Raw genomic sequence first — 288358 nt, forward strand, 5'->3', positions numbered from 1 at the left:
TATAAATATAAATATAAATATAAATATAAATATAAATATAAATATAAATATAAATATAAATATAAATATAAATATAAATATAAATATAAATATAAATATAAATATAAATATAAATATAAATATAAATATAAATATAAATATAAATATAAATATAAATATAAATATAAATATAAATATAAATATAAATATAAATATAAATATAAATATAAATATAAATATAAATATAAATATAAATATAAATATAAATATAAATATAAATATAAATATAAATATAAATATAAATATAAATATAAATATAAATATAAATATAAATATAAATATAAATATAAATATAAATATAAATATAAATATAAATATAAATATAAATATAAATATAAATATAAATATAAATATAAATATAAATATAAATATAAATATAAATATAAATATAAATATAAATATAAATATAAATATAAATATAAATATAAATATAAATATAAATATAAATATAAATATAAATATAAATATAAATATAAATATAAATATAAATATAAATATAAATATAAATATAAATATAAATATAAATATAAATATAAATATAAATATAAATATAAATATAAATATAAATATAAATATAAATATAAATATAAATATAAATATAAATATAAATATAAATATAAATATAAATATAAATATAAATATAAATATAAATATAAATATAAATATAAATATAAATATAAATATAAATATAAATATAAATATAAATATAAATATAAATATAAATATAAATATAAATATAAATATAAATATAAATATAAATATAAATATAAATATAAATATAAATATAAATATAAATATAAATATAAATATAAATATAAATATAAATATAAATATAAATATAAATATAAATATAAATATAAATATAAATATAAATATAAATATAAATATAAATATAAATATAAATATAAATATAAATATAAATATAAATATAAATATAAATATAAATATAAATATAAATATAAATATAAATATAAATATAAATATAAATATAAATATAAATATAAATATAAATATAAATATAAATATAAATATAAATATAAATATAAATATAAATATAAATATAAATATAAATATAAATATAAATATAAATATAAATATAAATATAAATATAAATATAAATATAAATATAAATATAAATATAAATATAAATATAAATATAAATATAAATATAAATATAAATATAAATATAAATATAAATATAAATATAAATATAAATATAAATATAAATATAAATATAAATATAAATATAAATATAAATATAAATATAAATATAAATATAAATATAAATATAAATATAAATATAAATATAAATATAAATATAAATATAAATATAAATATAAATATAAATATAAATATAAATATAAATATAAATATAAATATAAATATAAATATAAATATAAATATAAATATAAATATAAATATAAATATAAATATAAATATAAATATAAATATAAATATAAATATAAATATAAATATAAATATAAATATAAATATAAATATAAATATAAATATAAATATAAATATAAATATAAATATAAATATAAATATAAATATAAATATAAATATAAATATAAATATAAATATAAATATAAATATAAATATAAATATAAATATAAATATAAATATAAATATAAATATAAATATAAATATAAATATAAATATAAATATAAATATAAATATAAATATAAATATAAATATAAATATAAATATAAATATAAATATAAATATAAATATAAATATAAATATAAATATAAATATAAATATAAATATAAATATAAATATAAATATAAATATAAATATAAATATAAATATAAATATAAATATAAATATAAATATAAATATAAATATAAATATAAATATAAATATAAATATAAATATAAATATAAATATAAATATAAATATAAATATAAATATAAATATAAATATAAATATAAATATAAATATAAATATAAATATAAATATAAATATAAATATAAATATAAATATAAATATAAATATAAATATAAATATAAATATAAATATAAATATAAATATAAATATAAATATAAATATAAATATAAATATAAATATAAATATAAATATAAATATAAATATAAATATAAATATAAATATAAATATAAATATAAATATAAATATAAATATAAATATAAATATAAATATAAATATAAATATAAATATAAATATAAATATAAATATAAATATAAATATAAATATAAATATAAATATAAATATAAATATAAATATAAATATAAATATAAATATAAATATAAATATAAATATAAATATAAATATAAATATAAATATAAATATAAATATAAATATAAATATAAATATAAATATAAATATAAATATAAATATAAATATAAATATAAATATAAATATAAATATAAATATAAATATAAATATAAATATAAATATAAATATAAATATAAATATAAATATAAATATAAATATAAATATAAATATAAATATAAATATAAATATAAATATAAATATAAATATAAATATAAATATAAATATAAATATAAATATAAATATAAATATAAATATAAATATAAATATAAATATAAATATAAATATAAATATAAATATAAATATAAATATAAATATAAATATAAATATAAATATAAATATAAATATAAATATAAATATAAATATAAATATAAATATAAATATAAATATAAATATAAATATAAATATAAATATAAATATAAATATAAATATAAATATAAATATAAATATAAATATAAATATAAATATAAATATAAATATAAATATAAATATAAATATAAATATAAATATAAATATAAATATAAATATAAATATAAATATAAATATAAATATAAATATAAATATAATATAAATATAAATATAAATATAAATATAAATAATAAATATAATATAAATATAAATATAAATATAAATATAAATATAAATATAAATATAATATAATATAGAATATAAATATAAATATAAATATAAATATAATATATATAATATTAATATAAATATAAATAAATATAAATATAAATATAGTTATAGATTAAATATAAATATAAATATAATATAAATATAAATATAAATATAATATAATATAATATAAAATATATAATATAAATATAATATATAATATAATATAAATATAAATATAAATATACATATAAATATAATATAAATATAAATATAAATATAAATATAAATATATATAAAATATAAATATAAATATAAATATAATATAAATATAAATATAATATAAATATAAATATAAATATATAAATATAAATATAAATATAAATATAAATATAAATATAAATATAAATATAAATATAATATAAATATAAATATAAATATAAATATAAATATAAATATAAATATAAATATAAATATAAATATAAATATAAATATAAATATAAATATAAATATAAATATAAATATAAATATAAATATAATATAAATATAAATATAAATATAAATATAAATATAAATATAAATATAAATATAAAATATAAATATAAATTATAAATATAATATAAATATATAAATATAAATATAAATATAAATATAAATATAAATATAAATATAAATATAAATAATAAATATAAATATAAATATAAATATAAATATAAATATAAATATAAAATATAAATATAAATATAATATAATAAAATATAAATATAAATATAAATATAATATAAATATAATAAATATAAATATAAAATATAAATATAAATATAAATATAAATATAAATATAATATAAATATAAATATAAATATAAATATAAATATAAATATAAATATAATATAAATATAAATATAAATATAAATATAAATATAAATATAAATATAAATATAAATATTAAATATAATATAATATAAATATAAATATAAATATAAATATAATTATTAATATAATTATAAATATATATAAATATAAATATAAATATAAATATAAATATAAATATAAATATAAATATAATATAAATATAAATATAAATATAAATATAAATATAAAATATAAATATAAATATAAATATAAATATAAATATAAATATAATATAAATATAAAATATAAATATAAATATAAATATAAATATAAATATAATATAAATATAAATAAATATAATATAAATATAAATATAATATAAATATAATATAAATATAAATATAAATATAATATAATTATAAATATAAATATAAATATAAATATAAATATAAATATAAATATAAATATAATATAATATAAATATAAATATAAATATAAATATAAATATAAATATAAATATAAATAAAATATAAATATAAATATAAATATATAAATATAATATAAATATAAATATAAATATAAATATAAATATAAATATAAATATAAATATAAATATAAATATAAATATAAATATAAATATAAATATAAATATAAATATAAATATAAATATAAATATAAATATAAATATAAATATAAATATAAATATAAATATAAATATAAATATAAATATAAATATAAATATAAATATAAATATAAATATAAATATAAATATAAATATAAATATAAATATAAATATAAATATAAATATAAATATAAATATAAATATAAATATAAATATAAATATAAATATAAATATAAATATAAATATAAATATAAATATAATATAATATAAATATAAATATAAATATAAATATAAATATAAATATAAATATAAATATAAATATAAATATAAATATAAATATAAATATAAATATAAATATAAATATAAATATAAATATAAATATAAATATAAATATAAATATAAATATAAATATAAATATAAATATAAATATAAATATAAATATAAATATAAATATAAATATAAATATAAATATAAATATAAATATAAATATAAATATAAATATAAATATAAATATAAATATAAATATAAATATAAATATAAATATAAATATAAATATAAATATAAATATAAATATAAATATAAATATAAATATAAATATAAATATAAATATAAATATAAATATAAATATAAATATAAATATAAATATAAATATAAATATAAATATAAATATAAATATAAATATAAATATAAATATAAATATAAATATAAATATAAATATAAATATAAATATAAATATAAATATAAATATAAATATAAATATAAATATAAATATAAATATAAATATAAATATAAATATAAATATAAATATAAAATATAAATATAAATATAAATATAAATATAAATATAAATATAAATATAAATATAAATATAAATATAAATATAAATATAAATATAAATATAAATATAAATATAAATATAAATATAAATATAAATATAAATATAAATATAAATATAAATATAAATATAAATATAAATATAAATATAAATATAAATATAAATATAAATATAAATATAAATATAAATATAAATATAAATATAAATATAAATATAAATATAAATATAAATATAAATATAAATATAAATATAAATATAAATATAAATATAAATATAAATATAAATATAAATATAAATATAAATATAAATATAAATATAAATATAAATATAAATATAAATATAAATATAAATATAAATATAAATATAAATATAAATATAAATATAAATATAAATATAAATATAAATATAAATATAAATATAAATATAAATATAAATATAAATATAAATATAAATATAAATATAAATATAAATATAAATATAAATATAAATATAAATATAAATATAAATATAAATATAAATATAAATATAAATATAAATATAAATATAAATATAAATATAAATATAAATATAAATATAAATATAAATATAAATATAAATATAAATATAAATATAAATATAAATATAAATATAAATATAAATATAAATATAAATATAAATATAAATATAAATATAAATATAAATATAAATATAAATATAAATATAAATATAAATATAAATATAAATATAAATATAAATATAAATATAAATATAAATATAAATATAAATATAAATATAAATATAAATATAAATATAAATATAAATATAAATATAAATATAAATATAAATATAAATATAAATATAAATATAAATATAAATATAAATATAAATATAAATATAAATATAAATATAAATATAAATATAAATATAAATATAAATATAAATATAAATATAAATATAAATATAAATATAAATATAAATATAAATATAAATATAAATATAAATATAAATATAAATATAAATATAAATATAAATATAAATATAAATATAAATATAAATATAAATATAAATATAAATATAAATATAAATATAAATATAAATATAAATATAAATATAAATATAAATATAAATATAAATATAAATATAAATATAAATATAAATATAAATATAAATATAAATATAAATATAAATATAAATATAAATATAAATATAAATATAAATATAAATATAAATATAAATATAAATATAAATATAAATATAAATATAAATATAAATATAAATATAAATATAAATATAAATATAAATATAAATATAAATATAAATATAAATATAAATATAAATATAAATATAAATATAAATATAAATATAAATATAAATATAATATAAATATAAATATAAATATAAATATAAATATAAATATAAATATAAATATAAATATAAATATAAATATAAATATAAATATAAATATAAATATAAATATAAATATAAATATAAATATAAATATAAATATAAATATAAATATAAATATAAATATAAATATAAATATAAATATAAATATAAATATAAATATAAATATAAATATAAATATAAATATAAATATAAATATAAATATAAATATAAATATAAATATAAATATAAATATAAATATAAATATAAATATAAATATAAATATAAATATAAATATAAATATAAATATAAATATAAATATAAATATAAATATAAATATAAATATAAATATAAATATAAATATAAATATAAATATAAATATAAATATAAATATAAATATAAATATAAATATAAATATAAATATAAATATAAATATAAATATAAATATAAATATAAATATAAATATAAATATAAATATAAATATAAATATAAATATAAATATAAATATAAATATAAATATAAATATAAATATAAATATAAATATAAATATAAATATAAATATAAATATAAATATAAATATAAATATAAATATAAATATAAATATAAATATAAATATAAATATAAATATAAATATAAATATAAATATAAATATAAATATAAATATAAATATAAATATAAATATAAATATAAATATAAATATAAATATAAATATAAATATAAATATAAATATAAATATAAATATAAATATAAATATAAATATAAATATAAATATAAATATAAATATAAATATAAATATAAATATAAATATAAATATAAATATAAATATAAATATAAATATAAATATAAATATAAATATAAATATAAATATAAATATAAATATAAATATAAATATAAATATAAATATAAATATAAATATAAATATAAATATAAATATAAATATAAATATAAATATAAATATAAATATAAATATAAATATAAATATAAATATAAATATAAATATAAATATAAATATAAATATAAATATAAATATAAATATAAATATAAATATAAATATAAATATAAATATAAATATAAATATAAATATAAATATAAATATAAATATAAATATAAATATAAATATAAATATAAATATAAATATAAATATAAATATAAATATAAATATAAATATAAATATAAATATAAATATAAATATAAATATAAATATAAATATAAATATAAATATAAATATAAATATAAATATAAATATAAATATAAATATAAATATAAATATAAATATAAATATAAATATAAATATAAATATAAATATAAATATAAATATAAATATAAATATAAATATAAATATAAATATAAATATAAATATAAATATAAATATAAATATAAATATAAATATAAATATAAATATAAATATAAATATAAATATAAATATAAATATAAATATAAATATAAATATAAATATAAATATAAATATAAATATAAATATAAATATAAATATAAATATAAATATAAATATAAATATAAATATAAATATAAATATAAATATAAATATAAATATAAATATAAATATAAATATAAATATAAATATAAATATAAATATAAATATAAATATAAATATAAATATAAATATAAATATAAATATAAATATAAATATAAATATAAATATAAATATAAATATAAATATAAATATAAATATAAATATAAATATAAATATAAATATAAATATAAATATAAATATAAATATAAATATAAATATAAATATAAATATAAATATAAATATAAATATAAATATAAATATAAATATAAATATAAATATAAATATAAATATAAATATAAATATAAATATAAATATAAATATAAATATAAATATAAATATAAATATAAATATAAATATAAATATAAATATAAATATAAATATAAATAAAGTTTAAAGTTTAATAGTTTAAAGATTTACTAACATAGAGAACTATGGTCTACAAGGAGTCAGGCTGATAGGATCACCAATCAGAATAAATGAGAGAGAAGTCGAAACTTTATGCAGACATCTAATAAATGGCAAATCACCTGGCCCAAGAAATGTAGCTCCGGAACTCATCAAACATGGACCCAAAATACTAATTCAACGGCTACGACAACTTTTCCAGGAATGCATAAATAAACATGAAATACCTGAGGAATAGAAGGAATCGCATATGAGTACCATCCATAAAAAGGGAGATAAATCGAAACCTGAAAACTATTCGCTGTGAGCCGATGAGTAGAGGGGATATGACAGTTTTCACCAGCGCTGTTAGTGGCAGTTTTCTGCATTTAACTTGTAAATTTTCAATTAATGGCGAATATGGATTTTTCAAAAAAAAAGATATAGCAGCTGTTGTATTGATACATGTAAAAATACTGAGTATAACAGTGATTGTAAATTTTATTCATTTCCTGTTGCCAATCATAAAACAGTTCAAAGAGAAAAGTGGATTATTGCTATCAATAAGAAAAAGTAAGTAAATAACCTATAATACAAACAACATAATATTTCTATGGTGTAAAATAAACAAATAATTGATTTTGTAGCGAGGATGGATCATTATGGACTCCAAAAAGTCATCATTTAATTTGCAGTGATCATTTTCTTGGAGGAAGAAAATCTGATGCAGAAATGAGCCCTAGTTATGTACCTGAGGCCTGGATGCAGCTATTATATTTCGAAACATTGCGTACATGCCCAGCATCAACTAAATCTTTCCCCTTTTTTGGTGTAACTGGTTGATATGGGATATCATGTGATATAGACTTAAATCCAGTGTAATGTTTAATATCCATTTTGATAAAATTCCAACAAATTGATATCTAAGTACTAAGGCCTACGCACACAAAAAATAACGCTGAGCAAAAACAGTAAACAGAATGAAAAATGAAAACAAGAGGTGTAAACTGGATTTTGACAGATCCGATATCCGATGACACGAAATACGAAATTTTTTGTACGAATATATTTGATTGTCCTATCCGACATTTTTTGACATAATATATGTCATAATATATGTATCATGTGTCAGATTATTGGATGGATTAATATTTATTTCAATTAATTGTCAATAAATGTTAGCTGTTTTGTTTGATAATATAATATATATTATATTGAGCTACGTTCTCGTCGTTTTTGCCTCACATAGTGTAGAAGACCCAAAAGCAACACTTTATGTATTGCATTTATATAATAATTAGGTCTTTGTTCCATTTTAAATATATTTCAAATAGTAAACATAAACACTCCACAAAAGTAAGTAAGCTAAGGTAACCTTTAACCTTTAAATATTTTCACATAAACTTCGTCTTTTTCTCAATGGCCTCTTGCGTAAGTAGTCATCCAGTCGCAGGAACTCATATCTTACATATTATAATTATAATGAATAAAATAAAAAAGCGTAATTACTTTTATTATTCATTCTGTGTATTCGTTCAGTAATCAGTTTACAATAATATTTCAGTTCATAATCTGTGTATTTTGAGATAAATATCTATTTTTCTCGTTTTGTCATATTTCACTTACACCGGTTTTACAAGAAAAGTACAAGTTTCAAACCGCGAGAGAGCGCTACCGGCGAAACTCACAGCCAATAGAGGAATTGCAGTTACTAGTAGTATTAGCAGATTATATAGGAAAATAAGAAAAATCGAATTGAAGAAGAATACCAAGATATGGAAGCAGAAGGACAGGCTGGTTTTCGTGCAAGTCGATCTACAATAGACCATGTCTTCTCTATTACTCAGATAATTAAAAAGAAAGTTGCTCGTGGCCAAGAAGTCCACCTTACGTTCGCAGACCTTAGGAAAGCACATGACAGTGTCCCACTTGACAAATTATGGGAGGCACTGGGGAAAACAAATATAAATATAGAATTGATTGAAGCGGTAAAAACCTTATACTACCAACAAACAACAAGGATTAAAACTAGAAATCTGATAACACCGGGATTCAAAGTGACTAAAGAACTAAGACAAGGATGCTGTATATCTCCACCATTATTCAAAATATACCTCGAAGTAGCACTCAACAAATGGAAGAAAAAATGTACGAATATGGACATACCACTAATGAACTTAACTTTGTACACTCTGTGCTTTGCGGATGACCAGGTCATCATCGCACAGGACTTTGAAGACCTTAGTTACATGATGCGAAAACTATTAAAAGAGTTTACAGAGTGGGGTTTGGAAGTGAATATGAAAAAACTGAGTACATGAGTATCGGAGGAGATCAACATAACCTTCTCGTAGAGGAAAATCAAGCGATCAAACTATGTGACGACTACAAATACCTAGCAGTAAAGATCACTCAGGACGGAAAATTAGATGCAGCCATTAAGGAACGAAATACACAGGAAAGGAAAGGCATAGCCTTACTGAACAGCGTACTTTGGGATAAAACATCTCTAAGGAAAATAAAAGAAGAATATACAACACCATAATAAAAAGTATCACAACATATGGATGCGAAGTGTGGGTCCTAAAAGACAGAACAGAGAAAATGCTTAGAGCAACAGAAATGGACTTCTGGCGCCGTTCTGCGGGAATTTCCAGACGCGACAGAATAACAAACGAGAGAGTCCGAGAAATCATGGGAATTACACATAATATTGTTACACACAACTGAGATGGTACGGACACGTAAGGAGAATGCCGGAGAATAGGATACCAAGACAAATTCTTGAATGGCAACCAAGAGGTAGGCGGAGACCAGGAAGGAATAAAAGAAGTTGTAGAGAAGAAGTTGATAAAGAAATCAGGTAAAGAGAACCGAAGGACGATCTATGGAACGATAGAATGAGATGGAGATTGGAAATCGGAAGACGTCGAAGAACGTTGTAAACCTACATTATATATATATATATATATATATATATATATATATATATATATATATATATATATATATATATATATATATATAACAAAAAGAGAAATCAAACGATTTCTACCTGGCGAAACCGAATTAAAATTTTTCCCACTGTGCTTCCTAAAACTTGCGAAGCAAACAGCTTGATAAATTACTCGGCAAAGGAATCTAAAATTGCATTCCACATGCCGTTCATCATGGTCAAAATTCGTAGTGAATTCAGTTTCTGGTACTTCAACCGAAGTAAAGTAATAAAACATAATGACGGTATTAGATTTTTGTTTTGATACAGGGCAGCGACAGCCGCTTGTACGTATTTCGACCTCTTTAGGTCTCCTAACTGCATAATAATATTTGTGCGGTAAAGCACTGAATATCTGTCGATAAGCATAATTCATAGTTTATTCGTATTAAAACAACTCAAAGATGATAATGTTACATCACAAAATGCTTTGTTATGGCTGCTAAATGTCTTATTGGAGAAAAGATTCTTCATCTTCTTCTTTAGGTGCCGGGCCCGTATTCAGACGTTGGCCGTCATTATGTTTACAATTTCCCTTTTCTATCTCTTCTTAAGATTCTATACTGGCGTTGTATTACTTTTTCTCTATTGTAAGATGCTGAAAACCCAAAATATGTGGTTTATGCAAGATGGTATACCTCCACATTCTAGGGAGAAGGCAGTGAAAACATACTTAAATACAAATTTTTCTGAACGTTGAATTGGTCGTGGTAGTCATATTCCTTGGCAATGTGGTGAGGTATTGATCTAATTATTAAATTCATAAAAAATCCCAAAAGAGTACTATTTATTTATTACATAGTAAACACACAGGCAATTTAGTTCAGCATAATATTAGTTCGTTATTAAATCATAATAGTCCATTTGTTCGAGATGTAATTATAGTTACTCGTAAGCTGTAACGTAATCATATAAATAAGTAATCTAATCGATAGGGCGCTGAATAGGCACTTGAAGCTGATGGGATTATCAGATGATGACCTGTGCAGATTCTGTCACCTCGAAGAAGAAACAGCAGAGCACATTTTATGTCAGTGTGACAGTCTGGCAAATGTGCGGTTCTTTGCATTAGGAGAAGAAAATCCACCGGCAAATAGCTACATGGAAGGTACAGTGTCGAAGCTACTAGACTTTAAAAAAAGGGTCAGGGTAGAGAATGTTATCTAGGACTAGAGGACCACAATAGATCTGAAAAGATCGCAGTGGAATAGGCCGAAAGGCCACCTCTCTTAATCTAATCTAAATCTAATCGATAGGTTATTCCGTGTGTATATAAGTAACCAATAAACGAGATATATCACAGTTTAATACATTATTTAACCTCTGCGGTAAATAAGATGTAGTTTCACAATATATCATAAGATTTGGATATGTATCCAAAAGAATATATTCATCCATTATACAATATAGCCACCACGTATCCCAGAATTTAATCCGCTTGATTTTGGTGTATGGGGCGCATTAAATCAACGTGTTTATAAGAATCCCATAAACATTCGCAACCAACTATGGGAAGAAATAAATACTGCAGCAGTTTCTTTAGAACCAATGATGCTGTTTAATATGAGACGATCATTTATGGAGTATATTGACAAATGAATTAAAGAAAATGGTGGACATATCGAACACTTACTTTGACGAAAAGGTATGTTATTTAGTTTAACTATTTCTTAATTTGTAAACAAAATGTTTTGATTATGACTTTAATTTAACATAAAACGTAAAATGTTTTATGTAAAATCCTATAATTCTGTTATTTTGTCAAATCCTATTATTAATTATCCTGCTGATATATTTATTTTATTTAATATTTCGTTAACTATTAACTTTAGTTAAAGGTATTTAGAGGAGTAATTACCTTAAATCAGAATTATGCAGCTGATTTGTAAAATGCGATTATCTCGAAAACTGTTGAGTTTTGAAGTTATTAACAAGTATACCTTTTTTTTGTTAAAATAATGTATCTTTAATATTTTTTGTCACAAATATAATTAACTTAAAGAGCAAAAAAGTTAAGTGCAAATTTATGCCACATATGTGGCATATGTGGCGCCCTCTATTAGATACATCAAAGTGTGCATCAAATTATAATTTCTCATATTTAAAAGTACCCAGTAGTAAATTTTTATACATAAATGTTTACAAACATGAAAGTTATAGCGAAAAATAAAATTTTATATTTGCACTTTAACACCCTGTATCTTTCTTAATATCAACCTTTTATTAAAGCAATTTGGCTTAAATCGTAATATTTTAAAGTGTAGAATCTACTGTTTCTTTTTGTACAATTACTTAAGGACCACCCTGTATATATTATATATATATATATATATATATATATATATATATATATATATATATATATATATATATATATATATATATATATATATATATATATATATATATATATATATATATATATATATATATATATATATATGTTCGGAAAGATTTCCGCGGTTAGTACAATTAAACTTAGAGCTAAGATTAATATTATTATAAAAATTAATATTAAACTCACCAGTCTTCCGGGTTGAACCGCGTCGATATCCATTTTGCCGAGCTTTCGACATCCTCTCTGATGTCTTCTTCAGGGCTTCCGAGGTCTCAGTCTCCCGAGCCCCCAGACACTACTACACTCACTAGTCACTTCTAGTTCACTACTACGACTGGGACCAGGGGACGGTTCATTTATACCGTCGATGGTGACGTGGCCTAGGTGGGGGTTAGGGTGGGGATTGGCGCGAGAGTTGGCGCGAACATTTCCGACAGTGGGATCTTGATTCGAAGATGGAGGGGGCGATATTTTGTTTATGAGAGGTCTCCATGTAGAAGGTAACCGTATGGCGTCATCTCTTTTATTAAGGCAATTTGGTCTTTTTTCTATTTCTATGGCTTCTCGGATAATTCTTGGTTTATAAAAGCGGATGGGGGCTATGGTTCTGGAGTTTTCGAAATCAATTTTGTGACCTGTATGAAGATGGTGTTGACCGAGAGCTGAAATTGAATCGGAATTGCGAACAGAAATGGAATGTTCATATGGAATGGTCTGTTAACCAGAATATATATTAAACTTAGCTCTAAGTTTAATATATATATATATATATATATATATATATATATATATATATATATATATATATAGAATCTCACCTAAGACGACTGTGCAGGAAGTTTGCAGAGATATTTCATCATCCAGACGATCCTTTAACATTTACTAACCAAAAAGGGCACCATATACGAACCAAAGACGAAGTTCCAGTTTATACCAAGTCATATCGGTATTCACACATCCATGAAGAAGAAGGACGTAAGCAGATCACTTCATGCTCGATCAAGGAATCATCAGACGGAGTCAATCACCCTAGTCATCCCCAATTTGGGTGGTTCCCAAGAAACCAGATGCCCCAGGAAAAATTAAATGACGAATAATTGTCGACGACAGGAAGGTGAACGCGAAAACCATTGATGACCGATATCCAATTCCAAATATAACAGACATTCTGGACAAACTAGGACGCTGCCAATACTTCTCAACCCTAGATCTAGATAGTGGATTCCATCAAAAATGAAATTGAAATGGCCAAAGAAGATATCCAGAAGACTAGATTTAACGTTGAAAATGGCCACTATGAATACATTAGAATGACGTTCGGACTCAAAAATGCACCCTCAACATTCCAGAGAGTAATGGAAAACGTACTAAAAGGACTTATAGGAGAAATATGTCTGATCTACATGGACGACATTATTGTATTTTCAACCTCTCTTCAAGAACACGTGGTAAATCTTAAAAAAAATTTTTGAAAGATTGAATTGATTGAAAGATGAAAGAAAGACACAAGATTTAAGATTTGTTTTTTTTTTTTGGCATAGACTTTTAGTCATTCAGCCAGACTCAACATGGTAAAAAAAAGATTGTCTGAGTTTATATTAAAATAAATGTATTTACAAAACAGTAAACAGGTAAACAGGGTCACTCTCTTCTCGCCTAGGGGCCCATCAAGGCATTTTTTTTACATACAACACTAGGCCACGGTAAGAAAGGAATTTAAACAATTGAGTTAGAGACAAAGGTTATGTTATTAACTAATGTGTAATTATTTACATGGTTATTTTACTATCTTTTAAAAACATAACTAATAAATCATACACTGCTCTCGAGTCTAATGATAATAGGTACTGAAGGTTCCAAGGGGCTAATATATTGTGTTTATGTAAATTATTTATTAATCTGGATGAAGTTATAATATTTCTGGGGCAACTGAAAAATATATGATCTAGGTTTCCTTCTTCTGTACAAAATTCACATTGATCGTTATCTAAAACCTTAAGTTTAAATAAATGTTTGGGGTAACAAGCGTGCCCAAATCTCAGTCTTATGATCGTGGTAACATATTTTCTAGGTACATTAAAAAACTTATACCAAGGAGTTTTAGGAATATCTGTTTGAAGAGAAGTGTATCTATTTGGGCTAACAATGGAATATTCCTTCCATATATTATTCCACCTTTGGTATAATCTTAATTTTAAGGAAGCCAGAAAGTGGCAAGCCGTGATTTTATACGAAGTTTCTCTACCAGACATAATACTTTCTCTTGCTAATTGGTCTACATGTTCGTTATTTTCCAAACCTATATGTGCTTTAATCCAAACAAAAAGTACATTTTTGCCCCTTGTTACTAACTTTTGTTTGATATCCTTAATTTTGTAAATATAAGGGCAACTGTACGTATTTGGCAATCCCGGTTTCCCAATAGAGGTCAAAACTGATAAAGAATCTGATAATATCACTATATGGTCCGAGTTACTTTCTGTTGCATAAAGTAAGGCCTCATATATTGCAAGAGCTTCTGCTGTAAAAATAGAGATCTGGGAGTTCAACTTAAATGTGCGCTCTATTCGTTCCAATGGAATAAAAAAAGCGCATCCAGTGCCGTTTGATGATTTGGAGGCATCGGTATATATAACGACGGAGTTTTCGAATTCTGATAATATTGAGTGAATAATCTTTCTATTTATGTGTATACTGTCACTATATTTTGGTACCATGATATCTGCATTTGAACCATGATATGTTGCATATGAGATGTTTTGAAGTGTATACGTAGCTTTATCTATCTCTTTTAATGCTTCCATATTATGTTGCAAAGCTTCGCAGACTAAAGGCGATTTCTTTTTTTCCCAGTATTTAGTAGACAAATCATAGCAATGCAGAGTGATGAGCTTTGTGTATAACGATTGATTTTTTATATATGTCTTTACCAGAAATTTTTCGGTCAGGAAGTTTCGTCTGATATTTAAAGGTGGTTCCAAGGCTTCCAAATACAAGGGTTGAATTGGTGTGGACTTCATAGCACCTAAACATGTACGTAGAGCTGAATTGTGTATTACGTTAATTTTATTTAGCAATACATTACTGGCTGATCCATAAAATATGCTTTCGTAATCCAAAATGGAGCGAATATACGCTCTGTAGAATAATAAATTTACGTCTACATCAGCACCCCACCACGTTTTATTAATTGATTTAAGGAAATTTATTCCCTTGTTGCATTTGTTTAACATATCCTCAATGTGATCCTTCCAAGTCAAATGTTTGTCAAGTGTCATCCCTAAATATTTGACCTTATTTTTTAGTGGATATTGATGCTCTCCTAATTTAATTATTTGATCGTTAGGTTTATAATGTCTGGTAAAAATGCAAACCTGAGATTTATTACAAGATAATTCAAAATTGTTTTTATAATGCCATTTTTGAAGTAGTTGATAGATACTATCTAAGTTTTTGATTGCTTTTTTATATTCGTTGTGTTCTGTGTAAATGCAGAAATCATCTGCGTATTGTATGAGGTTGAATGGTATGTTATTTATTTTAATATTGTACAAATCCGCTACGTACAAATTAAACAGGATAGGACTCAATACAGAACCCTGAGGTAATCCTTTGTTTACGATTCTGGGACCTATGAGCATTTGTTCTTTTCTTAAATAAACTAATCTGTTTGAATAAAGATTAACAATACTATCAGCAAATTGAGCTGGAATTTGAAATATTCTTGTCATTTTTTCTTTGAGTGCTGTTAGACACACAGAGTCATAAGCACCTTCTATATCAAGAAATAATACCGGTAAGTAATTGTTCCGGGAATAATTGTTTTGAATATCTACAACTAGGGAAGCCAATGTATCCAAAGTACCAAAACCTTTCCTGAATCCGTATTGTTCTTTGGGTAGAAGGTTCTGCTCTAGTAACCACCATTCTAGCCTAGCCTTAAGTATTCTCTCTAGAGTTTTTTGTACAGAAGATAATAAAGATATGGGTCTATAAGCTTCAACTAATTTTAGATTTTTCCCAGGTTTGGGAATAGGAACGACAATAATATGTTTGAAGGCCGAAATGTTAGAACCTTCTCTAATTATCTGATTAAAAATATTTAGAAGTAACTCTTTTGCATTATTTGGTAAATTAAATAGCATAATATATTTGATTTCATCATAACCAGGAGAAGTGTTAGGACGGTCACTAAGGGCACAGTCCAATTCTAGCATAGTAAACGGTTTTAAGAGAAAATGGCTATGATTCGGATTAAATAACATTAAATCTTCGTGATTGTTCACATATGGTGGTGCAATTTTGTCGAAGAACTCTGCTATCCACGAGTCTTCTAGTGGTAATGGAGCATTGACCCTTTTCCTGTTCATCCTTTTCGCTTGATTCCAAATCGAAGTAGGCGACGTTTGTTTATTTAATTTTGAGCACCAATCAACCCAGCTTTGTTTGGCTTTCGATTTCAATAATTTCTTAGCGTGTGCACTAGCTTGTTTACATTTAATAAAATTTTCAACTGATGGATCTTGCTTGTATTTTATTAATGCATTTTTTCTTTCTGCAACAATTAGATCACATTCTGCATCCCACCATGGTGGAGGAGTCCGTTTCTTACACTTAAAGGGCTAATAGCTTATTGGCTAATAGATTGTGTGGAAGCTTTATTGATACAGTCTAATAAAAGATTATATTTTTCTTCAGCATTTGGGGATATAGGTCCACTTTCATTTAAAGTATTCTCGATTATTTCAGCGTACATATCCCAATTAGCTTTCTTAGTATTCCATTTACTTTTGGGATATATGGTCTCATTAACAGCTCTTGGGTATTCGAATTCTATTTTTACAACATAGTGATTTGATCCAAGTGTATCAGAATCTACAGTCCAAAATGTCTTAGCAAAAATGGAAGGGGAACAAACCGTAATATCAATCATAGAATCTGAATGTCCTGGATTTCCTTGACAAGTAGGTTGACCGTTATTCATCACAATGAAATCAAGATCCTGCAGGGTCTCTACAATTTGATCGCCAATATTATTATTTTTTGATGATCCCCAGAGCGCATTGTGGGCATTCATATCACCTCCAATAATGCAAGGGTGCTTCACTTGTGAAAATAAGTTTGTCCAATCTTCTATTCTGGTTTTGGTTTTTGGACATCTATATACAGAGAGAAAACTCAAGTGAGTCTTATCGTAATTAACTTTAATACCACAGGCAAGCAGCTCTTTATTGAAGTTTTTATTTAATTTTAATATTTCAAAACGGATACCAGTTTTTACCAAAACAGCGACACCAGCAAAACCGTCTGCACGATCTTGACGAACAATATTATAACCTTTAAAATTATATACAACATTATTTTTGAACCAGGTTTCACTTAAAAGAGCAATATCAACATCTTCTTTAATAAGGAAATTAAGTAGGCTGTTTTTATTTGCAACAGCTGATCTAGCGTTCCATTGCATAATTTTAAGTTTAGTGTTTAAAGCCATAAATTTAAGTATCTTTAAAAATATCCTCGAGAACAGTATGCAAACCCTTAGCTAACAAATTATTATCCAGTGTTTCTGCATCCTCAAATGATTTTACATTTTTTATAAATTCAGAAAAAAATTTGACTAACGAAATAACCATCTTATTTTTTTCACCATCTATTGAACTATTAGGTTTATTGGGATTAGGTGGTAGAGGCTGTAACGGGCCAAATCTAAAAGGAAAGGTGGAGGAATCTGTAGGGGATTGTGAAACAGGAGTAGAAACTTTCCTTTTTTTAAGTGCATTATGTTCAGTATTAATCCTACTAGGTCCAGGATGAGTAAAATTTGTTGATTTTTTCATATACGATCTTGGAATGGTAGGGTGAGATGACATAATGTCATCATATACGTTACGTAGTTTTGGAAAATTTTCTTCAAGATTTGACAATATCGAAAATTTATTGTTACTAACAAATTCGGAAAAAGATGATTCTTTAAATCTTTTTGCTTCTAAAAAGGAGATTTTTTGATCTAACATAATGTTTTTAATTTTTTTTTGTTCCTCATAAACGGGACAACTTTTGGAGATCGAAATATGATCTTTACTTTTACAATGTATACAAAAAGTTTTTTTAGTGTCGCATATGTGACTATCATTTTTAATTTCTGCACATCGTATACAAAATTCTTGTGTACCCTTGCATTGCTTAGAAATATGACCAAATTTCAAACACTTGTCGCACTGTATTACCCTGCCTACAAATCTTTCAACCGGTAAATACACAAAATTAACTACGACATGAGTCGGCAAAACATTTCCTTCAAATGTAACTATAATATTTCGTCTGGGAACGTATTCTGTTTTACCGTCTTTATCTACCTTTCTATGCATTCTTTTAATGTCGGTAATTTTAACGGAAGAGTCTATATGTTTTTTTAAATAATCAGTATCATACCTCGTATCTACATCGTGAATTATTCCCTTGATTTCCAAGAGATGGTTAGGGATATAGGCTTTTAAATTTTCATCTTTTAACTTATTATGTGTTACTAGATGATTTGCATCCAAAATAGATTTTAAAATGACTTTAACTCTATTTTTTCCTATAGATTTAATTTCCTTTAGGTTTTTGATTTTAAGTTTTTGATACAAAATTTCCCCCACCACCATTGGATGTAAACGAGAGATGTTCTGATTATTCAAGTTCTCGATATAAACGCAACAGCTATGAAAGTCATAATTATTAGAGGAAATATTATACAGTTTAACTTCCCTTGTTTTGCCGGAATTCGCACCAATTTCCATATCCTTATCCATATCCATATCTGGGGAACTTGTCGCAACACTAACATCGCACATTTGCGTCTTATTGTTCTTTTCCTCCCCCATTAGGGGAGGTAAATCACTTATTTACAATAAAATTCCAAGTATTAAACCGATATATTTACACAAACTTTAAATTTAAATATAAATATCGATTTTTAATTACCGCAAAAACTTATCTCCGCTTAATGTGATTTTATCGTCTGTTCGAACTGAAAGACAAATTCAAACTGAAGATTTAAGATAAAAGTTGATAAATGTGAATTCCTTAAATAAGAAGTCGATTTTCTAGGCCACGTCGTAACCTGCGAGGAAATTAAACCAAACCCGACTAAGATTAGAGCCATCATTACTTGGTTACTATAGAAAATTCATAAAGGACTTACAAAACCACTTACCATATGTACTAAAAAGGATGCAAAAATTGAACACACCGAAGAATTCTTAAACTGTATGAAAACCTGTAAAAGCTTATTGATTAATGAACCACTGCTGAAATATCCAGACTTCACTAAACCCTTCAACCTTACGACTGATACAAGCAACTTCGCTATAGGAGCCATCCTATCACAAGGTTGTAATCAAATTAGTTGTAATTATATTAAATAAAGTGCCGTTACTCTGTTATTTGTACCTGTAATCTGTATCTTCGGGAGTGACAACCCTTAAGTGGCTGAATCCAACAAACCTGGACGTACACCTGGGAAATACGTATATACGGTTGCCTTCTATCGATATACCTGTATATATATATATATATATATATATATATATATATATATATATATTGTTATGATGTATTGTTTGTGAATGATGAGCAATGAGTATTTTTAATAATATAATATATAGGGTTTTTATCGCGGTTCTCAAAGAATTAGTTTGTAAGTACTTTTTTAAATTATCTTTATTATAACTATTATGAAACACACATATATATCTAACCTAGCCAATGTAAATTTAAAATAAACTATCTTTAAATTGAAATTCTTATGAAACTAATTAAATTCTATAGACAATGTAAAATTTACACAAACTATCTTCAAAATTGAAATTGTTATGACACTAACTAAATTATATTAACAAAATTTTGTACCTTTCTGTCACTGAATGCCTAAATGAACTGTTTTCCACTATATAGATTCTAATCACCACTCAATGTCTTCGTGCTTCGGTTATCCTTGTTTTTGTGAAATTACTTTTTCCAATTATCAGCTTCCACCAATTTAAAATATATTTCTTCTTAAGCATTTATAAACCACCAAGCAAACCAGCAAACAGCATTTATATTTATTCTTCTTTTCAATATACCATTATCCAATCACCAAATATATTATATAATTTTAATTTTCAATTAATACTTCTTGCATTATCCAATCACCATTTATACATTACATAATTTTTAATCTTCAATAATATTTTGTTTTTACTGTTTCTTAATCTTCATTTAACTCACTATATTGAACAATTGGACCTTCTGTCTGACTATAATTGATCTGACTTCTATTTTATGCTAACTCTAATTAACTTTCATACTAAACTGGACTCATAGTAACTGTAACTCATAACTGATGCCTTGAATCCAAATCACAGGGTATTTATATCTTTTTCCATGTTCCAGAATCATCTAGCAAGAAATCCTGTTCGATTTGTTCCATTAAACACATGTCTGAATTTTCTGGAAAAAGTATATGTTCGATCCACAGACATAACCATTACTCGAGAATGCCATTTAGGCTTTTCAGATCAGAATATACACTTAAATTAGTAACTTAACATTCTAATTTAATAAAGTACACATTTTAAACAACATATCATTATAACCCCACTTTATATTCGCAACCATTCCTTGAAATGTCACTTGGAGAGTATGTATATCTGGTTGCCTAATCACATGGCTCACGTAAATATATTTACAACATTATAATTATAAAAAAATACTTTTTATATGCTAATTTCTTAAAAATGCCCTCACATAAATAATTTTTATAAAATTCTCTAGTATATAACTTATTAAAATAACCAAATACTTTTATTATCTAATATTATCTAGTATATAACTTGTAAATTAACCTTTTAAACACTATTTTTCTTTCTCCTATATTCTATTCATTTCAATATACAGCCTTTTAATGCCTATAAATGCCTATAAATGCCTTTTGTATAAATATAACAAGTGGATAGTGCGGGTACAATGAATAGAAGTTAACGATGGTTTTTTCCCATAAGCCATAAAGTGTTCCGTAATCCGGGTTTGCGCCATGAACAGGACAATAAAAATAGTTAATAAGTAAATGGTTTTTCGGAATCTGTAAATACCCAGGAGAAATTAAGTGTCCTTGTAGAAATAATATGAATTAGGAAAGTTTGTCGGTATTTCTGATTTTATGTGGGGAGTGGTATGCAAATTTCTGATTGGCCGAGAATTTGGAAAGTGGTGAGATGGGTGTGTATAATGAGAGGTTGGATGGATGAATAGATGAGATGAGAGAGGCAGTGAGTTCCAGTTTCTTAAAGTGAATGGTTGGTTTCCGAGGTGGTCTCCAGGGGTAGTAAGTGATAAAGAATAAGTTGTGAGTTGGTGAAGTAAGTGTGTCCGACGGTAGTTGATCTGGTACAAATTTGTAAGTAAACTTTTCCTACTTGTATTCTACGTATCGCTGTTTATTTCGGAACGAGAAATTAAGTTTGGCGAGAGGAAAAGAGGCTGGCATCATTGGAAAGGTACGTGTATTCTAAGGAGAGCATTGAAGACACTAAATTGCAATATCTTGTTTAGTATTGCCAATTAGATAGGAGGCTGCTGAGAACTGATAGTTAATTTTGCATAGAACGAGGAATTGGACAACTCAAGGCAGAGGAAGCGTTTCAACGGGAGAAACATTCATAATATATTCAATTTGAGAATTTTGGGTCAAACAATATTATATCATATTAATAACGTGTGAATAAGTTGTCGATAGTCGAAGGAGATCAAATTTGTTCTGAGAGGGGACACGGAGCTGTGGAGAGAATTGGATAATTCATACAAATTTTTCTTAGTACAATCGATATACCAAAATTGCATTAGGAAGGACACTGAATATTACTTGATTTGTTTATGTAGAATAATAAGCTGGATTTTAGATTGTAATTGTATTATATTATCCATGCATTATTGAAGGTTCACGTACGTAGAACGAATTTTGTTTGATAAACATTGTATGCTAATAATTTTTGGAGGTATTTTAATCAGTTTATTTTATTACATTATTTTCATATCATATTATGTTGTTTTATTCCGTTATTCTTTGGACTTAACCCATCAGCTGTAAAGTATAGATATTTAAGCACGAGTAAAACCTGAGATAACAAAATTGAAAGGTGTGATATAAATCATAAATCAAAAATTTAAATAATGTTGACGTGACAACGTCTTAAATTAGGTTGTGGCTCGGAGTCACTCATGAAAAAGTGTAACGCCCGCTCACGTCTGTTACGATGAGTCACCGAACGAGAGAGAGGCCCGCCGGACCGGCGAATGCCTTGCGTCTCTCTCCCACTCAAACATGATCGGTCCGCTGCGCGCGCAGCACTAGAGAATTAGGCGCCTTGAATCGGTGCGTGCTTGTGTCTCTGTCTTTCTCGAGTGTTCTTGGCGTTGGAAAACCGAGAAAGCGTCATAATACAAGTTCACACGTGTGGTTAAAGTATCGTCAGCTGTGTCTGTAGTGAAAATGTGGAGTGCTTAGATTCGTCATTTACAACAACTACAACAATAAAGGTAAATAATTGTACAGTACTATTTCATTATCGTAAACTATGATTGATTGATTAATTGTTAGATTGACACAAAAGTTGAGAAACTGAGTTTATAGGTTATGTCATACTATTGACAAATGTTGATAGTGTTAAGTAAATTATTAGTTTAAATCACTCTGCAATCAATCGTAATTCAGTCGATTGAGAAGAAACAGCGCGTTTTAACTGCAAACAACTATTGTGCAATTTAATAATATTCATATCAATAAATATTCTACCGAGAAAAAGACGTTGTCACGTAAAATCTTCGCCCGTAAAACCGACTTTACAGGCAACCGATTTTTTTATATATATTTTTTGTAAAGTTAAAATTCTTGATATCACATTAATATATATATATATATATATATATATATATATATATATATATATATATATATATATATATATATATATATATATATATATATATTATACATATATACAGGGTGGTCCTTAAGTAATTGTACAAACGAAAACCGTAAATTCTACACTTTAAAATATTACGATTTAAGCCAAATTGCTTTAATAAAATGTTGATATTAAGAAAGATACAGGGTGTTAAAGTGCAAATTTAAAATTCTATTTTTTGCTATAACTTTCATGTTTGTAAAGATTCATGCATAAAAATTTACAACTGGGTACTTTTAAATATGAGAAATTATAATTTGCTACACACTTTGATGTAGCTGATAGAGGGCGCCACATATGCCACATATGTGGCATAAATTTGCACTTAACTTTTTTGCTGTTTGAGTTACCTGCATTTTTGATAAAAAATACTAAAGATACATTATTTAAACAAAAAAAAGGTATACTTTTTAATAACTTTAAAACTTAACAGTTTTCGTGATAATCGCATTTTACAAATCAGCTGCATAATTCTGATTTAAGGCAATTACTCCAGGCAACGAAGGAAAAATAGCAAAAAACATTAATAAATCTAAATTTTGGTATAAAATTCCTTTAAGTAAAGTTAATAGTTAACGAAATATTAAATAAAATAAATATATCAGCAGGATAATTAATAATAGGATTTGACAAAAACAGAATAATAGGATTTTACATCAAACATTTTACGTTTTATGTTAAATTAAAGTCATAATCAAAATATTTTATTTACAAACCAAATTAAGAAATAGTTAAACTAAATAACATAACTTTTTGTCAAAGTAAGTGTTCCATATGTCCACCATTTTCTTTAATTCATTTGTCAATATATTACATAAAAGATCGTCTCATGTTAAATAGCATCATTGGTTCTAAAGAAACTGCTGCAGTATTTATTTCTTCCCATGGTTGTTTTAATACACCAAAATCAAGCGGATTAAATTCTGGGCTACGTGGTGGCTATAATCTATAATGGATGAATATATTCTTTTGGATACATATCCAAACCTTATGGTATATTATGGAACTACATCTTATTTGTGGCAGAGGTTAAATAATGTGTTAAACTCTGATGTATTTGATTCATGGGTTACTTATATAAACACGGAATAACCTATCGATGTCATTACTTATTTATATGATTACGTTACAGCTTACGAGTAACTATAATTACATCTCGAACAAATGGTCTGTTATGATTAACTAACGAACTAATATAATGCTGAACTAAATTACCTGTGTGTTTACTATATTTATAACAATATCGGTTATGAGGCCAACGATGATGTTTTTGTAAAAATGCTGAGTCTTTAAGGTTAGATTGGTAGAAAAAGTATTATGAAACAAGACACATATGTGTTATTAAATCCCTGGCTTTAGTTTCTAATTGTCCTAATAAAAATGGTTAAATAATTTACGTAATGAATGATAAGTATTCTTTTGGAATTTTTTATAAATTAAATAATTATATCAATATCTCACCACATTGCAAAGGAATATGAGTGCCACGATCATTCCAACGTTCAGAACAGTTATATTTAAGTATGTTCTCACTGCCTTCTCTCTAGAATGTGGTGGAGTACCATCTTACATAAAAAACATATTTTGTGTTTTCAGCATTTTACAATAGGGAAAAAGTAATACAACTCCAGTAGCGATAGAAAAGGGAAATTGTAAACATGATGACGGCCAACGTCTGAATACGGACACGGCACCTAAAGAAGAAGAAGAATATTTTCTTCAATAAGACATTTAGCAGCCATAACAAAATTTTTGTAATGTTACATTATCATCTTTGAGTTGTTGTAATAAGAATAAACTGTGAATTATGCTTATCTACAGGTATTCAGTGCTTCACCGCACAAATATTACAACTGAGAATTATTATGCAGCTGACTTATAAAATGCGAATATCTCGAAAACGGTTAAATTTTGAGGTTATCAACAAGTATACCTTTTCCTTGTAAAAATAATGTATCTTTATTATTTTTTAACACAAATAGAGCTAACTTTAAGAGCAAAAAAGTTAAGCGCAAATATATGTTACACATGTGGCATATGTGGCGCCCTCTATCAGTTACATTAAAGTTTGTATAAAATTATAATTTATCCTACTTTGAAGCATCCAATTATAAATTTTTGTCCAAAAATATTTACAAACGTAAAAGTTATAGCGAAAAATAAAATTTTAAATTTCCACTTTAACACCCTGTATCTTTCTTAATATCAACATTTTATTAAAGCAAGTTGGCTTAAATCGTAATATTTTAAAGTGCAGAATCTACGGTTTCTGTTTGTACAATTACTTAACAGGTTGAGCGCCGATGCATAAAAGCCAAAACTTCCCTGTGGACCAACACCGTTTTTTGTCATTTTCTTTTAGTTTTTTGTATCTTATGACTTCCACGCGAAAAATTTTTTGTTTTTTTTTGTTAGTTTTTGAGAAAAATCGAGCAGACACCGGTGTCTGCTTCGGCCCTACAGGTTGACACAGCAGACACCGGTGTCTGCTTTGGCCCTACAGGACGGCGAAGCAGGCACCGGTGTCTGCTTTGGCCCAGCCGTTTGCACTTGTGTCGATCCAAAGTGTCGTCGAAATGTTCCGATTCGATATCCGATCTTGCAATTCTACCGCTCATACACATTGCCTCGACGTAAATTAGGTTAGTTTGTTATTGCACGTGGTGATAAACAGGTGCATGTACTGTCCAAAATGACGAATCGTGGAAAAAGGATGGTGGAAATGGTATTACATTCAAAAGAAGACTCTGGTGATGCTTCTGAAGGTAGGTAGAACGTCTATATTACTACACAGAGTTGTTTAAGTCAAACCAACAAACGAAAAGTGCAGCTAATGTCAACACATTTTATTGTTTTTTTTTGCACAAATGCTGCACTGTTTTACAAAAGCTTATCTACTAATTTCCCACGTATCTGATGATAGGTTCTTATTTATTTTAGATCCTTACGATACGGATTCTGAAGAAGATCCAGGGTATATTCCTAATGGGAGCTCTGAAGATTATTCTAGTAGTGATACAGAGGATGAAAATGGTTATCAACCGCCTAAAAAAACATCCAAAATATTTGAACAATCAGATCCGGGCCCATCCAGTTCTTCTCGCCAGATTTCTCCCATTCAAACTACAAGAAAGTTTACTCCTCAAGGAATGGAAAGTGAAACAGAAGCCAGTTCAACAGAAGAACCAAACTTGGAAAATAATGATAGTCGCCAAATAATGAAAAGTGAAAGTAATCTTCTTCGAGATCTCTCACAATCAACTTGGGGGCCTGTTTGTGGTAAGCATGCATTTTTTGAAGAAACTTTTTCAAGTGGAATGAATGCAGTATGGCAGGGCGCGTTGAAAGGGGAAAAACCAATTCAATATTTTTTATCATTCCTTGATTTTGAAGTATTAGATTTAATCGTTGACCAAACAAATCACTACGCAACTCAATATGTTATAGAAAATGTTAGCCTTACTAATAAAGCCCGCATGCAACAATGGGAGCCAACAGATAGAACAGAAATCTTACATTTCTTTGGCATATTGGGTTATATGGGCATTGTCAAGATGAACTCCCTCCGAGATTACTGGTCTACTAAATGGCTCCTAAAAAGCGAAGTTTGTCGCAGTGTAATGAGCCGCAATCGTTTTGAAAATCTTCTAAAAATGCTCCACTTTTCTGATAATGATCTTTGTCCTGAAGGAGATCGCTTGTTCAAAATTCAGCCTTTATTAGACAAGCTAATATCAAACTTCAAGAAGTTGTATACTCCCGATAAAACTTTCTGTATTGATGAGACTATGATACCCTACCAGGGTCGTTTAATTTTCAAACAATATAACCCACAGAAGGCTCACAAATATGGCATAAAAATGTTTAAGTTATGCTGTAATAATGGCTATACATGGAATCTTAGCATTTATGCGGGAAAGGAGAAAGAACAAACCGAAAATAAATATGTATTGGTCTCAACACAAATTGTCTTGTCTTTGTCTCAAGAACTTCTGGGTAGTGGTAGAATTTGCATTACTGACAACTGGTACACAAGTCTACAACTCGCAAACATACTTCTCGATAAGAAAACTCATTGTTTGGGTACCTTACGTGCTAATCGTAGTGGGAATCCTTCTGATGTTGTAAAAAGGAAATTGAAAAGGGGCGAAATTGCTGCTCAGGAAAATGAGCGAGGAATATGCATCCTCAAATGGCGAGATAAAAGAGATGTGCTAGTTCTTTCTACCTGTCACACCGATGAGACACTGCAGGTTCAACGCCGTGAAAAAAAGATTCAAAAACCAAAAGCAGTAATCGATTATAATCGAGGAAAAAGCTCAATCGACATATCTGACCAAATGTCAAGTTATAGTACTGCTTTACGTCGCACAATTCGGTGGTATAAAAAAGTGGCCATTGAGGTAATCCTGGGTACATCAATGGTAAATGCTCATTTTCTTTACAAGGAATGCGAAGGGAGCACCATGTCTATAACCGAATTTAGAATGTCAGTTATAGAAAACTTATTGAAATTCGGAGATGACAATGAAATCAATTCTGGGCCGCAGACGGTTCAGAATCTTCGAACTCATGTTTTTTCCAAATTAGACTGTAAAGCTCGAGAAAACAGAAAATACTGTCGAGGCTGTTACAAAAAAAAGCAGGAAGGAATATTAGCGAAAAGCAAGGTAAAACGTGTCACAACATTTTGTTCTCTTTGTGAAGGACAACCAAGATTTTGCTTAGAGTGCTTCAATTTTTTCCATAAATAGTGATAATTTTATTGCACTGGAAACCTTATATTTTTTAAACATTTATGTTGTACCCTTATAATTTTAGTTAATTTGCTTCATTCTGTATTTTTTGCTTCATTAAAAGTGATTTAAAAATATTTTATTGTGTTTTTGTAGTGTTTTGAAAAAAAAATGAAAAAAAAATAAAAAAAACAGCTACTAAAAACCCAGCATCAGACCACTATTCTTCTGGGCCACGTCAGACATGCTAGCATATTAAAACGCGTTAAAGTGTGTCTGCCTGGCTAGTACAGATCGATAAAGTTTCAGATACAGAGCAGACACCGGTGTCTGCCATGGCCCGGAAGGAAAGTACCAGAGAAGACACCGGTGTATGCTACGGCGCTCAACCTGTTAAGGACCACCCTGTATATATATATTATATACAGGGTGAGAATGTACAATGAATACATGTAGAATTTACGGTTTTCGTTTGAACAATTACTTAAGGACCACCCTGTATATCATATATATATATATATATATATATATATATATATATATATATATATATATATATATATATATATATATATATATATATATATATATTGTGATGATTGGTATTTAAAGAAAATAATTTATAAATTATATACTAGATAATATTAGATGTAAAAAAGTATTTGGTTATTTTAAGAAGTTATATACTAGAGAATTTAATAAAAATATATTTATGTGAGGGCAATTTTAATAAATTAGCATATAATAATTGTAAAAAGTTGTATTTTAATGTTGTAAATATATTTAAGTGAGCCATGTGCATAGGCAACCAACTATACAGTGAGTGATAGACAGATATACATACTCTGAAGTGACGTTTAAGAATATTTACGAATATAAAGTGGGGTTATAATAATAATGTTAGTTTAAAATGTTTAATTTATATATATTTAATGATTTAAATGTTTATTCTGATCTGAAAAGCCTAAATGTCAACAAAATTATTAATAGAAAAGAATGGAATTCTCTGGATCACCGGAGATGGCCATGTTTGCGAAATGGTTTGTTCCAGAAAATTCAGACATGTATTTAATAGAACAAATTGGAACATGATCTCTTACCAGATGGTTCTAGAATATCCAAAAAGATATAAATACCCGTGATTTGGATTCAAGATGGCAGTTTTTAGTCAGAAGTCAGGCCAGTTTATTATGAAAGTTAGTAGACACATTTAGTTAGTGAAGTAAATTGTTCAGAATTTTCAAGAAGTCAGTCAGAAAAGTTTAGTAAGAAATATGAAAGTTAGTTGGAGTCAGTGAATCAGTTACAAATAGTCAAATTGTTTAATATAGTGAGTTAAATGAAGATTAAAAATTATGCATATAATTTAATGCACATTTATAATTATACACAAATAATTATTGAAGATTATAAAAGTATATTAGAAGAATATTGGATGGACATTGGAAGGAATTAAAATTATATTATGATTGGAGATTAGTATAAATCAACTTATAATAATTGGATATTGGTATATTGAAAAGAAGAATAAATATAAATGGTGTTTGCTGGTTTGCTTGGTGGTGTATAAATACTGGTGAAGAAAACTATATCTTAAATTGGTAGAAGCTGATAATTGGAAAAAGTAATTTCACAAAAACAAGGATAACCGAAGTACGAAGACATTCAGTGATGATTAGAATCTATATAGTGGAAAACAGTTCATTTAGGCATTCAGTGAAAGAAAGGTACAAAATTTTGTTAATATAATTTAGTTAGTGTCATAACAATTTCAATTTTGAAGATAGTTTGTTTAAATTTTACATTGTCTATAGAATTTAATTAGTTTTATAAGAATATCAATTTAAAGATAGTTTATTTTAAATTTACATTGGCTAGGTTAGATATATATGTGTGTTTCATAATAGTTATAATAAAGATAATTTAAAAAAGTACTTACAAGCTAATTCTTTGAGAACCGCGATAAAAACCCTATATATTATATTATTAAAAATACTCATTGCTCATCATTCAAACAAACACATCATAACAATTTGGCGCCCAACGTGGGGCTCTCTATTTAAAAGAATTAGTTTGGAAAGATAAGTGCTCTCATATAATTAAATTAATTTTCATTAGAAAGAAAAAATTATAGATTTTAATTTTAATTATATTTGAACAAGTAAAGTCTCAAAATGTCTCAAGGAAAGAAAGGTACAAGAACCAAAAAGAATGAAGAAGATGTGGAAGTAGAAACACAACCTATACAAGAGGAGAGTTTAGTACAAGCTCCACAAGATACTGCAGAAATGAATCCAGAAAGAAAGGAAAATGTCAATATGTCAGCTTTGATGTCATTAATGATGCAGATGAACAAGACAATGGAAGAGAATACGAAAAAAATAGAACACAAAATGGAACAGAATTCACAAGAAATCAAAGACATAAAAAAATTGGAAGAGAATTCAAAAGAAGTCAAAGAAGACATGAAAAAAATGGAACAGAAATTGGAAGAGAATTATAGAAAATTAGAAAAGAAAATAGAAGATAATAATAATAAAATTGTAAAACAAATGGATAAAAAACTTGAAGCTGCAGAGAAAAAAGTAGCAAATGAAATAAAAAGTATACGGAATGACTACAAGAAAAGGATAGACAATGAGAGGACAGAAGTAAAGAGGATTATTCAAGATAATAAGATAGATATAGAACAGAAAATAGAGTTGCAAAAATGTAACTTAGAAGTAAAAATTAACGAAGACAGGAGAAACACAGAAGAAAAATTAGACGATATACAACAAAATATCCAAATAAATTGTAATCAAATAAGAAATGTGGAACAGAGAATAGATGATATTTCACAAATGAGAGACATAGGGAGACCTTACTTAAATTTAACAAATGAGACTGGGATTAAATTCTCTGGTAATATAAAAAATTTGCATCCTAGAGTATACATAAATAGTTTAAAACATAAATTAAGATTTGTGAATAATATTAATGATATTAAAGATTATATTAGAATGACATTAAATGACAATGCAGCAACTTGGTTTGCTAGTATTGAGAATGATTTAGATAATTTTCAAACATTTGAAAATAAATTTTTAAATTATTATTGGGGTGAATTAGAGCAAGCCAAGTTTAGAGAAATTCTATATTTTGGAAAGTATAATCAAAATTTAAAATCAAATATGGTAGATTATGCATTGAAATTGATAACAGTTGCAAAATATTTAGAACCACCACTTAGAGAGGATGAAACAGTCTTAAATGTATCTAGACATTTTGATGCTGATGTTGTGCAAACCGTAACTGTACAAAATATTCAAACAATAGATAGTTTTATTAATTTTATTCAAAGAATACAAAGAGGCAATATGACAAGTAATAATAACAACAGAAAAAACAACAATAACTTTCAATATAATAAAAATGATAATCAACAAGATAGACAATCATATAACAATAATACTAGGTATGGTGATAGTTTACAAAATTTTAATAATAATAACAGTAATCCAAATAGACAGAACTTTAATAATAATACTAGTTATAATAGACAAAATTTTAATAATAATACTAATTATAATAGACAACATTTTAATAACAGTACTAATAATAATAGACAAGATTTTAACAATAGAAAAAATACAGAGCGACCTAACTATAACAGACAGGTAAATTGTGTTCGAAGGAATAGAAGCTGCGAAGACAGGGAACGAAGTAGTACAAGGCAGGAAAATGTGAGTAGAAGTCATAGTAGGGAAAGACATAGGACATCAGATCCAAGTGGTCAGATACAATCTGACAATTCTAATAATCAAAATTTTGTGCAGTAAACTTTCTGAATTACAAGTTAGGCCATTGCTATTATGAAAAACCTTCTGAATTTATTTCTTTAGATGAAGAGAAAATTATTGAATCTATTAATTTAATTTATATAAATGCTTTGGCCAAAAATAAAATGATTAAGATTATGATAGATACTGGTTCAGAAAGTACTTTAGTCTCGGAGAATTTTATTTTAATACATTAAAATTATCAGATATAATAAAGATTCCAAAAATTAAAATTGTTGGTGCAAATAATAAGAAGTTGGGTGAAATTGATAAACTAGCCAATTTTAAAATTAATATTCTTAATAAAGAAATTAATATGCAAGGATTTATTGTCAAGGATTTATGTGTTGATATATTAATGGGAAATGATGAATTGGAAAAGAAGAAAGTAAAGATAGATTTTGAAGAAAGAATGGTAACTTTGGAAGGGCAAATAATTAAATTTATGCAGAAAGATGAGGTAGAAGAAGGAATAAGAGTTGATAGGATATTATTAAAAGAAAATAATGATGTTTATGAAGAAGAAATGTATTTTGATGATAGGGAAATGTCCCAAAAGAATGTAAAGAATAATTATTGTAGTGAATATTTAAAGAATGGAAATTTTAAGCAGATGGATGCCTACGAGGCGGAGTGCGTAAAATTGGAAGCAAGGAATAATGAGTACATACTGAAGAATAATTTTATTTGTAAAGAAGAAGATATGATGAAAGTTTTAAATTGCCCTGAAGAATATAAATCAATAGTCATTTCCATATTGCAGCAACACAAGGGACTTGTCAATAAAGAAAATAGAATTGCACAAAATTATATCCATAGTATAAAAGTTAAAGAAGAAAAAGATTTTAAAACAAAATCATACCCAATACCATATAAATACAGAGAAGGAGTAAACAAAACAATTAATAATATGTTAGAAGATGGGATCATTGAGAAGGCAGACACACGTTTTATTAACCCCATAGTAGTAGTACGAAAAAGATCAGGTGAAATCAGGTTATGTTTGGATGCAAGGAATATTAACAAGATTACTGTAAAGCAATTTGAAGCACCAATGAGTATAGATGGAATATTAGGAAGAATTACAGGAATGTCATTTTTCACTAAAATCGATTTACAACATAGTTTCTGGTTAATACCTCTAGAAAGAAAAAGTAGACAGTATACAGGATTTCAGATAGATGGAGTAGTATATCAATTCAAAGTAGTACCATTTGGACTTCAATCATCTTACAGTGCTCTATGTAGATGTCTTCATGATATTTTGGATCAATATGAACATTTTGTAATTCACTACATTGATGATATATTAATTTTTCTAAAACGGCTGAAGATCATGAGAAACACCTAAAAATTATAATAAATAGATTAGACAAAGTTGGACTAAAAATAAATCAAGAAAAATGTACATTTTTTCAAAAAGAAGTCATATATCTAGGTTATAAACTTAACACTCAGGGAATCGAAATGGATCCAGAACGGACACAAGTCATTCAGGAATATAAAACACCACACAATTTAAGAACTTTAAGAGGATTCATTGGAATAATTAATTATTATAAAAGGATGATACCAGATCTAAGTATAAAAGAAATTCCATTACTTGAACTACTGAGAAAAGGTGTAAAATGGAGATGGGATCAGAGATGAGAACTAGCATTCCAAGAGATTAAAAACATTTTTCTGTCAAATTTGAAAATATACTATCCTGACTACACACAGCCATTCATATTAAGAACAGATGCATCAATAGAGAGATTATCAGGGGTATTATTACAAATACATGATGGGGTCGAATACCCAATACAATTCATTTCAAGAATTACAAAGCCACATGAAAAGGGTTACTCGGTTTCAGAATTAGAACTAGCAAGTATAATACACTGTGTCACAAAATTAAGATTTTATTTGTTGGGTAATGAATTTACAATAGAAACAGATCACCAAGCTTTAACGTCTATATTAAATAACAAATATGGAAACAGTAGAATACATCGGTGGAGTCTAATACTTAGTGAATACTGCTTTAAAATCAAATACATTTCTGGAAAATCCAATATAGTGGCAGATGCTTTATCAAGGTTAGAAAATACACCACAAAAAGGGCAGCGAACAATAAAAATTGGATTAAATCAATTAGTAGAAAGTACTGGATTATATTCTAAAGAAGATATTATAAGAGATCAGATCAATTTGAGTGAAAAACAAAAAGTCCTTAGGAAAGATGGGGTATATTATAAAATAATAAATGGCATAGAAGTATATGTAATAACTAGAACTTTAGCAAAGAAAATATTGAAAAATTTACATAACAATTATATGCATATTGGTTCAAGAAAGCTATGGATGCTATTTAGGGACAATTATTTTGCAAAGAATGACATAAGTATAGCAAAAGAAATTACTACCCAATGCCCAATATGTCAACTAAACAAAGAAAAGAATTTCAAAAACCAGAACACATATAAATCTAATGTTGTATATGAAAAACTAAATACAGTTTCCATGGATTTTATTTCAAATTTAGTTCTCAGTCCAACAGGAAAAAAGCATATACTAGTGATAGTTGATTTATATACAAAATTTATTAAACTATATCCCTGCTCTAGAACAAATGTTAAAACATTAAAATTATATATTAATCAATTTTTCGAAGAAATAGGACTATTTAGAAATTGCATAATAGATAATGCTACATATTTTAACAACCAAAAATTTCGGACATTTTGTGAGAAAAAGGGAATCAACATTCATTTTAGTATCAGACATCCTCAGGCAAATCCTGCAGAAAGATACATTAAAGAAGTTATAAAATATTTAAGGATACTGTGCCAAAATCAACACGAAACTTGGCAGCAACATATACCACAAGTAGAATATTTTTTAAATAATACACATAATTTGAATACAGAGGAAGTACCAGAATATTTAATGTTTGGCCATATAGGAAACAGAAAGTGGATTAGTGAATATAATCAGGATATGTTAGAACAAGTAATGCAGAAAGTGAATAACCGAATTAGGAGGAAAGCTGAAAAATATATCAGAAGACAAAATCGAAATATAAAAAAACCAATCACATTTCAAAAAGGAGACCTAGTGTTAATTCGTTCACTTAGAAAAAGTAATGTTAAAGAAAATCGCTGTAAGAAATTTCAACCAATGTTTGAAGGTCCATACAGAATTAAAAATCAGAATGGACTAAATAGTTATGTGTTAATAGATGCAGAGAACAGACTAAGAGGCATGTTTCATATCAATGACATTTTTCAATATCATGAAGAGATTGAATAATGTTTTCTATACCTTTAACACAAATATAATAACACTAATAACTTACTGATATATCCATTTTATTCAATAGACTTAATTTGTTAAATGGTAGATGGTAGATTTCATTATTTTGAATCAATTTGACATCATACTTGTTGAATTTTGTATATATGGAAATTAATTTGTACCCTAAAAATCATAATTTGGGGTTAGACACAAAATTGATACTATAATTGCTATAAAAATGTCTTTCTAATATAATAAAGTAAAAAAACTTACCAATTTATATTGATGAAAGTTATTTTGAATGGAAATAATTCCTAGATTTTGTTTATAAATAAACATAACACAATACTAGATGATTAGATTATATGTTTATTCTCTGATAGCCTCCATTTTCAATTGCTTTATTTGACATGACAGTTTGACATAGACAGCGAACAGGGACGTATTTAACACATTTAAAAAAAAAAATTGATTTATTAAATTTAATAAGGTATGAGAAAATTAATATTTAAAAAAATAATAAGTAAATTATTTATTTTAAATATTATTTTGGGGTATTGTGATGATTGGTGTTTAAAGAAAATAATTTATAAATTATATACTAGATAATATTAGATGTAAAAAAGTATTTGGTTATTTTAAGAAGTTATATACTAGAGAATTTAATAAAAATATATTTATGTGAGGGCGATTTTAATAAATTAGCATATAATAATTGTAAAAAGTTGTATTTTAATGTTGTAAATATATTTAAGTGAGCCATGTGCTCAATAAATAATGAACAACTAACTCTTGGTGGACAGCAAATAGAGAGAGTGACAAAATATAAATATCTGGGAGCTTACATCAACACAGAATTAGATCCAGACCAAGAGATCCGGGTACGAATAGAAATGGCAAGGGCAGCGTTCTTAAAATTCAAACAATTGTTCTGTGACAAAAATCTGAATATTGCGCTAAGACTGAGGTTTGTTGAATGTTACGTCTGGTCGCAACTATTGTACGGGGTAGAAACATGGACACTAAAAGCGCAAATAGTTAAAAAGATTGAAGCCTTTGAACTTTGGATATACCGGAGAATGTTGAGAATCCCATGGACTGCCAGGGTCACCAATGAGGAAGTGCTGAGAAGAATGGGTCGAGACAAAAAATTGTTGAGAACGATAAAAGTACGCAAGACTGCATACCTTGGACACATACTAAGAAATAATAAATATAGTCTTCTGCAGGTCATCATGCAGGGTAGAGTCGATGGCAAAAAGGGAATAGGTAGAAAGAGGAAGTCATGGCTGCGAAATATTCGAGACTGGACAAACATGACTGTAGACGAATTATTCCACGTTGCAAAAGACAGAGAAGCTTTTAAAAATGTGGTCGCCAACCTCCGTTAATGGGGACGGCATAGGAAGAAGAAGAAGAAGAGCCATGTGCATAGGCAACCAACTATACAGTGAGTGATAGACAGATATACATACTCTGAAGTGACGTTTAAGAATATTTACGAATATAAAGTGGGGTTATAATAATAATGTTAGTTTAAAATGTTTAATTTATATATATTTAATGATTTAAATGTTTATTCTGATCTGAAAAGCCTAAATGTCAACAAAATTATTAATAGAAAAGAATGGAATTCTCTGGATCACCGGAGATGGCCATGTTTGCGAAATGGTTTGTTCCAGAAAATTCAGACATGTATTTAATAGAACAAATTGGAACATGATCTCTTACCAGATGGTTCTAGAATATCCAAAAAGATATAAATACCCGTGATTTGGATTCAAGATGGCAGTTTTTAGTCAGAAGTCAGGCCAGTTTATTATGAAAGTTAGTAGACACATTTAGTTAGTGAAGTAAATTGTTCAGAATTTTCAAGAAGTCAGTCAGAAAAGTTTAGTAAGAAATATGAAAGTTAGTTGGAGTCAGTGAATCAGTTACAAATAGTCAAATTGTTTAATATAGTGAGTTAAATGAAGATTAAAAATTATGCATATAATTTAATGCACATTTATAATTATACACAAATAATTATTGAAGAATATAAAAGTATATTAGAAGAATATTGGATGGACATTGGAAGGAATTAAAATTATATTATGATTGGAGATTAGTATAAATCAACTTATAATAATTGGATATTGGTATATTGAAAAGAAGAATAAATATAAATGGTGTTTGCTGGTTTGCTTGGTGGTGTATAAATACTGGTGAAGAAAACTATATCTTAAATTGGTAGAAGCTGATAATTGGAAAAAGTAATTTCACAAAAACAAGGATAACCGAAGTACGAAGACATTCAGTGATGATTAGAATCTATATAGTGGAAAACAGTTCATTTAGGCATTCAGTGAAAGAAAGGTACAAAATTTTGTTAATATAATTTAGTTAGTGTCATAACAATTTCAATTTTGAAGATAGTTTGTTTAAATTTTACATTGTCTATAGAATTTAATTAGTTTTATAAGAATATCAATTTAAAGATAGTTTATTTTAAATTTACATTGGCTAGGTTAGATATATATGTGTGTTTCATAATAGTTATAATAAAGATAATTTAAAAAAGTACTTACAAGCTAATTCTTTGAGAACCGCGATAAAAACCCTATATATTATATTATTAAAAATACTCATTGCTCATCATTCAAACAAACAAACACATCATAACAATATATATATATATATATATATATATATATATATATATATTATATATATATACATATATATAGATATATATATATATATATATATATATATATATATATATATATAAATATATATATATATATATATATATATATATATATATTATATATATATACATATATATATAGATATATATATATATATATATATATATATATATATATATATATATATATATATATATATATAACTGTTTTGGATGGGTTGGAGTCAATAATATTGGTAAACTATTTTTATCTCGAGCTTTCAATTGTGTTTACAATTATTATCAAGAGCTGCTAAAAAAGACAAAATACCTTACAAAGTTGAACTAGAAAGAAAAAACAATTTTTGTTAACTCACCAAATAAAATTAGTTTAGTAAATAAAAATTGCTGCTAATACATCTTAAAAATAATTAATATAAAAATGTCCTAATCTAATAAATGCTTCTCTGAAATTTTTAGTATAATTTTGAAAACATTTTTCTAATACAAAAACAATTGAATTTATAAATAAGTTAAAATAGCAACCAATTACAAATAAGCCTCAATGTCATAAATGCCAACTTAAACTTATTTTTGACAATTATATTGCCAAAAATAAAATTTTGTTTAAAAATTCTTTTTTGTTTAGTAACAAAAAAGAAGAAGATTTATTCACCATTGATAGATGTAACTATGGTCACACTGGTCATCTCATGGACTATACTAACACTACAATTCTCCACCGTGAGAACAATAAATCTAAAAGAGTCTTGAAGAGAATTGAAATGTCTTATGTTTTCCTTAACGATTTCTCCATCAATGTTAAGAGTGACAATACAACATCACAGATAACTAACTTGACTGATATATCCATTAACAACTAACCTACTTTAATAATTAATTTTCATTAACTAAAAAAAGATAACATTCCCTTGCTTTTCTTAGAGACATTTCAATAAGATATTATTATAATAATACATGAACAATATAATATAATTAAAAAAGAAAATCTAAAATAATATTTCCCTATTCTGGGATTTAACTTCATTCGGTTTTACCAATGAACCTTAACGACATAAAGATTCAAAAGAACTACTTGAATTGTCAGCACATGCGTTCTGGTAAAACAGAACCTCACATTTAAACTTTCTAACAATCAAAAATTTAGTTATTGCCGACAATTCAAAGAATTAATTACCTCCTTTTAAATGTAGTTACATTGGGTTTTTCGATTAACCTTGGGTAAACCTTTGCGTTTTAAGTTCAAAGCTACCATACCACCACCACTATGTTGTTACTAGCTAAGTTTTTTAACATTATAACTCTACAATTCTAAGTTACGGTAAGATCAATAATGTTTTTAATAGATAATATATGGTAGCTAATTATAATTTATTCTCTTTCAGCCCTGAAGAAGCCAAATTAATTCTCTTTGGCGAAAACATTCGGCGAAACAATTGATACTCATTAGAGTCTTTCTTTTTACTATATACGTTTACTATATACATATATATATATATATTTTTTTTATTAACATTTAAGATTTTTACAATCTGTTTTGCAGTGAAAACAATAAGTAAAATTTTTTGTCTTTACATGACAGAGAGATATAAGGTCCAGTGACCAAATCATCACGACACAAATTGGCTTTTTACCGGTAGGATGCGCACATACACTGATACGCGAGCACTAAAAGCGGCACTGATCACAATGGCTGGGTGCTGTTGAAGGCGTAACTCCCACTGCTGTAGGCTCTGTCAGGATAGGTGAGGTAGGTCCAAGGGGTCATGTCGCTTCAATCTCTTCGCTTGTTGGCTGTTGAGAAGATTGTGTGCCAGGGTATTAGGATGCACCCGCAACCTGTTTTGATATTGTTCAGAAGATTTTTTGCACTCTTCAGAGACTGTTAGTACCTGAAGATCTCTATGTATTGCATCATTCTGGATATACCAAGGTGCATTAGCGATTGTTCTCAGAGTTTTGGATTGGAATCTTTGTATTATCATAATATTAGATTTGCTAGCTGAACCCCAGAGCTGTGAGCCATATGTCCAAATGGGTTTTATTATTGTATTGTATATCAGCAGCTTGTTGTCAATCGATAGGTGAGAGTTTTTTCCCAACATTCAGTAAAGTTTTCTGTATAAAATTCCCAATTGAAGCCTTTTCGTCCATATATGTTTGGTCCAAGTTAGACGTTTGTCAAGGTGAATACCTAAGTATTTTACGTCATGCTTTTGGGGCAAAGGATGTCCATTGAGGTTAACTTGTGGACATGTACCTCTTCTTAGAGTGAATGTAATTTGTGTAGATTTTGAGGGGTTTTTGCAAGTGTTAGGTTATTGCTTATTGACAAGTCAGCCGTATATATCAGGTACAGAATCGGTCCGAGCACACTACCCTGAGGTACACCAGATAGGATGGGGTAGAGTTTTGTATAGGCTTCACTATATTTTACCAGATATCTCCTTTCTGTAAGGTATGATTGAAGCAGTTTAAAGTAAGGGTAAGGTAAATTTTTCTTTAATTTGTACAGAAGTCCTGTATGCCACACCTTGTCAAAAGCTTGAGAGGCGTCTAAAAAGGCTGCAGTACAATATTGCTTGTTCTCGAGACTACTTCTTATTGTTGTGTATAGTCTGTGAACTTGTTCTATTGTACCATGTTGGTTACGAAAACCGAATTGATGGTCAGGTATGAGACACTTTTCGTCCAATATTGGTTTGATTTTTCGTAGTAGAAGTTTTTCGAAGACCTTAGAGATGACTGGGAGTAGACTAATCGGTCGGTATGAGTTGACATCTTTTGGATCTTTACCAGGTTTTTGATGGTGCATTACCCTATATATATATATATATATATATATATATATATATATATATATATATATAGGGTAATGCACCCAGTTATTGGCACCAGGAAATGTCCCGAGAAAAATATTTCCGAGTTCCACAAGAAAAGAATCACAATTTCGGGAACTTTTGTTCTGGGCTGAGTGATGTACCTTTATAAACACTGTTTTTAATAATAACGTTAGTATAATTAAACGAAATTTATTTAAATTAAATAACAGAGAAAGTACTAGTTTTTGGCACGTTGCCTGAAGTTTGGCATTCACATGGCTATAGTCATTGGCACCTACCTGCAGTAATTGTCACACGTTTTGCTGCAGTTAATGGCATCACTTTTATAATAATGAAATGAAACAATAAGAGCTCAAATCATTTTAAATAAATGTTTTCATTTAATAAATAAAAAAACTGTAAATTAAGCTGAAATGTTTTGAAATAAAAACCTTAATAAATGAACAAAATTTTAAATTAAAATTTTTTTATCTTATGAACAGAAAAGATAAGTAACTACGCATTTCTTTGGCACACTGCATAAATAATGAGGTGTGTATAAATCTTTTTTCAGCAGGCATTTATAATGGTACATTCTCATACAGTTCTGGCACTTAATTCTAAAATTTGCGACTGTTGCATTTTTCAATGAATTGTGATTGTGTTTACATATTAAACACAATCTCTTATTACGAATGATATTATCATTAGGGAGGCGCATTGGGATTGTGCTCATTCCCTCGTTGCTTAGATTACTTGAACTTTGAGAACTCCGCTGGGTTGATATAATGGATTTTTTGGTCATCGGAGCTTTGTATTCCGTCAAAAATGCCGTTAAGTTGCTGACGTGTTTTGGTTTTTCTGACCTCTTTGTTACTTTGGTCATTTTGTTTATTTCACGCCTTTTCCTATTTTGCTCTTTCTTCATCTCTTTCTCTAGCTTAGCTTATTTCTTTTCTTTATAATATTTTTTCACCCTCTAGGTGTTATCACGTATGGCATTTTTTCCGTTGTACGCTAAAACTTTCGCTCTAGTGTCAGTTGACATAGCAAAGTGTAGGGAAACCCGTAATCAGCAGCTTCCACGATATAATCTTAAGATCAAACGAACTTACCTGATGTTCGATGTTGATTATATGAGGCCTCATCGAAATAAATAAATAAACTGTAGTACCCCCGTCTATGGCTAATCATTCACACTTCAAAGCATAAACAATCTGGCCTCTTCACATCTACATCGTCTCGAGGCCCGACAATATTCTTCAGTCTATTTGAAAGTGGTTGTTGCAACATATTATGGGCATTTTTCCAAAATGTTAGGGTGGGTTGGGACTTATTTATTTCGATGAGGCCTCATATAATCAAGATCGAACATCAGGTAAGTTCGTTTGATCTTAAGATTATATTCGGCCTCATCTCATAAATAAATAAACTGTAGATGTTTAAAGTCGTTGCAACAACTTTATTATAATAATGCACAACATGTTATATGTTCTAAAATGTAAAGTTTCTATCTAAAAATGGCCTGAGCCAATTAGTTAATATATTCTATCACTATGCAATTAACATAAGGTATTATGTTTTAATCCAACCTTAAACTAAATGTATATTCCAAAACCCTTACAATTATTACAGTATTTAATATAAATCAGGTTCTTTTTACATATTTAAAATTGTATTTGCGAATTCTTTATTACAAACTAAAGGTCTATTGTAAAATTTCGCAAATGTCTTAGAATTTTGTGTCCAACCTGCCGCCAATCTGATAGTGTCAAAACTGACCCCTTTCCTAGCTGCCGCAGATGTTGCGGCATGGCGTGTGCTGTGTGCTTTAAACTGACTTATATCCAGGCCACTCTGTTGTAGAACAAATTTGATCCATCTACCAATGGTTTGTGGAGTGGCCTTATGAAAAGGTTTCTTATGAGTCAACAATAAGGCTCTGCATGATCCTCTTAATTCTTTTGTCTTTTCCAAATACACTTTAAGAGTTCTTGCTACACAAATATTTGGATCCTTTCCAAAAAATGGCAAGACAAGCAAAGGTTGAGTTTTATTAATAGCTGTTGTTTTAGTTCTATCAGAGATTTTAATTTCAATTTTACCGTCCTGCTCTATTATATTATCAATGTCAATAAGACTTAATGTTTGTATTCTTTGCCCAGTTGCAAGAGCCAGTAAGGTGACTAATTTTTTTGTAAGAATTTCAAGTGAAATGGTATTATTTTCAAGAGTTCGCAGATACTTCAGAGCTATGCCTGGATCCCAGGTATTTTCATACCGCGGTAAAGGTCGTCTTAAGGAGAAAATACCTTTAAAAAATCTCTTTATTCTATAATCCTGTGCTAGCTCTGGACCTGCTATCTGAGCGATCGCCGATCTGTATGAATTTAGTGACCCATAAGCTGCCCCCTTTTTAAAGTGAAAGGTCAAAAACTCTAAGACATTTGGCACAGTAACTTTATATGGATTAGTGTTAGCTTTAGAACAGAATTCCCACCATAATCTAAGTCCTAAATTATATTGTTTTAACGTGGAAGATGTTATTGAACATAAACATACATCTAAGGAGTCTTTGGGCACGTCTCCCTTTAATAGAGCTTTCCTGATAATCTCCCTGCCACCAGGGAAAGGTCTTTCCACAGAGGGTGAGGCGTTCTATTAAAAGAAAGTAAAAATCTGTTAGGTTTAAAAATTAAAGGCTCACTTATTAGTAAGGACTGAAAAATTGGAAACCATGGTTGGGAGTTCCAAAGGGGAACAACCACTATTCCTACTGCTTTGTCTTCTATAATTTTTTGAAGTACCCTCAATACCAAGGAAAAGGGGGGAAATGCGTAGAAATCAAAAGAGCTCCAATCTACTGTAAAAGCATCAATATTTGATGCTTCTGGATCTTGTCTCCATGAAATAAAAATAGAACATTTTTTATTTAATCTGCTAGCAAAAAGATCAATCTTAGGTTTGCCAAATATATCTATTATTTTTTTAAATGAGTCTTTTGACAAACTCCACTCCGTCTCTTTGTGAACCTGGCGAGACGCTTTGTCGGCCTCTCGGTTATCTTTAGAATTTATATAAGTAGCAAATAAATAATTATTTCTTTGTTCACACCACGTCCAGATCTGCCTTGTGATAGAATTTAATTTTTCGAACCGGACACTGCCCATTCTATTAATACAAGAAATCGCTGTAGTATTATCTATGCGACACAAAATATTACAATCTGATAGTTCTGATGTAAAACTTTTTATGCCAAAAAGTAATGCGAGAAGCTCTAAATAATTTATGTGGTGTTCCTTTTCACTTTCAGACCAAAAACCATATGTATGGTTTCCCCTGCAGTATGCTCCCCAGCCTGTCTTAGATGCATCCGTAAATAATTCTAACTGGTAATTTTTAATTGTAATGTGATTAATTGCATTTGGAATTTTATTGAAAAACCAATTCAAATCAACTAATAATGATTCTGATACTTTCATACTTTTGTTGTAATTTCCACCTGATTGTCTCAATGCTAAATATTTATGACGTTCAAATAATTTTGTATGTACAAAACCAAATTTTATAGCCGGGCAAGCAGAAACAAGAGTTCCCAAAAATTTTGCAAATTTTCTAATTTTACACTCCGGTAGTTGCAAAAAATATTGAAGCATTTTTAGAATTTTCAATTTTTTGCTGTTAGGTAATGTCACTGTCAAATTATTGGAGTCAAAGGTAAAACCTAAATATGTACACACATTTGTAGGAGTAATGTTGCTTTTAGTCTGATTAATTAAAAAGCCTAAATATGTTAGTATTTCTATGGTTAATTTTACATTATGTTCACACTCTTTATATGATTTACCTAGAATCAGAAAATCATCCAAATATACTGTTAAAAGAACTCCCTTTTCTCTTAGAATTCCTACAATAGGTTTTAATATCTTTGTAAATATTCTAGGTGCACAACTTAAACCAAAAGGCAAACAGTTGTATTCGTATAAAGTGCCCTTAAATATAAATCTTAAATATTTACGATGAGATTTTTGTACTGGTATTAAATGGTAAGCATCTTTTAAATCAATTTTTGACATGAAACAACCTTGAGATATAAGTCTGACCACTACTTTATTATCTTCTATCTTAAAATGTACATTTTCAACAAATTTATTAAATTTTTTAAGATTCAAAATAAGACGGTATGATCCATCTGATTTTGGAATAGTAAAAACCTTGGAAATATACTGATCATCAGTATGATCAACAATAGATATTGCACTACTAAGCATTAATTTATTTATAATGTTTGTAATAATTTTTACTTCTTTAGTTGACCGTTTATCTTCAGAAGCTACAACTGTTTGTTTTGGTTTCTTTACAAGTGGGATAGCCATACCTCTTATGTATGTTAATACCTTTTTGTGCACCGAAAGTTGTTGCCATCTTTGATAAAAAAATTTTAAACGACCACATATTTCACTAACCTCAAGTTCTGTCCCTTGGTTTAGTAATGACGTCTCTTGTCGTTCTGGTAACTCTCTCTTCTCCTTTGTGGTTGTCGAATCTTTTTCTGATTGGGGTGTGGAGGAGCTCGGTTCATCTGTCCACTTTTCCTGGCTCCATATTTGAGGGAAAATGGACTCCTGTAGTTTCCCTGAATTCTTGATGTAGATGGTTGTACATTGCTTCTTGACACCTGTTTCTTTTTTGCTTTTAATTGTTGCCCTGATTTCTCCAACTCTTTCGCCGTCTTTACCTTATTGTCAAGATCATTACCAAAAAGAGATTCAGTGATTGGTGTATTCTTTAGTACCTCCGCTATTTCTTTATTTAAATTAATGGCTATTAGTTCTCTTCGTGATATTGACTCTGAATAATGAATGTTTGCCAATAAGCGGCTGGCATCGCTAAGTAGCTTAATATACTCTTTATTTCCTCCCTCCTTTTCACCAAGCATGTTTGTTAAAGCTATTCCTATAGCTGCCATACTAGCACCAATTTGTTGCTGAAGCAGTACCAAACGAGCATCTCTGCGAAGTGTAGAGTCACTTACTGCTATTTTTACTTCCGGATTTATATTTGGAGGAGCCACAAGCTTGCAATTTTCAGGAGGCAGATATTTGCTTGTAAGGTCTTTGCGGATATCTTCCTCTAGTCCAGAAGTTAAAATATGAGCCCATCGAGCGGCAATATCTGTTTGTATGGGGCTTGAAAATGATATTTTTACTTTATTGTCATCACCCAAAATTGATAAAATGTCTTCTTGTAATCCAGAAGGCACACTACCTTCTGTCTGATCTGAAAACCAAATATTTATTTCAAACCATATGCTTAAGTTTGTCACTACAAACAGTAAGGTATTATTATTTAATAATTGTTATCACAAACAATATTCATTATCAGGATAAGTTTTTTTTTTTTTTTTTTTTTTTTTTTTTTTTGACGGTATTTTTAATAATTGTTATCACAAACAATATTCATTATCGAATATCTGTCATCACAAACAAATATTTTTCCTGAATAATTTTTTCAGACGGTATTTTTAATAATTGTTATCATAAACAATATTCATTATCGCATATTTGTCATCACAAACAAATATTTTTCCTGCATCAGTATTTTTAATAATTGTTATCACAAACAATATTCATTATCGCATATTTGTCATCACAAACAAATATTTTTCCTTGGATAATTTCCAAAGAGAGAAAAGAAAAAAAAATGAAAAGATTTAGGTATTAAATATTCCAATATTGTTAATATTCGTCATCACAGACAAATATTAATTGTAAATATTTCGTTCAGATGTCAACACAAATATTCGTCATCACAGACAAAGTTTAATGGTGAATTTTTTTATTTATTTTCACATGCGATAATATTTATTACCACCTACCTTTATGTGCTTGCATATTTTTATCCTGATTCTCGTCTGGGACACAATCTGAACCAACACTTGAAACACTTTCATCATTTACATTATCTGAAATTTCTGCTTGGGTATCACTTTCCCAGCTATCGGTGCTATTTTGATATGATAAATGACGCTGTGAACGATTTTCAATTAAATCCAATCTTTTTTCGAGGCTCCTTAAAATTTTATATATCCCTCTGTTTGAGCGATCTGTTGATCGACTTCTTTTCCGTTTTCCCACCTGTTTAGACATTGTTTTCACGTAATTCGTTGCCGAATTAATTTTACGCGCTGCGTGAACGATGCACAATAAACGAAGACTGAAGAATATTGTCGGGCCTCGAGACGATGTAGATGTGAAGAGGCCAGATTGTTTATGCTTTGAAGTGTGAATGATTAGCCATAGACGGGGGTACTACAGTTTATTTATTTATGAGATGAGGCCGAATATAATCACAATTGTTTGATGTGTTATATTAAATGTGGCACTCTCTTTCTTGAGTTTTTTGCCTCCTACATACGGTAGTTCTTGATCAATATTTTGTTGATTTTCTATGTTTTGTTGAAATTCTAAGTTTTCTAAAATTATTCTAAGTTGGTTGTCTTCGGAATTTGGTTTCGTTATAGTGTGGCTTATGATTTCAGATTGCTCTTGGATAAGTACACTATCTCCGAAAAATATTTCCATATCTTCAATACTTTCTTGGGTGAAATACGATACAGGCAAGTTACACTTTTCAAAACACCTCTCTTTATTTTGATATGACTCACACTCTTCACCATCAAACAGCACAGTAACAAGGGAATCATCTGCACTAAAACTGCATAATTCAGCAGCTTCCCCTTTTGTCAATCTTAAAAATATTTTTACAATCAACTAGAAATCTAGAAATTTTTTTTTACAATCAACTAGAAATCTAACTCCGCCTGCATTGCCCACTAGGTGGATCGAGTAGCTTGGTGGGTGATGTTGCCGGTTCCAAGCCCGGATAAAGGAGGAGGGTTGTAGGGTTAGGTTAGCAGCCTGCCATATATGAAAATAAAAAAAAGCTCAAAGAACCGGTGACGAGCCTCGGACTAGGATAGAAAATATTGTAACGACAAAGGCGAGAAAAAGGACGACGAACTGGAAAACATAAAATATAATGAGAGTGGCGACGTGGAACATAAAAAGCCTAAATAACCGAGATCAGGAAAATATAAAAAGAGTTGAGGAAAGGTAAAGGACAGACGCGGCTTGGAGAATATTTACTAATATATAGTGGGGTTCCGAAACAAGAAAGAGCAAAGGAAGGTGTAGCAATAATGATCAAAACAAAATATAAAGATTAAATTAAAAAGTGACAGTACATATCTCAGAGAATACTTTTAGTAAAAATTAGGGCGAACAGCAAAATTATTAATATAATAGGGATATATGCACCAGAAGACTGCAAACCTGACAGCGATAAAGAAGAATTCTATGATGAGCTACAAACATTAGTGGAAAGAGAAGTGAAGCAAAATGTATTACTTATATGTATTATTGGAAGATTTCAATGCCAGAATAGGAGACGAAGTAATACCAGGAATAAAACAAAGGTTTAATGAAAGAGTTATCAATGAAAACGGAAAGAGAATGGTGGAATTCTGCACATCAAACGAACTAAGGATAATCAACCTTTTTTATGATCATAAAATTAAACACAAATACACGTTTGAAAATACAAGAGGACATAGATCAATGATAGATTATGTGGTCACAAACAGAAATATTCACCATAAACAGATAGTGGATGTGAGAAGTTTGACGTCACCCAATGTGGGAAGCGATCACTATTTGGTACTTGGTAAAATTAAATTCAATGAAATATGGAAAGAGAAGCTTAAACAAACCAATTCAGAGGAAATAATAAAAATAGAAAATTTAAGAGATGACTCCATAAAATCATTATATCAAAAAAGAATAGAACAGAAAATACAAATGGAAAATATCGAAAATGAAAGCAATGTAGAGACTAGCTGGAGAAAACTTAAGAAAAATATTCTGGATGCTGCTCAAGAAGCACTTGGAACGAAAATAATAAACAAAAAGTGGTCAACGAAAACACCATGGTTTACACTAGAGGTTTAACAAAAATGTCACCAAAAAAAGAAAGCTTTCCTAAAATATACGTCAGAAAAAACGAATGAATCATATGAAGAATATAAAAGAATAAGAACTGAAACTCGTCAAATGGTAAGAAAAACAAAAACAGATTATTGGGAGAGATTCACAAAAGGACTAGAGATGGATTCCTATGGACAAGAGAAACAAGTATGGCGCTTCATAAGACAACAAAGAAGCGAAATGAAAGAACTAGTTAAAATAGAACACATACAAGAGGATACATGGGTGGCCTTTCTGACAGAAATGTTTAAAAAACAAAACAAAGAACCTTTACCAGAAACGCTAAATATAATAACTGAGGAAAAGACCGAAATCTCCCAAAACGATGTGAAAGAAGGAATAAACAAATTGAAAAACATAAAGTCACCAGGAGAAGATCAAATACCAAATAAACTTTTAAAATATGGAGGTGATCACCTTGTACACCAACTGCAACTTCTTATTAATAAAATAATCACCACGAACAGAATACCAGATGAATGGATGAGAGCCATCATGGTGATTTTCTTCAAACAAGGAGATAAGAAAGACCCCAATAATTATCGAGCAATAAATCTATTAAATAGAACACTCAAATTGACAACAAAAATAATAGCTACAAAAATAAATAAACGAATATATCTGCAAGAGGAACAGCAAGGATTTCGGACAGGGATGTCTCAACAACACAATCTGGAGAAACAAATACCTCACAACGGAAACGAAATCTAGGATATATAAATCAACAATAAGACCGATAATGACGTACACAGTGGAAATAAGAGCTGATACGGCAAAAACACAAAGACTACTGGAAACAACAGAAATGAAAGTCTAACGAAAAATAACAAAGCAAACTCTAAAAGACAGAGTAAGAAGTCAGGAAATACGAGCGAGATGTGGTAGAGGAAATAATCTTGGGCTCAAGACTCCAGAACAGATCAGAGGTAATGTAAGTCGAAAAAACCTCACCAGCTACAGGGGGTCATGTAAGATGCCCCCATTTTCAGTTTTTTAATAATCAATAAGTTAAGTCTATTGCATTTACCTTGATAAAAACCATGAGGATTATATTTTAATACGGATGTCCTTCGAAAGTTTTTTTTAAGTGGCCAAACAATGTTTTTTTAACAACTTTTTATTTAACTGATGATGGAATGATTTAATTCCGAAAAGATCTTCTTAAAATAAAAATTTAAGCTTGTAATAAGCAATTTTTTTATACCTTAATACACACATATTATTTGAAGTTAAATACAAAGGGTACTTAGTTCATAACTCATGTGAGTTTTGTGACCATCCACAAAAAGAATGATGGGAAACTGTATTTCGTTTTTTGCAAAGATGGGGATGGAGTATATTTGAAATATAGTCTACAAATAATTCAGATTTGATGCAGTCATTGTCGGTTGCTCCTATTTCCTACGCATCAGGAACATTTTTACCAACAGCAGCAGAAAGCCTTTTATAGGGATAAATGATCATCGGAGGAGTTACTGAGCCAGAGAAGATAAACATCACAGTAATATTAAACTTTGCTTTTTCTTGATCCATTAGGTAAACATTTTTAGCATCGCCAGGAGCAACAACTTTATCCCCCTTAGGACAAAAGAGGAAACAAGTTTCGTCTTTGTTGAACACTCTTTTTGGATCTTGCAGTATATCAAAATAATTTTTCTCCTTTAAATAATTTTCGATGTTGAAAAACCAGTTTTTATGTCCTCAGAAACCCTGCTTGCTTTAGTTACCGATTCTGGAGTTTTAGGATCAAGTTTGGATGAAGCTTAAAGAAGGCTTCATACCAGTATCTTCCAGGTTGGTTGTCCTTGAATCGAGTCTCACGTGGATCGGCGTCCAAGAAAGTTTTCACTGAAGACTGAATATCGTCCCTCCTTCTGGGGATACTCTTCCTGTGGCAGTCAGTAATCCACTTCTCCAACATATCTTTCTCATGTTTTGTTAAGTACGTTGCAGGCCCGTGGCCAATTTTTTTGAATTTGTCACTCAGTCTATGTTAAAGGGTTTGTCTGGGAATTCCATATTTCCTTGCTGCCAGTTTCTTAGGCATTTCTGATATGTAGTATCTCTTTTGACTTTTGGCACTGTAAACAATCTGAAAAAAAAAACAGTGGAATATTAACTTTACAAAAAAAAATAATTATTTTTTAATATCTATATATAATCATCTCAAAAGTTTAATAATAATTAATAATGGAAAAGTCAATTATTATTGCTGATGCCGATAACTACAGCTTACCAGTAATTCCGGAGTTTAAGTGATTGGCATAAGTGCCAATAATTGCTTGCGACAGTTCCCCAAGACCTAGTAACCGGCACTCTTTTATTTTTAATCACCGCTTAAAAAATACGCAAAAATAACCGCAAAATGTTAGTAAAATAGTACTCTTAAAAGTAAAATTACTGAATACTGCACTTATAATGGACAGCGGCTAATAAAGGCAAATCACAAACCTACTGCATTCTTAAGAAACTTACCTTGTACGATGGTGTATACAATCGCAAGCCAACGTCTGCAGCGATATGCAAATACAAAACCAATACCTACATTACCCACAAACAAGAATGCGCCATCTATCAAATAGGGTACTGGTCAGTATTAACGGATTCCTCTATTTTCTTATAAAACAGCAAACATTTTTGTAGTGCCAATAACTGGGCCTGTGCCGACCACGAGAGCACTTACCCTATAACCTAAATATCGAGATCTGCAGCTAGATGAAACAATTCCTCGACTGTTCGACCTGTCCATTGTCTAATGTTACGCAGTCAGCACAGTTGCTTTCTTCCGACCCAGCGTTTTCCTTCAATTTTGCCCTCACTTATTAACCGGAGTAAGCGATATTTAGGTTCTCTCATTATATGGCAGAAGTATTGAACCTTTCTTATTTTGATGATGTTAATCAATTCTCGCTCTTTGTGCATGGTCTCCAGCACTCGTTTGTTAGATATGTGTGTTGACCACGTGATTCTGAGCATGCGATGGTAACACCACAACTCAAACCCTTCTAATTTATTAAGATTTTTTATTTTTGTTTTAGGTTACAAAGCGGACCAGACGTAGCACTTCAATACTCATAGACGTGTGATCAAGGACAGACTTGTACTGCACAATACAGAACGCCAGTTAATAAAGCTTTTTCGTGTAATTTCTATTCCTTTAATCCTGCAGTCAATCCCAGATGTCAGTCAACTACCCAGATATCTAAAGTGTTCCACTCTTTCTACGATTTTGTTATCTAATTTTAGTATTGAGCCTTTGATAATAATTTTTACAACCACCATCCATTTTGTTTTGATTGCGTTGTTTTTAAATGAAATGTAAGACATATTAAATATTGTACCATCTAAAGGGTTCTTACCCAGGTATTTAGTGCCGTAATTCATGTGCACCGAGTAAGTATTTACCCATGGTTCAAGGAACTTCATAGAGCTATATATATATATATATATATATATATATATATATATATATATATATATATATATATATATATATATATATATATATATATATATATATATATAGGTATATATATATATATATATATATATATATATATATATATTATATAAAACCAAGATTGGCTTACTTTAGCCAACTTAGGCAAGAGAGGCCATGGACGCAGACGTATATCTTGGCTGGCCAATCTCAGGGGATGGATTGGTCTAACGTTAACTGACCTAGTTTGACTTGGTATAAATAGAATAAGATGGGTTAATGTGGTGGTCAACATTAAAAGAAGATCGGCACCTTTAAAAGAAGAAAACTTAAGTAATACTTAAATACTAAATCATAACTAAAGCAAAACTTAAGAACAGTATGAATGTAAAAGCGAGAAATAAAGCAAAGAATAGAAAGGACTGAAAACTGATCCTGGAACAGGCCAAAGTCAAAAATGCGATATAGTGTTAACACATATTAAAAAGGATTTCTTCCACCTTTGCCTGCCAAAATTCAATCGACCTTCTTAGGTTCTTACTGGAATCTGGCAATACGGCAATTAAAAAAAAACGAGCTGGCTCTAAAAACATTCCTTCCTTTCTTATCCACATGCCAGGTAAATGAGTATTAAGATGATTCTGAATTAATATTAGCTAGTTTATCAGTTTGACGTTTAGTAGGTATGACCCTTGCTTGACAGCATATTTACGAACAAACTGAAGATGTGTCAATGAAATGTCCTTTGATCGCGATTATTTCCAACTTTTTCATGTAACAACACAAAAACCTAGAATTAAAAAATAAAAACGCATTTTGTTGGATTCCTTATATAGTTGACACTGTGTGATCTGAAATCATGGGAAGGAGAAATTTACAAATTTCGTAATTTTGATAAATTCCCTAAACTCTAAGATACAGTTCACCATAAAAAATATGTTATTTGTTATATTAACAAAAATAACGTATCGTTTGTCGTATTAAAATGTAAACTAAATTTCTCAAAAAAGACAGTAAAGAACGCTAGAATGAACTCTATATTTGACAAGTGCGCAAGTTTCCACGATTACTTAGAAAATCGATAAAGTGAGTATTCTCATTAGATATTATCTGCATGTAAATGTTTTAAAGTAATAACAAACAAATAACATCCGCAAAGTAATCAATCGAAAACGTTATAGGAAAAATTACGAGGGGTGTCGTTTTAACAGTCGGCAGTACGCTGTGCAAGGTGTTTCCAAGTCCGGGCATAGCCCGTAGTGTATGGGCTCTCCCGCAGACGGCCTCCTGCAATATGGTGGCCGATACAGATCACCCAACTACTGTTACAGCAAATCACGAAAAAGATGGGTCCGAAGCGGATATAAATGAGTATTCCTTGAGAAGTATATTTGATCTAGTCAAATCAGGGTACGTAGTTTCATATCAAAGATTTCCGGCTTTGTGTAAAAACTAATGCCAAATATTACAGGTTTTATTGTTATCTGTTCATTAAATGTATGAAATCAGCAAAAAAGACCCTGTTCGTAACTTTAATCCGGTAGTCAAATTTTTTTAGTTATTATAGCCTTATATAAAGAAAAATTGTACGTTTTCTGCAGAGATTTCAACGTCTTTTTTTAATTAATAACAATTTATTGTAAAAAATACCTTATTGTCGATTTTTTGCTTACCATTAAAAATATTTGTAGTGCAAAACTTTATCTTTTAAAACGTAAAAAAAACTTTACAATAGCGATTGCAAAAATTTGTAAAATTAATTTTTTACTTCGAAAACTGCAAAATAAGTTTAACTGTTGTAAAAATCAACCTAAATATTTTTGTTATTTCGCCCAAAGTTTTGAATTGTGGTCCTTAATAAACCCTTAAAATTTAAATCTATTTATCGATTAGTTTAAAACATATTCTATTTGTTTATCACATAGACCTTTTTGCAATAACATTAGACCTTTTACATTAGTAAAAGGCTAAAAATGAATAATTTTCATAACCAAATATAGTTTTGCAAAATTACTGCTTTTTTAACGTATAAACAATTAGAATAACTTTTAAGCTATTACTCGTAGACAAAATATGTTTCTATATTTAAAAAGCTGACAGTTTTACATGAATTTACATTATTTTAGCACAAAATGTTACAAACTAAAAACAAAGTTATTTTAGAACGATCATGTAAAAAGTAGGGATAAGATTAAACTTAAAAGCGTTGTCTGTGTCTGTTAAAAATGAGGCTGAAATCTGAAATGAAGATTCGTTCTAAACGTTTAAGTCTTCAAAAATAGAGAGTTATTTAAACCATGACAGTCGTCTTTATTACAGGATCCTTTAATAAAGGACAAAATACTTCATGTCTAAAAGAGAGATATTGCCAACATGTTAAAGAAATCTTTTATTTTTTCTATACAAACAAACAAAAATATATTGTGTATAATATGAAAATAACCTATAAATGCCTATAAGATTTGTTAATTATATACCTAATCTCAGATTAAAACTTTATAAATAACATCATCGAAAAAAATAAAACGTAAAAAAATAGAGTTGTTAAATATGAATGTTATCGGTATAACAAGAATCATGAAGATTTACTAATTAAAAATAATAATACTAAAAACAATATTCATTAAATAAAACAAAATATCATACAACAAATTTGATCAAATATCCATATAAATATAAATGAGGGTAAATATCTTTCTCTCTTCTACATTGAGTTAGAATCTATGGAGAAGCTATGATATTAACGTGTGTATTAAAAACGGCGTCAGTAGGTGTGGCTAACGATCATACCAATATGACTAGTTATTCAGAAAATTTAATCATAATCTAAAAAAGTGCAATACATTTTTAATAAAATATGATTTATTTATCCCACAGTGAACATTAAAAACACGATATATTATACATAAAGATAAATTAATACAGTCAAATAACAAGTTGTATCTGAAAGAGATAATAATATAAATATTTTAAAGGGTAAAATGGATATACTGTATGAAATAAAGAAATACGAAAGATTTTTTATGAATACTATTAATTTATTCTTTAAAGTACGGGCCATAACTTTGTTTACATATTTGTATACTAACCTGTGGAACGTTATTCCTGAAGATTTTTTATTAACATTGCTTCTGCTACTGCAACTATGTTGAGAACAAGAAACCATGATTATGCACTATCATAATATAATATTACAGTTTTTATAAAAGTATTATAAAACTAAAAATATTCCAAAAACAACAAACGTAAACAATCATACACGATCTGTCAAAACTATCATAACAATATGACTGAAGTGAGGTCTATTTTAGTCACGTGATGCCCTCTCCATAGATTCTAACTCGATGCTCTTCTACTAGTAATTTGACAGGTTACGTCAAAAAGAGAGATAGGAGAGGTATGTGGCAAATTGACAGTTAACCTCCAGCCACACATGGGTTGACTGTGCTATTGAAGTGAGGGAACGTCGACGGAGAAAAGAAGAGGAGATGAGACCAGCTGATGGCTGTCAGAACACGATCACACGACGAGGTGACAACGAAAAGAACTCTTATAGTTTTCTTACTTGTTTTTAGTATGTAGTTTATTGCTAATAAATCAATAAAACAGTTTAAAGTGTGCCCCGACTGCTTTGCTTCCCGCAAACAGGCCACATTGGTGACCCCGAGAAAAAAAAACTGTAAGTACAACGATTTATACACAACTATGACAAACACCGACCAAACAATGCCAAACAATATGAATATTACACCGTGCGAAGGCGATAATCACTCATTAATTGCACGGGTAGGCATTAAAGCGCCAGAGTTTTGGCGCACTGAACCAGAACTATGGTTTCTCCGGCTAGAAGCGCAGTTTCGACAAGCCAAAATCACAACTGACAACTGTAAATTCGACCATACTGTTGCTAGTTTAAACAGTGAAGTACTTATAGAAGTAGCAGACATAGTAAAGAATCCCACTGCTGGCAATGCCTATATACAACTAAAAACTCGACTTCTCGACAGGTATGGCACCAGCTCAGATGAAAAGATCCACAAGTTGATGGAACTCACTCTGGGTGACCTAAAACCCACTCAACTACTCCATCGAATGCAAGCTTTGGCCATGGATAGCATTAGTACGCAAGTTCTCAAAAATTTTTGGTTGGACCGCCTACCACCTTCAGTTCGAAGCGTTATATCTATTCTTGATGGAGACCTAGAAGAACTTGCTAAGAAAGCCGATACGTACGTACGGTGTTCCAGTTTTCCAGTCATGGTTGTTACCGAAAGCTCTACCTTAGACAAAACAGTGGCTGCATTGAGTGACCAAGTGAATGCTTTATCCAACAGATTAACTGTAGCTGAAGAAGGGCAACAGATTCAAATGACCAAGAGTACCAAGTCATCATCAGACGAACAGTGTTACTACCATCGAAGATTTGGTGCACAAGCAAAGAAATGTAGACCACCCTGCAATTTTACAAAAAACGATCAAAGGGCGCAGTAATGGCGGCAACCGCAGCCCCTCACATACCACGCCGCCTCTTTATTACCGATAGTGCTCTCCAACTTCAATTTCTTATTGATACAGGGGCAGACCTAAGTGTGCTTCCACGTAAAATCTGCACTGCGACTCAGCCCAGCACTGTACGCCTGTATTCTGCCACCGGATCGTGCATCCAAACATATGGTCAGAAACAGCTCACACTAAACCTTGGTCTAGGCCAACCTGTAACATGGACATTTGTAGTCGCAGATGTCACCACACCCATACTAGGAGCCGATTTTCTGACGTACCATGGCATTAGTGTAGACATGAGAAACAAACGATTAGTAAGTCCAAGTATGTCAAGCAGTATTACCTGTGTGTCTCGTCGTGTTAGGGTGCCAGAAGTAGGCTTATCCACTGCTCATCCCTATGATCGTCCAACTGTTGCTATACCAGAGGATACTGAAAGAGTCCAGCACTATATTGAGACTCGAGGTACACAGGTTCTTTTAACCACGAAGACTTCCACCAGACCGTCTTCAAGCTGCACGAGCAGAATTCAACGAGCTGATGCAGGCAGGCATTATCCGACCATCAAAGTCATCTTGGGCCAGTCCGCTTCACTTAGTTCAGAAGTCCAATGGACGATGGCGTGCCTGTGGAGACTTCCGCCGTTTAAATGCCATGACGAAACCAGATCGCTACCCTATACCGCACATCCAGGATTTTGCTAACCAGCTACATGGTAAGAAAATTTTCTCTTGCATCGACTTGGTACGTGCTTTTTACCAAATTCCAGTCCACCCGAAGGATGTCCAAAAGACGGCTGTAATAACCCCCTTTGGGCTGTACGAGTTCCTCCGAATGCCGTTCGGTTTGCGAAATGCTGCCCAGACGTTCCAGAGATACCTCGATCACCTTTTTCGAGAATGCTCATATGTGTATGTATACATTGACGATATCTTGGTTGCCTCGGAGACTGAGACTGAGCATGAGCAACACCTGGCATCAGTACTTCGGATTCTGGAAGCAAATGGACTCCAAATAAACAAGGATAAATCAAAATTCCGTAAACGTGAAGTAAACTTCCTGGGTGCCACGGTATCCCCAACTGGCGTTCGTCCATTACCGGCTAAAGTTAGCGCGATTCGTAAGTTTCCACAACCTACGACCTATCGACAGCTACGACGATTTATGGGTATGTTCAATTTCTACAGACGTTGGTTACCTAATGCTGCCAATGAGCTAATGCCACTAACGGAGTTATTGTCTCAGCAAAAGAAAAAGCAGCAAGAACTAACATTAACACCAGCAGCTGCAGCAGCTTTCACCAAGGTAAAAGAACTCTTGGCCGCGTCGACTGAATTGGTCTTTCCAGCACCAAATGCCCAATTGAACATGTCAGTTGATGCCTCAGATGCTGCCATCGGCGGTGTTTTGCAACAGCTTATAGGTGAACACCTACAGCCCATCGCTTTCTTCTCTCGAAAGCTTTCTAAGACGGAGCGAAACTACAGCACTTATGACCGAGAGTTGCTTGCCATATTCAGTGGCATACATCACTTCCGCCATTTTCTTGAGGGTATGCCATTTACCATTTATACTGATCACAAGCCTTTAACGTTTGTCTTCCAACAGCGACATAAGCGGCAGTCTCCACGACAGATACGTCAACTAGAATTTATTGGCCAATTCTCGACCGATATTCGACATATACAGGGCGCAGCCAATATCGTTGCCGATTGTCTCTCACGACCTGAAGTAGACGCTATCACAACACCCATTACTATTGACTATGACCGGCTATCCGAAGCTCAGACTACAGATGAGGGTCTTCAACAGACCCTGAACGATCCTGACAGTTCCTTACAACTTCAACGCATAGTTCTACCAGATAGCCAGCGGCCTATTTATTGTTCAGTCCAAGATGGTCGTATACGAGTTTATGTGCCAGCTGTGTTCCAAAGAGATGTTTTCCTGAAGTTCCACACGCAGTCCCACCCAGGGCATGCTGCTACATTACGAATGATTGCTGAACGTTTTGTGTGGCATTACATGAATCGCCAAGTCAAGCAGTGGTCACGAGAGTGCATCCAATGTCAACGTGCCAAAATCGGACGTCACACTGTTACACCTGTGACACCTCTAGGAATGCCAGACGATTGATTCGCACACATACATGTCGACATCGTTGGCCCACTTCCAGCAAATCAGAACTTTCGATACCTGCTCACAATCATCGACCGTTTCACAAGATGGCCAGAGGCCATACCTATCTCGGAGATTACAACCGAAGTCGTCGCGCAGAAGCTCCTTGAGGGATGGATATCCCGGTTTGGCGTGCCAGCAACCATAACAACGGACCGTGGTAGGCAATTTGAGAGCCAGTTGTTTCGCCAGCTCAATGGATTGCTAGGTGTACAACATATTAAAACCACTGCCTACCACCCACAATCAAACGGATGTATTGAACGCTTCCACCGAACGCTCAAGGCTGCTCTCATCGCCGCGGACACAGTATCGTGGGTTGAAGCCCTACCTCTGGTCATGCTAAGCCTTCGAAACACTTTCAAACAAGACATTGCATGTACAGCCTCCGAGTTAGTGTATGGTACCCCAGTGAGTCTCCCTGGACAGCTGCTTGTCCCTAGTGCTGTTACACCCGACGAGCATAGTTTTGTCCAACGACTACGTGAGACCATGGGAGCATTGCGTCCTGTACCGAGGAGCAACCACTCAGCCCGCACTGCCTTTGTCCATCCGGATCTACAGACTACGAGTCATGTGTTTGTGCGAACCGATAAAGTGAAGCCTCCTCTTACACCTCCCTATACCGGCCCGTTTAGAGTGTTAGAACGAAGTGATAAGTTTGTAACTGTGGATGTCCAAAATGTTCCTCAGCGAATTTCCATGGACCGACTCAAACCAGCATATATTCCAGTGGCCCAACAGGTGCAGGAAGAACATGCATATGCCAACCGTCTGATGAGCAACACAAGTCAACATAGCCGTTCGAAACCAGCAGGTTCTTCACTGGAGGGGAGCCCTGTGGCAGATTGACAGTTAACCTCCAGCCACACATGGGTTGACTGTGCTATTGAAGTGAGGGAACGTCGACGGAGAAAAGAAGAGGAGATGAGACCAGCTGATGGCTGTCAGAACACGATCACACGACGAGGTGACAACGAAAAGAACTCTTACAGTTTTCTTACTTGTTTTTAGTATGTAGTTTATTGCTAATAAATCAATAAAACAGTTTAAAGTGTGCCCCGACTACTTTGCTTCCCGCAAACAGGCCACAGGTACTTTATCGCGGGTGTCACAAATGCGTAGTTGCCGTATCAACAATTTAGTTGGGATCTGAAAATTACGTTAGTAGATATGTACCGTGGTTATGTGGATGCGTGTGTGATAAACTTATATACCACGAAAACAAAATAAAAATTATAATAATATTGAATAAAACGTAGAAAAAACTGTTAATAATATTTATTTTCGTAAAACGTAATTAATTCTCAAAGGGAAGGTATTTTTGTATGTATCGCGGACAGATACAAATTATGTCTTAATGCTTACTAAACTAAACACAACACAGAACACGCGTTCTTTGTTTGTTTTTCTAAGCCAGACGATAAACTCAAGTATTATTTTATCTTGTGATATCATTGCTTACAATATCCTATTTTGTTTCCCATTTATAAAAAATGCAACGTATCGAAATATTAAAGTTTCCAGCATATATATAGTAAATAAACATATTGTAGAAACACATTTCAATTTTTATGTCATTTCTATTCCACATGTGTTTCACATTATTTACTGGTAATCTAATGCACTGTAATTTTTTATTTATTTATTGATTCTAACTTAACTTAAATTAAATTATTTAAAGCTCAATTTATTTTGAAAATGAGTATTATAATTACCAGTTAAATGAGCTACACGTTCTTGTATCAACTAAGACTTTATCTGCATTAGCTTCTTCGGTTGTAAACTTAAAAACATTGAAAATTATTTTTCGTGCTTGAGATACCAAAGGTTTGCCTTTTAATACACTTGCCATTTTAATAAATATAAATAAGTTTATAATATAGCCACTCCAAATAAAAATGTAAATACTTGACAACACTGTTAGATATCTAGCACTAATTCCACGATGTGAACTCGTAGCCAACAGCAATAGAAATGAGCAATCCCTACCACTTTTCAATTTGTTCTACGCGCAACCCGCCAGCTCTCGCTTGTCGGATAGTACATATCTCTAAAAAATAGAGAGGGGATATGACATACGGTGAAGTAGATGGATTCACTTCCGCAATATTGACTTTAGCATGGCTTTAATATTATCTTCTTCTTAAAGTGCCCTCTCCTCAATGGAGGTTGGCTACTACAATTTTAAAATCTTCTCTATCTTCAGCTATTCTTATTAGCTGTTCAAAATTTAGCCCTGTCCATTGTCGGATGTTTCTGAGCCACGATAGTCTTTTCCTTCCTAGGCCTCTCTTTCCCTCGATTTTTCCTTTCACTATAAGTTGGGCATATTGGTACTTATTATTTCTCAGTATGTGGCCTAGGTATGATATTTTTCTAACTTTTACTGTGTTAAAAAGTTCTCTTTCCTTGCCTATTCTATGCAGCACTTCTTCGTTTGAGGTATGCGATGTCCACGAAATTTTGAGCATTCTCCGGTAGATCCACATTTCAAAGGCCTCCAATTTATTTACGGTTGATGTTTTTAGGGTCCACGTTTCAACTGCATATAGAAGAATCGACCAGACGTAGCATTTTGATAAACGTAGTCGAATTTCGAGTTTTATTCGAGAATCACAAAGCAGTTTTTTTATTTTTTCGAAAGATTTTCCGGCCTGTTCTATTCTCGATCTTATTTCTAGATCAGGATTTAGGTTGCTATCGATCCAACATCCCAGGTACTTAAATCTATTGACCTGTTCTAAAATGTGCCCATTTATTGTGCAAGGTTGAGGTACGTTTTGGTTTTTTCGGATTGACATCACTTTGGTTTTTTTAATGTTTATTTTCATAACAAATTGCTCACAGGTCGACTTGGTCTTGTCGATGAGTCGTTGTAGACCTACGTCGGAATCCGCAATTAACACTGTATCATCGGCGTATCTGATACTGTTGATATTTACGCCATTCACCTTGACTCCATCCTTGGAATCCTCCAATGCTTCTTTAAATAGAAACTCGGAGTAAAGATTAAACAGCAGAGGCGACAGAACACATCCTTGTCTAACTCCCCTCCTAATTTCTACTTCTGCGGATGTGGAACCTTCGATCCTAACTCTGGCGTTTTGGTTCCAGTACAAGTTTTTTAAGAATTTAATGTCTTTTCCATCTAAACCGACTTCTTGCAAACGTTCTAATAGTAGGTCATGTCTTACTCTATCAAATGCTTTTTCGAAGTCTATAAAGCATATAAATATATCTTTCTGTTGGTCGTAGCATTTTTGGGCGAGAACTAGTAAACTGAACAGGGCTTCTCTCGTTCCCATGCCGGCTCTGAATCCAAACTGATCGTCTCCGATGATTGTTTCGCACTTTCTATAGATACGATTTTTAGTAGGACTTTTACTGCACGACTCATAAGGCTTATCAGACGGAATTCATTGCAGTGTTGTGGGTTTGGCTTTTTTGGTAGTGGGATGAATATTGACTCCAGCCAATCTTGGGGTATTTTACCTGTATCATAAATGCGATTAAATAAAAGGACAAATATTTCGATATTTTCTTCGCTGATTAATTTTAACGTTTCTGGGTATATTCCGTCTGGACCTGGGCTTTTATTTGTTTTAAGATGATTAATTGCATTTATGATTTCAGATTTCAGAATTGTTGGCCCTTCGTTGTTATTTTCCAATCTTGGTTCTTCTCGTATGTCGTGAAAAAGAATTTTAATATAGTTTTCCCATTCTTTCAGTTTGTCTTCCGTTGATTCTAGCAGTTTGCCATCCGTGTTCAGCATGGTGTGAAAAGTCGTTCTCTTGGTAGTCGATGTAAACTCTTTTACCTTTTTATGTAAATTAAAAAAATCGTGCCTTTGTTGTAATTCTTCTATTTCCACGCATTTTGTTTCCAGCCATTTCTCTTTTGCTTCGGTTATTTTTTTTCGAATTATTCTGTCTTTTGTATTCTCCGTCCTTGTCATTTTTTCGTTTGGATTCTCTTCGTTTGTTCATTAATTGTAAAATCTCTTCTGTCATCCATTCCTGTTTGTTATTTCTAGGTGTTACTTTTAGATGTTTTTCCGTTACATTGTTCATTTGTTCTTTAATAGTTTTCCACAGAACGTTTATGTCATCGTACTCGCTAATTCTATTGTGGTCGATATTTCCTAGATTTTTGTTTAATTCTTTATTTACTGTCTGATGTATGGTGTCGTTTTTCAATAATTGGATGTCTAATAGTTGGTGTTGAGGTTTTTGTTTCTTTATTAGTTTCCATCTTGCGCGAACTTTTGCAACAACAGGATTATGATCGGAATTGATGTCAGTTCCAGGATATGTTTTTGCACTGATGATTGCAATGTGATATCTTTTGTTGACCAATATGTAATCTATTTGGTTACGGATTACTCTGTTTTCATTGTGTTGTGGTGAAGTCCAAGTGTACAATCTGCGAGGGTGTAATTTAAACCATGTATTTGTCGCTACCATGTTGTGTTGTTGGCAGAATTATGTCATTCTCTCTCCCCTGTCGTTCCTTGCTCCAAGTCCGAAGTATCCAATCAATCCAGAAACTTTTCCTCTACCTAACTTAGCATTAAAGTCACCTAAGATAAATGTTAGGTCTCGTTTTTTTAATTATATAATTATAATATTATGGACCTGCCCGTCGCCATATTGGATAGTACATAGTGTCAAATCAAGTGGTCCCATTTAGTAAATACAGAAATATTGTTTGTGTCATATCCTCTCTTTTACATATCTCTGGTATTTTTAAATAAAAGTTCTCTGGTCTGTATTTAACTTAAATACAGATGTCCTGTATTTTATTAAAGGAGAAAAATAAAGGACCCAAAACTGGGCATGCGTATATGTCAAAATAAAGGTGCTTTTAGTACAGGACGACATAAAACACCTCTTCAAAAACTCTCTATTTTTACATATGATAGTACACCCGTTTTAAATGCAACGTATAAGCAACTACCGTTGGTAGAATTTTTCCGATGTTAATTTTTTTATTTTTGGAAATAGGCATTAAATACATTCTATGTATACCTAAACGTTTCAGCCATTTCATTAGTAGTAAGCTTGTATTGTTTAGTAAAGGCAGTAAGCAATATTTGTGTCTTTAGCTAAAGCTAAATATTTTAAAATCAAAATAATACTTACTTTCTTCCTCTTTTTCTTCTTTTTATGTAAACATGAATCTGTCTGTTTTTCAATGTGCCTTCAGTAAGTTGTTGTTCCATCGTTTTCGTGGTCTTCCTACTGATCGTGTTCCCATAAGGAACCGTATCTTGACGTCTGTACTACTATATTTGTTGTCATTCGGTTTATATGATCGTTTCATTGTACTTTGCCACTTCTCACTCAGTTCTTGATGTTCTCCACCTTGCATCTACGTCGTATATCTGTACTTCTAGCTCTGTCCCATAGTATCTTACTATCAATTTTTTTAAGTGTTTTCATCTCTGCTGTTTCTAACATAATTACTTTGAATGATATAACTTAGCAATACTTATGCAATATTTGTGATCCCAATAATTTTTAGGCATATTTCAAATGCCTCAAATTTGTTGCCACAACTCGAAATCGAAATATCAGGCGATATGTTTTGAAGACAGGGCTCTATTCATGAAAATTCCGTATTGATGGATAGGCATTCTTTTATGCTATGCTATGTTTAAATAAAACTGGTCTTTCGATCGGGGCAAGATCGTTTGGAAATTTTTATAAACAATTAAGACAATCTATAAACCATTCGATAAAACATGTTATCATACTACACGTTTTCTAACTACACGTTTTTCAACTACAAATCTGAGCGGACTAAACGAAGTGACCATTCTTAAATAGCTAAATCATGCGCAGTGGAACAGTGAGTCATTGCGTGCGATATATAAAAATTTTCTAAGCGCAAATAATCTACTTCGCTAATACGAAGTATTAGTGTGTTATTCACTATAAATATATAAAAGAGTCACATACTATTTAGCAATTTCTAAAAATAATAGATTAAAATTTAGAACATTGTGAAGGGTCTTTTATAGGGATGGCGGTTTTTGACAAAACACCGGTTTTCGGTTATACCGGTTTTTTTTTGCTTACGGTTTAACCTGGCGGTTATAACCGGCCAAAAAAACCCGGTTTTTCCAAAAGCCGGTTTTCGGTTTTTTTTTTAATAAAATAGGTTACAAAGTTACATTTACAATGCACTTTAGTTTGCTATACTACATTCGACTCGATATCAATATAATCAAAATTAGTACTATCGAAAGAACATCAATATAAATATAAATAAAACACAATTTTTAATAAAACCATTTTATTCTACTAATTATTATATTTATTTATTATTTTATTATTATTATATATTTATTGATTATTATTAAATATAATATATCGTAAGATTAATATATACATATTACAATAATATACAATAAAAGTATAATATAAGTAGAATGAAGTAATATTTTAAGTAAAAAAGTATAGGTTAGAAGGTTACAAATAGGTTATATTATATGAAATGGATTTAGCATTATGGCTAGTATTTTTCATGAAGCATATTGAGAAAAACTCGTTCATATATATGTTAGTCGGTTAAGCGGCTTCTCTCATCTGACACAATATCATTCAATGATGACACCAGTCTCTCTGATGCCACCGAACTTCCAACCAACGACATGTATTTTTTAACTATAAAAGCCAAGCCTGGCATACAGGTTCTGTTCTGCTCCTAGAATGAAAACGGATCACTTAATCTCGGCAGCAAAGGCTACTGCAGATATAGAGTCAATCAGAAATGGAACCACTGTTCACCAACTCCACATCGTGTGAAGACCAAAGAGGGTTTGATTTTAAACTCACTTTAGCTTCTTCATTCTGGAAGGAGCAGGAAGGAGAAAGTTTTTCGATTTCGGTAAGATACGTCCTAAAGTACAAGCCTAAATTGGATGTGACTGTCTCCGCCATAGACGGATTCAGATATAGTTTTTTTAACCTCGGGTTCGTAATTGTAGCATGGCAAAGCAGGGGTTTCGTAAAAGCTTAGTGCCCCTCTCTTAAAGGCTAGTTATAAGCTTTTGGCATAACTTTTGGGCTGTACTGAGGTTTGGCTTGAGGTTTTTTAAAGATCTTTCGATAATAGACACAAGGGAGATAACATGTCTAGCAGTAATGTACTGGGAACCCGAAATCTCCTTTGTGGCCTTATCGAAAGGCGATAAAATTTCAGTAGTCAGATGTAGAGAACAGTAAACCAAAATTAATATACTACTGCTCAACAGAGAGCGCTAAAATAATTCAGGTTCTATTGTCATTGAATATATTATGACAGTAGAATATAATATGTAATTATTGTATTTAATTATTGATGCAAATTTAATTTACCATTTAAAAATATAATCTTCTAAAATACCCACCAATTTTCCTCTCCTCCCAAACCCAAAAAATTCCCCACCCCAACCATTTCAACTTATAAAAAATTTCCCAGACTCTTTCAAATGGGATTTAAAAAAAATAATATCAACATAAATATTTTACTTAAAAATAAATTGGATAATGCAATTCATCTTTCATTTTTACTACCATCAAAAAAATTTATATTGTATTACTTTTAACACGTTTGTATATTTGTATAACAGATACATTTTAACTCATTTAATACTTCCTGTATGGGTGTATCGTTTTTAAAATGTAGGGAAATCCTTGGAAATTCGTATTCGTAATCGGTAATTCGATATTCATAGTCAGAACATTATTTTTGGTAATTAGAAAAAGCCATTCTCCCACTTTCAATGTCAAGAGTCAAGTGTGAAAAATAGATGATGTACCAGATCGCTTCTTATGTAAATATTACGGCTACAAATACCTTTTCAACGAAATATTATAATAAAACTTAATTGTTTCTGACTGATGTGAGTTTGCACTTTCAGTTTGTTTCTGTATTTATAAAATAAAATAAAATTTGAATTATGGTTTTTATGGAATAATTACTTGTGAATAATAATTATGATTGGTATCCAAAATAATACCTAACCTAATCGTAATCACGGTAAAAACCTAATAACCGGTTTTTACTTTAAAAATAAAAACCGGTTATAACCGGGACAAAAAAATAACCGATAAAACCGGTTATTGCAAAGTACAAAAACCGGTTTTCGGTTAAAACCGGTAGGTTTTTCCCATCCCTAGTCTTTTATATTAAGATAAATATTAATAACTCTTTTTTAGTATTTTTGGCCTTTTTCCAGGATGCATACTTAAATCTTGCATGTAAATTAAAATTTCAGGAAAAAGATTAAATAAATATAGAGTTTTAGTAATTTATTTTGTATTATTTTACAGGTGTAGTAAGTTACAACTAATAAATTACAATTTATAAAAATTGCAAGACTGAAGACATCTAATTACTTGCTAAAAAATCATATTAAAATACTTTTTTTCTGTAAAATTTTGTGGGGAATCCAAATCTGTATTCAAAATGATATTTGAGTTAAAAAATAATAAAAAATTGCAGAAAACTGTCAAAAAAGACATAAAATTTCGGAAAAGATTGGGAATTTGGCAATTCAAGTGAATGTAATACCATTTCATCCTCTGATATAAAGACTGTGCTTATTTTTACTTTAAAGTATATACTTTTTAATCGTTTTTCAATTTTAAAAGAAAAAAAAAGATATGTTTTTAAGATATGATATTTTAAGAAAAAAAGGATTTTTAAAATTTTCATTGATAATTAGACTAACTTTAATACCGGGATCGTATTCAGCAGAAAATTGTAGAGAGTTTTAGATATTTTTTTGAGCATCTAGAGCCCGCTATGTAAGACAAAGTGATAAAATACGGAAACATTTTTTTTTAATTGAATTACATAAGATATAGACTGCAATTTTGGATCTACAGGTTTGAAATTTGGTAAATTATTATATTTTGTAGTATAGAATATGCCTGTAAAATTTAAGCTAAATCAAGAGGGATCGACCGACTAACTTTGCATATTTGACGTGAAATTACCCTACAGCCGACCACAGGAAATTCATTTTCCTTGTGGTTTTATTTTAATCTTCTATGCTTCAGATTATAATGTAACAGTAAAAACGTTTTTTCTTTTAGTGAGCTGTCAGAGATAGTTGAGTATGTCGAAAAATCAGGTTGCGAAGTTCTGCGAGCAAGAGACGAATGGGGGTATACGCCTGCCCATTGGGCAGCCCTTGATGGTAATGTTGAAATTATGCGTTATATTGTCGATAAAGGTGCCCCAATAGATCTTCCTTGTCTCGGCACTCAAGGACCTCGACCGATACACTGGGCTTGTCGAAAAGGTCAGTATGATAATATTTAAACAGATTCAGAAATCATTTTCTTGTGGCCCATTGAAGTTAAATATTGTATTTAAGTGGGATTAAACTACAATTCATTTTAATTAGAATTAAATTTAGCACTTTTTGTTTTTGACGTTTCTATTTCCAATCCGGTGTAACATTATAGTTTTAATCTAGAGTAAAATTTTAACGTTATAATTTTATTCTAGAGTAAAATTTTAACGTTAAATTTTGGGATATACATTTTACATTTATATAAGTTAATCTATTCTATGTTAAAAAATGATATTTAGGTGCTTGTTAAGTTTCTCCCCTGATTTGTGAAAATGTCCAATAGTGGAATATTTAGAGAACAATTTTTTCGAGTGGGATGTGTTGCATTTAAAATAAAAGTTACCTACTTGTAATTAGAATGGTCTAGTAATTATTATCAGATATATACTTATTTTTCAATATTTAAGTTTTCGTATTAATATTTTTATTTAAAATTACAGTAAATTAAATAAAATAAATTAATTTTAAAATTAAACTAGCAAATGAATTTACAATTTTTATATTTTACAATAATTTTTTTTATTTATTTACATAAAATAATTCGACAACTATGGCCATTGCTAAAGGAACGCTAATATTAGATATACATATATCAAATAAGGCAACCAAATAATAATTATATAACTCTAACTAATGTCTATTAGATTAAACCGTGTGGTAGTGCTGAGTGGTTTATAAAAACAGTATAGTTTTCATGATCTCTGTAGAGTTGTTGAGCGTTTCCTTAAGAGTAGGTTTTAAGTCCAACGATTTATACATATTGGTCGAACAATCAAAATTGTAACTATAATTATTACTGAGGCACTATGGCAAAAGTTGACATGTCCAAATTGCTATTTGTTAGCAAATGATCAAAACAACTTGTCCGGTTTATATTGTAGCATTTCTATTTTCCTTTCGTATGTATTAAAACACCGAAAAATATTTTTAATCTGTTTGGGTCGCTGATATTAATAATATAATAGTTTTAAGTTTGTTTATATAACAGAGATGGTAGTTCTTTGATGTTGATTCCGCTTAGTATTGCGGGTCAAATAAATATCCACTTAGATTGGTGAGAAAGTTATGCGGGGAGGCGAACGATTTTTAAGAATTATGTCACTCTGCAATAGACCACGATAGGATTCAAGTCATTGTTTAGTCCGGTTTTTTTAAAATTCATAATGGTTCTTCGTTATTTGTTTTTTGTCATTGGGAACTCAGAAGCAGTGTGGAGTTTAAGTTAAGTTGTATTTGAACTAGATAGCTTTCGGGTGAAATCTTCAAAGCCGGCAAGGCAATATTTCAATTTGAAAGGTGAATTTGTGCTCAAAATGGTAATTGGTACTTTTTGTTGAGTTAATCACCGATTTTTTTTGTGCTGTGCTTTATCTGAGAGATTTGTAAGACGGCGTTTCCAACCATTTGAGAGGTCCACATGGTTTTAAGAAGAAATTAAGTGGACGAGTTTTGAAGATTGCAGTTTGTTGTCATCCAGGATAATCTGAAGACCGAATAAGTTGTCCAACTTACCAAGACTTGTCCATTTTGTTGTGTTCCATGGTCGTCCCAGACACTTTAGAGTTTGTATGAGACAGTGTTTTTGATCCAATTCTAATCCCAAAAACTTCTTAAAGGAAATATCAGCTAGAGTGATATAAGGTACTTTTTATTAAAAATTTTCATTTAAAAAAGTAAAAATGACATTTTTCATTAATAAAAAAAATTTTGCTTTCATGACAAGCTAAAATTATATATAAATAGAATTATAAGCTTTATGAATTAGCTAGTTGGCATATTAGTATTCTTTTAAAGAAATTAACAATAATTAAAATTAATATTTCAAAAAGGTTTGATATTTCGTTTCTACATATAACAGTCAGTATTATCCTTTTTTTGACAATTGGTACATAACCATAAATTTGAATTGTTTTGTTATTAAAATTTTTATTTTAATGATAATTTAAATTCCTGTAAGTGTCCTCAACGTCTGGAGCTTATTGTAAATTGTTACAAATAGCGCCACTGTAAGTTTTGTTGATAAATTTTGTTAATATTATTTGTAATAACTGTTGATGTGAAGTAATAATAAATATGTAATGTTTCTCTCTAAACCAGGAGTTGTAGAATTATTTCTTTTAAAAAGATTTTCATCCTTTAATATTTTTTAGGAGAGAAAACCCTTTCTTTCCATCCAGCAAGAGGATTCTTTTAAACGGCGTCCATTTCAAATAGTTTAGGAGCCTTCTTGTGTTTTATTTCCCAGGAAATCTATGTAAGTATTTTTTGATTTCTTTCTTTGTAGTTACCCTATCCAGTCCTTCTTTTATTCACTTACTTACGACCCAGCTCTCCACCCAAACCAAGAGTATCCGTTCGCAAACGTTTCGGTTTGTTTGCTTACCCTATTTCCAGTCCAGTAATTGCTCAGTCCCCACTTTTAACCTCCTATAAGTGATACCCAATGTGGTAGGCAACTTATACCGCTACAATATAAAATTGTAGCACTCGAATGTGAACAAAATGGTGTTAAACAAAAATATATGGACACCATTGTGTGTAAAGCTTATAGTTATATATAAAATTTATTACTTAGAAGGGGGAAAATCGAAGGGGGAAAACATATTAATTTTTGTCATTTTTTTTTTACTTCTGTTAAACATATCAAAGTAAGGAGATTGATAAAAATTACAAAGTTATTTACAAACTTAAGAAAACAATTTTAGTATCAGTGTTTACAAATAGTTATTCATTATTACTATTATCAGAAGAATAGCAATCCTCGATTTTGGCGGCTTGATTAGGACCCTTAAGCTAGAGGGGACAAATGACCTTAATCCAATTTAACCTACGTAATATTTTTTCACCAATTTCTTACTAATCTATTACTACTCTAATACTTTTTCACCACCAAACCAGCCTTAAGGGGAGCTTTTCTGCTGGCTTAAGATTCAAGCTAGCAGAATCCGAAAAAAAAATTTTTTTGTCTGTGGCATATTTTTTCAGCCATTTTTTACTAATTTATTACCACCCCAATAATTTTTCACCACCAAAGCAACCTTAATGGGAGAGATTCTGTTGGATTAAGGTTTAACCTAAGCAGAATTCAAAAAAAAACTTTTTGCCTATAGCATATTTTTTCACCAATTTTTCACTAACTTATAACCACCATAATAATTTTTTACCACCAAACCACCCTTAAGAGGAGCGATTTTGCTGGCTTACGGTTAAAACTAGCAGAATTTAAAAAAAATATTTATGATATAAGACAGTGTTCTGCTAGGTTTTTACGAATTTATTACGGACTTAGTTATTTTCCACCCCTTATGGAAAGTCAATAATTCTGTTATATTCAAATTTAAGGGGAGAAATTCTTTTTTTTTTTCAAATTCACTATCCTCTACTTATAACCGAAACAAAAAAGTGTTTTTTTAGTTTTTACTAAACTCTAACCACCCTGTTAATTTTGCACCCCTATATCAATCTTATTTGGAAATATTCCTGCTAGCTTAATATTCGAGCCAGCGAAGTTAGAAAAAAAAATATTTTTGAAATACCACAGTGTTTAGCTAGGTTTGACCAAATTTATTACCACCCTAATAATTGTTCACCCAAACTAATCCATGTGGAAAGTCAGCAATTCTTAGGTTAAAATTTAAGGTGAAGAAAAATCTATTTTTACAATTTTACTGTACTCTATCAATCAATAATTCTGTTAGGTTAAAATTTATAGCAAATTTTTTTTAATATTTCACTGTACTCTACTTATAATTAGAATAAAAAATTTTTCTGGTCTTTGCTACACTTTCACCACCCTGATAATTTTCCGCCACTAAAGCAATCTTATTTGGAAACGGTCCCGCTAGCTAAATATTCGAGCCAGCAGAATTAAAAAAAAAATATTTTTGAAATATCAGTGTTTTGATAGGTTTTTACAAATTTATTATCACCCTAGTAATTTTTCACCCCTTAACTACTCCTTGTGGGAAGTCATTATTAAGCTATTAAGCGGAAACTCGAATATTAAGCTAGCTAATTCAAATGAAAATTTTGAAATACCACATGACTCTGCTCGATTTTTAATATTTTTTGCCTCTCAACTAGCCCGTAGTAGCTTAGGAAAAAATAAAACAAGTCATTTTTAAGTACCACTGTGTGCTACAAAGCTTTTCCAATTCATTTACCACCTTCACAATTGTTTACCTCTCTATGAGAAGCCAATAATTCTGCTAGGTTGAATTTTGATCTGACAAAACAAAATTAAAAAAGGTATTTTTAATAATTTTTTTATATTGTACTTTTACTTCAACCTTTTACTATTTTTTGCTATCTTTATATTTTTTCACCTAACACACTGGACGTAAATTCAGCACATTACGCTTTAGTTTTGGGGGCGTAAAGTCGTACTTTTTCGTCCGGTATAAAAAATGTACGTTTTTGCATTTCAAGAGCTGAAAATTAACTCTAGACGTGATCGTGCGTAGATGAATGTGCACTTATGTTTACTATTAAAATGTATTTAAGTTGCAATTAACAAATAAACATTTAATGAAGATGCTGTTGGCTATTTTAATTCTTAATAGAGCATATAAAAGAAGCTCTTTTATAATGCTTGTCTTCTTTGAACCATTCTATTATGCAATGCGGTATTTAAAACCTTTGCTGCATTCCATGGAGAGTCCTGTAGTATAAGTTGATTTTGTTTATTAGTAATCAGAATAAGTATACAAAACATTTAATAGATTCAAGACACACATTTAACAACACAAAAATGCTTATTAGATTAAAATTTTTTCTAACATTAAATAAAGAGAGTAGAATTTTAACACACCGTAAAAATTTAACGTTAAAATTTTACTCAAGAGTAAAAAATTTAACGTTTTGATTTTACTCTAGCGTCCTGGGGCCTAGTAGTGTCATATATATACAACATAAAAATCAAACATTTCTAGTGACGCCATCTTACGTAATTTATTCTAAACTTATCAACTAATACCAAAGAAAACTACTTTACGTTCTTAGTGTTGGAGACCTGTGTATAAGTAACTCTGAAATATGTTAGTTTAAAACAGTGTATAACAAATGAAGCATGAAACATGGCCTACCGTCCTCGTTCACGACGTAAGTATACTTTTTATACATATTTTTATATGTATTGTGTATCTAGATGATCAGTTTTTGCTACCCGATCTTTATTTTGTAAATTCACGAGGACATATTTTGAATGAGGCAGGTAATAGTTTTAAATGATATAGGTATTACGTGGGGCCTCATCCTTTATTGTTAATTTTATTTTATGTAATATAGGTATTACATAGGGTCTCAATGTAGACTAACAATTTTGTACGATTTTCAACAACACTTCAAGAGCTTCTTTACGAATCGGATCTAAACATTTCCGATGAAGAAGACCCTTTATTTGTACCGCCAAAATCAGATAACCACAATTCTGACTACATAAATTCTTCAGATAACTCGGATACCTCAGAAGTAACCTCAGAGATTCTCTCGGAGTCAGTATTCTGTATCTGTATCTGTAGAGTAGAGCATCCTGCCATTTCTCCATACGATAACTCCAGACATTCACATAGGACATGCTCTACAGTTTCGTCTTCTCGTTCACACTTCCTACATAGAGGTGTGTCTGCCAGCCCCAGTGTGTGGAGGTGTTTGCTTATTTGACAATGACCAGTTAAAAAACCAACTGTAAAACGTGGATTTTTCCTGGTCATTCCCAAGTACTTTGATGTTGACTCTTCAAGGTTACTAAGTGTTACCCTGGCAAGTTTACATCCTTGCCCTTCTTCCCATCTTCTTACGGTTTGCGTATGTGAGTGATATTTGACAATTTCCGCGATTGTTTTAGTTGACCAACCAAAAAGATCCCCAGGTCCTAAGAGTCTTAGGCCTGCGGCCTTCCTAGATAATTGGTCAGCAATTATCTTTATTCCTATTGTGGCCTTTATCCCACCTAAGGATGATGGTATTACCATCCGAAGCCTGAGTTAGTGACTCGTGACACTCCATTACTAACCCTGATGTAACATGTGGTCTATTCAAGGTTACTAGCGCTTGTCTGCTATCTGTGCAGATCATTATAGTCTTTTTGGGTTATCTCTTTTGCGGCTGGAGATACCAGTCAGTTCTGTCAGAACTACGCTGGCATTTTTGCCCATACCCCACTTTATTCTTAGGTTCAGTGATCTGGAGTATATCCCGCATCCTGAGCCTTCTTTCATTTTGGAGCCATCGGTGTATATGCAATAGGCATTTGCCACGTTTGTCTCCCTATACTGTCTCGTTTCGATTTTGTAGGGCTTGTTAAAGACAAACTTTGGTTCAATTGAGTCGCAGCCTGCCTGTAGCAGTGGTAGCGCATCCAGCTCTCCCTGCCAGAAACGAGTTCTCAATTGTCCCATTCCTACATCAAGGTTTGCACCAACTGAGCGCAGTCGCAACATTGTCACTAACGCCACCTCTTTGACATATATATCTAGAGGCGTGATGCCAATGATCAACTCCATTGCAGCAGTTGGTGTTGTTTTCATGGCACCTGTTATATTTATGCAGTTGCCTGTGGCACTTTTGGTATTCAAGCAATAGCTCTGTAAGTTAGCATTGGCCTAATCCTTGGGGGTATTAAGCCCGTGATTCTTCTTTTTTTTGTTAAAGAGGACCATCTCTGTTTTCTTAGGATTTATAGATAGTGAGTGATCCTTACACCATGTTTCTATTAGTCGAAGAGCAACTTGTAATCTCTCACATAGTGTGTTCTCAAACTTACCGCTTTGCAGGACAGCAATATTGTCTGCATAGCCTAGTGTGTAGAAACTGTTGCTGTTGAGTTGGTCAACCAGGGTATCTATGACTATGTTCCAGAGGAGTGGTGATAGCACCCCTCCCTGTGGACACCCCCTGGTAATAATGCCTCTTAAAGAAACGTCTTCTACATTTATGCTTATTGCTCTATTGGAGAGCATACTGAATTGGGTGATGGTTGGAAATGTGGTTTTATCAAACGCTCACTCAATGTCTATGAATATACCTTCTTCTTCTTTAAGTTCCATTTTCTATCGAAGGTTGGAAATCATCATGGCTATGCGGACTCTGTTGACTGTCGCTCGAAAAAGTTCTGCACTACTGCATTCAAACCACTCCCTTAAGTTATTAAGCCAGGATATTCTTCGTCTTCTCACATTTCGCTTTCCTTGTTGTAACAATGCCTATTTTTGCCCTCTCATTACATGTCCTAAGTACTCACGTTTTCGTCTTTTGATAGTTAATATTATTTCCGCCTCATTTCCTATCCTTCTATGTAGTTACTTCCACGTTTGACATTATTTGAATCCATGGTATTCGTAGGATTCTTCTGTAACACCAAAATTCAAAGGCGGCCAACTTATTCAGATGGACTTGTTTTAGTATCCACGCTTCCAAGCCATAAAGAAGAGTAGAGAACACGTAACATCAAAGCATTCTCAGGCGTAGTTCTAACCGTATATCCCGACAACAAAGAAACTTTTTAAGTTTAATGAATGATGCACGTGCTATTTCAATGCGTGTCTTAATTTCTTTGGTTTGGTCTACATCTGATGTTATCCATGTTCCTAAATATTTATAGTTATTAACACTCTCAATTGCAGTATCTTCAATAGTCAATTGGATATTTGCATGTGCAGATTTAGTCATGAATATACCTAGGGTGGATTCTTTATTAACCAGCGATCTTTCAATTTTTCCCACTACATGATGCAGTGTAGAATCGGTAGATCTTCCCGAAGTATATGCATGCTGATTTGGGTGAAGTGGGTAATGGACCAGAACTTCATCCCTTATGTACCTCTCACATAGCCTTTCCATTGTTTTTAACAGAAAGGATGTTAGGCTAATTGGTCGAAAAGCCTTTGGTAGGGTGTAGTCCATCCTACCTGGTTTGGGTATGAAGACCACACGTACCTCTCTCCACTTCCTAGAAATACATCTCAGAGCCTCTTTGGCCACAAGGTGCGACAGAAGGGTATCCAGTCCGCACCGTAGTAGGGCTGGATATATGCCGTCAGGTCCTGGTGATTTGAAAGGGGTGAAGCACATATGGCCCATTTTACCTTTTCTTCATTAATCATTGTTCTGACGAGATGCCAGTCGTTTATTAAGTGTATGATTGCTTCTTCCATCCAGTTTGGTGCTGTTGAGATACTAGAACCGGGAAAGTGTGTTTTCATCAGGACCTCAGCACTTTCGCAAAGGTTGGAAGTTTTGTTTCCATCTTCCTTCGTTAGTATACCTGCCGATGTGGGTCCTTTGAGAGCGCTTTTTTGTAGCCTAGAGGCCTGCGGGAAATCTTCGATTTCCTCACAGAAGGTCCTCCAAGCAGCTCTTTGTCTTTGTCTGCAGACTTTTTTACACTCTCTGAGATTTGATTGATAAGAATCCCGATTCCTCTTTGAGTTTGATGCTTTTTGCTCTATTAAAAGTTGTTCTTGCTATCTTCCTAAGGTGTTCCAATTTAGTGTACCACCAAGAGTTGGTTTTGCAACTTTCCTGGACCATCCTTATTGGAAAGGATTTTTTATAAGCATAGCTTATTTTGTTTTGGATATATGCCGTATACCTTTCTAATTCTGTATTAGTTCCTGGAGTTGAAACCTTTTCATTTCGTAGAGCATCTTCTAAGAGTCGGTTCTAGAGTTCTATATCTGTCCTTCTAGGGTCGAGCGATTTGATAAGGCTTTTTTCCAGACAAATATTATAGGTTAGCCAGCGGTGGTCAGACATAGAGGTATCCTCCAATACCTGCCAGTTCTAAATTTTATTTGATATTTCAGCTGTTGCCAGCGTGATACCTATGACTGTTTGGCTACAAACATTAATAAAGGTAGGTTCGGTGTCTATTTAAGATATACAAATCTTTTATAATAATATAGTCATAAAGAGACTTACCTCGAGCGTTGTCTGCTGTCCCAGTCTAAGTAGTGAGAGTTCGAATCACAGCCGATAATAAGTTCTACCTTCTGACTGAGACAATGGTCTACCAGATCTTCCATTTTTTTTGTTGGTGGTAGGGAGGCTGCATCTGAGGGTAGGTAGACTGATGCTAGTATCAACTCTTTATTTTTGCCCTTTTCCCATGGGCATTTCACTTTAACCGCAGTTACGTCTGAGGTGCAAAACTGCGCCATGGGGGAAGCTCTGATTTGTCTTTGAACATATATTGCTCGGTTGTTGATTGCTTGGTAAGCTGAAAATTTGACCGTTTAGACTGCTAACACTAGTTATTTTGGTCTTAGTTATCCAAGGTTCTTGGATTAGTGCTATTGCATCATCCGTTAGATCCAGGCGACGACATAGTGTCGCCGTTGCCACCTTTTTGTGTTGGAAGTTGCATTGAATATTAGTAACCTTATTTTTTCCGACGTCGTTGCCCATGCCTAAGGTATTGTTTCGGTTCTTTTAGGTGTCAAGACAAACCGGTGTCGTTTGGGATGCTTTTTTACCTCATGGTGGAAGGTGCACCATGTCTGGATTCGCAACTGCCATGTCTGGATTTTGCGCCGTTAACTTCCGCAGTACTCTTTTTGGGTCATCAGAGGTGCTAATAGCATCCTCCGGGATCCATAGAGAGGCTTTGGTAAGTTTTGGGAGCTTATCCTGACTGACAACAGCCAGTGATGCTTCCTCTCACGGTTTGAGATCAGTTGTAGCCTTTTCCAGCCATGCAAGCGCCCCATCGTCATCACAGACTACTCTGATGATCTCACGCGAGTAAGTCCACGATTTGAACGTGGGTGCTTTTACCTGGCTGCTGTAGGTGGACAAGATAGCTCTATCCAAATCCTCGATTAGGCTGTGTTTAATAAGGTTTGCCCGGTCGGCAGTGACCTTTCCATACGAGTCAGTATTATCCATCTCATCGTCACTAACACAAGAAACATGTACGTCTCGTAGATCTATTAGATTAGGTTGTAGTCGTGGTGCCAGAAAAAGAGTAAGACGTAGTGGAGGTCGCCGTAATGGTACTCCAGTACCACTACCAGTTTTGACTGATGTATGGACCGGTAATTTCTCTCCCCTAGAAAGACCCCTTTACCAGCCAAGGTATAAAGATGTGGATTGTCAGTTAAACTCCTGAAATTTTTTTTAAGCAATATATTGATGATTGTATATTGGAAACTATGACTGTAGCAACAAATAGAACATACCTTGAAAAAAGGAACAGAGCTGAAATTGACAAGTAAAGAGTTAAAAACATTTATTGGTGTCCTATTCGTTATGAATGCTATAGAGCTCCCTAAAATTAGAATGTATTGGTCGAGAAAGTATGGTGTCCCAATCGTCAAAAATGCTATGACGCAAACCCGATTTTTTATAACCAGAACATCTCTAAAGGTTATTTTGATAATAAAATCGATGATCAACAAAGAGTAAACAAAATTTGGGAAGTCTTACTTCTGTTAAACAGTATATTAAATGGTTGTCATGCTCAAATGAGATCTGATGATATAAGTATAGATCAAATGATAATACCTTTCACTGATAATTACGGAATTCGTCAATACTGCCCAGGAAAACCAAATCCTGTTGGTATTTAGATTTTTGTACAGTGATTTAACATTCTTAGAGCTTACAGCATAGAAATATAGTAGCAATTCGTAGTTCGTGTGAAAGTCTTGTTCCTGGTCATCACATTTACTTCAATCGCTATTTTACGACAATAAAACTTGCTGATGTATTACTAGAATGAGGTTTCCACACAACATGCATGATTGTAAACAAGAGAGTCCCTCGGAATTGTATCTTTTCTGCAGAAAAACAGTTCATGAAAAATCCAAGAGGTACATCTGAAACGAAGGTTCGAGGCGATGGAAGCATTGCCATAACTCGCTGGTTAGACAACAAACCTGTTACGATTCTGTAAACATATCATGCTAATAACAACCCAGATCAATGCAGGAGATGGTCAAAACGTAAAAAGGAATACGAAATGGGTAATAGACCGGAGGTGATCAAGAACTAAAATCAGTTCATGGTTGGAGTTGACCTTGTTGACAGAATATTGGCAGTCCGTCCGGCACGAGCACGTTCAAAAAAGTGGATAATTCGTTTCATCAACCACATGCTAGATATAGCAGTTTGCAACTCTTGGTGTCAATACAGAGCAGTACAAAAGGAAAAACATGTACCAGCCAAAAACATTCCTCCACTGAAATTATTAAAATTATAAATGTGAGAACAAATGATTTTGGACAACACTCAGTCTTCCGATTCTGAGACCTGTGGCGACTACGAAGACCTGGAGCCAAAACATAAAAATCGAAGAGTCGAAATTCAACGCATACCTACCGAAGTTAAACGTCTTCATAATGATTAACATTTAGTGAACTATGCTGATAAACAAAATAGATGCAGAAAAGTCAATTGTAAAAATACTACAACAGCATTTTGTATAAAATGTAAGATATTTTTATGTAGTACATGGAACCGAAATTATTTTTTACAGTTTCATACAAAAAACTAAGTTCTAATACATTGTTCTGTGTATAAAAATAATAATTAATAAAAGATGGCTAAAATATGAGTATTTATTGTAGTGTTTTCTTTCTTATGTTTAAGTCTATTTTGGTAACAGATAGACCCAATGTCATATATATATATATATATATATATATATATATATATATATATATATATATATTTATATATATATATATATATTTATATATATATATATATATATATATATATATATATATATATATATATATAAATATATATATATATATATATAAATATATATATATATATATATATATATAAATATATATATATATATATATATATATATATATATTTATATATATATATATATATATATATATATATATATATATATATATATATACATATATTACAATTTTATGTAATGAAAGTAATAAATTCAAAAGGACTTTTTTGGAAATGGTTTGTATTAGCAGAAGCGATAATAATTTAAACAAAAGATCAGAAATTCAAAATTTAAGCAAAATTTATAATTATATTATTTCTCTATAGTTTATTCATTAAAATATCACATTTTAATTTAATATTCCTTATACCTACTTGTTACATTATTTAGACATCTACAAAATTTTATTTTTTGGCAATATAATTGTCAAAAATGAAAATTGTAAGTTAGCATTCATGACATTAAGGCTTATTTATAACTGGTCGCTATTCTAACTTATTTATAAATTTAATTATTTTTGTTAAAGAAGTTTTTCAAAATTACTAAATTTAGAGTTATTCCGTCTTTCCCAGGAGATTTGTTATTCTTCATTTCTTTGAGTGCCTTTTTTATTTCATTTTTACTGATTTCTGGTTGTAGGTCAGAGTTAACGTTTTTTATTTTCAGTTGTAACTGATTACGGGTTTCTTGGGTTGGTCTTTGTTCTGTTTTATAGGGATTTGTATAATATTCGTGCGTTATCTGTAAAATTTCTTTTATATTATTGGTCTCCGCTCCTTCTTTGTTCTTTATGCTATTAATTTGTATGTTTCCCAGGTTCTCCTTTAAGCACTTCATGTTTCTATTTTTTTAATTGTTTTCTCTATATTTTCTTCCTGTACTCTCCGTTTACACTCCTTGATATTTTTTCTAATAGTTTTGTTTATTTTTTTGTATTCCATTTTATTTCTGTCCACTTGTTCTAGTAATGTTCTTCTTGTGTTCATAAGAATCTTTGTTTCCTGGGATATGAAACTTTCTGTTTTTGTTGTTGTCTGTGCTATTTCTTTACCCACTTTCATTAGAGTTTCAGTAAATTTTATATTTATTTCATCGATATGTTTGTGTTCTATATCTTCTTTGGTCGGTAATATTTCTTTTATTCTCTCTTCGTACGTCTGTTTTTCGTGGCAAAAAGTAAGTAAAAATGGGTGATTTAATACCGACTGATATTGCCAGGGGCGTAACAATGGTCGAAAATGGTCGAACGTACAGGGAAGTTGCTGGAATATTTGGTAAATTACCATCAACCATCCATCGTTATGTAAGTCGTTGGAGACAAACCAGGGAGTATGTAAGAAGAAGGGGACAAGCTAGAAAACGTTTAACCACGGTTGTAGATGATCGATTTATAACGTTGTAAACAGTACGTAGTAGACGTCAAACGGCAGTTCAAACCAAAAACCTGTTGCAAAATGTTCGTGAAACTACCATAAGTGAGCGCACAGTAAAAAGGAGACTTAAAGAAACCGGTCTCAAGTCATATGTGCAAATAAAAGCTCCAAGACTCCAGAGACACCAGCGTTTAGCACGACTTCAATTTGGTCGAGTACATCAAAATTGGAATGATAACCACTGGAGTCAAATTCTCTTTACGGACGAGAGCCGTTTCTGTGTAAATTACATCGACGGTAGAGAAAGATTGTATTGATGCCAAGGAGAACGAAATGCCCCTTTCAATTTTAATACGACCGTACCTTTTGGTGGAGGTTCAATTATGGTGTGAGGCGGTATATGTTTGGGAGCAAGAACAGAGTTAGTGGTGATTGATAATGGAGCATTAACAGCAGATAGGTATATCAGAGATATTCTCCAAGACCATGTGGTACCTTTTGCACCATATATTTACGAACATTTTATTTTAATGCAGGATAATGCGCGCCCACACGTCGCAGGCTCTGTAAGAGATTTCTTATTACAAGTAGGTGTAACAACGGTAAATTGGCCAGCTTGTTGCACAGACCTGAACCCGATAGACCATGTGTGGGACATGCTGGGCAGAAAACTTAGGGCACGGGTTCCTGCTATTCAAAATAAAGAGGAAGTCAGAATTGCTTTGATTGAGGAATGGGAGAGACTGCCTCAACAACTGATCGATAGCGTTATCAGAAGTATGAGAAGATGAATAACTGCAGTTGTAAGGGCTCGTGGGGAAAACACACGCTATTAAAACCAAAAAAAAATGCATAAAAAACCAATTTAAGTTTAAACTGTACAATAAAGTTAATGTGTTTAAAATCCGTATTTTGTTTGAGTTTGACATCTTTGTGTTTTATTTCTTCTTAAGCAGGTTTCATATTATACTACCATTGTAATATAAATTCAAAATACTTCACCAACATTCGTATTATGATATTATCTAAACAATATTAAAAATATATAGACTAGAGAGAAAATATTCAGATTTTATGATTGTTCCTTTAAATATGCCGGTGAAACTAAGCAGAAAATGAACATTTATTGATTAAAAACATGGCTAGTTGTTAAAGTACCTAACTTTTTTATTATCCAACACAAGCAAATGAACCAAAAAAGAAAATGTTAAGAAAGCATAAGGCTATAATTGAGTTTTAATTTCAATATTTTATATATGCTAGAATATTCCACAGGTTATTCCGAACTTTAAGGAAAAAACACAGTATGATTGTTACACCCGGTATAAAATGACACTGACCTGTCTAGCAACAATATTATTACATCGATATTCTTAAATAATATAACTATAACAATAATATAACTTCTTTAATTATGTGGCCTATACATTTAGCCCATTTCGCTGGAGTTACATGGAGAATTGCTTGAATCAAAAGTTTCTTAATTTCGTTTAATTTGAACGTTTTGTTATTGCGTGCTACATCTCCTTTCACTTGCTCCCAGATAAGTTCAATGGGATTAAGTTCGCAATGATAAGGTGGTAGACGCAGAACTTTGACACCATAATCTTTTGCAGTTTCATCTACAGCATATGTAAGATATTTAATTTGCCTTAACCGTGCAATGTCAAGGAGCTAAATTTTGAGCATTGATTCTTTGTATGCAATCCCCTTTTCTGTAAGCCATTCTTGAATCCTCCCTTTCAATTTCTTTAATAATCACCTGTTTTTTTCAACTCAAATTGAAGAAAACCATCATCAAGAAACCCTGTATCACTTCCTATATGGGTGACGATTAAACGCCGTCCCTTTCCTGATGGAGCTTTTAGTCCTGTATATCAGCCTTCTATAAATGCTTCGCGTTTACTTTTGACATTTAAATCTTGCCAAAATGTTCCAACTGTATGACCTTTTCCAACCTTGGTTAATCCAGGTTTCATCCAAATAACATATTTTGCGTCCAGTGCTGCGAATTTTGCGTATTTCTTCTAAATATTTTCTTCTCCGCACAATAATTTTATTTTTTTCTAATAGCATACTTTTTCTGTTGAGTTTTACATATCGAAAGTTCATTTCACGCATGGTCCTGGTTAAGACTCTACGAGATATCTTGGGTAAGGAGTCATCGTTTTCGAGCTCTTGAGAAATATTTTTCAGTGTTGGAATTTCATTCCGAAAATAAAATGAATGAATTTTTCGACGTATAATATTCCTTGTCTCGTCATCCAAAACAATGCTTTTCCTACCTCTAGTTTTACCTTTTTCTTGCTTTTTATTTTCCGATGTATTTTTAAGTACACGATAAATACAGCTAACGGATACTTTTGTTAAACTGCTACAAATGTCGACCACTTGGCTAACATTTAATTCCATTTTTCTGCCGACAATTGCTTCATAAACGTTTCGTATTATTACCTTCTCTTCGGACGTTAACATTTTCCGTCTCTTTTGCGGCAATTCATTTTTGGAATCAACATCAGAATTTTGCAGTCTTCTCTTGGAACAACTCGGTTTTTCGTCCAACTCCAATAAAACTCAAACCAAATAATCACAGAATATAACTAAACATTTACTATAAAACGACAAACTATAACACTCGTATTATCAATAACACGTTTTATCAATAACACAAACTTATCGCATAAAATACCCTACTCTCAGATACGCCAATGTAAATAACCTATTGTTGATGGGCACTCGCTCGACAAAAACTAGTTTGACGGTTTTCTGTGGATCTGAATTGAAACGGGGTTCCGTCGCTAATTCCAAAGTTGCCAAACGATTGAAAAATATTGTTTTAAAATATCGATTTTTATTTTATAAATTTAAATATGTAACGAAACGGAACATATAAATAAAATTTATTTCATTACAATTTTGTGCTTAATTTTTACTATTGAAAATCAGGTTTTTTGTATTTTTATGACGGTAATAATCGCTGCATGGAGGAATACAGGTTTTGTATGACCATAATTACTACTTGTGAACAAGAATTGGCTACACTGTTCGACAACTTCTGGTCAAGTCTACTATAGAGAAGCACAAATAAATATACTACTTTGTATATTCTGTAATTTCTTATGAGGAAACGCAAATTGCAATCGAGAAAACAGGCAGTTTTCGAGGGCCGCTGTGTACATTTAAATTTGAGGATATTCCGCGTTTAAACTATGATACTACTCTTCTAAATTGAGGGTTTCTACTTTAACATGACCCATTGTTAAGGTGTTCCGTTGATTTTGTCGGTGTGTATATAATATATATATATATATATATATATATATATATATATATATATATATATATATATATATATATATAGATATATATATATATGTATATATATATATATTTATATATATATATATATATGACAATATATATATATATATATATATATATATATATATATATGACATTAAGAAAAGTAAGATTTTCCATTGCATATTAACTAGCAATTAAAATCCCAAAATAGTATGAAAATGTTTAAAAAAATACTCTGGGTCTCAGGGGGCTAGAGTAAAAATTTTATGGAGTTACACCGGAAATCGTTTCAAAAATAATTTTTGAAAACGATTTCCGGATTGGAAATCGAAACGTCAAAAACAAAAATTAATTTTGAATACAACCAATTGTGGTTTAATTTCGTATAAATATAATATTCAGAGATAATATTTGTAAACTTAAAAATTATAAATAATTTTAATTAAAAATATTACAGGTCACACAGCAGCAGTTCAAGTTTTATTACAGGCAGGTGTAGCTGTAAATGCAGCAGATTTTAAAGGACTGACGCCGTTAATGACAGCTTGCATGTTTGGAAGAACGGCAACGGCTGCCTTTTTGTTAGGTATGGGAGCTTCAAACGATTTAATGGATATTAATGGTGACACTGCTCTCCACTGGGCAGCTTATAAAGGACATGCCGACTTAATAAGATTGTTAATGTATTCTGGTAGTAATCTTCAAAAGCCAGATCACTTCGGATCAACGCCTTTACATTTAGCTTGTTTATCAGGAAATTTAACATGCGTAAAATTACTTTGCGAAAAAGTAAGTATTATATTGTTACTGTTTTTATAACTATTATATCATATTAAATTAAAAAGGCTTGTAAATCGAGGTTTATAGACCGTGCTTCGAAATTGTTCCTGATGTTTCGTCTGCAACTGCGATAGGGATTACACAGGCCTGCGTCTTGTTTGAGGTCGGTACTTTTATAAATGATCTTTTATATTTTAAGTACAAGAATTATTATTTTGGTTATTGTTGAAAATAGATTTACATTTTAAAATAATATACACAACTTAGCTATTCATTTCAAAGGTACCTTTTTACAAGAGTTATTCGTTAATACATTATCATTTTGAAACTTTCTGACGTGTTTTTTATTTGTAACGTTCCTCGTAAGACGCCAGAGTCTGCAAGCAAATTCACATCCCAGCGGCCCTGGTACCTATATTCCTTTACTTAAATATAAAGATAAAAGCGTTTCCATTGCTCTTTACTATAAACCACTCAGTTTTCAGGCAAGTAGTCCAAATGTGAGATGAGAAAGTGCATCCTTATAGGCATACATGCTGAAGTTTTAACACATGATTGGCAACAGATATGAGCTGCAAAATTCGGATCTTGATCACCAATTTTAACACCATACCATATGCAAGATACTTTTTACGTACAAACAGGGTGCAAACAACCTGTAACTGAGTGTAACTTAGTGTATGTGACAAGCATTCCTCACCTCCTACCATCACATCACGCTCTTACACAGTTGCCATATTTTTCCTCGTCCACTATTGCCAACTGTTGCCACTATTGATCTATGACTAGTGGAAGAAAAGAAAAGTTCATTTTCTAGGAATGAAATTTACATGAAACCATAATCAAAAGTCTTATATTCACTGAAATAAGTATTTCTGTATTTTAATTTGTATATACCATACATTTCACATGAATATAGTTCCTTTGTAACAAAATTAGCTATGCTCCTTATTTAAATAATATATATTTTTTTAAATTTGAGATAGAAAAAAATCTAACTTGATTGAGCAAATTGTTCTAAATATGTACAATGCTCAACCATTGATAAGGATCAAAGTAGTATTTTATGCCAGAAATAGTCGGAGTGTGTATAAGTTTAATATAATTATTAAAATAATATTAATACCTCGACTTTGTTATCAATTTGAAACTCAATAAAATAAGTTTTGTTATTGTGGTAATCTGTTTCTTCTTTTTTTACTATCGTCAGCAAAAAATGAATATTAAAGTCGTATATTTTCATTTGATATTAACACGGTTCGGTTGTTTTAAATAGTGGAGTATTTTTATTAATATATATATATATATATATATATATATATATATATTATATAGTATATATTAATATATATTATATAGTATAAACTATACCTCGAAGACGTTTAGATATTGCCCAAATGTAACATATTGTGAGGTGGATCAACGCAGGGTTAATGCAATGTTTGGGGTTTTCATGAAGTGTTTTCACATAGAGCTTGGTATCGTTATGTCACAAATAGTGTAGCCTCATATGTTCATGGTGAAGGGCGACAACGCCTGTTGATGACCGATATATGCGAATTATTGCTAGACGGAACTCAATATATAAAGCTTCTCGCATCAACAGAACATTGCGTAACACCACTGAAAGAATAATTATAAACCAAACCGTTAGAAGAAGGTTGCATATGACTGGCTTAAGAACCAAAAGATGTTCATCTTATCCAGTACTATCCAGGGAACATCGCGGATTGAGAAGACTATAGGCTGAAGAACACTGCAACTGGACAATCAACGAATGGTGAAATTGTTTATTTACAGATGAGTCTAGATTTCGTATACAAAATTCCGATGGTTGTATTTTGGTTTGGAGGGAACGAGGAGAGAGGTAAAATGAAATTTTAGGGTGCCTACAACTGCTTTTGGATGAGGCTCTATTTGCGTGTGGGGTGATATTTGTCAAAGATATAGAGATAATGGTTGTAGAACCAATTATGGAAACATTTGAAGGTGCAATCGAAGAAAGTTTTGTACTTATTGAGGACAATGCCCGTCCCTACCGTGCATAGAGTATCCAGCTCGCTCACCAAATATAAACTGCATGGAACATGTTTGGGCCGCTATAACACGACAACTAAATGTGATAGATAATCCTGTGAATACTCTTCAACAGTTAAGTGAAGATGTGAAGCATGTATGTACAACTTTGGATCAAAATTGTTTGAATGCCTTAATTAAGAGTATGCCTAATAGAGTAAAAAGCTTAATTCGTTTAAGAGGAGGTCCAACAAAATAATAGAATTTTTTATTTAATTTTTGCAGGCTAATTATCTTATTATTTGGGACTTTGTAGAACATAAATTTATGTTACTTACATAATGACGGTATTAGACACAATGACGGTATTAGATTTTTGTTTTGATACAGGGCAGCGACAACCGCTGATACGTATTTCGACCTCCTGAGGCCTCGTCAGAACGGTATAGCCACTGCTTCGGTTTCGCTAGGTAGAAATCGTTTGATTTCTCTTTTTGTTTTATGTTACTTAATTTCAATAAAAAGTTTTTCTTGTTAAAATATTTTATTTTTGCTTTTGATTATTTATATTTCAAAAAATATATACATTTTCTAACTATAACCAGCGAAAAAATAATACGACGTCAACGAACTTTTAAAATATTTGAAATAATAATCTTTTTAATTGTTGGACAGTGTAAATAAAATCATCTATAGAACTCTTGACCTCACAAAAAAAATTTGAAACGCAGACCATTGTTATCAAAATGGCATTATAGGAGCAGACATAGACATGTCCTCGTATTGTTTCCCCTTCAAATCTGCGCTATATTTAACCGTCGTATCCCCCTGGTGGGCGATTTTTTTTGCATTTCTGCTGTACCAAATCTTTTTTATTCGATTCTATATATTTTTTCAATTTCAATTTTTTTTTATTATTTCTAGTAGGCCAGAAATTGGTATTAACAAATTACTTATAACAAAAAAATAATTTCCGAGAATCGCTTAGAGTAAAATTTTGTTAGACGTATATCATCGAAGTAAATACTTGTTCTTTCCTGGTACTTGTTCGAAAAATACTTCCTTTTCGAGTTATTTGAACTTTTTTGTTGAAAAAATGCCTTAATTTGTGATTTTTTGGATATTTTTTCTAAAACAGAAGCCCATATATAACGCTCTCATTTAAAGTAAAGAAGTTGTTACTGCCACAAATAAGACGATAACTATGACAAGTAAAGTGATCATAAAAAGTGATAGTTTTTGGGGATCTAGAATTGGTATTACCACAGATTAACAGAACACATGGTCTGTTAATCTGTGGTATTACAGAGTGACAAATAAGTAGATGAGGACAGTAAAGCTGAACTAATTTGAAGGAGGTGAGTGATGTGTTTTGTAACAGAAAGTTTCCAATGAAGCTAAAAGAAAAATTTTATAAAGTTGCCATATGATCCGCTATGATTATTAATTTTTTTATTTAGCACATGGCATTTCGACACATTTATGAGATTACATTAAACAATAAACAAGTTAAATTTGTATATTAATGTGATACATTATGTGTTAAATTATCTTTATTAATGTGACAAATTCGAACTCAAGGTCCGATTTTTCTACTAGAAGAGCTATGAAAAGAGCTTGTTGGTAAGTTTTGAGTCATGTTTCTGTGTGTCGAGGTCAGGAGATACTAAGATTGTCTGACCGCCAATATATGTGAGCCCATTTAGCGTTACCCAAGGTGCACATGTAGTATTCTACTACAGACGAGGATCAGCATAACACACTATCCGCTATGATGTACGAAACTGACTGATAAACAGTTAAAAAACATACACGTAAAAACGAGAGTAAGGTAACAAAAAGGATAAGAGGTATTGGGAGACACTTAGACAGGGCATGTCTGTGAAGGGGAATCATATTGGTATGGTCCCAGAATAATAAAACAATCAGAATGCCCACTCTGCTTGTTTCTGACGGAATCAGCCATGTTTTAAACGGAACCAGTTTTGTTCAGTGAAATTTTATCTGGTGTGCGTTAGAAATTTCAGTAGTAGCGTTTGTTAGGGTATTCACTGTTTGGAATGTGTGTTATATATAATTAATATAAATGTAAATATATTATTGATAATATATATATATATATATATATATATATATATATATATATTATATATTATATATAAATACATATATATATTAAAAATCCTGGAGGAACGAAGTAGACCGGCGCCATGAGTAAGAGAGGCCTAAACGATGGAGAATTGGACAAAAGAGAGAGCTTGAAACGGTTGAGCGAGGGAAGGCAGTGAATACTGTAGAATCCCTGAATATATATATTGTTGTGAATTTATTAAAAGGTTCAATATTTATAACACTTACGGATTTAATTTATTTCTTTATTTATATTAACTTATCTGACAATAATTTATTATATCCGTACGTAACAAATTCGCGAGCGCGGGTCTTGAGAATTAACTGTCCCTTCCAAATAAAGTTCCGTTATTATATACCAGTGCCGTTATCTCGAAAACTCTAAAACCTTCGATGGCGAAACGGTAAAGGCAAACTGGATTTCCCTCGCATCGGTTCTGGAAGGTCGCTCAGGTAAATCGAAGTCTCTCGTAAATTCTAAAACATATTAGAATAAAAACATGTTTACAGGTTAAAACTATGACTCATATTTTTACGTAACATTGCCCCCCTCTCAAAAGATGGTTCCTCCTGGAACCTTGTCGGGACTAGAACTGGAACGGTATGCTGGTATCGGCAACTGGACCCTCTTTTACAACTTCCAGTTGTATAAAAATGACAAGGGACGGTTTTCTCGCCGCACCAGGTACTTAGCGGATTGCAACAGACTAACACCTGGACTTCGGTGTCTTTGAAGATCTCCTCCACCATATTTCGGATAACCCTCCAATCTAATTGGCGGCACTCCAACTTTGGCATGGCTAACTTTTGCACGTCGGACTCTAGTACGTGCTCTCTCAATTGAAGTAAGGCTTCCCACACATCTCGGTAGGTAGGTTGGTCACGGGCAGTGTCTTTTGTTACCAGGTAGAAAAGGTAACGTGATGCATCTTGGAGTTTCAAGGTTTTACCGGGAGCTGGCACCTGGCATTGAAGTTCTGCAACTCGACCAAACTTCCTTCGAAAGACGGATGCCAACCCTGGTGCGTCTTTGATACTGGCCGGGATGGTAAGGGCCAGCGAGTAGTCATCGGGGAGCGCGAGTAGATCTTGCTTTTCTTCAGTGGTAACACCATGTCTTGCTTTACCGGTACCTCCATAGGCACCCATGAATTCCTCAAACGTGAGGTCAGACACGTCTTGGACTTGGTTTACTTCCACTTCTTCATCTACGTCGTGGTCACCTTCGAAAGACGCCAACCGGTTATGGTGTACTATCATCGGCTTTCCCCTTGGAATCTTGCTTATTCGGTAGATGACATCGTTGATCTTCTCCATAATGAGGTATGGACCTTCCCAAAACTGCTGCAATTTGGGAGAACAACCTTTTCGCTTCTTGGGATTATACAGCCATACTTTGTCGTTCTTCTTAAAGCAACCCTTTTCGGCTTGTGTATCGTACCGTTTCTTCATTCTGTCGCTAGCGATCTGAAGGTGGGAACGGACCAACTCATGTACATCGTCCATTCTTCTTCGTAATTCGATCACATAATCTTCACCTGCTACATCTTCTCCAGGTTTACATCCAAACTCGAGATCACAAGGTAGTCGCATTTCGCGTCCGAATAGGACTTTGGCTGGTGTCTGGCCTGTTGATTCGTTAACAGCAGATCTGTAGGCCATTGTGAAGAACGGAAGGTATTGGTCCCAGTCTCGCTGATGATCGGACACCATCTTTGTCAAATACTTGCCAACTGTCCTATTCATTCGTTCTACCATACCATCCGATTGCGGATGATACGCGGTAGTTCTTGTTTTCTTCATGCCTAGTCTATCACATATTCCTTGGAATAGATCGCTTTCGAAGTTCCTGCCTTGGTCACTATGTATCTCCAAAGGCACTCCAAATCGGCTGATATATTCTTGGATCAACTTATCTGCAACGGTAGCGGCCTTCTGGTCAAGAAGTGCGTAAATCTCGACCCACTTAGTAAAGTAATCCATTACTACCAGCATGTACTTGCCTCCATTTTCACTTTCTGGAAATGGCCCAGCGATGTCCAAAGCTATTCTTTCAAACGGGCTTCCAACATTATATTGTCTCATAGGAGCTCTCCTTTTTCGGTGAGGCCCGTTACTCGTAGCACCAATAGTACATTTCTTACACCAGTCTTTTACGTCGTCGGAACTGTTCATCCAATAAAACCGTTCCCGAATTCGCTGAAGGGTTTTCCTTACACCAAAATGCCCTCCCGATGGACTGTCGTGTAACTGACGAAGTACTTCGGCTATTCTGCTCTTTGGGATCACCAACTGTCTTCTCTTCTCTGAACCATCATCATTTTCCAGGACTCGTTTAAGCAAGCCATCTTCGATGATAAATGAGTCCCACTGGGCCCAATACGTCTTAACTACTGAGCATAGGTTTGATATTTCCTGCCAAGGTGGTCGACGGTTTTCCTCTTTCCATTTTCGGATTTTTTGTATAACTGGATCTCTCTCTTGTTCTTCCCTGATCTTAGTAGGCGTCCAGTCGTTGTTGACAATCGTCGTTCTTAGCACTGCTGCTTCCTTGGATTTCGTTTTGTTGCAGTGGGAACACTCTGCTGAGCATGGCCTTCTGGAAAGAGAATCAGCGTTTCTGTGGATAACTCCGGCCCGGTGCTCAATCTTAAAATCGTATTCTTGGAGTCGTTCGATCCACCTGGCTATCTGACCCTCTGGATTCTTAAACTGCATCAACCACTTAAGGGTGGCATGGTCGGTTCGGATTAGAAACTTTCTGCCATAGATGTATTGATAGAAGTGCTCTACTGATTTAACTACTGCTAGAAGTTCTCTTCTCGTGACGCAATAATTCCGCTCAGGTTTTGAAAGAACTTTACTAAAATATCCGAGGACTTGTTCCTGTCCTCCTTGAATCTGAGACAGCACTCCTCCAATTCCCACATTACTTGCATCCGTATCTAAGATGAACTCTCCTTCTGGCAGTGGATACCCCAAAATTGGTGCTGTTATTAAATGCTTTTTCAACGTTTCAAAGGCATTTTGGCAGTCTATATCCCAGCGGTATTCTCTTGCTTCCTCTGTAAGTCGCGTTAATGGCTTAGCGATATCTGCAAACTTCTTAATAAACCTCCGGTAGTAAGTACATAGTCCAAGAAAACTTCTCACTTGATGTTTGTCAGTTGGTTTTGGCCATTCCTTAATGGAATCGATTTTTCCCTTATCCACGGCCACTCCTTCTTTACTGACTATATGACCCAGATAATTGACTTTACCTTGAAATAGCTGGCACTTCTTGGGGTTTAGCATCAATTGGGCAGCTTTAAGTCGATTAAAAACGTTTTCTAAATTCCTCAAATGATCTTCGAATGTCTCCCCCAAGACGATTATGTCATCTAAATAAACCAGGCATGTTTTCCAAGATAACCCTCTCAACACATTTTCCATAAGCCTCTCAAATGTCGCAGGAGCATTACAAAGTCCAAATGGCATAACGTTGAATTGCCACAATCCAGATCCTGTGGTGAAGGCTGTCTTTTCTTTATCGACTGGGTCCATTTCTACCTGCCAGTATCCAGACTTCAAATCTAAAGTAGAAAACAATTTACTTCCAGCCAATGTGTCCAATGTGTCATCGATCCGAGGCAGAGGATAACTATCTTTCTTGGTAACGTTGTTCAGCAAACGGTAATCCACACAGAACCTCGTCGTTCCGTCTTTCTTCTTAACCAGGACCACCGGAGAGACCCATGGACTCGTAGAAGGTTCTATCACCCCGTCTTTCTTCATTTCCTGAACAATCGTTTCAGCTTCCTCTCTCTTCGCCTGTGGTAATCGTCGAGCTGTTTGACGAATTGGCTTAGCATTACCAGTATCAATTTTATGCTTAACAACGGTAGTTCTTCCCGTCTTTCCTCCTTTCGGTACGAAAATATCACGATACTGCCGCAGAAATTCCCTTAATTTCCTTTTCTCCATCTGATTTAGAGACTGTCCTGCAACTGCAACCATTTGGTCGAATTTGTCGTTGGAATTATCAGATGTTGTCGCCTGACGAATTATGGATGTCACAGGTACACAAGTTCCTACTTTTGTCTCTTTCTTTATGGTCACTGGGTAGTCGTTGACATTGATAAGTCTCACAGGAATTTCTTTAGCCGAAGTCACCAATTCCTTTCCAATTATGATTCCACGGCCAACCTCATCGTCGTGGTTCCAAGGCTCCATCATAACAGGTCTCCCTTCGTCTACAATTCCCTGTAGCCGCGCTACTATGATCGTTTCGCTTCTCGCAGGCACGACTGTATCTTCTGTAATGGCTGCTTGCACAGTGTTGTCATTATGTGGATGGAGAAATACCTCCTCGTTGCCAACTTTGATTACCTTATTCTTAAAATCCAATTGGAATCCATGCATATTCATTACGTCCATTCCTAATATAACATCCTCTTCGATGTCAGCAACTATAACAGTATGGACAAACTTTTCTGCCCCAATTCCCAATTGTACCTGGATTTCTCCATGAATGTTGGCATTTTCACCTGTAGCGGTCCGAAGTCGTAACCTCGTTGGTAACAGTTTCTTTCGGCTGTTTATAACTGTCGGGCATATAATGGTTCTGGTCGCTCCGGTATCCACCAACAACGTATGCTTTTTACCATTTATGTCTCCATCTACATATACACTATCTTCACGACATTTCAAAGAAGCTATTAGTATGAGAGGGTCTTTGGAAAAGTTCTGGGTCGAAGCTGCCCCCTAAGGCTGACCCGTTCTAGTTTTCCTGATGGTGAGTTTCTTGATTTGCGTCGTACCTAGGGTGCTTACAGGAGCTTCGTACGTGTCCTATTTCGCCACAATTCCAGCATCTGATGGTCTTCGTTTTCTTGTATGTCATGCTTTTCATCATATTAACGAGCTGGTCAAGTTTATCTTCATCTCCTTCCTCTTTTACAGTCCTAACTTTACTGTACCCGCCAGAGGCCTGCGTAGCTGACTTGTATTCGAGGGCGGCGGATAGGACATCAACCAGCGTCTTGTGACGAGCTAATCGCAGTGTTCTCTGCATTTCATGATCACGAAGACCATCAATAAACGTTTGAACGGCCAATTTTTCCATCATGTCTTCGGGAGCTGTTGGATAAGCATATCGTACTAATCTGGCAATATCTACCTCATATTCTTGAAGAGCCTCATCTTTCTTCTGTCTACGATTTTTAAGCTGTGACTGATATACATGCTCCAAATGTTCGTGGCCATATCGCATATTTAACCTCTTCTTCAGTTGTTCGAAATCATCGGTCTCCTCTACGGCTATGGTCTGAAGCACATCTAAGGCATCTCCTCGAAGGACGATAGTCAGGTTTACAGCCTTTTCTTTTTCAGACCATCCATTTGCTCTTGCGGCTGATTCGAACTGTTTCATGTAGTTGTTCCATGATGATTTTCCGTCGAAAGTTGGGACTTTAACATGAATAGAACCTCCACTTCCTTCAAATTTCGGCCGTGTCTCCAACTTAAATTTCGTCTCGTCTTCTTTTATCTCCACTGTAATCGGATTGTTACCTCTCTCTACTGTCCCTGTTTCCTCCATCTTCTTTTCCATCTCTTTCCATATCTTTTCTTCGAAGGCTAACATATCGGCAGCAACTTGGTTTTTTAATGAAGATATTCTATCGTCCAGGGCAGACATCTCAGAAGTGACTTTAGAGATTTCCGAAGAGATGTTAGCAGAGACTTTGCTTTCCAGCGAAGAAATCTCGTTAGAAACTTTGTCTTCCAACGAAGCGATGTCGCCGGAAACTTTGGCTACATCAGAAGAAACTTTCGAAATATCGTCAGAAACTTTGTTCTCTAATGATGCGATGTCACCAGAAATTTTCGAAATCGACGAGAGGACAGCATCATGTTTGTCTTCAAATATATAAGTCTCTGGATCTAGTCCTTCTTCTAGCAAAGCGTTCTTTAGTCGTTGGACTAACTCAGCCTTTTTTCCGGTAGAAGCTAATTCTCTGTCTTCAAGATGTCTTCTTAAATTAGTCACTGTCAGCTCATAAATCGTAGCCATTTTCACAATTTATTTTATATTCACTTGTATTATTATTATAAGTCTAATTTATGTTCGATCTCACTCTGACACCATTTGTTGTGAATTTATTAAAAGGTTCAATATTTATAACACTTACGGATTTAATTTATTTCTTTATTTATATTAACTTATCTGACAATAATTTATTATATCCGTACGTAACAAATTCGCGAGCGCGGGTCTTGAGAATTAACTGTCCCTTCCAAATAAAGTTCCGTTATTATATACCAGTGCCGTTATCTCGAAAACTCTAAAACCTTCGATGGCGAAACGGTAAAGGCAAACTGGATTTCCCTCGCATCGGTTCTGGAAGGTCGCTCAGGTAAATCGAAGTCTCTCGTAAATTCTAAAACATATTAGAATAAAAACATGTTTACAGGTTAAAACTATGACTCATATTTTTACGTAACAATATATATATATATATATATATATATATATATATATATATATATATATATATATATATATATATATATATATATATATAAATATATATATATATATATATATATATATATATATATATAAATATATATATATATATATATATATATATATATATATATATATATATATATATATATATATGTATTGTTGTGATTTGCTTATAATTGTAAATCTACTTATATAGAATAAAATGTAATAAATTTATCTTTATCAAACAAATCAAAAGCAAAAAAAATATCTCAGGGCTGAAAATAATTTTTATATATATATATATTTTTTTTTATTAAAACGTGGCTTCAAAGTATCTTCTGCTAGTTCCATTTAAGAAAGATCAATAAAAAGAAAAAAAGAAATACTAGACAATCAATTCTGATATTATAACAATTATTCTTTATTTTAAAATATATCCAATTAATTGAAAATTCCGTTGAGGATAAATCTTACACCATACACTATAAATAGAATAAAAAAAATATAATCAATCATCCATCAAATCACACATCCCTTAATAATCAATAAAATTTAACTACACATATTTCTAAATCAGATTTTAGAAAGAATTGTTGGTTCCTTTGCTTGGATTGTGCCCTGACCAGATCGCAATTTACTTCCCGGATCCTATCAATTTCCCTGCTTGCTATTCCGCCTACTGTTTCTTTTGATAATAAAAGAAAAAGACAAACAGTATATGAAAATGTCGTGATGTCTTTACCACAAGCTCCAAACTCCAAGATAAACAAACTGCTTCCTCTCAGACACAACGAAAATATATCTGTGTGTACTTACAGTAATGCCTCTATTTCTACTGGCAATCGTTTCTGCTTACCACAATGGCTGCTTAATTTTCCACACAAAACACTAAAACACTACTTCTTATAAATTCTAAATTAGAATGTCTTTTCTATAACATCAGAAAACCACCAAAAATTAATAATTTTTTTAGGAGCATCTCTCAATTCGCATTCTAGTTTGACAGTTGTTTTGACAGTTCCCTGTCATCCAACGCATCATCGGATTCTTAGTTCATAAAATTTTTTTTGTTTTTCCAAAAATTACTTGACGTTAAAATACTTTCCTTCAAACGAACTTGAATTCTTTTTTTAACTTTTATAAAGGAGAAAACTCAATAACCAATAATGCTTACTTATTACTTTCTAATGTATTATAACCGCAAATTTCAAATAGTTGTGTACTAAATCTAACTGCTTATGTCCAAACCGTATTTTTTTTTTATTGGAGAAAACTGTCCAAATCACTTATTCACTTATTCGGAAACCACCAATTTTCCGAAAATTTTCCGCATATGCAACAAATTTTCTCGCGTCAACACTTAATTTCAAACTATAGTGTATTTTTATGTATGAGAGAGTAATAAAACAATAAATTATGTATGCAAATCCCTAAACTGTTGATACGGGTGACTCAATGAAAAACAGATATTTGTCAACAAGTTTACAGAAGTATATAGGAAAACAATTTTAAATTGACTATGACCACCAGGTATAAAGGTTGGAGCAGAATAGAATACAATAGTTGTGAGGGTTACTAATCCCTAAATAAGGTTGCCAGTGTCGGAGTGATGGAGGTTAACAGGTACTAATGAATTTGCAAGAAATGTAAGATGTTTATTTTATTGGTTATATATAACCAATAAAAGTTTTTGTACCTACTAAAGTACCTACCTATTTGCAAAATAAAGTTTAATTCTTTAGATAAAATAAAACGCTTTATTTTATCTGAAATGAGTGCATTCCACGAAGTAAGGGTTTCAACAATCAAACATTTAATTCTTTAATTCCAGGAATCTACGACAGTAATTGACTAGATAATTACCTTCTAAACTTATTCCACAGAAAATGTGATAGTGGGTTTTTCCATTTTGTAGGAAGGTCCAAGTGGCGTATTCAAAATTCTTAACAGTTCACTAAAAGTAGGTACTTCAGTTGCAAGGTGCAGTTTATTGTGTATACTAGTGTTATGGAAAATTTGGAAGTGCCGTGTAAACGCCGAAAAATTGGTCCTTTAACAGTTAATGAAAAAACATTAATATTTAATTGTTTTAAATCATTTACAGACAAACGTTTATGTGAAAGTGTTGATGAGACCGTTGAGTTAGTTAGCAGTACACTTGGTGTTGGGAAATCTACGATTTACAGAGTTATTAAAGAAGAGAAATGTGGAAGTTTTCAAATGCCACGTAATGCTCCAGGGAAACCAAAATTTCAAATAGAATATCATTTTAAAGAAGGACTTCGACGGAAAGTGCATGAATTCTTCTTTAGACAAGAATTTCCAACTGGATAAAGTTCTTGTCTCAGTTCGAGATGATAAGGATTACCCAGAAATGAGTCGAAGTACGTTATGGAAACTTTTAAAAGAAATAGGCTTCCGCTGAAAAAAGAATCCCAGAAAGTCTATTTTATTAGAAAGAAGCGATATTGTCATATGGAGAAGACATTTTCTAAGAACCATAAAGGAAATGAGAAACCAAAAAAGAAAAATATTTTATCTTGATGAAACATGGATCAACGAGGGTCATACACCAAATAAATTTTGGCAGGATGAAACTGTTACAAGTCAAAGGCACGCTTTTGTAAATAACTTATCTACTGGTTTAAACCAAATACGTGCTTGGCGGAGAAAGGCGATGGATAGGGACGACTGGAGAAAAATTCTTGGGGAGGCTAGGACCCACACAGGGTTGTAAAGCCAAAATGATGATGATGATGACTGGTTTAAACCCACCATCAGGAAAGGGACGCAGGCTGATAATAGTACACATTGGCAGTTCAGACGGTTTTGTTGAAGGTGGTTTATTAACTTTTGAATCAACTCGTACCGGTGACTACCATGAAGACATGAACGCTGATGTCTTTTAAGAATGGTTCGAACAAATGATAGATCTTCTTCCTAAGAACTGTGTAATAGTAATGGATAATGCAAGTTATCACTCCAGACTTATAGAAGGACTGCCCACAACCAAGTGGTTAAAAAAAGACTTGCAGAATTGGCTGACTTCAAAAAATATTACGTACCATCCCGGATCTATAAGAAAGGAACTTTATTCGTTGTGTGCCCTTCATAAAGAAAAATTTAAAAAATACGAAATTGATGAAATTGCCAAAAATCGTGGAATGACAGTACTTAGATCCCGACCATATCATTGTGAATTAAACCCGATTGAACTGGTATGGGCACAGATAAAGAGTGAAGTTTCAAGAAAAAATACTACTTTTAAAATTCATGATGTTAAACAGTTGTTTTTGGAGGCCGTAAATAATGTAAAACCTGAAAACTGGGAAAAGGCAGTAAATCAAACTATTAAAGAAGAGGAAAAAATGTGGAAGCTGGACAATTTTACTGATAAAATGATCGAGCCAGTTATTATAAATCTTGGTTCTGAAAGTTCATCTTATGAATCTGATTTGGATTTGTAACAAGTAGCTGTAAGTTTTATATTAATATTTTTATTCATCTATTTAACATACCTTAGACGGTTTTAAAAACTCTTTTTCTCTTTTGTAATTTTTAAAAATTAAAAAAAATGTGAATTTTTTAAAACCCTTTTTAATGTAGGCCAGTCAGTTCTAATATAGTGTGTGATAAAAGAGGTCACTTTTGTTTACATACACATAACACTTTATAACACTGAAATAATTCATTTATTTTTTACAATTATTCAAAGTAATTTTTCAATTAATCTTGAGCACGCCCATGGAGTGGTCGGAGGTACCAGTTAAAATTATGCTAATTACTCTCTCGTTCATAAAAATAAACTATAATGAGATTACCCAAATTTCTTAAATCAAAAATTTTATTTCTACTTAAAAAAAAACCTTTTCGTTTTCTATTCATAATATTTGTATACATCGTGAATATTGAAAATTCCTCTGATTCTTTCAGAATCCATATGTCTCAGGACATAACTATTTACACCGTTTTCATTATTTACGATATATGGACCCTCAAACACCGGCATTAGCTTAGCACAAACATTGTTGGTGATGTTGGATACTCTCAGCGCTCTCACCAGCACCTTTTCGCCAACCTGAAAAGTGACAGGCCTTCTTTTCCTGTTACGGTCCTGTCTTTGGACGTATTTCTCATTACTTCTTTGCAGTCTTCTCCGCACCAATTCCAAAACTTGTTGATATTCTCGGATGTTTGTATCTTCCCACGGCCTCTCTGGCATGATTCCTTTCATAACATATTCCGGGGTTTCTTTTGTCACCGTGCTCGGGATCGTATTTAAATATTTTTCTATTTCGGTTATTTTTCTGTCCCATCGATTATGTTGTCCATCTGTAGCAATACGAAGAAATTTTGTTACCTCTTGGATAAATCTTTCCGACGGATTGCTCTGAGGGTGACGAATGCTGACAAAATTTGTCTCTATTCCTCTTTTCCTCAGCTGTCCTTTTAAATGATCGTTTCCAAAATACGTCGCGTTGTCCAATACAATCTTCCTTGGCGTTCCTACGGAATCTATGAAATCGTCGATTTTTCTCAATATTTCGACTCCTTTTGTCGTGCGACAACTATACAATTTCACATATTTTGAAAATACATCTACCATTACCAGGATGTGTTTATTTCGTTGATTTGTTATAATTAAATCACTCAACATATCGATTGCTACGATGTCCAATTTGTTTCGGGATACGATGTTTTTGGCGACATTTTCATTTTTGTAATTCTTACTTTTATATCTTTGACATTTACTGCACTTTTGGGTCATCTTCTTAGCTATACAATAATCTTGTCGACAAATATAATTTTCACGGAAAACTAACCATACTTTCCGGGCTCCAATATGTCCGTTATTTACATGTAGGTTGGTTTTCCATCAGTTTCTCGGCCAGTGTTGGTGTCACCAAATATAATTCTTTTCCTTCAATTCTTTTAAAGAAAATATCGTCTTCTCTTTCTGCTCTTCTTTTATCCTTTTCCTCCAAACCTTCTTGATTCCTTCTTATTTCATTAAGCGAGAAAATACCGTCTTCTTGTGCCAATCGGTTTAAACCTACATGCAATTCAATCGTATCCTTTTTTCCTGTTTCTTTATCCCGGGTTAAAGCATCGGCTATGATATTGTCCTTTCCTCTGATGTACTTGAATTCAAAATCGTACTCTTGTAGTAACAAAATTCCTCAATGTATTCTGTTATTTACTAATCGATTCTTAATGATGTGGACTAAAGCGGCATGATCCGTCTCGATTGTAAATTTCGCTCCCAATAGGTAGAATCGTAGCTTCTTAACACAAAATAGTACACTCGCGAATTCGAGTTCAGTAACGCTATATTTTCTTTCATGCGTTTTCGTTACTCGAGAAATAAAACATATCGGAACTTCCTGTTCATTCTGTATTTGTGATAAAACCCCAGCAAATTTTTGAATTGAAGCATCGGTTCTCAGAATAAATGGTTGGTGGTAAATAGGATGATACACCTTGATTTCTTTTGAGAACTCTTCTTTTAATCTTAAGAAAGCTTTTTCTTGTTCTTCCTTCCAATTCCATCTAACTCCTTTTTTTAGTAATTTAATTAGCGGTATTTGTTTCTCGCTTATATCTGGGATTAGTTTTTTAAAGTAATTCACCATTCCGAGGAAACCTCTCAAAGTTTTCAAATTCTTCGGTCTCGGATAATCATTTATTAAATTTACTCGGTCTTCCGCTAAAGTAATTCCGCTCGTGTCCAGTTTAAACCCCAAATACACTACTTCCTTTTGAAAAAATTGGCATTTTTCTATGTTTAGTTTCAAACCAGCCTGATCCAATTCTTCCAGCACCAATTTAATGTGTTTCAAATGACTTTGCGTATCCGGAGAAAAAATCAATAAATCGTCTATATAGTGGACAATAAAATCTTCATGACGGTTGAGAATGGTGTGCAGAGCTCTCACCAGTGCTGCGCATGCACTTTGCAATCCAAAAGGAACTACCTTGAAACGATATACTATCCCATCAATTGAAAAAGCTGTATAATTTCGGCATTTTTCTGCTAATGGAATCAACCAAAAACTATGTTTTAAATCAATTTTGGAAAAAATTTGTGACCCAGTTATTCTTCCAAAAATAGCCTCAATATTTAATGGTGATTCATATTGGGATACTGTATGCTGGTTGATGTTTCTCGCATCTAAACATAGCCTTAAATCTCCACTGCTTTTCTTCACTATCACTATTGGATTGACATAGGGTGAATCACATCTCTCTATAATCTGATCTTCCAACATTTTCTCGATTTCTCTTTTCACGTCTTGTCGATATTTATAAGGGATGGGGTATGTTTTTGAACGAAAACTTCCCAAATTTTTCACCTCAAATGTATGCTCGTAATTTCTGGCCACTCTATTTTCTTCGTTTATTAAATTTTCGTAGTTTTTTAACATCAAACGCATCTCCTTTTCTTGTCCTTCTCCGCAAATTAGTTCTCCTTCGTTCTCCTTATCTTGTTTACATATATTTACCGCGTATTCGGTGTCCTCGTTTGCATACACTTCTTCTTCAAATACAGTTGTTTCTAACTTATCATCTCGCTTTTCGTTTATGCTCCCTGGATTTCATACATTCCATGTATGACTGTCTTCTTTTAACTTTCTTTCCTTTTCTTCCTTTCTCTTTTCTTTTTCTTCTTCTACACTTCTCTCTTTTGAGGAAATCCTTTCTTTAATTTTTTCTATCCTTTCCTTTTCTGGGCTCGTCTCATATGAGGAATGCCATTCTTTAAATTCTTCTATCTTTTCCTTTTCTTCTTCTTCTGGACTCGTCTCTTTTGAGGAATTCCAGGCATTAACTTCTTTTATACTTCTCTGCTTGCATCTTCTTATGTTTCTTTGTCCTTGTTTCGTTGCCAAATTCATTTCTACTATTCTTTTTTCATCCGCTTCATCTATATTCCTTGTTTCATTGTCCTTGTCCTTATTCAATTTTTCTTCCAATTCTATCAGTTCATTCTCGATGTTCATGGTTTTATTATTAAAATCCAACACTATATGCTTTTCCGATAAATCGTCTACTCCTACTATCATATCATGCGACATATTTGGCATTATCACACATTGTAGTGAAAAAAATTTCTTTCCCAATCGTATCATAATTCGTATCCCTTCATTTATCGTTGCTAACGTTCGTTTATTCGCGCCCACTAAATTTACCCTAGGTATTTTATAAATTAAATTTGTCAAATTAACTTCTTCTATCAACTTTCTATTTACCAGCGAAATTTCAGAACCCGAATCTATCAAAATTTTTATGGGTGTCTCATTTATAAATCCGTTTATATATTTTAAATTTGATCCATTTTCTTTGTCCTTATGTCCTGCGAGTTTTATAAATTCCTTTGGGTGACAAAAAATTCCGGTGTTTTTCTTTGTTTTTAGTGAGCGCCTTCGCGAAAATCCTCCTGTTGTCTTTCTGTACTTCTTCTGTCCTCGCATTGTCTCTCTTCCCCGTATTCTTCTATTTGTGTGTTATTTACCTCTCTTCTCACTCCTCCTGGCCTTTCGGATTCGTATCTGTTGTCCCTATATCCTTGTTCATTTGTCCTCCTGTAATTGTTATTTTCTTTATAGTCTGTGTATGTATTTCTATTGTGGTTTTCTCTGTATCTGTCTCGGTTTCCTTGCTGGTTCCTGGATTCGTATCTCTCTCTCCTGTTTTCTCTATTTTCGTATTCTCTTCTCGGAATAAATTCTCTTTTATGTCGGTCTTGACGATAATTTTGTCTCCTATCTCTGTTTTCCTGCATTTCTTGTGGTCTTCTAGTTTTTCTGTCTCGTAAATGTGATTCTCTTATTTGTAAAAATTGACAGAGACTATCAATGTCTTTGTAATTTTGCAAAGTAATGTGGTCTTCTAATGTTTCCTCAAACTGTCTGGCAATCAATTCTACCAATTGTTCCGATGAATAATTGTACTCTAAATGTTTGGCGTTGTTGTAGATCTGTAAAGCATAGACTTTTTCTGATATTCCCAACTTTTCGTTATATTTTCTGTTCTGCAGTTCTTTGTTGATCTCCAATTGCTGTATTTTGCCCCAGAAATAGTTCAAAAATCTTTTCTCAAAGTTTTCCCAATTGGTAAATTCCTCTTCTTTACTGTCAAACCATAAACTCGCCTCATCTTTAAGATGGTTCCTTATCGTTTCTTTGGCTGTTTCGAAGTTACCGATGTACCGCACTTTCTTCTTTAAATTATTTATGAAAATTACTGGGTGTAATTTTTTTACGTCCCCGCCAAACCTTATTTTCACATCATCTGTACTATGGATAAGCATTTCCCTTCTTTCTCCAAAATTTTGTTGCGTCTTGATTTCCGCAATTTGTCTTTCGTTCTGCTTAACTTTTTCTTCTATTTCTCGCTTGTCTTCTTGTAACGCATTTTTAAATTTGATTTCCAATTTCTCTAGCTCCTTTTTATGATCGTTTTTAATTCTCATTTCTTGCTGTCCCATCTCGTTCTTCATCATTGTCAAACATCCTTTTATTTCCTTTTCATATTTTTCTATGCGTTCCTCCATTTTTTTGTTGTTCTCCTCTATGGCTTGTTTTGTTTCCTGTTGATTTTTATTTATTGTTTGTTTTGTTTCTTCCATTGTTTGTTTCATTTGTTGTTGTGATTCCTCTATTTTCTTTGAGGTTTCTTGTTGATTTCTATCCATTTTTTGTGATTGTATTTGCATCAGTTGTAATATTTTCTCTAATCCTGATAATTCCTGACTCTCTCTCCATAATTGTTCTTTCGAAAATGTCTTCTTGTTCTAAATGTTCTTCTTGTTCTTCTTGTTTTTTGTTTTCTTTACTTTTGCTTCTCGTTGCAGCCATTTGTTTATCTCTTGAAATATTATCCCCGCCAAATGCCAACTTTAAATTTCCTCGATTTTTTGCAAATACGGCAAATCCTCCGTTCACCCAAATATAAATATTTGTCAAAAATTTTCAAATGTTATCAAACGTCAATCAAAAAAAAATTAAATAAATTGTTAGAAAATGTAAATTTAGATAAAAATTTTAAATGTCATAAAAAAATGTACCAAATTATTATTCACTTGACCAAAAAAAACTATAACTACCTGTTGTTTTTATTTTTCAAATTGTATCTCTTTCCAAATGTAACTAGTAATACTTTTTTATCAGCCCTCACGTTTTGGGGGCCAATTGTTGTGATTTGCTTATAATTGTAAATCTACTTATATAGAATGAAATGTAATAAATTTATCTTTATCAAACAAATCAAAAGCAAAAAAAATATCTCAGGGCTGAAAATAATTTTTATATATATATATATATTTTTTTTATTAAAACGTGGCTTCAAAGTATCTTCTGCTAGTTCCATTTAAGAAAGATCAATAAAAAGAAAAAAAGAAATACTAGACAATCAATTCTGATATTATAACAATTATTCTTTATTTTAAAATATATCCAATTAATTGAAAATTCCGTTGAGGATAAATCTTACACCATACACTATAAATAGAATAAAAAAAATATAATCAATCATCCATCAAATCACACATCCCTTAATAATCAATAAAATTTAACTACACATATTTCTAAATCAGATATCTCTTAACATAAAAATTTTAGAAAGAATTGTTGGTCCTTTGCTTGGATTGTGCCCTGACCAGATCGCAATTTACTTCCCGGATCCTATCAATTTCCCTGCTTGCTATTCCGCCTACTGTTTCTTTTGATAATAAAAGAAAAAGACAAACAGTATATGAAAATGTCGTGATGTCTTTACCACAAGCTCCAAACACCAAGATAAACAAACTGCTTCCTCTCAGACACAACGAAAATATATCTGTGTGTACTTACAGTAATGCCTCTATTTCTACTGGCAATCGTCTCTGCTTACCACAATGGCTGCTTAATTTTCCACACAAAACACTAAAACACTACTTCTTATAAATTCTAAATTAGAATGTCTTTTCTATAACATCAGAAAACCACCAAAAATTAATAATTTTTTTAGGAGCATCTCTCAATTCGCATTCTAGTTTGACAGTTGTTTTATCCAACGCATCATCGGATTCTTAGTTCATAAAAATTTTTTTGTTTTTCCAAAAATTACTTGACGTTAAAATACTTTCCTTCAAACGAACTTGAATTCTTTTTTTAACTTTTATAAAGGAGAAAACTCAATAACCAATAATGCTTACTTATTACTTTCTAATCTATTATAACCGCAAATTTCAAATAGTTGTGTACTAAATCTAACTGCTTATGTCCAAACCGTATTTTTTTTTATTGGAGAAAACTGTCCAAATCACTTATTCACTTATTCGGAAACCACTCATGTACAACTAAACTATTTCTATATACAGGGTGTTCTCGATTTTTTTAATGGTCTTTCTAATTTTAATTTTATCTAAAATTTGGGGATCTTATTAATATATATATATATTATATAAAATAAATTAATACCTATATAATATATTTTTTTCTCTATGTTAATATTAAATTAATTTTTAAAATTACGATTTATATATTTTAAAATAGAAAATAGTCGTACTCGAGTATACAACTTTAACAAATAAAAAAGTGAAAAATTTTGACAAGGATGTATAAAAACGATGTGTTTAAACATCTGTTACTCCAGTCGTCAGAGACGAAAATGCCACTTAACCTCTAAAAATCATACCAACAAGCTGAACTTTGCTGAGAATGTTAATTTTGGAACCACATGAAAGATGCAAAATAGTTTACCACTTTTACCCCGGGCTTCTCCCAAAAACCCCCCTACGGGGGGTAACGCCCAAGAATCTGTATGCCGTAGAAAAAAATGTTTCAAATAAAAAATGTAGCTGAGGAAATTTTAAACAAAAATGTTTATTATCACTTTTTGTATAGAATGAATCGTTACCTCAGAAGAAACGCTTGAAGCAACCGTCGATTTTAAATGTCAGTTACGTGCGCGAAATCAATGTTCAATAAAATTTGTATCATCAGCTGGAGGGTAAAAATTCGATGTCTTTTGATCCAAGTGTCCTGTCTACAAAAGTCAATAGGCGTTTTAAATGTAAAGACTTTGGCTTTCGTATGCAATTTTTGTATTTTGCTGCAAGTAAACTTAGATTTTATAAAGGTATTAAACAAATAAACGTGGCGCGATTGTTGCCTTTTTATGATTCTTATGAGATCAATACAATCTACCCCTTTTTTTGACCTGTCACTATAGAGTTTCGATAACTAAATCCTAGCCTTCAAAACCTTTAGAAATTTTAATTTTGAGTTTTGGCAACCAATGTGATGGATTTGAAATATGCTTAAAAAACGCTGGATTTAATTTTCATATAACAAACAATCTAAAACATGTAAAACTTTTTTTTTAATAAAATCAGTACGTTTTTCAAAAGAATCAAACTTCTGCTATAAATTTCACCCAGAACCGTATTCTTAGGAGCATTTTCCGTGACGTGCGATTGATTGAAATATAAAACATTAAATTCTGCATTTTTTTATTCTTATTTTAAATGCCTCATATTTGTTGCCACAACTCAAAATTAAAATTTCATATCATAGATTTTAAAGGTTGATCTATAAAAATGAAAATTTTATTACGACTGGTCAATGAAAGTGATCAATTTTATTGATCTCACGAGAATATTAAAAAATGGCAAAAATCGCGCCACGTTTATTTATTTAACACCTTTTTAAAAACTGAGGTTATTCGCGGTAAAATACAAATACTGCATGCGAAACCTGCACTCTTTACCTTTAAAACGCATCTTGATTTTTATTAGTAGGACACTTGAAACATAACTGACATTCAAAATCAACGGTGGCTTTAAGCGTTTTTTCTGAGAAAACGGTTCAATCTACACAAAAAGTACTACTAAAAATTTTTGTTTAAAATTATCTCAGCTACATTTTTTATTTGAAATATTTTTTCTTACTGCAAACAAATTCTTGGTAAATCGATTTTTTGTATTTTTACCCATCTACGAGGGAGGTTTTAGGGGGAACCCCGGGGGTAAAAGCGGTAAACTTTTTGCATTTTTTTTGGATTCCAAAATTGATATTCTCGTCAAAATTTAGCTTGTTTGTATGATTTTTAGGGGTTAACTCTGTGACGACTGGACTATGTACAAAATTATCAACGACATTTTTTGCAATATAATTTATTCAAAATTTGCTTGAAAACTAACTTTTAAAGGAGATTATTGTTTGGCATTCTTAAATTTTTTGAATAATTATCACAGGTATCAAGTATGAAGTATTATGAGTTTTATTAATTAAATAACCGCAAATATATTTCATTATATTTTGTTGCAATATATTATTTGACCTATAATCAGTATCCATTACAGTAAGTTCATTCGATGTTCTGCAAGTATGTGCTGGTGCGGACTCAAATACTTCACTTCGTTTAGAAAAATCTGAAATTTTTAATAATGTGGCATCTGCAATACCTTCATCGTTTTCAGTACCAGAATTTAACAAATTTAAACATAAAAATTTTTTAAAGCCCCTTTTTAATTGAATGATAGTTGGGTTTATACAATTCCCGTGCTGTTGTCTCATTTTTCCAAAAAAAAAAAAATTCCAAAGCATCTTCTAGACAGAAAATATATATAATAAAGTCCATCACGCCATGATTTGTTATTCTCCAACCCTGAATAAACTTTAACCGGTTTATAACGTTAATGTATGTCTGAAACAATTTTTTAAAAAGGATTTTAAGAGAAGTGTCACAGTCTCTAGATGGACAAAATGTGAAAGTAGTTTTCTTGTATTCTTTATGTGAAATATTTGAATAAACTTCTTTCCTCATTGTTACCAGTTGATCTTCTCGTTCACAAACTTGAAGCTTTAAGCGGTAGTTCTCATTTCTCACATGTTTGATATTTATTATTTCAAAAACGCCGTTTTCTTGGAAACTTATATTCGTATTCTAGAAATTTGCGTAATGTGTATTGGTGATAAGGAAATGAGATATGTTGGAGTGATGAAGGCTGCAGCTGCGGAGAGCTGTGACCTGAACAATGGAAGTATAGACATCTAACATCCAAAGCTAACAAATTATTCTTTGAAAATCAGTAATTTTATTTTTTTGCCATAACTTTAATACATATTAAGGCACATATGTAACCGCAACTTTTTTCCACGTATGTTCATTTTACTTCTAAAATAGTCAAAAAAAACGTGAAATATACACAAAATACTCACGAGTATCTTATTATTTGTATTTGTTTATTAGTTATGTGAAAATTAAAAATAAACTATTTCTGAATGACATTTGTTTTTTATTTCTAGTAATTTCCCGCTCAATTAATAAATTCCATTATCAGTTGTTTCTTGATTTTACAGCTAAGAACTACTTAAATTTGTATTTCCAATTTAAAAGCATGTCAGTGCAAATCATATTTTACAGAAGAGCATCGTCCTATGTCGTGTTAACGCAAGTTTGCATCTTAGGTGATGTTTACTTCACGCTATCAAAAATATTTGGACTATGTTCACTACGGAAGTAATCTTAATCCATCATATGTATGTATCTATTTCTCGTATTGCATACAACTTTTAGAAAATGTTTTTTTTCTATTCTATATTTTAATTCAGTACACTCCAAGTATAATAATCTTAATCTAGCAATAGAACAATTAACCCGGTTTAATTTATTTACAGCAACCATAGACATAATATGCAATATTTTACGTAGTACTTTTAGTTGACGAATAGATTAAATTATTTCAAATTCACTATATTAATAATTTCTAAACATTTAAATTACGGTTCTGTTGTAGCTTGTCACAAATTTCTCAATCCGAGTCTGTGTTTCCATTTAAAATATGGCGATCGCGTGCTGACGTACTTTAAAGGCGGCATCTGAGAGATATAATCTTATTGAGAAATATTAGGGAAGCCAATAATGTATAAGAGTAACGGCTAAGATAGAATAAAAAAGAAAATATAAAATTATACGAAATCTATTGAGCAATAGGCGTGATATCGATAAAAAGACTAAACGTACACTAAAATAAAAAATTATGTAAGTAAGAAAGGGTGAAATCGGTAAATGATTTACGGTAGGCCATGCATAGTGCATTTAAAGAACACTTTACATGTAACAAAATATCTATACAAAGAAAATGAAGTGTTCATTAGAATGGGAACGGGAGTCGCAGAAAACTTCTTCTTCTTTTTCTTCTTCTTATTCGTCTTCTTATTTTGACATATTCCTGGATCGGTTGCCCTGTCTGGTTATCTACTTCCATTCACACGTCTTTTGTGTACTTCTTCGCCATTGTCTTTCATTCATATTTTTCAGGTCGTCTTCTACGTCATCCAACCATCTCGTTCTGTATCTTCTTTTTTTATCTTTCTATCGGCTTTGATTGTAATATGTTTTTGGTTGATTTTATATCTGCTTGTCTCTGGACATGTTCCAGCCATTACAGTCTCTGATTTTTAACATATCTTACAATATCGTGACTTTCATTTAATTCAATAATCTCGTCGTTTCTCCTAATTCTCTATGTGCTCTTTTTCTTGCACTGGGCCGTATACTTTTCTTAGTATCTTTCGCTTGAATGTCTTAAAATGCGCTTCATCGTTTTTGTCATTAGCCACGTCTCACAACCGTAGGTTACTACTGGTCTAATTTTACTGTTATGTGGATAGTCATTGCGGTCCTTTTGTCTAATAATTTCGATGCCATCAATCTTATATTAACATTGTATGTACGATTCCCCCTGAAAATGCGTGCATTCATTTCGTTACTTATGGAATTATTTTGATTGATTTCTATGCCCAGATATATAAAGATATCCACACGTTTGATGGTATATTTGCCTATTGCGATATTATTTTCATTGTCAGATGTATTTTTTTAACGCTTATGTACTTGATTTTTACAGGAGGTACTGTAGTGCAGTTTTTTAGACAACAGCCAAGCGTTCGACAAAGTGTGGCATACAGGACTCCTCTATAAGCTAAAGAAATTATTAATAAATTTTAATCCATATCAATAGTATTTAATTATAAAATCGTATCTAACAGATCGTTTTTCACTAGTAATACAAGGTATTATAATGAAAAAGACAGAAAAGTCTTCTTATTAGAAGCAACAATAACATGGCTTCGTTATGGACGCAATAGCGACATCTGATAGAAAAATCGGTAAGATAGTTTCGAAACAAAATATTAGGTATTATATAAATACAAGGTATTATATTCGGTCCCTTATTATATCTGTTATTTACTGCTGACCACCCTACAGGTAGAGTAACAACCGTCGCAAAATTCGCAAATGCCACGAGTATTATCGCATCACACAGATCCCCAAAGAGCTTCACATAACTTACAAATCCACTTAAATAAAATAGAAAAATGGTTAAAAAAAATGGAAACTAAAAGCTAATGTAACAAAATCAACACCACACATTACATTCACCTTAAAAAGAGAGAGCTGTCCACCAGTATACATAAACAACAAACAATTAGTAGAAGTAAATACACCCAAATACCTGGGCATACATCTAGATAAAAGTCTAACATGGAGGAAACATATCTCCACTAAAAGAAGGCAGTTTGGACTAAAGCCTCAATAAATTTACTTGATCATGGGTAGGCTGTCAATTCAAAATAAATTAGTGGTATATAAAGCCATAATTAAACCCATAGGGACCTATAGCCTACAGTTATGGGGCTCTGGCAGCAACTATAACTTGTAAATCATACATTATCAAAATAATGCATTGAGAACCATAATGCAATTCCCCAACGCAATAATAAAGAGACACCTGAAAGTACCTAGTATCAAAAAAGATATCAGCAAATACAATTAAAAGTATAAAGAAAGACTTAGTGCGCATCCAAATGATTCCGCGAGTGAATTGTTAAACACGAAGGGTTGTAGTTTGTAACAATATAATTTGCTTATATGGGGCTAAAACGAGGACTAAACAATTACTAGGCTTGGAGATAGGGTAAGCAAAAAATTTAAAACGGCTTCTCAGCTTTTTAATAAAAGATTTGATATTTTTAATTATTTTTAATGTATAACTTTTTGTACGTAATCAAACAAGTAAACTCAGTTTTAACTTTTATTTTATATATAGGTATATTCAGAAAAAAATATTACATGCCATGATAAGTAGATTATGGGGATATAAATATCATAAATATTATTCATTTTTCATGTTTATTGGTCTTTCTCAAGATATCTTGAGTATCTAACTGTGAAAATTATTCTCGTTAAAAAAATAACACGTTTTTCTAAGTACACCTATTAGAGTTGTTTATGATGTTACTGAGAGAAGTGTGAGATTGAATGTTTCCAAAGCGAATAAAACACGTAAATTATAAGAATTATTATTTTAATTTTACAAATTATTACGTAATAATAATAATAATCTATTTGTCAAACCAATTTGAAATTTTAAGTTGGGAATAAGCTGGTATACTCGCGTCTGCAAATCCGATCGCTGCCGATACAGAGGAAGCAGTGTGAAAAATTAATCCGATGCGTACGATGCGGACCTATGGACGCTTCAGAAAGTTTAGTTAGCTTTAGTAAGTACCCAAAGTCAACCCTAAGATGAAGTGTTTTTTGATCAGAGACCCTATTGACCCAAATTTGGTGATTTATAATGTTACAATAATTTATTTTTCTCTTTCAAATAATAATATAAGTACGGTTATAATAAGGCAAAGAATACTTGTAAAAATGCCTTGCTCAACAATTGATAAGGATCATAATTATTATTATTTCAAATATTTTAATTTAAGAATTTAATTTAAATATTTCAAATATTTAAGTTTGTTGACGACGTAGTATTTTTCGTTTATTAAAGTGTTTATATATACAGTAGACTCCCTCTATAACGAGAACTGAAATGGCAGAATAATTACCTCGTTATAAGAGGATCTCGTTATATCCAACAACAATAATACTGTGCATACATATGAATATGTAGTTTTCTAAAACATTAACTTTCTATAGTGAAGCCATTCGGAGCAATATAAGATGCTAATAAATATTGTTTGCATGGTGTTTTTGAAAAAAAAGTTATTTACTTTTATTGTCAATTATATACGTTAAAACAAAAAATCTGTATTCTGTAAATCTGTGTAAAGCGTATTTTCAAGAATAACATAAACTACTGCGGCTGTAATTGAAAGAAGTCTGTCATTTTTAACTGCTTTAAATTGTCCAGTATTCTATCTATCATATTTTCTAAATATGTGAAACAGTTTTATGCTTCTTCATTTGCGTTTTTTCTTTGTATAAAGTTTCTGACAACCTTTAAAACACTTTCCACATCTTGTCTATGAGAACCTATATTATTAGGTGTGAATGGTCAACCCCCTAGAATGACACTTGTGAAACATAAATTGTATATTTCCGACTAAGAATCATAAATTGTAAGAAGTTTATTGCGGACGGCACTTAAAAGGGTATTTATTTATAGCTACGGTCGGGCCAAAACGTAAAAAAACACTTTTTCAATTTTATTTTCTCTCGTTATAAGCAAATTTACCTCGCTATAGAGGGTTATAGTTAAATAGAAATTTCACGTTACATATATATATATATATATATATATATATATATATATATATATATATATATATATATATATATATATATTAATATATTAAATATAAATGCAAAATAAAAGCAAAAATAAAATATTTTAAGAAAAAGAATTTATTGAAATAAAGTACAGTTCGTCAAAGTTAGGTCTGTCTTTCAGTTTAAACTCTAGCGATGCGAAAAATAAACAGAGAACGCATTCGGAGTAAAGAAGATAGCAAATGCGTTCGGATTTTAAAATTATTTTATTATGGAACTACGACTGGGGGAGGGTCAATTGAACACAATAGTTATTGAAATTTAAATAATTAGGAGTAATTATTCCACGTAATATTATGCGATAATGAAAATTATCGATTTTTATTGTTTTTAAAGATGAAATATATTATAAAAGATTGATATTTAGAAATTTTTATTCATAAAATCATTTCAAATTTTGTTTGTACAGAAGAATAGATTTAAATTTATTTTATTTCATTACGTTACACACATATAAAATACACGTTTGTAGCAAGTCAAAATAATATATATATATATATATATATATATATATATATATATATATATATATATATATATATATAAACATAATTTAACAACTTGAAAACTAAAGTTCATCTGACTATGGTAATCACCAGTTTTTAAATTTTATTTAAATTTTAAGTAGGAATTTTTTATGAACCCCATTTCTCCTCCTGCATGAACTATTATTAACCTCTGTCCTTTAGAGATAGGCTTACGCAAACGATCGTGAATGTGTGACAAGAGTGGATGTATGTTTCGTCCATGTATACTATAGGACGATTTTCGTTTCTGTACCTCTTAATACTTCGCAAAAAAGCTATCCTTTTTTGTTGGATGTCAGGTTTTTCCATAAGCAATTTTTCTTTGTCTGAGTTTTTCGCCAACGGAAACCAATTTTATGTAATACTCTTCGTAAACTTTCATACGATCCTGTGTAATTAATTTCATTGACAAATTTCCTGTGTATGCCTCTCAACGTAGGAACTTTTTTTTCGTGGACGTGAAAATGTATTACAAATCTCCGAAGAATTTCCTTATCCATATTATCCAACTTAGTTTTGGTCGCACTTTTTTGTCTTTTAATATTAGGTGTATGAAATGAATCACTTTCACCATCTTCAACTGATCTCGTTTCCTTTGAAATTTGCTTTACAGAACCAACACTAACACCCGTTGCGCGCGAAACACGTTCTTGAATTTTCGTTAGTTCTATTATCGGATGTTTAGCCTCCGCTTCTCGTTTCATAAAATATATCACATTTGCTATAATTTCACGAGATTGACCACTCAAAACTTTACGATGAACTTTTGATTTAAATTCCATTGTAACGGAACCGGATTAATAAGTCCTACACCAGTGTAATTGATATGCGTCTAATCTGTTTGCTTCTGCTAACAAAATGGAACTGAGTATATTCGGGCTACTGACGGATTCTCCCCTCCAAATTTATATTCTTGTCAAAACTCAGAGACATTGCAATTCTTGACGATAACGAAGGTAATTGATGTACAAAACTAAAATAAAAAATTTTAATATTTTGTTGGACCTCATCGTGAACAAATTAAACTTCTTACACTATTAGGCATAGGCTCACTTAAGCATTAAAAAAATTTTGATTCGTTGTTGTTCATGTGTGCTACACAGCTTCACTTACTTGTTGAAGTGTATTCACAGTATTATCTAACCCATTTTTAGTTGTGCAATTCTTGCACGGTGGGGACAGGCATTGTCGTCAATAAGAATAAAACTTTTTCCAATTGCACTCACAAATGGTACAATAATTGGTTCTATAACCATATCTCTATAATTTCTGAGCCGTCATAGTAGCATTTTGTCAAAACCACTAAGTCGGCGAGGCCGTCAAAACAATTATCACCCCAAACGCAAATAGAGTCTCCCCCAAAAGCAGCTGTAGGCACCCTACAATGTTTATTATACGTCTGTTCTCGTTTCCTCCAAATCAAAATACAATCATCGGAACTGTTTATATGAAATCTAGACTCATCTGTAAAAAAACAGTTTCTACATTCGAAAATTGTCTAGTTACGGTGTTCTTCAGTCCATAGTCTTCTCGATTCACGATGTTCCCTGGTTAGTACTAGATGAGATGAACGTCTTCTTACTCTTAAGTCAGTCATATAAAACCTTCTTCTAACGATTTGGTTTAAAATTATTCTTCCAGTGGCGTTACACAATATTCTGTTGATGCACGAAGCAGTATATTTTGGGCTTCGTCTAGGAATAATTCGCATATATCGGTCATAAACAGGGTTGGTACTTCGTTGTTGCCCTCCACTATGAAAATAAAGACTAGATCATTTCGTGTTCTCTTGATCGTAGATCGTAGATTCGTAGATCTGTTAAACCCTGACCAAGACACCTCTATCAGATTGAAGCCCGGAACTTAGTATCGTGTTTTCTGTAACCGTGTTGCCAATGATCAGTGCATTCACCATCTTCTATTAGCCACACTCCTCCACAGCCCAACCGTGGTAACTGTTTATACGGTATACGAAAATTAAGTGGGTCCCACTAGTGGAGATGAAACCTTCCTTTTGTTTTTTGGTCGTTATATGTGTTTAGTATTTTCCATAATATCTAATAAGTCTATATAAGTTTGATTTCTTGAGAGCGTTTACCATACTTAGAAATAAAGCACGGTATAATATGTCGCCATTCTTTTGAAATAGAACCCAAGATGAAATTCATACAAATTCTTTTGAAATAGAACCTTACATGAATTTCAGCTTGAATATTTTTGCTAGGTGTAAAAATATAGCTATAGCGACTCATACTGAGAATACCTTGGAAAGACAAAGTGACCAACACAGAGGTATTAAGAGGAGTGGGTAAAAAGATGGAATTATTAACAACCGTTAAAAGGAAGAAAGCGTCATATCTTGGCCATGTTTTCCGTAATAATAAGTACAGTCTGCCACATCATATAGCGAAAAGCAAAGTTAAAAGTAGAAAAGGTTTAGCAAAAAGGAAAATCTTGGCGAAGAAACTTAAGAGAATGGTTCAAAATAGTGGTTATTTTTTCCGGTAATTGTTTCACCGGTATCAGATTCTATTTCTGGGAGCTTACCCTTTGGTAGTTGAAGGCTGATGAAATTTGCTAACTTTTTATGATTTTCGTCCAGTTGGCCGGTTAATTAAGATAAGATCCTACATCGTAGAGTACTTCTTCGTTCAATCATCGACTTATTGACAGAGTGTCTACGGGAGAACCCGGTAGTAAGATTCGGCGACCTATTCCGGATCCTAATCAGCTAACAGGACCGAAGATGACGATCCTCTCTTCTGCAACGAAATGGTAGAAGGGCTATCCGCATGATTTTGAGGTAGTTGTTAAGCAGTATGATGCGGTGCTCATCTTCAGAATCCAGTTTTGCCTAACACTTCACTGAGAGGTATTTAGCTTATCTGCCATGTCCGCTTACAATATCTACTACTAAGACGAACCTGAGCCTTCCAATGTGAAAGTTCAACCGATCCTTGGAGGGTTGCTTTCGAAGATGTATATTAACAAGAATGGACAGAAAAAAAATGAGAATATATAGACAAACATCGCCAAAAAAAGAATATTAGCATATATAAAAGAATAGATGGAATTGGTATGATTTATGTAAGCAAAACCAGTGACGGAAGACAACAAGCATAAAATAATCATATCAAAAAATTGAAATGAAGTTAAGACACATTTTGAATTTATCTGTAACCCTAGGATAACAAAATTGTTGCCTTCTATCAACACTTCTCGTTTCATGGTACAATCTAACTATTACCCTTACGAAGGTGCGTGGAATATTAATTTTTTTTTTAACTCTTTGAAGTCGTATGATTAGATAAGTCCTCATTATTTAAAAGAATTGATTTTTTTTTCAATAATATTTAAAAATTGCAGCTCGTGGTATTATTATCAATTCTAGCAGAACTTTTCGTACGTGTGTTAAGCTTAACACGGACCAATTCTACCAAAAAAGTCTTATTAACCGATAAAATTTTTTTCTCAATAACATACGTTTCTTAAAATATGGAAAAAAAATAGAGCATTAGACAACAAAAAAATTTGGCAATACATTGAAAGAAATAAAATTAATCAAAAAAGGTATAAGTTATGACTAATTCTTGATTACTAATTATTATTTTTAGAGTAACATCAACCTAGAACCGTTAGATAAAAATGATAAGACGCCCCTAATGCTTGCTCAAAGTCATAGACACAATGATATAGTAGAACTTTTACACACCGAAAAGAAACGCCGTTCCAGTTGGTTCCCTCCATTAAATGAAGTGTGGGGTTTACTTTTTGGCAAAGCTGGCAATTCGAAAGCACCTTTAATATTTTTTATGAGCTCAGTTTTGCTATGGGGATATCCAATGTATATAATTAGGGTACGTATAAAACACGTTTCTTCTGTCTATTGGTATTTGTCTGCTAAATTTATAATAATTTATTGTTGCTGAAAACAGTATACAATGGAGCATAGGTGCAACCAATATTTAAATGCAGTTTAATTCAATTCCAAAAAAAAATATTCATATGCAGTTTATTAATAAAATAACACTAACACAATTAAAACAAAAGTTTGTTTTTGAAATTTTATAATCGTTTACGTATAACTAATCTGCTATGTTAGTGTCCTAGGTATTGACCCAATGGTTCACTTAATAATCTAATAATTTAATGTTGCACTCTTCACTGTTATGGCTAGTAGGCTCACGTTTATACATTTATCACTATCACACATGTATGAAAGGTTTAAGTTTTACTCACTTCCCTGTTTATATGGTTATTGAATCGTTTTCGTGATCCTTGGCAATCTTCTTTATTTCTTCTTATATTGTTACTATATAGAGTTCCCGATGCGATGTAGGTCTTTGTTGAGGATGTACCATGGAAAATTGACCATGTTCCTTGGTATCCTGTTTTGGACTCTTTGAAGGCAGACATAATTACTTTGTAGTCCATAGGACCATATTATTGGTTTGAGCCTGTTTTGTAAACTAATTCCTGTTTTTATTAAAAGTTGTGAGCTTCTTCCTAATAATTAATATTTCTTCTTGTATTTCAGTTTTAATTCTTCAGTTTTCTGTCTGATATCTTCCTGTTACTTTAATTTGTTATTCAAATGTAGCCCTAGGTAATTAAATCTATTTTTGCACGGCATGATTTTATTGTTTAGTCTTACTGGCTGATACTTAATTTTTTTTTTTGTTAATGAAATCGATATAGGCTAATTTTCTTGTTTTAACTTATATATATATATATATATATATATATATATATATATATATATATATATATATATATATATATATATATATATATATATATATATAAGAGTAAGAAAAAAGAAGTACTTGTGACTCTGATTTGGAAAAAATATATAAATGTTTTTGATGGGTTGGAGTCAATAAAAGGGGCTATTGGTTAACTATTTAATATCTCGAGCTTTCAATTGTGTTTACAATTCTTATCAAGAGCTGCTAAAAAAGACAAAATATCTTACAAAGTTGAACTAGAAAGAAAAACATTTTTTTGTTAACTCACCAAATAAAATTCGTTTCGTTAATAAAATTGCTGCAAATACATTTCAAAAAGAATTAATACTAAATGCCCTTATCTAATAAATTCTTCCCTGAAATTTTAATAATTTTGAAAACATTTGCTTAACAAAAATAATTGAATTTATAAATAGTTTAAAGTAGCAACCAATTACAAATAAGCCTCAATGTCATAAATGCCAACTTAAAATTTTTACCTTTGACAATTATATTGTCAAAAATAAAATTTTGTTTAAAAATTCTTTTTTGTTTAGCAACAAAAAAGAAGAAGATTTATTCACCATTGATAGATGTCTGAAAAAATGCAACAGATATATGGAAAATTAAATAAAAATGTGATATTTTTCAAGTTTCATATATAAATTATAAAGAAATAATATAATTATAAATTTTATTGACTCCAACCCATCAAAAACATTTATATATATATATATATATATATATATATATATATATATATATATATATATATATATATATTTATATAAATTAATACAAGAAAATTTATTTATTTACGTAAAAATGATGTTTACGTCATATTTTCTAATAAAAATTACTAAAAAGTTTCATCAGAAAAAGTTTAGACTCAATTTGATCATTAGGAATGATCCACGTGGCGCCCTCTATGACAAAACGTAAAATTGTAAATAAAATACTATTTCTTGTCTAAGATTATGCCTCTGTGCCAATTTTGATAGCAATTTATAAATATACAGGGAAACTATTAGCAAAAAACGAAAAACAAAAATTAACTTTAACACCCTGTATCTTTTTTCTCAGCAACATTTTATTAAGACATATTTGGCCCAATAGCCATATTTTGTTTCAAATAACCTGCCCTTAGTCTATGTCCCAATAGTTATGAGTCACCCTGTATATAATATATATATACAGGGTGGTCCTTAAGTAATTGTACAAACAGAAACCGTAGATTCTGCACTTTAAAATATTACGATTTAAGCCACCTTGCTTTAATAAAATGTTGATATTAAGAAAGATACAGGATGTTAAAAAGAAATTTAAAATTTTATTTTTCGCTATAACTTTTACGTTTGTAAATATTTTTAAACAAAAATTTACAGTTGGATGCTTTTGAGTAGGATAAATTATAATTTTATACCTACCTTTAATGTAACTAATAGGGGGCGCCACATATGCCACATGTGTGGCATAAATTAGCGCTTAACTTTTTTGCTCTTTAAGTTAGCTCTATTTGTGTTAAAAAATATTAAAGATACATTATTTTTACAAAGAAAAGCTATACTTTATAGTAACCTAAAAATTTAACAGTTTTCGAGATAAATGCATTTTATAAATCAGCTGCACAATAATTCTTAGTATGATATTTGTGCGGTAAAGCACTGAATACCTGTAGATAAGCCTAATTCATAGTTTATTCTTATTAAAACAACTCAAAGATGATAATATAACATCTAAAAATGCTTTTTTAATATGTCCAATGTCTTATTGGAGAAAAGATATTTCATCTCCTTCTTTAGGTGCCGTGTTCGTATTCAGACGTTGGCCGTCATCATGTTTACAATTTTCCTTTGCTATCGCTTCTTAAGTTTCTATAATGGCGTTGTATTACTTTTTCTCTATTTTAAAATGCTAAAAACCCAAAATATGTGGTTTATGCAACATACTTAAATACAACTTTTCTGAACGTTGGATTGGTCGTTGTTGTCATAATATTTCTTGGCAATGTGGTGAGATATTGATATAATTATATAATTCATAAAAAATCCCAAAAGAATACTTATTGTTCATTACGTAAATTGTTTACCCATTTTTATTAGGACAAATAGAAACTAGAGCACAGGTATTTAATAACACATATGTGTCCTGTTTTATAATACTTTTGCTACAAATCTAACCTGAAAGACTCAGCATTTTTACAAAAACATCATCATTATCCTAATAATCGATATTGTTATAAATCTAGTAAACACACAGGCAATTTAGTTCAGCATAATATTAGTTCATTATTAAATCATAATAGTCCATTTGTTGTAATTATAGTTACTCATAGGCTGTAACGTAATCAAATAAATAAGTAATGTCATCGATATATTCATCCATTATACATTATGGCCACCACATAGCCCCGAATTTAATCCGCTTGATTTTGGTGTATGGGGCGCATTAAAACAACGTGTCTATAAGAATCCCATAAACATTATCAACCAACTATGGGAAGAAATAAATACTGCAGCAGTTTCTTTAGAACCAATGATGCTATTTAATATGAGACGATCTTTTATGGAATATATTGACAAATTAATTAAAGAAAATGGTGGACATATCGAACACTTACTTTTACAAAAAGTTATGTTATTTAGTTTAACTATTTCTTAATTTGGTTTGTAAACAAAATGTTTTGATTATGACTTTAATTTAACATAAAATGTAAAATGTTTGATGTAAAATCCTATTATTCTATTATTTTGTCAAATCCTATTATTAATTATCCTGCTGATATACTTATTTTATTTAATATTTCGTTTACTATTAACTTTAGGTGAAGGTATTTTATACCAAAATTCAGAAGTATTAATGTTTTTGTCTATTTTTTCTTCATTGCCTGGAGTAATTGCCTTATATCAGAACTATGCAGCTGATTTTTAAAATGCGATTATCTCGAAAACTGTTGAGTTTTGAAGTTATTAACAAGTATACCTTTTTTTTGTTAAAATATTGAATCTTTAATATTTTTTATCCCAAATACAGATAACTTAAAGAGCAAAAATGTTAAGTGCAAATTTATACCACATATGTGGCATAAGTGGCGCCCTCTATGAGTTAAATCAAAGTATGCATTAAATTTTAATTTCTTATATTTAAAAGTATCCAGTTGTAAATTTTTATACATAAATGTTTACAAACATTAAAGTTATAGCGAAAAATAAAATTTTAATTTTGCACTTTAACACCCTATATCTTTCTTAATATCAACATTTTATTAAAGCAATTTGGCTTAAATCGTAATATTTTAAAGTGTAGAATCTACTGTTTCTTTTTGTACAATTACTTAAGGACCACCCTGTATATATATATATATATATATATATATATATATATATATATATATATATATATATATATATATATATATATTCAGGGATTCTACAGTATTCACTGTCTTCCCTCGCTCAACCGGTTCCATCTCTCTCTGTTTTCCCATCGTTTAGGCCTCTCTTACTCATGGCGCCGTCTACTTCGTTCCTTCAGGATTTTCGGGGTCGTCCTCTTTTCCTCCTTCCTATTGGGCTCCATTCGGTTATTCTCTTTATCCATCTGCTGTCGCTAGTTCTTCTTACATGTCCATACCACTTTAGTCTTTTTTGTTCTATATATGTTAGTATGTCTGTTTCTATTGATGTTCTTTGCTTTATTTCGTCATTACTTCTCCTATCCATTCTTGTTACTCTGCAGCATCTTCGCAGGCATTCCATCTCTGTTGCTACTATCTTACTGCTGTTTTTCTTGTTTATGATCCAATTTTCAGCCCCATATGTCATAATACTTCGCACTAATGTTTTATAAATCCGTGTTTTTGTGTTCATATTTAGGTATCTATCGCACCATACTGAGTTAAGTTGTCGGATTGCTGTTCTTGTTTGTCCTAATCTTTGTGTAATTTCTTCCTTTGTTGTTGCCTTTTTCGTGATTATAAACCCCAAGTATTTGAATTTATCCTTTTCTTTGATTGTTATGTTCTCATCAATCTGTAGATCTTCTATGTCTTCTTCACTTGTAGAAGACATAAAAGATAGACATAGGATTAATTTTTATATGCCATTTATTATTCCAATAAAATTGTATACTGCATTTTGAAGGTACCTAGTTGTTTATTCGAATTGTTTACCAACCGTTAGTATTGCAGTTTTGTACGAAAATGTGGCCAATTTAATATTTATAGTAACAGAGATGTTGCAAATATATAACAAATATAGTATGGGTCCCAGAACTTGTGTGATCCCTGCTCTGATGGGTCGTAGTTGTGAATATTCGCCTTTCTGTTTAACTTAAAAAGTTTTGTCTTCCAAATATGAGTGAATTAGCTTAACATAGTAGATGGAAAGATATCTTTTGAGTTTTAGTAACAAGCCGCTGTGCCTCACTGTATCGAATGCTTGTGCTATGTCTAGGAAAATAGCTTTTTTTATTATTTAACTCCAATGAGTTCAGCAATCTGCCCACATGGACAATAAGCATTTATTTTTTAAATCTAATGACATGTAGAGAGTTACTCCAGTGAGTAAGTTCCTTAAAACTAATCTAAAATTAAGATTTTATTAATCCGATAGCACTTCACTAACTTTTATTGGGACCTGAAGACAGGTCGGATCGCAGTAATCGTTTTAGTCTACGCACGGAAGCGTCGTCCACATTTAATTGTCTGGCCAACATATTAAAATGCACAAGCACTCGTTCACTGTATTTCGCACTAAAACGTTGTATGGCTTCTTTGACGAATTCTAGAGGGATGTCGTGTTGAATCACCTCGTTCGATACATAATACTAGCCCAGTCTGGTTATGCAAAAATCATCGATTTCACGGCAAAATTTTTCGCATATATCTGAAGCTTTTAAGACATAGGTGGGGATTACTAGATGACGAATAGATGAAAAGATACTCCTATTTTTACCTTCCGTTTTTTTTTAACAATAATGTATGGTCACAATTTGATTTTTTGTCTATAAGTTTTTTCCCTTATATTTTAAATAAACAATACCTATTTATATAATTTTTTTATATCAAGAATATCTTTATTTTCCTGTTTTTTTCAATTAAAATTGATAAATAATTTACGGAGATATTTGCAAAAAAGCAGTTTTTTTGCACTTTTTTATAAATTTAATTGACTTTTTTTATTAACAAAATAAAATGTTATTAATACATATTTAAACATCGAGGAATTACTGTCCTTTAAATTTGTGCGAAATTTCCCCTCGATCGGTCAAATAGTTTAAAAGTTATTTAATTTGTTTATCCCTGAGGCTAATTATTTAAACTATTGAGCTTGCCCTATGCATGATGCTAGACACATTTAGCAAATTTCATAGGATTCTTTAAGACTTAGACTATCTCAGAAGTTAAATGCATATTGCGTTTTCATCGAAATTATTTACAAAATAAACGTTTGAAAAAGGGGTATGTTTTTTACTTATAAAAAATTGTAATAACTTCTATATTTTTCAAGCTACAGACTTGTACGTACAACCATTGGATAGCTGGTCAAAAAAACTCACATTAAAAAAAATAAACCTTCTATGACCAATAGGGACGAAGTAAGCGACTATTTTTTTTAAAATGATATCTCCATTGTTTATAGACATTAAGAAGTAAAATTTGCACAAATTTTGGATGAAAATCTAACTTTTATATCGAAACTTAAAGCTATAAAATTCATCCAATTTTTCGAAACTTACAGCCTTTCGAAACGAAGTTACTTTCGAAAGATCGACATAGGAAAGTGGAGGAAAGTCCTGTCATTTGTATTTACAGGATATGTACCAACTGCCAAATATAATGGATATGGTCGAGTACTATAATTTTTGCCATAAAGGTTGGTTCATTATAAGAAGATCTTCTAAATTTTGGTGTGGCGTATGGAGTGACATGACGATAGAACAAGTTTTAATGAAAGCAATCAAGTTGGTGGGTGGTATTACTCATGGTAGAGGAATCACAGACAGCGTTGTAGCCAAATGGATTGCTGGCTCCATAATTTCTCTTGAAATATGTAATGAAATGGAGAGATTTTGCATGACCAATTTCCAAACTTCCGAGGAGCATGTTGAATGTCCATCATCTAGAATGCGTAGAGATGCCACAGATTTGGTTAAAATCAAAGAATTTTTTCGACGCACGATCCTTTTCAACAAAGTGATTACGTAACATCTATTGCCTCGGGGGTCGTTGGAAATAAAAATATCAATTGTCATAATATGACCATACCTATCAATCCTCTACTAATATTTCAAAGAAAAGTAAGTTACAGTATGAACTGGCCCCATTCCCTCTGTCTTTATTTAATGAAGGTGGTAGGCGTAAATCGCAAAAGTCTGCATTTTGTAGCTTATTTAATGAAATTACAGCAATAACAACAGATAATATTTGGCATATAATCGACGGAGGATACTTATTATTACGTTTCGTATGCGGTTCGCTTTCTAAAGTAGCTGAAATTGTCGGAGGATATGTGTCTTACGTACAAAGAGATTATGCTAAGAACACTATTATCGTTTTCGATGGATATGACACCCCTGGAATAAAAAGTTGTGAATGACTACGTCGAAATATGGAGGGTGTATCTGCACCGGAAATAAATTCGACGTAAATACAACGATAAATATAAAGCAAAAAGTTTTTTTACCAGTTTCCAAAAATAAAGAGCGGCTAATAGAATTATTATGTATAGAATTAAACAAAGCTGGGTATCGAACTAAAGTCGCAGAGGAAGATGCTGACTTGCTCATCGTACAAACAGCTCTACAGTAGTACAGAAATGAACCAGAAATGAGTACAGTAATAATAGGTAATGACACTGACTTACTCGTGATTATGACTCGACTTTATTCTCCAGACATGAATATATTTTTTGAGAAGAAAGGTGAAAAGGATAAATCCACACTTTATGGCTGTAACAGTTTTCAACACCCTCATTTAAGAAATTACGTCGGCTTTTTGTATATTTTCACTGGATAAGATACCACTTCATTCTTTTATAATCAGGGGAAATTTACATTAATCAAGGCAAACGAAGAAACTCTTAGTTTCATGGATATTTTCTACGATTCCAACGCAAGTAAAGAAAATATAATGAGAATTGGTTGTGAGGTGATTGTGGTTCTATACTCTACTGCAGTTGATATAAATTATAAAAAAAAACACAACAATACAATTTCTTTAAATGATTTAAGATACTTACAATTAAACAGAAATATCGGTAAATCATCTTTTAAACTAGAAACTTTGCCACCAAATGAAGGTGCAGCCAAACAGCATGTTCTTCGGGTTTACTATCAATTACAAATGTGGTTAGGTAATAAGTTAGATGCTTGTGCCTATGGTTGGAGACAAAGTGCCACTGGTTTTAAACCAATTTATACTTTAGATAATTTAATTCTCGAAGAGACATTAAAGCAGATTAATTGCAAATGCACCACATGTTGCAAAACTACTAGATGTGGGTGCAGAAAACGTGGTTTAAACGAACTTTTGCATAAATTGTACTGAGGAAGAAGAAGGAGAGAAAATATGCTGCAACCTCGGTACAGTTACGTTTGATGAGACATAAGACAAGTGATGAAAAAATCGACTTATTTTATCAAAGCAGTAACGCAGATTAGATTAATATTGTATATCATATGTGTACGAAAAATAGAATAAAAATCAATATTTTTACGTATAAAAATACAAACAATTATAATTAATATAAGAAATATATTAATATATTGTAAAAAATTACCTGAAATTTAATTAATAAAATATATAAGTATTATTACATCATTGATATAAAATGAAAAAATATATGTTGATTTTCCGGGATTTTCCGAGATTTATGGGGGGTGAAAATTATGTAATCATTATTAATGCTGCGACAGATTATTCCAGCCAAATTAAAAAAAAAATTTAGAACTTACGGTGAATTTCAAATGGACTCAATTTTTCCGAGGTTTTCCATATTTTCCGGCTAGTGAACACTATGTAGTTATTCATATTTCGACGAGCTACCCCAGAATAAAAAAGAGGCTTCCAGCTGCAATGGGAGCCGAGATAATGTAAATTTTTCCTACAATTTGAAGTTCTTCTTCACTTTCCTATGTTGATCTTTCGAAAGTATCTTCATTTCGAAGGGCTGTAAGTTTCGAGAAATTAGATGAATTTTATAGCTATAAGTTTCAATATAAAGTTTAGATTTTTATTCAAAATTTGTGCAAATTTGACTTCTTAATGTTTATAAACAATGGAGATATGATTTAAAAAAAAATAGTCGCTAACTTCGTCCCTATTGGTCATAGAATGTTTTTTATTTTTAAATTTTTTTACCAGCTATCCAATGGTTGTACGTACAAGTCCGTAGCTTGAAAAATATAGAAGTTATTACAATTGTTTATAAGTAAAAAACATACCCCTTTTTCAAACGTTTATTTTATAAATAATTTCGATGAAAACGCAATATGCATTTAACTTCTGAGATAGTCTAAGTCCTAAAGAATCCTATGAAATTTGCTAAATGTGTCTAGCATCATGCACAGGGCAAGTTCAATAGTTTAAATAATTAGCCTCAGGAATAAACAAATTAAATAACTTTTAAACTATTTGACCGATCGGGGGGAAATTTCGCACAAATTTAAAAGACGGTAATTCCTCGATGTTTAAATGTATTAATAATATTTTATTTTGTTAATAAAAAAATTAATACAATTTATAAATTAGTGCAAAAAAACTGCTTTTTTGCAAATATCTCGTAAATTATTTATGAATTTTAATTGAAAAAACGGGAAAATCTTGATATAAAAAAATGATATAAATATTGTTTATTTAAAATATAAGGGAAAAAACTTATAGACAAAAAAATCAAATTGTGACCATAATTTATTGTTTAAAAAAAAAACGCAAGGTAAAAATAGGAGTATTTTTTCATCTATTCGTCATCTAGTAACCCCCACCTATGTCTTAAAAGCTTCAGATATCTGTGAAACATTTTTCGACCTTTTTTTTTAACCAGACTGGGCTATACGGCGTGTTGACCATGGTGCCAAGCACCTTATTTTGGAATCTCTGTAAAATGTTTATATTGGAGACACTGGCGTTGCCCCATAACTGGATTTCGTAGGTCCAAATGGGCTTACGGATGTAGTTATATAATCAAATATTATTATCCAATGACAATTTTGATTTGTGGCGAGTGAGCCAATATATATTACTTAATTTACGTTCAATATGTTGTTAATGTAGTTGTTTTTGTTGTTGGAATATCCGCTGTATATAAGAGATACAGTGTTGGGCGAAAGAACGTTGCCTTACGGGACCCCTAAATATATAGGATATATTTCAGTGTACTCGGTTCTTTGTTTTACCAGGAAGTGTCTGTTTTCAAACCTGACAACTCTGATGAACCTTATCGAATGTCTGAGTTATGTTAATAAAAGCTGCTTAATAATAATTTTTCGTGTTTATCTTTGTTTATTTTCTTAACCAGTCGATGCACTTGTTATAAATAGATCTGTGCTTGTCACGGAAACCAAATTGATCGTCTGGAATTATTTTATCTCATCAATTTTAGCCTTTTCACGTACATGTTCTCAAAGAGTTTGCTAAGCATAGGCAGAAGACTTATAGGCCTGTAGAAAGATAAATTTTCTGGCTTTTCCGGATTTGAGGATTATTAGGAAATGTGCCACCTTCCAGGTGCTAGGGTGCTAATTTAAAAGCAGAATTGCAGAATATAAAAGGTACTTGTTTTATGTACTTATCAAGACTTCCTTCAGAATCTTGCCGGAGATTAAGTCAAAAGCAGGAGCTTTTTATGTTGATTTCTTTCATTATTGTTTGTTTTACTTGGTTTGCAGTATATGTATTTTATGCGAGGTAGATCCATTTGAAACGTTGCTGTTAGGAAATTGATTAATTCTATTTCTTCCTCTGTGCAAAGTGTAGAAGTGACATTTGGATTTTTGTAGAAATAGATAATAACAATATTAAAATAAATAAAAAATATTAAAAATATACAAAAAACGGTGATTTCTTTTCTACTTTCCTTGATTAAAACGTTAAAACAGTTTATTTTGGAGCAAAGTTGTAACAATTTAATATTCGCTTATAGTGAGTTGAAAGGGGGACTGAATAATTACTGGGCTTGGAGAAAGGGGGAAAAAATTGAAACGTTTGCGAATCGCCACTCGTGTTTTGGTTAAAGAGCTAGGTCGTGGATAAGGATTTCTTTATTTCAGGGACTGGAAGACACTAAAAAAATGTCCAAGGCAACACTACACCACTACACAAGAAGATTCCTAAACTATTTAAAACTATTTAAAATAGGACGCCATTTAAAAGAATCCTCTTGATAATTATAAAGGTTTTTCTTTCCTAAACAATTTTAAGGGTGGATATCTTTTTAAAAGAAATAATTTTAAACTCTGGGTTTAAAGAGAAAATTTATTTTTAATTCACATAAAACAGACTTTAAAATTTTGGTTATATCCCAAAAGACAAAAAAGGATATACTGACTATCATATTTTGAAATGAAATGTCAAACTTTTCTAAATTAATAATTAATTATCAAGGTTAACTTTATTTAAAAGAAAGTTAAAATATGATATCAATTAGCTGTTCCATAAAACTTATATTTATTTATAAACTTTTTAATTTGTCATAAAAGCAAAGTATATTAACGAAAAATGTTTATTTAGAAAAATTTAACAAAACTACCTTCTTCACTGGATAATTAATTTCTTTTAAATTATTAAAAAAGTTTGTTACGTATAAATTGGATACAAAAACACTGTCCCACACAAACTTCAACGATCTGGATTCGACCCAAGGGAGACACAAAATGGAAGCTGGACAAACCTTATGAGAGGTCAAACATCGAACTGGGCTTCAGGTTATCCTGGATGATAACAATATGTATTCTTCAAAACTCGGCTGCCTAATTTTCACTTAAAACCATGTAAGCCACAATTAGTCCTCAGAAACGCTGTTTTCACATCCCTTAACACGGAATACAGCATCCAACAAACAGGTGAGTAACTACCTTACTATACCAAGACTGCCAAATAGCATTTTGAATATTAAATTACCTTCTTTTAACTAAAACTCATCGAATTAAGCAACAATTTGCCGGTTTATAAGGGATCCGTAATATTTAGATATTTAAAAATGTTTATATTATTAATCTCAAAGACGCAAAAAGATTACGAATCTTTCTTGGTGTTTTTTATATACGGGGTAAAACGAAAATGCTACAATACCCCCACGTAAGAGCGAAAACTGAACAAACAGAAACAGTTTTCGTTTAGGGCAAACAGAATTCAGGTTGGAACAACAGTAGCATTTTCTAGCTATTATAATAGCGCGAGTAACAAGGGGTAGCATGAAATACGTTAAATTTGATCCCGACTCTAGTGAATGAAACAAAAAAAAACAGAAATCACAACTTTCAAAATTAAACATGATGCTCGACTTGATGAATAGACACCAGGTACAGTTCGTTGGCTCTTCAGCACAACGATCAATGGCAGATTTCTATAAAAATGGCACTAGCCTAACCAAAAAAGGTGGAACAGACCAGTATTCAACTTTCTGGAGGCGAAAAGAAGGATGCTTCCAGCTCAACAAAGGCAGGTGGCCAACAAAGTAGCTTAAGCAAGCTTCGCTATGGTTATCCACTAAGTAGATAACCAAAATAGCATCAAACAATAATAAAATTGACTATGACAGTCAAACAATGAATTTTAGAACTTCCAACTACTGGATGAAAATCGAACTAACACAAGAAACCACGATGGCCAAAAAAAGAATATAAATCCAAAACGTTAACATACAATCTTGGAAAAGAAGAAAGGAAACGGGTATATGGCATACAAGCCATAATCGATACACAAACAACTCAGTCTCAAACTAATATTTTCAAAAAAAAAAAACACAAAACAATCGTAACAGTCTTCCGAAGAAATAAAAGAGTTATGACAGTCCTACAAAGAAACGAAGAATCATTACAATCTTCTAAAGAAACAGAAACATGTATTACAGTCCGTCGTCACTAATAAAAAAAATCGTGATGTTGGATGTGACACATACCAACAATACAACAATAGAAGTTGAACAGTAAAAGATTTTAACACCTAATTGAATCCAACTTTGTACAAAAATTTTAAACTTAATGGCAAGAAAAGTAATAAAAGTAAAGAAAAAGTATACAAAAGGCGAAAACTAATACTTATCTTCCTTAGAAGCTCAACAGATCACCTGGCGGACGACTCCAAAACTCTTTACCCTAGCCGTTTCTCTCATGACAACTTATAAGGTAAAAGACACAGTTTGGAAAGGAAATAAGAAAGAAGCGTTAAAAAATAGACCTCATCATTTAACGCATGATAATTGAATCAAACACGGTCGTCATACCAATCACAAAGAAATGTTCACCATTCTTCAGCAAAACTTCAAATGAATCAAAATAATATAAGACTTTTGATTATTAGTGGGTCATTTAACGGTAGTACCAGAACTGTCTCAGCTGTTTAACGAACGTGGTCTCACAAAGTCGACATACAAAACAAATTCACAATAAACGGCGGCATGTCCTTTCACCTCTGTATAACAAAGCGTCACAATGGACAACCGCAAGTGCTTTTACCTCCGCTTATACCATATCATGAACACTAGATCACAAACAAATGCTACTGGGACTGCCATGAGTCTTACATCAACACTTAAAAAAGGCTTAACCCTTCTATTTGGTCTAATAAACCATATTAGAAGACCACAAAACACAATAACGAATGCTGCTGGAACTATGCCAGAGCCTTATATCAACACAAATATCCCTAATACAACAATACAGGTTGCGTGCATGTACGTCATACATGACCTCTCGAGAAAACAATAATGAAATCACAAAATAAAAGGTAAAGTTGTAATGTAATTAAGAAAGAAAAGTAGTAAATAAAAATAAAATGACTTTACCAAGTACTTCAAATGCTACTATTATTGTACCTAAGTTAGATATCGCAAATTTAGCCATTATTCCTCGTTTTGATGGCAATATTAATAAACTATCGATTTATAAATGCTACCGAATCAATCTTACAACATTATTTTGATACAACTAATCCTAATAGCTTTCAAAATTGTCTATTATTGAACGGTATAATAAATAAATTAGAAGGAAGAGCTGAAGAAATAATTGCGATTAGCGGCAATACTGATTGGGATGGTATAAAAAATATATTAATTTTAAATTTTGCTGATCAAAGAGACGAAAATTGTCTAAATTAGGATCTAGTTAATCTTAAACAAAAGCCAAACGAATCACATCAATTTCATGAAAAGGTGTTATATTTATTAAATTCTATTTGTAACTATATAGATTTACACCATCTTGATCAGGAACGTACATACAAACGAGATTTCTTTAACAAACAAGCATTGAAAACATTTTTAGCAGGTTTAAGAGAACTTTTAGGACCCATAATTCGGGCAATGAGACCACAATCTATCGAGCAAGCTATACAGTTCATTAAAGAAGAAGATAATATTAAATAATATCAAAAAAGTCGAAATTTTAATACTAATAATAATAATAATAGTAACAAATATTCTAGAAACCCAAACTATAACTTTCATTTAAATTCTCGTAATAATAGATATTTTCAGCATTCACAATCACATCAGTATCAAAGAAACACTCCCCAAAACTATCAGTATAATGTCCAAAATTCTAATCAGCCAACTCAAAATGTTTGGCGACCGAATCCAAATTTTGTTCCCAACAGATCCACTAACATGAGTACATCTACTAGGAATAGTATTTTCTAGTTCAGAAATAGCTTTCAAAACTCTAACAAGCCAGCTCAGAACGCTTGGCGATCAAATCCCAATTTTGCTCCAAACACATCTACTTCTATGAGTACAACTACTAGAAATAGTACTCTCCAATTCAGGAATAATTTCCACAACCCTAGAAATCCAAATCAAAATTTTACATTAGAAGAACTATATAATACTGAATACGAAGCGATTAATAATAGTGATTACCAAAATAATCCTCAGACTTCTCATCAACAAACTTATGATATTGTTAAAGAGAGCATCATCAAAATTTTCAAGACGGCATCTTTTAAAACCAACAGACTTAATAGAATTAAATTTTTCCACAAATAAAAGAGAACTGCCATATATTCAGATTCATGATCCTCCATTAAAGTTACTGGTAAATACAGGTTCCTCTAAATCTTTTTTAAACCCCGAAAAAGCTAACCTTTTCTACAAAAATTATATCTTTTATGAACCCTTTGTTGTTTCCGCAGTATTTCAAAATACAAAGAAGGACTTTTGTGGAGAAATCCCAATTTTTTCAGAATTTAATCAGGAAGGTAGGATTAAGTTCCATCTTTTTGATTTTCATAGAAGTTTAGATGGTCTTTTAGGACTAGATAACATAAAATATCTTAATGCTAAGTTAGATTTCGTAAATTCCCAATTAACTACTTCATATTCTAGTATACCTATAACATACTAGAAATCTGACCTAAAAATAATCTTCAAACAAAAATTGGACCCCTTATCTTGTAGTGTAGCAAAAATTCCAGTTTTTCAAAAATCAGGATGTATATTTATCCCTGACCAAACTATTCAAAAATGTGAAATCCCTGCATGTCTTTCGAACGCAATAGACGGTTTTGCTCTAGTCGAAATCTATAACCGAAAACAAGATGAAATTTTTGTCACCTTAGATGCTCCAATTGATACTGTTCCTTTTGACGAAAATTGTCATGAATTATTCCATGCAGACATAGTGCCTGCTGACGAAATCGAAAAATTTAATATTGAAAATTTAATCTGTACATCTCATATGAATTCTGAAGAAAAACAAACTATTCTAAAAAGTTGTAATAAATATTCTAATCTTTTTCATAGCGAAGATAAACCTCTTGCATTTACAAATAGAGTTAAGCATTTTATAAAAACTAAGGATAAACTACCTATTTATAGTAAATCGTATAGATACCCCTTTGTTCATAAACCAAAAGTAAATAGTCAAATAAACAAAATGTTAGAACAAGGAATTATTAGACCAAGCAACTCACCTTGGTCCTCGCCTATCTGGGTAGTACCCAAAAAAGCAGATGCATCAGGAAAAAAGAAATGGAGAATTGTCGTAGATTATAGGAAACTGAACGAGAAAACAATTCCAGACAAATTCCCATTACCAAATATTATCGATACACTTGATAAATTAGGCAGATGCAACTATTTTAGTACACTTGATCTAGCTAGTGGTTTTCATCAGATTGAGATGCACCCAGATGATATTTTCAAGACAGCTTTCAATGTTGAGAATGGACATTATGAATATGTTCGTATGCCATTTGGACTCAAGAATGCTCCTGCAACTTTTCAGAGAGTTATGGACGATATTCTGCGAGGTCTTCATGATGACATCTGTCTTGTTTACTTAGACGATACAATTTTTTTTCTACCTCACTACAAGAGCATATTGTAAATTTAGAAAAAGTTTTTAAACGTTTTCAAACCAATAATTTTAAAATACAATTAGATAAGTGTGAATTTCTAAGAAAAGAAGTAGCCTATCTTGGTCATATTGTAACTACAGAAGGTGTAAAACCAAACACAGATTAAATTAATGCAATTGTCAAATATCCAATTCCTAAAACAGCACGCGAGACAAAAGGATTTTTAGGATTGTTAGGATATTACAGGAGATTTATAAAAGTTTTTGCCAGATTAACTAAACCATTAACGAAATGTTTAAAAAAGGATGCTAAGATAGAACACACTCCAGAATTTGTAAAATGTTTCGAAGATTGCAAAAATCAATTAATTAATGAACCTATACTACAGTATCCAGATTTTGATAAAGATTTTATATTAACTACTGATGCAAGTAATGTAGCAGTAGGAGCCGTATTGTCTCAACTGATAAATGGTCAAGACAAACCAGTAGCTTATGCCTAGAGAACATTAAACGAGTCCGACCAAAACTACAGTTTTATAGAAAAAGAACTTCTTGCGATAGTATGGGCAACTAAATATTTTAGACCTTATCTATTTGGAAGACAATTTAAAATTATGAAAGACCATAAACCTTTACAGTGGCTTATGTCTCTAAAAGAACCAAATTCACGATTAGTGAGATGGCGTTGAAAATTAGAGGAAGAAATATTAGAGGAAAAATACAAGAAAGGAAGTTGCAATGCAAATGCAGACTCCCTATCTAGAATAGAGATTTATTGTAATGAATTTTTAAAATACATGGAAGAACAAAATAAGACTCCGACAAGGAACGATGATGATAGCGTTTCGATGGCTGTAAATATCGACGACGACATTAACGAAGAAAACCTAGAACAAGGAAATGACCAAAATAACGACATTGAAGATAACAATGATGATGGAGAAACTGTACATACTAGTATAGAAGATCCAATACTAGGAATGCTCATTTCTGATAAACATCTCAATGTTTTTGATCACCAAATTGTAATTGATTCTGTTTTACACTCAGCTGCCAAACCAATAATTAAAAAAATATTTCCCAACAGAAAAAGACTTTATATCCAAATTTCAAAAAATAATATTGTACAGGAAACTATTAATATATTCAAAAATTACATTGACCCAAAATACAAATATGCTGTGTACTTCAAAGAAGACACCTTTATACCAGAAATATTAGAAACGTTAAAAAACACATTTAAAAATTCTGCCTACAAGTTAATAAAATGTAACAGCATCTTAAAAGATTTAGTAGACAAAGATGAACAGCATGAAAAAATAACGTTATTTCATGAAGGAAAAACCAATCACCGAGGTATTCTAGAAACAGAAACTAGAATCAAACGTACCTACTATTGGCCAGGAATAAAACAAGATGTAACAGATTTTTTAAATAATTGCAATATTTGCCAAGTAAATAAATACGATCGTAATCCGCCAAATCAAAAATTAATGATTACACCCACGGCTAAAAAACCATTTGAAATAATATTTGCAGCCACTTTTCAAAGTCAAGGCCAAAATTTTCTTACTATAATAGACACATTTTCTAAATACGGTCAAGCATACCTGCTTTCAGCTTTGACAAGTACTGAAATTGTAAGAGCTTTTCTAACCTTCATGACACATCATGGAATTCTTGATCTCGTAACTATGGACCGCGGCACACAATTAAAAAACTCTGTTGTACAAAAATTCTTCGACATACATAAAGTAAAAACTCATTATGTTACTACAAATAGTACCCAATCTAAAGGATCTATAGAGAGATTTCATTCCACTCTAAGAGAACACCTACGAATAATTAGAAGCAAATCAGATGGAAAAATTGATATTTTAAATCAAATGCCTTATGCTATTTTAGGATATAATAACTCAATATACTCCGTAACTCAACAAAAACCTATAGATATTATAAATGGACACATTAACACTAAAGAAAAATATTTGATATGAACATAGACCAAAAACTGATTAATAATTATATGCAAAAACAAGATCTTACAAGATAGAACTTAAGAAAAAATTGATCGAACAAAAAGAAAAAAGTATTGAATATAACAATAAGGATCGACACGAATATTCACATACGAAGAAGACAGTGATGTTTACAGGAAAAACACTACACTTGTAAGAAATAAACTTAACCCTAAATTTATGAAAGATAAAGTTGTTAAAGATGCAAAAATTAAAGTTGCTACTCAAAAAAGACTTTTACATAAACAAAACTTAAGACAACCAAAAACTAACCGGAAAAAACTCTTGCAGGTTCCTAATGACAACGATGATGGTCCTGGGCCTTCAACAAGCCGAGACTAAAGAAATCACCTTTACAAATCTTAAAGACATTCCCGGAATACTCCCTTATAAATTAGGTACTGCAAAAATTAAATCCAGTACTCATTCATTTATTCATTATGTCAATTTAGAACCAATTCAAAAAGAAATTAATACCCTAAGACTTTCCTACCAAAATGTAACAGCTGCAATTAAAGACGGCCTTAGTAGTCCTTATTATTCCAAATTAGAAAATTTTGATCGTGTCCTTTTCTTCCAGCTACAACTAGCTGAACAAAAACTCCAATTACTCTTACCTAACCACAGAGCAAAAAGAGGTCTTTAGACGGACTAGGCTCAATTATTAAACGTATTCCAGGAAACTTAGACACAGAAGACGCAAATCATTATGATAGCGCACTGGAAGTACTAAAAAATAACCAAAATAAAATTGTAACTAAACTTAATCAACAAATTTCATTATCGACAGATATTGTAGAGAATTTTAATGATACTATTTCTCTTATAAAGAGTAATCAAGAAGTAATTTTCTCTGGTTTAGAATCTATTCGTTCAAACCTTAATAAATTTATTTTTAATTTCAAGATTTCCTTATAACTAGAAATATTTTAGATCAATTAAGTATAAGTTTAAATATTATAGTACAGTTGCTAACAGAAATAGAAAACTCTATAACATTTGCGAGACTAGGTATTTTAAATAGTAGTATAGTAAAGATTAATGAACTAAAGTCAATATTAACTCAAATTATGCAATATCATTCAAGAAACGAACTAATTTATCCAAATATTATATCAGACATAAATAAATATTATAATATCTTAGAAACAGAAGCGTACTACTCTAACTTGACAATTGTTTTCATTGTACCTGTTCCAACAGCTTATCCCGACGAATACTCCTACTATCATTTATACTCGATTCCTACTGTAAATCGAACTACCGTAGTGCCCCCTAACACCTATCTGATAATGAATGAAAATTTTTACCAATACATATCTGTACCATGCTCCAAGAGAATCATCTGAAAAGTAAAAATTAAGAAGACTGTCTATTCCAACTCCTTAAACTGAAATCTAATCCTACGAGATGCCAAAGAATAGAAGTTCACATTTCAAAAAATATGATCCAACAAGTAGATGAATCCCACTGGATCGCTGTTTTGGTAACCAAAACCAAAATCCAAATGAACTGTACCAACACAGACCTTCAATTATTTTCTGGAAATTATCTCATCACAGTTCCTTTCCAATGCCAGTTTAGCACAGAAGACCAAACATTTAGCAATAATCGCCTCATTTCTGAAAGTCAGCCCAGCCCCTATTACTTCCGAATATAGTTATTCCACATCCTCATCAAGAAGAGATTCCCGAAGTTCATATCGAAGATGTCCAACTGGACCAGATTCATTTAGTTAAGAAGAAACAAGAAGAAATTAAAACATTGATACTTAAAAACTCAAAAGCTTTGATTATAATAATTTTTGCATATTTTGGTATTAAATGTATAAGAAGAACGAATTCACAAAGAAAAGATGATAGTCCCATGGAGAGTGTTCACATCCAAGATTATCCTGAAGAAAACCTACCACAAACCCAACCTAGGTCATTTTTCAATTCCATGAAAAATTCCAGAAACTAAGGGTGGAGGAGTTATAGTGGTTGACCCCATAAGGCAATACCCTAAATCCGATGCGTCAGCACCTGAACTATGATCGACCTAAATATAAAAGTGCAACTTGTGATTATTGTTTTATTTTTCCAATGTGTAATGTATTTCATTTTAATTATTTATTATTCAGTCTGATTTGAAACTTTGTACAGTGAAGTCTGATTTTAATATTGTAACTTTTTTATTGTAAATAATTAAAAACATCCAAAATTAAAGAAATTTTTTTCCTAATTTTTACGTATGAATTCCGTCATCATTCTGACAGCCGTTTTTTTTAACAAAAAATAGTTTATACACCAAACAAAACGATATTCATTCCTCACTTATAAGATATTTATTTTTTTAATCGAATCGCCGCAACTTAACAGTGATTTAAATCGTAAACCTTACGCATTCCAAATACCGATAGATAAAAAGTTCGTATTATGTCAAAAAAATGACAAAAATTTGACAAAGACTGAACTCGAATAAAATAACGAAAATAAACAAAAATGAAAACATTTCAGAAACAAAAATGAATACAGCACCCAACAAACCAGTAATTAACTAATTCACTGTACAAAGACTGCCAAATAGAACTTTAAGTATTAAATCACCTTCTTTTAACCAAAACTCATCGAATTAAGCGAAAATCTGCCGATTTCTGAAAATATCGCCGAAAAGGATCTTTGCTTGTTCAGACCCCAATTAGTTCTGGTTAATTAATACCATCCATCCCTGGGGAGGATCTCTTAGAATACTTGATATTAGCAGTTAGTTCATTGATACTAGATGACAAAAGATGACAAAAAATGTGATTTAAATGTATCTTCAGTGGGATATATTGGAGAAGGAACATAGCAAGGAGCTATTTTATGAAACAAATTTTCAACTATGTTTTCGTCGTGCACATACAGATTTTTTTTTTAATTTCTTTAATTCTATCCCATATTTCAGTTGGATGAGTTTGTCTGTTTAGATTAAGACAGAAGTTGGCCCAACTATTTCTACATTTTTGTTTCAAGGTTCGTTTAAATTTAGCAATTATTTTTTGATATTCAACAAAGTTTGCCAGACACATATTTTGTTTGTACCTTTTGCATGCAATTTTTCTCTTATCCGATATCTCACGGCACTCCTCGTCCCACCATTTAGGGGATTTGAATGATATATTTGAGGATGATCCTAGAATTTTGCAAGCTTTGTTCGCAGCATTCGTAATCTGTTCCATTAAAAATATACACATACCGTTGGTATCGATGCAGTTTGGTGGCGTGGAAAATGATTTCTCTATTTCAGCTGTATATAAGGTCCAATTTGCTTCATTCATAGACCATCTATATAATGGGGACGTGATTGCACCATTGTGATAATAGTTATTAAGCGTAATACTGATTGGGTAATGATCTGATCCATACGTATCCTGACTAACAGACCAACCAAGTGTAGGATATACCTTAGATGAAGCAATTGTCAGATCTACTGCAGATTTAGTCTGGCCAGAAGGGGAAATGCTTGTGGCAGATCCATTGTTTATAACAATCAAGTTTGGAAAATGATCTAAAACATCCACCAAAACTCTGCCATCATGTGAGCATGCAGGTGAGCCCCACATGCCGTGATGGGCATTAAAGTCGCCTCCTATTATGCAATCATGTTTTATTTGACTAAATAAATTTATGTAGTCTTGAGATTTCGCTCTAACATCGGAGGGTTTATATAGAGATACTATTGCCAGTTTTTGGTTTCCAAGAATGATATTAATTCCACAAACTTCAATTTTTGGATTAAAATTATGATTTAATTGAATGACTTCGTATATAATTTTATGTGAAATGAAAATTGCTACTCCCCCATAACCTTTATCCCTATTAATCGCAATGACGTTAAAGGTATTAAACTTAATGTTATCAGTAGGCTTATACCATGTTTCAGAAATTATTGCAATATCAAACTTTTCCTCCATTAAAATTTTGTAAAAAGAATTTTTGTTAGCTTTAAGAGATCTAGCGTTCCACTGAATAATCTTAAGATTTTGTTTAAAGGACATCTTTGAGTTTTTTTGTTTTGTTAGGCTTTAAATATATTATCAACAATGTTTTTAATTTTATTTTTAAACTCTATATCTTCAAAATTTAAACTACTATTTGATAATGGATTCTGTGAAAATTGGCGAAAAAAACTTGTTAACATGATAATTAATTGATGTTTAAGTGTTGAAAAATCATTCTGTGGCTCTTTTCCAAACTGGAGGACCGGTCCTGCACAAAAGCTGTTAAAACTTTCGAGCAACCTCGTATAATATACTTTCAGTTAAAGTTTACCCGACCTTTATCTTAAACCCCTCGAGAGGGGCTACAGGTAGTTGCGGAGTTGCGGACAGAAGACAGTCTCATCACAGTCTCATCACAACATCGTTACAATAAGGACGCTATAAAATACTAAAATACTAAATTCATTTAACAGAAAAGTAGCCGTCAACAAATGCATGTACAGAACATGCGTAACCTGATATTTATATAATTGTACAGGGTTGTATTAAGATTCTAGCAGTCTATAACATCTAAATTTGAAATGAATTAATTTATAATTTTTAGGATTACTGTTAAAATAATAGTAATCAATGATTAATCTTCCAAAGAAGTATAGTTTAATATTAGTTTTTGTAAGCTGTCATTCACACATCATTAGATAATTGTGGTATTAATCAAAAGGCAAAAAATAGAAAGTGTTTTTATACATTTTACGCTTTAAGACCAATATTTGGAAATAAGTAATAATATTATCATTAATGATATAAAAAAGAGACCTCTTCTTGTGTAAAAGTTAGGGAAAATACTTATACATATATTATTGGGTAGATAGACTTATACATTTAACATTACATTAACATTAAAAAACAAAATTTATTAAGTCGACGTTTCGATTTCGATTTAACATTTATTTGTGTCAGCAGAAACGAATGTATATTTAGAAGAATTGTGACGTCACTATTTTTGACTTTGATGCCGGTTATGTCGAAGATGGTTCGACATATCAAAATGCCGTTTTCAGATTTTGATTCAGGAGACAAAACTATATATGAATCCATTGATAGATCGTCCCCAATATTGCATAGGCGACAACGCACAAAGGAACATACTTTGCGGATGTAAAACGAAAGGTTTTCTTTGAAAATGATGAAAAAAACTTTTTACTATTACATATAAGTAATATCCAATTACGAAAAATAAGTACTCTAAAACTACATAGGTACAATGAGTAAAAGGGGTTACAGTTTTTCATTTTTAAAATATTCCATTTTGTTTATGTAATTTTGAATAATTTCGTATCTTTTATTTATCATTGCTACTCATTTCCACATCAAAAGCTAGATCCATCTTTAACCGGATGGGGGCCTTCTTCAAGAGCCACAACCTCTCTCTTGCTATAAAAGTAAGAATGCTGCGATGCTACGTCTAATCTGTTATTTTTTATGGCGTTGAATCGTGGACCTTGAACGAAGATATGTGCAGAAAATTGGAAGCATTTGAGATGTGGCTGTATCGGAGAATACTTAAAATCCCGAGTCACCAATGAGGAGGTCCTCAGAAGAATGAAGAAGAACCGAGAGGTACTGAGCACCATAAAATCTCGAAAGTTACAGTACTTTGGACACATTATGCGAAATGAATCCAGATATGCCCTTCTATAAGCCATCCTGCTAGGAAAAATATTTGGACAACGGGGTCCAGGAATTACATGATGGATTTTTCAGACCTGTCGAGAGTCCATCCAAAAATGCTTGTCTTGATGAGGTGACTGACTTATCAATCCATGTTTTTCATTTAGTATGACCGGCGTTAATCCAAGTCTCATCTAAATAATATATTTTACGACCATTCCTATAATCTTTTATCTGCCTTAAAAATTCTCTTTTCCAGATTACAAGGTCATCTCTGTCTCTAAACATACTGTTCCTGCCACGTTTTTCAAATTTGAATTGAAGTTTTTTCAAAAGCTTGTAAAAAGTAGTACGTTTGAAATCAGGTAGATTGGGTCGTCGTTGACCTGTTGTAGAACTTTATCTATCGTGGGAATTTCATTTCTAAAAAAGAATTGATGCACTATTCTTCTTATCGCTCTAATAACTTTAAACACAAAACTATCCGATACTCCAACTTTATCGGCTACTCTTTTGTCAACAGCGGACAATATTAACGCCAGATTTTCTTGTAACTCGTGTTTATACACGTTTACAATTATTTCTTTAACGTTTACGATTAAATGGCCTTTTTTCAATCTCTTTTTGGGGGGAGTTAAAGGTATGTTTACGAGTTCATCGGCAGAATCCGTGTCCGACATATTAATTTGTTTTAGTGACTGTGTATACAAACCTGCAAAATATTATTTACAGGCTAATATTCTAATAAAATAATAGATAATAGGTAATTGAACAGATATATTAAAAAGGTCAATACTCAAAATCTTTATTTTCAAGGTGTTACAGAAGCGACCGATTTCGAGGCTTACAATATTTGCCTCATCCTCAGGCAAAGCAAAAAGTTTGTTTTTCTAAAAAACAATAATATAGATATCGGCAATAAGAAGTTTTCCGCTTACATCCAGGGTACTGTCTGTCTTCATCTTTTCCTTTATGACTCTATCTATTGTAGTGAGCTGATATGTTGATCATTATATATGTTGTTGTTGTCAAACTTTTTTTATTATTAAAAAGGTAGGATTATCTTCTGGTTTGTAATAAAATTAAAAGTAGTTAAAGACAAATATACATACAGTATAAGCTGCCACATCCGGACTTTATATAGTTTAAAAACTTATGGAAGATGGAAAATCACATATTATGCAGTATGATGTCCTTTTTTTGTTGTTTTTGTCACACGTTCTTACAAGGTAAAGACCTAAAGCTCTTTACTTAGTAAGACCTTTTATTTACATATGTATATAATGATCAACATATCACCTCACTACAATGATAGTGTCATAAGGAAAAGATAAAGACAGACAGTACCCTGGATGTAAGAGGAAAACTTCTTATTGGCGATATCTATATTATTGGTTTTTAACAAAACAATCTCTTTGCTGGGCCTGAGAATGAGGCAATTATTGAAAGCCTCGAAACCGATCGCTTCTGTAAAACTTTGAAAGTAAATATTAGATTGTGAGTATTGACCTTTTTAATATATCTTTTCAATTATGGACTGACACTTGCAATCCTTTTATCATCATACCAATTATTATAATAGAGTCAAAATAATATTAAATTTACTTACTTCAGTTGAGAAAAAACAGCAAACACCTTAAAAATGTTCACAGTTCTAAGTTTATTTAAATATAACACTATAATTATAAACCGACACTATAATTATACCAACACATATACAACACACACACACACACACACACACACACGCACACACGCACACACGCACACACGCACACACGCACACACGCACACACGCACACACGCACATACGCACACACGCACACACGCACACACGCACACACGCACACACGCACACACGCACACACGCACACACGCACACACGCACACACGCACACACGCACACACGCACACACACACACACACACACACACATACACACACACACATACACACACAACACACACACACATAAGTAAAAATGATATTTATATAATTAAATTCTACAGACATTAATGTGATTCGTAAGGATTACTGAATCCATATCTGTTAAAACTGCAAATTATGCGTCTTTGTTTAGAGGTGTAGATTGTCGTTACTTGTGAGTTTCTACTTGTTACTTTTGATACGCTTTTGTATATAATCAGTTACAGTATAAGTGATTTTGTAACAAGGAGATACCTCTTCAGCATCTCTAGATTTTGGGAATGAATATATCACGCGTCCGTATTGTTGATATTCTACTTTTCTGTTAGGCGAATATAATTATAGTTTTAAATTTATCGCTTACAAAATATTTTACATATGCCTTTTTCTTCAATACAGTTTAGTTTAAGTGATTTGTTTTTGTATTACTCTACGTGAAATTCTAATAAGATTTAACTTACATCCCCTACAAAAGATAGTATTATATTCTCGTGTAATGGGTGGGAAATTGGGATAAGAATCACTAGTTTTTCTTCTTTTTGGCAAGGGTTTAGGAGAAGATGGTTGATCATGTGTTGACCTAAAGTTCGGTTCAGAAGAGGTATTATGGACTGGATGTTGTGCTGTAGAAGTTTTTAAAGCAGGAAATTCTATAGTTGAATCAATTAATTGAGCAAATTAATTTTTTTGTATGAGGCTAGTTGAAAGATATCTTCAAATTAGACATAGCTTCTTTGATTCTAGTTTGCTTTTTAAATTCTGGACACTCCTTATAAGTAGAACTATGACTATTATTTTTGCAATAAACACAAAAAATATTGCATGCTTCGCACACAGATTTATTTTCTGACCCACAATTTCTACACCTTTTCTACAAGTTTTCCTTCAAACGCAACTATGATTATTTGACGAGAAACACGTTTCATATTGTTATCTTTTTGGTTAACTCTAGTCATGCGTTTTACTTTTTTAATAGGTACACTAGAATTAATCATTTGTACTAGGGCCTCCTCGCTGTAGAAAGTATCGACTGACCGAACTAACCCGCGTTTTTCTATAAGATGGCGCGGAATAATATATGCAACTAATTTATTATTTTCAAAGAATGGATCTTTAACTAATTTATTGGCAAAACTGCCCGAATTTAGTTCGATTTTTATACGATTGCGACCAACGGTACTAATTTCAATAATATTTTTATCATACTCTTTTAAATTTATTAACTTTTCACCCAATTTCATTAAATGTAATCTCCCAATATTTAATTCTAAATGTTCAACAAAAACATGCAACGGTCCCAAATCTTTAGGTTTAAATCTATTTGTTGATTGATTTAATAAACGTTGTTTATCATAATATGAGTTTTTGTTGGATTCCAAGTTTTTGTCTGATTAGAATACTATGTAGAATAAGATTTAACCATGCTCTGTCTCTGTTACATAAATTTAGAATTAATTTAGCCGAAACTCCATTTTGCGAATGTGGTGAAGAACTCTCAATTGAGCATTTAGTTTTAAATTGCTCATTAAATACACGATGTATAAACCAATTTATAATAAAAATATACGAGTATATCAATAAGGAAAAAATTTGTATTAAAAGACCTTTTAATTTATCAGATTTAATAAAAACCAATAACTTGCATATATGTGAAATAATTTTTCGCCACATACGTGAAATGAAATTGAATTTCTAAATGTATTATGGTAACAGTGTATATATTTCAAAAATAAAAAGTTAGTTATATAAGTCCTTTGTTTTAAACCAGTTGTTAACCTTTCTATCCGTGGTCTAATTTTGTGTTGTGCAAATCGCCTTGATAGACCCCTAGGCCTATGTAATAAATCAGCAAAACCATATATTTTCCTTTCCCTTCCAGTAAAAAAAAAATAAGAAAAAAAAATTATAACAAAAAAAAATAAAATAAAAAAAAAATAAAATAAAAAAAAAATTTAAAAAAAAATAAAAATAAAAAAAAAATAAAAAAAAAGAAAAAAAAAATATATATAATGATAATAACAAAAAAAATTTAACGTAGGTACGTACTTATATGTAAGTTAATAGAAGATAAGATTTTATTGTTGTTACGGGTTCTCTCTATAACAATTGTTTAAAAAAAAATTAATTAATAACTCAAAACATAATGGGCTAATAGATTATGTCTCTAGTCATAAAATGAAACTACACACACACACACACACACAAGTTTTTGTCGAGTGTATCTTCTTCTTCTTCAGATGCAAATCCACTAATGGATGTTAGCGATCACATTTTCCATTAATTCTCTATTTCTTGCAATATGTATCAGAGATTGTATGTCGTTAATCCCTGTCCATTGCCTTATGTTTCGGACCCAGGACATTTTCTTGCGTCCCATTCCTCTCTTGCCTTCAATTTTACCCTCGATTATAAGTTGGAGGAACTGGTATTTTTCATTTCGCATGATATGACCTAGATACGCCGTTTACCTTTTCTTGATGGTTTCGAAAAGTTGGCGTTCTTGGTTTATTCTTTTAAGGACATCTATATTTGTGATTTTCGCTGTCCATGGTATTTTTAGGATACGGCGATAAAGCCACATTTCGAAAGCGTCTAATCTGTTTATATCCCTCGTTTTGAGTGTCCACTCCTCTACGCCATATAGCAGCACTGACCACACGTAGCACTTAGTAAACCTTAGTCTCAGTTGAAGATCGAATTCTGAACAAGTCAGTGTCTTCTTGAATTTTACGAAAGCCTGTCGAGCTTGCTCAATGCGACATTTTACTTCCCTGTCCGATGCCCAGTCTTCAAAAAGCCACGATCCCAGGTATTTAAATTTACTCACTCTTTCAATGGACTTAGTATTCAGTGTTATGGTGGAGTTTTCAAGTGAATCCAAGTTTCTGGAGATAATCATAAATTTGGTTTTTTTGGTATTAATCTCTAATCCCATTCGCTTACTGTATTCTCCGATTATAGTGACAAGTTGTTGAAGATCGACTATGTTGTCACAAATTAAGACACCATCATCAGCATATCGTATGTTGTTGATCAATACTCCATTCACTTTGATTCCCATCTTTGCATTCTCCAAAGACTCTTGAAATATGGCTTCCGAATAAATGTTAAATAAAATAGGGGAAAGCACACATCCCTGTCGAACGCCCCTTCGAGTGTATCGGTACCAGATAATTCATTTAATTGATTATTATTTTTATTGTTTATACATAAACTCATATTAATATCTTCATGTACAATGATATCCTCAACAAGAACATTGACTCGATTATCTTTATTAAAATTACCATTCGGCGGCCCCTTGCCGCTGGTAGATGGATTGTTTTCCCCGGACATTGGTCCGGGGCAGAAATATTAAAAAATCAACATTTAGTTACAGTAGTTTTCCTTTTAAACACAAACTTAATATACTTATAACTAGTAATGAGAACCAAATAACCTACAAACACCTATAGCGTATGATAGCACGTCTTTACTAGTCAACAGTAGGAGTACGAATAAGTAAGTAATACGAGTAAGTTTTCCTTTTAAACACAAACTTAATATACTTATAACTAGTAATGAGAACCAAATAACCTACAAACACCTATAGCGTATGATAGCACGTCTTTACTAGTCAACAGTAGGAGTACGAATGTTTAAAAAAAAAAAGGCTGAATAAACAATATTTATCACCTGTAAAAGATAAATACAGTAGTGATGATAGTACTGAAAAAACACGCTGTGAATCTATACATGATTCAAATAAACAGGAGTCTAAAATTTAAGTATCTTTGAATATTTTCAATAATTTTAATAAAAAAATTATTAAAACTGGTCATAATTTGTTATTTTGAGTTAAAATTTTTGTATTGAATCTAAAAATAAAAATTAATTTATTAAATTTTATCAATATTATTTATAATTTAAAATTACAGAAAACATAGTATGAAGCTTTCATTATTTTACAGTAACGCGTACTATAGTACTTTTTTTTAATACTTTAGTGTATTATACTATATTAACTTTAAGGCAATTATTTTGAATTACGGTAATTTAAATTCAATTGCCTTAACTTAATTTATCAATACGAAAAAGGTAATATAAAAATGGGAATTTTGACTGAGAATATGAGGACAAAACTAAGATGAAAAAATATATCTCATGAAAAACTTATTTAACCATATATAGTTAAGGTTGTGTGCTAAAAACATATCAAAAAAGAAATATAGAAACAATCATTATTTATTGGCATAATACAGTTGAGTTTATGTGCTAAAAACACGGGGGAAACACCGAAAAATAGTTTTTTTTTTAATTTTGAGGATATTTAGGAGTTAAAATGGCAAATCTAAACCCACCATTCAAAAGAACGGAAAAAATGCACGAAAAATAATTATTGAAGTTACCAAAATAAACGGCAAATATTACATACCTACGCAGATAAATAATCTAAACATGTTCTGAAAAATTCAAATATTTTTCCTAAGCTTAATTTTCCCATTAAAATGTATGTTTATAAATTTTTCAGATTTTTTAAACCAAAGGTTTGCAAAGGATTTTTTTTTGAAAAACACACTGTTTGCTATAGGGGACCTCTAGGGCCACCTAGGGAACTAAAAATATGACTAAAGCGGTTTCTAAATATGTATTTTCGAGTGTCTAATCCCAAATAAGAATTCAGTTGAGTGCAGATTTTACCACCTTATCCTGCTATAGTATTTATTATTATTATTTATTTAGATTTAACTGTATTTATTCGTAGTTTCTGGTCGCGAAGAAAACACTGTAATTAAATTTTGTCAAGATGGGTATTAAAAACTTAATAAATAAATTAACTCGGTTTTTAATAATTTTTAGTGCATTCCAATTACATGGAATATTTTAAGAGGTTCCCACTATTGCTTTATTTACTGGAATGTAGTTATGTGGATTTGTTGGATTGTGGCGAATCGAAAAAATCCGGGTTACATTCCGATGAACTCCGAATCATACCATAGATCTATAAAACAAATACCAATGTTTGATAAATGGAAAAAAAGGAACTCTATTTTGAATAGGCTTTGTCATACTTGTAGGTAAGTGTATTTGTTTCAATATTAATAAGTTAAATTCATTTTTTTTCTTTATCTAGGTAACAATATTACAGACGCATGTTGAAAAGTTTTATTTATATAACTTTCTCTTTGATATATTCTTTCAGTGCCTCCTCCACTACTATTCATTATCACTTTCTATGACCAGGTTCTCTCCTATTGTCTATGATTCCTCCTATAATGAGCCTTAAAACACGTATTCCTGGCTTCTATAAATATACTCCAAGTAATATTTTTTCCACTTCTTGATTATTGCAAGTAGATTTCTTTTCTTTTTCCTTTAATTTCCTTATTATATATTCCATATATTCCATAATTAAAGGAAGAATATGAACTTTGGGGACTCAAGATAAATATGTGCAAGACCGAATACTTATGTATTGGACCCGAGGTTGCAGATTTGAACTTAAGTTTAGAAGAAGAGACTATTAAGAGTTGTAAGGCTTTTAAGTATTTAGGGTCAATGATTAGCCGAGATGGTACTTGTATGAAAGATATAGAAATGAAAATAGCACGGGGAAAACAAGCCACAAGAGCACTTCAAGGAGTGATATGGAACAACACTCTAACCAAAGAAAACAAAAAGAGGATCTTTCAAAGCCTAGTGATGAATATTACCCTATATGGAGCGGAAGTATGGCCAATGACAACAACAATACGAAATAAAATAAGAACAGTTGAACTGGACTTTATGAGAAGATGTCTACAAATCACAAGAGCGGATAGAATAAGAACGGAGGAAATATGGAACAGAATGGAAGTAAAATGCTCAATTACAAAAAAGTTGGAAAACAGAGCCCTGCAGTGGTACGGGCATGTACAAAGAATGCCAGAGCATAGGTAGCCGAAAAGAATATTAAACTGGGACCCGCCGGGAAGAAGACGGAGAGGAAGACCTGCTACAAGATGGAAAACATACGTCGGAAATGCTATGATAGATAGAGACCTCAGAGAAGGTGACTGGGAGAATAGATTGCTGTGGAGGACGAAAACGGCGAACTCATAATGGGAAAAGCCGAAGAAGAAGAAGAAGATTTCTTTTTGAAAGGACTCAAAAGTTCTCTATTTTTAATATGTTCCAATAAAATACCAAAAGAATGGTGGACAAGCAAGCTAATCCTATTATTCAAAAAGGGTGATAAACAACCAGAAAACTAAAGAGGTATCAATTAGATAAATACTACCCTGAAACTTACATAAAAATTTTGCAAGATAGAAAAAATTAGCTAATAAATTTAGCAGACGAGAGAGGAGGTTTTGGTACGGAAAAAGTCATGTATAGATGCAATATTTGTCATAAAACAGATTACAGAGAAAGCATTAGAATACAATAAATCCACATTCCTATGTTTGATCCAACTTAAAAGAGACATTTGACAGAGTAAGACCTAAAGATGTAATACATCTCTTATATAATAAAGAGATCCTCTATAATAAAGAGAAATAAAATATGGACGTCAGATTAGATTTACAACTTACGAAACCTATAGATATATGCAATGGAATAAGATACCGGGGGATTCACTAATGATACCTATGCTATTTAATCTAATCATGGATGAAGTCACAAAGAGCGTCAATAAATAAAAAAGAAGGAGAGGATACAGAATGAAAAACAATAAAATTCAAATTCTCTGTGACGCAGATGATGCAATTTTGGTAGCCCAAAATGAAGTTAGTCCTTAAAGACTAGTTTGCAGATTTAATACAAGAACAAAAAAATTTAACATGACCATTTTGGCAGGTGATTTCGGTCTGGGTAATAAAAAGGAGCGAAGAGAGTTACTAATTGTATTTTGGTATCTTCAAACGAATTATCATTAGAAGAAGCAATTCTGACTCTATCGTATAAGGGTTCAATGATTCCCTTTTTAATATTGATATTGTGATTTGATTTGTAATTTAAATATCTGTTTGTGTGTTGGTTTTCTATACACCTGAGTCTCATATCTAGTATCATTCTTAGATATTAAAACACACCCTACCTTTCCTGGATGTCTGAATTGTCAATATAAATGAGTCAGATAAAATTAAATTATTAGAAGAATTTTTCAGCAAGTAACAAAAAAATGTTTGTATAATTTTGTTTAATTTATCAATGTTTGTATTTTGAGAAAAATTTCCGTAGTGGAGATTGAAACATCAATAAACTTATTTTAACCTTCAATTGTGGCTTATTCCCATTAAAATAGTAAATATATTATATTAATTTATAGTATTAGTGTATGTTTTTATTTTCTATTATATTAATGGGAGAAAGTCGATAAAATAAATTCACTAGAAATGCTTGGTGGGCCACATGAACGGACCGTGGGCCACATGAACGGACCGTTGGCCACGTGTTGCTCATCCCTGGCTTAATAGATATTGAATTGCCAGTAAATATAAATAAGTCCAAAATTACCCCAAAAGAAAATTTAGAATTTTCGTATTTGTGTTTGATTTGATTTATTTTACACTAAACTAGTTTTCTGTTTGCAGGTGTCTGAGACCTTTAAGAGCTAAACATTGTAGAATATGTAATCGATGCGTCTCATACTTTGATCATCATTGTCCATTTATTTACAACTGTGTAGGATTGAGAAATAGAACATGGTTCTTTCTATTTGTAATGAGTATAGCAGTTAATTGTTCCTTTACGATTTACTTTGCAATGTACTGTATAGCGCTGGAAGGTTTCGGAATATTGTATATTCTTGGATTGCTAGAAGCGTTTATTTTTTCGGGATTAGGATGGATTCTTACATGTACCTCGGTAAGCCCTGAAACTGTATAAAAATAAATAGATTAATGTTAGAAATATAAAAACATATGTAAAAGAAAACATATAAATATATTTTTTTTATTTACTTTTAAGGCCCATTAACCTATGTGGTTATTCGTGTTCTAAAACGACCGCGCTGCCAACTGCTGCCAAAATAGATAACTGATAAAATACGGATAAATGTCAAAAGTTTAAATAAATTAGAGTTTAAAACTGGTATAAATTTCATCAAATTTTAAAAATTATGAGCGATAAAAGGAAAAGTAATAGATTATGCTATTTGACTTAATTATGATTAAATAATAATAATAATAATAATACTGATTATGATTAAAAGTTCAGTGCCGCAATGTTCTGTTCGATGTACGAAAGATATACATCTCCACTACTTTCCAATGAACGAGAAATTACGAAAAAACTGGCAAGTAGCTCTTCGTATTGCGAATCATGTGACAAAATTCATGAATGTATGCAGCCGATTAAGAAATCGGATTACTTTTTTCCAGGTAAATCATATTTAATAGGAAATTTATTTAGGTACTTAATATTGTCTTAGCCTGGTTCTTTCTTAATCATTGAAATAACGTTTAACTATTTTTTTAGATGTGAGGACTGGTAAGAAAAAGATTCCATTTCATCTGAGAATTTACCTATTCGATCTTTGGACAAAGTGTTGTCCTTCACAAATATCATCTCGAAAGGAAAGATCAAAACGAGCAAAACCAAGACATCGATCTAGTACAGTATATATTTCAAATGATGTAATGATTGATTCAGATCCAACAACGTCAACAATTACGAAAGATGAAATCGAAATTAATATAGGTACAGCGATTAGTGCAGTTTTAGAAGCCATCCGAAATAGTCCCGAGTTGCAGCGGGATCACAACGGGAATCAGCACAGAAGCGAAAGCTATCCAAGTGATCCCATCTGTGTTAAGTGAATGCAAGAAAATCACTTTGTATTATTTGATACAAACAAATCGCAATTTAAATGCATTCACTGGAATACCCACTCTAAATTTGCTGGAAAACTTCGTGAAGCTGCTAGTTTGTTAGAAAACAAAAATTCGAAATCACTATTACTTCAGCTAAAACAACGTATTGTTCTAGTGTTTGTTAAATTAAACCACTTTTCTTTGCCTTTCTGTTATATTTGGTGTCTCGGCAATCACATTGGTGTCATGGTGTCACGGTGCAAGTTCTTTCTGAAGTATTAAAACCTGCAGTCCCCTGGAAGGGGAAGAAGATTTTAAATATCAAGAAGATATTCAAAATAGGATACCTGTTAGTTTTACGAAATTTCGTAAAACAAGAATTATTTTGGACTGCACAAAATTACTTTTACAAAAAAGCAAGTGTCTCAAGTGTCGTCTAATGACTTATTCTGACTACAAACGGGACCACACATTAAAAGTTATGATTGGAATAGCACCATATGGTTTAATTACATTTGTCCTGTTTATAGTGGCCGTATCTAAGGCAAAGAAATTTTTATTCAAGTAAGATTATTGGACAAATTGACACCAAATGAGGATGCTATAATGGTAGATAAAAGCTTTTTGATAGAAAATGAATGCATTAAAAAGAAAATCGAATTAATAAGACTACCATTTTTGGAAAAAAAAAACCAATTATCAATGCAAGATGATCTTTGTACTGATGAAATTGCTTGAGCAAGAGTAACCGTTGAAAGAAGTATAAAACGGCTAAAAAATTGTAAAATTCCTAAAACAAGAGTTAATTTAATCCTAATTCCTTATATGGACACTGTCATAAATATTATTTCAGGTATTGTTAACATTTCTGCATCAATACTTAGTAATGATAAATATTAATTTATATTTGTATATATCTAAATTAACAGATATGAGTGTAGTGAAATGTAAATATTTTTTCCAAGTAAAAGTACCTATAAGAAATAAAACAATCTTTTAAAACAAGTTTTTTATTTATATAATTGGAATAAAACTGATAATACGTTGTAAAAATATACGCCTACCAAAACTTTTGACAGGTTTTGTATAAATTCTACATCAAATGGTAATAAATATGGTTTTTCTTTAAAGTAATATTATTTTCCTCAATTATGCATACATATTTAAGGTCATGTTAAATTGATTGTACAGATTTTGTTTTGCCTGTCAGAGGGAAATTGATTTCTACACAACATTTTCCTGAAACAATTCCATCGACATTTACTGCCAGCCATGGTACATCATAATTATGAGATAAGAATTCCCAAATGTTTAACTTTACTTTGAGTTATTTTTTCATGCATTTTTAAAGAAACTCATTTATAGTTTTTCCCATGTAATGTTACAGTATTTATTTCCTTTAAAATTGGAATTATACAATTGGTTGACTTTAAGTGGCCAATTTGGGTTTTTATTTTTACTATATATGTAAATAAATGATAACAAGAGGTTCCAGGTACTCTCAGTCGCCTCAGGTTTTTCCACGCTTCTCTAGTTTAATTTAGTGTAGCTAAACACATTTTAACAGAATTACTGTAGCTTACTTCAACATTATTTATATAAAATATAGCTAAATCATATTCTAGTACAATCAGCAAAGACTGGTAGATAATAACTTGCCAATAATACACAGAGATATCTGAAGTATTTATTTCTCATAGAACTTTGTATCTTGATGTATAGGAACCACACTTTTTAAAGTCAGACTTAATTCTAAATATTCTGCTCCGGAGAGTAATATCTTCAATATCTCAGTATCTGCTGGTTTTGCTAAACGCGTATGTAATTCTCTTCTTGTAGTGTTTTTTTTTTCATGTGGCAAAACTGGTTAATTGTCACCACATTTTCATACACATTATGTTTTTTTTTTAATTCTCCCCATTGTTGCTTGCTGTCTGGGATGCTTAATTTTTCTAATTTTTCCATCGTATGCCTGTAAGTGATAACAAAGAATTATAAACATGAAGTTATAGCAAAATGGTTCTTTTACTTTTATCAAATCACTACGTAATTACTTACCGAAAAGTATATAGTAATGTGCCAATTACATGTTTCCATTTGCCTAAATTTCCAGCCTAATATGTATAATTACAAATAACATTTTTAATATTATCAATCACTTCAATTTTCACTTGTATTTGGTGGGGTACTCCTCTTAAATTGCTCGTTTGAAGGCACAATGCTTGTATCACTGCGGTGTTCCCACTATATGATAATATTCCACCAGTAATAAAATGTTTGGAATCTAAAATTGCTTGCCCTTCAACTAGGGTCTTTTAAAATTTCCTATCAAGTTTACAATTTCAACAAAGGATATCCCCTTAGAGTAGGGAATTTTACTCGTCAACTTGACGAGTAAAATTTCCTACTCTAATGATATCCCTATTTTGTCCGGGGTCTTTCAAAACAAGTGCTGCCACCTATAGTCGTTTGAGAACGCGAATTAGCGAGTATTACAAAGATTTTTTTTTATATTTCTGGATACCTATATAAATCGATTTTGACATACATAAAATATAACGAAGATTTTTACATACATAGATATCTAATTACATTGGTTTTTACAAGCATTGAATTATGACACATTTATTTTTACATGCACTGATGTTTATATTTGGTTATACCTATATTTCCATTAATTTAAGAAAACTTAAAACTAACGAATTGTCACAGTTCTCTTCTATCGGTAGGTTACACTTTTTCCTTTCATTTGAACATGCCGGGCATTCGATTGAGATTTGTTGTACATTTAAACTGTTAAAACAATTACCGCAAATTGGATTAACACTTCCTACACTTTCTTCTATCTTGTAACTGTTGTTTTTATGTTTCGTAGTTTTTGATGAGATTGATTCCATTTTTGAAGCCACCGTTCATTTAATGTCTAGTTATTCTAGTGTTGTAAATATTTCTTATATGTTCCTAGTTTCTGTTAACTCTGTTGTTAACTGAAGATTTGGTGGCAGCATCTTTTCTTTTATACCCATGTATGGAATTTTCATGTGACGGAACTCACATAAATTTTACCATGGCATTCATTTGTTGAAGTTGGTACAAATGGTTCTTTATCAATTACAATAAAGAATGAGTTAGGTAAATTGTGCCTAAGCTAATCATAAACCATAGAACTTAAATAATCTGGTATTATTAGGCATCTGTCTAAGTTAGCGTTCAGGGCATATTCTAATGCTTTGTAGATTGCGAATATTTCTCCTGTATATATAACGAAGATATTTTGCCTACCACATAGGGTATTATTATAGGTAGGGGTATTATAGGGCTACATATATATCGTGCAAAAGCAAAAATTTGAGATTTTGTATTCATCAGTATAGTGATTGTGTATAAAACCACTCCTTTTTCTGATTTGGAGGAGTCACTATAAATATGTTGGTAATTCTGGTACTTATCAATCTTACTTACTGTAAAAATTTTTAACCATAGAGAAAGCAATAAGTTCATTACTAGTCTGTGATAACTTCATGTCTAGGAAGGATTTTCTGACCATCCAAGAGGGAGCAGTTAAGAGGTTGGTTTGGTATATTTTAGGGAAGATAATATTATTGATCATGTATCTATTAAGTCTTTCATAGAAAGGGGGTTTAGATCTTTTCAATCTTTCTTTTGAAGATATGTTGTATGGAAACAAGACGTAAAGACATTGTTTCTAACGGGATTTTTACTATTTGCTATGCTAAGATATTGTCTTCTTAATTTCAGAGGCATTTCTCCTACTAAACATAGTAAGCTATCTGTGGGTGGGTGCAAAAAGCTCCTAAGTCTATTCTTACAGAAGCATTTTGGATTGTTTGCAATTATTTTAAAAGTGATTTGACTGTATATCTAATGAGGCTTTTATATACTGCCAATAGGATATATTAATCACATCCCCAATTTTTAGTAGATAGGACTTTCATTATGTTCAAATATTTTTGATAAAGGTTTTTGAGATGATATATGTTGTATACAATTAAAATGTTTGTCAAAATTAATTTCAAGGAATTTGATACGATCAATATATTCTATTTTTTTTTAATAAAGCTTGTAAGTTTGGCACTAACATTACATTTTCTGACGAAGTGGATAAATATATATTTTTATGAGAACAAAATGCGATTCTCGATTTCATCGACCATTTTTCTAATCCAAAAATAATATATTGTAAAGTTTGTTTAATTAGTTCTATGTTTCTTCAATTTCCATAATACTGTTAATAGCAATAAGAGAAAGAGTTACACTAATCAATGGGATATTCAATTATCTTTGAGGGGTATCATTTTCCTGTACTTTTGTTTTAGAAATGAAATTGTCTACTTTTACTTCAAAGCTTCGGTATTATTAATTTTAGAATATTTCATTGTATATATACTTTTAATGAACACCTCTTCATAGTCATGAAAAATCAAGACAAATAGTTATTGCTGACTAAACACCTTATTGCAACAAACACCACTACTAATATTAAAACAAATCGACATAAAGATCTTTGAGAGTTCATGATACAGCTACATTTTTATATCTGTATCTTGGACTCAAGATATGTACCTAAAGGCACAGATTTAGCGGAACTTTTCTACTCAAATTTGGTTTAGGAATATGTCCTTAACCCATTATGACCCAAGTTATTTTTTTTTATAATTTATTAAAGAAACTAATATATTTTTATTAAAAATGAGTAATAATAGACAAATTAACAATTTTTTAACCCAAAAACTTATTAACTAACAAAAAAATATGTGTTACATAAATGTAACGCTAGGTCATTACGGTACCGTAACTAAAATAAAATAAACTCTTAAGAAACACAATGAAATTTATATTATAACTAGAATGTCTTCATATGAAAAGTATAATTGCAGTCAATATACAGGCCGATATCACATTCGCTACACATTGTTCGAGTACTACTGCTACACACCTTTCCTGTACAGCGATGTCTTTTGTTGTTAGGTATAAATATTAAAAGGTGATTGTTTCCATCGTACTTTAGATTGTCTGAGATTCTATTAAGCAAGACACTAAATATCGAAGAACTGCGTCTTTCTCCATGCTTTGGAGCATCTGTATATTTTTTAAGATATGACTGAGCAATACATGTTCTGAAATCTAATTGGGAAATCCTGGGGTAGTGGTGCTTGTAGAGTATCCAGTTGTTACTTATACTTGCATCAATAAGCCATGTGAAGATACACCACCACCACTTCTTTGAAAGGATTCCAATTATACATGTAGATATGTTTTGGTCCATTAAATCCGTTCCTCCCATATTATTGTTATATTTGGCAATGATTTGCGGTCTTGGAATTTGGACATATTTTTTTTTTCTGTTTTGCTATATCTACGCGTACAGTTCCCACAGGCGCAGCACCATAAGCTGTAGATGCAGCAGCCGCAACGTTATTGTCTACCCACTTTATAAAAAAAATACCATGATCGCTGTCGATACATGAAGCAAAACTACCACGGTCCTAATTTTTCAATTCTTTTTTTCTCGGTAGTGGACAAGTTTTAGGAATTCTGTCATCCCAAAGGTTCCCGTAATGTTATATCCTTTTAATTTCAAGTAGTTAAATAAGTTATGTTAGTGAAAAGATTATCCACATAGAAATGATAAGGAAATTTTTTTATGTGGTATCTGATCCAACATTTTTATCAGTGGAGTGGTAGGTTTTCCAAAGGTTTCCTCAACTGTGGTGTGTATATCATTTTGTTTACCTTGGTAAAATTCAAAATCTAGAAGATATATATTGTAGGAATTGAGCGCCCACATCTTGAAACCAAATCTAATTGGCTTTGTTTTTATAAATTGCTTGCACACGTGCTTGCCAAAGTATCGAATCATTGACTCATCATAAGACAGGTGCTCAAGGGGAACAACATCTTAATGAAAATTATTTTTTACCATATTTGCAAGCGGTCGGAGTTTAAAGTGTTTGTCATTAGCATCTACTTTGAAGTTATCTGCGCAGTGTATAAATCGCATTATCTGAGTGAATCTTTCTCGTCACATGGCATTATAAACTACTTTATTTCGCATGTCAGGCTGGCTGTCCCAAAAATGTCGCTTGCTAGGTTTGCAGTCGTATCCACTCACGATTAGAATGGCAATGAAACATCGAATTTTCTTCCGCCGTAATTTGAGGATCTGGACAGTTTTTAAAAATTGCACAACTTCTTGTTTCTGTTACTAACATATGGTTAATATTATCATGTAACATTTTTTCGAACAGAGCAACAGGATCTTCGATATTTTTTTTATTACTTTGCATAGGAAGAAGTCCTATAACTGATGGACATAAGGCGATCTTACAAAAATCGCAATGAAGAAAAATATAAAGAAACCCAGAAAATCATCCGAAACAAAATCAGGAAAGCCAAAGAAGAATGGATTAGCAGCAACTGTACGGAACTCGCAGATTTACTAAAAAAGCATGACTACTTTAATATATATAAAAAGATTAAGGAAGTCACAAATATGAAGAAAACAATCACTACAACTTTAGTAGATGAAAACAACCAAATACGTATACTCCCTCTATAACGAACACGGTTATTACGAGGTTTCGCTTATAACGAGATACATTAGATGTCCCGTGAAATTTCTGTTGAACTATAACCGTCTATAGCAAGGCAAATTTGGTTATAACGAGAGAAAATAAGATCCAAAAACGTGTTTTTTACGTTTTTGGTCGGGTCGTGGCTATAAATAAATACCTTTTCAAACAGACCCTCAATAAACTTAACTGCAGCCCACAATAAACTTCTTTACAACGAATAAATACAACTGTTTCACATCTGTAGAAAATATGAGGGAATTATACTGGACCATTTAAAGCAGTTAAAAATGACAGAGTTCTTAAAATTGCAGAAGCAATAGTTTATAATATCCTTGAAAATACGCTTTATACATTATGTAGTTGGAAAAAAATATACGTACAGATTTTTTATTTTAACGTATATCATTGATAATAAAAGTAAACAACTCTTTTATGTTTTAATATATTTCATTGACAATAAAAGTAAATAACTTTTTTTCAAAAACGCCATTCAAACAATATTTATTAGCATCTTATATTGCTAGGAATGGCTTCACTATAGGAAATTAATGGTTTAGAAAACTACAGATTCATATGTATGCACAGTATTATTATTGTCTGATATATCGAGATCGGCTTATAACGAGGTAATTAGTCTGTCATTTCAGTTCTCGTTATAGAGGGAGTCTACTGTAGTATATAGTTCAGAAAATGTAGAAGATATCTGGGAAAAATACATCAAAGATCTGTTTAATGACGAGAGAACGGAACCACAAATGAATATAGTACAAGAAATATATATATATATAATATATAATAAATATATAATATATTTACATCGGAAGTTACAAAAACAATCAACACGGCAAAGCCACGAAAAGTCTCAGGTCCAGATGAAATATACGTTGAGATGATAAAGCTTATCAATGAAGAAAATCTTCAGACGTTAACACTATTATTTCACAATATATATACCACTGGAGTCTTCCCAGAAGACTGACTTAGATCGACATTTATACCTATACCCAAGAAAAATAAAGCAAATAGATGCTCACAGTTCATATTAATTAGCCTGATGAGCCATTTTCTAAAAATTTTACTCCAAACTGTACATCAACGAATATACAGAGAATGCGAAAGAAACCTGAGAGACAATCAATTTGGATTTCTTATGGGGCTTGGCACAAAGGAGGCATTATTTGGCCTCCAGATATTACTACAAAAATGCCAAGATCAGCAAAAAGACGATTCTCTGTTTTATCGACTACGAAAAAGTGTTTGATCGAGTAAAACACACATAACTCATAAAAACTTTAACACGACATAGTATATAGACCATAACACTGTAGTACTTATTAAAAAACTATATTGGGATCAAATGGCGTCGATCAAAATAGACAATCGTCTGACAGCAGAATTACCAATAAAAAGAGGAGTTCGTCAGGGCTGTGTACTTTCTCCACTGTTATTCAATATATATTCCAAAAAGGAATATATATATATTCAATATATATAATCTCTCAAAATGCCCTCGAAAATATTAAAGGAGGAATAAAAATCAACGGAGAATACGTAAACAACTTAGATGCACAGACGACACCGTCATTATTGCGGACAGTGCTGAGGGTTTACAACGACTTTTGAATGTTATAATCAGAGAGGGAGATAGCTTAGGACTAAATATAAACACAAATAAAACAAAAGTAATGGCTGTTACACGTGCACCAAATGTCGACATTAATATTTGTATCTATAACAAATATATAGAACCAGTACAAAGATTCCAGTATCTTGGTTGCTGAATAACAAACGATCTTGACCACGAGTTCAAAATACGTGCTCGTATAGAATATGCTAGGTGTGCACTTCAACGAATAAAAAATTCCTAATAAACTCTACGTTATCGTTGGATATCCGATACCAATTTGTAAAAACGTTTATTTATTCCATATTGCTATACGGAGTGGAAACATGGACTCTCGGAATTACAAGTATGAGGCGTATAGAAGCCTTTGAGATGTGGGTTTTTTCGAAGGATGCTGAAGATCTCTTGGACAGAGCACGTGACCAACAACGAGGTGCTAAGAAGAATGAGTACTGAGAGAGAACTCCTAAATATTGTAAAAAACAGAAAAACGAGTTATCTAGGACATATTTACAGAGGAAAAAAACACAGCTTCCTACGACTTATAATGGAAGGAAAAGTGGAAGGAAGAAGAGGTCCAGGAGGAAGAAAATGCTCCTGGTTGAAGAATGTAAGAGACTGGATAGGCATGGACACACATTCGATACTAAGAACAGCTAAGATAGAGATCAATTTGCTGTAGTTATAGCCAACCTTCAGTAATGGAGAAAAAGATAGGAAAAGGTCGTGCATGTGACATAACTAAATCACAATTCTCGTTACAGTTGATTTTACTGTTAAGCTTAATTTTTTTTTGGGATATCGTCCCCCTCTTCCTGCTTTTCAAAATTCTCATTTTCTATTGTTTTACCGTCTGTAGTTTGTTCGGACGCATCATCTGAAAGAGCTTCGTCATCATCACCATCTTTATATTTTTTAAATGTAATTTTACAATTTTATGTGTTACATAACAGTAACACTAGGTCATAATGGGTTAAAAGTACGGTCTACCATTAAGTAACACCTTGTATAGAAGACAAGAAAACCGTGCCATTCGTTTTTATAAGGGAAACTGGTATTACTGGGCTCCCCTGCAAATATGTTAAAGGTGCTACTGAGAAGCGATTTATTTAAATAACTTTTTAACGGCATAGCAGAATTCGATGAAGTTATGGGATGTTGGGTATACGAAAAATTTTCTGATTTATCTGGAACAGCTTGCTCTCGATACATAAAATAAAATATTTAAATTTCGCGATATCAGATAAACTTATAGGTGGACCGAAAGACAGATCGATAGATACACTAACAGAAACGAGTTCCATGGATATTCGTTACGTAGATTAGTACAAAATATTTAAAAATAAATTATGTGTAAGCTTGTTAGCGTCGCTGTAAACCAATCTGCAATTAAATTAAGTATTATGTACTACATTTAGTTAATAAAGTTCCAGTAGATTTTGGGGTACTGTTCAAAGATGAATTACTAGTAGGTATAAGAACATCAGTAGAGCACATCGATACGTTTGTAGTGAAATGTTAAAATGTATGCTTACGCATCTCCCTTTTAAATTCTTCTATAAACGAATCAGAAATGGAATAAATACTTTAGTTAGACAAATAAAAAGGAAACACTGGCAGAGCTTTTCAAAACAGTTCGAACACGACTTCTACGGAACACAAAAAGAAATATGGAGAATGATCAGAGGACAAAGAAAAGAGATGTACTAACTAATAAAAATGGAACACATTCAGAAAGAAACATAGGTAGACTATTTTTGATCCTTATTTGCTAAAGCTGATGATAATAAACGACGACCAACACCAGAGTTGACGACAAATGAAGAAATAAATATTGAAAAGAAAGAGGTAAAGAAAGCATTAAGGAAATTAAAAAATAGAAAATCACCAGGAGAGGGCAAAATACCGAACGAACTTCTAAAGTACGGACGACTAGATCTAACCAAACAACTATTAAAACCAATCTACAAAATAATAGAACAAAACAGAATTCCTCAAGACTGGAAATCAAGCATATTAATAGCTCTCTTCAAAAAGAGAGACAAATCGGACCCGGAAAACTAAAGAGGAATTAATTTATTAAAACCAACACTAAAATTAACAACCAAAGTAATAACACATAAATTGAAGGAAATTATAACATTAGCAAAAAAACAACAAGATTTAGAAAATCAAGTCAAGAAAATCATGCACCGATGCTATATTTATAATGAGGCAAGTGCAAGAGAAATCATTAGAATACAATAAACCGGCATATCCATGTTTTGTAGACCTTAAGAAGGCATTTGATCGGGTTAAATTAAAGGACGTTATCCACATGTACTCAAGAGAGATACCTCTAGGAATAATCAAAACAATTGAAAATATCTAGCAAAGAAACAAAATAAAAGCAAATGTAGAAGAAGAACTAACTGGACCTATTGACGCTGATGAAATAAGACAGGTAGGTTCAATGAATCCTCTATTGTTCAACCTGATTATGAATGAAATAATAAAAAAAGTAAATTATTTACTATTTAAATGGGAATAAGCCACAATTAAAGGTTAAAATACGTTTATTGACGTTTCAATTTCCACTTCGGAAATCGTTCTCAAATATTTTCCTCATAATTTACTATGGAATCACTAACAGGAGAATTTTACTGTCATCATGGCATGTATTTGTCTTTTTAAAGAAGAATTACATGTTATGATCTTTTCTGACGGATATTCTCAAGTTAAAGTTGATTTCATGTAATCGAATGAACTATCTTATAAGTAAAGTCGTCCCAGGAACGCAACTCAACAATATTGGCAATATCATTTTAAAGTCGTCTACTTTATAATGTATAATGTATGTCTGAATTATCAATATAGATGAGTCAGATAAAATTAAATTATTAGAAGAATTTTTCACCAAGTAACAAAAAACAAAATTTGTTTAATTTACTAATGTTTGTATTTTGAGAACGATTTCGGAAGTGGAAATTGAAACGTCAATAAACGTATTTTAACCTTTAATTGTGGCTTAGTCCCATTTAAATAGTAATTAATTTAAAATGCCACAAGAAAATAGCTTCAGAACAAAAAAAGTAAAAACAAAACAAGGATATCAAATGGGAGAAAAACAACTTAAAATAATCTGCCATGCAGACAACTCAATAATACTCTCTCAAAGTGAAAATGATTTACAACGTATGCTGCACCAATTTAATATAACCACCAGAAACTTTAACATGTTAATTTCCTTAAAAAGGACAAAATGCATGGATACAACAGCAAATTTACTAAGATGGTCAAATAATAGAACAAGTGGAGTTTAAATATCTAGGCATTACATTATCTTGCTACGGAAAGCTCGAAACTGAAGTGAAAGATCAAGTGAATAGAGCAAACAGACCCGCAGGCTGCCTAAATAACACAATATGGAGAAATAAAAATATCGGGAAAGAAACGAAAGCAGGACAAAAAGGATATTGGAAACAGCAGAGATGAAAACACTTAGAAAAATTGATAGTAAGACACTATGGGACAGAGCTAGAAGTACAGATATACGACGTAGATGCAAGGTGGATAACATCAAGAACTGGGTAAGAAATAGAAGTGTAAAATACAACGCTCACATAAGACGAATAATAGAGTCATAATCAAATAAAGTAGTAAAGACGGCAAGAGACGGTTCCACAATAGGAAAACGATCAGTAGGAAGACCACGTAAACGATGGAACGACAACTTACTGGAGGCACATTAAAAAACAGACAGAGTCAAGTCTACATGAAAATAAGAAGAAGAAATTCTTTAAGGTGTAACTTATTTTTTTTGTGATTCTTCTTTTCGTTGTCTGTACTTCCCGCACTCTCGCTATACTCTTCGGATCTGTCTCAATGTTTTTGTTATCTTTACTCTGGTCTGGCTCAATGTTAAGAGGCTCAATTTAGAGAATAGTAAGAGCAATGTGAAAAGATCAAAATAGAGATAAAATAAAATAATCATTGGGAGCGTCCACCAAACTTAAAGCGGTGCAGCGGCGCAGTGCTTTTATGCTAAATAGCAGTAAATACTATTTTAGTATTAGACAGAGCTAGAAATAAGGGGCACCTTAGACCGCTGATTCAAATAACACTGGTCAGTTTATTAAAGAGACGCAACCTGGAGTATTTGGGTAAACATTATGAGACAATTTGAAAAATATGAACTTATGCATCTGATCATTCAGAAAAAGATCCAAGGTAAATGTAGTCCTGGTAGAAGAACACCAGGGCTGAAAAATCCAAGACAACGGCACGGAAAATCGATTACATCATTATTTAGAATTGCTGTTGATAACGGTTGTATTGATAATGATCGGTAAAGGTCAGGGCACTAAAAGAAGAAGAAGCAGCAGCCATGAAATTTTATAATTAGTTTTGCAGCTGTTTTCATTTGGCTGTCAGATTCAGAAACATGTTGATTATTGTTAGGAACTGATAAAGCTACTGCTGCAGCTACTGCTATTTAGCATAAAAGCACTGCGTCGCTTTACGTTGGGTAACCAATCCAATTGACTTCAGTTGAGCGCAAATTTCATAGTAGATATTATCGAAAACAGATGAACTGTCACATAGCGATATAAAATATAAAATTAAGTATCATTTTTATTTTGATCTGTATTTGGGAAAGGCGTTACAACATATGCCTATTTCTAATGTTTTATAAAAAAATTTCTTATATTTGTTTATAACGCACTGGAATAAAATCACTTAACCTTAAAGATTAATGCTAGTTACATTTTACAAATCTAGAATAAATTACAATTACAACTAGGCCTCGTTTACTCAATTTGAGTGAAAATTTAGTAAGTGGACAAGGGCCGAAGCCTTTGAAAACAGTAAAAGTGAAAAAAATAGTAACAGGATGGAACTCTTTGGAAAAGGAAGAAAATATAACAACAATTAAAGGAAAATAGGAAGTACTAGTAAGTAGGCAATACTGGTTAACACATAAAAGTTTAAAATTGAACTTAAAGTTTGAGAAATAAATTTTATAGATACTAAGGAGTTTGTACCCTGTGTTTGTTTGTCAAAAATGGTCGAATTTTATTGCTGTTTATTAAGGGTGTTTTTATCATTGATGGGTACTAGGAAATACCGCTGATGGGTGCCCCCGGTCGTTTAAGAGAATGGTTGGTTTAAAGAGGTATAAAAGAACGGGGATTTTCATTTCTAATGTCGAAACGCTCAGAATCGGTCGTTATATGCAGGTGGTCACTTTATACGAGTGGTCGCTTATAGAGGTTTTACTATACCTATATGTTTTTTTAATTTATTATTTACAAACAGTATAGTCTAAGTAATCGAATTTTTTCTTAAATATCTAGTACCCGAAAGACCTGGCAAATTCTAATAATTTCATTTTTAGATCCTCCACGCTTGCATGAACCTTACAACCAATGAAATGTTTAATTACAAGCGATATCCGTATCTCAGAGACAAGAGAGGAAGATACTTAAATCCATTTTCCAGAGGTCCAATTTTAAATCTCATTGAGTTTTTCTTTTGCACGCCCGAAGATTACGACGATGATTACGGATACGATTATATATGATACAGAAAAAATAGTTCCAATGCCGACAAAAACTCACGAAGATAGCTTTGCGCTTGTAAAATATTATTGGGAAATATATTACTAAGTATATGTTTCAGTATCAAAATAATAATGTTATAGAATGACAATAGAATTTTAGTTTAACCCACAGTTTAATTTTACCTCCTTAAAGAATCGATTTTAATTAAAACTCCTGCAAACAGAATGTACCAAACGCAAGATATTTATACGAGATTTCCCAATATCATTGGCCCCCGACTATATTACAACCCCCGAACCCCCGAATTACAATAGGTAACTAACCAGACCAAGATAAAATTGAAATTAATTTTAAGGCTAAATATGTAATTAATTTAAGTGTTGTTAGGGAGGGTAGTGTGCAGGGTAAACCATATAAATAATTTTTCTGTGTAAATTTAAAAAAATTGAAGTTATGTGAAAAAAGTGTAAATATAAAAGTTGTAGATCTTTTTATTACCTACAACTTTGCTATTTAACTTTTTTTTCACAGGACTTGTAGTTTTGCCGTCCAAACCATTGCGGTCCTTGTTCTAGATTTTTTTTGAGACTGTAGTGACCCCCCGACTCTTTTGGTAATCAAGTCGTTCCTGATCCTCTTCCTTCTATTCTTACCCAACATCTAGCCTAACATTTTCATTTAAGCTATCTCCATTTTCTTCTACTGAATCTCCTTTACATGTCACAATTTACTACCTTACACCAACAAGTACTTATTTTGGTGTACCCTCCCTCATACATATTCTTCACGAGCCTTACGTACTTTTCAGGAACCCATTTCTCTCTTATATATTAACATAGCTCTTGTCTAGGAACTCTAGATATATAAATAAATAAATACCAAATATGGCTCTCTTTTCTTCTCACTATCATTCGCTATCAATTGTCTCAAAGCAAATAAGGCATCCGTTGTCCTTCTTCCTGGCATAAACTTAATTCTGTTCTTTTCCTATCAACGTCTCCCCCCTTAACCCTCGCTCTACAGTTATCTACCGAAGTTTCATTTTATGTGACATTAACTTTATCTCTCTATAGTTTTTATAGTCCTAAAGGCCCCCCTTTTTTATACAATGATACCATCACACTCTCTCCCTATACTTCTTCTTCTTCTTCTGGTTCCTATCCGTTTCGGATGTTGGAAATCATATTGGCAATCATGACCTTGCTCGCTGCGGCTCGAAACAGCTCCGTTGAGGTTTTCTTAAACCATGTTCTTAAATTCCGCAGCCATGATATTCTCCTTCTACCGGGTCCTCGCTTACCTTTGACTTTACCTTGCAATATAGACTGCAGCAGGGAGTAACGGTGCTGATTTCTCATAACGTGTCCCAGATATTGCAATTTTATGCGTTTGATCGTAAACACAATCTCTGGTTCCTTCTTCATTTTTTCTAGAACTTCCTTGTTCGTGATCCTTGCTGTCCATGATATTCTCAGCATTCTTGTATAAAGCCACATCTCAAATGCTTCAAGTTTTTTAATAGTGGTGTCTGTAAGCGTCCATGCCTCCGCCCCGTACAACAACACAGAGAAAACATAGCATCTCAAATGTCTCATTTTTGTATCCAGGGATATGTTGTGACTTTTGAAGATGGCGCTCATTTTGTTAAAGACCGTTCTTGCCTTTCCTATGCGGCACTTTATTTCCTGTACATTGCTCCACTGTTCGTTTATAATAGTTCCCAGGTAGCAATACTGTTTTACTCGCTCTATCTGCGTCCCATTAATGTATAGATGAGCCCCATTTATATTCTACTTGCTGACAATCATTTGTTTGGTTTTGTGGGTATTAATGTTTAGTCCGTACTGTTGACTGTACTCGTTTATTCTGTCCATTAGCCTCTGAAGTCCCTCTAAACTATCTGCTATCACCATGGTGTCGTCGGCATATCTAACATTGTTTACTGTTTCACCATTTAGAAGGATGCCTTCGTCTATTCCGTAAAGAGCCTCGTTAAAAATTTTTTCTGAGTACATATTAAATATCAACGGCGATAGAATACATCCCTGTCTAACTCCGCGTAGTATTTTTATGTGATCTGTTTCTTCTCCGTTAATTTTCATGTATGCGGTCTGATTCCAGTATAGTTCTGAAATTATTCTGAGGTCTTTGTCATCCAGGTCTGCTTCTTTTAAAATGTTTATCATCTTTTGATGTTGAACTCTGTCAAATGCCTTTTCATAGTCGATCAAGCACGCGTATACGTCGCAGTTAACGTCCCTGCATCTTTGAATCAGTACCTGTACTCCGAAAAGTGCCTCTCTGGTACCCACTGCGTTAATGAAGCCGAACTGTCTGTCTGATATTTGTTCCTCGCACTTCTTATAAATTCTTCCATGGATGACTCTAAGAAACAGTTTCAACATGTGGCTCATTAGGCTGATTGTTCGATATTCTTCGCACTTTTTAGCCCCCTGTTTTTTAGGTATCGCTATGAATTCTGATTCTAGCCATTTATCAGGGATGATTCCTGTATTGTATATTTTATTGAAGACAACCGTGATCCAATTTATTCCTTCATCCTCCAAGAGTTTTAAAAATTCAGCTTCGATATTATCAGGCCCTACAGCTTTTCTGCTTTTCATCCGTTTTATTGCTTCTTCTACCTCGGATTTAAGTATGCCCGGGCCCGTCATCCTCTCTGAAAATGGATGCCTATAATCCGTTCTTTGATCTTGAAAAAGTGTCTCCAAATATATTCTCCATTTGTCCTTCATCTCTTGGGTGTCAATGATTAATTTTCCATTGGTGTCTATGAGTTTCATTTGTGTTCTCTTTTTAAAAGTACCCGTTATTTCTTTTACCTTTTTGTGTACATTAAAATTGTCATGCTTGGCTTGTAGTCTTTCTATTTCTTTACATTTATCTACAGCTTCATTTTCTTTAGCTTCTCTTATTTTTCTTCTGATGTAAGCCTGCCTTTTTTTATTCATCTTTATTTCCTTTAATTAACCTTCTGCGTTCCATTAAGTGAAGGATTTCTGGAGTCATCCAAGATTTCTTCTTTGTTTCTTTATTTGGTTTTAGCAGATCTTGTTTAGTTTTCTTAATTATTTCTTCGAATTTATTGATTTCTCGTTGGATGTTATTTTCTTCTTTTAGTTGCTTAACTTGATTGTTAATATATTCCCCCACTTGCTTTTTAACTTCCGGATGTTGCAGGGCTGTCATGTCGTAGTTAGGTCTAGACTTTTTCTTTATTGTCTTCAGTCTCACATCCATGACTCCCACTAAAGGTATGTGCCCATACAATGAGCATATTTTCTCCCTCATATATCCTACTCATAATTTGCCACAAAAAATCAATCCCTTCCTCCCTTTTTTCTTCTTCAAGTTCCGCTCCTATTGGAGATTGGAAATCATTCTGGCAATTATAATTTTATTGGTTACGCGCCTGAATATTTCAATTGAAACTGCATCCAAACCATTCACGGAGATTGCGTAGCCACGAGATTTTACGTCTTCCTACACTTCTTCTGCCTTGGATTTTACCCTGCATTATATTCCTTAGTAGTTCGTATTTTTCACCTCTCGTGATGTGCCCCAAATATTCCAATTTCCTGATTTTTATGGAATTTTAAACTTTAAAACGCGTTGTTTTCCTAGTTGTTCGAGAACTTGTTCGTTTGTTTTGCGATCCATCCATGATATTTTTAAAATACGTCGGTAACACCACATTTCGAATGCTTCTAGGTTTTTAATGTTGGATTTTTTAAGTGTCTAAGCTGCAACCCTATACAAAAGGGTAGAGAAAATATAACATCAAAGCATTCTTATTCGGAGCAATATATTGATATCGCGATTACAAAAAAGTTTTCTCATTCTATTAAAAGTTGACCTTGCAATTTCAATGCGGCATCTTATTTCTTTTATCTAAAGTATATTCGTTTACCAAATTCCCATCAGTAAACATGAGCACGTGTTGATATTCGCCGTCTCATTCGTCAAGAGGCTATAAAAATTAATTTATTACCGTAAGCGAGACATATTCTCATGTTACAGATCCTCACTTGCCATCATTTTAAATTCAAATTGTATCGTGTTGATTTTTAAGTTAATTATATTGTGTTATATTTATGTTATAGTTATTGTTAAGTTATTTACTGATCGTGTTATTTTTTAGAATTTAGTTTAATTCTGATATAATGATTAAATTTCAAGAAATTCTTACACTAACAGTTTCAAAAGTAAATATTTTTAAAAATCATATGATACATAGGTCGTACATCAGTACGATCCTGTTTGGCTTACACGTGGTTATGTTGACGATTGGGAATTTGTAGAATGAATAGGGTTTAAACAGTATCTTCTGTGATCCATGCTCCAAGGTAATTGTATGAAGACATTTTTTTTAATTTCTGTATTATCTAGTACTAGCTTAATTTTGATGTTTTGTGCTTTTGTAAATACCATGAACTTCCTCTCCTAGAGCCTTTTTAAAACTTTGTCTCCACCTCCAAGGTATTCTGTCAGGTACTACTGATTTACTAATCTTTATTTTATTTAACGCCTCTACCATCTCATCTATTCGGTAATAAATTCTTATTTGGGATTTCGAATCCTGCATCTTTTCACTAGTGTTCTTCATTTAGCAATTTTATAAAGCACTCATATTATCTTTAGTTTGTTTGGACATCGGTTCTTATCGCTCTTCCTTCGTACTCCTTATGGCCATATGGTAAATAACGTCGTAATTTAATATTTCCGATCTGTCGGTGTATTTTCATGGTCAAATATAAATATTTTTAAAAATATACCTTTAGTAAATAAAAATGTATGACACATTTGTTTCATTAAAACAATAGAATTTGCTATATAAATAGTTATTTAGTGAAAACTTAAAAATAAATTGTATACTCTACTTTTAAAAGCAAAAAAATTGTATAGTCAACATTCTGACTTGACCTAGCTTAATTTATATTCAACTAATAATTAATAATTTTTATCTGTTAGACTGTATTTATATAAGGGATAAAAAAAATAAATTTACTCACACAATACATTTCACATATGGTCCTTATCCATTCACCTTTGTCCATTCTCCATTTATCCATTTTTCCATTTATTTTCATTGTCCTGAGCCGGAATGCTGTCGCGGGGCTCCCGGCGGGTCTGGTCCGGAATTTGGCCGAAATTTTTTTTTTCTTTTTTTTTTCGGAAAAAAAAAAAAAAAAAATTAGAGGCATTTGAACTGTGGATGTATCGCAGAATCCTGAGAATATCATGGACCGAGAGAGTCACAAATGTCGAGGTCTTGAGAAGAATGAATAAAGAAAAGGAAGTCATATTTACGATCAAAAAACGAAAACTGCAATACTTGGGACACATTACAAGAGGCGAAAGATATGAACTGCTTCGAATAATTATGCAAGGAAAAATAGCAGGAAAAAGGTCCATAGGAAGAAGACGAAACTCCTGGCTAAAGAATCTACGGGAATGGTATAGCTGTAGCAGCAACGAATTGTTTCGGTCAGCAGTTTCGAAAATACGTATAGCCCTGATGATCGCCAACCTTCGGAACTAAGATGGCACTTGAAGAAGAAGTACACTCTTATAATGTTAATTATCTTAAGTATAATAGTACTTAGTTGACGTTGACAATACGTGATGCATTAACTTGCCATCTTGATCTCTAGATAATGATTGTTGTTGCTTTTAATAGCCCTGGCCTTGCCTCTGTCAGCACTTTACTTATTCGTGTCAAGTTTGTTCCCTTATGAATGTCCTCGATTCGAATTACTAAACATATTTATATAAACAAAATGCGAAACTATATAAACCTTTTACCCTCTCGGGTGTCTCCAACTCTTTATACAGCTATACAGACGATCTTTTCTTAGCAGTAGCTATAGCACGCTTTGATTCCCTGTTTATTACCTTGTATGTCCTTATCTTTCTCTCTTTTAGACCAGCCATACCTGTTTCTAGCCCCTTTCTTCTCACTAACCTGCTGTTGCACTTTATCGTTCCACCAAGTTTCTTGGTTCCTAGGAGTCTTTTTACCAGATATTTCTCCTAGCACTTCCTTTCCCACGTGAACCACAACTTTGCTGTTGGCAATAATAAAAGACAGAAATTATTCACAATAAATGTTATTTTTACTAAATGTAAACCAACGATCTACACAAAAAAATACAATACTGTACAAATATAGTTTACAAAGCATAAAAGATAACAAGTGAGAGTAGGTAAACTACAATCAAACTTCAAAGCGCCATAATTGTACACCAGATGTCTAAAAGTAGATATGCATAGAACAATTTTAATTCCAAAAAAAAATAAGAAAAACATCATGATCATTCTGGCTTTACAACCCTGCGTGGGTCCTAGCCTGCTCAAGAATTTCTCTCCAGTCGTCCTTAGCCATCGCCGTTCTCCGTCAAGCACGTATTCCCATATTTCTCATGTCTTCATAGATGTTATCAAGGAACCTTGTTCCGGGTCTTTCTCTTCTTCTCTGGCCAATGGGTCTAACAAGGAACGTTTTTCTAGCTGGGTCATTTTGTTCCATCCGCATTACATGTCCTGTTTACCTCAGACGTCCTATCTTAATATGTTTTACGATATCAGGTTCCTGGTATATTCTATAAAGTTGGAAGTTGTATCGTCTGCTTCACGCTCCATTGTCATTCACTGCTCCATAGATTCGCCTTTTCCATATTCCATGCTTTTCTTTCGAAACATCCCAACATGTTTTCATTATTTTTTGTTAGAGTCCAAGTCTCTGAACCACATGTTAGAACTGGGCGTATTATTGTTTTGTAGAGTTTTATTTTTATATTTATCGATATAATTGTGGATTTAAGGATGAGATTGAGCCCAAAATAGCATCTGTTGGCCGTGCAAATTCTGCAGTTTATCTCTGCGGTAGTATTATTTTCAGTGTTATGGAGCGCTCCCAGGTATACAAATTCGTTCACTGCTTCGATGACGTCGTTTTCTATAACTAGTGGTCGTAGAATTTGTCGTTGCGTGCTTATTTCATATACTTTGTTTTGTTAGTGTTTATTGTTAAACTCATTCTTTTGCTGATTCTTTTAATGCTACATACGCCTCTCGTACAGCATTTTCCGTTCTCCCAACAATATTGATATCATCAGCATAGGCCAGGATTTGCACTGATTTATTATATATTGAACCAGTGGTTGTGATTTATAACATACGTACTACTTTTCTTAAGCCAGATTGAACAGTATACAGTAGCTAACTTACGCTAACCCTAAACCTTCAGCCGAGCAAATATGATGAGATTAGTCCTGTCATGGCTCCACTGTATCCATAGCTTCTTATTTTGTAAGTCAGTCCTTCATGCCAGGCTTTGTCAAAGGCTTTGTTTACGTCCAGGAAGGCTGCTTCTGTACACTAGTTGTCGTTGAATCCAGCTGTTATGTACTTTGTTAGTCTGAGTATTTGTAGTTCGCTGGAATGTTCTGTTCGGAATCCAAACTGAGCTTCTGGGACTATTCCTAACCTGTCTGTTTCTGATTGGAGTCTGCTTCTGGAGACTCTTTCCACAATTTTGCTGACTGCTGGAAGTAAGCTTGTTGACCTGCAGTTTTGCGGAAACGTGTGGTTTTTTCCTGGCTTTGGATTCATAATAACGTAGGATTCCTTTTATCGATTTGGGAAGAGCCTGTATCTGAGTATCGCATTTATGATGTTTGTTAAAAATAAAATTCCTTTCCCTGGCAGATATTTTAGAGCTCTGTTTGAAATTTCATCTAGACCAGGTGCTTTTTTCGGTAAACTATGTTTTATTAGTCCGCTTATTTCTTGTGGAGATGTGGGTGTGATTATCTCGTCTGCTTCCTTGGGCATTTCTTGGTATTCCTCGACTTCTTCAATAAAGTCTAAGTCTTCGTCTTGGTGATAATTTAGTGTACACTCTCTCTCGAGAGTCCTGCTCATCACCGCGGCTTTTTCTTTAATGCTGTAGACGATGCCATTTTCTCTATATAATGGGGGGATGGGTTTTCTATCGTTCCTTAATGTTTTTTGAAGTTACCATATATTTTGCATATTTGGACCCTGTTTATCCATTTCTTGTACGCAGTTGTCCCACCTTTGGCTTTTGTGTTCTGCCAATGCCGCTTTTACTTCTCTGTTTAGATGGTTTGCTCTGTTTTTATCTTCCTGGTTTCTTGTTCTTTTGGCTCCTTTTTGGGCTCTGTTTTTTCCCTAATCATGTCTTTTGTTTATATGGTTTATATCTCTACACCTTCTCATGTGTATTTCTAACTCTTCTTCGGTAGAACTATTTCTTAGAGCTTCTTGGATGATATTTTCGAATTCTAGGACTTTTCTTTTATTTATTGTGGATTGTTGATCACTGGGATGTTGTTGATTGAAATACTCACAAGTCTTTTGCAGTTTGACCACTTTGTTTTTTTTTCTTTTTCTTGTTGTTGTGCTGTTTTCTTCCCATGTTCCTATTTCTAGTAATATGGCGTTGTGGTCTGCTGATCCTTCATTTATTATTTGGATATATGTATGTCTGGAGTCCTAGATTTTTAGCTATTACTATGGCTAGATGGGTGGGTTAAGCATCTTCTCGGAAATGGGTTAGCTCGATGGGCCCTATTACAATGGTATTGTCGTTGTTTGCTAGATAGTTGTTTAGTAGTCCAATTTTGCAGAACTTTGTCAGATGGTTTTCTCAGCACTTGACATATATTTTCTCTTTAAAGCATGCGTTTTGAGTATGCAACCCTGGCAGTTCAAACACTGCGTGGACCCTTGACATTTTCTTAACTCCTTTATGTGTATTTTCATGTACATAAGGTTGGTGATTTTTTTCGCCTTGGGTACATCTTTCTTTCCGACCGTTATAATAAACATGGACAGTTTTTTTGTCTGCTTTTCAGGATATCATATTGGTGATATATTAATTGTTTTAATGTTATACTCTTGCTGCAGATTTACTTGAATATAAACAAAAAGAGAAATCAAACGATTTCTGCCTAGCGAAACCGAATTCAAATTTTTACCACTGTGTTTGTAAACCTAAAATCTGTAAATGTTGTACCTAAAATTTACGAAACAAACAGCTGGATAAATTACTCGGCAAGGGAATCTAAAATTGCATTCCACATGCCGTTCATCCTGGTCAAAATTCGTAGTGAATTCAGTTTCTGGTACTCCAAACGAAGTAAGTAATAAAACATAATGACGGTATTAGATTTTTGTCTTGATACAGGGCATCGACAACCGCTTATACCTATTTCGACCTATTTAGGTCTCGTCAGAACGGTATAGCCACTGCTCTGAACCAAAACAAAAATCTCTCCCGTCCTAGACAGTAGTTATCAAAATACCTATATACGGACGTAACTACGCCATTTAAAAACAAAAAGAGAAATCAAACGATTTCTGCCTAGCGTTATGGTTTACTTGAATATCTTTGGTAGCGGTGTTTGAGGGCAATCCTCTCAAAACTAATTTTGGCTGTATATCTTCCTCAAGCGGGAATGCAATCCACTCTATTTTTACTGATTTGGAGTATTCTTCCAGAATGACACACATTTTTCTTTACTCGTCAGGATTCTTTGCCTGTATTAATGTCTCCCTGCCGTTTCTCGAGATCTTGTTAGTAGTGAAGATCTTCTATGTTTCGAATATTTTAAGTTTAGCTCCGTTTTCGTTGACACTTTGAAGTTTGATCGTTGGCGGTTTGTAGTGTCGTTTTTCTTCTACTTTTTGACTACTAGCGTTGTCGCTTTTGTCCATTGTGTCTTCTTCTTGCACCTTTGTTGTTGCTGCGAAAGTACAGGCATTGTCTACTTCTGTGATGACATTTTCCTTGTTTGGCAAGGAGGGACAATGATCTTTTGTATGGGTTGATTTTTTCTATTTACGAGGACTTTTCGTCGTTTTTTCTTTTATTTTAGGGATTGTTCCGGTGGACTTCTCCGGCTCTTTTTCTGCTGCCACAGCAGCCTTGTTTTCTTTTGATTTTTTGTTTTTGAGAATTGTCCCCGTCGTTTTTTTATCTGCCAGCTCGTCGAACCGTTTATCCATGTGCTTTATTATATTATTGCTGGAATCGGTGATTGAATTTAGTAGTTTGCAGACTTTTTCATTTAATTTGTTAATAGTTTGCTTTAATTTGTAGATTTCTTTTTCCTTGGTACGTAACTGCCTTTCGATTTTGGCCATATAGGTTTCTTCATCCTAGTTGCTATCGTTAGGCCTTTGCCGGTTGCTTGTCTTTTTTCTCTCTTTTAATTCAATTTCGTCCTCTGTTAAGTCGATGATTTTATCGACGGTCTTTGACTTCTTTCCTTTTTTTGTTTTAAATGTTTTAAATTTACTATCACTTTTTTCTTTTTCACTTTTACTAAGCATAGCAGTGGCATATAAGTGGGTATCAAAACCGTCAAAATTAATTATATCTAAATATGATTCATCATGCGATAAATTGTTAAAAATACTTTTTGATTTTAAATTTAATTCTATGGTACTTACCTCCATGGTACTTACCTCCATTTTCCCGGGTGAATTTGTCTTCTTTCTCCTCACCTGTGGAACTTATCCTCACTGTGATCCTTTGTATCACTTACACTATCACACATACGCTTTACCGACGAAATAGCCTCGCTCCTCGCTTTGTGCTATTCTCTGTGTTGTACTAGATAGACACTTTCGTTTTCTTGGAAGAATGGCACTGCACGTGTTCGGTCGCTCGCCCTTCCCAAAAGCAAGCCAGCTCCTTCGTACGTCTGCTTCGGTTAACGACTCGATCGGAACTCTCATCTAGTGGAATACTCTCTTAGGGATACTAGTGAGTATGTCCTTAGTCTTAAGTTTTAAGTAATAATTTAAAATAGAAAAATTTGCTTATTGATAATATTGTTTATTCAAATTGTAATGTGCTTAAGTATCTTATTGGTGTTTATTAAATAAAAAAATAGGGTTAGAGGACCCTGAGATTTCCGAAGCAATAACTAACAATATCCACAGAGAAAGCTACAGCTACCTGAGGAAAGGAATAGCAGACATATAAAACGTTTAAAACAAGTATTGAAGATTAATGTGAGTGGACAGTAATAAAGGTAAAACATATTTGCTTATCTCGCAATATAAGATTTAAGGCCTATGTTAAAATATGCATTTCTGACTATTTGGTCATCATCAGTACGGTGCAGCCAAGTAAGAATAGGAGAACATTCACTTGGGAAAAGGATCTCTACAGGAGCAATGCGATTAGTTTGTGGCAATAGTGTTAGAAGACCCCAAGGTTTCTAAAGAAACAACTAACAATACTTACAGAGGAAGCTACAGCTGCCTGGGGAAAGAAATACTAGACGTATAAAATCTTTAAAACAAGTAGTAAAGGTTAATACGAGTGATTTTGACTGCATCATACCGATGATGTATCGCGCATTCTTCGGGGTGATATGTGGATCAGATTATACACTACTCGTAGCTAAAGTAAAGCTCAATCTTAACTCCTAACAAACGGAAAGAAACAACGAGAATAGGACTAAGAAAAAATGACGATCTTCTCCAAGAAGTGCAAAAAAGTATGACCTCTATTGGTAAGGGTACATCACAAGAAATATGGGAGACTATTAAACATTATGTAACAACACCAATAGTGTGTAGCAGTACTGCATTCTTCCTAAGCAGGAAGAAGTTAATTTATGTGGTATACTTGGAAACAACGCAATAACAAAAAAATTAAGAGCAAATAGGATATGTTTTGAAAATCTTATGTATAAATATGAATTCTGTGGTATTTATTATGTATATAAAGTAGAAAACAAAAAAAATTTCAAATTACAGCGTTTTGGCTGAGAACAACAGCCTTCTTATCGTACGGCCGTAATGTCTTCCTGGTTTTCAGGGGTTTCTGGACGTTCTACGACCGCCGCTCTCGAAGAGGATCTGAAGTTTCGAGAGTCCATCTTCGTTTCGTGGAGTTAATTGGGATTCCGGCCTCTACGTGTAAGAAGCTTCGCCGAGCCTCTGTGGTAGGTGAGGGGACACCGGTAATCAGAATTCTCTAACAGTTCGAGTTTTCTTACAGACAGTATTCTTACAATGACTTAATATTTGTGTTAGAATTCTGATACGCGGTGTATATCTCAAATTCCACAGAGATGTCGGCCTTCTTACTTCGTGCAGCCGCGTTCCCTCTCCTCCATAGAGGCACAAGAATGCCGGCCGTGTCGACTCTTCTTACTGCCCGTCGCTTCGTGTTGCTACCTCTCGCTAACAGTATTTTCTATAGTTACTATTTGCATAAGGTTTCTGGCGACGAAGCGTTATCGCAGCTCGACCGTGATCGGAAAAGCAATTACAAGTCCCCGTCGGGGATTTTATTCTCTCTTTACCGTGACAGGCCCCAAAGAACGCTGTGGTCAGTTCGACACAATTTAAAATAGTTCTAAGACCAATGTACATCTGTAGATAGCCAAACGGGAGATGTAGGCCCAGAGATAACCAAATCAGATTATCAACTATCATTAAACTCAACTAATAGTAGAACTGTTCAACGCTATCTATACTACGGGAATCATCCCTAGAGAAATGTTGACATCAGCATTTGTGCGTTTGCCAAAGAAAGTGAATGCCAAAGAGTGCAGTGACTATCAAACCGTAAGCTTAATGTCACATACCTTGAAAATTTTGTTGAAAATTATCCACGCCAGAATTTACTCTAAACCGGAGCTGGATATTAGTGACACACAATATGGGTTCCGCAATGGTATGGGTACCAGAGAAGCACTATTCTCCTTCAACATGCTGACGCAGAGATGTTTGGATGTTAACCGTCCTTTTTACGTCTGTTTTATAGACTACAATAAAGCGTTTGATAAAATAAAACATGACCAACTCATGGAAATTCTAAAAAATAAAAGCCTTTCACCTAGGTGAAAGAGATTTAAGGCTAATAACAAACCTTTATTACAATCAGCAAGCAATAGTACGAAAAAGAGACATCTGAAGAAATGGAAATAAAGAGAGGAGTCAGGCAAGGCTGCATACTATTACCCCTATTATTTAACGCTTATTCTGAAAAAAAATGAAGAGGTAATTCGAGAAACTCTGGAAGATGAAACAGTCGGCATAAAAGTAAATGGAGTCTTAGTTAACAACATTAGATAGATATGCAAATGATACAGTAATAATAGCCGATAGTTTATAAGACCTGGAACAACTCATAAATAAAATAGTATTGTGTAGTAGGAAGTACGGATTCTCGCTCAATATCAAAAAGACGAAGTTTATGAAAATTTGTAAAAACAACCATAATACTAACGAAATCTTGATAGTAGAGGGCCAGCCATGGACGTCTTTATTTATACGTCCATGGGGCCAGCAGATCGAAAGAGTGAAAAAGTACGCTTACCTAGGAACACTTATAACAGAAAATAATGACTACACCGCAGAAATCAAAGTCAGAATCGAAAAAGCACGTTCTAATTTTATGAAAATGAAAAAGGTCCTATGTGGCAAAGACTTAACATTAGCTCTTAAAGTACGCCTAACAAAATGTTACGTATACAGTGTACTATACTATGGAGTGGAATCATGGACGTTAAATCTAGACTTTGAAATGTGGACCTATAGAATAATTATGAGAGTTTCCTGGGTAAATAAAGTTACGAACAATGAAGTACTGAGAAGAATAGGTAAAGAGAAGGAAGTTGAACTTACAATTAAAGAAAGAAAGCTGCAGTATCTCGGACATGTGATGCGGGGCGAGAAGTATGGCATCCTGCGACTCATAATGCAAGGAGAGATAGATGGCAGAAGAAGCATCGAAAGAAGACGAATTTCATGGCTTAAGAACCTGAGAGAATGGTTTGGATGCAGCTCAAAACAACTATTTAGAGCTACTGCCTCAAAAATTAAAATAGCTATGATGATTGCCAACCTCCGTAGCGAAGATGGCACCTGAAGAAGAAGAAGAAGACAAATGTCTTTTCTATTTAAAAAAAAATCGTGTTCTACCGCCAGGGAGTGTTCGTAGTCGACACGCCGGTTCTCGTGCTCTTGTTGATTTAACTTCTAAATTTGATGAAGTCTTCTTGGATTCGACGATAGTACGATATTGGTTAAATAAACAAATTCAAAATAGCGTGGTAGCACACCAGGCCAACAAGGTCTAGCGGGGCTAGTGGTATATGATGACTGGATCCCGATCGGAAGATGTGCTGCTCTTTTATACACATTGTGTTTGAGAATTTTCAGCAATCTTCCGCCGAGAGGCCAATGACAGCGTAGTTAATAACGAGCGCTGTGATTGGCCGGCCAGTCACAATTTTTGTCGTGATTGGTTACCTTGGCGACATTCTTCTCTGCATGAAATCGGTGAGCTCTCTTCTTACTTCTTTTGCCTGTCATGATTTCGACGTTGAGAGTTGCAACTCACAGGACTAGCTTCTTTGGCCCCTTTCGTCCTCTAAGGGTTAACCAGCCCTAGCTCATTTTTCGCGGGGGTCAGGTGAGTCGTCGCTTACGAGGAACGCCCTAGCCCCTAAACTGCTTTTTATATTCCTAAGAATTTTATAGGTATTATATTTCACAAAAAATTTTAAAAGTTACTAAAATTATTAAACAAAATTTTTTAAGAAAACAAATTAGATTTCTTAAGTTTTAAAGAACTTAAAAAATGTGTACCTAGTATTATTATAAAAAAATGTTAACAATTCAGTAATAAGCAGACAGAAAATTCCATTAACCTACATATAGTAATAACACACTATAAGAAGTATTCACTTCTGTGGGCACGCTCCAGGTGTCACACTCTTTTTTTTTAAGCAACTAGAATAATTGCACCATATCAACTGTCAAAAAACTGTGTTTGGACGCGTTTAATGGACGCTAAGAGTTTCTCAGGAAAAATTTGTATATTTAAGTAGTTCTTAAGTCTTTTTTACTAGATTCCGATCTGTTGTGAAGTGTAGAAGTGTGTTTCAGGATATAATACAGAGTGTTTAGCCGATTTTGTTTGTTTTGCTTTATATTTTAAGTTCTGTTATTCTGTTAACTGCACTGTAAGTAGAAATTTTTTATATACTTTTTGTTAAACGCCGGGCCCCGTCGTGTCAGCGAGCAAAAATGGCATTTCTGGGAAGGATCCACCAGATCCTGGTGTAGAGGACATTGAATTTATAGATGGGAATGACAATTATACCCAAAAATACTTTGCATATTAATTCTCAGGTTGACTACTCAAATGATTTTAAAAACAGTATTGATATCAAAAACTTGCCATCGACTTCAGCGAAAACAAATATTCAAAAAAGTCAGGAATTTAATTAATCTAATCGATTTAGTTCTAATGATAGTGGTCCTTTTTTTATATTTGTTCAACCTATCAATTTAAATATAGGTTGTTTGCATCCAATGAAACTGGAGAGAAACTACTTTCGTTATCTAATTATGATAAAAATATTGAAATTGTTAGTGTAGGTAAAAACCATATTAAAATCCAAGTCGATTCAGGTTCTGTTGCTAATAAGTTAGTTAATGAAGATTTTTTTGAAAAAAATAATCTAATAACATATATTCCAAATTATTTAACAGAAAAAAAGGTCTCGTCCGTGGAGTGGATACTACTTTAAGTGAGAATACACTGCTCAACACTATTAAGTCAAATATTCCTATTAAAAAAGTTTATAGAATGACTAGATTAGTTTAAAATAATGGTATATCCGAAAGAGTTCCTAGACAAATGGTAATTGTTAGCTTTGAGGGTAAATTAATTCCCCAGTATATTTACATCAATAAAGTTAGATGTCCGGTTGAAATATATGTTAGTCCGGTTATGCAATGTTTTAATTGTCTTCGATATGGTCATTCAACAACCCAATGTAAGTCAAAAAAAAAAAAATGTAAAAATGCGGTAATGAAGGAAAAATTGGTTGCCCTGATAAATGTATTGCATTTTACGTTTATTGTAAAAACAATAACCACGAGTCAATTTTTAAAGAATGTCACGAATACTTGAAACAAAAGAAAACTAAAGAAGCTATGGCTAACTTAAATATTTCGTTTAAAGAAGCTGAAAAAGCTATTGAAATGATACCGTGATACCGACTTACCTCCATTAAAAAGCTCTTCTTCCAAACCTTGGAATTCTAGCACTGCTTACAAAAATAATATTACTCACATACATATATCCTCCCCTACAGTTAGTCCCCCCAAAAAAAGAAAAAATTGTAATACAACTCCTAATTTTCCTCCTATTCGTAGAAAATACCAGACCAGCTTCTGTTCGGGATCTATATTTCAGTTTGGATACCTCGAACCTCCTAATGAATTCAATAAGTTTATCAGTCAGCTCAGTGCTTCACTCAAAAATTTGATCCAACAAAGTTTCCAGGATTATTGTAATTCTTCCTCAAATGTAGAATCTAATCTTAAAATTTACAAAATTGAAATTAGAAAATAGAATAAAAGATATTATGACTAATACTTTTACATAACTTTAATGACTTCCAAAAGCATTAAAATTATTCAATGGAATATTCGTTCGCTAAATGCAAACAAATATTCTTTAAATAAATTACTTTTTGAAGAATATTTTGACATAGCTCTTTTATCAGAAACTTTTCCAAACCACCTGATACTGTTTGCTTCAATAACTTCAATGTAGTTAATAAAAGTAGAAGTAAGTGATATGGAGGAGTTACCATAATTTTAGCAAATAACATTATTTATGAGCCCATTCCATTCGTTAACAATTTCAATCCTAATATCGAAGTTTGTGGTGTAAATATTAATATTGACCAAAAAATTTATTCTATTCTGAGTGTGTACCGTTCAGCAAAAGTTAGAGTAACAATGCAAGATTACGTTAGTCTTTTTTGTCAAATTAACAATGATTGTATTATTACCGAAGATTTTAATGCTCACCATGGATTGTGGGGATCCAATTTATGTTCCGTCAATGGTAATATACTAGTAGAAGCCTTAGATGTATTTCCTAATCTAGTTTTTGTAAATGACGGATCGGCTACTAGAGCTACTCCTCCAGGACATATCAAATCGGTTGTAGATCGTACTATTATAAGCTCTAGTTTATGTTCAGCCTTTGACTGGACCGTTCTTTCAGATACCTGTGGATCCGAACATTTTCCCATTAGACTTTCTGTGCAGGATATGAAATTTGAAAACAATTTTTACATCTTTAATTAAATGGTCGATGTCTAATGCAAATTGGGAAAAATTTAGAGATTCTGTAGAGAGCATCTTCAGATACGAATCAAATACAAGCAAAAAAATGAAATGATATTCTTCTTATTAGATTCTATTACTACTGCAGCCAACAAATATTTTAAAATTATCAAACCCTCAGCTAAATCTTTCATGGTGGGATGATGAATGTCTCACTGTTTCGAATGCGAGGAAAAATTCTTTTAAAATGTATAAATCCAATCTTACCCTTTCAAACTTTATTGAATATAAGAGGAATGAAGCTATATGTAAACGCACTTTGCTATATGTAAACCGCTCAAAAGCCAAATCTAGTTGGGCTCTATTTTGTTCCTCAGTTAAGTAGAGTGTTTATGCCGGTTCCGCCCGGCATAGGGAAATCAATGTGTTAGAGAGAGAGCGTTCTATCAATGTGTTGGAGAGAGACAGATGACGTCACATGCCCGACGCGCCGTGGAAGGAGTCTACTGACTTATAGTTCAACTTTTATCTGCTCGATGTCACTACTAGTCACTTGGCATCCGCCATTGTTGAACAATAATTTATAAATTATTTAGCTGCCAAATCTTGTTGACTAGTTGCAACTTTTATCCACTAGACGTCAGTAGTAGTCACGTGTTATTAACCATTTTTTAACAATAATTTATAAATTATTTAGCTGCCAAATCTTGTATCAACGCCCATTTTTTAAATCCAAATTACAATTATTAAATAAATAAAAAATGCTACTAATATGGGGACTCAATCCAACAATTGTCTGTTCCAGTGGCAGACGCTATATCAATTTAGCTATTTCGCTCTCGCGTATATAGAATATATTTGATAAAGCGACTAAGTTTTTTGGTGAAGTAAAAAAATATTTAATTCAAATACATAATTTATAGAATTGTAATATATTAGTTAATAAAAAACATATTCTTTGGTATACAGTTTAATTAGATATGTATAAATACTTCATTGGAAAATGTTATTTCACAAGGAGTCCCGTTTTTATCTATAATATTGGTACTGAAAATATAATATATGCATTTTACATATAATTGTATTTTCTGGACATTTAAAATAGTTTACTGCATAATGGTATTTTCCAAGGGAGTCCCATTTTATCTATAATATTGGTGTCGAGAATTAGACACACATGCATTTTACATGCAATTGGCATTTCCGGATGCTGCATGTGTTGCGTTACTAAGTATTTGCTATTGAATAATTAGTCATGAACCAACACGACTTTCAAGAATAAACTGGAAAATGTTTAATATTAGATGCATGTGACGTCAATTAAGCCACAATATAAAATAGGATGCACGCCGGTTTTTCATTTATTGTGCTTTGTTTAGCAATAAGAAAAAGTTGTTTGTGTCTAAAAGTTGTGTCGTGACTAATATACCGAGGTAAGTTTTCTCTTTGTATGATTTTGTTTTTTAACTTGTATATTCACATATTTTTGAATTCTTTGTAAGAGTACACATCTCGATATTCGCCTTATTTGTTTTATTCGTACAGTATACATAATATTTCTCTATTTTCATGCAGTATACACTATATTTCGATAAAAAAATGTTATTTTAGTGTTCTTCGATAGAAATTTCAAGTTTATTGCCATACCTATTCTTTATTTTCTAATATCTTGTTCTATTTTCGTTTTAATTTTTCGTTTTTGCTATTATCTCATGCCAATAGTTTTAGTTCGAATTTCGTATGCAAACCAAGGAAAAATTGAAATACCGGTCATTCGCACTGTAAACATATTATTTCGATTGTTATACAGTATACATAATTTTTCAACAAAAATGTTATTTTTAGTAATCTTATATAGAAATTTTAATTATTTTTCTCGATCTTCGTTTTATTTGTTTTTGTCTCAATTTTAGTTTTATTCGTACAGTAGACATATTATTTCTCTATTTTCATGTTGTTTACACACTATTTCGATAAAAAATGTTATTTTAATGTTCTTCGATAGAAATTTCAATTTTATTTCGACACTAGACATATTCTTTCTTTTTTAATATCTCGTTCTGGTATGTATTCGCACAGTATACATATTATTTCTATTTTTATACAGTATACATAATTTTTCAACAAAAATGTTATTTTTAGTAATCTTAGATAGAAATTTTAATTATTTTTCCCGATCTTCGTTTTATTTGTTTTATTTCTCAATTTTAGTTTTATTCGTACAGTAGATATATTATTTCTCTATTTTCATGTTGTATACACACACTATTTCGATAAAAAATGTTATTTTAGTGTTCTTCGCTAGAAATTTCAATTTTATTTCGACACTAGACATATTCTTTCTTTTTATCTCGTTCTGGTATGTATATTTTTAACAATATATACTATTTCTTCTTTCATATGTATTTTTGATTTTTCGCTTTATTATTATCTCATGCCACTAGTTTTTAGTTTGAATTTCTAAATATATACAGTTGTGTATGCAAACCACTAAAAAAGTTGAAAGACAAACCATTCGTGCAGTATATATATTATTTCTATTTCTCTATTTTTATACAGTATACATATTTCGATAAAAGGGCCGACCATTCGTACAGTATACATATTATTTCTATTGTTATGCAGTATACATATGATTTCGATAAAAATGTTATTTTGGCATCCTTCGATAGAAATCTCGATATTATTCATACAGTATACATATTTATTCTTTTATAATCTATTCTATTCTACTATCTATTTTATTTTCGTAGCACGTTTTGTTCGTAACAATATACATATTATTTCTTTGATTTTCCGTTTTGTTATTATTTCCTAATAGTCTTAGTGTGAATTTTCTAAATATATAGATTTGTATAGCAAGTTAATATTTTCAGATGGATCTAGCAAAAATTAACTGTGCATCTTCGATTGCAGAGCGGAAACCGATCAAAAAACTAAAGGAACTACCAGTTGGACAGCCGTTTCCAATACAGTCCGCAAAAATCGTAAACGGCAAATTTGGACCAGCAGTGTTGCTAGATTTGGGAAACGAAGTAGTTTTTCTGCCTCAGCGGGTGACGGAAGTGTACCAACCAGCCATAGGGACACTTTGTGGAGGCAAATATTCTGTTACATTCGAAGGGGAAGTAGACGTTGGAAATAAAAGACTCCTATCATCGTTTAGGATAACCGAAAATTAACGTTTAGAAAAAAGGATAGGGGTGAGCAATTTTTAAATTTTTTTTCCAATTTGTTTGTCATAAAGTGTTCTTTTATAAAATAAAATGTCTTCGAATAATATTGATAATATTATCAAACAAACGGACGGTGTTGTACTAGCAATTAAAAAATTACGAAAAATTTTATTTGATAATTTTACAATCAGAGATGCGGAAGTATGGCTAAAACGATTACAAAAACAAATTAAATTATGTAAGAAGGTCATTCGTAGTAGAAAACAAAACAAATTATCTGTAGGCACTTGTAGAAAAATAGAAACAAATTTGGGTCATTTTAAACATTTTAGAAAACTAATTTTAAATAGGCATATAGGGTCGGGTCTTCATTTAAAGTTGGGACAGCGGGTTAAATGGGAAAATGTACAATCAAGCTTTCAAAGTAGAATCAAAACCGGAATTATAGCTAATTTACGTCATAAGGATTTGAATCAATTTTTAGGAGATTGTGTAGTTGTTTTTAAAAATAAAATCGGTAAAATTTTAAAAACCCACTCTGCACTTAAAGTAAATACAGCATTTTGTGGGGAGTTTATTAGAAAATCAGGAGATAATGAGATTTTGGAAATTAAATATTTTAATACTAAAAATTATGTTATTGATATATCAACTCAAATAGACGAATGGTTCAAGGGAAATGTAGTAGATGAACTTTTAAACGAATTATCGGAATTTGCCGAAAAAGATTCGGGATTTGCATTAAATAAAATTATTTCTTTAGCTGTTAATGTAAATAAATTTCAACTTGGAAATGTTTCGTCTTACATTAGACTCCCAGAATCAATTTTAAAAAAAAATGCTTGTATAAACATTAAAAATACAGATCACAATTGTTTTTACTGGGCCATCGTAAGCGCTCTTCGGGCTCCTAGGAATAAAAAGCATGCAGAAGAAACCTCTTCATATCCATACTTTACAGAAGTTTTACAAACAGAGAATTTAGATAGTCCTATGCCGCTAACAAAAATTTCAAAATTTGAGAAATTAAATAATATTTCAGTTAATGTTTACGCTTTAGAATTAGTTCAAACAGACAAAACATTATTTTACACAGTATTACCTGCTAGATTAACGGAAAATAAACGGGACACACACGTTAATTTACTTTTAGTTCAAAATAAATATTATCCGCGCTTAAATGATTATGATGCTCCACCAGCTGATGATGATTGTAACGAAGATATTAAATACCATTATTGTTGGATTAAAAATCTTTCGCGTCTGGTTAGTAGTCAGTTAAATAAGAACAATCACAAAAAATTTATTTGCGATAGATGTATGAATTATTTTCATCAGCAAAATAAATTAGTTGAGCATGAAAAAGTGTGTTCTAAATTTAATAAATATAAAATTAACTTTCCAAAAGAGAGCCACGTCGAATTTAAAAACTTTACATATCAGCAAACTACTCCTTTTGTAGTTTATGCAGATTTTGAGTGTCAATTAGAAAATTATAACCAAAGCAACGTAAATTTAACTAAAACCTTAAAATATCAAAAACATGTTCCATATAGTGCCGGTTTTTATGTAAAATGCAACTTTGACGACAACCTTTCGTATTTCGATAGCTACCGAGGTGCAGATTGTATGGATTGGTTTGCGAATCGTATGGCTGATGTTGCGAAATTTGTAAACTCAAAAATAAAAACAATTACGCCTATGATTGAAAAACCAAATGCAAGTACATCGTGTCATATTTGCAGTAAAAGTTTTTCAATCAAAGACATAATCGTTAAAGATCATGACCATTTCAGTGGGAAATTCAGAGGTTTCGCACACCAAGCATGTAATCTGAACTTTCGAAAATTGTTTGTAGTGCCTATTATATTTCATAACCTCTCTGGATATGACTCACACTTTATGATTTCAAATTTATGTAAAAAAGGTCACTTGAGTGTACTTCCCATCAACAAAGATAAATATATCTCCTTTACGCTGCACTCAGATGAAAATAACATTAAATTACGATTTATAGACTCTTTTCGATTTATGGGAGCTTCTCTTGATGAATTAGTTTCAATTTTATCTGATTCAGAAAAGAAAATTTTACAGAGGGAATTTCAAAATTTAGATGAAAATAAATTTAAACTACTAACGCGTAAAGGAGTTTTCTGTTACGATTACATTGATTCTTTAGAAAAATTAAATGAAAAAGATTTGCCCTCAATTGAAAAATTTTACAATAAATTAAACGATGAAACTATAAGTGATGAGAAGTATGCTCATGCACAATCTGTTTGGCAGCATTTTAATATTCAAACTATAGGGGAATATTCCGATATTTATTTAAAAACAGATATTCTGCTTCTTGCTGACGTTTTCGAACAATTACGTAAAAAATGTTTCTCTACCTATGGTTTGGATCCTGCGTGGTACTATACAATGCCCGGATATACGTGGGACTGTATGCTCAAGTATACTGGGTGTAGGCTAGAACTACTAAAGGATCCAGACATGGTGTTGTTTTACGAAAATGCCATAAGAGGTGGAATATCCGTGTGTAATAACCGATTTTCGGAGGCCAACAATAAATATATGTCTGAATACGATCCTAAAAAGCCTTCCAAGTACCTTATGTACCTGGATGTAAACAATTTGTATGGTTTTGCAATGGAGCAGCTCTTACCCTACGGAGGCTTCAAATGGGTGGATGATGTAACATCGTTTGATGTGACATCAATACCCGACAACTCTGATATAGGATATGTGCTACAAGTTGATCTATCATACCCACAAGAATTGCATGATAAACATAAAGATTTTCCGTTTGCAGCCGAACGCAGCGTACCGCCCAGTGGCGGGGTAAAATTGTCGAAATTAATGACAACACTTAACGATAAAAAAGAATATACTGTTCACTATAAAAATTTAAAACAAATGCTAGCTAATGGATTAAAGTTAACGAAAATTCATAAAATTTTACAATTTAAACAGGGAGCCTGGTTGAAGCCCTACATCGAGCTAAATACTCGAAATAGGGCTATAGCTCGAACAGATTTCGAAAAAAATCTATATAAATTAATGAACAACGCTGTGTTCGACAAAACCATGGAAAATATAAAAAAACACCGTATTTGCAAAATTGCCAAATCTTGGGGAGGTCGTTATGGCGCCGCAAACTTAATTTCAAATTTTAGATTCCATAGTTGCACAATTTTAGAGGAAAATCTGGTGGTTATCGAATTAAAAAAGCTTGAAGTAACGTTTAATAAACCTCTGTATGTAGGGCAGGCAATTCTAGACCTCTCGAAGACAGTCATGCATGATTTTCATTACAACTATATGTTACCAAAAATGGGAGCAGATAGGTGTAAGCTTATGTACATGGACACCGATAGTTTTGTCTACGAGTTACAGTGTGAGGATGTATATGAGGAGGTAATTAAAGCTGACTCTGATAAATTCGATACTTCAGATTATTCGGAAAATAACATATATAAAATACCAAGAAAAAACAAAAAGGTGTCAGGTCTAATGAAAGATGAAAACAACGGTAAAATTATGACACATTTTGTTGGGCTTCGAAGTAAAATGTATAGTTACAAGGTGCAGGGTGGGAAGATCGTTAAAAAATCTAAAGGAGTTAAATATAATATTGTTAAAAATAAAATTAAATTTGAGGATTATGTTGAATGTTTAAAAAATTTTAAAGAAAAAACAGCTACACAACGCTGTATTAGGTCATATGCACATAACGTCTATTCTATCGAACAAACAAAAATTGGTTTAAGTCCGTATGATGATAAACGCTATTTAATTCCGAACAGTTTTGACACGCTTCCGTGGGGTCATTACAGTATTTTAGAATAAGCCTTTTTTTTTTTGTTATAGATGAACGTTCCAACATTATTAACATTATCTGTTAAAAAAATTTGTGAATCAATAACATCAGCAGCAGATTTTATGCTACAATCTCCGCTACCATGGAAATTAACCAAGACAATAGTGGTATATTATCCTAAATTTAAATGGCGTTTTATGATAAAGAAAGCTAAAAATGATTCTGATCATTCATATGAAAGACTTAACTATATTACATGTTCCAAAGAAATAGATCCAGATTTAATTAATACTATATTAGGAAAATACGATTGGGAGTATGTTTTTGAAAATTATTCTAGTTATTGCGTATGGTCAAGTGGATATTTCCTTCAACAATATCGTCTTAAAGTATGCAAAAGGTGTTTTTATCAATTTAAAAAAATACATGAATATTTAAATAAATATATATTTGTTTGCTATGACCATTCTCACGAGGTTTACGATATCCATGATATTATTAAGGATGTATACCAACAAAAATATTATTGGTGTCATAACTGTTATGAACGTGTATTATTTAAAATAAAAGATACCGATTCTTGTATAGATGACTTACATGAAATGCCTAGAAAAACCAGATTTGATGATTCAGATGTAGATTGTGATATTGACTCTTTTGAAAACAATTATTAACTTTTTTCGACAAACAAATTTAAAAAAAATTAAAAATTGTTCATTCCTATCTAAGTTAATGTTTATATTATATTTTGTACATATATTATTGTAAATAAAAAAAAATGTCAAAATAAAAAAACTTTATAATAAAATATGCTTTATTTTAATTTACATTTTCCCAATACAAATTCCCATTTAGACATTAATCATTCATAAAATAAATTTACTTTAGATAATAAGGATTTCAGTTGTTTTATTAATCCATTATCAGGACAAGGGAACCCTAACAAATTCCAGTTAAAACTACCTTTTTCAACGACACTTCTTGTAAATTCATTAAACTTGTAATAAATGTTTTGCTTTAAGAAATATATATGCCCATCAATGTAATTAAATGCTGATGTAATATCATTTGGTATTCCTGGAAAAACGTCACTTATACGTCCTCTTGAGATAATGCCTTTATCATTAAATTCAATAAATGAACCATCAAAACAAACAAATTTTTTTCCTGAATTTGTTTGAAATAAACCAGCAATACTTCTTGCGTTATTAACTTCAGGTACCATGTTATCTGTATGAATTCTTAAGCTAGGAAATGCTGCTGCGTATATACGATTCCTACTTACACCAATTAAATCTCCATTGGTGCTTTGAAAAACATGTGTTACGTTCGTAATTCCCCTTGGCAAATATCTTATAAATTGTTCAGCATCGGTGGGTATCTTTTCATTATTTAAGTCATATTTCCATATCAGATCCTTACTTACTATGTACATTCGGTATGCTGGAAATGATGGAGCGTATGCTAAAAATATTAAATCTGGGTATTCCAATTCACATACATTCGTTATGACATTTTGCATCGATTTATTACTCTTGCCTATTGTGGTTGCCTTACTCCTAGATCTTTCTGTAGTGGTTGTCTTTAAAGTTGGAGAACTGCTCCTTGTAACACCAGCTTGAGTTGGAATCGATGTGGATTTACTTTTAGGTCCATATAACTCTTCTAAGCCCCTTTTATCATCTTCAGATATGTTAGTAGGTAGGGTTTGATAAAACGGATACATTACAGCTTTCTTATCGCTACTATGGGATAAACCTAAAGCGTGACCAACTTCATGAAGAAGGACAGCAAAGAAATTTGTTCGACCTTCTGCTGTAGAATTCAAACTGAAATCCCATGTTAGGTTGCTATTCATATGAATTTCTATGCATCCTGATGCTGGTGGAAAATAAGAATGTGCTAATACACCACTTGTAAATTTGAAAGGACAGTCGCTGTTACCCTGGCAATTATATCGAAAAGAGTGCTGCTTTGGAACGACTGTTATTGTTATATCTGGATTTGGAATTGGAACTTTCAGATAAGTAAACATAAATTTTGATGCTTTTTCCCATATTTCAAATACTCTTTTAGAGACTGCCAAAGCTTCAGGGGTAAATTGCGGAAAATACCATTTTAAATCAAATTTTTTCCATGCTGATTTTACAGCGTAAGCATTGTCTCCTTGTGTACATCTTGGTTTCTGCATTAACGTCATTGTTTCCCTATTTAATTTTCCATCCATAGGTAAATTATATCTTTCTTGAAACTGTTCTAGTATTTCAGTAATATCAGTGTGTGCAGTTTCACTTGTGGTGATATAACCATATTGTTCTAACCATGACACCGCATTTGTCTCGTTAAAATTTTCACCTAAGCAAAAACTTACGATGCTAGTTGCTATGAGCAGAACAACTTTATTGACATGCATCTCGAATGATACTGGTTCAAATAAGAAAGTATTAGTTTGATATAAGTAAAATTTGACACTTTTTGACCCCGCCAGCCCGACTGATCTTATTTTTAATTTTAAATAAATAAAACAACAAATACATATTTTTAAAAGCTTTATTAAATTCTTTCAAGATCATTAGCGATCCTATGTTTACAGAAAAATATAAGTTGCCCTAACGCTATATGTTGTAAAGTATATCCTTCCCGTGTAAATGTATACAATTTTTGAATGGCGTCTACAAACGTATAATTTTGATTACTAAAACTATTTCGAACAATATTAAGCGTATTATAATAATAATTTGAAAATTCAATAGTCTCTAGCATGGATATATACGGTGTTAAAAGTTCGTTATTTGCTTCTAAAAGGGTGTTCACTTGCATTTCTGAGAGACAAACGTTAATGTCGTGCTTGGTTATTTCAAGGAATTTCATGTTGTCGTAGATTATTTGTCGAATTCTACAATAGTCACCACACTGAATTTCAACAGGATTATCAGGAACGGTCACGTTCTCATAGAAAAAACTATTCTTATTGAGTTGGGTAATTAATTGTTCCCATTCCCATGTACTGAAAGATATTTTCTGCCATGGTGACTTCCACATAATTACAGCAGGAGTATATGTTCTGGCTGGACTTAGACCACATCCAAGTTGGTATGATCCATTTAACAAATGTGTGTACAGCAGATAATGGGTCTCGTTCTTGGCTGCTTCTTCGTACTATTCTAGAAGAGCATCCAACTCATGATCATAGTCTTCACATACGATTGATGTTTCGGATGATGGTGAAAGAGTGACATCATACTCGCTGCCGCTTGAGTATCCAGTATCTTGGGAATACATTTTTACTAGCTAACTGACTGTAACAAACTGAGAAAGAAAAACTTGTTTCTACGTGTTTCTCCTCAATTTTTCATACTTCTGTTCCCCCCCCCCCCACCCTTTTAGATAACGGCGTCATTATTAATCCAACTATTATATTTTGCATCAAGGCCAAGCCATTTGACGTACATTTTGTTATTTTTACGACGTAAAACTTTTTCGACTAAGTAAATATCGGGATTGGCTGTTTTCTGCAATTCTTCATCATAAAAGGCCCCTTTGATCGGTGCACCTTGCATGTCTTCGAGCATATACGTTGCTGGGTTGGTAATATTGATTTTAGTAACTTTGAATAATTCTGTTGTCCAACTTGGAACGTAACCCTTGTCGAATAACATTTTGGTTTTGCTGATGCGTACAATGTCGCCTATTTTAAATTTTCGTGGACCTGCGATTTTTAAATGCGTAAACTTGTTTTTTAAAATCTCCTTTTCATTGGTTTTGTTCACTTGTGATGGTTTGTACCCTGTTTTTGAATGCTTTGTATTATTGTATTCAGACGTAACTTTGGGTAATATGTCAATCCACTTGTATGTACCGTGTAAGCTGAAATACTTGTATAGTTTGGATTTCAACGTGTTCAGCTATGGCTGCTTTCATAGTAGTAAAAACAGAGTAGTGGTTTATTTTATATTTTTTCATTAAATTTTGAAACTTGTTGTTGTAAAATTCAGTTCCCTGATCCGACTGAAGATTTTTCGGTATTCGTTTACTGTGTTTAAGTATATCTGAAAATGCTTGAGTTAGCTCCTCACCCGTTTTTGTCTTTAATGGACGAGTCCAAAGTAGAAAGGTATGCGCTTCGCTCCACTTTGACCTTTGACCCCTGACGTCACAAGCACCGTCCGCTCACTGGTCACGTCCCGCGATGACGTCATGAACGCTAGCCCGCGCCCCGTCATGACGCCCAGCCTACTAGGCCAATCGGTCATTTGGTAGTTGTCAATAGGTATAAAAAAAGTATTTATCAAAGGTGTAACGGCCATTTGTCATGGTTAGAACGGGATATACGAAGCAATGTGTCGATATAAAGTGTAAATACAAACCGCAGAGAATAACGCAAAAGCGAATAGTAATGTCAAGGTTGTCGATATGGGTATTGCAAACATATATATTTAAACTTGTGTGTTAAAGAAATCCGCAAACTCAAAGTGCGATAAAGAGAAACTATTTTTAATCGAGTATTTAAAATATGAAAAATTACGAATGTATTTACAAATTAGCAAAGATTACAGATATCACCGATGTAGAAAGCCGCAAAATATTATTTTTATTAAAATGCAAATAGCAAAAAAACATGAGAAATTGATAAAGTTGTAAGCAGGTTGTGATATCGCCAAAACCGCAAACTGTTATCTAGGTGTAGAACAACAGCGAAGACTTCATCGTTTCATTTTAAATAATATTTTTCAAAGAAATGTGCGTGTTATGGATTATAGTGTAAAAAATCAGAAAAATGTGGCAAAATGTAAAAATTTTGTGAAAAAATATGTAAATATACATTTATATGCCTGTAAGGACCTACCAAGAACAAGGATTAACAGAAGAAAACAGAGGTAAGTAATAAGAACTATTATTATTAAGCGCTAGCATGTATTTTGTAAAAAATGTAGATTTAATACACATGTACAAAATGGCGGTTGTACCGGCAAAATATTTCAAAACGTGGTAAAATAATTAAGAGATTAAAACAGTTTTACTTTTGCTTACAGAGTATACCAAAGGGATAAAAAGCCCATAAAGTTCTAAATTGTCAAAAACTAAGGCGTAAAGACCGACAGGAATAGACGAAGTATACAGATACTAAGGTAAGATATTGTTATTCTGCATTAAGCATGCCTATTTTTTAACAAATACCATAAATGTGCCTGGTTTTTAACAAGCACGTAAATAAAATGTCTACGAAGGTTTTTTTTTGCAAAATGTCCAATATGCAGATGTCCCAAATGTCTAATGAGCATGCGCAACAAAGTCACGCTATTTGTTTAATTAAAAACGTTTTTAAATGTAAAAGAAAGAATACACGAGTACCTAGAAAAAATATTACACAGTACAAGCATTGTACAAATTATGTAAACTTATAATTTTAGATGAGAAGCCGAACATGAAGCATCAGTGCCCACCGTAATTAATATTTGGAAATCAACAACAACAACAATTGACAACGTTAGACGCTGAATAACTAAGGGTAAGCAAATGATTGTAAATTTTTGCTTTAAAGAAAAGAATATAAAAATATGTAAAATTTGATTGTTGTAAGTATCAGAAGTCATAAGTTTGTGCAATATGCGGACAAAATAATAAATTTATCGTTTTCACCGGTTAGATAACAATTTCCTGTTGTTTGTTTGAGAATTGTCGATCTTCTAATAGTATCAATTTATTTTACATAATAATTAAAAGAAATACCAAATGTTTAGTAATTGTTTTTACATTAAGAATAAAGAGATTATAAATAATAGATAAATAACAAAAATTATTATACAGGGCGGATAAAATGAAGATTTTACATATAGGTTTAACCAAAATGTTCTTGTACAGGGTGTTTATAAAACTTAAGTAAATATAATAGCCCTAAGTAATGTTACATCTCTTTCCAAGGCCTACCCAGGAGGCAATACGTCAACATTATATGACATATTCGTGGATATATCAAAGAATATTGAAGTATTGGAGATGCTTACGGCCTCGTTAAGATTCCCCGCCATATGTCTCAATATACAGAGCATAGAAAGACATAAGACAGGCCTACGGTATTTGGGCCCATCCATGCTTTGCTTATGTAGAAATCACATATAAGTAGTGTAAGGCCCAGTAAATATCTTTTAGTGATCTGTGCAGAGTATCTTTTGGGTATCAGGCCGCTAACGAACACATAGCTCCGGAGTTAACCAGACCGGTTCATTAAGTAGACAGTGACTCATAGCAGATATCTTTTGGTGATTTATCTGAGCATCTTTTAAGATTTTTTATTATACAGAGGTGTGGCCAGGGCTTAGTTCAAGGTAAGGCTCAGTAAATATCTTTTAGTGATCTGTGCAGAGTATCTTTTGGGTATCAGGCAGCTAACAAACACATAGCTCCGGAGTTAACCAGACAGGTTCATTAAGTAGCCAGTGACTCATAACAGATATCTTTTGGTGATTTATCTGAGCATCTTTTAAGATTTTTTATTATACAGAGGTGTGGTCAGACCTTAGTTCAACGGCTACTACTTTGGGGTAGTCTACCACTGACTAAATAGTACTGACTCTTGGGAAGGTTATCAGGGATTAAAGCTAAAAGGTTTTTACACTTAAATATGTAGATATTCTTCATAAACAAAGCGTGGATAATGTCAAAATATAACCTATGCAAAAAAGTACAGTAGCTCTTAAATATTTTTTAAAAATGGTAGATAGCATTTTTTAACATTGAAAATAAGATAACATTCTGAAATTTTGAATATTGTTGATGTTTTTTAAATTGAATGATAATTTTCAAAACAAATCATTTTACATAAAAAAAGTAATTAACGAGGCATTTTTAAGATTTGAATGTCGAATTTAGTGTCTTTAAGTTGTATGTAAGCATTGGAACTGGCTACATTTTCAATTTGTTCTAACATTTTTGCCATATTGACATCTGTACTAGTTGTTGTCGAAATAGGATGATTGAAATTGTCATTTAAAGCCACAATACGGATTCTGTCACCCTTTTTGTAGCCAATTTGCTTTTTTATATCGTTAAGAGCAGAGTCTAATTTCTTTTTCAAAGAGTCTTGATTAAGACCACCACCTACATAGTTTTCACAGCATAGTTGGAAAGTGCACTGATGAGCATTGAATTTTTTAATTTCTCGTTGATTTATAATATTTACAGACCACATTTTGATACGTGTGTACTCTACGAGTGTTCAACTGTGAATGAAGAGATTTTGACATGTGACACACTATTAACAGCAATCTAAGAGGCCTTGTAGCCTAGAGGCAGGGTATCCATACACTCATCATTATGTACAATTTTTCGTTTTTTGTAGTCCATCTTGAATGTCTTCGATACCCTTTTTTTCGTCACTATGTCTTTAGTGTGGACATCGCGGCATATTTGGTCATATGTGAGCTTGATTTGTTTGGTGGGATCGTGTATGATATCATTCATCGCTGAGGTATTGAGTACTAGGCTGTTCTCGTAGTTTAAAGTAAAGCCTTTGATTTTAGTCACCTCTTTGCCCTCGACTGTTTTGTAGTAATAACTTTTTGGTCCAGTAGCCTGCCATTCTACAATATAATCATCTGACCCAAGCTCATCGCTCCAATCGCCCAACATTTCACCTGTTTCGACAGTGTTTAGGCCATCATCAATATAAACAACGGAGTCTGTGTCGAAATAAGCTACAGCCTCTCCTAACCTATCAATCATATCGTACAGTCTCAGACGAGCGTTACTTGTCGTAAATAAAGCCACAAAAATATTTGTAGATGTGGGGTCTTCTACAAATACGTCCTTGTAATCATATGAGACTTGGGCTATATGATCGTTAACAAATATCACATTAGTTATGTTAAGCTTATCATCCATCAAGAGCTCATACCATCTTTTGAGGTCCACAACATACTCTGTCTGATTCATATTCATTCTTTGCCCAAACTTGCCCCATAGACTATTCAAGCATAGTTTAGCGACTGCTCGTTTACCAAGATTTGGAGATATCTTCTCCAAGTCTAAGTCTATGCCCATTTGTTCTTTTACAACCCGAGCGTATTCTTCGTTTGAGGCATATGTATGTGGACTAGTTTCTAATTTTATTTTCATAAAATCTTTGACATAGCCCTTAAATAAATCCGTCGAAGTTTGTTCAAAATTCCACACCTCGTACACTTTCAACATTTTATACCCCTTTTCTAGGGCTTTATTGATCTCTAGAGTCGTCCACGTACCTTTTAATGCGCGTTCTGAGTCATCATGATCACAATGTTCGCAATCTTCCAAGGCGCATTGATTACACAGCGGAAACATTAATTTGTCAGTTTTGACAGGTAGGACTGGGTGATATAAGTTGGTAGGTGGTAGTATTTGACAATGTACTAGGCCAAACCACGAGGGGTTGTATGATTCAGGTGCATGTATTTTAACAGGGTGGCCAATGGGGTAGCGGTCATAATACTGTACAGTAGGGTAAAGCGATACAATATCTATATATCTAAGCTTTTTACCAGTCACATTTAGTTTTATGGCGTTTGTTCGTCCTCCAAAGAATGCTTCACGAGGCTTTAAGGATTCAACAATTTGAGGGCTCGGTGCATTTTTACATTCTTTTGATTTTAACCATTCACATTCCCACATTTCTACTAGTTTGTAACCAGCTTCTTTTATTTGTGCGGCTCTCCTCAGTGTTCGGTCGTACAAGTCGCTCATTGACTCATTGTTGACATGATTAATTGTGTTGGGTGCAAAACACTCGGGGTGGCCATGCCAGAAACAACCGTGGTACTGGTACACAGTATTTGTACAGGCATCATAGCCATCCACTTTTGCACCACAGATCGTAATTTCGCCTCCATTAAGAGCATGTTGTACGTCTGGAAACTGACTGAGCCACTTTATGGATGCTTCACTGTACGTATCCTTAAGATCCTGTTTTACAACCCCAATAGTATTTGGTTGCAGATATTTGGCCCTATATATAGCCATACAAACACTAGCAATGGTCAGATATTGGAACGGGTCTATGTTAGCGATCCCCAAAAATTCTTTACGAAATTCCAAACAACCTCTTCGTAGAATATCTACATCTGAATCGCAGTAGGTATGTAGCTCCCTCTGAAAATCAAACTCATCGTTTTTATGGTCCTCATACCATTCGAGGAAAGCTGTACGTTGCTTCTCTTTCATGGTATTGGGACCATAATATTTAGGGCTTGGTAAAGCCCCAACATATTGCTGGTTCTCAGGCACATTAAAAAAGTGAGGAAAATACCCCTTCTTCAACTCTGCCAATCCAAACGTTTTGGGGAATTCTGCCAGAGGACCGCTCACGAAATTCGAACTATCAATTATTTTTAATTTAATAGCAGGTACTTCTAGCAGCATCAGTTTTGACCCGTTGTAGATGGTGTACGGTTTTATCGTGTTTTCTACACAGTATTTCAAAATAAAATACGACTCGTAACTTTTCCCGTTATGGGCAATTGCTGTATAACCCCTGTGTTTCTTAGAAATTAACCATTTACAGAACTCATCATTGTCTTTGAAAACAAATTTATTACCATTAAAATCGTGGGCTATCACCAAGTTCGGTATGTGTATACCTGTGTCTTGCATTGCTTCGTAATCGAAAAATAAATATTTTTCTGTATATGTGCAACGATTTATGGGTGTGTTAGAGAGGCCGTTGCATTGACATGGATATTTACATGTAACAGTTGTTTTATAATGCTTCCGACAACCCATATTTTCTTCATTACTACGATTATTACATACACACGGTACTTCGCAAATTCCTCCTTTGGCGGGCTTTTTCATCATATAGCAATGATGCGTAGCTATCTCTACGAATGTGTTACAATTCCTGCACATCGAGTAGCCACACACATGCTCGTTGGCTCTTTTACATACTTTATTGCACTTTTCACATTTAAATACTTCTTTGCACATTGCTTCGTGATTATGCATGCATTCAATATTAAAGCAGAAGCGGTTACATAATTCGCAAAGGATCTTTGTGTGCGTCGACAAGTCGTGTTCTGGCTGCTTGCAGATTGTACACAGAGGTGCTTTCTTGCACTTGTGCTTATTTGAGCCCTGATAAGGTGTATCGCACTTTGTACAGTAAAAATTGGTGCCATACAACCCTTTCAAACTGTTGATTACATCGAAGTGGTTACCGTTTTTATATAGATAAATTTTGTTTGTTTTTTCGGGGCCCTCGTATATGATTGTGTTGAAATTTTCAGCGCAGATGATCTTAATTTGCACATTCAACAGTTCTTCGGCCTTCTTAAAATCATCCAAAATAAAGCCGTCGACATAGCAGCCACCCAATAGACCACAAAGTTTTTCCGCTAAAACCGTCTGTAATGTTCGACCTATACGTATGTTATGAACATCACTTTTGACCAATTTGTGACCCAAAATCTCGTTTGTGATGTATGTAAGAGCCGTTACGATTGCTCTAGCCCCACAAAGATTATCAGTATTAACAATCCGTGTAATGCTCTTTTTGGTTCGACGATCCTCTGACAAATTTATCATTCTACGACGACCGCTACCCCTAGGCATCTTGAAAATTTGAATATCGAATTTCGTGTCACCCAAAAGAACAGTATCGTTACATGTTAATATGTTTTCAACTTGTTGTAATAAATTATCCATATTGTCTTCTGTGGTCACTTTTGTCGATATAGGGTGATCGAACTTGTCATTTAAAGCCACAATACGGATTCTGTCACCCTTTTTGTAACCAATTTGCTTCTGTGCGTCATGCAGTGCACCCTCCAACAGAGCTTTCAAGTTCTCTTCGCCGAGGCTAGGAGAACCCCCTGTATGCTGCTCGCAAGAGAGCTGAAAACTATGTAGGTACGCACAAAATGTAGTTATGAATCTACGCGCTAAAACCTTCAATGACCAATTTTGAACCATTTCGAAAATTATCAAAATTAGAAATTTAAAAATCAAAAAAAATTTACAATTTTTCAAAAAAACTAAAAATTCAAAATGTAATATCTATTTTTCAAAAAAAAATGCACACTTACTGTAAAGGTTGATAAGAGCAAGAGCTGATAAGAGAGAGAGCACGTCTTAACGCCAGGGCTGACTGATAAGAAATGAGAGTAAATCATCTTTTGCGGGCCTTTTATACGTTTTCACCCTAGGTCACGTGACACTCTATGATAAGGAAAAGGGTAATACTGTTTGAGAAAAACAGGGGTGTTTATTTTCAATTTTACATAAAAACAGCTGTATAAAGTATTTAAAACATATCAGTTAGTCTTTTTACGAAACCCGGTTGTAAATTATCTATATTTTCGAGTTGCGGCTAGCTATTATCATATTGTGATAAAGCAATTAAAACCGAGTTTATTCAAAATAATAAAAGTATGTACATTTATAATTAATTATTAGAACAAAACAAAATCTATTTTTCGAAAAACGACGATCATTTTTTCAGAAAATGATATTAAAATTTAGGGCGTTGTCCCGCTTCGGGAGAACTCGTAGCACTTCGGCTAGAAAATCTTTGCAAAATTAACAAGATTTTACCTGCCGAATGAGAATTACGTCATCGCTACTTTTAGGCAAATATAGTGCCGTGTGCAAAACATACTTGTTGTGTTTTATCAAGGTATTATGTCAAACGGTTAAGATAGGTGATGTCATCGATATTTTTAGGTAATGACGCGGGCGCGGCGTTTTGGTTATGTAGAAAATAAAAAGGCATGCTAAATTCCATATTATTTTATTTGTTAAATTAATACATATTACATGTTATTCTTGAAGGAAGGCGTCGGTTAGTGAGATGATGACTTCTGAAGTATTCCGTTTTCTTAGTAGCCGCTAGATGGAGACAATTAATGAATAAGCTCTAGATAACGCAATTCACTTATTATTTCTTTTGCTTCTTTTCCTTGTAGAGCATCGTTTTTCGAAAGAATTTTGAGGCCTTCTACAAGTATATTTGGATCGTTATTTTCGTTATAGAGGGTCCATATTTTTTCCACTTCGTCAAGTAACTGTTTGTCGACAGCACTCAGATCCTCAATACGAATTTTATTTTCCTGCTGTATGTCTGGTGTATCTTGAACATTGTTGTGTCTTTTAGACTTTTGATGTACTGACATTGACGCATCGTGGTCATGTATTTCGACCTTTCTTGTAATACCATTTACGGTCTGTGGTCTTCTTTTACACAGGTGTTCCGATGCAGCGTGGTCACGTGATTCGTCATTTCTTACGTTAGAATGTAAAGTCTGTGGTTTTTTTCTTTTAGCTGGATACATGGGCTTAATAATTTTTTCGTATTTAACGGTGTGAGATTGGTGACGTGCCTGCCTCGGCCGTCCTTGTGGGCACCTGATATATCTAGCAGAGATTTGTAGATTTTTTGATCGGCTAGTGTGTATTGTAGAGGGTTTTTGGAAAAAAGCAATTCGTATAAACCAGGTGTAGCTTTAAAAATGTGTGAATCCATTTGAATGTTATCTTTATCAAAATCAATGGGATGAGTTCCAAACTTCCAGTCACCGGTAGACCAATTAAATCTCGGACCGTATACTTGGTCGATGTTCCCCATATCTTGGATATATTTTTTAAGATAAGGGTAGGCATCATTACCCTTCACGGATTGAGTACGTCGAACTTTCTCGGAAGTGAGGTGTTTTGTTTGAATATTTTGTGCTTCGTCTTCTTCGAGATCTGGTGTTTTATTAGTGTTGGTTTCATTTGTGTAGTTGAGTATTTCATTAAGAGGTGTAGTTACTGGTTTTAACGTCGATTCTAGTAGCTCTTTTTGATCAATTTGCATCCTTTTGAGATCATTATACTTTGCCCTCACAATTGCGGCGAGTCTTTTTACTTGAACTGCTCTGTTTGACGACATCTTAACAAATGATGTCATAGTTTTCATCTCCTGTATTTATACCCTCTGCTACCCTCTGGTACCCTCTGCTACCCTCTGCTACCCTCTGGTACCCTCTGCTACCCTCTGTTACGCTCTGTTACGCTCTGTTATATGGTCTCTGCTACCCTCGGTGTGTCTCTGTTACTCTCTGCTACCCTCTGGTACCCTCTGCTACCCTCTGTTACGCTCTGTTATATGGTCTCTGCTACCCTCGGTGTGTCTCTGCTACCCTCTGTTACCCTCTGGTACGCTCTGTTACCCTCTGTTACCCTCTGATACCCTCTGGTACCCTCTGCTACCCTCTGCTACCCTCTGGTACCCTCTGCTACCCTCTGTTACGCTCTGTTACGCTCTGTTATATGGTCTCTGCTACCCTCGGTGTGTCTCTGTTACTCTCTGCTACCCTCTGGTACCCTCTGCTACCCTCTGTTACGCTCTGTTATATGGTCTCTGCTACCCTCGGTGTGTCTCTGCTACCCTCTGTTACCCTCTGCTACCCTCTGGTACGCTCTGTTACCCTCTGTTACCCTCTGCTACCCTCTGTTACCCTCTGCTACCCTCTGGTACGCTCTGCTACCCTCTGTTACCCTCTGCTACCCTCTGGTACGCTCTGTTACCCTCTGTTACCCTCTGCTACCCTCTGTTACCCTCTTCTACCCTCTGCTTGCATGTCGCTGACGGCGTCTGAACTGTTAGCGTGCCACTGATGGCGCCTGCTATGTTCTGCAAACCTCTGTTATACTCTGCGTGTCTCTGTGTAAGTCTGCATCCATCTGTTAGTATATAGACATTGGCCTATTAACACTTTATTTGATTCTCTTTTATGATTTTTCTTTTAAACAATACCATTCTTATCTGATATCCTTTACAAAATGACTGCGGTTTCTTGTTTGTTTCTACACAAAGATATAAATTTCGAATTTCGACCTGAAAATGTAACAGTCTTTGATATTCTTTTATCTTTATTGGTTGCTTGAACATGGCTGAGTGCGAGTTTCTTGTTCAAATTAACATTTTATCTGAAAATTTTCAATTCGTTACCATAAATCTGATTCAATTCACACAAGATCTTGACTTTGTGTTGATTACGTTCGCAATAAATAATTTCGTCTACAGTGGTGAGATATGGCTAGGTAATAATTATGGTGAGGGCGACTTGCTTCAATTGCAGTTTTCTATAGATGGACAGATATTTTACATCGAGAACTTGTATGTGAACGAGGGTGAAACGATGGAAGTATTCGTAGAAGGTGGTTATTTTACCTTTGGCACTGTGTACATTGTTTTCACACCTACTATCAGTAATGCTATAATGATTCTCTAATGATTTAATGGTTCTATTATATATGTAGTTTTTACTGTAAAAGTGTAAAATAATAAACACATGAAATTTTTAAAATTTTTATTTAAACGTCTTTTTTTTTTTTTGGGGGTGGTGGCGTTGTTGTTTGATCCTCCTCTTCGCTACTGTCTAAACCATCAAGCCTGAAACAAAAGCCACATTATATTATACATATTGCAACACGTTTAATACTTACTCATACAAAGACTCCTCACCTAAAATATCCAGGATGGTTCTGTAAATCAATAAAACAATAATTCTATATGTAATAAAATGTGGTATATACATACTCTTCAGCAGCTGCCTCCCCCTGCTCCTCGCCCTCCTTTAAAGTACCGTCTATTAATTTATCTATTCTGTAAACATAAATGTCTGTTAGTATAAATATCAGTATTCATTAAAATTTACTTACTCTTCGTTACATTCTAAACCATCAAGCCTGAAACAAAAGCCGCATTATATTATACATATTGCAACACGTTTAATACTTACTCATACAAAGGCTCCTCTCCAAAAATATCCAGGATGGCTCTGTAAATCAATAAAACAATAATTCTATATGTAATAAAATGTGGTATATACATACTCTTCAGCAGCTGCCTCCCCCTGCTCCTCGCCCTCCTTTAAAGTACCGTCTATTAATTTATCTATTCTGTAAACATAAATGTCTGTTAGTATAAATATCAGTATTCATTAAAATTTACTTACTCTTCGTTACATTCTAAACCATCAAGCCTGAAACAAAAGCCGCATTATATTATACATATTGCAACACGTTTAATACTTACTCATACAAAGGCTCCTCTCCAAAAATATCCAGGATGGCTCTGTAAATCAATAAAACAATAATTCTATATGTAATAAAATGTGGTATATACATACTCTTCAGCAGCTGCCTCCCCCTGCTCCTCGCCCTCCTTTAAAGTACCGTCTATTAATTTATCTATTCTGTAAACATAAATGTCTGTTAGTATAAATATCAGTATTCATTAAAATTTACTTACTCTTCGTTTTCTTTAGGTCTTCCGCCACAATGAGGCTGTACCAGAACCCCATTTTTTGTGTAATAACTATAAAATAATAAATAATAAACAATAATAACTAATAAAATAGAATTTATATAGTAACTTACTCTAGTGTCTCTTGACAAAAACAAAATAAACATTTGCATTTATAGCAGAACATTTTGTATGGTTGTGTAACAGCTTGGTAGGCCTTATATACATTGGAGTAAACCACTAATATTTTTGTTATTGTGTATTTTACGAAAAACAATCTTGGTTTTGTATCGTCCTAACCATGCATTTGTTTGCTGCATTTTCCTATTATATGAAGATAAATCAATACTTTGATAAATAAGTGGTTAAGGTGTTACAAAAATCTTTTAAACAATTTTTCAAAGTGCGGGAACGTTTTCGTTATCGTTATTGTCCTTGCATTTGTTTGTTGCACTTTTCCGTATTATCTGCGGTGTGTATCAATACTTTGATAAATAATTGGTTAAGTCGTTATAAAACTGTTTCAGTTATCACTATTGTTTTTCCGCTTTGGTAGGTTTAATCAATGCAGAAGCTTGCATAACCCGATCAACAACAGATTCTGTGGTTAGATATACGTTTTTAGAAAAACAAGTCTTAAGACCAAGCCTTCATACTACCCCACCATATACATACTATAAAAAGCCTGCTCGAGAGCATTGAGTACTATTTAGTGTCTACAACCTGAAGCACCAACACGATACCTCCAGGTATGTATATTCTAAGCAAAATAATATTTTTTTTTTTTTTATTTTGTACATGACTTTTTATACGTGACTATGTCTACTTATAAATATTACTTAACCTCTTTACTGTTTACTACTAATTTAAAGGAGTCGGTTGTTTTATTTGTATACCTTTCATAGCTATTGCTAGACCCTTGCTGTACATTTTCACAAGCAAGTGGCTGGTCAGTAAAATACTCTAGATAGGAAACTGTGTTTGATATCATTTGGCTATGCGGTTTGTTTGTTAGTCTACTTGCCCTGTGTTCTGGTTTCATCACCCTCTTAGCACATGAATTATACTTATATCTACTTATTTTATCAAGAAATTCTGTACTAAAGTTGTTTTCTTTAACAGACATATCACAATACCTTATTAAACTAAGGGTTATTGTAAGGGATAACTTTTGAATCGTCTGAGGTATCAAAATATCGATGGAAAATCTTGCTTTGTGTTATAGGATTAAAGCGGTGTTTGTCAGATCGGATGATGTTCTGTGAGACAGTTACCTTTTTTTTTGTAGTTATCCAGGCATTTTATATAGTCCTTTATGTAACTTAAATATACGTCATGTAGTCCATAGTTGTAAATGTTGAGATCTGTGTGGAAAAGTCTAACGAAAGGTTGTGTCATGTGTAAGGAATTATGTCCTCGACCGTCCATATAAATTATTAACATCCAAATACATCATTTACCGGTTTTCGTTGAAGCATAATTGTTCATATACTTACGGCGAATCTTGTGATCTTGCTCATCAGTATTAGACTTTTAGATATATCCACTTATTTTTAATCATTATATAGGGAAATTTTTATGGCCATATGTTGTTTATTATTTGCCTGAGCGACACTGTATATTCCTCGAACGCCGTTTACCTCTGTAATCCTTGACGGATAGTTTGTATTACGTTTTTCGTTTTTTTCTATACGACTAAATTATATAGATGTATCATAAAATAATAATAATATAAAATTATGTAGTAACTTAATCAGGCTCTTTTCTGTGGTTCTCCTGATTTGTTGTAATACTCTATGGTATTACCTGTACGAACCCGTATAAAACATCTCGAGGATTCATCGGTCAAGTTGTCATTAGATGTTGAATCTCCATATTTTACATACCCTAGGGTATAGCGTTTAAATATCTACGTATATTATTTTTAGCTGTTCAGCCTGAAGAATCGCAACGGCACCTTCCGTATTCTGGAGGCTTCAGACGTTGTTGTTGTTTCTGATAGCGGAAACCTCAGTACTCAATATATATATATATATATATATATATATATATATATATATATATATATATATATATATATATATATATATATATATATATATATATATATATATATATATATATATATTACAGTTTTGCTTTAGATATATTCGGACCATACTTGGCTTTAGAAACTGCTAATACTTGGTTTTTTAATTAGACCCTATCAATACTTCCAAACGGTGCTTCATGGTGGGCTGTATTACCTTCTGTGTCACAGCTAAGTACTTTATTGCTGAACTGTTTACATACAAGTACATATTATACTGAATAGCTTTGTTTAACATTATTAAATACCTCCGTAAAACATATTTGTCGCTTATAGGAGGGCTTTTCGCTGGTTTCTTTACTTCCTCCTGTGAATATGAACTAACTATATTTAACCTATTTTTGTACGAGTTGCTGTAGTGCCGTTTTAAATGGCACGGTTGGTTGGTGCGAATACCTTTGTTCTGTTCCTTTACCAATGTTCTTTTTCCTTTTTTTCTGTCGTTTAATCAAAATATTCGAAACTATAAAACGTGGTGTTTTCGTTGATCCAGTAAGACGTTCAGAAACCCTGTCACAAGCGCCTGTAGACGTTATGTCAACTAATTACTTTTTGCAAAACGCACCTCGTTTCGCAACGAGTTGCGAAACATAAGAAAAGTGCCTGCTGAAGTTCGAGTCCAGTGGTTACTTTGGTCGAAATGGGGTGATTGAAATTGTTATTGTGGGCAATTATTCGAATTTTATCCCCTTTTTTGTAACCACCCTGTTTCTTTGCATCATTCAAAGCAGCATCCAACAGATTTTTTAAAGATTCATGACCGTTGTTAAGAGAACCCCCTGTCGCAGAGAGTCGAAAACTATGTAGGTATGTGTGATTTTTTTACTTTCAGCTGTACCGTGACCATGCAATATCGTCGACCTTAAATACTGGCTTTAATTTTATGTTAATTGTTTTTGATCCTATATTTAACCTATTTTGTACGAGATGTTGTAGTGTCGGTTTAACTGGCACGGGTGGTTGGTGGGAATACCCGTTTTTCTGTCTCCTTTACCAATGCTCCTTTGTTTCCACCTTCCTGACGATTGTAGATTTTTTCAGTAATCATTGAAGTTAGGACCTCTTATGTTTTTCCTGTGGTTCTTAGCGTTGTCTAAAACGTTATCTGTAGCCAAAAAGCGTTTTTCGCAAATATGGCACAAAGTTGCTCCATTTGAGCTAGGCTTTTCAGAACCGATATAGCTGGCTATATATATTGAACAATATTTGCTTCGTAAATACTTCTTTGTTACTTTACTATTTTCTGTTCGTTTACTTCGTGTTGCATGAAGTGTGAAGTGAAGAGGGTTATCAACATTTGTTTTACCTACTTCGTGTAGAATGGTATTACTTTCTATAGGTAGTGTTATGCTTATACTCTTTCTAATATGTAGCCCTGTTTTCATGTTTATAACTATTTTTGTGGCGGGTATTCTTTAAATATCATTGTACGAAATATTTGACCGTTAGCGATGCCTTTTGTTTTAGCGTCTATACAGAAATTGTACACTTATTTTGCTGGATATTTGTTACCCTATTTTACCTATTTTTTGTACGAGATGTTGCAGTGTCGGTTTAACTGGCACGGGTGGTTGGTGGGAATACCTGTTTTCCTGTCTCCTTTACCATTGCTCCTTTCTCCTTACCATACCGTCGTGTTGTTTTTTGATGTTATTTATAAGGTTTTATGGCTGTAGTATATCTAATAGTTTTTGTAGTTGCATATTCATAACCATTCATCACCATTTCAAGTGATGCTTTCAAGGCTTTGTTAGAGTTGAATTTAGAAGAAGAACTCGCTGTTTGGCCACCGTTACTCTAGATTTCCATAGTCTGCCGGAGAAGGTACGCCTTTTACATTTTACGGATTGGTCAGCTTTTTCTCTGCGTTTGAGGGCGGCTTTTTTTTTTTTTTTTTTAGCTTGGTGTTTTCAGGTTCTTCAGCAGTACTTTTGCTGTCTTTAGCTGTGCTTTCGATTCATTTTTAGGCCTTTCAGCTTCTGTCAGTCGCGTCGAGGGAGCATCTGAGTCACAGTAAGCGTATAATTCTTGTTGAAAATGAAATTTGTCATTTTTATGCTCATCATACCATTCGAGGAAAGCTGTACGTTGTTTTGGTTTCATTGTGTTGGGTCCATAATACGCAATATCTGATAAGCAGCCTTCGTAGTGAGTATTTTCAGGAGTGTTGAAAAAGTGAGGAAAATACCCCTTCTTCAACTCTTTTAAGCCAAATGTGTTCGGAAACCATACAAGGACGTCGGGATATAATTCAAAATATCGAGAAACCGGCCATTACCCACAAATAGTGGGATTAATCTTGTTCATGTAATTTTTAAATCTAAGAATGTTTTTACTTTTCTCAGGCATTTTAATGGCTGTTTCATTAATTTTTATGCAATCCTTGGTTTGGGCTTCAAGCTGAGTAGATGATGAAAATGGTTGTAGGCATCTATCGCGTATATGATTTGATCGCCCTTTGCAGCATGCCTTATGAATATTTAATTTTTCATCAGTTCTAAAATAGTGAAGACAAGCATTACAGAAATATTTTGTTTTCTTTTCTTTGCTAAGCTGCGTGGAAAGAAGGCGGGATAGATTTTTTATCCAAACGTACTGATATCTAATACAACCTTGTGCATAATCGTATTTATCTTGTATTAATAATAAGTTAATATGTTGATCCTTCTTGTTCTTTGTTAAATAGTTTGGCAGGGTCGTAAAATGTTTATCTTTTTTTTAGGTAATATATGTTTATCGATATGTTATTCTGTTTTTCAAACATAGGAATCTGTTTGATGTTCAGCGGTGCCTGAATAGTTTTTAATTTCAATACATCAGAATAATGAGGATACTTGGATACTCTTTGTGCATGTTCTTTAATAGGTCACAAAGCGATAAAAGCATGTCTGATCAAAATTATGTACACTAATGCATGCTTCGTTTCCTCTTAATCTGAGGAGGAAATTCGACGTGAGAGGAGCCAAGGTGCGGTGTAACATTCTCCCGTTTGTTCAAATTAACATTTTATCAGAAAACTTTCAATTCATCAACTTAAATTTGGTTCAATTCACACAAGATCTTGACTTTGTGTTGATTACGTTCGCAATAAATAATTTCGTCTACAATGGCGAGATATGGCTAGGTAATAATTATGGTGAGGGTGACTTGCTTCAATTGCAGTTTTCTATAGATGGACAGATATTTTACATCGAGAACTTGTATGTGAACGAGGGTGAAACGATGGAAGTATTCGTAGAAGATGGTTATTTTACCTTTGGTACTGTGTACATTGTTTTCACACCTACTACCAACATCTCATTGTATTCTATGCTTTGCAGTCTGCGTAGTAGGCATGAAGCCACCCTCCTTCTTCTGCTCACCTTTTAGTTGGTTTCTTAATGTTTTTATCTACCTTTGAAGAGGGCTTTTTGTACCTTGTTGTTTTCAGGACCGTCTTTAGCTTAAGGGCTTGGTTGTATGATTTTTTTTTTGTATTGCCATCCTGCGTTCAGTTTTGCAAACTAGCCAAAGTGCTACGCGTTCTCCCTAAGTGGGACAATGCCTTATATTTTAATATCTTTTTATGGAAAAACGATCGTGGTTGTTAGGGAAATAGATTTTGTTTTCTTTAAACAGTCCTGTAAAGCAGACAAACATATTTGGTATTTGTGAGAGGGTTTTCAACGGTTTTTTACTTTCAGCTGTGCCATTACTAAGTATAATCATCGAATTTTAAATTTGATTCTTATACCGGTTTTTTGTTAATTGTTTTTGATCCTATATTTAACCTATTTTGTACGAGATGTTGTAGTGTCGGTTTAACTGGCACGGGTGGTTGGTGGGAATACCTGTTTTTCTGTCTCCTTAACCACTGCTCCTTTTTCCCGCCTTCCTGTCGTGTATATTTTTTTCAGTAATATTTGACGGTTAGGGTCTATTATGTGTTTTCCTATATGACTAATGTGTGCAGCGTATAATAATAATAATAAAGAAATTATATAGTAAATCTATCGACTCTTTCTTGGAATTCCTTTTTTGAGAAAATATTATTTTGCTTGGAATATACATACTGAGTCTTGCTCACAAGACGCTTCAGTTTTAGGCATGGAAAGGTGTGAATCGCCTGCCACTAATGGTTTCCTTGCGCTGTGTTTGAAAATTTTAAAAGAGCATGACCTGTTACTGGACCCATTGGCGTTGTGGCTGAATTTTTTAAACATACACACGGATGCATAGATCGTAAGTTTTTACCATTAAGTATATTTACTTTAGTTATTACTATTTATTTTGAACTCTTTATTAAATAACATGTCACCTATAATTTTCTACTTTTCATAAATATTTATTGCATTCCGAATATGTGCATTGGGTTATTATGAACTATTTGTTTATATTACGCTTACGATACCACAGAACTTTTGCGGTCTTCTGCAACACTGATATTTAACCTAATCTTTACTAATTTGTAAATAACCGAATTAGATACTCGATTCAAAACATAATTCTTTACAACTAAAAACTGTTTTTGTTAAAAATAGTTTCTCTTTATCGTACTTTATGTTTGCGGCTTTTTATATTTAACAGACATTTCTTTGAAAAATATTATTTAAAATGAAACGATGAAGTCTTCGCTGTTGTTCTACACCTAGATAACAGTTTGCGGTTTTGGCGATATCGCAACCTGCTTACAACTTTATCAATTTCTCATGTTTTTCTGCTATTTGCATTTTAATAAAAATAATATTTTGCGGCTTTCTACATCGGTGATATCTGTAATCTTTGCTAATTTGTAAATACATTCGTAATTTTTCATATTTTAAATACTCGATTAAAAATAGTTTCTCTTTATCGCACTTTGAGTTTGCGGATTTCTTTAACACACAAGTTTAAATATATATGTTTGCAATACCCATATCGACAACCTTGACATTACTATTCGCTTTTGCGTTATTCTCTGCGGTTTGTATTTACACTTTATATCGACACATTGCTTCGTATATCCCGTTCTAACCATGACAAATGGCCGTTACACCTTTGATAAATACTTTTTTTATACCTATTGACACCTACCAAATGACCGATTGGCCTAGTAGGCTGGGTGTCATGACGGGGCGCGGGCTAGCGTTCATGACGTCATCGCGGGACGTGACCAGTGAGCGGACGGTGCTTGTGACGTCAGGGGTCAAAGGTCAAAGTGGAGCGAAGCGCATACCTTTCTACTGTCCAAAGGTATTTCGAGAAACAATCAATAACAACTAAAATTAATTTAAAATTTCTATTGTTATGAGAATGAGATCGCATTTCAGCCAAGTCCATCTGCCATAAATCGTCTAAGCCTTTAATGATTGTACGTCGTCTCGGATAATTTTTTCGTGCTTGCTTATGAAGCTCGTTAACTAGTTGTATCTTCTCTTTGGAATACACCATGTCTACCTTCTAACGCTTTAACTCTTTGGACTAAAGGGAGTAAATATGTGTTAAATATAGCAAGTGAGTCTTGTATTTCTTTTACTGCTGCAGATAAACGTTCATCCAGCTCGAACAAAGTCTTTGACAGATCTGATACTCTACCATCTAATAATGATCTCATATCTGATTCATCTCGAATACTTTTTTGCCATTGCTCAATATCATGAATTCTATTGGCATTTATTGTTTGCATATTTAACTGTAACTCGCTTCGTAATTTATTATGTTTTTTACTTTTTATCTTTTTTACATCAGACATCTTTACTCTTCCAAACCTTTTTATCTTCTAACGCTTTAAGTCATTGTTTCCTAGTCTTTATATGATTTTTTCTCTTTTGGATGTAATCTTCTATTACCTTAAGACGATTTTCATGTGAATTAAGATCCATTGTTTTAATCTTTTTTTCTATTTCCAAAGTTTTCAGCATATTTTGTGCACTTTGGTAGGCAGCATCTGTAATGTTCTTCTTCATTTCACTTTTATATATATCTAAATTATTTTTAAAGTCATGTACTTGTTTTGTTAAATCAGATATTTTCAAACCAACCATTTTATTGTCATCAGATAACTCATTAGTTTTTTTATTAAAATTGCTTTCAATCTTGCTGATGGAGTTTAAGATTTTTTGTTCAAGTTGAGCATCGTTTGCATTATATTCTTTGCGTATCAAATTAAACTCTTTTCTTACAAAATTTTTGACGTGAACAATGCTTTCATCTACGTATTTCTTATTGGAAAGATGTATACCTGCTACAGGAGGATCTCGTTTAATATCCTTATTGACTGCATGTATCTGGTTTTGTAAATCCAAAATGGATTGCTTTAAACCATCACGTAGCTTTTTAACAACTTGTTCATTAGAACGATAATGATGACGACCAAACTTGTCAACACTCATAATGGAAATGATGTTCCAATAATCTAACCTAACATTAATATATAATATCTGCTTCACGTAATTCGTTGATAATGGCAACAATTTCGTTATTGTGGGATGTGTTTCCTGCTTCTTGGGAAGCAATCAACAGTTTGAGTCTGTCGCATAGTTCGTTTGGATCATCCCAATACACATATTCAATAGGATTATCATTGTAGATCAAATGAGAATCATCGACGAGTCCTGACCCTTTGTAGCTAGATGGTGAGGATAACGATGTTCGAGGAGACGTTGTTGACGATGAGGAACGAGTCGTTTTTGCTAAACGAACAAGACCTTCGAAAGGTTGTCTCTTTAATGCAGTAGATCGAGTTTTCGGTGGCGATTTCTTTGTTGTTTCATCGGTAGGTTTAAATAGCGGTTTGATAATATGATGATATTTTTTCCCAGTTGCACCTTTAAGACGACCTTTGGAATCCAGATGAACTTCTGTACTATTTAATAAACTTTTATAGTGCTTTAAATCTGTATCATTATAATCTTCAGGGTTATCATAGAAAATTAGTTGGTATAGACCTGGCGTTCCCGGCACCCATCCTCCTTCCCCACTACCATCACTGATGACTTGTATACTACCTTTGTTTTTGTTAAAGTTTATTAGCCGTTTACCTAACATCCAACCAATTTCATCATTGTAAATAGGTCCATAGTTTTTATCAATTTTATTATCTTTCATCCAAAACTCTTTTATATACTTATGACTCATTGGAGGATATTGCTCGATATATTCATTAATAACCTCTTTCGAAACATTATTAGGATCAAACATTTCATGTTCTTTAACTTGACTGGTTGATACTGCAGCAGGAAATACATCGTCATCGTTATCTTCTTTTTTTACCTCCTCTTCCGTTTTGATCTCTTCCTTTTTGACGTGTCTAAGCTTATTATTAATATCATGATGCAACGTTTTTGAAGATTGCGCAATATCTTTTAGAGGTTTAGCTATCGGCTTAAATAGTTTATTTAGTGACTCATCTTGTTCTGTTCTACCTAACTTTAGCGCCAAATACTTTTTGCGAATGACTCGAGCTAATTCGGCAACTTTACGTTTGCGTGCAACTACCTCTTTGTCTGACATATTGGTATACAATGCGAATGTTTCGATCATACCTACATTTTTATAAATTTGTCGAAGCCTTTACGATATCGTCCGTTAGAAATATCGAAATCGTTAACAATAACGAATGTACCGTATTTGTCTTTCCAACATTCGGAACAAAATTGTTTAAATTGGTCAAATGCCATGTCAGGTGAGACGTGATCGTCAAAGACGGGTTTTAAATTTAGCTCATCCTGTTTAAACAATACAATAAGGTTAGCATTATCACGCAAAAGTTGTTTACCTGCGCGACTGTATGATTGACATAGGTATGCACAATCGATATCTTTATGTCTACCCATACAGTAATATTCACGTATTGTTTTTTGTGGATCAGTTGACACATCATCAAAAATGAAAACAGAATTTGGTTTAGCTTTACTGGGACTTATTACATCGTCATTGTCTTTAAATGGAAAATAGCCTACTTTTTTCACAGACTCCAACACTTCCTTCAAAAATTGGTATTTGGGTTGAAACAACGACTTTGAATAAACATAAACATTTTTGAATTTAGCGCCATTCAGGTCAAACAGTAATGCCAACATAACATTAGTTTTGCCACATCCACTTGGACCACATATGATAGCACGAAAAGAATGTGGTAGCAATGCACCATGTTTACTGGTTCTTGTCACGTTATCGACAAAATCTAAGTTTTCCACTGCTAGTGTCTTGTCTTGTTGAACGACATTCATCTTGTGATTGAGATGTATTTTATACAATTGGTTATATAAAGGAATTTTTTGTAAGAAACAATTCATTTCAATGTTGGTTGTTCAAGGTGAAGGAGTTTTAAATTCTCTTATCAATAGTCTACCGTTTGAATTACATGCTCCTGGTTACCAATATCTAGGACCTGGAACAAAATTACAGAAACGTCTAGTTCGTGGAGATTCTGGAATAAATCCATTAGATCGAGCTGCGAGGGATCACGATATCGCATATTCCCAAAGTAATTCATTGAAAGATCGACATAAAGCAGATTGGGTGTTGGAAAATAAAGCGTGGGAACGAGTTAAAGCAAAAGACGCAACTTTAGGTGAAAAAGCTACTGCCTGGTTTACTACTACAGCAATGAAAGCTAAACGAAAACTGGGTATGGGTATGAAACGTGGTAAAGGTGTTGGTTCATTTAAGCGACATGTACTACAACCAATTATTAAAACGTTGAAACGTACTCCTCAGTCACCAAATCTACGTAAATCAGCCTTAGTTGCACTTGCAGCAGCTAGAAAAGCCGTTAAGAATGTAGGTGGGAAAAAGAATGTACGAGTTCCACGAATCATTCCATTCGAACCAAAATCTGGTGGTATTTTGCCTTTAATCCCCATCTTTGCAGGCTTATCAGCTCTTGGAAGTTTGGCGGGGGGCGCGAGCGCAATCGCTAAGAGTGTAATTGATTCAAAGAATGCCCAAAAGAAACTAGAAGAAGATAAACGTCACAATAAAGCTATGGAACATCTAGGTAAAGGATTATACCTTCGAAAAAACGCTAAAGGTGGCTTTGGATTATATTTAAAGAAGTCAAAAAACTACCGCTGAAGCTACCTAATAGACCATTGACTAATGTGGAGTTGATTAAATTTGCTAAACTACTTAAAATTTCAAATTTTCGTGGTGTGTTTATGAGAGATAATTTGCCGCGTAACCCTCGTAAACATGAATGTGCTATAATTAATCTCGACATTTCAACGAACCCCGGTACACATTGGGTAGCTTACAAGAAGATAAACAACAACATAGAGTACTTTGATTCATATGGTTGCTTGAAGCCACCGCGAGAACTAGTATCATATTTGAACGGCGGAAGAATTTTCTACAATAACGATCAATATCAAAGTTATAACCAAATAAACTGTGGACATTTGTGCTTAAAGTTTCTTTACAATGCAACCATCTAAGGAAATCTTGAGACGTGCCATTCACATTTTTATGGAAAATATAACGAGCGGTGTTTGGTATGAACTACCTCAAGATATTCGTCACGCACTAGAAGAATATTTACCTTGCAAGAAAGATTATGATAAACATGAATGGAGTGATATTTATGGCATGTATATGGAAAGTAAATGTGTATTTTGTGAAGTGCCATATTATGAGAAAAATAAAACAAAAAAAACATGTAACAGTATAAGAAAAATAAAAAGAATTTTTTAACATATTTTGTTATTTAACTTACTACATCTTATACCACATATCAGTCATGTCTCGATTGTTGACCCTGACGAGTACTACAAACGAGTTTTCGTTTACTCCTCAAGTACCTCTTATGCTTGATCCGTTTCGACAGTATTATGTAGCAGTGTTGGGATTTCATACATTTAATTCAATTCCAAACATCGATGGTGAAAAGTTTTATTTCTATGAGCAAAATGATCGTACAAAGCTGCGTAATATTGAAATTCCATCCGGATGCTATGAAATTACTGATATCGAAGCGTACATTCGAAATAAATTAATGCATAAATACAATTCGGTTCGGGAGTTTACTTTAAGACCGAACAACAATACGCTTAAATGTGAAATTTTTTGTCAGGATCACACCATTACTTTCGATAAAGACGATAGTCTTGGAAAATTACTGGGATTTTCCTCAAATAGAATTTTGGCCCCAGGAAAAATGCATTCTTCAGATGAACCTGTCAACATTATAAAAGTATCGAGTCTACTCTTTGAATGCAACATTACCGAAGGAGCCTTCTACGAGGACAGACCTGCGCACACGATTCTACATTTTCCGATAAGTGTTGATCCTGGTTTTTCTATAGACGAACGTCCTCATAATCCTATATACATACCAGTAAGCAACAGCATACGTGAAATTACCAAAATTACCGTTAGTGTAGTTGATCAAGAATTAAGACCTGTTAACTTTAGAGGAGAGAAAAGTACGCTGCATTTGGATTTTAAGGAAACGATATAAGATGGGTTTAATTATAAAACAAAACTCTACACACCAATATCCATTAGTCTCACACAAATCCTGCAAGCGACGTGACGTGTCTGCTGTCAATAAAGCTTTTCTTGTTTCCATTGGATTAAAGTTGAAGGATGTCAAAACGTCAATATATTCGACGACAGGTTCAGGAACCTCAGCCACCTATTTTCGATATTTACCAAAAACCTCTGTTCGACGATACTATTAGAAAAGAAGAATTTCGTACGTACACACCTTACATCAAGTCATTTAACAATAGCGATGTTGTTGAATTTATCATAAATCAATCAGATGCATTTTTTGCTATACACGAAACACTTTTGGAAATTAAAGGAAGTATAAAGAAAGTGGGTAATGGAACTGTTTCTCTTGCACCGAATGCTGGAGCCTTCTTGTTTGATACATGTACATATACCCAAAGTTCATACGATATGGAAATAGTTCGAGATCCAGGCGTAGTTAGCACTATTCGCAGTTTGTTGTGTTACACTCCTGAAGATTTCAAGTTTCTCAGTACCGCAGGATGGAACTATCCGAATAATCCACATTTATCAGGAGACAGCTTTAGTTTACTGATTCCGATAAAACATATTTTTAACATTTTCAACGATTACACTAAATTAACTTATGGTCGTCAAGTGTTTCGATTTGTTCGGGCACGTAATGATAGAGATTGTATTTTAGTGGAAGAACCTAATGCCACAACGACAACGACAGTATCTTTAACTGTTACTAGCATGGAACTCAAGGTCAAACATGTCTTTCCCAATGATGATGTGAAAATTGAATTAATGACTCCGATTAAGAATAATACGCTGATAACTATACCTTTCCGTAAATGGGAGCTTAATGAACTACCTTCACTTACGGCAGGATCTCGACGTGAGATATGGAGTGTAAAGACAACTTCAGCTGTTGAACGTCCACGCTATGTCATTGTAGCTTTTCAAACTTCTAAACGAGATGATATTCACGCCAATCCAACGTCATTCGATCACATTAGAATGTCAAGCATACGAGTGGTTATTAATGGAGACTATTGGCCCAACGAGAGAATGCAATTAGATTTTGATAAAAATGACTATGCTATAGCTCACTACAACTATACCGAATTCTTTCCCAGTTATGCTCATTCGTCAACAAAACATCCCATCTTGGATTATCAGGCATTTAAAAAATATACCTTGTTTACGTTCGACTGCTCCAAACAGGATGATACGTCATTCAGATCAGGAACTGTTGATGTTAAGTTGGAAATCGAAGCAGATGAAGGTTTTCCGGCAGGCACTCGAGCGTACTGTTTAATTGTTCACGACAGCCTACTTGAATACTTTCCTCTAACTGAAGTTGTCAAAAATATCATTTAAAAAGATTAAATAAGTTGAATAAAGTGTTAGTAGCAGACAAGCAGTCATCATGAGAATAGCGTTCGTAGACATTCAGGGATTCACCGTAGATGGGTGGTTTGTACCCAAAGAGCTTAGCATTGAAATTGGAAATAAACGATGTCATTATATATTTACGTCTCCACAACCGTTTGCTACATTAAGTAATCAAGATAAGAAGACTGCTGCGTACTTGGAGAAAAACGTTCATGGTCTTCGGTATTCTAATGGGGATGTTGAATATTCCAAAATAAATGAAATACTAGAATCTAAGCTGTTGTACGCAGCTGACTACATTTACGTTCGCGGAGAACAAAAAGCAGACTTTTTACAAAAGAAATGTCATATTTTTGGAGTTTTTCCCGTCATTATTGATGCTTGCAAGTTTGATGGTACACCTTGTGCTACTGGAAACTTTATTCATAATGCCAATCCATGTCACACCACTGGATTATTTTCCTGCACCGAGAGAAATGTGGATCACCTCCGCCAATGGTTTTGTGAAAAGATATTACCTATGTAAATTAGACTTTTTTAAATAAAATATTAAACGTATTATTTTAGTTTTATTAAAAAAAACACAGTCTTCCTTTTTTACATATTTACTTTAATGCAAGAGGATTCACATTTGCGATTTACAAAAAAATTTATAATAATATTAATCGTTAGAAATACATTTATTACTAATACGATAGTTAAAAGTATAATCGATGAACCATAATGTCCGATGGCATCATTATTAGTTTTGTACCATTTTGAATCACTTTCGGTGTTATTTGGGGATATTAGTATGATCTTGTAGAATGCTCCTCCTGACTTTGGTATCTTTTTGAAAAATACTGGAAGCTGGCCATAATTCACAACATCATGATCCATTAGAGCCCATTCAGTTCGATTACAATCAGTTTTTACATCGTTAAAACATATCGCTATGTTCTTAACATTATTTGGAACGTTTGTATAAAGGACATTATTAACAATAGCTGTGAGAATGATGAACGAGGTTGTTAGTTGAGACATCTTGTTGGCTGAATTCTTTTTAACGGGTATTGTGTTGTTTTCGGTAATTTTCTTTCTGACAAATGAAAGTCTGCAAATCGTTTTTCAATTGCAGTTCTATCTTCGTACCACTGTATATCGGCTTTTAACTTTTGTATTTTTTCGTAAAACTCTTCTGATCTACACCGTATGGAAGACATTGATGAAATGAAGCACGTTTGACGTAAAGAATAAATATATATTAATTTTATATTTGTTTTAAATTTTCCTTAGTCCTGACCTGTGTCTAATAATAAAATATTTATGTGTTAAATAGTATGTACATCTTAATTGGATTTTGTTGTAAAAAAAGCATCATAATTTGATATTTGACAAGATTTGGTAGCTAAATAATTTATAAATTATTGTTGAAAAATGGCGGATGCCAAGTGACTACTAGTGACATCTAGCGGATAAAAGTTGAACTATAAGTCAGTAGACTCCTTCCACGGCGCGTCGGGCATGTGACGTCATCTGTCTCTCTCCAACACATTGATAGAACGCTCTCTCTCTCTAACACATTGATTTCCCTATGCCGGGCGGAACCGGCATAAACACTCTACTCACTTAGTAGGCAAACTTCACCCTCAGAGCTTTGGAAAAGGGTAAACAAAATTCAAGGTAAGAAAAAGTACACCGCTAATAATGAAGACATAGTACAAAGTCTTTTTACAAAAATCTCTCCGGATTATGTCCATCTACCAGTATTTATGCCGAGCATCTCCACTAATGATAACTTGTTACTAACCCCCATTTCAGCTGACGAACTTAAAGCAATAATTCAGAGTTCTAAAAATACAGCTCCTCGTATTAACGGCATTAACTATAGCATGCTATTAAACCTGCCAGTAATTGTCATACAGTATATGTGCAAAATATACAACAATATTTTACTTAAAGGAGACAACTGTTATTCTCTTAAACAATGCTTGGTTATTCCTATACCCAAAGTAAACCAGCGTACTGATAGACCTATCTCTCTTATGTCTTGTTTGCTCAAAACATTTGAACGAATTATGAAAAGCAGATTAGAATGGTGGTGTGAAAACAAAAATATTTTCCCAGTTTGTCAATATGGCTTTCGTAGAAATAAAGGGACTATGGATTGTGTGTTTCAATTAACGACTGATATTTAGTTATCCTACTCAAATAATAATTATCTATCTGCCATATTTCTTGATATTTCAGGGGCTTATGATAACGCCAATTTCCGCCTTTGTGTTTATATATGTTAGTAAACGTATTTCTTAATCGACAGGTATTCATTCAATGTAATAGTAGATTGATTTGCCCGAGAGTAGTGCATCAAGGACTACCACAAGGCTCTGTCCTTAGCCCCTTGTTGTTTAATCTATATAATATATATCTTCACAATATAGACATTAAATGCAATATATTACAATATGCAGACGACTTTTGCTTTTACACTGTGATTCATTCATACCAACAAAGTATTAACTCAATAAAAACGATTATGTGTGACGCAAGAGATTATTTCTTTAAACAAGGGTTTGAACTTACTATGAAGAAATCAGCTGTGGTATTTTTACGCGACATCGTTTACCAGTTATATCCAGCATTATGTTTAACAGCCCTAGTATACCTGTTCACAATCACTACACTTATTAACATGGGACGAACACATTAACAAGTGCTTAATGAAATGTGAGAAAAGTTTAAATATTCTAAAAGTAGTTAATCGCTATCGATGGGGTGCCGACCCTAATATTAACTTAATGTTTTATCGTGCATACACCAGATTCATTCTCGAGGAAGATTTCTATGCGGATCTGCCACAAACAGTCGTCTTAAAAAACTAGACCGCCTTTAAATTGTTATTTAAAAAATAAAAAGACAAAAATATATGTATATAAAAAGAAAAAAATACTAAAAAACACCAGAAAAAAACAGAAAAAAGAAAAATAAAAAAGGAAAAAACATACATAAATAAAATATTAAAAAAAATCGTATTAAAGCAAAAATTAAAAAAAGGAAAAAAAAAACATTCACAAAGAAGGCCTAAACTTCCGAGGTGTTGAACCGGGTTTATGTCTTAGCGCTGTGAAAAAAGATTACTATTTATTAGTATTTAATATTTAGTATTAGTATTTAGTATAAGCATTTAGTATTATTTGTATATTTCTTATTTGTAAATTAATTTAAGTTGGTTAGGGCCCTGAATAAAGAGTTTAAATAGTGGTCGATTTAATGTTTTCACTTCCTTTTTGTGTTTTTTTATTTTTATTTAACAATGTCTATATGTATGTGCGTGCATAAGTGTGTATATGTGCGCATATGTATATAGTATCTGTATATTTAATATTGTAGCAAACAGTATTTATTATATATCGTGGCTGAATGGATCAATAATCCAAAGCCATTAAAAAAAAATTGCACCACAAAACACATTATTAATATGCATAATAAGAATCTTAACTTCATTCAAATCCACTTTGTGTTTAGTGTTAATAGCATGCTGGGATTAATTCTTGGCAATGAACGCAATCTCGTTAAAAGGCAGTTTTGGAAATGTGTTCAATACTTAAACACCCTAACGCTCTTAATAAGAGAACGGACATTAGTAACTTGAGCCAAATTTATCATGCATTAATATTGCAGAATTAGGCTTAATATGGTGTTTACTCTAAAATTACCCCCTAAGGTGTATATTCTTTTATATTTTCATATTAAATAATTTCAAATAAAAATAAAATAAAATATTTTCTTACTTTATTTAACTTAGATTCATTCAACTTACATTTTATTGATTATTTTGTTAATGTTACATTTACATATGTGAAATAATTGTTTCTGATCCAATAGTTTAATAAAATTTTGTAATTAAAATAGATTAATAGAATCTTCATTAGTCTCAGTTCCAAATGTTATGAACCTTGGATTGTTGGAAGTTGAATTAATTTTCACCTGTTGGCTAGCTATTCAGCCACAACGTAGACTATTTAAATACGCCTTGCTGTTCTGTCATATTTTGACCTCAAGGCCACTGTCTTTTCTCGTTGGTTGGCGTGGTTTCTATTTGTTGCTCTCATTTAACCCATGATACTATAATTAACAAGATAGGATCTTCCCGTAGCACAAAATCGGTCGTGTTTGCGCATACCGTCATTGGAGAGTAGAATTTGAATTCTTGTTAAAGTTAAATGGGATTTTTATGCATTCTGTGATGAAATTATTTAATTAGCAAAATAATAATATTAAATAAAGGTTTAATAACTACAATAATCGTACACAAAAGGATATCTCCAAACTATTTTTAATAAAGATTATTTATTGTTACATACAAAAATCTGACATTATGCGCAATATCTTATCTTCTTAATCATAGTATCATGATTTAACCGGCAGCAACTAAGAAGCTTAAGAGTGGTAACCTTATATATTTTTTTTAAATATCACTATAATTCAATCTTAATCAATTTAATAATGTTACCTAAAGTTAAAATTAAATTTAACTAATAATATACTGTTGGAAGTGCATCTTATGATCTTTTTAGTTCTCTGCAAATTAATGTTTTTTACTTTAGTTTTTTACACATTTTTTATATACATATACAATTACCACATGGTCTTTTGCTGTGCTAAGTTTGAGTTAATTTGTAAACTGTATTTAATTCCAATTAATTGTTTACATTGACTTAGCATGACTGCTACATATCTTTTAGAGGTAACACACTTATAATAACTTTTCTATGGATGTTTGGTTTTTATATTGTTCTTTTTAGATAAACTGAAGATGCTTTCTGATTAGAAAGCGAAACGTTCAATAAATAGATGAAGTAGCCACCTTCTTTGTCGTTTTTTTTCTCCACTTTGGACGAAAAACCCACCACTCTTCGAGTGTTCCTTAATTTATATTGGATTGACGGTCGTACTCCTTTATATATATATATATATATATATATATATATATATATATATATATATATATATATATATACAAATTATTATATAATATATTAAAAAAAATTTTATGTTGTTTTAGTAAATTGATTTATAAAATTACGATTTATATATTTTAAAGTAAAAAATAGTCGTACTCGAGTATACAACTTTAATAAAAGTGGAAAATTTGGACAAGGATGTATAAAAAAATGTACGGTTCTGTCGTAACTTATGTATCACAAATTTCTCAATCCGAGTTGTGTTTCCGTTTAAAATAAGGCGATCGCGTGCTGACAAACCTCAAAGGCTGCATCTGAGAGTGCCGAATGAATATATATTCTTTATCTATGATTGCAACAGATCTTTACGATCATTTTTAACGTCCTTAACCATGGCCGTCTTTAAAAAAGACGGCCATACCACAGAATAAAGTTGCAATCTGGCAACTACTGATTTGACGATTGCCAACTCTATCGACTAAATTCATTGTACCATGATCCCCTAATATATCAAACGGAAATCGCCAAAAAAAATTTCTAATAATTAACTGCAATTAATCTCCAAAAAAAAAAACAAATATTTAGTCATTCTTGTTTTATATAAATCAAAAATTGCAGAATTCCTAACATAATATAAATGAAATGTACTTTTCGAGAGCTTTATCTTTTTGTATATATTATGAAGAATACAGCATCTACATTATAAAAAACATGCCAACACTGCTAAACCAAATTTTTTTGTTCCATGATTGACATTTGCGGCTATGATCAGCCTGTACTTTCGGTAAAACAAAAAACAAAACTCAAAACACAAGTTTTTGAAAAAAAATTGAGAATCGAGGTTGGTTATACTCTATGTGTTCACTTTAAGGTGTTTTTCAGCAAATTCAACATAATTATAAATGTAAGTAATATGTGACAAAGAATCTACAGATCCAGTAATTTATTGAATTTCCTGTTAAATATCATTTGCTTTCTAAAATTATTCTTTAATTCAAAAAATAAATAAATTGCTTAAGTGCAAACTGTTAAGATAATTCGATTGATATCAGATATACAAAATATAGGTGAATTATAAATATAGTAATTAGTAATTACAGTTACTAAACTAATAATAGATGAGTGGAACACAGAAGAAATTCCAGGAGACTAAAAAGCAAGTATATGCCCAATCCACAAGAAGGGACTCAAGTTCAGTTGTAAAAACTAAATAGGCATATTTTTACTAAACAAGGAAACTAAATTCCTGCACTTGGTTGCATACAATGTATCACAAAATTTGTTTAAAAATTCCTTTATAAAAGGTATAATAATAAAAACCCTATTGGCTACATTACAGAAAGTTTTCAGAATAACTATTCCATTATCAGTGCTATCTGGATGTATATATTTAAAGCCACTAAATGCATTAGTAAAACCCTTTAAATGTTATATGCTTAACTTTGAGTTACATTTTTGATAATTAAAAATTAGGATGTTTTAGTTGCTATCAACAAGTCCTCACAGACACTTCATCTAAGGACTTGCAACCCCAGTGGAGTCTTACATTGCCATGTAATCAATTCCTGTTGTAACTTAAACATCCTAATTTTTAAGTATCAAAAATGTAACTCATAGTAATTACTATTTAAATGGGAATAAGCCATAATTAAAGGTTAAAGTAAGTTTATTGACATTTCGATTTCCCCTTTTGGAAATCATTCTCAAAATACAAACATTAGTAAATTAAACAAATTTTGTTTTTTGTTAAGTACTTGGTGAAAAAATTCTTCTAATAATTTAATTTTATCTGACTCATTTATATTGACAATTCATTCATACATTATACATTTTAAAGTAGATGAATTTAAAATGTTATTGCCAATATTGTTGAGTTGCGCTCCTGGGACGACTTTACTTGTAAGATAGTTCATTCGATTACATGAAATCAATTTTATTTATTTATTTATTTAGACATATGACAAACACTATAGACTAATAGTAATTACATGTAAAGTGTTGACAAAAAGACAAAAAAAAATACAATAAATGAATGAAAGAAACGAACATTAATAATACAATAAGAAAAAAATACAATAATCCCCTTAAATCTAGTGCTGATGAGCAAGCAATGTCTTTAGTTCACAGCTTTTTACATTGAATATATCCACATGAGTCAGTCTATTAAATACTTCATTACAAATTATTAAATTATTGTTTATTGGTGATATGTTTCTATAGTAATTTGTAAAGAATAGATCTAGGTTAGTTATCCTTAATCTACTCTTGGGTATTCTAAAGTAAATAAACTCAATTAAACCACAGTGTGTGTACTTAATACTGTTAACAATCAAGTATATGAACATAATGTCCTGACTGTTTCTTCTAGTTGGAAGTGACTGCAACTGAAATGACTAACATTAACCTGTATGAGAGCACATAAGTATGGGTATTTCTTATTTTTCCTTACATATAGAAATCTTAAAAATCGTTTTTGCACTTTTTCAATCATTTCTGAGTTTGAAAATTCAGTAGGAGATCAGATGATTGAAGCATATTCCATATGTGGTCTCACCAGGGCATTATAGAGTTTTATAATTCTGCTTATTCTGAAATTTTTGCTATTTGTACTGACAAAACCCAAAGCACAATAAGCTCTGTTAGTTATTTCATAAAAGTGTATATTGAACTTCATGTTGATTTGGAATTTAACTCTAAGATCCTTCATAACACTCACTCTCTCAATTCGATCATCATTAATATAATAATCTTCAATAACACTATTGAGTTTTCGAGTATATGAAACTACTGCACACTTTTTAACATTAAGAGTCATTTGTCAAATTTGTCATTTTTTGTTTAACTTGAGAATATCCGCCAGAAAAAATCATAGCATGTAATTCGTCTTTAAAAAGACAACCACATACCATGATTACAGTAAAATTCTCTTGTTAGTGAGTCCATAGTAAATCAGGAGGGAAAAAACCTCATAATACTATCCCAACATGGTAAGTATTTGGTCTTACATTTAGTTTACTTTCAATAAACACCAAATTCTGATTTTATATGTTTGTTATTTAAAAACGATGAATGATGTATCCTGGATATGTTACTGATTTACTAATACTGGTATTTTCCTTTTAATAACTTCCTCTTTTAATATGGGCAACCAGATCGTACTACATTCTGCTGAGAAATTTGGACACAATTGATCTCATTTAGCATAATTAGGGCTGCTTCTTTGATTTTTCTCTTTTTACCATCCGTTTCTTTTAGGACTATACTTAAATCATTCCATTGAACCCTATGTTCATTATCCCAAGCCTGTTTACATATTTGAGATCTATCAAATTCTCTCTTTTTAGTATAAGATTGATGTTCACTTATTCTAACATTTAATGGCCTTAATGTTTTACATAAATAAAACTGATCATATTCACAAGGTATTTTATAAATAAAATTCATTGTCCTTTCTAGTTCATTGTTAGAATTGGTTTTAGACAAAATAGATCTCAATGTGTTTGTTGTTTTGAATTTATTTCCCATTCTTTTAAGTTTTTCTGACAATACTTCTATGTGTGGTATTAATATTTTCCTCGTATTATTCCTTGTGTCTGCTGTAGGATCTCGTTTCAAGTTGTTCTGTTCTATTAGGTCGATTGTTGAAAATTCCTTATTTATAAATGATAAAGGATAATCATTTTTTAATAAAACAGATGTTAACAAATGTTTTTCCTCCAAAAACGAATTTTCGTTAGAACAAGCAATTTTGGCTTTATCATATAAGGATTTAATGATTCTTTTTAATAGTAATATTGTGATTTGATTTGAATATTTAAATATCTGTTGGTGTGTGTTGGTTTTCTATACACCTTAGTCTCATATCCAGTATCGTTCTTAGAGATTAAAACATCCAGGAAAGGTAGTGTGTTATTATATTCCTTTCCTTCCATTTCGTTATGGAGTACCTCTTCTTCTTCTTCTTTTGGCATCATAACCCTGGATGGGTCTTTGCCTGTCTGGCTATGTCCTTCCATTCAGATCTCTCTTGTGCCCTTCTTCTCCATTGTCTTATGTTCATTGTTTTCAGGTCGTCTTCCACGTCATCCAACCATCTCGTTCTGGGCCTTCCTTTTTTTCGCCTTCCTATGGGCTTCCATTGTAACATTTTCTTAGTTGTTTTTGCATCGCTTTGTCTCTGCAACTCTACATGTCCCAGCCATGACAATTTTTGACTTTTCACAAATCTTACAATCTCATAACCTTCATTTAACTCATTAACCTCGTCGTTTCTCCTGATTCTCCATGTGCCATCTTCCTCTTGTACCGGGCCATATACTTTCCTCAGTATTTTTCTCTCGAATGTCCTGAGTTGGGCTTCATCTTTTTTCGTCATTACCCAAGTTTCACATCCATAGGTTACTACGGGTCTAATCAGTGTTCTGTAGATAGTCATTTTGGTTCTTTTGTCTAATAATTTCGATGTCATCAATCTTTTATTAGCATAGTATGTATGTTATGGAGTACCTAAAATTCATAAAACGAATATACCACTTAGCATTTGTAGTACCATGAATTCTCCTTGTAGTGAACTATCAAAATTTTTATTAAATAATATACAACCATTTGCAAATAAAAATGACACATCAATTCAATTCAATCAAATATTGAATTTAATTCAAATAATATTTTGGTAAGTTTTGACATAAATCATCAGACGTCATGGCATATGGTTGTCTTTTTAAAGACGAATTACATGCTATGATTTTTTCTGACGGACATTCTCAAGTTAAAGTTGATTTCATGTAATCAAATGAACTATCTTACAAGTAAAGTCATCCCAGGAGCACAACTCAACAATATTGGCAATATCATTTTAAAGTTGTCTACTTTAAAATGTATAATGTATGTCTGAATTGTCAATATAAATGAGTCAGATAAAATTAAATTATTAGAAGAATTTTTTCACCAAAAAAACAAAATTTGTTTAATTTACTAATGTTTGTATTTTGAGAATGATTTCCAAAGTGTAAATTAAAACGTCAATAAACTTACTTTAACCTTTAATTGTGGCTTTTTCCCATTTAAATAGTAATTTCTTTAAAATGTCATAAGTAAATAGCTTCAGAACAATATGTAACTCAAAGTTAAGTAATTGTATACCATTTAAAGGGTTTTTAGCCATGTATTAAGTGGGTTCAAACATGCACGTCCAGATAGCACTGAGGATGGAATAGTTATTCCCAAAACATTCTGTGATGGAGCCTGATAGGGCTTTTATAAAGGAATTTTTAAATAAATTTTTCTTACTCATTATAAAGTCCAGAATTTCACCAATACATGAAATTAATAGTTTTTATTTAATTTTTTTATTTTGACTGTATTTACTTGGTCGTTTTGACAGATCGTGTATGATTGTTTAAGTTTGTTGTTTTTGGAATATTTGTAGTTTTATAATACTTTTATAGAAGCTGTAATATTATATTGTGATAGTGTGAATAGTAGTGAATAATAATGTTTTTTTGTTCTCAACATAGTTGTAGTAACAGAAGCAATGTTAATAAAAAATCTTCAGGAATAACGTTACACCGGTTAGTATACAAATATGTAAACAAAGTAATGGCCCGTACTTTAGAGAATAAATTAATAGTATTCATAAAAAAATTTACAGTAACTTAGAAAAGTTTCTCGATTAATGTTTCAGTCATTATTGAATATTTTTAAAAGTTTCCCAAATAGCAATTAAAACATCCACTTCCAATAAAATATAAGTAATGGATACACAGAATATAAAGATACTAACAAACAATTTGTAAGCTGTTTATAATATTTTTTAGTTCAATAATCATATTTTTTATTTAAAATATAAATTTGTTATTAATACTTAGTGATGCATATAATTGTATTTTTAGGTTTCCAAAAAAACCAAATAAATATAGTGTTTTATGTTCAAAACATTTTTTAGAAAAAGATATTGAAAGAACTTCACTTTCTTCTATTCCTTTGAAAGAGCCTGCTGTTCCAATAGCTTATATCAAACAGGTAATATTTTCTTATTAACTACTGCAACATCATTATTTTTATTTCTACACAGTATTTTCATTGTGATATTCGGCAGATATTCAATTTTGTTTGTTTAATAATAACTTTTCTAACTTTGTTAATTGAACTAAATTTTTAAGTGTCAGTTAATTTATCAAATATATAAGTGGTAAAACAAACGTATTTCTTTTATTTCATACCTTATATTCATTTTACCCTTTAAAATATTATTTATATTATAATCTCTTTCAGAGACAACTTGTTATTTGACTGTGTTAATTTATCTTTATGTATAATATATAGTGTTTTTAGTGTTTACCGCGGGATAAATAAATCATAGTTTATTAAAAATGTATTGCACCTGTTTAGATTATGATTAAATCTTCTGAATAACTAGTCATATTTGTATAGTAGTTTTAATATTATTGAGTCTGGCCCTGATCCCACCACCATATTGGTATGATCGTTAGCCACACCTACTGACGCCGTTTTTAATACACACGTTAATATGCTCATAGCTTCTCCATAGATTCTAACTTGATGGTTTTAAGATTACTGCAACACACTAAAATACATAAGAAAACATTTTAATACAAAATTATATATTCTAAATTTTAAACTTACCTCTTTTAGAGCATTAATAGTAAAAACGTCCCGCCATTATTTCTTGTTCAAAATAATTTATCTTATATGAAGTATTCCCATATCAGTTGCGTACAATTGTCTAATCTATTTAATTAAAATTATTATTTTATGGAATATTAGATTTAAACCGCAGAATTTGCACGGCCAACAGATGCTATTTTGGGCTCAATCTCCTCCTTAAATCCACAATTATATCGAGAAATACAAAAATAAAACTCTTCAAAACAATAATACGTCCAGTCCTAACATATGGTTCAGAGACCAGGACGATACAACTTCGAAATTTATAGAATATACCAGAAATCTGATATTTTAAAACATTAAGATAGGACGTCTGAGGTGGATAGGACATGTAATGCAGATGGAACAAAATGACCCAGCTAGAAAAACATTCCTTGATAGACCCATTGGTCAGAGAAGACATAAGAAATATGGGAATACGTGCTTGGCGGAGAACGGCGATGGATAGGGACGACTGGAGAGAAATTCTTAAGGAGGCTAGGACCCACGCAGGGTTGTAAAGCCAGAATTTTTAGTTAACTTTTTACTAAATTTTGAAATGTTCCATTTTGCTGAAACTTTTCATCCATATAATCTTGTAATAACAACTAAAAGCATTCCTGAATTATTTTTGAAATATTTAATAATAACTTTTCATGAATAGTCTATGTGAAAGTTTTTACGCTGTGTGGGTACTATTTATAATTTTTACTAAATTTTGAAATGTTCCATTTTTCTGAAACTTTTCATCCATATAATCTTGTAATAACAACTAAAAGCATTCCTGAATTATTTTTGAAATATTTAATAATAACTTTTCATGAATAGTCTATGTGAAAGTTTTTACGCTGTGTGGGTACTATTTATAATCTTGCTTTAAAATAACAACTAAGTACTAGTAAAACATAATTTTCACAAAGAGAATTTTAATTGTATTATTTGTAGATTTGTACATATTTAAATTAAAAATTTGAATCAGAATATTTTTTCTAAAAAGATTCAGTTATTAAGAGTTAAAATAACATTTTATTTTCTTCAAAAAATGTTATACAACGCAAAAATTTAATGCTATACTATGACCAAGCGCCATCTACATATGAAAATATAAGTAAAGTTGCGTTTGTTGCCCCAGTCTTTCATATTTTAGAAGCAGTAATAGCGCTGACATGACTGCTCTCTAGTACAAATAAGGAACTAAAATCTTGATCAACTTCTGCTTTTTTATATAACATGTGTATATCCTTTGTTGAGACTAAAAATGACAGTGAAAGCTCCTTCTATATAAGTTTAATCCAATTTTTTTTTAATTTAAGTAAATTTTAGTAAATTGCATAACTTAAGAAAATTATGCAATTAAGTATATTACATCCTTATTAAGTAACTATGCTGCAATTTTATCCACAAGGACTTACATTAATTCAAGGAAAATATGGTGAAATATCTTTTTCTTTTTGGCACATGCTTAAGGGTGAACTATAAAAAAATTAAAAGGATACATTCAACCATGAATGACATACTTTTAGTTTAAATCTAAAAGATCATAGCTAAACATTCAATAATAATGAAAGCAGTATTACATAAATAGATAGGAAGGTTCAAGAATGGTTGTCAGAATATGAAAAACATATTTGAACAATGTAAAAGCTGGTTGAATTACATTTTGTATAGAGTTGCACCAAATGTTGGAACTTACAGTTTCCATTTTGATTGTTATTGCACTTTAAGAATTTTCTTGAACTAACAAACCATTAAAAGTAAATGAAATCAAATAGTAATAAAAAATGCAATAGCGTTTATTATCTTCTTCTAATCATTTTATTTAATCAATAAGATATTATATTACTTGGTTGGTAATAGTATCATTCACAATGTTCCCAAATTTGCTTAGATATGTCATGTATTACCAGCAACTTATTACTACTGATTTTTTATTTATACTGATAATTTTATAGCTGAATTAAAGAATTTTCTAGACTAAAGGTAGTTTGGAATTGTTTTACAACACCAAAATAAAATTTTGTCATTGATATGAAAATGTTTTAATCAATATGAAATTGTTCTGAAGCTATTTTCTTGTGACATCTTAAAGTAATTACTATTTTAATGGGAATAAGCCACAATTGCAGTTTAAAATAAGTTTATTGACGTTTCAATTTCCACTTCGGAAATCCTTCTCAAAATACAAACATTTAATTCATTAATATTTGTATTTTGAGAACGATTTCCGAAGTGGAAATTGAAACGTCAATAAACTTAATTTAAACTTCAATTGTGGCTTATTCCCTTTAAAATAATAATTGCAATACGAGATTGTAATAATTTAACTGAATTAATACAATATGGATTCAAATCACATACATAGACTGCTTAAAATATAATTTGAAGTTTTGAAATGCTTTTTTACTTTAAATTGAAATGATTTATTTTTAGATGGAAATGGATCTTGACTTGGATGATATAAATTTTGGGGATAAAGTGAAAGACTTTCTTGCGCATAAGATTAATGAAATTAAAATTAAAAATGCCTGCATTCTGAAGAAAATCGATGAGAGAAAAGCTTATATAACACAAATATTGGAGTTAAGTAACACATTGAAAACTAAAAATGATGTAATAACCTTCAGGTGGAAGAAATGTTTTAATAATAGCTATGTTATCTGCTATAGTATACTTCAGGATTTCACCAAGTAAGTGATTTGGTTTATTGGTATATTTCTTTATGGTCCATAATTTATATTCTGATACCCTTTATCCGATGGTCAGATTTAGACCTGTCGACATCCGTTCCAAGACTACCTGTCTTTATACCAGTACCTTTCAAACTACACATTTTTCAGTTATTCATACAAGTTATTGCCCAACTCTTTGGTGTTTTGGATGCAAGTTCTAGCAAAGAGACAGGTTTTCAATTTTTTTTTGTTCTCTGGACATACTTGTTCAGCGATTGCTAAGACAATCTCGTAGAAGTTAAATGTCTGTGAATTGACGCCCACGCTTCACAAGTATTTATGCTTCTCTGAAGCTGGCACGAATACTTGATTCATTATTGTCTACCATCAGACAGTGGTTTAAAGATGTTTTGTTGATATTGAAGTGAGGGTTTCAAACTAGAAATTTTATTTTTTTCGGAAGTCTCCTTGAATACAGGCAAATTTAGCTTTATGCTGAGTATCGTACTGTCGCCTTAGGTTATATTCCTTTACTAGAGAAGTATATTTTTGACAAATCAAGCATAACAGTTTTCCATTGCACTCAATAAAAAACATCAATATGTCCCTTCTTCGTCGAAAACTCATTTTCTTCTAAAACCTTCCTGTTTGTTGAAGCCTTGTTTAACGTGTTATTCTAAAAAAAATGAAGGTATAATTTCCGGAGTACTATCCCCGGCACTTAAGGCTTTATCCCCTGAAGTATATGAGCAACCGATAAATAAGTAGTAATAATTACACATTTAAAGGGTAAAATAATTAAATTTTTTAACGTACCACACACCGCGTTTTCGTCCTCGGAGGACCAAAAGAAACGATAGCAGTTAAAGTATATATGTTACCCGAACAGCTATTAACAATAAACTGAGCGAGCAGGAGTGAGGAAGCGCAGTGTGGTGACTAGAATAGGGGATGCAATGTGCGTGCAATGGATATCATGATCATCGGGACAACATAGCGCCTGATTTTTGACCACTTCGCGTTCACAACGCACATTCTCAAACAAAATAAATGCAATATCGCGTCACAGTCTTAACAGTTCTGCTTAGTCTGTAATCGCTTGAACTAAATCTCCGGCTTCCTTGGACGTAAAATACTACAATAAAAATGTGTGGTATGTCCCACAGATTTTTGAAAATACGCATTTGGAATTAGTTCGATGCTAAATGTGATATTACAGAGAATATTGGAAAACACAAAAGTAGATTTGTTTTAATAACTTTTTATAGCCTTAACTTTTTAAATTTAATATCTCATCAATTTAAAACCATAATGTATTGAAAACCTTTGCAGATAAATCTTATGTAGGTAACATTCTCTTAGGAGTTTACATCGAAATCGAATTTCTAAATAAAGAGTGTTCACAAATGATACGCCATTTTTTTAAACTTCAAACTAGTGAGTCAATAATTTTAAATGAAACACCTTGTATTTTATAATTTTAATGAAAAAATAAATCAATTGTCTTTCAAATAATATTAGGATTCCCTATACCTAAAGTTAATACTTTTGGAGATAATTGTGGTTTAATGTTAAAGGTAAGATATTTATTGTTTTATTTTAGCAGGCCGTGTATGAAAATCTCATAATTGTCATTATTTGTGATTGGCACTTTTACAAAGTGATAGAAATGGTTCGTTTAAAATTAAACAATGAAGATTGCGTAAATTTACTCATAATATATTGATATATCTTGCACCTAAAAAAAGTAGTTTAAGGAATCATCATAAAAGTGGACAGCTGCAACCTGGTTGTCTCTTATCGCACAAAAGACATTAAACTCTCATCGCTCCTAAGACCTCTTGTTAAATGTTGATTTATTTCGCTCGAGTAATGCGAATTGTGCCACTTAAACATTCCGCTTGTAAATTTTGATTCGTCTCATCATATAATATTCTTTGTAAGAATATGAATGAAATTTTTGTTTTTTTATAATTCGCTGAACAACTTAATGACGCTTCGGGATAAGCTGCATAGCAACCAAGAACATTAATTGTATTATCATTAATATCAACAATAGGCTTCGCTTTGTTAAATTTTTGTTGTGTAACAACCAAAATGTATTAAATTTTTAAGTAATCTCTTCACGATGTCACAGGTAGTTTGTGGACGGTTTGGATATTTTAGCAAATAATACACATAATTTTAGTAACATCTCTTTTACATTCACCATGTATTAAAAGAATTTACGCATTCTTTATTGTTTCATTTTAAACGAGCCATTTCTATCACTTTGCAAAAGTGCCAATAATAACAAATAATGACAAATATGAAATATTCTTACCCTGCCTGCTGAAATAAAACAATAAATATCTTATCTTTAACATTAAACCCAAATTATCTCCAAAAGTATTAACTTTAGGCAAAGAGAACCTTAATAGTATTTGAAAGACAACTGATTTATTTTGTTATTAAAATTATTAAATACAGTGTTCTATTTAAAATTATTCTCTTACTGTACCTAGTTTGAAGTTTAAAGAAATGTCTTATCATTTGTGAACACTCTGTGTTTATAAATTCGATTTTGATGTAAATTACTGAAAAAATTTTAGTAGTATAGCAAGCGGGGTACAAACTCACTCTGATAACCTGTCCATCAGGGTCTCCGATGGGTGAACGTATCGATGGCCTAGTTTGATCTTGGGGTGTACAAGAAGTACAAAAAGTAATCGTCAATGACCAGAGGGTTGTAAGAAGTGGTCGCTTATCGCTAGATCTCTTCTTCTTTCCCGAAGAAGTGATCGACAATGACCAGAAGGTCGTACGAAGTGGTCGCTTATCTTTAGATCTTTTCTTCTCAGCTGAAGAATTGTCACGTTACCTGTATGTTTTACACCTGTCTGTTCTTTGTCTAATCTGTCCTGAAGAAGTAAAAGAAGCGGTCGACAATGACGAGAGAAGGGTGTCTTTAGTGGAACGGACCACCCTGTATGTGGAGTGCAAAACTCATCGCATATCTTTCGATCTCGTCTTCTTTTCGTTAAATTTTTACAGGATGATCGAAATAAATTTTGTACTGAGACTTAAAAAAATTGTGTGAGTTAAAAAATAAATTGTACGCACTTGCCTAACCTTATCTGTCTAGCCTAGCCTAGTCTAGTCTGTGTACTCTTACAAATTGTAGAGAAATAGCTTTTTTCTTAAAGTATATTTATATATGCAGAGAAATTTTGTCAGTCAGTAATCAAAATCTGTCTTGAGGTGTACACGCTATAACCGGAAAATTTTTATACAAGACTAGCAACTTTTACGAATTGGAAGGGGAACAAATCTGAAACTGAGTTAGCTGTGGATTTTACTATCTTCAATTCGATGATAGAGTTCAATGTTTTAAATGTGGTATAGAGATTTATAAATGGGAAACAAATGACAACGTAATTGAAGAACACAAAAATATAGTGCTGCTTGTGATTTTGTAGAATCAATGTATCGTGTTTTTAAAATAATAAACAACAATAACATCAAACAAACTTTGAATTTTGGAGTTTGGGTTTAGCAGCCAAAGCGAACACACGTGCAGACAACGACATCGACGAAAATAAATTCGCATATCGGACCTTTTCACGGTGTCGGAAGTCAAATAATAAATACAAGTGATTAAAGTAAAATATAGATAATAAGTGTTTATAAAAAAGAACTTTCGATTCGTCTACATTGAAAAAAAAAAACGTAATTTAATTAAAATAGTGAAAGTAGCATTGATAAATAAATTAGGTTTCGGCAAAGTGACAAAAAGATGAGAAATATTTATCGGTTGGTTTTTAAGATCATTAGCCAGATAATTAAGTAAACAATACAACAGGATATCGTAAGTAAGCAGAATTTTAGTTTTAATAGTAATAATAATAGCTTTGATACAAACAATATAAACATATAGTCAGGGCCGGCTTCTGAGTTTTAGGAATAAAAGTGTTGGAGTATTGGACGCAGCCAGCGCGGGTGTGGGCGGAAATTTGAATTGAGTAGAGTTTTCGCACAACTGCACCCGTGACGCAGTGACTAATAACCCTAGCACAGAAAATTACTATAAATAAAGAACAATGAATTCAGATGAGGAGTTAACTGATGAAGGAAAAAGGAGGAGAGAAGATGATGAATATTACTCCAGGAGATCAAAAAAAAACACCGAGAACCCCACAAAAAAGAGAAGAAGAAAACACAAGTGGAATCGACCAAATGATGAAAATGATGAAAGAATTAGCAATGGATGTAAAAGACATAAAAAAAGAACAATATAGATCACGAGACGAAATTACGCAACTAAAGAGGGAAATTACAGAACTAAAAGATCAACAAAGCGACTACAAAGATGAAATAAGAAAGATGCGAGAAACAAACGAAAAAGCTATTAAACAAATAGGCCAATTAGAGAAAGAAATTACCGCAGCAAACGAAAAAATAGAGAAACTGGAGAGAGAAAAAAAGAGGAAAAATGTAGTAATACAAGGACTAAACATTGACACAAATGATCAAAAACTATTGCGAGAGGCCGTAGAGAACTTTCTAGAAAAAGAACTACAAGTGTCAGTAGATGTAAATGGAGCGAGAAAAATAGGAGAAAATACTACCTTAGTAGAACTTAACAGCGTGAAGAACAAAATTGAAGTAATGAAAAATAAAAATAAACTAAAAAACAAAACAGACGAGCGAATCTACATAAATGATGATATGTCAAAGGAGGAAAGAATTATCCAGAAAGAATTAAGAAGTAAGGCTATGGCAGAGAGATATAATGGAAAAAATGTAAAAATAGGATTCCAGAAGCTAATCATAAATGGAGAGATATGGACATGGAATAACAGCCAACGACAATTAGTAAAAGATAAAAATGTAAAACCAAAAAACTAACAGCAAAATTTAAACAGGCTAAAATAACGAAGACGACTTGGCAAGATAAAGGTACAAGAGATGAACAAAATGTAGAGATCATTACTGGAAACAAAGTAATAAACGAATGCATATTAGTAGGGACATGGAATGTAAGAGGAACGTACGAGGAAGGAAAACTAAAACACATAATCGACGAATGCAAAAAATACAAGTTCGAAATAGTAGCACTACAAGAAACAAAACAATTAGGGCAAAACTCAATGGAAATAAACGACTATTTATTTTTCAACAGCGGGGGAGAAAATAGAATGTTAGGCACAGGCTTTGTGGTAAATAAAAAGCTGAAAGATCTAATCGTTGACTTCAAACCAATTTCAGAGAGAATATGTGTATTAAGAATAAGAGGAAAATACCAAAAAATAACATTTATAAATATACATGCACCGACTGAAGACAAAAGTATAGAAATAAAAGAAGACTTTTATAATCAAATAGATACAGTATTCGAAAATATCCCCAAATACGATGTAAAAATAGTGCTAGGTGATAGTAATGCAAAAATAGGAAAAGAAGAAATATATGTACCCACCATAGGAAAATACAGCTTGCATGAAACAACGAACGAAAATGGTCACTTCCTAATTGATTTCTCGAAAGAAAGAAATATGATCATTATGAGCACATACTTCCAACACAAAAGAATACACCAAGGAACGTGGAGATCACCGGATGGGAAAACCATAAACCAAATTGATCATGTGCTTGTCGAAAAAGATATGCAAACATGTATAAAGAACATAAGAACATACAGAGGTCCAGATGCAGATTCAGATCACTTTATAGTTGGAATACAAATGGAACAACTTATTCCAGTGCTTAGAAACTAGCGGAGGAAAAAGTATAAAGCAACTAAACCGGTGAGACTACTGACAGAAGAGAACAAAATAAATATGAAAGAATAGTCAGTAGAGGATTAGATAATATTGCAGAGTGTGGGGATATTGAACAAACATGGATGCAAATAAAAGTATGTATGACCAAAGCAGCTCAGGCCAGTAATAGAAATATAAAACACGAATACAAAGAATGGTTCGACGATGAATGTAAAATGGAACTAGATGAACGAAATAAATTAAGAATGAAAATGATGCAAGAAAAAACAACAAAGATAGAGAGAAAATACAATGAACAAAGGAAAAGAGCCAAAAGAATAATAAGATCTAAGAAAAGAAAATACAATGAAGATAAATTAAAATGTATAGAACAGAGCTATAAAAATAGAGAAATTAGAAACTTATATCAAGGGGTGAAAAATGAGAAAAAGGGGTACCAAGGAAAACCTGTACACTACAAAAACAAAAATAGAAGAAATTTAGTAAGTGACGAAGAAATATTGAGCAGATGGAAAGAATACTTTGAAGAACTTTTAAATGAAATTCCCACAACAGAATATGAAGAGGAAGAAGAAGTGTATGAAAATGTCGATCAAGAACGAATAGAGGAAAGACCACCTAACGAAAAAGAAATAAAAGAAATAATAGAGAAACTAAAGAATAATAAGAGCCCAGGAAGAAATGAAGTAACAGCTGAAATGTTTAAATATGGAGGACCAGTACTAATTAAGCATTTGGAAAAGTTGCTAAAAGACATATGGGAACAAGAAAAATTACCGAAGGAATGGACCGAAGCGACACTGTGCCCTTTTCACAAAAAAGGCGACAAAAGTTTATGCCACAATTACAGGGGAATAGCCCTACTAAATGTTGCATATAAAATACTTGCAGTATATATAAAAGACAAGCTATCTCAAAATATAGATAATGACATAGGGGAATATCAATGTGGATTCAGAAGAGGGCGCAGCACAGTGGATCAAATTTTCCTACTGCGCGAAATACAAGCAGAAAGCTACGAATATGGGAAAGATACAATGGCCCTATTCATCGACTTTAAACAAGCGTTCGATAGGATAAAGCTCAAAGAAATATACAAAGCACTACGTGAAATGGGAATTAGTGAAAAACTGATAAGAATGGTAAAAATGACACTCCGAAAAACAGAGAATAGGGTTAAAATAAATGGCGAAGAAACAGATAAGTTTGAGGTTAGTGAGGGGGTGCGACAAGGAGACCCACTGTCATCGCTGTTGTTCAGTATCGTCCTCGAAGTTACCATCAGAGAAGCTGGAATCAACAGGTCAGAACTTATATATCAAAGAAAACACCAATGCTTAGCATTCGCTGACGACATTGTACTGATAGCCAGAAGTAAGCAAGAATTAAAAGAAATAATAAAAAGATTAGAAATGAAAGCGAGAAAGAAAGGGATGTACATAAATGAAGAAAAGACCAAATATATGGAATGGACAGAAAGAGATTACCTACAAGAACAATATCTGACAGTAATAACAGATGAAAAAACATATAAATTCGAAGAAGTAGAAATATTCCAGTATTTAGGAGCGACATTCACGAGAAGACCAAATATGAAGGAAGAAATCCAAGCAAGAATTATGGCCGGTAACCGTTGTATTTTTGCACTAAACAATTTATTAAGAAGCAAAAACATATCTAGAAGGGCTAAGACAGTAATAAGACCTATTGTATTATATGCCAGTGAAACATGGACAATGAACAAATCCGAGCAAGTCTTGCTGCAAGTCTGGGAAAGAAAAGTCCTCAGGAAAATATTTGGAGGTAAATTATGGAATTGTATATGGATAAAAAGACCAAATATGGAATTAGAGGAGATGTATGGAAAGCCGAATATCGTAGGGATCATAAAGTCACAAAGACTGAGATGGTTGGGACACATCCAAAGGATGGAAAACACGAGACTGCGAAAAAGAATGCTAATGGGAGGAATAGGAGGGAAAAGGAAGAAAGGCAGACCGAAAACCAGGTGGAAGAAGGATGTTGAAAAAGACATAGAAAAACTTAAAATACCAAACTGGAAAAATAAAGCAACAAACAGAAAAGAATGGAAAAGAATAGTAACCCAAGCCATGGGCCTTCTAGGCCTGGAGAGCTAAATTATATATATATATATATATATATATATATATATATATATATATATATATATAAACTTTGAATTAGAAAAAGAACTATGCCTGTACCTGTGAAACATAAATGTCCAAAGTCTGGTGGTGACACTGAACAACGAAATGAGGTGTGTATAAATTGTGAATTGGAAGAGGTGTATAAGGAAGAGAGTGGTGCTAAAAATATTCCTACTAGAATCTCTAGAGACAGAGACTGCAACAATAAAAAATAATGTAATCGCATGTTAAAAAATTAGATTAATAGCTGTAAATATAACACAAAGTTCATTTTAATTGAACCCTTTGAAATTGTGGTGGTGAAATTGAGATTCCAAATACACCTTGTGTAAATTATTACTTAAAAAGTATATTCAGGCAATTTGGTGGTGAGAAAAATAGCCCAAGTCATACATTTATACAAAAATAAGTATGCCTGTACCTGTGAAGTATAAATGTCCAAAGTGTGGAGGTGTGACTGACATACCTAATACAAATTGTATAAATAGTGAGTACATACAATTATTTATTGAAATCGAAATCTGGTGCTGAAATGGTGAAAGAATATACCAAGTAGTATGTTTGGTGAAATGTGAGCTTATTTGTTTAAGGACTAGAAAAATTATGTATATAAAGAATTATATTATAATTATTTACTAGTTTGTAAATCGTTGATGAATATATTCTGAAGATGTTAAACGCTGCCATTAATAAATTACCTTTTGAAATGCACATCCCTGGAGGTTATAGTTTTTGTGGACCCGGAACCAAATTACAGAAACGACTAGCAAGAAGAGATAGAGGAATAAATGGATTAGACGAAGCGTGTCGTGAACATGATATTGCATACTCTCAAAACAAAGAGTTATCAAAACGACATGAAGCTGATAAGATTCTAGCTGAAAAAGCTCTCGAACAGTTTCGATAAAAGCATTTTTTGAAAAGGTGGATCCACTTGGTGTAGCTGGTGCAATGAAAGCAAAACTAAAATCGAGTATGGGTCTAGGTTCTACTAATTATAAAGCTGTAACAAAAAGTTGTAATAAAGAATTAAACAAAGAAAAAAAAATTAGAAAAACTAACTGAAAATATAAACCACTGTACTTTATTACTCCTGGGATTAACTATTACCAAATCAAGAAAACGCAAACAAAATGTCCAGCAGAAAAAAATAAACAAAAAATACAACAAAAGCTTTTAAATCACAAAAGAGCAAAACAATTAGAAGAGAATATGGATATCGATGATGATGATGATTTTCCTGTGGTGGGCCCTCTTTCTAAAAGAAGAGAAAAACGAAAAATAATAATTGATAATTTAGTTGATGTCAAAAAACCAAAAACCAACTTAAATAAATCATTAAACAATACTCAAAAAAGAAAACGAGACATCAACGATGAAGATGATGATGATGATCAAGGAAAAAAAAAACAATTTTTATTGACACAAAGAAACCAAAAATTGATTTAAACGAAATATTGAACAATACCCAAAAAAGAAAACGAGACGATAGTGATGATGATTTAAAATATAATAACATAATAATTAATAATATAATAATTAAACCTTGTTAAAATATTGCCATATTAAATATTAGTTTTATTAATTAGAGTGTGTACACTAATTTTTAGTTGTTATTGTATTTGATGCTTGTAGTTGGTGTTGTACTTGACACTTTGGATTCAGCTGTTGTCCTATTTACAGGATGGGTTGAAGAAGAAGGAGGAATCAAACCTAGGTCTTTCATTTCAGTGGTACTTGTCACGGTTAGTTCTTGTTCTTTTACTGAACGATCGTAAATACACTATTTTTAGTCCTCTACATATATTTACATCTACATATATTTGTATACCTTTTTAAAATGCCGTAATAGCCACACCTAGGGTGTATTGAATACTTTTGGTCAAGTTCACTATTACTGTTTGCTCCTGTCACCCTTTTTTGTTGGAGGACTGTAAAAAGCCAACGGGCGTTTGAGCACTTTCTGTGATGTCCTATATTTTTTGACGATTGGATCGGCTGTAGGAAATTCACATTAAAAATGACGATTTGAAATTTCTTTATTTAGTTGCGAAAACAACTTGTATCAGCACCCAATAGCACTAATCATCATCATCATCATCCAGCCCCGTTTTCACATCCATTGTTGGATATAGGCCTCCTCCAAACGTCTCCAGTTCTCTCTATCTCTAGCTGCTGCAATCCAGTTTGTTTCTATTCTCCTTAGGTCGTCGGTCCATCGGGTGGGTGGTCTGCCTCGACTTCGCTTGTCGGCTCTTGGTCTCCACTCCAATAATCTCTTCGTCCATCTTCCGTCTTCCATTCTAGCAACATGTCCAGCCCACCTCCACTTTTGTTTATTGATTCGCAGTATAATATCGTCAACGCCAGTTCGTCGGCGTATCTCCTCATTTCTCACGCGATCTTTCAAGGTCAGACCCAGCATTGATCTCTCCATTCGCCTTTGTGTTACCCTCAGTTTTTCGGCAGTAGCTTTCGTTAAAGTTAGGGTCTCTGCTCCGTAGGTCAAGACTGGTAGGATGCATTGGTTAAATGCCTTCCTTTTCAGGTGAATTGGAGTATTTGTTTTAAAAATGTCTCTCATCCTTCCATATGCCGCCCATCCCAACGTGATTCGTCTATTTAGCTCGCAGGTTTGGTTGTCTCTGGTTATTCTGATTTCATGACCCAAGTATGTGTATTTATCGATTAATTCTACCTTGTTGTTATTGATCTGTATCTCTTCGCTGGGAACCAATATTGGTCATCATTTTGGTTTTCTCGAAATTTATCTCCAGCCCAGTTTCTTGTAGTATGTAATTCAGTTCTTGGAGCATGTCTTTGATCTCTCCCAGATTATCTGACAGAAGCACGATATCGTCCGCAAAACGTAGATGGTTTAATCTTTCTCCATCGATGGATATTCCTTTCTGTTGCCATGTTAGTCTTTTAAATGCATACTCAAGAACGGTAATGAACAGCTTTGGTGACATGGTATCACCTTGCCTGACTCCCCTTTTTATCTTTATCTTATTAGTTGCTGAATGTAGACTTATGGTTGTTGTGGCATTTTCATATATATTTTTAACTATATTACAATATCTGTGGTCGACCCTGCAATCTTGTAGTGCTCTTAAGATGGACGGTAATTCCACTGTATCAAACGCCTTTTTAAAGTCTACAAATATCAATGCCAAGGGACGGTTATATTCGTTAGTTTTTTCTATCAGGGTTTTTAGGCACTGCAGGTGATCATTTGTGCCGTAATTAGGGCGGAAACCGGCTTGTTCCCGAGGTTGGTAAAAATCCAGCTTTGTCTCTAATCTGTTCGTTATTATTCGGGTGTATAATTTATAAAGATGGTTAAGGAGACTGATTGGTCTGTATCTTTCCAGGTCTGCTATATCTCCCTTCTTGTGTAAGAGTACAGTTATTGAATTATTCCACTTTGTTGGGATATTTTGATTCCATAGACATAGATTAAAGAGCTTTTGAATTTTGGTTATCAGTACTGAGCCTCCTATCTTTATCGCTTCCGTGACGACACCGTCCTCCCCCGGAGCTTTGTTATTCTTCATCTTTTTTAGAGCCTTGTAAATTTCGTCCAAGGAGATTTCTGGGATATCTTCGGAACCCTGATTTTGAACCTTCCTCTGCTGATATTCAACTATATCTAGAGTCGATTGGTTGCTATATAATGTCTCATAGACATTATATAGCAATAGCACTAAGCGAACGTAAAATTCGTAAAATGTATTTTTTATCGGCTGGATTGGCTGGCTCTATGTCTTTTAGCTAACTGGGTTCGCGTCGCGCCTTATTTTCGTTCCAAAACTACTTTTTACCGCGTGAAAATAAAAAACATGTTTTTAAACGAAGGGGAGCCCACTCAAGGTTAAACAAAAGGTTTTATGACATAATAAATAGTATCTTCCAACGAGGGAAGAGAATATTGAGTGCAGGGAAATTAATATTGATAACGAAGAATGTTTTCTACAAATTAGGATCGAACAATTACGTACATTTTTTGAAAAGAAAGTATTACAGTTTTCACAATAACACTTTTTTTCTACGTGAGAAGAGCAGGTGTGTCTTCTGTTTAGCAAATATAAAAAAACCTTTCGGTTAAAAGCAGAATATTTTTGTTAGTGAATAAAGACACTTTTAGCAGATTATGTATTTATGCGTTGTAGGTGATTCCTGGAATTAGAAAAAACTACTAAAAGCTTTATCTAGAAACGTTTTTGGATCTTTAAATTTTAAATTAACAATCATACCTGTTTTATTTCTACTATTAAAACAAGATTCCACATCCTGCCATATTAAATATCTTTTAAGAGCTTTTTTTAACATAATCTATTTTTAAAATTTTCAAGATACGTTTTAGGAATGGGTAAATTTGCTTCTATGAAATGAAAATTTTGAACACAAACAGCCTTACTCTTTATACATTTCTTTAATATAAAAATTTACTGTTTCAAATACCTTATATAATCTCGTAATCTGTATTAATTAATCTACTTACTAATTCGATGGGTGTATACTAGTTCGCTCCCGCGGTCAGATTTTAATACCCCACAGAAAAGGGGCATAGGTAAATTCGCTCCGGCCATATATTTCTTAGAAAAGATATTTGAATAATGTCTTCTCAAACTTTGTATTTACCTATGAATACAACACTACCATCATTGTTTAAAAAAGAATGAGTCTTTTTTAAACATAGTAGAATGTAGTCATAACCATACCCATGAAAGTTTATCAAAAACAGTGTTAAACCGGCAAAAATTAAGTAATAGTGTTAAGCGGAAGGCAATGGATGATTTGTGTGAAAAACAATTGAAGTTGATACACAGCGAAATTAAACAAACAGGCACTAAAAGTCTTACTGTAGAAGATATACATTTGATTAGAAACAATATTTATAATGGCAGAAAATAAGTTATTCCTAAAATTCCGAAGTGCGCGCAGGAAGTATCTGACTTGTTAAACTCCGTGGAAGTGACAATCAACCAAAAAGAACAAAATTTTTATTGAAAAATGATCCGGTAAAAAAATTTATTGCTTTTTCTTGTGTATCTAACTTAACATTTTTAAGTAAATTAGAAACAATTTATGTTAATGGAACTTTTAAATAATGCACTAAATTTTTTATTTAACTATTTACAGTTCACGGACTCAAAAATGGACACTATGTGCCGTTGGCATTCTTTTTGCTTTCAAATAAGTTAACAAACTCATATGTGACTGCCCTTAATTGTTTAAAGACGGAGTGTCAAAAATTGAACTTAAATTTTAGTCCCAAGGTTGTGTATGCCGATTTCGAAAAAGCGATCCATGCAGCTGTAAATGAAGTGTTTCCATCTGCGAAAATAAAAGGATGTAGGTTTCATCTCGGACAATCATGGTGGAGAAAAATTCAAAAAGTTGGTCTGGCTACTGAGTATTCAAACGACAATGAAGTCGGACAATACCTTAGATATATGTTTGGTCCATCTTTCCTAGATCCATTAGAAGTAGGTGAGTGTTTTACTTTAGACTTTAGTGAAATATTACCAGCACAACACTAAGCCGTACAACAATTTGCTGACTACTTGGTGGACAACTATATTTCTGAAGAGGCAGACTTCCCTCCTGAGATGTGGACGGAAAACAGTTCATCACTGAGCGTACAACCAATGTCTGTGAAAGTTTCCATTCTAAATTTAATTCGTTATTTTACAATCCGCACCCTAATATATTTAAATTTTTAGAAGTTTTAAACGATATTCAAATTGACACTTATATAAAAATACGAAGTTCTGTAAAACCAAAAAAAAGTTTACCGAAAAGTACTTCTAGAGCGTCAAAAATTTGTTGATCACAAAATAGCGGAATTAAAGCAAAATAAAATTAGTAGATTTGATTTTGTCAAATGTATTTCATTTAGATTTCTAGCGAAATAAATTCCTCGTTTTAATTTATATATATATATATATATATATATATATATATATATATATATATATATATATATATATATATATATATATATTTAGGGATTCTACAGTATTCACTGACTTCCCTCGCTCAACCGTTTCCATCTCTCTCTGTTGTCCCATTCTCCATCGTTTAGTCCTCTCTTACTCATGGCGTCGTCTACTTCGTTCCTCCAGGATTTTCGGGGTCGTCCCTCTTTTCCTCCTTCCTATGGGGCTCCATTCGGTTATTCTCTTTGTCCATCTGCTGTCGCTAGTTCTTCTTACATGTCCATACCACTTTAGTCTTTTTTGTTCTATATATGTTAGTATGTCTGTTTCTATTGATGTTCTTTGCTTTATTTCGTCATTACTTCTCCTATCCATTCTTGTTACTCTGCAGCATCTTCGCAGGCATTCCATCTCTGTGAAATGGAACGGACCCAGCGTTACTATTAAAATAGGTTTTAGAAGCATTTCTAATATCATATGCTTGTTGATTTTCTCTTTTGTTAATTCTTGATCTATTTGGTTGGTGCTTCCCCATAGTTGCCAGTGTTTCTGAAAGATTGAATTCCTTTATACCTTCCTGGTCAATGACAATGCTATGAAGAATACATAGCATTTTACAATTATATCAACTTTGTTAGGGTAAACTTCCATTTCGTTTTTTAATACTCTACATTTGGACGTTAATATCCCAAAAGCACATTCCACCAATCTTCTCGCTCTTGAAAGTCTATAATTAAATACTTCTTCTTCCTGTAAATCTCTTTTAGGATAGGGTCTCATTAAGTAGGTTTTGAGAGTGCTAGTGTAGGTTTTTAAGTATTCGAATATGTTTGACATCGATACATCCTATACAATTCGGAAAATTCCATTTATTCAAAAAATCATTGGAAATTGATCGAAACATGTCTTCTGTTGGAAAAGGCATATGCCGTTCATAAAAAGTTACCCATATGATAGTGCACGTTTCGTAAACAATTAATCTTATAGTTGTGTGAGACATTCTGAATGAGAACGCCAAAGAGCGAAAAGCGAGTCTAGTGGAAAGATATCTAAAACAACAAACAAAATGAATTAATTATTTTAAGGCAATAATTATTGATAATTGTTATTTATAGATAATAGATATAGATTATAGATGCTTTTCCTAAAAGACAACATGACCCAAAGAAATGCTACAGGAAATATTCCTTCTCTCAATAACCAAGAAAATTTATATGATGAAAACACTACGCCAGATACAATCTCTAAATCTGATTATGATAGAAATCATAATTCTGAATTAAATTCGGATCCAGAATTAAATACTGAAATTATTTTCACTACGACACTCAAGGCTGCTAAAATAGCTCATACAGATAAGGAAACGGGTACAAAAAAGCTAAATCTTCGGTATATGAAAAAATGGTAGCTATAGAAGAAGAAAAACTTAAAGCATACAAAGAAAAGTGTAAGGAAAGGCCAAAGGAAGAAGATAGTGGCCTCCATTTCTTCATGAGTCTGAAAAAGCCGTACATGAAAAAAATACCCAATAAAGACCAAAAATTGTCAGTACGAATAAAAATACAACAAGTTCTTTTGGAAGCCCATCAACGTGCTCAGTATGTCTGGCCAAGAACTACTGCAGTGGATCAAGAAGCCCAGCCACGTGCTCAGTCTGTCTGGACAAGAACTACTACAGTGGATCAAGAAATCGATCAAAGCAGGTATCAAGTGGAAATACCATAGATTCATCAGAAAACGAAGTAGGGTGTCCAGGCGTGCGAGAATATTTGCATAATTTTCAGTAGTGTAATGACTTTTTTAGTTTATCTTAGTTTTTATATCCTAACTTCATAAAAAGTATTTCTTTTTTAAGTTTGTATGAAAAATAAATTTAGTTTAATAAATAATTTCATAAGTAATGACTTACCTTAATGTTAATGCCAGTTCTTCTGCTGGTTGAATACACTTTCTAAAGTTCGACTGTTTTTCCTGTCTTTCGGAAATATGAGACAAAATATAATTAATTGTTTTAGGTAATATTCGAAAATATTCAAAAAACTTCTGTGGTTGGCGTAACAAATCATTCCATATTAAGTGAAACTCGCCATTTTCTTTCTCTCTCTCTCTCTCTCTCTCTCTCTCTCTCTATATATATATATATATATATATATATATATATATATATATATATATATATATATATATATATATATATATATCTGTACCGTAGAGGTAAACAGTCGTAACTCCAATTTTTGCCGAAATGGAGTTAAGACCACGCTCTTGTTGTCAGGTTTTCATAGCATCTGGTGGAAAAGAATCGTACATCCAGCATTATTAGTTGCCTAGATATGGCGTTTAGAAACAACCGCAACTCCGATACGGGCGTAGACGATAGTATGCTTTGGAATGCGGTAGTGGTAAACAATCGTAGCTCCAGTTCTACATTAAATGATATTTAGTTGAGGGTGTTACCACGTGTTACTGTGTTATTATTTTACTCTATCGCTTCTACTGACGTTAGAATTATTATGACTTCTAATGAAAACAAACATTTACGTCAATTAATTAGTGCAGGGGTGTCTAAACTTATGAACCTGAATTAAATAAGGATAAAATGTACAAATTATATTTGGCAAAATGTAAAGATGATGGAGTTCCCAAAGCAGAAACTGTCAAGATGTGTGGAAAAAAATTTTCAATACTGAATTTAACCTGGGATTCAACACTCCGAAAAAACTGAGGGTAACACAAAGGCGAATGGAGAGATCAATGCTGGGTCTGACCTTGAAAGATCGCGTGAGAAATGAGGAGATACGCCGACGAACTGGCGTTGACGATATTATACTGCGAATCAATAAACAAAAGTGGAGGTGGGCTGGACATGTTGCTAGAATGGAAGACGGAAGATGGACGAAGAGATTATTGGAGTGGAGACCAAGAGCCGACAAGCGAAGTCGAGGCAGACCACCCACCCGATGGACCGACGACCTAAGGAGAATAGAAACAAACTGGATTGCAGCAGCTAGAGATAGAGAGAACTGGAGACGTTTGGAGGAGGCCTATATCCAACAATGGATGTGAAAACGGGGCTGGATGATGATGATGATGATTCAACACTCCCTCAGTTGATACATGCCATGGATGCGATAAATTTAGTCAACAACTCAAACAAGGTGATCAAGATGAAGCAATGGCTGCCGTTCGTCAGAAATATAAAGATCATCTTCACGACACTGATATGAGGTATACTGAAAAGAAGAACGACAAAATAACAAGTAAGTTACCAGTTGAAAGAACCAAAGTGATTATGTTCGACCTACACAAAGTCTTCCAACCCCTTACCTGACAAATAATTAAAGCTTTTATTCGTTAAAGCTATGGACACTAAACCTGACAATTTATGATTCCACCACAAACAAGGCTTACTGCATGGTATGGGACGAATCGAAAGCTGGAAGAGGTGGACATGAAATTGCTTCACCATTATTGAAGTGGAATGAAATTATTCTTGAAAATTCTACGGTAGAACATTTAATTATTTGGTCGGACAATTGTCCCAGTCAAAATCGTAATATAATGATGATGTTCACTTACCTATGGCAACTAAAAATATGTCCAAATTTGAAAACAATTGACCACAAGTTTTTGTTGAGAGCGCATACCCATATGGAGGCAGACCATGTTCATGGTTTAATTGAAAGGACGTTAAAAAAACAAGCAACTATGGAAATTGTTACGACTTGGGACTGACAGCAGTTAATCCGCTCTACAGGTGCAACTGTGATGAAAATGGAGGTATCGGATTTCAAAAATTTCGAAATATTGTATGCCAAACCTCACTTAACATGTATTGGTAAAAAACGGAATAATGAAAAACAAGAGTTCCTTATTTCAACTGTGGTGCACTTTCAAATTCGCTCAAACACGAAGAAAGAAAATCTACTACAAACGACGACACGCCCCTTAAGCCGAAACCAGTGGAGGGGAGGCGAGTGGGAAATATAAATATTGCCTCCGTAGTACAACGCGGCGTCAGTTTTAGGTTACAAGTGAAGCAGTAACATCTCCAGAAGATACCAACCCTTAGTGTTGGCGTAACGTCGAGAACTAATCTCAGAAGACAACGGTCTAACAGCTCGAACAAACAGTTTAACAAGTTAGACGATGACCGTGAAAGCCTAACGTAGATTTAACTTGTTGGATGATGAACTGGAAGAGTTCGAAAAAAGACAACAGTTAGTCAAAAACCACCGATATCCATACAACAAGCGGTGGTTATTGTTATAAAAGGAAAAAATGTCGTTATTGAATCCGATGATGATGATGATGAAAAAGAACCTCCAACAAAAAAGAGAAGGGGAAAACTAGGACCAAGTGCATTAAATGCGCAGGGAGCTGATATGATCAGCTTTAGGAAGACCTAAATATGGAGGATCTTTTAAGCCAAAGCATGTAATAAGGTTTGTTTTGTAATAAAATTCATTTTTTTTTTAATTTAATTTTGTATTATTTTTATAAGTATTTTTAGTCTAACATAAAATATTGATCAAATTTCTTTCTATAACGTCCATGCTTTAAATCACTATCTTTAAAAATTGATAAGAACCCATAATTATCTTGCTAACGTATTGAACATGTTTTTTAACTGTTCAAAGGTCATATCTGTCCCTATATGATTATTGTATAATGTTTCAAATTTAGGTCATCCTGTTTATATACGACTAAAATATTCGCATTTACCCTAATTAGGTGTTTTGAAATTTTTGCATAACTCTGACTCAAATAAAATGGATTCACCTGAGAATGTCGAGACATGCTAAAATTTTCCCGAATAACATCTTGGTTGTCACACGCCATAACATCATCATGGATAGAAATTGAATTGGGTTTCGCTTCAGATCCGTGCGTTATATCCGTACTTTCACTGTAAGTATAATATCATATTCCTTTAAGTGGATCTAGCAAAGTTTCTAAATATTTGTACTTTGGTTGCATTAATGATTTTGAGTAAATATACATTTTCAAATTTTAATCCATTGGCATATAAGACATCGAATAGTTGAAGGGATCAAAACTCCATGTTTTTTAAACTGATTCTCAATTGGCTCCAATAAATTATTTTCCACATCAAGCGTAGTCTTTTGTTTTACAAGGTTCATGGCTGGTATCAATTTGAAAATAAATGTGTTGTGTATCTATTAATAAAAGACTATTTTTATTGTTTATTATCAACACTTTCTATAGTACGTCCACTCTATCTTTTCCAGTGCGTCATGATTCACTTTCAAACAAGTTAAATCAAAATAGGTAAAAGAAATAAAATTAGACTTACTCACAATCAATTGATTCAATTTTTGTGTAGTTATTTTCATCTTGGGCAGTAAAATTAGCTGGATGTTTTTTTAAAGAAAAGCTCATATAAACCTTTTGTTCCCCTGTATCTTTTGTTTTTTACAAGAACATCAGCACCATCTAAATTTATTTCAGAATTTCCAATCAGTAGCTTGTGAGATGTTTCATCAAATCTAATTCCATATTTATAGTCGAATTCTTTATTAAGAACATCAGCTTGCATATATTTAATATATTTCCTAGGTAATGGATCATAGTCATCCCAGTAGTTTGCACGCGCCTGGTTAGCAGTATCTTCAAATCGATTTTCAGAATCATTTTTAATCTGTTCTTTTATATCATCCACTGCAATGTTGTCCAATATAGATTGTTTTATTTCACTTGTTTCAAAGTCAATTTCCTCATCATCATCATCATCATCATTTTTAATGTACCTTAAAGGTTCATAGTTTTTTGTTTCATATTCTGGACTTGAATTCTTACTCAACTTGGTCTCAATATTTTTCATATGCTTTGTAATTGGATTAATTAAATCTTCTTGAATTATTTGTCCTTGTTTTAGTTGTCTCAATTTACTTTGGATGTTTTTTCGTTATACTCCGTTTTCTCATCAGAATTGTAGGTTGATCTATATTATGATTTCTTCTAGGCACAGATTTTGCAATTGAATTCTGTTGCTTTCCTTTAGTTTTATCAATTTCTGTATCATCTTTATCTGGCTTTTGATCTAATTTTAATTCTAAATCAGTTATTTTTTCAGTTAAATAATTTAACAGATCATTAACTTCATAAGAACCATGTGGAATCGTTATATCGTGACTATCTATATATAACTTGTTGTTTGTTTGGTCCACATTTGGAATTGTATTGTATGACATAAAATCTATTAAACCTAGTACATACTGTTAATTTTCATTTAAAATAATTGGTGGATAAATTTTGGTTGATAACACTGATTCTCTTGATCACATACACATGATAACACAAAAGTGTACGACATGTTCAAACGATAATCATAGAGTAAATAAAAGAATATTCTTTTAAAACGGGTATTCATTTAAAAAATCTAAACACAATTGTCCACAATTTACAGTGTTATAAGTTTGATAAATTTTATGATTATATACAATTTGACAATAACCATTTGAATTAAAGTATTCCAACGGTGGTCTCAGATTGCCAAAACTATCAAAATATACGACTTTGGATTTATTCTTCTTGTAAGCTGTCCAATGTGTTCCAGGTCTTTTTTTATTGTCTAAATTAATGATTATACTTTCATGTTGCCAAATTTTTTTCGGAAACTCATTTCTCATAAATACAGCTCTGAAGTGGGGGATTTTCAATAATTTTGCATATTTTTGTAAATCTACATTTGTCAAAGCACGTTTTTGAATCTTTATTTGATCCATTTTCTCATTCATAAAAAAATACCCATTCAAGTTTTGTATGGTTTCAAGTACAAACCATGTCCAATTGCCAATGCTTCCATTTTACGATTATGACGTTGTTTTTGGGAACTATAATTAATGAGTCTTGGGACAATACCCAAGAGATTAAATGTCGCATCGGAAAGGCAAAAAGTGCATTCACTATAAACATATTGAATGTTAATGCTGACGTCCATGCATTTTTAGGTCAAATAGGTCACGATAATATATACAGATAAACACATTATATTTAAATAAGCAAAATCGAAGTTTGTCATAATATACGTTTTAATGATAAACATGTTTTGTACCATTTTCTGCATTGCAATAAAGATCACATAGGTCAATGATAACACTAACATGCGTTAATTAATTTTTAATATATACAGTATAACGAGATGATTTCGAGTTTTACTTTAGTTACTGTATTTTCTAGAACAATGGGTGTTACAAATCCAATTTTATCTCACATGTCAAGTCAACTGGTGTCGGCATGTCGAGATTTTATGTCAATCATAGAATAAGGACAGTATGTGACAAGGTACCCGCCACCATTCTACAACCAATTAGCTGGTGATGGATTTAGGTTTGTGGATCACCACCTAACAGGAAATAGAGTGTGGGATGGGCGACTAGTTCGAGTAGTTGCTAATCATCAACAACTGCCATTTCCGTTGCCGGAGCTACCACCTAAGATAGGAGGAAATAATTAAAAGAAGAAATTATATATATTTTTTATTATTTACATTTTATTATATATATTTTTGTTAAATTTAATACAGTTTATTATTATTATATCTTAAACTTTTTTTTCTTAACCTGGTCATCATCTTTATCGTTTATGTCTCGTTTTCTTTTTTGAGTATTGTTTAATGATTCATTTAAGTTGATTTTTGGTTTTTTGACATCAACTAAATTATCATCATTTATTATTTACATTACCACAGGAAAATCATCCTCATCATCATCGATATCCATATTCTCTTGTAATTGTTTTGCTCTTTGGTGACTTAAAAGCCTTTGTTGTATTTTTTGTTTATTTTTTTTTCTGCTGGTCATTTTGTTTGCGTTTTCTTGATTTGGAAATAGTTAATCCCTGCAGTAATAAAGTACAGTGGTTTATATTTTCAGTTAGTTTTTCTAAATTGTTTTTTGCTTTGTTTAATTCTTTATTAAAACTTTTTGTTACAGCTTTATAATTAGTAGAACCTAGACCCATACCCAATTTTAGTTTTGCTGTCATTGCACCAGCTACACCAAGTGCAGCCACCTTTTCAGACAATGCTGTATTTTTTTATTGAAACTGTTCAAGAGCTTTTTCAGCGAGAATCTTATCAGCTTCATGTCGTTTTGATAACTCTTTGTTTTGAGAGTATGCAATATCATGTTCACGAAACGCTTCGTCTAATCCATTTATCCCTCAATCTCCTCTTGCTAGTCGTTTCTGTAATTTGGTTCCGGGTCCACAAAACCTATAACCTTCAGGGATGTTCATTTCAAAAGGTAATTTATTAATGGCAGCGTTTAACATCTTCAGAGTATATTCATCAACGATTTACAAACTAGTAAATAATTATTCTAATATAATTTATAAGTATAAGAGTAAGAAAAAAGAAGTACTTGTGACTTGTTTGGAAAAAATATATAAATATTTTGGATGGGTTGGAGTCAATAAATATATATTTTATTGACTCCAACCCATCCAAAACATTTATATATATATATATATATATATATATATATATATATATATATATATATATATATATATATATATAGTTTGAGTTTAGTTCTTGAACCTTAATATATATTTTTTTAGTGGATTTTCTTGGGCTTAGGTTCATAAAAAAATTTGATTTGGTACTAAGGCATTTTCATATATTTATTCGACGTTTCGGCAGGAAATCCATGCCTTTTTCAAGAAGTAATATTGACTAAAAAAACATTTTATGACAGACATAATAAGTAGAGTGTTAGAGGGGGTTTAGCAATCAAGAATACAGCGAAATAGCGTGGTACAGGCAAAAAATCCTTGATCGTGTAGTCTGAAGGGGGTTTGTGGATCAGCGTTGGGAAGTTGATGGGGGGCTATGAAATCATAATGTTTGGCTTTAATGGGGGGACTGTGGATCATGATTGTTATATAGGGGAGTATTAGTAGTTCTTGGAGTATCTAAAAGGTCCTGTGGGTGTTATTCTGGGGGTTGGCAGTAGGTTTGGACCAAATTTCTGAATATTATGGGGGTTTTGAATCACGAATGATATACCCGACCGTTCTGGGTGTATGTATGTATGTATGTATGTATGTGTGTGTATGTATGTATGTATGTATGTGTGTGTGTATGTATAAAAAAAAAAATAAAAACAGAAATATAATTCTAATTATTTTTATTGTTTTAAAATGTATGTATGTATATCAGTATACTAGTTTTCTTAGAATCATACACTTTAGGTACGAAAAGAATTGTTTTATTTGATTAAATATTTACGATACAATATGTATTGTAAAAACATATTTGCTTTAATATGTCTAGACCAATAATTTTTGAATAAATTATTAGTAAGAATAATAACCTGGTATTAAACAAACAAACAAAGTCGTTATGAATTGACTTGTTTATTAGGAAAACAAGTCAATAAACATAATACAAAACAAAGGACAAGAGGGGAAAAAGAAACACACAGTGGCGTTCAACCAATTTAATTAATTCATCAAGCTGCAATAAAAGAAATACATTAGTATCAATTTGGAATCATAAATAAATAAACTTACTAATTTTTAAAGCCCATATTATAACTACCGGCTCTTCTTCTATAATAAAGAGCCGGTAGTTTAAAATTCTCCCAACATATTGGGCACCTATTGGAGCCGCCTCTTCTTGTCCAAACAGGACTCCTATGGGGCGGCTCCTTAAATGGCTTGGTAAATTTCGGCTTAGGAATGATTTTATTGCTGCTAAAATGAGTAAAATAAAAAATTATTGTACACCTCTGAAGTTGTTGTTTATTGTGTAGTGACATAGTTACCTTCCATTTCTGAAACAAAAAAAAATGTGTTAAGAGAAGTAGTATAAATATATACAAAGTCCCAACGTGTTTTATCATCATTCAACAAATTGTAACGAGTGGTTTTGAATACTTCAATTTACAGTAAGTGCAATTAGTTTATACATATATTTTATGTATTAGTATATTTATTAATGGATAAACATTTTTACTTTATCTAGTATGTTATTTTTTTTTTGTTGTTTCGTATTTTTTTCAATAATGTTTCGCATTTGTATTTACTGAAAAATTTATATCAGTGTTGTTTGATTTTTTACTTTATGTTACATCTCTGATTCTTTAAGATTTCCAAAGTTACATAAATTTTTATTTTCTATTGTTTTGTGTCATTTTTGAAATCTGTTTTATTACAGATATAAGTCTTTAGTATAATTCTTATACAAGTAGTGCAAACATTTTAGATCTTTTTCTACAATTCTTTTATTAATAATATTAATACTATTTAGTGTTAGTTAAATTGTAGTCTAGTAAATTATTTTTAATTATAGAATATGGATCTTTTAGCAATCAATGCCAGCTGCTCAGTAAGCAGAAAAGCAACTATTAGACTACAAGATCTTCCACAAGGAGAAACGTTTAAAATCGTAAATTGCAAAATAGTGCAAACTCGATTTGGTCAAACGGTGTTGATAGAACTCCAAGAAAACGTAATATTTCTCCCGAAATATACAACAGAACACATACAACCTCATTTATTAGAATTAAGTAGCGGTAACTACGGAATTTCCTTTAAGGGACTGAAACCGGCAACTTCTACCAACTTTAAACCCTCACCTAATTTTGAATTTAAAAAATTGTAAGGTAAGCAAATTTTATTTTTTTTTTTGTTGTTGTTTTTTCTATAATCATTATAATAATTATTGCTAATATGTCGATGGAACAAATCGCTAGAACAAGTGATAACATGTTAAAAAGTGTAGATGAGGCTTTTAAAATTTTAAAAGATACGTGGCATAACGGAAAGGCTGAAAAATGGATTAAAATTATAACAAACAATATAACAGTTTGTAACAAACTCATTAAAAAATTAGTTATATCTGTCAGTATACGAAAAAAAGTATTAAACAATATTGCACAAATGAAGAGAATACGAACTATATTAAAAACAATGTTACAAAGCAAAAATAAAGAAAATGATACTAAATCGACTTTAGGAGTAAAGTGGGAAAATTTAGCATCAATTTTTCAAGGTCGCATACATACAGGAATAATTATTAATTTAATTCATAAAGATGTAAAAAAATTCTTCGAAGATGCTTTTCTTATTTTTAAGCAAAAAATGATACAATTTGTAATAAATTTAAATTCTACTAAAGTCAACTCAACATTTTGTGCCGAATTTATTTTAAAAAAACAGGACGAAGAAGTGACATCACTTAAATATTTTCATACACGCACTGAAGTAATCGATAGGAGTACTGACTTGAAGGATTGGTTTACCAATTATATTGAGGAACCTCTTTTAAACAAACTAGAAAATTTTCAAGAAAAAGATAGTGGTTACAGTCTTAGTAATATAATATCTCTTGAAATTAATGTAAACAAATATGAAATAGGTAAAGGACCGTCTTCGTTTATTCCTCTTCCTACAGAAATTTTAAATAGAAAAGCCTGTATTAATGTAAAAAACAACGATAATGCCTGTTTTTATTGGAGCATCGTAAGTGCATTATATCAACCAGTGAATAACTTTAACTTAAATCGTACCTCCTCTTATCCATTTTATACTACAGTATTAAATACGAATTCTTTGGAGTTGCCTATGCCTATATGGCAAATATCAAAATTTGAAAAAATGAATGATATTTCGGTAAACGTATTTGGATTGGAAATGAATAGAAACGGATCTTTTGTAACTGTAGTTCTAAGAGTAACACAAAACAAGAAACCTAGACATGTTAATCTTCTGTTAGTTCAAGACATTTACCTTCCAAAAGATGAAAATATAACTTCAACTGACGGTAGTGAAGAAGAAGAAGAAGAAGAAGAAGAAGATAATGATAATGTTGATAAAGAAGATGACAATAACGAAAAATACAAGATTAACTACCATTATTGTTGGATTAAAAATTTATCACGTTTAGTTAATAAAGAAATATCAAAGAAAAAGGTGAAAAAATATATATGTGACAGATGTTTAAATTATTTTTATTCTCAAGAAAAGTTAAATGAACATGTAACAATGTGTGAAAAAAGCAATGATTGTAGAGTCATGTTTAGTAAAAACAAAATTATAAAGTTTAAAAATTTTGTTAACAAAGAAATAGTTCCGTTTATCTTATATGCAGATTTTGAATCAATATTAAAACCTCTAAGAGAATTAGAAACGTTAGAAAATAGACAACGTTACCAACAACATGTACCATTTTCTGCAGGTTACTATTTGAAATGTTTCCATGATAATTCTTTTACATATTACAATTCTTTTCGTGGACTTGACTGTATGACTTGGTTTGCTAATGAGCTAGATAAAATTGCAACGGTTATTTCATCCAAGCTAAAATTTGTTGAACCATTAAATGTAAAAGTAGATTTGAAAAATGTAACAACAAAAAGTTGTCATATTTGTGAAAAGGATTTTTCTTCAACGGATATAATTGTTAGAGATCATTCACATCTTACAGGTGATTTTAGAGGTTATGCTCACCAAAACTGTAACCTTAATTACAAAAACTCGTTTGTAATCCCAATTTTAATTCATAATTTAATGGGATACGACTCGCACCTATTAATTAGAGATTTAGCAAAATTATATCCTATAAAAGTGATTCCGTTAAACAAAGAAAAATATATTAGTTTTACCGTTTTCCATCAGAAAACCAAGATAAAATTTCGATTCTTAGATTCCTTTCGATTTATGGGATTTTCCTTAGAGAAAATGGTATCATTTTTAAATAAAGAACAACTGGAAAATTTAAAAGCGGAATTTAAGAACGTTTCTTCAGATAACTTTGAATTGTTAACACGAAAAGGAATTTTTTGTTACGATTATATAGACAATATAGAACGACTTAATGAAACCCAGTTACCTAGCAAATTACATTTTTATAACAAATTAAATGATGAGGAAATTAGCGAGGAAGATTATGCTCACGCTCAAAAAGTTTGGAAAAATTTTAATATAACGGACTTGGGATCTTATAGTGATCTCTATTTAAAAACTGATATAATACTATTGGCAGATTGTTTTGAAAATTTTCGAAAAATGTGTAATCGAACGTATAATTTAGATCCTGCACATTATTTTACACTACCTGGTTACACTTGGGATTGTATGTTAAAATATACAAAATGTCAATTGGAAACTCTACAAGATGTAGATATGTTGTTGTTTTTTGAAAGCTCTATTCGTGGAGGAGTTAGTCAATGTAGTAATAGGTTTTCTGAAGCTAACAATAAATATATGAATGAATATGATCCTTCTCAAGAATCAAAATATATATTATATTTTGATGTAAACAACTTATACGGTTGGGCACAAAGTCAGTATTTACCTTACGGAAATTTTCATTGGATTGAAGAACCTGAAAAACTTGACGTAACATCTGTACCAAGTGATTCTTCAACTGGATATATACTAGAAGTTGATTTAAGCTATCCCGTTAAACTACACGATTTGCATAAAGATTTACCATTTTGCCCTGAAAAATTAGCACCACAAAATACTAAATTAAAAAAATTGTTGACGACGTTACACAATAAAGAAAAATATATAATTCACTATGAAAACTTAAAGCAGGCTTTAAAACATGGTCTAGTGCTTACAAAAATACATAGAGTTTTATCATTTAGCCAATCAAATTGGCTGGCACCCTACATACAGCTGAACGCTAATCTTCGAGCTGAAGCAAAAAACGACTTTGAATGTGAAAATTTTAAACTAATGGTCAATGCTAATTACGGAAAAACGATAGAGGGAGTACGAGGAAGAAGGGACCTGCGTTTGGTCCGAAAGTATGAAGGGAGGCATGGAGCGAAGAATTTAATTGCTAGTCCATTATTTCATAGTAGAGTTTTATTTGATGATAATTTAATGGCAATTGAACTAAGAAAATCTAGTATTGTTTTTGACAAACCAATCTATATAGGAATGGCAATTTTGGAATTATCTAAAACATGTCTTTATGATTTTCATTATGATTTTATGTTAAAACAAAATTCAATTCAACAATGCAAATTGTTATATACTGATACTGACAGTTTATTATATGAAATAACTTGCTACGATGCTTATGAACAAATTATTAAAGCTAATCTTTCAAAATTTGACACAAGCGGTTACAAACCAGATAATGTTTATAATATCCCCCTACTGTCTGTGTCAAGTTAAGAATTCATAAAGGAGCCTTATGGGAAGCGGTGATGCCAGAACTACCGATAGACTGAGATAGGCGAGAGTAGTGGAGTTGCAGCGAAAAAGCAGGGCCGAACTGCATGTTATATTGCACATTAGACGTTTTTTCACTTAGGTAACTTTAAATTTTTTTTGTTTTTTTGAAAAATAAAAATTAAAGACATGTCTTTTTCTCACAACAGTTATTTATTAAATTTCGGCTTAGGTCATCATCAGACTCTTAAAAATATTCTTAATTGTTTAATGAACAAATTGAGTGAGTATTGTGGTAGATATTATTAGTGTCAGTAAAAAACATAAAAAAACAATAAAAACTTCTGTATATTTTAAAAAAAATACAACAGAACCATAGAAATGTAACAAATTATTTGGTTTTTTAGTTTGACATTTATATATTTACAATATTACAATTATCAAAAACTATGTACATTCTTCGTCCATATCCAAATCGGAATTGTCACTACTATCATATAAATCTATAACTATGGGAGTTACGTCTTCCATTAGACCGTCCACTTCCCAAAATTTTTTCTCCAGAGTCATTACATGTTGAATATAGTTTTTCCAGTTATCAGACGTAACATTTGAAAACGCTTTTTTTATGAGGTCCTCCATATCCTTCGCTTTGAAGGTGCTGTTATTTACGGCCACATGCCTTTTTACTTGGCTCCATACCATTTCAATTGGATTTAATTCGCAATGGTATGGAGGCAAACGAAGCACTTTGACATTATTTTGTTGTTTACAAAGTTCTTCAATTTTGTAATTATCAAAATTTTGTTTAAATTGCGCGACTACCTCCAAAAGCTCGCACTTCAGATAATTTTCTTCAAAAAATATGTCTTTTTGTCTTAACCAGTCCATAATGTTATTCTTATTCCACGATTGGTTAGGCAACAACTCGGTTTTTACACTATGATATGGAGCATTGTCCATAACAATAACCGTTTTTCGAACTAAGTTGGGCAACAGTTTGTTTTCAAACCAGTTCTCAAAACACGGACCGTCCATTTCGTCGTGATAATCAGCGCTGTTTTTTTTTGCAAGGAAAAACATTTCAGCACCGTTTACAAAACCATTTTCACTTCCGGCATGGACAAGGATGAAACGTGGTCCACGCTGAGTGGGATGCTTTAGTCCAGTACTTAGCCCTTTTATGAACGCATCTCTTGCCGAGGTGACGGTTTTGTCTTTCCATTCTCTGGAAACCGAGTGCCCCACATTGACCCATGACTCATCCAAATACACAATGTCATAGCCCTCAGCCCGATATTGTTTAATGGCCCTTAAATATCCATGCCTCCATGCAATTATATCAGGACGTTCTATTAGCACGGCACTTTTATCACGTTTTGCATAAACAAAGTTCATGTCTTTTAACAACCTGTACATTGTACTGCGGGTAAAATTTGGCAAGTTTTCGTCTTGGTTCACTTTTGGCAGAAGACGATTCAAAGTAGGAGGAATGTTTTCAAAAAAAAAACTATGCACTGTTCGACGAACGCCGATACGAACACCTTCATCGTAAGTATAGTCTCTGGAGTTGTTTCGGCAACGGGTTCTTTTTCTGTTTGTTTTTACCTCAGAAAGCTCACCTTCTTTGTCTTCCTGTACGATTTTTTGAATCGTACGAACTGACACTCCTGTCATCGCGGATACTTTGTCGAATACAATACGTTGACTTTCATCTCGAAGCAAATTAATGTGGTATCTCACTACGTTTAAGATCACTTTTTTAGCACTCAGATGTAAAATTTGACCACTTTTAAACGGCAAAACTGGATCCATTTTAACAATATAATTTTTTACACTTGAGATTTGAGTGCGCGATGGTTATGCCTTAACCCTTGTCCGGGCAGAAGAATTTAAAAACGTAATCGGGCAGTTTGGGCTTATGTATACAGACAAACATATAATCTCCACTTCACCTAATTACACTATTTTGAAAAACATACCGCTCATTTATCTATAACTCATAAATCTGTCTGCTTTCCAAATGTGCTTTCCAAATGACACTATTGTTTGGAATGACTAAGTACATAAAGAGAATTAGAAAACTATTAATAGTCAATTATAAAGTAATCAATATTGTTTACTGTTAGGGCCTGTTAGCCCGGCTTGCCCGATAATGGAAGTTTAAGCACAATATCTTAATTATTATTGCTTTCTATTTATTAACTATTGTGAAAGTAATATTTATAAGTAATTGTAGTCGTTAAGCTTATTAAATAGATACGTACCTATCTTTTTAAAATAAATTTGATTAACATTGGAAAATATAAATAAAAATTTGAATATAAATAAAGAATGGGTTATTTCGGCCGGCCCTGCATAGTCCCGTGAACTATTGGCAACATACGCCCGTAAGAAATGCACTGGCCTATCTGTTCAGTTGTGAATTCTTAACTTGAAACAGTCTGTAGTTAATAAAAAAATTCTTGGAATAATGAAAGATGAAACATTAGGAAAAATAGTTTCAGCTTTTGTGGGATTGCGATCAAAACAATATACATACAAGTTATTTAAAGAAATTCCTAATGAAAATAGCAAAGAAATTTCATTTAAAAAAGCAAAAGGTATTAAAAAAAACGTTGTAGCCAAAAAAATAACATTTGAAGACTATTTGTATTGCTTAGAAAATAGTGTAAGCAAGTGCGCAACACATCGTTATATTCGATCTATACTTCACACTGTTTTTAGTATTGAAGAAAAAAAAGTTGCATTGAATCCTTTTGATAATAAAAGATACTTGCTTGAAAATTCTTTTGACACTCTTCCCTGGGGTCACTATAGTATAATGCAGTAACAATTTTCTTTCAGATAATGATGATGATGAGTTTACAAAAACAATGTGTTAGAACAATATGCAAAAATATCAACAGCCTTTGCGATTTTATGTACACGTCCGGTCTACCTCAGGTATTAAATAAAAAAATTTGTAAAAAATATCCATCATATAAATTTCAAAAATTACTTGATGAGGATGCCTTACCCGAAGTAAATATGTATATGAAAGAATTTGAAAGTTATCAATGTAAGACTTGTTTATGTTATATTATAAAATTTGAATATGTATATATTAAAAAATACAATTTAAATTTATGTCAAGAATGCGCGAGAGACTTTGAAAGAAATTTAAGATTTTCAGATATTAAATGTGAATACAAGTTTGTTAAGTGGGATGACCTATACAGCGAGTCTTCCTTAAAAAATCTTTTTTTCTACTCAACTTATTTTTGTCAAAATGATTTTCATGATGTTTTATTTTTTCCTACTACACTCATTTATTGCAATTGTACATTATGATTTATATTTAGAAAATCTTTCGAACGTAAAACAACAACAACAAAAAAAATTACCATGCTTGTCCTTTTTACATTAATATTGTTACTAACCGTTTATACAGAATAAAAGAAATCTTTGATTAAATATGATTACTAACCATTTCACTAGAATTAAAAACTTATTAAACAATATTCTTTTGAATTATTATGTAAATCAAAAAGAATGTATTAAGTAGATAAATGTAACAAGTAGTTTTATTGGTTTTAAAAAATTAAAATCAAAAAAGGTATTTGTGATCCATATTTGTAAACAATAATAAAGTATTATAACGACTTATTGTTTTTTTTTTAAGTTATTCAATACTCAATATTTCCCCTTCTCTCTCACTTTACCAAATAAAAGGACAGGAAAGCAAATATTGCATTAGTTTATCGCTGAATTAGAAGTAGAAACGTAAACAATAGCATATCAAAATGTGTAACTCCAGATTTCCAAATACCGATATATTTATTGGAGAACGACGCTTTTATCTAAACCCGACTAAATCAAAGTATGTCGCAGTGTGCTTATCCCACCAGTTGAATTTTGCTCCATGTATCATGATATCTGGAATAAAGGGTCACAGTAATACTGTGGTGTTAACTGAAGAAACCTGGAATCACTTGCTATCTTACAAGTCAACCATTGATGACTTTTTATCGTCCATTTACATCCCAGATTCTATCGATGCTGGTCCATTTTTTTTGGAATTTCAACAGTTGCGATATGCTTCAGCAGTGAAAATTACAACTGGTCAGTCCCAAGTACTCCTTGGAGCCAATTCCGTTTCCACACTTTGGAGAATTCTACCACTAATTAATCATTTGTTAGAAACAACAAAAAGGCAAGAATTAGCTAATAATATAAAACTGGTACAAATGGGAGCAGTTTCGGCCAGTGATCCTATTCAAGAATCATTAGAAATTATAAAATCTATTAAATACGTAAATCCTTTATTGTATAGTTGGCTGATGGAACTCATTTACATTCATCCAGAACTTGTTCAGGAACCAGGATTGCAGTTATGACGACATAAAAAATTTGTAAGAATCAATGAAGAAGCAAACGTAGTTCATAACATGTTTACGTGGCAATTTGCATATAAATCAGCGCGTAAACCTTATTGGGAAATTTTAGCTGTAGACAGAAATCGATTCAAAAAACGAATTGAAGATGTAGAAAAAATTCTTAATCCCATATTATTATTACGTAAACATGTACAATAGTAAAACTGTTTTATTTATATAAAGTTTTATTAAAATAAAAAATTATTTGTAAATTTGAAGTTTTATTTAAAAAAAAAAGAAAAATTACATTTCATTAGGTATTATATTATTATGTTCTTTTTATCGATCCAGGAATTGTTTGAGTTGGACATTCCTAACCATTTTACAAAGACTTTTGAACCTTTACGACGTAAAATACGTTCAATTAAGTAGACACAAGGATGTCTGGTTTTCTGAAGCTCTTCGGTATAGAAACTTCCATTAATTTCTTCGCCAGCAGCATCTTTGAGTAAATAAGTGGTAGGATTCGTATGTTGAACGTCTCGAATAGTAAATATTTCGTTTGTCCACAAGGGCTGGTATCCTTTGGCAAATGCGTGGCGGTATCTACTTATTCGAACAAAGTCACCCTTACGAAATTTTGGCTTTCGGGGATCAACAGTCTTCATGTGATTATAAGCAGTAATATATTTTGCATTTTTTTCGGTTACTTGATTGGGTATTGCACCTGTGGTAGAATGGCGAGTAGAATTGTATTTTTTAACCAGTTGGGGAAGTACGTCTATCCACTTGTACGATCCTTGTAGACTAAATTGTTTCCATAACATCGATTTAAGCGTCCTAATAGCACGTTCTGCAATACTTGCTTTTAAATTTGAAAAAGAGCTGTAATGATTGATATGATAGTGTTCAGTTAACCGTTTAAAATGTAAATTGTAAAATTCCGTTCCATTGTCAGTTTGTAAATTTTTTGGAATTGTGTCCAATTGTTGCAAAATTTTCTTCATGCCGCTACTGATTTCTAAACCTGTTTTCTTTTTAATCGGTATCGCCCACATGTACTTGCTAAAAGCATTAACAACAACTAGAATATAGTTGTATCCTTTATTGATTTTAGCATAGGAAGTCATAATCGCCAAATCAGCCTGTAAAAGATCATGGAGACCTTTAACAATAACCCGTCGTCGCTTATAATTTATCCTAGCAGGCTTATGCAATTCGGCAACTATTTCAGCTTTAGACATTTTTTATTAGTGGACACTGTAACAACAGTTCAATGCAAATGGTGGATGGATTGCTTATCTTGAACGCTAATATATCCCCTTTTTCAATTGACATTCCAGTCAACTGACTAAATTTATAAGCTTTATTATTTAGCAATACATCTCCGTCAGCTGAATAAATAGTAAGACTTTCAATTTTGCCATTTAAAGGAAATGTAAAAGATGAAAGTCCGTTATCTAGTATATAATGCTCCTTATTCAAACTTGGTTTCTTTTCTCCTCTTATACGAATCAAATGTTTAACGTGATAATCAAAAGTCTCGCAAATATAAAATGCTGAATTAAAGCGAGGAGTATCTGATGAAGATACAATATCATTTTCAGAAAAAGTGCTATTGCTTGAATTAAGGTAGTGTTGATTAAACTTGTTGAGCGGCATAATAAAACTGTAAATCAAACAATTAGTTTGAGATATTTATACGCTTATTCAATTTTCTGTAATGGACAAAGAAGTACAAGTTCCAAAAATATTTTATCTGAGTGAAAGCCAGAATTGGGTGGCAAAAATTGATTAGGAAGCAAAAATTGGAGACTATCGCCTTCATTTACATCATACTTTTTGCGTATATCAAGTTCTTGAACTATATTTTTATTTTTATTTTTATAAATAAGTTTGTACGATTCTGGAAACAAGCTAATATTTGTGATAGTGCCACTTACCCTAAACGTGTAAGTAATAGTGTTATTATCTAACACAAAATGAGCTTTATCAACAAGGGAATTTTTAATACCTCGAATGGTAATGATACAGGTACTATAAAAATCACTTGGTGTGCAAATGTAAAAAAGAGAAGAAGAAGAAACAGACGGAGAAGCCGAAACAGTTTCGTTGTCAGAAGTACAACTTGTAGACGTAAGGTAATGTTGGTTGAACTTGTTAAGAGGCATTGTGTTAATAAAAAATATTGATCGAAAACCGCATATTTATGTAATAATTCCACCTTCACGTAGTTCTTCTAGAATAGAAACCATCTCGTTATTATGACCAGTATTTCCGGCATTTTGAGAAGCTATTAGTAATCTTAACCTATCAACAAGTTCATTATAATCATCAAAATATTTATAGTCAATGGGATTTGTATCATAAGACATTAGTGTCATTTTTCCTCCTTTTTTGGTCGCCATTTTTCGAGTAAGTACACCAGTTATAAGGGAAGATGGAATCGAACCAGATCTAGGACGTGTATAAACATGTAATTGTGGTTTAACGATAAAAAGCCATTTGTCTTTTATATCACTGGAAAATTTGCGAACTGGTAGGTCCTCCTTATTTTCTCTTCTATATGCATTGGTTCGCTTTATAATATCTATATAATTAGTAAGATCTTGTTTTGTATACGAAACGGGATTCTTCAAAAATAGCAACTCATAAAGTCCGACAGTACCTCGATAATTAACTTTTTTTATCTTTAAATTAGCTCCATGAAACTCAACGTCTGAATCTCCAATATAAAATTTATCCTCAATGGGATTATGAAAAATTCCTAATATATGATCGTACTTGTTGGAAGTATCCCGCACAAGTCCCTCGATAAACTCTCGAGGAAGTGGAGATGTAAATTGTTCGAAATATTCACGAAGAACATTTGGGTTGTTGATTGTTTGATAAAATTGAGATAGAGTATCGTCTATAAATTGATCCTCTCGAGTTCTATCTGGTAACTCTCCACTTTCATTTCTTGTTTCGTATGTTGTTTCGTTTCCGATAAACTGAGTGGGTTCTAGTTGAGTGCTATTATATTCTGGAGGTGATACAAATGACAATTGTCCGAAAGTCGAAGGACTTTTTTTAATAGGACTTATTTTATCAGATAAGTTAAGATATTGTTTTTTAGATAGATCTTCTGGTTTAATAAATGGATTTTTTATTGATTTGTCGCCCAATGCTGTTACTAATTCCTGGATAGGTTTAGTAAGGGGTGCGTAGGATTTTTCCAATTCCACTTGCGATTTGTCGTCACCACTTTTTAAAAGTCTAAATTTACGCTTAATGGCTCGACGTGATTTTACGAGTTGTTTTCCCAGTTGATCGTTCATGATGTAATAAAGTTTAAAATACTGTTAGGGCTTTATATAGCAATCAAACCCTTTTCTATATCTACCGCAAGAAACATCACAATCTTTATCGATTACAAGAAATCCAAATTTTTTATCCCAACATGAAGATGTCATATCTTTAAACTGTTGCCAAGTCATATGGATATTGGCGTGTTCTAAATATATGTGTTTTAAATTGGTAGTATCTTGTGGAAAAATTATTAAAAGATTGGCGTTATCGCGAATTAGCTGTTTTGGAATTACCGAGTATGTCTGACAAAGATAAAAACAATCTGTATGTTTATGCCGACCAAAACTAAAATAACTACGTATAATGTTTTGATCACAAGAAGCGACGTCGTCAAATATAATAACTGAGTTGTTTTTAATATTTTCCGGATGTGGTATATCTTCAGCGTTGCTGTACTCTTGATATCCAATTTCTAGCAATGGTTCAAGTACTGATCGTAGATACTGATATTTTGCTTGTTGTAATGATTTGGAATACAGGTAGACATTTTCAAATTTTAATCCGTTAGGATGCTCCAGTAATGCTAATAGCACGTTAGTTTTTCCCGACCCACTCGGACCTACAATAAGTGCTCTTTTCGAATCTCCTCCAAAGATGGGACCATGTTTTCCTACAGTAGGTATAGTTCCTAAATCATAGTTAGGTACGGGCAGGGATACTTTTTGTCGTTCGATCTTCATGACTTACAATGAAGGTATAAAAGGTGTGCGAGTATATATAAAGAATCACATACTCATGAAAACTGTCAGAGCTTCACGAAAACGCACAGGAAAAGGTCTGATAAATAGCTTGATTAACAAGCTACCTTTTGAACTTCATATTCCAGGCGGCTATTCTTATTGCGGACGTTAGTATTACTTTTTATCTATTTAGATTAAAACGATTTCTAACTTTGTTGTTATTTTAGCTGGAACCAAATTAAAAGAACGACTCGCACGAAGAGATCCTGGGATTAATCCTTTGGACGAAGCGTGCAAGGAACACGATATAGCCTACTCCTTAAACAAAGACATTGGTGATCGTCACAGAGCTGATCAAATTTTGGAACATAAAGCGTGGGAAAGGGTAAAGTCCAGGGACGCTAAGTTAGGGGAAAAGGTCGCTGCTTATTTCGTAACTAACGTAATGAAAGGCAAACGCAAACTTGGAATGGGTCTCAAAAAAAGACCTAAAAAACGAGTTATTCGTGCACCAAAAAAAGGTGGATTTCTTCCACTACTCTTACCAATATTGGGAGCACTCGCTGGTTTGGGTGGGGGAGTTGCGGGCATCGTAAAAAATGCAAATGATATCAAGGCAAGCCGTGAACAACTTGAAGAACAACGAAGGCACAATATGGCAATGGAACAAAATCAAAAGACAGGCTCCGGGTATTACTTAAAGCCATATAAGGGCTACGGAATGAAGAAAGTAGTAACAAAGAAACGATCAAAGGGAGGTAAGGGTTTTTACCTAAAACCTTTTTTAAAAAACTCCCGGTAAGGTTACCTGACAAAATTATGACCAATGTTGATCTTCTCAAATATGTAAAAAAGCTTGAAATTCCTAATTTTTGTGGAATATATATGCGTGATTCATTGCCGAAAAAAATAAATGAATATGAATCAGCTATTATTAACCTTGACAAACAATCTGGAAAAGGTACACATTGGACCGCTTATACGAAAAATAAAGATTTAATTACGTACTTTGACAGCTATGGTAACTTAGCTCCTCCTATAGAGCTTGTTAAATATTTTCAAAGTAACGGTAGGGTAAACATCAAATATAATTATGAATCAGTACAACCCTTTAACTCTTACCACTGCGGACAGTATTGTCTGAAATTCTTATATAATCAGTACTATTAAAAAGTTTCATTTTATCATCAACCTTTATTGTGAAATGTCGTGTACATTTACGTTAAGCGGTGCATCTTCAATTTTAAGTGCACAATTTAATCCACCCATATATTTAGAGGAAAATTCGGAATATGAAATAGGATTATCAAATTTTGAAACATTTAATACTATCCCTAATGTAGACAAAACTAATAACATGCTCGTTTGGGGTGCCGAGAATAAATTTAAATATAAAATTCCCACAGGAGCTTACGAAATGAACGACCTTATAAAAATAATTAAAAATAAGTTTATTGAAGGTAATGAAACAATAATTCATATTACTGGAGATCCCATAACTTCACTAATTTCCTTGAAAAGTAACGATTGGATTGATTTTAGTGTAGATAATTCAATAGGATCTTTACTGGGATTTCCAAAAATAAAACTTGAACCTAACAAAGAACATACATCTTCAGTTCCAGTTAATATCTCGAAAGTAAACACAATTCTCTTGGATTGCAATATAGCCACTGGTTCCTTTTTAAATTCCGATCCTGTTCATATTATTCACGAGTTCTTTCCGACCGTTCCGAGTGGCTATAAAATAGTTGAACAACCTGTTACTATATTGTATTTTCCCGTTAGTGTTAAAACTATTAACAACATAACTGTCCGAGTTTTGGATCAAACAGGTGAATTGATCAATTTTCGAGGTGAAACAATTACCGTACGTCTACATTTGCGGAAAATTCAATAGCAAATATGGTATTGCATTTTTACAAAACTGCTGCTTTTCCGAAACATTTACAAAACTATAAAAGACGACAACGCAACAAAAAACATTACAGTTCTTCGACAGCGCGGCCCAAACTGCTAACCGTACGCAATCGTAACTTTTTGAAAGCGCTTGGTTTTCACGTTCTTATTTAATAATGGATTTATTAAGTGTTACCGATGAGCCCTTTAGTGATACATCAATCGAAAACTGCCAATTTCATAGTTATCAACCGTACAATTCAGCATCTCCTAACTACAATGATGAGGTCAGAATAATAATAACAGATTTTGACGCTCTTACTGCGCCCAGTAATAGCTATATTTACATTGAAGGTCAATTACTGACCGACAAAAATCAAGTTCCAACAAAATTCAAATTTATTAATAACGCTATTGCCTACTTGTTTCGAGAAATTCGATATGAATTAAACGGGGTAAATGTAGATTCCGTACGAAATCTGGGCTTAGTTTCTACTATTAAAAATTATTTGTCATTAAACGATAATACATCTAAACTTTTAATTAACGCAGGGTGGTGTCCAAATGAAAAAGACCGCATTCTAACTGATGACAAAGGAAATTTTAATTTATTTATTCCGCTCAGACTTTGGTTGGGAATATTTGAAGATTTTACAAAAATTATTATGGGAATGAGACAAGAATTGGTACTGATTCGAGATAAAGATGACATAGACGCAGTATTATCAACAGATGAGACAGAACATCCAAAGATAAAGCTGTTAAAGCTATCATGGCATGTTCCTCACGTTACTCCTTCGATTTCTCAACAGATTATATTAAATAAAATCCTCAATAGTAATAATGAGCTACCCATTAAATTTAGAAGCTGGGAGCTAATCGAATACCCTGCTTTACCAAATTCCACGAGACATACGTGGCCTGTCAAAACATCTACTAAATTAGAAAGCCCGAGGCATGTTATTATTGCATTACAAGACGGAAGAAAAGGAAATTTGTTAAAGGACCTGAGTCAATTTGATCATTGTAACCTGAGAAATATTCGTGTTTTTCTAAATTCTAACAGATATCCGTACAATGATCTGGAGCTAGATTTTGACAGTAACCGCTTTGCTACTTTATATGAAATGTTTGCAAATTTTCAAGAATCTTATTATCATCTAACAAGTAATCAACCATTATTAACTCCACAAGAATTTAAGGAAAAAGCACCCATAGTACATATCGATTGCTCTCGTCAGCCTGAAGTTCTTCAAAGTGGATCTGTTACTCTGAGAATTGAATTTGAAACTACTAAGCCAATAGGTACTAATATCTCAGCGTACTGTCTCATTTTACATGAGAAAGAATTTTATTACAACCCGCTAACAAAGATTGTAAGACAAGTATAATCATTTTTCTCAATTATCGAAAGTCACTAACAGACTTTTAGAGACAAGACAAGTATAAACTTTTTTTTTTTTTATTTTTCGAAAGTCACCAACAGACATACAGACTTTACAAACAAACATACATACATTTTTCCTTTTTTCTTTTCTGTTTGAAATTTTTTTAATGAAATCATACACAAATAATAATAAGTTATTCCCAAATTTACGACATCGTCTCTGTTATTTTAATTTTGTTAAATTAGTCTCTTTTAAAGAACGATTGCGTAAGCAGCATCTCCAAAAATTGAAAATTCTTAAACAAGACCTACAAATATATCTCAATTACAAAACAACTATACGTCAGTTACGACAACTTCAAATATGCGAGTAGTCGTTGACGTTCAGGGCTTTACAATAGGTAAGAAAAAGTTTTTTCCTAAGGAATTGGCCATATACGATGGAAAACAAGCAGCCCATTATATTTTTCGACCTCCTTTTGCAAAAAAACTATTAGACTTGGAGGATTTCCGAAAAGCCAATTGGTTATCGAGCAACTACCATTTTTTACAATGGGAAAACGGTTTCACACCAATGTTTCAGTTTTCCAATATTTTACATTTTCACACAAAAAACGCTTCAGTCGTAATGGTTAAAGGAAAAGAAAAAGCTGAATACATTAGGACCTACTTGAAAGATAAAGTATATGAATTGGAAGAAACTCCTAGTCTCCAAATGTCTTTGCCGAAATGTATGGGACATACCAACAATTTATGTATGTGTGCTTTAACTAATGTATATTATTTGTTCGATACGTTTGTTATGCAATAAATTGTTGAAAAAAAAAAAAATAACATGTTTTATTTATTTCCCCACCCTTTCTGTATCATATAAAGGCAAATATTTTTTATAAATTTTATTAGTATTCACGATGTGTGATAAAGAAAGAGGTTACGATATAGCTGGCTTTTATCACAATGATTTTAACACAACTAGTTTAACTAATTTCTATTATAGATTATCGACGTTTAAAAACTGGAAAGGACTGATATCGGCCATTGAGTTGGCTGCATATGGCTTTTATTTTTTACAACTACAAGATATTGTAAAATGTTTTCATTGTAATGTAGAAATTTATAGATGGATGTCAAATGATGACATTTATAAGGAACATATAAAATTCAGTCCTAATTGTACGTTTGCATCGAATATACACAATCTTTTCCATAAAAACAACAGAACGGAAACTAGTGACAACAAAATAAATCAAAAACGTGGTGAAAAAAACAATAAAAATAACAAAACGGAAACTAGTGACAGCAAAACAATCGAGAAACGTGAAAAAAATAAAATGGACTATAAGTGCATTTTTCTAAATGTATTAATCATTTTGATCCATTCAAGCATAATTTTTACACTCAACTCTCTATATAAATAGAAGAAAATAGATAATTTTTTTAGTGATATGGAAAATGTTGGATGTACAATATATACTTTTAACTGCAGTCATAAACAATACGCTATTTCTTTCTCACCCGTTTAATACTCAAGAAGTCTGGATCTGTTTTGACCACGGAAATCATTATGAAACCTGCTCTAACTGGACAAAAATGACTATATACGTTCCAAATATTTCACTAACTCTGAACGCAACAATACCACAAGATAGTATAAACTTTAAACTTAAATTTTTAAAGCAACATGGAAGAATAGTTGAGACTTTGTGGACCAAAATCATAAATTGCGAATCTGGGACAAATCAGCAGTGTACTAGTTTGATCTTGTATTATATCGCAGTTTGCCTAACAATAATGATTGCAGGAATTATATTTAATTTATGGAGGAGAATGCGGGAAAAGTCACAACAATTGGAAATAAAACAAGGTCGATGTGCGAAATAAATTAGAAAAAGTTGAATCCCAAGTAGAGCTGTAGCAGTATTCATTTTGGCAATATTTGTTTATTTATTTTATATAAAATGTATATTTTATTAAAATTAAATAGAACATTATGTTTTTTATTTATTTTCGGACTAAAAATACTATTTTTTCCTTTATTTCTTTGTTTTAGAAATAAGACAGTAATTTGCAACGAAACATGAGAACATAAAACAGTAATAAAATACCTACAAATTTCTAAATGCAAATTTTGTTTATCAGTGTAAATTATAGTAATTACATAATATATAAAAAATGATTTTACTCACCAGATTAGTTGTTCTTTTCTTTTGTGGTTTAAAGACAAAATAAAATGATTTTTTTTTATTTGTGTACCTATTTATATACAGTTAAGGATGTTAATTTGAATGTGATTTGCATACGAATGACTTAGAATTATTATACAATATAATTAAATATTTAAAAATTTATCGACATAATGTTCTTATAATATTATGCAGATTAAAATGTCATCTTTTTCAACATTTGTTTATGGACTTGTTTCCCCAATAAACAAGTCAATTTATAATGACTTTCTTTGTTAATACTCTTAAAGGTTAATATTCTTAATAATAATTTATTCAAAAATTATTGATCTAATCAAATAATGCAAATATTTATTTTTGCAATATTTAATGAATAATAAATTAATGGACTTGTTTCTCTTCGGTTTCAAATAAAAATTCTTAATAACATTTTTGTTAAAGCAGGTACGTATTTGGATATTTAGTAAATATTTAATCACAACTAAATTATATTATTGGTTTTGTTTAATACCAGGTAAATTCTTAACAATAATTTATACAAAATTATTGGTCTGGACATTTTAAAGCAAATATGTACTTGTATAGTAAATATTTAATCACAACTAAATATTATTATTAGTAGTATATACAACAGCCTACTTTTCATCAATAAAACAATTCTTTTCGAACCTAAACTGTGTGATTCTAAGAAAACTAGTATACTGATATACATACATACATTTTAAAACAATAAAAAAATAGAATTATATTTCTTTTCTATTTTTTACATACACACACACATACATACATACATACATACACACACATACATACATACATACATACATACACCCAGAACGGTCGGGTATATCATTCGTGATTCAAAACCCCCATAATATTCAGAAATTTGGTCCAAACCTACTGCCAACCCCCAGAATAACACCCACAGGACCTTTTAGATACTCCAAGAACTACTAATACTCCCCTATATAACAATCATGATCCACAGTCCCCCCATTAAAGCCAAACATTATGATTTCATAGCCCCCCATCAACTTCCCAACGCTGATCCACAAACCCCCTTCAGACTACACGATCAAGGATTTTTTGCCTGTACCACGCTATTTCGCTGTATTCTTGATTGCTAAACCCCCTCTAACACTCTACTATAATACGATTTAAAAGTTAAACTTTTGACTTACCAAGCATGTAAAAATTTGTTACTAAAAAGTAGACGTCACAATTAAAATAATATTAAAAACATAGGACATACCCACTAAGTCACTACATGTAAAATATATTTTAGATCTAATGTGTTGTTTATTGAAGTTAGTTTATCGTTTAAACAACCAGTTATTTTAACATCATAGGCGTTCTGAGATTGTCTTATTATGTGTTTTTAAATTAAGTTAAAATATATTTTGTTCAAATTTTTGACATCTTTTTTATCATTTATTGCATTATTATTTTTTTTTTATTTGTATAGACTCTAGAAGCTCTCTCTTTTTCCTGTTGGGTTCACTTTTTAGGATCTTGGTTTTCTCAAAATCAAATTTATGTTTTTTTTCGTTTTCATGTTTTGTGAGGGCGGTTGAGTTTTTTTTGTCATATTTGTGGGAACGTATTCTTGAGTTAAGTAGCTGACTGGTTTGTCCAATATAAACTCCATCACAATTCGAGCAGGGAATTTCATATACAACATGCGATCTTATTAATAGAGGGGTTTTTGTTTTTAATCTTGTAAAATTCTTTTTCAAAAGATTGTGCCCTTTATGAGCAACCATAATATTATGTTTGGACAGAAGATTTGCAATTTGTTCTGATAATCCTTTTATATAGGGAAGAGACATATAGTTTTTCTTTACCGTGTTGGTTTCATTGTTATTATTGTTATTGTAAAATTTATGCAGTCGCGATTTGAAAGTGTTGTCGATAAGGTGGTGTGGGTATGAATTAAGTGTTAGTGCTGTTTTTGCTTTTTTAATGGCCTGAGGTCTATTAATAGGATCGGATAATCTAATAGCTCTATCGGCGAGTCCGATAACTACTGATTTCTTTTGAGACAGGGGATGATGAGAGTTGAAATTCAGATATCTCGATGACCAGGTTTTTTTGGTGTACCATGAAGTAGTTATAGTGCTGTTTTCTCTATGTAAGGTCAGGTCCAGAAAATTAATTTGATGATTTTTTTCAATTTCTAATGTAAATTTTAGTTTTTGGTGAAAGTTATTGAATTCATTTAGTAAAATATCCATTTTATCCTCTGGTGCTGCGCTCAAGCAGTCATCTATATAGCGATAGAAAAAAGGTATATCAAAATCTATTTTATTTAAAACAATTTCCTCTAGATGCTCTAAAACTAATTGAGCGATGGCACTGGATATGCTAGCACCCATAGCACATCCATCTGTTTGTTGGAAGATTTTGTTTTTATATAGGAAATAGGTTGATTTTAATGTTGTTTCGACTGCTAGCAGAAATTCTTCTAGAGGGATGTCTGTGAACGCTTTGATTTCATTCCACTTTTTTTTAATAATGTCTTTCGCTAAAGCTATTGGAATATTGGTGTATAAAGATACCACATCGAGAGAAACTAATTTATAATTTGGAGGTAAATGTATATTTTTGAGTTTTAATTTCAGGTGATCAGCGTCTTTTAAATAGTGTGGATTTTTATTTATTACGTTGGAAATAATGTTCTTCAAATATTTTGAAAGGTTTTCAAAAGGAGACTGAATGCATGAAACAATAGGTCTCAGCGGTACACCCTCTTTATGTGTTTTGGGTAGACCGTATATTTTTGGAATTACAGCATTATGTATCTTGAGCGAATTAGCAGTGTTAGGTGAGATGTAGCACATTTTTTCCCATCTGTCGACTAATTCGTTATTTCTTTTTTGGAAAATATTTGTAGGATCATTTTTCATTTCACGGTATGTTGTGTTGTCATTCAATAGAGAATTCATTTTACTGTCATAGTCTTCGGACTCCATAATAACAGTCTTGTTAGTTTTGTCAGGTTTCAGAACAACTAAATTGGGGTTCTCGTTTAAAAAAGCTTTTGTCTTTTTAATTTTCTTTTGTATTGTTTTGTTTTCAAAAGGGTATTTGTTTTTGTTTTTAAAGTTTGTCAAAATGTTACAACATTTAGTTCTGATATCATCCTGTACATTTGTACTTAAGTTAGAAATTGAACTCTCAATTGAACAAATAATTTCTGATGTTGGGATATCATTTTTATTACGGATGGGAACCGCAAAATTATCTCCTAGACTTAAAACATCTTGTACGTCACTGGGAATTTCTGCATTTGTTAAATTTTCTAACCAAGTATCCTGCAATTTATTATTGAGATTTTTATTATCCGATTTTAATGATAGCATATTAATTTTTTTGATATTTCTATCGCGAATTTTACAAAAAGTACGTTCATTGTATTGTATGGATGTTTCTTTAAATGTATTAAAAGTAGCAACTGGTAATGCTTCGATTAATTTTGTTTCTAGTTTTTCTAGTTCCGAGTCTAAAGTTTTTAATGAGATAGTGGTATCTGCTATGAGTAAATTCAAGGTTTGTTTTGTGAATACAGTAAAAACGTTACCAAATTTACGTGCAAGGTTTACAGAATTAAGAATAATGTGTTCTATATTTAAATTTAAAAAGTTTGGTATTAAATTTTCTGTTTTACATCTAAGTAAAAAAATTCTTCGATTTCTTTGATTTGTCCTCTTAGTCAATAATTTTTTGTAGAGTTTCATCTGTTGGACGGTTGTTTTTCCGAAGTTGGTTTCAATACCAAGGTAGAAAGGCACATTTTCACCCATGCCTAAATATATTGTTTGAGTTTAGTTCTTGAACCTTAATATATATTTTTTTAGTGGATTTTCTTGGGCTTAGGTTCATAAAAAAATTTGATTTGGTACTAAGGCATTTTCATATATTTATTCGACGTTTCGGCAGGAAATCCATGCCTTTTTCAAGAAGTAATATTGACTAAAAAAACATTTTATGACAGACATAATACGATTTAAAAGTTAAACTTTTGACTTACCAAGCATGTAAAAATTTGTTACTAAAAAGTAGACGTCACAATTAAAATAATATTAAAAACATAGGACATACCCACTAAGTCACTACATGTAAAATATATTTTAGATCTAATGTGTTGTTTATTGAAGTTAGTTTATCGTTTAAACAACCAGTTATTTTAACATCATAGGCGTTCTGAGATTGTCTTATTATGTGTTTTTAAATTAAGTTAAAATATATTTTGTTCAAATTTTTGACATCTTTTTTATCATTTATTGCATTATTATTTTTTTTTTATTTGTATAGACTCTAGAAGCTCTCTCTTTTTCCTGTTGGGTTCACTTTTTAGGATCTTGGTTTTCTCAAAATCAAATTTATGTTTTTTTTCGTTTTCATGTTTTGTGAGGGCGGTTGAGTTTTTTTTGTCATATTTGTGGGAACGTATTCTTGAGTTAAGTAGCTGACTGGTTTGTCCAATATAAAATCTTTAAAAGACGCTGATCACCTGAAATTAAAACTCAAAAATATACATTTACCTCCAAATTATAAATTAGTTTCTCTCGATGTGGTATCTTTATACACCAATATTCCAATAGCTTTAGCGAAAGACATTATTAAAAAAAAGTGGAATGAAATCAAAGCGTTCACAGACATCCCTCTAGAAGAATTTCTGCTAGCAGTCGAAACAACATTAAAATCAACCTATTTCCTATATAAAAACAAAATCTTCCAACAAACAGATGGATGTGCTATGGGTGCTAGCATATCCAGTGCCATCGCTCAATTAGTTTTAGAGCATCTAGAGGAAATTGTTTTAAATAAAATAGATTTTGATATACCTTTTTTCTATCGCTATATAGATGACTGCTTGAGCGCAGCACCAGAGGATAAAATGGATATTTTACTAAATGAATTCAATAACTTTCACCAAAAACTAAAATTTACATTAGAAATTGAAAAAAATCATCAAATTAATTTTCTGGACCTGACCTTACATAGGGAAAACAGCACTATAACTACTTCATGGTACACCAAAAAAACCTGGTCATCGAGATATCTGAATTTCAACTCTCATCATCCCCTGTCTCAAAAGAAATCAGTAGTTATCGGACTCGCCGATAGAGCTATTAGATTATCCGATCCTATTAATAGACCTCAGGCCATTAAAAAAGCAAAAACAGCACTAACACTTAATTCATACCCACACCACCTTATCGACAACACTTTCAAATCGCGACTGCATAAATTTTACAATAACAATAATAACAATGAAACCAACACGGTAAAGAAAAACTATATGTCTCTTCCCTATATAAAAGGATTATCAGAACAAATTGCAAATCTTCTGTCCAAACATAATATTATGGTTGCTCATAAAGGGCACAATCTTTTGAAAAAGAATTTTACAAGATTAAAAACAAAAACCCCTCTATTAAAAAGATCGCATGTTGTATATGAAATTCCCTGCTCGAATTGTGATGGAGTTTATATTGGACAAACCAGTCAGCTACTTAACTCAAGAATACGTTCCCACAAATATGACAAAAAAAACTCAACCGCCCTCACAAAACATGAAAACGAAAAAAAACATAAATTTGATTTTGAGAAAACCAAGATCCTAAAAAGTGAACCCAACAGGAAAAAGAGAGAGCTTCTAGAGTCTATACAAATAAAAAAAAATAATAATGCAATAAATGATAAAAAAGATGTCAAAAATTTGAACAAAATATATTTTAACTTAATTTAAAAACACATAATAAGACAATCTCAGAACGCCTATGATGTTAAAATAACTGGTTGTTTAAACGATAAACTAACTTCAATAAACAACACATTAGATCTAAAATATATTTTACATGTAGTGACTTAGTGGGTATGTCCTATGTTTTTAATATTATTTTAATTGTGACGTCTACTTTTTAGTAACAAATTTTTACATGCTTGGTAAGTCAAAAGTTTAACTTTTAAATCGTATTATGTCTGTCATAAAATGTTTTTTTAGTCAATATTACTTCTTGAAAAAGGCATGGATTTCCTGCCGAAACGTCGAATAAATATATGAAAATGCCTTAGTACCAAATCAAATTTTTTTATGAACCTAAGCCCAAGAAAATCCACTAAAAATATATATATATATATATATATATATATATATATATATATATATATATATATATATATATATATATATATATATATAATTTTTCTAGTCCTTAAACAAATAAGCTCACATTTCACCAAACATACTACTTGGCACCAGATTTTGATTTCAATAATTGTATGTACTCACAATTTATACAATTTGTCAGTCTCTCCTTCATACTTTGGCCATTTATACTTCACAGGTACAGGCATACTTATTTTTGTATAAATGTATGACTTGGGATGTTTTTGTCAACAGCAAATTGTGTGAATATACTTTTTAAGTAACAATTTACACAAGGTGTATTTGGAATCTCAGTTTCACCACCACACTTTGTACATTTATATTTCACGGGTACAGGCATGTTCAAAGAGTACAATGAAAATGAACTTTGTGTTCTATTTACAGCTATTTTATTATTCTTATTTTTTAACATGCGATTACATTATTTTTATTGTTGCGGTCTCGTGTCTCTTTACATACATTCTACTAGGTATATTTTTAGCACCACTCTCTTCCTTGTACACCTCTTCCAATTCACAATTTATACACAGCTCATTTCGTTGGTCAGTGTCATCACACTTTGGACATTTATATTTCACAGGTACAGGCATATTTCTTTTTCTAACTCAAAGTTTCGTTGAAGTTGTTTGTTGTTTATTATTTTAAAAACACGATACACTGATTCTACAAAATCACAAGCAGGACTATATTTTTTTGTTCTTCAATTGCGTTGTCATTTGTTTCCCATTTATAAATCTTTATACCACATTTGAGACATACTCTATCACCGAATTGAAGATAGTAAAATCCACAAGCAGCTAACTCAATTTCAGATTTCTTCCCCTTCCAATTCGTAAAAGTTGCGAGTCTTGAATAAAAATTTTCCGGTTGTAGCGTGTACACCTCAAGACACATTTTGATTACTGACTGACAAAATTTCACGTCATACTTAAATATACTTAAAGAAAAAAGCTATTTCTCTACACTTTGTAAGAGTACACAGACTAGACTAGGCTAGGATAGACAGATAAGACTTGTCAAGTCCGTACAATTTATTTTTTAACTCACACAAATTTTTCAAGTCTCAGTACAAAATTTATTTCGATCATCCTGTCAAAATTTAACGAAAAGAAGACGAGATCGAAAGATAAGCGATGAGTTTTGCACTTCACATACAGAGTGGTCCATTCCACTCATATACACCCCTCTCTGGTCATTGAAGAAGAAGAAGAGATCTAGAGATAAGCGACCACTTCGTACGACCTTCTGGTCATTGTCTATCACTTCTTCGGGAATGAAGAAGAGATCTAGCGATAAGTGACCACTTCTTACAACCCTCTGGTCATTAACGATCACTTTTTGTACTTCTTGTAAACCCCCAAGGTCAAACTAGGCCATCGATGCGTTCACACATCGGAGACCCTGATGGACAGGTTACCAAAGTGAGTTTGTACCCCGCTTGCTATACTATTAATGTTACCTAATCTTTGTATGCAAAAATTTTTGTGTTGCAAAAAGACAATATATTTGTAAATTGATGAGCTATTAACATTGAAAAGTGTGTCTCTACTTATCTGTTAACATCTTTTAAAAAGACGAATAACTCAAAAAATATAAGTTTTGACGTATGGTGCTTTATACAAATTTTGTCTACAATTTTAGGCAGAATCTAAAAATGCTATAATATACAGGGTGTTATATTTAAAATAATTAAATTTCTGTTCACCCCCGGTATAACCGGAAGTCACATGTCTGTTAAATTATTTTATTTAAGTTTGTCATATTAGCGGCACCAGGAAATAGGAGTAGAGGTAGACCAAGACTGAGATGGAGGTGTAGTGTGGACGAGGAAGATCGGCCCTGCAAACTGGCAACGGTTGGCGATGAACAGAATGACTGCGCAAGGTAGAGGCTCAACTAGAACTGTAGCACCACTGATGATGGTAATAATGATGATGATGAAGTTTGTTATAATTTGTAATCCCCATAAACCAATTTTCATAAATATCCTGTAAGTAGTGTCCAATATATAGATAGTGTAAGTTGAAGGCAACAGCTTCAAGAATTATCGAAATAATTTTACAGCAATTGTATCATGAAGCAGACAGTACATTAAAATGTATCAAACAAATGATAAAATGGTCCAAGTTGAAGAATAGTTCTATGCCATTCTATGATTTCCAAGATGCATAGCTGCAGTTATTTGTGCTTTGTACTAATAATTTTTTGTATTAAATGTCCAAACAATATCTTGTTCCTTGTTCCTTAATATCTCTTTCATGATTGGCATTTTCTCTCTTCTGTGTCCTTTTATCGATCATTCTCTTCATTTAAAACTCCTAGTTTTCGTTAATATTTTTTCTTGGTCTCTATAATTGATTTATATTTGCATATTTCCTCAATAAGTAAAAGTTCCTCTTTTTGTGAACTTTAAAGAAAGACTTCCTTTTAATACGGAAATAACTAATAACAATTAACAACTTTATACACAAATTAACGTACAATAAGAAATAAGGTTATGTCGACAAAAACAAAGCAAAATTGATAGAAACGCAATTACTAACCTACTAATTTTTAAACACTAAAGTTTACTTTTAATTATGAAAAGAGTTGTAGGTTTTACGAAACCGGGTGTGCCATTAAATGCACTTTGGTCTTAAAGTGAACATTAGTTAAGGTTTACTTTAGGTGTCATTATGAAATCGGGCGTTAATTTTTATTCTATACACTTCTCGTTTTAAAATAATTTCATATAAATATAATGTCTGATTTTTACAATTATCAGTTCAACTATTATATTAAAGTGCAACAAAAAGAGTTATTAGTAAAATATTTTAAGTTGAATTTTCATATTTATACTTTGGAAGAAATTTCTAAGTTAGCACATGGATTTTTACGAAAATTTTTAAATACAGAAAACATAGTACATATAAAGCTTTGCGCTAGTCTACAGTACCGAATACTGTACCACTTTTTTCTTCTAAAAATAGTTGTTGCTCCACTTCTCTATTAACTAAATATTCGGTTTAATCATTATTCCTCAATTTAAATATTTATTTATTTCAGTTAAATTCTCATTTGCCCTTGTAGTATAGTAACTTTCATTTATTTCCGACTATTTATAAATTATTTGTCTGTTGGTAAGTCCGATTTCCGCTTGTCATGTAAGTTTCAATTAAAAGAATTTTTAGAAAGAGAGAATTTTTTTCTTCATTTAAACAAGAAATCGTTCAGAAATCCATTTTTACGGTTCACACACTTTACTTCTTGGATTTTTCTTACGTATTGGACCCTCATTGTCTTGTCACCTTTTTGGTGGGTGTTCCTTCAACTGGTGTTCTTCACGACTACCTATCAAAGGGATGTAGCCAGCCTAAAATTCTAGCTGCTACAACGATGGATTAACATCTCTATTGAAGCCTGCATACATCTGAATCCCATAATTATCTTCATGTGAGAATACATTTATCTTCTCCAGAAATGGCTCATGTGAAACCATCTTTAGCTCTCCTCCAGAAGTGATAGTTACATAATTGTCGTAAGTATATTTTTACGTTTTTATTAATTTGTAAAACTGAGGTAAGATTTTTTTGATATTAAATTTAATTTCTTTGTATTTAATAAATATGATTAGTTAGTATAATCTTTTATTTGTCCCTGTCAAACTTCTCATTGTACGGTTTTCATTAAGATAAGGTGTACCTACACCTGAGAAAGAGCTAGTCAAAGCCCTAACAATAAAATTGGGATCTCAAATGTCGTTTCATAGTTACACGACTGGGGAGTCATTGTATTGTTAAACATTTTCACCCAATGATCTATGTGGTAGTTTTATAGTTAGACATTGGTTGCTATTTTATTAAACATTTAGAGGGTGTAAATATGGGGGTATACAAAGAATAATATTGCGATGCAATGAAGGATAATGATTAAAGAGAATATTTAGTTGATAGAAAAGTTAAGCGCCAACTATTTTTAGAAGAAAAATAGTGAAACAAAATACAAGGTTAATAGATGAATAATAATGAGAAATGAATCAGAATAAAATAATCATTTGAAGAAAAATAACAAACCCGTGACGTTTATAACGTTACAGTCTTTTATGTGGTAGAGTATTGGAAAAACAATTTAGAAGCCCTGTGTAATCCAGGCTCAAAAATTAAGTAACCTATGAAAATTAAGTTCTGTAAACTACAAGAAAATTATTATTATGTATAAGTAAAACTATGTTTAATATAAATAAGATAATAAAAATCAGAGGAAAATATTTTAACAAATAACACAGTTAGTTATAAATCTATTTTTATTATTCCAAAAAGGCAAAACAACCTATAAACTAATTATCACAATTTTGTTAAAATTGATCAAGCTTGAGACGGATCTTTAAAACTTGTTGTTTTAATATACTTTGGGTAAATCGTTTTGTTGAAAATCTTTCATACTTATGGCGGCCAGCAGTGAAGATGGATCATTATCGGGTATGCCATACTCCAGATATCCATGTAAGGAGTAGTTAAATAATTCAAAATCATACCTGAAAAATTATATTATTATAAATATGGATTGATAATCTTTGATTAACAATTACGAACAGTATCAAATACGAAAGTTATAATAATATAAACATCTACAACTTGTGTTATATAACAGTTTTAACATAATGTCAAAATTAC

General features: G+C 31.7%; 7 protein-coding genes and 2 long non-coding RNA genes across 14 annotated transcripts in view; 5 read left to right on the plus strand and 4 right to left on the minus strand.

Annotated features, from left to right (window-relative positions):
* Positions 1 to 43868: 43868 nt before the first annotated feature.
* LOC140438731 (uncharacterized) lies at positions 43869 to 46585 on the minus strand. Its single transcript, XM_072528377.1, has 2 exons — positions 46028 to 46585; positions 43869 to 44867 (listed from the first exon to the last, which is right to left on the minus strand). Exons 1-2 carry the CDS (start codon positions 46583 to 46585, stop codon positions 43869 to 43871), a joined length of 1557 nt encoding a protein of 518 aa, XP_072384478.1.
* Positions 46586 to 54779: 8194 nt separating this feature from the next.
* Positions 54780 to 168378, plus strand: Patsas (palmitoyltransferase Patsas). 2 transcript variants are annotated; one of them, XM_072529809.1, is made up of 7 exons: positions 54780 to 55103; positions 69467 to 69675; positions 86564 to 86895; positions 119283 to 119525; positions 150330 to 150547; positions 153047 to 153320; positions 167865 to 168375. In XM_072529809.1, exons 1-7 carry the CDS (start codon positions 54988 to 54990, stop codon positions 168048 to 168050), a joined length of 1578 nt encoding a protein of 525 aa, XP_072385910.1. In that variant the 5' UTR covers positions 54780 to 54987; the 3' UTR covers positions 168051 to 168375. The 2 variants fall into 2 exon arrangements, with proteins under 2 accessions (XP_072385910.1, XP_072385911.1); XM_072529810.1 differs by lacking the exon at positions 119283 to 119525 and having other exon boundaries at positions 167865 to 168378.
* Positions 153505 to 155236, plus strand: LOC140438286 (uncharacterized). Its single transcript, XM_072527981.1, has 2 exons — positions 153505 to 153835; positions 153933 to 155236. Exons 1-2 carry the CDS (start codon positions 153679 to 153681, stop codon positions 154271 to 154273), a joined length of 498 nt encoding a protein of 165 aa, XP_072384082.1. The 5' UTR covers positions 153505 to 153678; the 3' UTR covers positions 154274 to 155236.
* Positions 168379 to 186408: 18030 nt separating the features above from the next.
* On the plus strand, positions 186409 to 192227 carry LOC140438732 (uncharacterized). The gene is made up of 2 exons (XM_072528378.1): positions 186409 to 186632; positions 188076 to 192227. Exon 2 carries the CDS (start codon positions 188466 to 188468, stop codon positions 192225 to 192227), a length of 3762 nt encoding a protein of 1253 aa, XP_072384479.1. The 5' UTR covers positions 186409 to 186632; positions 188076 to 188465.
* Positions 192228 to 193060: 833 nt separating this feature from the next.
* On the minus strand, positions 193061 to 194611 carry LOC140438733 (matrix metalloproteinase-18-like). The gene has a single exon (XM_072528379.1). The coding sequence runs from the start codon at positions 194609 to 194611 to the stop codon at positions 193061 to 193063; it is 1551 nt and encodes a 516-aa protein (XP_072384480.1).
* A 2238-nt stretch (positions 194612 to 196849) lies between these two features.
* On the plus strand, positions 196850 to 214029 carry LOC140438288 (uncharacterized). Of its 2 annotated transcripts, none has more exons than XR_011950480.1 (4): positions 196850 to 197075; positions 197232 to 197327; positions 197610 to 197707; positions 213625 to 214029. It is a non-coding gene; the product is annotated as an uncharacterized lncRNA (long non-coding RNA). The 2 variants fall into 2 exon arrangements; XR_011950481.1 differs by lacking the exon at positions 213625 to 214029 and adding an exon at positions 208014 to 208103.
* On the minus strand, positions 207041 to 207627 carry LOC140438287 (uncharacterized). The gene is made up of 3 exons (XR_011950479.1): positions 207592 to 207627; positions 207464 to 207529; positions 207041 to 207407 (listed from the first exon to the last, which is right to left on the minus strand). It is a non-coding gene; the product is annotated as an uncharacterized lncRNA (long non-coding RNA).
* A 13003-nt stretch (positions 214030 to 227032) lies between the features above and the next one.
* Positions 227033 to 288358, plus strand: part of LOC140439716 (uncharacterized) — a 241028-nt gene continuing 179702 nt past the window's right edge. The window contains exons 1-3 of one of the 3 annotated variants that reach the window (XM_072529814.1): positions 227072 to 227207; positions 232195 to 232324; positions 235400 to 235656. In XM_072529814.1, coding sequence (XP_072385915.1) covers positions 227206 to 227207; positions 232195 to 232324; positions 235400 to 235656 — 389 coding nt within the window. In that variant the 5' untranslated portion in view covers positions 227072 to 227205. Of the gene's footprint in view, positions 227208 to 232194; positions 232325 to 235399; positions 235657 to 288358 lie in introns of all 3 variants that reach the window. The other 2 variants (XM_072529815.1, XM_072529813.1) reach the window with 2 other exon arrangements.
* The window catches only part of LOC140439714 (carbohydrate sulfotransferase 11-like), a 91961-nt gene continuing 91599 nt past the window's right edge, over positions 287997 to 288358 (minus strand). The window contains exon 7 of one of the 2 annotated variants that reach the window (XM_072529812.1): positions 287997 to 288219. In XM_072529812.1, coding sequence (XP_072385913.1) covers positions 288084 to 288219 — 136 coding nt within the window. In that variant the 3' untranslated portion in view covers positions 287997 to 288083. The remainder of the gene's footprint in view (positions 288220 to 288358) is intronic. The other variant, XM_072529811.1, reaches the window with a different exon arrangement.

This window comes from Diabrotica undecimpunctata, chromosome 4, assembly GCF_040954645.1.
Source record: "Diabrotica undecimpunctata isolate CICGRU chromosome 4, icDiaUnde3, whole genome shotgun sequence".
Classification (NCBI taxonomy): Eukaryota; Metazoa; Arthropoda; class Insecta; order Coleoptera; family Chrysomelidae; genus Diabrotica; species Diabrotica undecimpunctata.

Coding starts and splice junctions, on each gene's coding strand:
- LOC140438286 (XM_072527981.1), top strand. CDS start 153,679: ATGTTCTGTTCGATGTACGAAAGATATACATCTCCACTACTTTCCAAT. Junction 153,836..153,932: donor ATCGGATTACTTTTTTCCAG/GTAAATCATATT, acceptor CTATTTTTTTAG/ATGTGAGGACTGGTAAGAAA.
- LOC140438732 (XM_072528378.1), top strand. CDS start 188,466: ATGTCTTCGAATAATATTGATAATATTATCAAACAAACGGACGGTGTT.
- Patsas (XM_072529809.1), top strand. CDS start 54,988: ATGGTGGCCGATACAGATCACCCAACTACTGTTACAGCAAATCACGAA. Junction 150,548..153,046: donor AGGCTTTGTCATACTTGTAG/GTAAGTGTATTT, acceptor TTCTGTTTGCAG/GTGTCTGAGACCTTTAAGAG. Junction 153,321..167,864: donor GGATTCTTACATGTACCTCG/GTAAGCCCTGAA, acceptor TTTCATTTTTAG/ATCCTCCACGCTTGCATGAA.
- LOC140438731 (XM_072528377.1), bottom strand. CDS start 46,585: ATGGCTATCCCACTTGTAAAGAAACCAAAACAAACAGTTGTAGCTTCT. Junction 44,868..46,027: donor ATAAAGAGTGTGAACATAAT/GTAAAATTAACC, acceptor TTCTTTTAATAG/AACGCCTCACCCTCTGTGGA.
- LOC140438733 (XM_072528379.1), bottom strand. CDS start 194,611: ATGCATGTCAATAAAGTTGTTCTGCTCATAGCAACTAGCATCGTAAGT.